This window comes from Lithobates pipiens, unplaced genomic scaffold (genome assembly GCF_037356315.1).
Source record: "Lithobates pipiens isolate NorthernLeopardFrog02 unplaced genomic scaffold, aLitPip1_a1.2 Scaffold_22, whole genome shotgun sequence".
Lineage (NCBI taxonomy): Eukaryota > Metazoa > Chordata > Amphibia > Anura > Ranidae > Lithobates > Lithobates pipiens.
Window position 1 is genome coordinate 214914411 of NW_027507784.1, and position 288358 is coordinate 215202768.

The 288358-nt window shown below is 45.3% G+C and overlaps 1 protein-coding gene across 1 annotated transcript; it reads right to left on the reverse strand.

Annotated features, from left to right (window-relative positions):
- Positions 1–8719: 8719 nt before the first annotated feature.
- Positions 8720–229088, reverse strand: LOC143925714 (glutamate receptor ionotropic, NMDA 2A-like). Its single transcript, XM_077450172.1, has 4 exons — positions 229083–229088; positions 227554–228146; positions 8808–8922; positions 8720–8725 (listed from the first exon to the last, which is right to left on the reverse strand). The coding sequence occupies exons 1-4, from the start codon at positions 229086–229088 to the stop codon at positions 8720–8722; spliced, it is 720 nt and encodes a 239-aa protein (XP_077306298.1).
- Between the last annotated feature and the right edge of the window lie 59270 nt (positions 229089–288358).

The window sequence follows — 288358 nt, forward strand, 5'->3', positions numbered from 1 at the left end:
ACAGAGCAGGTATGCATGACATACTTGTTATTTTTAAACCAAAAAAACAGACTTTAATAGCTTGCCATCCATGCGCTGCAGTTGTACTGCGGCAGAATGGCAAAGGCAGTGAATCACCATTATGCTACATCGGGCACGTGGCCAGCAGGGGGGTGTGCTTTCTACAGACATGACATCTGTGCGCAAAATGTAAAATCAAAGGTGCAATAGTGAAGAGGCCTACACATTTCTGAGCATGATAGATAGTGAAGAAGAAGTCACTCAGATGCAGACTCAGAATATGAACCTGTGGACAGCAGTGGCACCCAACAGATAGCTCTGATGATGGAGTTGTGGTCCCTGCCAAGGTCAGGAGTACCAGACTCCAATCTTCTTCTGCTGTCATTGAGGTGCAAAAACCACAGGTCCCTCGTATGGAGCAGAGAGCCAATACTAGCGCCGCTATTCCTTCTGGTGAACTGGCAATTACCAGTGGCCTAGTACATCCTGGTCATACATCCAGCACTGCAGTAACACTTGGTGATGTGGCGAGTCCCATAAGTGCAGTTCAAGCTGGAGAGGTGGCAAGCACGAGTAGTGTCCAACTGCCACTAAGAAGACGAAGACAGGCCCGTTGAGCCCATAATGCCCTTCCTGCTGCATTCGCCAATCCTAATTGGGAACCCACCACTTCTGCAGCACCCGTACTTCCCCCATTCACTGGCCAACTCAGAATTCAGGTGGAAACAGTTGATTTTACGTCTTGATTTTTATTTGCTGTTTTCATCTCTATAGATCTATTGTGGACCAAAGCAATTTATATGCTGATCAATTCATCCCGCTAATCCCCAGCTGACCCTTGCCAGAGATTGGAGACCAATTACAGTCTCAGAATTTAAGACCTTCCTGGGCCTATCCCTCCTCATGGGCATAACTAAAGAGAGTGAGTTGCGGTCATATTGGTCCACCGACCCAATTCATCACATGCCGTGTTCTCTGCCTTCATGACCAGGACACGATACGAGCAGATCTTGCGGTTTATGCATTTCAACGATAATGAACTCTATTGTCTTTGGGGTGACCCTGAATTTGATCAGCTCTACAAAATTAGGCCCATCGTAAACCACTTCAACCAACGTTTTGCAGCCTTGTTTACTCCTCATCAAGTCTTCTGCGTTGATGAGTCCCTGGTTAAGTTTTCTGGCTGCTTGCCATTCAAACAGTATCTTCCCAGCAAGCGTGCCAGATACAGGGTCAAGATGTATAAGCTCTGTGACAGGGTTACAAGCTATACATATAGTTTTTTGGTTTACGAGGGAAGAGATAATTACGTAGAGCCGTAGAACTGCCCTGACTACATAGGGAGCGCTTGTGAGATTGTGTTGGACTTGATGTCTCCCTTATACGGAAAGGGGTACCACTTGTATGTGGACAATTATTACACAAGCATGCCACTTTTTAGTCACTTGTTTGATCATCAAATTGGCGCATGTGGCACCACAGGGCTTACCCCAGCGTCTTGTAGATTCCCGTCTTAGGCCGGGGAAGAGAGCCTGTTTGAGATGTAATAATTTGCTCGCTGTGAAGTGGAGAGATAATAAGAATGTTTTCATTCTGTCCTCCCTTCACGCAGACATGACTGTCCAAATTCCTACAGCCACTGGTGTTGTGGAGAAACCCCTCTGTGTCCACAAATATAATCTTAATATAGGAGGGGGTGGACCTCAACGACCAGTTGTTGGCGCTGTACCTATTTGCCCGTAAGGCCAGACACTGGTACAAAAAAGTGTCTGTTTATTTATTTCAATTGGCTTTGCTGAATGCTCATGTGCTATACAGAGCTTCAGGATGAACTGGATCCTTCCTTAAATTCTAGGAAGAGATCATCAGAGCCCTTCTGTTTCCAGACAGTGCTCTGGCCCAACTTTCCAATCCAAATGCAGTAAGCCGGCTGCATGAGAGGAATGTTCTGCATGTCCTCTCTTGTACCCCTACCCAAAGCAACCCCCAAAGAAGATATCGTGTCTGTAGAAAGTGCAGATTTAGGCGTGACACGCGCTTTTATTATCCCTGTCCTGACCAACCTGGTCTTTGCATTGGGGACTGTTTCAAATGCTATCACACACTAGTTGAGTATTAGCATAGGGTACAGCACCACACAGTCATAGGCACATGTACACAGGGTCTCAAAGGTCTTGAAAGATGTGATGGCCATACATTTTGAGAGACTCTAATGTGCAATGTTCAGTTTATAGTTTTTTTACAGTTTTTATAATAGTGAAAAAAGTAAAAAAAAAAAAAAACACACACACACAAAAAAGAAATAAATGCCAAAAATAGTTGTGATTGTATTGTTCTTCTCTCTCTCTCTCTCTCTATTGTTCTCTCTTATATGTTCATTCTCTACTGTCCGCTCACTATTGTTCTATATCTATCGTTCTCTCTGTTTTCTTTTTACTATGTTTGATTGTATTTGCTTTGCAAGTATGGTATGTTATACTGTAATGTTTGTTTTATTGTTAACCATCATTTGCTTAGCAGGTACACCATTCAGCTGCAGCGTGGATTTATTTACCTTGACAACAGTGTTTGTCCCACTATACATAAAGCCGTGATGCCAGTTCTGTAGGAGGTTATTTCACCACCACAGTTAAAAAAAAAGAGCATATACGCAGAAGCATGGGGGCAGCAGGGGTGGAGGAGTGATTTGCTCCTAACTTTTGGGGTGGATGCCCCCATGCTTCGGCATATATTTTAGGCACAGATTGCGTTAATTTTTATTTTTTTTTTACTTTTATACTATAATGTTACTTTGTTTTATTGTTACCCATCATTTGCTTAGCGGGTACACCATTCAGTCGCAGCACAGATTTATTTATCTTGACAGCAATAGTGTTTGCTCCCACGATACATAAATCCGTGACTCTAGCGCTGTAGGAGGTGATTACTCAGGAGAAGCAGCAGAATGTATTTTGGGGTGTAATTCCACATAAGTCCATGGCATGTTTGAGCAATATATCATTTAGTGACAACTTTGTGCAAAAAATTTGCTATTAGCTTTTAGCAAATAGCTTGGGGTGTCTACTTTCCAAAATAGGGTCATGGGGGGGGGGGGGGGGGGTTGTGCCATCTTGGCATTTTATGGACTTCAAAAATGTGATAGGTAGTGAGGAGTGAGAATTTTACGCCTGAAGGCAATGATTGGTTTTCGGGGCCCCGTACATGGCTAGGCTCCCAAAAAGTCATAAACTAACAGTCATAAACTAAAAGCTGTGTAAATTCCAGAAAATGTACCCTAGATTTTATATGCTATAACTTTTGCACAAACCAATAAATATACGCTTGGTCTTAAGGCAGCCAAATGGTCCATGGCTTAAGTGGTTAACAACACCTGCTTTGGAATGGTGGAGCGAATCGAAGGTTGAACGGGGTTGAAAGAGGTTCATTAAGAAGAGGTATGTGTACAGTGCCTTGAAAAAAGTATTCATACCCCTTGACATTTCCCACATTTTGTCACATTACAACCAAAAATGTAAATGTATTTTATTGGGATTTTAGGTGAAAGACCAACACAAAGTGGCACATAATTGTGAAGTGGAAGGAAAATGATAAATGGTTATTCAAATTTTTTTACAAATAAATATCTGAAAAGTGTGGTGTGCATTTGTATTCAGCCCCCTTTACTTTGATACTACTAAATAAATTCTAGTGGAACCAACTGCCTTCAGAAGTTACCTAATTAGTAAATAGAGTCCACCTCTGTGTAATAAATACAGCTATTCTGTGAAGCCCTCAGAAGTTTGTTAGAGAACCTTAGTGAACAAACTGCATCATGCAGGTTGAGGAACACACCAGCAGTATTAATTGAGTCAACTGAAATGACTAAAACATTTTAGTCGACTAAATGAATACCATTTTAGTCAACTAAAACTAAAACAATTTAGATGACTAAAATACGACTAAAACTAAAAGCCATTTTAGTCAAAAGACTATGACTACAACTAAATTGAAATTACTGAAATGTACTGGAGATTTTAGTCGACTAAGATGTACTGGAGATTTAGTCAATTAAATATGACTAAAACTAAAACAATTGCAGAAGACTAAAATGGGACTAAAACTAAAATGCCATTTTAGTCCTAAGACTAAAATTAACACTGCACACCAGACAGGTCAGGGATAAAGTTGTGGAGATGTTTAAAGCAGGGTTAGGTTATAAGAAAAATATCCCATGCTTTGAACGTCTCACTGTTCAATCCATCATCCAAAAAATGGAAAGAGTATGGCACAACTGCAAACAGGACATGGCCGTCCATGTAAACTGACAGCCTGGGCAAGGAGAGCATTAATAAGATTAGCAGCCAAGAGTCCCATGGTAACTCTAGAGGAGCTACAGAGATCCACAGCTCAAGTGGGAGAGTCTGTCAACAGGACAACTATTAGTCGTGCACTCCACAAATCTGGCCTTTATGGAAAAGTGGCAAGAAGAAAGCCATTATTGAAAGAAAGCCATAAGAAGTCCCATTTGGAGTTTGCAAGAAGCCATGTGGGGGATACAGCAAACATGTGGAAGAAGGTGCTCTGGTCAGATGAGACCAAAATTGTACTTCTTGTCTGCAAAAGACTTGAGGCTGGGGCGAAAGTTCATCTTCCAGCAGGACAATGACCCTAAACATACAGCCAGAGCTACAATAGAATGGTTTAGATCAAAGCATATTTATGTTGTAGAATGGCCCAAAGTCCAGACTCAAATGCAATTGAGAATTGGCAAGACTTAAAAATTGTTGTTCACAGATGCTCTCCATCCAATCTAACAGGGCTTAAGCTATTTAGCAAATAAGAATGGACAAAAATGTGACTCTCTAGATGTGCAAAGCTGGTAGAGACATCCCCAAAAAGACTTGCAGCTGTAATTGCAGCGAAAGGTGGTTTTACAAAGTATGGGGTGAATACAAATGCACACCACATTTTATACATATTTATTTGTAAAAAAAATTTGAAAACCATCTATCATTTTCATTGCACTTCACAATTATGTGACACTTTGTGTTGGCTATGTAGAACTGACCCCCAAAGGAGCCATTGATTTTATTGGGCTTACCGTTACCTTCTTGACCTCGCCTCCATCTAGGGGTTCCTGTGGTAGATGGCCCAAACAAATGCAGAAACTGACACTGAATCTTCTTTTGGGTTATTTATTTAGAAGATAGCAAGTCTCTTAATGAAGGGTAGAGGGTAAGGAAGAAATTCAGGTACTTTTGGAACTGCAAAAATAGAATGTTATAGAGGAAATCCAGAGAATGAACGTTTCACTTCTGGATTCTCACAACCTCCGGATAGACCTCCTCTCACTAGGCCTAGCAGGGTGTAGGGTGTTAAGTAAAGTAAAGTCTCTGCCACAGACTTGGATGTAGAACACTTGAGAAACAAAGTCTCTACTACAGACTTGGATGTAACTGAGGGACATAGACAAATTTAGAGAACTATCATATGGTACCAGTATCTCTCAGCCGGTCCGGCAATACTGTAGAAATATAGATCCACAAAGTGTCCTTCAACTGAGCCTCCAGGCTCCTTCAGAGAAGCCAGCCTTGCGCATGGCCTTCTCCCGAAGAGTCCTCCCTTGGATGCTTCTCCAGCTGCTGGGCCTCTCCTCAGATGAGAAGACTGGACCAACCTGGATCATTAGGGCCTCCAATCCATTCAGGCCTGTCCCTGCAGTTGTTTCGCCTCAGGCTATCCAGCCCGGAATTGCATGAATCCGCACCCCATGCCAGGAGGGCCATGGGGGCTGGTCAGAAGGACCAGGACCAAACAGACAGAAAATATATTCTGGACCGGAACGCCTAAGCATGTGATCGCAGTAACTTAAATACCACATCTCAGAATGCACAACAGGAAAACACTCCCACTGGGCTGGCTTCGAGAGAAGAATGGCACTCAATACACTCAACTAGACTGCGTTCTACCACTTTCTGGCGGTGACAGCAACACCTGCAGCCAAGGAGAGCTCAGTGCAATCCAGATAGACTGGTACTGAAACCATAATTTAGCAAAATTAGCCCCAAAACCCAACTGTGGTTTTAGGAATATAAATTTTTCAAAACAAAGCATGCTCGTCAGGAGCCAGCGCTACAGCTATAGCACATAAAATCCCAATAAAGTACATTTACGTTTTTGGTTGTAACATGACAAAATGTGGAAAATTTCAACGAGTATGAATACTTCCCTATTTCACAATACACTTAACAACACAAATATATGTATCAAGTCTGCACCCATAAAAGCATGGGCAATCGACTTGGTGAAGATTTATCCCCCTGAAAAATGGCAAAAAGCACTACACAGCCACAAAAACATCCATCTATGGAAAATTACCCAAAATGTCCTGCTGCGCTGGTATCTGACCCCATACAGAATCTCAAAATTTGCGGTATCCTACCTTTGGGTATCTGTTTTCTGGCTGATTAATCTTCGGGTTTGCAATTCAGATGTCAGCAGGAACAGCACTATTTTACCTAGACCGTGAATTTACACTACATAAAACAAAAGATTCCGGTAATTCACATATTACTGGCACAGCATTACTGGTCCAGCACAGAGGAGACACCCAAACCCCATCTATAAATAAAATAATCCAAATTACTCACACACGTGCCACTTATGAGCGGCTCTTTGCATCATATTCTGGAAAATACCAAGCCACTAGTTTATCTTGGAAAAAACCATGGCTTGATTGATCAAAACATGGTTAAATGAACATTAACCGCATCCCAAGGACATGCTAACGCAGTCACGTAGGACCTGAGCGAACGGGCACTCGCTTGCCGGCCAGCATATACGCTGCTTTTTACTGTTTGTTTGTGAGTATATCCACTTTTATTTTTAATAAAGCTGTATACCAGATTTACACTATGGGAAGTCCCTCTGCTTATATTTTTTGAGAGATCATTGCTTCACATGTGAAAGCCTTTCCGGGTGCAACTCCAGTCTGATCTTGAATGGCAATTTGAGACCCACCTTGGAGACCCTGCTGTGTATTTTGTGTGAGCTATTAACGCTTGCCTTCTGGTAAGCGTGCATTCTTAGTGGTGTTTTGCACTTTTCGATGATGGAAGATTGCACGTTTTGCTTTAAATATTGGTTGGACTATAATTTGAATTCATTCACTTTGGGTTCTGGGTCATTTTCATCACAAATTATTTTTATTTTTACTTTTATATGTACACATAATCTATTTATATTTATTATTATGTACATTTATATGCATTATTGTTGTTTATATTAATTTATTGATCAATTCCAATGTATTGTAATACATTTTTTATTAATTTATTAATTTAATCATTTATTTTTCCACCTTTACTAATGTTTAATCATTAGCGAAATTCACACATTAATTGAGGTTTCCGCCTAAGGGGGATAATCATTGTTAGCACAGCTACATTTTTCTTTTTTCTTTGCATTTTTGGTATGTATCACACTTTAGTAGCCGCTGCTTGTGTAGCTTTCATTTTTTATTTTTTGTTGTTAGGAGCGCAGTATCTTTTTCTTTTCACTTATTAACCACTTCCCGCCCAAGGATGTCATATGACGTCCTGGACATTTTCGGTGGGAATATCTGAATGATGCCTGCAGCTACAGGCATCATTCAGATATCCTTGTTTTTAGCCGACGATTCTGTGCACCATAAGAGTTATCATATTGGCAGTTCTGCCTCTTGATTGTTCTTACAGGCGACAGGAGGTGACATCCCCTCTCCCGCCACCATCTGGATAAAGAATTGGCCACCGCCGGATGACGACCATAGAGATTTCCGGTGACCACATGGTCACCAGTCATGACCATCGGAGGCCCGGGCGTGACATTATGACATCACATCCGGGCCATGGATGTAAACAAAGCCGCGATCATGGCTGGTAAGCATGAGATTGTGTATTTTTTTCCTCGATCTCATGCTTTCCAGCCTGGAGAAGAGATGTGGGGATTTATTGCAGCAACCGCCATTTTATTCCCTAGGGTGTCTGCTAAAAAAAAAAAAAAAATGTTTGGGCGTTCTGAGTAATTTTCTAGCATGTAGGAGAGGAATGCCAGAATAGGCCCGGTATGGAAGTGGTTAAAGAACTTCAAGACCATATTGGCTTAATGCTCGGTTCTGTTCTGTTGTATTTATTTTCTTTAGTCTTCCTCGTCACTGTATTTAAACAATAATTTTCAATATTACATTCAATAAGGGCCTTATTCATATAAATGTATGCTGCAAATAGTACTATTACATCAAATTTGATGTCAATATATAACTTATATATTTTTTGTTCTGTCAACCTTTCACGCCTGTTGGAGTAATGTTTGTAACCTTTTTCTTACATCTTCAATAAAAATATAATGAAAGAAAAAAAGATCTTGCAGTAGCATTTTAACTGGAAAAAACAGAGTCTCATACAGCACCTCATCCTCTAGAATAACATGTATATTTGAATTCCTGGCAACCTATTTAGTGTCACATGATTGCTTCAAAAATTCAAATAGAAATAGTAGACTCATTAATTAATAGGGTTAAGCTTTTTACTATATTGCACACAATGTATACAATGTCAACTATATGTGCAAAATCCTGTGCAAAATCCTAAGATTTGCTTTTAACGAGGGTCCATTTCACCAACATTGGTGCTCACCGTTTATATTATTTGACTTGATTATTTTCAGAACATCCTTTTGGACACTCATACTAAAAATAAACTTACAACTGTAGGTGAGAGGATATTACACTTTCAGAAATATGAGTCTAATATCAAATCATTTAGACTGACATGCTTAATTAAACATACCTTTTCCCACTCTCTTTCCACGTTAAGCAACGTAGCAACCAATTTTGGATTTGACTGATAACCCTCTTCTGTAAAGGAAAAATCCTTGCCATCCCAAGTCACATTTAACATAAATCTGCAAAAAGAAAAAAAAAAGATAATGTAATAATAAGGCCATTAAGTGCTTAGTAAGAAGATTAGTTTAGTCGTAAAAGCAGATAAAATGAATGCTTCTGGAACCATTCCAATATTAGAAAAGACATAACAAGAAACCAATTGCTTTACATAAGATGCAGCTGCTTGAAATTAAATTGTTTTACCCACCAAGCTGACTTTTCCATCTGAAAACCCTCATACAGATATTACACTTGAAAACTATTTGCTGTTTTCATGATCACCATCCCTCCTAACTCTTTTGCTTCCAAGGCTTTGCATCCTATTTTTCACCTTAAAGGGGGTTGCAAAGGCAAATATTTTTTCACCTTAATGTATTCACAGTGCCGATGCCCCCAGTCCCCCCGTTTTACTTACCTGACCCCTCGAAAGTCCCGCTCTCACCCCCAATGTCCTCTTCGCTGCTCAGCCTGGCCACTGATTGGCTGGAGTGGATGGATTGTCAATCACATTGTCAATCACATCCAATGACGCAGGGCACCGAGGGGTGGGGCAGAGTGATACAGCAAGCGGCTATAGCTTCCGGTTGTATCACGGGAGCGTGCCCTCAAGTGCTTCTCACAATGCGAGGAAGCTCGCAAGAAGTACTTGCGGGAGGAAGCAGAGACAACCGCCGAGGGACCCCAGAAGACCAGGTTTGGGGCCACTCTGTGCAAAACGAGCTGCACGGCAGAGGTAAGTATAACATGTTTGTTATTTTTTTTAAAAAATACTTTACAACCCCTTTAAGTGGCCAGCCTGATTTCCCTTCTTTTTTCAGTTATACAGTAGCTTTCAAACTTCATAAAAAAAATGTCCCAAACCATACATACATACATTTTCTGAAAGCACAGAATCAGTAGAAATGAAAAAAAGGTTATACTAATTTTGTAATTCCACGATAGTTGCTCAAACATTTATCAAAATGATATACAGATACAGTAAAATCGTTTGTAGGCCACACAAACAAAACTTACAAATTTCTATTAAAGCGGGAGTCCGCCGGGAGTCCGCCGGGAGTCCGCCGTTTTTTTTTTTTTTTTTTAAAGCCAGCAGCTACAAATACTGCAGCTGCTGACTTTTAAAATAGTGACACTTACCCGCCCAGCGCGCCCGCGATGTCGGCACCCGAAGCCGATCTCTCGATCGTCTCTCGGGTGCTGCCGACGCCATCTTGGGTATGGGAATCAGGAAGTGGAGCCTTTCGGCTTCATTTCCCGGTTCCCTACTGCGCATGCGTGAGTCGCGCTGCGCAATAAGGATGGTCCCCGCTGTCTCTGGGATCCATGTGTTTCCCAGCAGGCAGCGGGGGACCTTCGGAAAGGGGCGTAGATTCTGCGGAAAGGGGCGTACCTTCTGCAGAATCTACGCCGGAAGTGGGTGCAGATACCTGTACTGTACAGGTACCTGCACCCCCCTCCCCCCTGAAAGGTGCCAATTGTGGTGCCGGAGGGGGGGAGGATTCCAATGAGCGGAAGGTCCACTTTAGGGACTTTAAGTGATTAACCACTTGCCTATCACACATATAAGAAAATATATACTTTTTGGAGACTTTACAGTAATTTCTAGAAAACAATGTAGAGGCCCTGGAGAATAAAATGGTAGTAGTTAAAAAAATGTTAGGTTGCACAATATTTGCACAATTATTTATCAGTTAACACTTACTGTATATTCAGAAAACCATACACTAAAATTACTTTTAGTGCAAACAAACACACTATAATATCCAATTTTTGTAAAATATAAAAGATTGGATTGCGTAGGGTAAATAGATTTCAAACATGTTAAGTTATAAAATTGTGCAGACCTGTGGAATTGCAGAAATCTATGCTAACCAAAATTCTCCATAGGCGAGGATTAAAATGCCTTTACATTTTATCAGTTTACTGTTAACCATGAACTATGGGTCTAGAATTATTGCTCTCACTGACGTTTGTGATGATACCTCCCATATGTGGCAAATTGATGTTTCTGACATTCACACAGAATTATTATTTTTTTGTATAAGTATGCCCCATAGTGTTGAATAAATGTAAGAAGAGAGGACCCCCATCATGCCAACATCAAATAGATATAGAGAAAGTAATTGAAACTCTCTCAAAAAAAGGCAGACTTTGTGGGCATAACATGAGACAGTAAATATAAAAAAAAGTTTCTTTATTACAAAAATATAAAAAATTTATATAAATATGACAAACAATAACACCCTTTGCTAGACAAGGTCAACAGATACCCAAATGAACAGACATGGAGGCATGGATCCCTTCAATGAGTTGGTGAAAAGCCCATAATCATTTAGAAAATGGTATCTGTATGTATCAAAGGGTTAGGTCCATGAACTCCTCCATGCTTGCTTGTCAACGTGTTTTGCATTTAATAACTTTCTCAGGACATAAGGAGTAGGTGCTGATATAGAATTAAAAATTATACAAAGAAAAAATATATGGATAAGTATCAACAGTATTGACGCTATGTATACACATAAGTATTAAGCAATTATATATATATATATATATATATATATATATATATATATATACACACATCTTGGAAAAATATGCACACACACAAAAAACAAACAAAAAACCCACATATATGCTTGCCTGATTGGTCTTGAAAAGTAATGGGTGACACCACACAAGACAAAGAACCAAATCCTTCCTTCCAAAGGATCAAATTCCAAATATTGAAGACATTCAACTCTCACCCGGGTCGGGGGGAGGGGGGTCTAGGGTGATCCAAGGAACTGGCAATTCTATAAATACAGTAGGCATTGTTCTATGAAGTATTTCTTAGTGTATGACCTTTAATAAAGTATACCTATATATAGTGTCTTACCTATCAAGAGTGAAATGGTGTGGATCAATTGAAGCTCAGTGCGGGAAAGGGGGGGGGGGGTAGAAGAATCGGGCACAAGAGTTCAAATATAGATGTCTGGGAGTACACAAAATATGCCCCCATATAGTAAATAAACCCATATAACATTGGTGAACACTACTTTGTGAGAAAGTATTAAAAGGTTAAGCTTACTTAACATAGATATTAAGTTATTCGCAAAAGTGCTAGCTACCCGTTTGTCCCCTCTACTACCTAAAATTATCCATAATGATCAAGTGCGGTTTGTCCCTGGTAGAGAGGCTAGGGACAACACCACCAAAACGATACACCTTATATCCCTGATCCAACGTAAAGGCCTGAAAACTTGCCTTTTATCTTTCGACGCTGAAAAGGCCTTCGATAGGGTCAGCTGGAGGTTTCTACAGCTGTCCCTAGAACAGCTTGGCCTAGGAGTTCCCTTCATCTCTAAAATTATGTCCCTATATTCCCGACCCTCAGTTACAGTCCTAGTCAGCGGTACCACATCGGCTCCCTTTGACTTTGCAAATAGCACCAGGCAGGGCTGCCCCCCTGCCCCCCTCCTCTTTGTCATCATAATTGACTATCTGGCCTGCGCCATACGTCAAAACCCCTCCATTCTCAGTATTCAAACTCCATCTGCACACCACAAACTTTCCCTGTATGCCGACAACCTCCTAGTGTATATCCAGAATCCACACATCTCACTGCCATCCCTGCTTCCAACGTTTTGGCACCCATAGTAACTTTAAGATTAATATAACTAAGACGGAAGCCCTTAACATATCCCTCACCCCCTCCACCCTGTCCCTTCTAAAATCCAATTTCTCATTTAGATGGCAGACCAAGGGGATCTCTTACTTAGGGATCATTACACCCTCAAATCTAGCTAACTTGTTCTCCCTAAACTATATTCCTCTACTCTCCCGAATACGGAAAGACCTTGAGGAGTGGGGTGGGTCTTCATTACCATGGTTCGGAAGGATCAATACCCTAAAGATGGGCACCTTACCCAAATTCCTATATTTATTCCAAACGGTTGCCATCCACCTCCCCAAATCACTTTTTACCTCCCTGCGCTCACTAGCCACCAGATTCATGTGGAACCAGGGACTTCCCAGAGTTAAATTTAAATTGCTTACGCTTCCGAAGACAATGGGAGGAACAAGTCTCCCTGATTTTGAGACCTACCATACAGCTGCTCATATGGCTCACATCCTAGAATGGTTCCCCCGCCCTCTCTGCAAGGATTCGGTGACCGTTGAACAAGACCTCTCTCCTGTAGACCTCCGGGCTCTTTTATGGGGTTACAAACAAGAGTTCACTCGCTTGACATCCTTATCCCCACTGACTTTGGCCTCCTTGAAGCTATGGTATAGGAAAGGACTTAACATCATCCTCTCCTCTGACCCAGGCCCCCTGTCATCCCTTTTTGACCTTCCCGCTCTTCCCCAAGGTATAGGGGCAGCCTCCCTAGGGTCTTTTAAACACACGGAGTGGCCACAAGCTTACACATTTGTACACTCCTCGCAGGGGACTCCGGTCCCTCCGGCAGGCACTGGAGACTGGCTCACAGCCTTACATATGTCCACATTTACCAAACACCTACACTCCTCCTCTCAAATACATAGCAAGCATACCAGCTTTGAGGAACTATGTTCGCTTCCAGAAACTCCCAAACACCTCCTTTCCTCCTTATATAACCTACTGCAGACTTTAGCACAAGTTCAACTGCTGCACTACACTAGGATGTGGTCTGCGGACCTGGGTGAAGACATCTCTGTGCCGGAATGGCAAACCTCTTTTAATTTCACGCATAAGTCAACCATCTCCTGCTACTCTCAAGAAAAGAACCACAAGCTCTTGTCCAGATGGTACAGAGACCCTGCAACTTTGCAAAAAAACCCGTCTGCACCAGCCACTTGCTGGCGCTGTGAAACCTCAGTCGGAACGTACATGCATGTCTGGTGGGACTGTGAGAGGATCCGCCTCTTCTGGACACAGGTTTTCGAATGTTATAATCTTATAGCTGATAGACCAGTTCCTATTTCTCCGAAAATTGCATTACTCTCCATACTGCCCGGGTCTATAAAATCGCAGAGGCAAAGATTGCTTTGTTTCTTTATGTCCTCTGCTAGGCAACTGATACCCGCTTATTGGAAGACAAAGAATACTCCCCCATTGTCACGGTGGGTATCAATTATGAATGATACCATGAGACTGGAGGAGATGCTGGCATTGGACAATGACACATACACCAAATTTATAACCCAATGGTCGATCTGGCTCCGCTTCTCCTCCTCTGACACTTTGTTGAACAAAATCTCGAACACATAGGGACACTCTGGGATCCCTTTTACCCTACCCCCCTGTGCATAACCCTTACCCCCTCTCCCCCTCCCTCTACTCTCCTCCCTCCCTGCTGTTCTGCTCACCCTTCTACCACCTTGTTCCTTCTTTGTTTTGTTCTTCTCTTTCCTCTCTTCTCTCTCTTCTCTCTCTTTCTGTCTCCTTAATGTTATTTATTACACATTACCTCATGTAGTAACCCATGAGCATCTCTCATTGGTATAACCTTGTGGATCAGAGAATAGGTTCTCTTCCCAATTCTCCAAGCTTACTGACGGGGACCAGCTATGGACGACAGTCGTTGCATACATTTATCTCATGATGTTTACTGTTTTACTGTTTTTTCTTGAAAAGCACCAATAAAAATATTTTCAACACTAAAAGGTTAAGCTTAAGCTTAAAAGTATCGCCTAGCAAATAAGAAAAATAAAAGATGTATAAATGAATAGAGCAGGGATGTCCAAACTTTTTTCAAAGAGGGCCAGATTTGATGAACTGAACATGCGTGAGGGCCGACCATTTTGCCTGACATTCTTTGAACCATTAAAATTCGGTCTAAGTGTGTTCGTCCGAGCGCTAATACACTACCCAACAAGAATTATCTTGCCTTTGTGGCTGTGTGTGGTGAAGAGATGCACTCAAGTGTATTATTTGGATACACCGTATTTATTTGCATATAACACGCACCTTCACTTTAAGAGGGAAGCTTCAGGAAAAAAAATTATTAAAATTTTAAATAAAGAACTGTGAAGCAAAATGAGGGGCAGTGCCCATTTGCAGACCCACAATTGCCAGGAGCGCAGTGCCCACCATTGCCAGTAATGCAGCGCCCACCATTGCTAGGAATGCAGCGCCCACCATTGCCAGGAATGCAGCGCCACCATTGCCAGGAATGCACCCACCATTGCCAGGAATGCAGCCCCACCATTGCTAGAAATTCACTCACCATTGCCAGGAATGCAGCCCCACCATTGCCAGGAATGCAGCCCCACCATTGCCAGGAATGCACCCACCATTGCTAGAAATTCACCCACCATTGCCAGGAATGCAGCCCCACCATTGCCGGAAATGCACCCACCATTGCCGGAAATGCACCCACCATTGCCGGAAATGCACCCACTATTGCCAGGAATGCAGCCCCACCATTGCCGGGAATGCACCCACTATTGCCGGGAATGCACCCACCATTGCCGGGAATGCACCCACCATTGCCGGTAATGCACCCACTATTGCCAGGAATGCAGCCCCACCATTGCCGGAATGTACTCACTATTGCCGGGAATGCACCCACTATTGCCGGAAATGCACCCACTATTGCTAGGAATGCAGCCACCATTGCCAGAAATGCACCCACCATTGCCAGGAATGCAGCCCCACCATTGCCGGGAATGCACCCACCATTGCCGGGAATGCACCCACTATTGCCCGGAATGCACCCACTATTGCCAGGAATGCACCCACTATTGCCAGAAATTCACCCACCATTGCCAGGAATTCACCCACCATTGCCAGGAATTCACCCACCATTGCCGGGAATGCACCCACCATTGCCGGGAAAGCACCCACTATTGCCAGGAATGCAGCCAGGAATGCAGCCCCACAATTGCAATTGCCAGGAATGCAGCCACCATTGCCAGGAATTAACCCACCATTGCTAGGAATGCAGCCACCATTGCCAGGAATTCACTCACCATTGCCAGGAATGCAGCCCCACAATTGCAATTGCCAGGAATGCAGCCACCATTACCATCAGTGCAGCCATGGAGGACAGGACGAGCACCAAAGACATCCTACAGGAGAATTTCCTGTTTACACAACAGCCCCTTTAAGAGAAAGTCTCGCCTCCTCTGATGGACAGAACAGTCGTCCAATGGCAGAGATGGGACTTCCTATTACAGCTGCCGTGTAAACAGGAAATTCTCCTCCTGTGTGTACGGCACTCATCCTGCCTCCTCCCTCCGAGGCAGCCGGACTATATATCTTTTGTGACCCCGGCGCTGGGAGATCGCCGGGCCACAAAAGATGTATATGTTTAAATAACCAGGCGGGCCGTTCAAAAACGGTCCGCGGGCCGCGATTGGCCCACGAGCCGCGGACTTTGGACATGCCTGGAATAGAGATATCTGGAAGCAAAAGCCCAAAACATCCCTGTAAGGAGTATAAGGTTATAAGGCTACATTTTATTGAGTGAAATAGAAAAAAGAAAAAAACTGCGCAATCCCTAATATCTCATATTAGGATTTGAACATCTCCCCCAAATAAAGTGAAGAATAAACATGTGCAATATTACATGAGAATACCATACACATCAAACCTATTATGTGTCATACTTAACACACCACATATAGTGATAAATCTATAACAATGACACTAAAATGATGTTATTAAATGCATAAACAGTGAGTTTCGATAATAATAATGCTCAGAATAAACACAAAAGAAATAAAAAAACGTGCATAAATGGTTAATGTGTCCTCATTATAATAGTCCTTGTGGGAATACAAAGAAGCAAAATATAAGTGCCGTTGCACTCTACACCAAAAGACTTTCACGTGTCCATAAAAGAAATGCAAAGACTCTGAATCTTGTGTCAACGTAGAATAAAACGAAGTGCACCACCACCAAAAGAATAAAATTGGCTCCTTACCAGATGCCCTAGTAAGGTAGGCTTATTCAAAGATCAGGTCAAACTATGCATCACGGTTGAATCGTCCAAACCCAATTCCGCTTTGAGGCAAAACTCGGATGTATTTCAACGGGAAAGCAAAATGGTTCACCATAGAAAGGAAAAACACTCCATATAGTGTAAAACCATTTATTAAAATAAAGTAAAGGGAAGAATTGCACTTACAGAATTAAAATAAATACAGGCATATCACCGAAAGGAAGAGTCGGCCGATCGCAACACCTAAGGCGTATCCAAGTTCTGCTGTTGTTCTAGTGAGGCAAAAACATAGCGTGTCACACCGCCCTACGCGTTTCGTGATAAATCACGTCATCTTGGGGTACGGGTGACACGCCATAATGCCTCCATTTTATAGTTGAATGTGGTCCAGGCCACCTCCTCCATTTTGGCACCATAAGCCGCACTTCCGGGTGCGCACCGGAAGTGATGCGTGTACGAGTATTTATTAATTCATATCCTAATATTGTTCTCCCCGAGAGGGCTAGAAAGGGACCCAAAATAGATGGAACAAACTGTTCCACCAAGCATCCGAGGCTCAGAAATCGGGCCGTGGGGACAAAAGGAACTACTCGGCCTCATGCTTACAATCAGAACCAAGCCTCGATATCATTCACCAATCAGGTGCGAGGTCAATGGTCGACGCGACGGAAGTGACGCGCATCAGCGTGATCACCCGTCCTTCAAATGCGGAACTCCGTGATCACGCCCCGCCCACCCGCGCAGCTCGAGGTCACACTCAGAGGCTGGTCCCTTACGTCACTCCTATACAGGAAGAACGTACGTTTCTCATGGCCAAGCCTCACTCGCGCTTCCCCCAACAGGAAGTGCATGCGCTTCACTAAGCCAAGCCTCGTTACTACTATGTGAAGAGTGAAAATTAAATATACAGGCTCGTCCCCTGGGTGTGCGGGAAGCTTAACGTCCCACCCCCCGCCCACCCCCACAACGTAAAGGGGACAGAGCCACAAACTCGGATCCCCACACTATGTGTCTCCAGACGCTGGGCAAAACCAAAGGAGGAGGGGACCTGTCCTAACGTCAAACACAATTTGACAATAAAGTACATAAACTCAAGTAAAAACAAATGAGTACAATACCCAAAGCATTAAAAAAAGTTATAAATGTAAATCATACGCCACTAATAGCTTGCTATTAAAATAATCACATGCCAAACTAATTAGTCTCCCATCCTATAATAGATGGGACACCATTAGATACAAAAGTAATTTATTACTATGTGACAGACTAAAGCATAGATAATGCACTGACAGGACCCATTAAATTAACAAGGAAAGTTATATAAACTTGTATAAAGAACCAAGTGTGCCAAGACAAATAGAAATCAAGTAATCATTGGCAAACCTCATACACCTTTTTTCACTCATACGATAAGTTAAGCGTTATTTATAAAGGCATTCACATCAGTATCTGTGTTCATGCCAAAAGGGGCATACGTTTTTAACCTTTGTATCCAAGACATTTCTAAGCGTGAGATCTCTCTCACTAGTGCACCCCCCTCCAGTGTGGTTTATATTTGTCTATCCCCATATACAACGTGTTAGAGGGATCTCTGTCGTGTTTCTCATCATAATGTCTCGACAGGGGATGCTTGTCAAAGCCCCGTTTAATATTGGCAATGTGCTCGTTTAATCTGACTTTTAGAGCCCTTTTGGTCCTCCCTACGTATTGGAGTCCGCAAGGGCATTGTATGAGATATACGACTGCTTCCGAAGAGCAGGTGATGAATGGCTCAACCGTATATCTTCTTTGAGTGCTTGTGGAGACAAAATCAGTAATCTTAGAATTTTTGTTCACATTGCAAGAGCAAACTTGACAATTTTTGCATCTGAAAAACCCTTTGAGATTTTGAAAAAAACACCTATTCCTTTCGGGGGGATCTTGCACACTGGGGGCAACCTTACTACCCAACGTAGAGGCCCCTTTAAAAATAACCCTCGGAGTGTCGGGTAGAATGGTTCCTAAGATTGAATCACTGGTCAAAACATGCCAGTGTTTACGGATCAATTGTTTGACCTTCTGGTGCTGCATTGAAAAGGTGGTGACAAAGGGCAATACCATCCCATTCTCGTTCCTAACAGTCCCCCTTTCTGTCAGCAGACTTGACCTATCTCTATTTCGTGCGTTGTGAAACGCCTCGGTTAATAGGTCTGTTGCATACCCCTTCTCCCGAAAACGCTGAGATAAAACCATGGCTTGTTCGTCAAACTTAGTAATTTCAGAGCAGTTTCTCCTTAGGCGCAAGAATTGCCCCAGGGGAACGGACTTAAGCCAAGAGTCCCGATGACAACTCCCCAAGGGAATATAAGAATTTCTGTCTGTGGACTTGAAAAAAGTGGATGTGATGAAACTATCTCCACTCACTCTAATATTCAAGTCCAAGAAATTAACCCCTTCCCTACTGGCTTCATAACTGAATCTAATGCCTCTATCGTTATTATTCAGCATTTCCATGTATCCCCGGAGGTCCTGTTCCTCGCCATCCCACAGGAGGAGGACGTCGTCGATGTAGCGTGCCCAAAGCACTATCTCCGATCTTCTAGGGGAATCGACCACGTCCTCCTCCCATTTGGCCATGAATAGGTTGGCCAGGCTAGGGGCATATTTTGCCCCCATAGCCACCCCTTTGTCCTGACGGAAAAATTGGTTATCGAACCAAAAGTAATTGTGCCCTGCGGCAAATACCAAAAGCTCTAAGATGAAATCTATCTGTATCTGAGTCAAATCTGAATCTCGCTCCAGATAGAGTCTGACAGCTTCAAAACCCAAATTATGGGGAATAATGGTGTATAATGATGTAACATCAGCTGTCACAAGCCACAGGCCCTGTTTTGGTTTGATACTAGCCAACATGTTCAAAATTTGCTTAGTGTCCTTTACATATGATGGGATTTTCTGCACTAGCGGTTGGAGAAAGTAATCTATATACTTGCCCACCCTGGACGTTACAGAGTCAATACCACTGACTATTGGACGTCCAGGGGGGCAAGTAACGCTCTTGTGCAGTTTGGGGAGGTAATAAATTACTGGCGTTCTCGGAGCGATGGGTATTAGGAAGAGCTTCTCTTTTTCTGTGAGGATCCCTTTACAAAAACCCTCCTCTACTATCCCGATTAGCTCCTTTTTGTATTTGACCACCGGGTCCCTATCAAGGATTGTGTAGGTCTCGCTATCATCAGTGATTCGATGTAACTCCTTCAAGTAATCGCTAATATCAAGGACAGCGATCCCCCCCCTTTGTCTGCCGGCCTGATAACAAGGGACTTATTGTTACACAAGGTATCCAAACCCTTTTTGGCCATGAGAAACGTACGTTCTTCCTGTATAGGAGTGACGTAAGGGACCAGCCTCTGAGCGTGACCTCGAGCTGCGCGGGTGGGCGGGGCGTGATCACGGAGTTCCGCATTTGAAGGACGGGTGATCACGCTGATGCGCGTCACTTCCGTCGCGTCGACCATTGACCTCGCACCTGATTGGTGAATGATATCGAGGCTTGGTTCCGATTGTAAGCATGAGGCCGAGTAGTTCCTTTTGTCCCCACGGCCCGATTTCTGAGCCTCGGATGCTTGGTGGAACAGTTTGTTCCATCTATTTTGGTGCCAAAATGGAGGAGGTGGCCTGGACCACATTCAACTATAAAATGGAGGCATTATGGCGTGTCACCCGTACCCCAAGACGACGTGATTTATCACGAAACGCGTAGGGCGGTGTGACACGCTATGTTTTTGCCTCACTAGAACAATAGCAGAACTTGGATACGCCTTAGGTGTTGCGATCGGCCGACTCTTCCTTTCGGTGATATGCCTGTATTTATTTTAATTCTGTAAGTGCAATTCTTCCCTTTACTTTATTTTAATAAATGGTTTTACACTATATGGAGTGTTTTTCCTTTCTATGGTGAACCATTTTGCCTTCCCGTTGAAATACATCCGAGTTTTGCCTCAAAGCGGAATTGGGTTTGGACGATTCAACCGTGATGCATAGTTTGACCTGATCTTTGAATAAGCCTACCTTACTAGGGCATCTGGTAAGGAGCCAATTTTATTCTTTTGGTGGTGGTGCACTTCGTTTTATTCTACGTTGACACAAGAGAAGGGGTATGCAACAGACCTATTAACCGAGGCGTTTCACAACGCACGAAATAGAGATAGGTCAAGTCTGCTGACAGAAAGGGGGACTGTTAGGAACGAGAATGGGATGGTATTGCCCTTTGTCACCACCTTTTCAATGCAGCACCAGAAGGTCAAACAATTGATCCGTAAACACTGGCATGTTTTGACCAGTGATTCAATCTTAGGAACCATTCTACCCGACACTCCGAGGGTTATTTTTAAAGGGGCCTCTACGTTGGGTAGTAAGGTTGCCCCCAGTGTGCAAGATCCCCCCGAAAGGAATAGGTGTTTTTTTCAAAATCTCAAAGGGTTTTTCAGATGCAAAAATTGTCAAGTTTGCTCTTGCAATGTGAACAAAAATTCTAAGATTACTGATTTTGTCTCCACAAGCACTCAAAGAAGATATACGGTTGAGCCATTCATCACCTGCTCTTCGGAAGCAGTCGTATATCTCATACAATGCCCTTGCGGACTCCAATACGTAGGGAGGACCAAAAGGGCTCTAAAAGTCAGATTAAACGAGCACATTGCCAATATTAAACGGGGCTTTGACAAGCATCCCCTGTCGAGACATTATGATGAGAAACACGACAGAGATCCCTCTAACACGTTGTATATGGGGATAGACAAATATAAACCACACTGGAGGGGGGTGCACTAGTGAGAGAGATCTCACGCTTAGAAATGTCTTGGATACATAGGTTAAAAACGTATGCCCCTTTTGGCATGAACACAGATACTGATGTGAATGCCTTTATAAATAACGCTTAACCTATCGTATGAGTGAAAAAAGGTGTATGAGGTTTGCCAATGATTACTTGATTTCTATTTGTCTTGGCACACTTGGTTCTTTATACAAGTTTATATAACTTTCCTTGTTAATTTAATGGGTCCTGTCAGTGCATTATCTATGCTTTAGTCTGTCACATAGTAATAAATTACTTTTGTATCTAATGGTGTCCCATCTATTATAGGATGGGAGACTAATTAGTTTGGCATGTGATTATTTTAATAGCAAGCTATTAGTGGCGTATGATTTACATTTATAACTTTTTTTAATGCTTTGGGTATTGTACTCATTTGTTTTTACTTGAGTTTATGTACTTTATTGTCAAATTGTGTTTGACGTTAGGACAGGTCCCCTCCTCCTTTGGTTTTGCCCAGCGTCTGGAGACACATAGTGTGGGGATCCGAGTTTGTGGCTCTGTCCCCTTTACGTTGTGGGGGTGGGCGGGGGGTGGGACGTTAAGCTTCCCGCACACCCAGGGGACGAGCCTGTATATTTAATTTTCACTCTTCACATAGTAGTAACGAGGCTTGGCTTAGTGAAGCGCATGCACTTCCTGTTGGGGGAAGCGCGAGTGAGGCTTGGCCATGAGAAACGTACGTTCTTCCTGTATAGGAGTGACGTAAGGGACCAGCCTCTGAGTGTGACCTCGAGCTGCGCGGGTGGGCGGGGCGTGATCACGGAGTTCCGCATTTGAAGGACGGGTGATCACGCTGATGCGCGTCACTTCCGTCGCGTCGACCATTGACCTCGCACCTGATTGGTGAATGATATCGAGGCTTGGTTCCGATTGTAAGCATGAGGCCGAGTAGTTCCTTTTGTCCCCACGGCCCGATTTCTGAGCCTCGGATGCTTGGTGGAACAGTTTGTTCCATCTATTTTGGGTCCCTTTCTAGCCCTCTCGGGGAGAACAATATTAGGATATGAATTAATAAATACTCGTACACGCATCACTTCCGGTGCGCACCCGGAAGTGCGGCTTATGGTGCCAAAATGGAGGAGGTGGCCTGGACCACATTCAACTATAAAATGGAGGCATTATGGCGTGTCACCCGTACCCCAAGATGACGTGATTTATCACGAAACGCGTAGGGCGGTGTGACACGCTATGTTTTTGCCTCACTAGAACAACAGCAGAACTTGGATACGCCTTAGGTGTTGCGATCGGCCGACTCTTCCTTTCGGTGATATGCCTGTATTTATTTTAATTCTGTAAGTGCAATTCTTCCCTTTACTTTATTTTAATAAATGGTTTTACACTATATGGAGTGTTTTTCCTTTCTATGGTGAACCATTTTGCTTTCCCGTTGAAATACATCCGAGTTTTGCCTCAAAGCGGAATTGGGTTTGGACGATTCAACCGTGATGCATAGTTTGACCTGATCTTTGAATAAGCCTACCTTACTAGGGCATCTGGTAAGGAGCCAATTTTATTCTTTTGGTGGTGGTGCACTTCGTTTTATTCTACGTTGACACAAGATTCAGAGTCTTTGCATTTCTTTTATGGACACGTGAAAGTCTTTTGGTGTAGAGTGCAACGGCACTTATATTTTGCTTCTTTGTATTCCCACAAGGACTATTATAATGAGGACACATTAACCATTTATGCACGTTTTTTTATTTCTTTTGTGTTTATTCTGAGCATTATTATTATCGAAACTCACTGTTTATGCATTTAATAACATCATTTTAGTGTCATTGTTATAGATTTATCACTATATGTGGTGTGTTAAGTATGACACATAATAGGTTTGATGTGTATGGTATTCTCATGTAATATTGCACATGTTTATTCTTCACTTTATTTGGGGGAGATGTTCAAATCCTAATATGAGATATTAGGGATTGCGCAGTTTTTTTCTTTTTTCTATTTCACACACATATATAACTCTTTGGTATATATTTGAACTGCAGCATCTATATAAAAATAATTTTTAGGTTTCACTTTTATTCTGTAGCGCAAATTTTGCCTCTTTTTTCCTGTACATTTTATTGAGGCCCTCAAAGTTGGAGCTGTCCCTTTCACACACTCTCAACTAGAATTTGCCAATCATCAAATAGGAATATAGAGGCCTAGAAGGTAAATCAATGTATTGTATAGAGGAGTGGACAAAAATGCATATATAAAATGGAAGGGAGATAGAGATCAAACCCTACAAAAAAAAGTATCCCTCATCGAGGGGGCTCACTAGTGGAGCCAAACTCAAAACCCTGATAGAGTAGGGATAATGATAGAACTCTGGACGGCCGCACTCCATTGCTAAAACGATGCTTTATTCAAATAATATTTAGGACACAGCAAATGACATCACAGCGAAAGATGCTAATAACTGACGTGTTTCACACTAAGGCCACGTACACACGAGAGGATTGTCCGTCCAACTTAGTCCGCTGAAACGTGTTTCAGCGGACAATCCGCTCGTGTGTGGGCTTCAGCGGACTTTTTCAGCGGACAGTCTGGCGGACTAAGTCTTTCGGAATTTCCGTAATTTTGTCCGTCCAAACTTGGTTTCAGCGGACAGTCCGCTCGTGTGTAGGCAAGTTGGACGGACTAAGTATGGCGCATGCTCAGAAAGGATTTACACGCCGAAGGTTGCATTGCAGTGTATTGGACGTCGTATTTCTAGTCCCGTCGTATGTGCTGTACACGTCATTGCGCAAGCTTTCAGCGGACTGTCTGTTCATCGTGTGTAGTCAAGTCCGTTCATTCAAAAGTTGGACGGACTGTCTGTCGGATTGTCTGACGAACTTAGTTGGGCAGACAATCCGCCCGTGTGTACGCGGCCTAAGGCTAGTGCTTACGCATAGCTGGTATAGCTGATAGAGTAGGGGACCATAAGGTATACAGAGAAGCAGAGAGTAGTATAAATCTTTCGTATATTGCATCCTACTACAATTGCATCAAAATGGAAATCACCATGATGCAAGGATATATAAGAAGGATATATAAAATATCAAAGAGGTTAGTAAAAATGACCTAGATCAGAATAGCCTCACCTTGAAAGTCCTAATAGCACAGGTCTCCACCGCAGGCTCAAAGGGGAAGGGCCATCACTGCTTCCTCATATACATCCATATGCCACCAAAACACTCAAAACAGCAGAGTGAAGTCCAAAGGAGACATGCATAGCTCAATAAAGAGAACCTGTCACCTAAAAAGCATCACATAGGCCAGTGGTTATCAACCCTGTCCTTAGAGCCAACTAACAAGCCAGGTTTGCAAGATAATTGAAATACATCACAGGTGATCTCATTTGCTGCGGACCACTTGTCCCCTATGTGATGAAAAAAAAACAGTAAAGTAAAAAAAACTGCTTTTTGCAAAAAAATGAGGCTACACTCAAGCACATAAAAGCCCCCACCGCCACATATGGACGTTGGGAGTGCCTTTGCATGAAAATGTTGATTGCAATACATGTTAGCGATCGCTTTGGATAGGAACTACCACTATTTTATTCTCTAGCGTGTCTTCTTCCAGAAAATATATAATGTTTGAGGGTTTTACATCATCTTTAGGGGTAAAATTATTTTCTAAAAATGTGTGCAAAAACCCCAAAAACAGCTTTGGCAGCGAAAAGGTTAAAGAAAAGAGGAAAAAAAAAACACTGCATGTGCTGCAAGAATGCCCTACAGCACATGTTAAAACATATACAAAACATATATAAACATATACTAGTCCATCTTGTGTTAAACGCATCAAAATCTATGCCTGCTGGTGTGCATGGGCCCGTAGTGTTTTGCTACACCAACATGTATACTGTGCATTATCACAATATGTGCAGTATGTGTACATTATATATGTGTCATTTGTGTGTGCTTGCACGTGTAATTGTATAGGGGATGTTATACTTCTATTTTATCTTTATTTTTTTTAATATCACTGTTATAATTGATCTTTAGTGAAATATCGGGGGATATAAAAAAAACACTGATGTTTTGAGTTAGAGAAAGAGTTTGAGAACCCAGAGGACACCTACCATTGAACATGAAAGTGCTGTTATCTGAGCATTCACAAACAGAAGATATAGTAAGAATGTAATTCATGTTTATTATTTCAGTTATAAATAAACACCAGAGTGCTTAGCTAGGTCAAGGGATCTATAAATATAAGAGACATCCTCCACACTGTGTGACTGCAATAAAATCCGCTCTGCAACCTGCTGTCTCTGCTAGTACAGGAGGGGGAGAGCAGTGGGGATCAGTGGGGATCAGAAGAGACAGAGGCATACAGAGATAATGGGAGGAGATCAGATTTCTGCACACAGCAGGGAGGATCAGCAGTGGGCTAACCCCATTTTTAATGAACAGCTGCAATCAGTGGCTGCTTAGCCACTGATCACAGCTATTCATTCGTGAGAGTAGTCTAGGGAACACTTCTGTTAGAATTCATGGTTGCTGAAGTGACTTTAAGCTTGTAGCAGAAGAGAATGTAGCTGACATAAGGCTAAAGGAGCTGGCCAGCTGTAAGCAGCTCTGTTCTGCCATAATCCTTGTGTTTGTGGCAGTGAAAAACATCATTTATACAGGCATGTGCGTATTTTCTGCATGGAACACAGATTCTTGGTGGCAGAGCTAACAGAAGATCCTGCATAAAGTATGTCTAAAATATGTGTGTGTATGCCTATATATATATATATAGGCAGACATATGTGTGTTTTTTTTTTTTTGGGCATTTCGCCAAATGTGGGGTACATTTTTCTTTGTACAGTTCCATGTTACAACCAAAAACATAAATGTATTTTTATGGAATTTTATGTGATTGACCAACACAAAGTGGCATACAATTGTGAAGTGGAAGGAAAATGAAAAATGGTTTTCAACATTTTTTTAACAAATAAATATGTGAAAAGCGAGTTGAGTCTGAGTTAACACTTTGTAGAACCACCTTTCACTGCAATTAAAGCTGAAAGTCTTTTTGGGTATGTCTCTACCAGCTTTGCACATCTAGAGAGTGACATTTTTGCCCATTCGTCTTTGCAAAATAGCTCAAGCCCTGTCAGATTGGATGGAGCGTAGGGATGAGCCGAACATCCCCTGGTTCGGTACGCATCCAGAGCATCCAAACGGACCAAAAGTTTGCGCAAACATTTGAACACCATTAAAGTCTATGGGACTCAAACGTGAGAAATCAAAAGTGCAAATTTTAAAGGCGAATATGCAAGTTATTGTCCTAAAAAGGGTTTGGGGGCCTGGGTGCTGCCCCAGGGAACATGTATCAAAGAAAAAAAAGTTAAAAAAAACGTTTTTCGGGAGCAGTGATTTTGATGATGCTTAAAGTGAAAAAATAAAAGTGAAATATTCCTTTAAATATCGTATCTGGGGGTATCAATAGTATGCCTGTAAAGTGGCGCATGTTTCCCCTGTTTAGAACAGTCCCTGCACAAAATTAGATTTCTAAAGTCATTTAAAACTGCTTGAGGCTTTCATGTAATGTCAGGTCCTGACAATATGGATGAAAATCAGTGAGACAAATTGCATGGGTACCCAATCAGCCCATTACCAGGCCCTTTGAGTCTTGTATGGATATTAAGGGGAACCCAGCACACAAATGAAAAAAAGAAAAGGCGTTGCGCCCCGGGCCCTATATAATCTGAACAGCAGTGTACAGGTAGTGCAAACAAGACAGGGACTGCAGGTTTGTTCTTATGTAGAGTCTGTTTGTAATTTGGAACAGGTACATTTTGTAAGCCCTTGTACACACGGTCGGAGAATCTGTCGGAATGAGTCTTATCGGACCGCGTCGTCAGATAATCCGACTGTGTGTGTGGTATGCATCGGACTGATTCCGTCTGAATCTCCGTCCGATCCAAATTTCAAACATGTTGGAAAGATTTCCCGACCAACTGGGCCAGACGGACCTAATCCGATCATGTGTACAGCATTTTCATCGGACCAAGTGCCACGCATGCTCACATTCAAATTCCGACACGGAAGTGCTCGTTCAGTAAAACTACTGCTCGTAAGCGATATAGCACATTCGTCACGCTGCAATGTTAAAAAATCAGTCATCAAGCGCATTCTCTTGATCTTTAACAATGCTGCAAGAACGAACTTCTTTTGATGCTCATAGTCACACACACTTCTCCCGAACGGATTTCATTACTCTTTTTTTAACCATTTCAGCAATACAATTTTAGTTTAAGTCACATCTACACAATGTTTTTTTTTTTTTTGGATGTTTTTTTTTTTTGGGGGGGGGGGATTCCCTAAAAATCTCCTTTAAAGACACTGGTCATTTCTCCTTTTTTGAACTTTTTATTTTTGGGTGTAAACTTATAACAACAACATTATTGTATTTTTTAGATTTTATTTTTTAATCTACAGGAGGTTGTTTAGTGTTGGTACCCCTTGTTATTTATTTTACTTTGTATTTTGGAAATGTACCTGCCTGCTCACAAATAAACTCTACTTTTTGAAGGAAAACACATTACACAAGTATTTCATCAAACAAAAATAAAATTTATTTTTTTTGCTTGAAAAGAAAACTAGGAACGCAGCACTGGAGAAACTTCTTAACTTTGGTGCAGCCTTTGGCCCCCAGGGCAGACATGAATAAATGAGATATAAAAAAATTGGTGGCCTGAGGAGTAGATATCTCAGGGAGAGAAGTCTGCTCCTGAAGTCCTTGAGAGCAGGAAATTCAGATGCCCAGGATGGTGATCTTGAAGAGGCTGCATCTTCCGGCACACTAGACTCATCCCAGGCCATCACTCTCTGGTCTTCCTTTGGGACTTCCCACCAGGCATCCTTCCAGGCTGTGGCTGGGCTCCTGTAGCTGGGGCAGGAGGAGAAGGAGGGCGTTGTTGGACCTCCTGGCTGCCACTTGCCACAGCCTCCCCCCGACTGAGGTCTTCCTGTGTATGAAAAGGGGACATAGTTTTAGTTTTTTGATCATCAATCACAACATTTTGTGCTCCTGGCTTTTGCTCTTTGACTGTTACCAAATAGAACAGACTATCATTCTGACACCAGCATTTTTCTTTCCAGTCCCAATCATTTTTGTTCACTGCTGTCTATTGAGATGTAAACCACTTGGAGAAATCTCAACTTACTGATCAATAAGAACATCACATCTAGTTAACATCATTAAATGTAACACAAGAAATATGTTCAACAATGCAATACCTGTCTCAAGCTGGGCCCCACCACATGGTGCTGCCTGGATGGCCCAGGTTGGTCATCAGAAGCCTCAGCTGGGGGTGAAGGATGCCTTGGAGCAAGCATGGAGAGTGGTGGCCTGAGTGGTGGCCTGGGTACCCCCTGGTCTAACAGAAAATGCAGCCTGTCAAAGTGCACCGTCCAGGGGTAGTAAACAGCATCTGGATCTCCTGTTCTCAAGGACTCCAGGTGCTTCTTCCTCTCCCTGAAATATGTAAGCTTCATGGTCACAATTTTGCGATTCAGATATGTCATGTCTGCCGTGGGGACCCTGATCTGCACCAAAGCAAGCAGTTTCTCCAGTGCTGCGTTCTTCTTGGATCTGTCATAATAAAATTTGTTGTGGAACTGCCACAGGCAGGGCATCTCCATGTATAGCTCGAGGAAGAGCCCCATAAAGTTGGGATTGGTGAATGGGTCCATTTTCTCTGCAAGACACAACACAAGACAAACCCTCAAATACTAATAATGCAATAAAATCCCTCCTAATCTTGTCCCAACAGCGGCCTAGATACAAGCAGTATAGTCTAGAGAAGCACAAATTTAAAAATGTTACCTTCGTTTCGACGTTCGCCGCGTCCGTGCCTCACACTCTCCTCCCAGATCGTACGGACGATACACATGTGTGGTGTTTTATATACAGTGCGCATGCGTGAAACTCCGCCCGCCCCTGACGTTCTTTCCAGACTATTCCCTGCCCCTTCGCTTCCCGCGCAGTGGGGAGAGCACATGGTGGAGAGAACACAGGTGCGCAATAATAGTTCCACTAACGAGGAGGAGGGTGAGGAAAGCCCAGAGCCAGAAACGTCCCGATCCAGGAAGACAAGATTTAAGGCCTCAAATATGTCTTTTGGAGAGATGTTGGAGATGGTCGACATATTGAACAGGACCGACTATGATGGGAAGTATGGACCTTACCCAAACCCAAATATCAGAAAGACCAAGATCATGAATAAAGTTGTGAAGAGTCTTCTGAAGAATTTTGGGGTACGCCGATCCAAGGATCAACTGAGAAAACGCTGGTCAGACCTGAAACTGAGGGAGCACGAGCAGTACCTAAGGATCAAGCGTGTTCTTAAAAAAAGCAAGTAGTTGTCGTGTGTTCATTATTCTTGCTTGCATACATGCTCCATGTGCTTGGATTTCATGTTGTGCATTTTAAAATGGCCACTTTCAAGGCCATGGTTTCGTTCGTTCGTATGAAACATCGTTCTGCAGGGAAGTATTCCAGCTTAACAAAGTGGCACCAATAATGTTCTCACCTTATAGTGAGTATATATAGAGACTTCCGCGCTCTATGGAAAAGATAGGAGAGGGCGAGAATAGCAAATGAAAAAAAGCAGCAATCACTAAATGAGTTGTCTCTCACTGGTAAAGGTAATTGAATAAAGATGTGATGCGCTAATTACAAAACATTCAAATAGCCACAACAAAACTGAAAATGTGCAATTATAGAGCTATATAAAGTGCAACCGTGCATAGATCAATCAGAGAACATCCCTATACATATATGTCAATGAGTTAAAAAACCATGCCGGTGATTGATAAGTGCAAAAAAACACACAAAAAAACACATAAATATTTAACGTAAAAAATAAGATATAAGATATATGCACGTGTTCAGCGTGTAATATATATATACAAAGAAAAAATAAATAAATATTAAATCGTGATTTGTGTAAAATGTCCCATACACAATCAAATCAAAACGTGCAATTCGGTAAGCACACTCAATTAAACGTGCAATGTGCTGGGTAATGAGTCCATTCGTGGTGATCCGTGCAGGTGGTGTAAATGCTATATAATTACCTCACTGCTGTGGGTAACACAGCAAAAATAGTAATGGACACAAATTTTAAACGTGCAATTCAGTAGGCACACGAGATTAAACGTGCAACGTGCTGGGTGATAGATCCATCCGTGATGGTCCGTGTAGATAGTGTTAATACTATGCAATTACCTCACTGCTGTGAGTAACACAGCAAAAGATAGTAACGGGCACCAAGGTGATTGCAGGGATGGCTGTATAAACGAATTTTCTTTAGGAGACTTCTTATGGCTTCCTCATGGATGGTAGGTAAACTCAGAGAAATGAATCAGAGAAAACCGCCATAGTGTAGTTGTTTTTTAAAATATAGCAATTTATTTAAATGATTTAAAACTACTCACAAGTGAAGCAGGAAAAATAGGCACATACGACAAACAGCAAATAAAACCGGATACGAACGTCACTTCCGGGCGTCCTACGCGTTACGTCGTCAAGACTTCAGTTGAAGTCTTGACGACGTAACGCGTAGGACGCCCGGAAGTGACGTTCGTATCCGGTTTTATTTGCTGTTTGTCGTATGTGCCTATTTTTCCTGCTTCACTTGTGAGTAGTTTTAAATCATTTAAATAAATTGCTATATTTTAAAAAACAACTACACTATGGCGGTTTTCTCTGATTCATTTCTCTGAGTTTACCTACCATCCATGAGGAAGCCATAAGAAGTCTCCTAAAGAAAATTTGTTTATACAGTCATCCCTGCAATCACCTTGGTGCCCATTACTATCTTTTGCTGTGTTACTCACAGCAGTGAGGTAATTGCATAGTATTAACACTATCTACACGGACCATCACGGATGGATCTATCACCCAGCACGTTGCACGTTTAATCTCGTGTGCCTACTGAATTGCACGTTTAAAATTTGTGTCCATTACTATTTTTGCTGTGTTACCCACAGCAGTGAGGTAATTATATAGCATTTACACCACCTGCACGGATCACCACGAATGGACTCATTACCCAGCACATTGCACGTTTAATTGAGTGTGCTTACCGAATTGCACGTTTTGATTTGATTGTGTATGGGACATTTTACACAAATCACGATTTAATATTTATTTATTTTTTCTTTGTATATATATTACACGCTGAACACGTGCATATATCTTATATCTTATTTTTTACGTTAAATATTTATGTGTTTTTTTGTGTGTTTTTTTGCACTTATCAATCACCGGCATGGTTTTTTAACTCATTGACATATATGTATAGGGATGTTCTCTGATTGATCTATGCACGGTTGCACTTTATATAGCTCTATAATTGCACATTTTCAGTTTTGTTGTGGCTATTTGAATGTTTTGTAATTAGCGCATCACATCTTTATTCAATGTTCTCACCTTGTAACTCGGCCCAAAAAAACAATTGTACAACACTTCCAAGCAATGTTTCATATTCCTATTTATGCCCTCTGTGTGTTAATTAATCTTTGTTTACATTCTCATAGGGGAGAGAAGACTCGGCAAGTATGAGGACACCAGGGACCATGAGGACACCAGGGACCACACCCCTCCCAAAGAAGGGCAACTTCCAAAAGCAGAAACAGAGGAGCAGGAGCAGGAGCAGGGGGAGGAGGAAGAAGGAGAGATTGTGGAGGTTGGCCAAATTGTCACCACAACAGGTGAGTGTCGGAGAACACAGCTTCCGGTAAGCTCATCAATGTATATCACAATATTTGGATTACATGGTGTGTTTTTTTTTTTTTTTTCTAGGTCATGTGGAGGAAGATTCCCGTTTTACCAGTGAAAGTGCCCAGATCTTGATCGGGGAGATAATGGTGTGCAATAGGGATTTGGAAATTGTACAACAAAACATCAATGATGTTAAAAATAAAATGAAAAACATCATTGATGTTTTGGGGAGAGTGTGAAAACGAAAAAACTAGATAGGGTTTTATTTTTGTTTTAGAAAATAAAAAAGGTGGATTTAGCATAATTCCAAATTTGGAAGATGCACAGAGTGTGTAAACATGCGCTATCTCCCATCATGGGGGATCAATGTACATGTTTTGTGTAAAGTGTCTGAGATGAAGGGGTTGCAGCCCCAAAGCATGTACATTGATCCCCCATGATGGGAGTTAGCACATGTTGACACACTGTGTGCATCTTCCAAATTTGTATTTTTCAGGGGTCATACCCCATGTGATGAAGGCAATATCAGCCCAGTTTGTACATACTCATGTCTGATATTGTCTTCACTTTTCCAAGTTGAACTTTGTAAGTTCCTGTGTTCTGTATTTTACGGTTTGATACATGCCTGTTTACACAAAAAAACAACTCACAAATAAATATTATTAAACTCGGTTTTGGATACCCAAAATATCTTGGTTGTGTTGTAAAAACCTTTACTAAACGCACATATGAATATGCTTGTATTAAAAAGTTGAATTCTCAACAATGTGTGGCTTCCTTTTTCTTTGGGATTACAATGTATTTGTAGTCAAATTTGAGTTTGTGCTGAGAAGGAGTGTGATTTACTAAAGGCAACTCCACTTTGCACTCCAAGTGCAGTTTCAGGTGTACTTTTGCAGTGCAATTGTAGTGCTTAGTGGATGTGCCTTTAGTAAAAAGCACCCACAGTGATGTGTAAATTTGGACAATCATGCCATTTTCCTGCCATGGTGCTGAAAATGAGCATGATTTAGATCAGTAATGCACTACACATTAGTTAACAAAAAGAAGGTGTGTGTGTAGCAGACCAACAACATAATAAGATTATCTGAAGAAGAGACTGTCCCCTCATCTCACTCTGAACTTGGGTTTGCACTGTTGCTGAAAAAGGCACAACTTGTCAAAAAATGGCAAAGTGGGAGGCCACAGTCTGCCATTCCTGTTGCGTTGAAGGACACTGTGTAGTGACACAAGAAAACAAACTAGTAATTTGACAAATCAACATTGCATGCAGATTAGACACCCATATTTTTAAAGACAATTAGTATAACATTTTTTAAAATGAGTATTTAAAGCCTAAAGTATAAGGTCCCCTTATGAGAGTCCTAACCCCCCCATCCCCCCCATCTGATGGGCCCTTGATAAAAAATTAGGGGGGATGTTTAGGAGAGGTAACCCTCTCCACTTGATTGAGAGCTGAATGCCTAAATAATGTGTGATACTTTGTGAAGCCCCTCCTTAGTTACACTATTGGCAGCCCACCGGACAGGTAAGAAGTGTCATAATAACAAAATGGAAGGACATTTTGACATTCTGCTATTACATAGCAATAAAATTAATATGTTTAAAAAATAAAACTAGCATTTGAAAGTATTGAGTCAGGCCCTTACACTACATGCTTTGGTGAATTTGTCCATAAATGTGATCATGAAAAAAGTATTTAGAGTGTGTATTGGGTTGGGTCAAGTCATGAGATAGAAGATTGCTATCAGCTGAGGTATCAGTTGGGGAGAGGGGGGTTACTAATGAGTTTGGCACAACTCCAAAAAACAATAAAAAGGTCACTTTGCATGAATTGAAGCACACACATCACATTTGTAGAGATTTTAGGGGGTGTTTAGGGAAAAGCAATACTATGGAGCTGCCAAAAGACATTGTCAAGTGACTAGACTGTAGTTTTAGGGGCCAAGAAGAGCATGGTGGGGAAGTTAGTGAGGCAAATCTGCATGAGGACAAAGGGGCAGAGCATATGAATTAGAGCATATTGCAATGATGGTAATTAGGGAATGAGGAAAGAAATGCAAGACATTAGCAATCATGAAATACATAGAATGTGATGTTTACGGTTAAAAATTAGCATAATATAGTCCTTCAGCAGGAGCTGAATGATGGCAGAACAGGTCTCTGGAATAATGATCCTCAGAGCCTGGGGGAAGATGCCTGTAGAGAACTTGAGGTCCTGAAGGTTCGTCTACGTCCTCATCGTACAGTTTGTGCTGTGCAGGGTTCTTACTTTGACTTTGACACAAGCCCTTTGGCTTGTGTCAAAGTCAAAGTAAGAACCTCTGCACAGCACAAGCTGTACGATGAGGACGTAGACGAAACATGTTTGGAAAACGGTCGGGTGGTCAGAACGGACACCAGAAAGCAACACTAAACAGCAAGGCCTGAAAGGACGACCTGAATAGCAGAAGCAAGCAGACAATAAAAAATGCCTTTCAAAGTGTACTATACCAAGATAGAGTCCACAATGAGAAGCAAATACTTAATGACTGCACGCACTGATTATCAGATATGCAAAGACAAGCAGAAACTGAAGAGCAGTAGCGATCTGAATCACTAATCTGAAAAGCGCGAATTGTCTTTCACCAAACTTCTACTAAAACAGGAGATCAGCAGAAGGAGCACAAATGGTGCAGGACGTGGTGCTGAACTTCCTTTTTCTAGTCCCGCCGTACATGACTTACGTCACCGCGTTCTTGCCAACCGCGAAATCAGACAACTCGGCCCGACCGTGTGTATGCAACAGTTTCGGGCACAATCCGTCGGACTCAATCCGACGGGCAAAATCCGACGCATTTGGTTGCCGAAATCTCCGACCGTGTGTACGTGGGCTAAGTGTAGCTCCAGCCAAAAAAATCTATTTGAAAGCTTTCTGGAAAACATAGGGGAGGGTTATGACCCCTGTAATTTTTGTTTTGCTGTCTGTGCCCCTGCTCTCTCTCTGTGCCAATGACAATTTAGAAAATTTGGGGTTTTTAAGGGAAACATGGATTGGTGATAAATCAGTGGAGGAAACACCTTTTTCTCATATTAACACTTACAGGAGAGAATTTCCCTTCCTAGGGGTAGATTTCCTCTCACTTCCTGTTGTCTCCCTCCATTTGTAAGTAAGTGTCATATGTAAGGCAGATTTTTGAAAATAGGGGACCATCTGTATATAGTATATGGCCTGCCCTAGACACTAAATTGGGCTTTAGGTGTTGGTGGTACCTGAACACTGTAAGCCCTCACAGTTACTTTTGGTGGGCGCTGGAATGGGCTCTACTGTGGAATATTATATCAAGAACTGTATTTACATGCCCATATTAACCAAGTCTGATCTTGCCCCTAGGTATTCCTCCACCATATACAACAGACGCTGGCGATGGTTGCTGGAACCGATCAGACCTTGGGGCTGCAGACTAAAAAATTGTCTGAACGCTTGCAACACATTGTCCAGGAGTAGGGATGAACATCGAGTTCGAGTAAAGCGTAATTTCAACTCAAACATCGGCCTTTTTTTAATCGTTTGTCGAAGAGCGAACATTATGGGCCGTTCGCTCCAAATTCGAGCAGCACGTCATGACCCATAATGCACTGCGTCATCTCAGTGGTTTGCTGGCTGATGATTGGCCAAGCATGCGATATGACACGCATGCTTTGGCCAATCACAGCACCGTAAGCAAACAGAGCCATAACTGCGTACACTGTATATACACAGGCAGACAGTTCATTCAGTTAGCTGCAGTATATTCAGTACTGTATCCTGTGCAGCTAGATCTCGCTGCAGATCGTTCCTGTTGTTCTGTTCCTAATATACTACAGGCGGGCTTTTCATTCAGTTAGCTGCAGTATATTCAGTATACTGTATCCAGTTTAGCTAGATCTTGCTGCAGACCATTCCTGTTGTTCTGTTCCTAATATACTACAGGAGGCAGTTCATTCAGTTAGCTGCAGTATATTCAGTACTGTATCCTGTGCAGCTAGATCTTGCTGCAGACCGTTCCTGTTGTTCTGTTCCTAATATACTACAGGCAGGCTTTTCATTCAGTTAGCTGTAGTATAATCAGTATACTGTATCCAGTTTAGCTAGATCTCGCTGCAGACCATTCCTGTTTAGGGGTGAGCCAAATGCCCCCCTGTTCGGTTCGCACCAGAATGTGAACAGGCAAAACATTTGTTTGAACACGCGAACACCGTTAAAGTATATGGGACACGAACATGAACAATCAAAAGTGCTAATTTTAAAGGCTTATATGCAAGTTTTTGTCATAAAAAGTGTTTTGGTCACCCGTTACGTAATGGATGACCCCGCCCCCCTCTGACATCATGGGGGAAAGCAATAGTGAAGTCCCTGTAAAGTCTCTGTGCATCAGAGAGGGCGGGGTCACCGAGTGGCCCACCCTCTGTTATATAAGAACTGTCAGAAGAAGAGAAACATTGCACGGCGGGCGCCTCCCATGGATGCGGAGCGGCCCAAGAATCAAGCAGGGAAGAAGACGCTGCGGAGGAAGATGCTGGACGAGAACACCGGAGCAAGAAGCAGAGAATCGGAGGAAGAAGCAGAAGAAGAAGATGGAGGAAGAAACCGAAAGAAGAAGAAAGGAAGAAGACCCGAAGAAGATGGAAAGAAGTAGACTTTAAATAATAAGGAATTGTCAAAAACTGTCTCTTGTCATTTTTTAATTTTTTTGGGTGAAATGGTAAGGCACTTTTGTACTCCATTACCATTTCACACAGGGGGGGGCCGGGATCTGGGGGTTCCCTTGATAAAGGGGGCTTCCAGATTCTGATAAGCCCCCCACCCGCAGACCCCCACAACCACCAGGCAAGGGTTGTGGGGATGAGGCCCTTCTCTCCATTAACATGGGGACAAGGTGTTTTGAGGGCCTACCTCAAAGCACCCTCCCAATGTTGAGGGCAGGTAGCCTGGTAAGGTTCAGGGGGGCGCTCTCTCGTCCCCCCTCTTCTGCAGCCTGCCAGGTTGTGTGCTCAGGTAAGGATCTGGTATGGATTTTGAGGGGGAACCCCACGCCATTTTTTTTCTTCATTTTGGTGGGGGGTTCCCCTGTCTGGAACTCCCCATGCCATTTTTATCACTGTTATGTGTATTGTCAGACCCAACAATTCATTGTAGCCGTGAGTAATTTTATATGAGTTTTTTCCTTTAGAAATGTAATTTTGCTGTTCTAAACACGGGAAACATGTGCCCCCTTTACAGGCATACTATAGACACTCCCCAGGTACAAAATTTAAAGGAATATTACACTTTTATTGTTTCGCTTTAAGCATTATTAAAATCAATGCTCCCGAACAAATGTAAGTTTTTAAAACCTTTTTTTGCATTGATACATGGGGCAGGACCCGGGTCCCCAAACACTTTTTATGACGATACCATGCATATAAGCCTTTAAAATAAGCACTTTTGATTTCTCCCATAGACTTTTAAAGAGTGTTCCATGGCTTTAGAATTTGCCGCAAACACCCAAAATTGTTCGCTGTTCAGCGAACTGGAGAACAGCCAATGTTCGAGTCGAGCATGAGTTCAACTCAAACATAAAGCTCATCCCTGTTCCTATTGTTCTGTTACTAATATACTACAGGCAGGCAGTTCATTCAGTTAGCTGCAGTATATTCAGTACTCAGGGCTCAAGTCCTGCGGGAACGCATAGGAACGGAGTTCCTGTACTTTTTCCACAACAGGAACTCAGTTCCTGTTAGCAGCCGCATCCTGCAAGACTTTGAAGTATACGAGCTGTGTGGCAGGTGCTACACCAGCAGCCGCCGACACAGCTCGCAATAGTAAGTGCCACACACCTGACCATTCAGGCATTGCCAGTAGGGGGCCCCATGACAGCTCCCGCTTCGATCTACCTGTCAATCACAGCTAGCTGACAGGTAGATCAGGTCTAGGTCTAGCTGACGGGTAGATCAGCTATTCTGCTCAAAGGACATGCAGGGAGAGAGGTGAGCTGAGGGAGGAACATCAGTTTGAGGTGGTAAGCTGAGCACAATACCAAAGTTTAATGCCAGGAGGGAAGTGTATGTGGAAATATGTGAAGGGTTGGAATAGCAGCGAGTGTGTGTTGGAGCCCTGCAGAGTTTGCAGCTCCCCAAGCTAACATACATCTCCTAAGCAGGAACACATCACTATCTCCCCAAGCATTCTGTCCAGATAATGTGCAGTTAATTTATGACCTTTCAGTTTAACCCTGTGTTATCCAAACTCTGTTCAACGAAAAGTGTAAACTCACCACATAAACACTCTATATACAAAATAACATTCCCCAATAAAGATCAGAACATGATGTTCACATTTACATGGAAGCACAATTGAATGAATGCTGATTATTCAGAGAATTACCATATTTATGTTTATTGAGGATTGTTTTTATTTTTTTATGTACAGCTTCATGTTATGTTATTATTATTTATGTTAAGCTTCATACACACAATACGAAAATTGGATGAAAAATCCCACTTTTAAAGCGTTTGTGCATATGAGCGTATCGTTTTGGTTTTTTTTGGTGAGGGAGTGGATCTTGGGTGGGAGTTCCCACACTATTTTTCCCAGGACTTGACCCCTGTCAGTAGTACTGTATCCTGTGCAGCTAGATCTCGCTGCAGACCGTTCCTGTTGTTCTGTTCCTAATATACTACAGGCAGGCAGTTCATTCGGTTAGCTGCAGTATATTCAGTACTGTATCCTGTGCAGTTAGATCTTACTGCAGACCATTCCTGCTGTTCTGTTCCTAATATACTACAGGCAGGCTGTTCATTCAGTTAGCTGCAATATATTCAGTACTGTATCATGTGCAGTCAAATCTCACTGTAGCCCGTTGATTCAGTTAGCTGCAGTATATTCAGTATATATATATATATATATATATATATATATATACATCCCAGCTTTGTGCAGCTCCATCTTAGGCCATTCCTGGTGTACCTATTCAAATAAATTACAAATACATCAAATACAGTATGTCTGGAAGGCAAGCAGGCTCTGTGTCTAAAGCTAACATTGCTGGTCATGGGGCATGCTTGTCCTTTTTTTCAGCAGCTGGCCGTGTTGAGCCACAACATGCAGAAGAATTGGTAGAGTGGATGACCAAGCCATCCTCATCCTCTGTCACCCAGGCTCACAGTACTTTGGCTGCCAATGCAGCTGCCAAAGTGGCCTCTTCCATCAGCTCAATGTCATCGATCACTCCTTCCCTAGTCCCACCATCATGCCCTGAGGAGGCCCTGCCTCGAACTGTTCGACCACAGTGTTAGGTACATGCTGCAGGAGGATGCACAGCGTTTTAAAGGCTCTGATGATGGTACCCAGATTGAGGGAGGCAGTAACGGGATCCCAGAGAAAGGGGGTGCTCAAGAAGGACAACAAACTGGCAGTCATGTTCCCCCACCTGCAGCATACTGGCAGGTTTTCTCCAGTGACGAGGAGGGAGGGGGTGATGATACTGACTCTACGTGGGTGCCTGATAGGAGAGGGGAGGAGGCACATCTTCAATGAGGCAGGATGCCCTCCAGGGGCCATCTTTAGGGCAGCCAACCGACTGCATCACACCACAGAGCTCCGCATGTGCAGGGTGCTGGTGACTCAGCGTATTTTTTCAAAAGTTCTTTGGTGTGGGCCTTTTTTAAGACGTGTGCAGCAGATCGCACCATTGCTGTTTGCAATGTCTGAAGCGTATCAAGCATGGCCAAAACTGCAGCCACTTGGGCACCACATGCTTGACCAGACATACGTCGAACTCCCATGCAGTCCGTTGGCAAGCGTACTTAAAAGACCCATACCAAAGAACAAGGCGGACCTCTCCTTGCTCCTCATCATCTGGGATCTCCAACCCCACTATACCTTCAGTTCTCTCAGAAACCTGCACTGAGAGGAATGAAGGTGTAGAATTAGGCGTGCCAAGTACTTGCGGGCATGTCTTGGCCTCGCTGGCCAGGGCAGTCAGCTGTAAGGTGCATATTACTGCTGACTCATGGTCCAGCAGGCATGGACAGGGACGCTACCTATCTTTCACAGCACACTGGGTTGAGCCTGCTGGCAGCTGGGAAGGATGAAGGACAGGGTGAAGTATTGTTGGAGCTTGTTCCACTACCACACCTCCAAAATGCTACTAGTGGTGATTCTGACACACCTCTCTCCTCCACCCCTCCTCTTCTTCTTCCTCCATGGCCTCTTCCTCAATAGATTTGTCCTTGGAACCAGCGGTGCTCCGTAGGCATTCAAGGGGCTACGCAAACACTCAGGCAAAAAGATACCATGTGGTGCTTGAGCTGGTGTGCTTAGGGGACAGGAGCCACACTGGGGCAGAGATTCTGTCAGCTCTAAAGGGGCAGGCCCAGAGGCGGTTGACACCACTCCAGCTTCAGGCAGGAATGGTGGTTTACGACAATGGCACCAACCTCCTCTCTGCATTCTGACAGGGACACTTCATCCATGTCCACTTTTTGGCTCACATCCTTAATTTGGTGGTGTGGTTCCTGTGCAGTTACCCGGGCTTACAGAATCTCCTGAGGCAGGCCAGGAAAGTCTGCGTGCATTTCAGCTGGTCAAATAATGCCAGTGCTTAGCTGGCTGACCTCCAAAAGGAATACAACCTGTCCAAGAACCTCCTAATCTGTTACATGCCCACCAGATGGAACTCAACGTTGGCCATGCTGCAGTGGCTGCACATGCAGCAGAGGGCCATCAATGAGTACTTGTGCGACTATGACACTAGGACATGGTCAGGGGAGCTTGTTTTTTTTTTTGCCATGCCAGTGGCTCATGATGAAGGATGCATGCACTGTCCTGTCACCATTTGAGGAGGCCACGAGAATGGTGAGCAGTGATAGCGCATACATCAGTGATACTGTCCCTCTTGTCTACCTGTTGGAGCACACACTGCATGGAATAATGGACAGGGCACTTGAGGCAGAACAGAGGGAGGAAGAGGAGGACTTCCTTACCTCTCAAGGCCCCCTTTATCTAGACAGTGTTCCTGTGGGCCTGCCAATCACACAGGTAGAGGAGGAGGAGGCTTGTGTAGCCTAGCACTCAGTATCAGCAGCAGTCTTCAAGGGATCGTTTACAGTCCTCAGAAATCCATGGACTTGAAAGTGGCTGGGAGGAGGTGGCTGCGGATCTGGTCATCCTTAGTGAGCCAGAGGACTCCGGACCGAATGCCTCAGCAAACCTACACTGCATGGCCTCCCTGATCCTGCAAAGCCTGCAAAAGGATCCTAGTATTCATGGTATCAAGGAGAGGGATCATTACTGGCTGGCACCCTCCTTAATCCACGTTACAAGGACAAGATTGCAGGACTTATCCAGCCATCACAGAGGGAGCAGAGGATGAAACATCTTCCGGAGGCCTTGCAAAAAGGTTTGTGCAATGCGTTTCCAGAGCCTGGGAGGTTACAAATTCCTGGTCCTAAACAACGTGCTACTGTGGCTTTGGTCAGTCACAGTAGGAGCGGTAGAGAAGGTGGCCATCTGACAGCTGCATTCAAACAATTTTTTAGCCCGCAGCCCCAAGGTCTGATCAGTTCCAGCAACCATTGCCAGTGTTTTATTGTGCAGGAATACCTAGGGACAAGATCAGACTTGGAGACCTTTCCAACCAAAAATCCACTGGGTTACTGGGTCTTGAGGATGGATCACTGGCCAGAGCTTGCACAGTATGCAATTGAGTTATGGGCCTGTCCTGCATCCAGCGTTCTTTCGGAACACACATTCAGTGCTGCTGGAGGCTTTGTAACAGATCACAGAGTGCGCCGGTCCACCGACTCAGTTGATCGGCTCACTATCATAAAAATGAATCAGTCTTGGATCACCAGCTACCAAGCACCTGATGCTGATGTAACTGAATGTTTTTTTTATGAAAGTGAGATCCCTTCAAGGCTGCCTATGCTGATGCTGAGTGACTATCCTGTTATGCTGAGTGACTATCATATTCCTCATCAATGTTCATGTTGGTAGCTTGTAACATTTTTGGTTCTGGGCACAGCCATCAGTGGTTAAGGCCCAATTTTGTGTTTTGTGTAATTACAATTTTGCTGTAATATTTTGCAGCAGGGCTTGTTTCTGTATTCAACTAGAGTATCTGTGAGGGGTTACAGTGTTGTGGCACCAGCACCAGTGCCTACAGTCTAATTTTTCTGCCCCTGTTTATCAGGGGCATGTAATTACAATTTTGCTGCAATATTTTGAAGCAGGGCTTGTTCCTGTGCTCAACTAGAGTATCTGTGAGGGGTTGCAGTGTTGTGGCACCAATACCAGTGCCCAAAGCGCAATTTTTCTGCCCCTGTTCAACAGGGGCGTGTAATTACAATTGTTGATCTAATATTTAACAGCAGGGCCTGTTCCTGCACCCACTAAGAGTAACTGTAAGGGCTTACAGTGTTGTAGCAACACCACCACACCACCACCAAAGGCCCAATTTTTCTGACCCTGGTCAATAGCTGCATGTAATTACAATTCTTGATATAATATTTCACAGCAAGGCCCATTCCAGCACCCACCAAGAGTAACTGTGGGGGCTTACAGTGTTCTGGTACCACCAACACCTAAGGCCCAAATTTCTGCAGAGTTTATAGGGCAGACCCCTACTTTCAAACATCCGACAACGACTCCTACTTACAAACGGAGGGAGACAACAGGAAGTGAGAGGAAATCTACCCTTAGGAAGGGGAATTCTCTCCTGTAAGAGTTCATATGGAAAAAAGGTGTCTCCTCCACTAATGCTTTATCGCCAATCCTTGTTTCCCTAAAAACTCAAAATTTTCAAACACAGACAGCAAAACAAATGTTACAGGGGTGATAAACCTTCCCTATGTTTTCCAAAAAGCTTAAAAATAGATTGTTTTTGGCTGGAGCTACACTTACAAAATGTGCCAGTTCCAAATTACAAACCGATTCAACTTAAGAACAAACCTACAGTCCCTGTCTTTCTTGGGACAACCTGTATACTGCTGTTCTGATTATATAGGGCCTGGGGGCCCCACGCCTTTTCGTTTTTTAATGTGGGTGCGGGGTTCCCCTTAATATCCATATAAGACCCAAAGGGCCTGGTAATGGGCTGGGGGGTTACCCATGCCATTTTAATCAATAATTTTCATCCATATTGCCGGGACTCAACATTACATTACAGCCGCAAGCAGTTTTAGGTGACTTTTATTCCTTTAGTAATGTCAATTTGTACAGGGACTGTTCTAAACACGGGAAATATGGGCCATTTTACAGGCATACTATAGACACCCCCGATATTTAAAGGAATATTTCACTTTTATTTTTTCACTTCCTTAAGTTGAACTTTTTTGATACTTAGATGCACATATTATTATTTGGTTGCACAGCAATATTTACACATTCATTTTAAGATATACACAGCTCTTAATAATTTGCGCTGATCACTCTTTAATTATATCTATATATATATATATATATATATATATATATATATATATATATATATATATATATATATATATATAATATACATTCTCTCTCTCCGGGATGCATATACTGTATATACTAAATATACACTGCAGCTAACTGAATCGCCTGCCTGCTCAAACTAAATGAAATGACACTCTGCCTCACTCTGTCTCTCTCTTAACAATGCCACCAATACACTACACCCCCTGAGCCATAATTGGCCAAAGGCACCCTGCCAATTATGACTCTCTTCGCTGACGGCGCTTTGATTGGCCAAAGCATGCAGGTCATAGTGCATGCTTGGCCAATCATCAGCCAGCAATGCACTTCGATTACGCAGAGCATTATGGGCCGCGACGCACCGCTCGAATTTGTCACGAAAGACCCATAATGTTCGATCTTCGTCGAGCGATCGAACAGCCAATGTTTGAGTCAAACTCATGTTTGACTCGAACAGACAGCCCACCGATGTTCGAGTCAAACTCATGTTCAACTCGAACAGACAGCCCATCCCTAATGGGGAGCAACCGTGAACAGCAATTTTCAAGTCTTGACCGAGATCCTCAATAGGATTTAGGTCTGGACTTTGACTGGGCCATTCTAACACATAAGCTTTGAATAAGCTTTGATCGAAACCATTCCATTGTAGCTCTGGCTGTATGCTTAGGGAAATTGTCATGTTGGAAGGTAAACCTACACCCCAGTTTCCAGTCTTTTGCAGACTCTAACAGGTTTTCTTCTAAGATTTCCCTATATTTGGCTCCATCCATCGTTCCATTAACTCTGACCAGCTTGCCTGTCCTTGCTGAAGAAAAGCATCCCTACAACATGATACTGCCACCACCATGTTTCACGTGGGGGTGTGTGTTCAGGGTGATGTACAGTGTTAGTTTTCCACCACACATAGCATTTTGCTTTTAGGCCAAAAAGTTAAATGTTGGTCTCACCTGACCAGAGAACCTTCTTCCCCATGTTTACTGTGTCCCCCCACATGGCTTCTTGCAAACTGCAAATGGGACTTCTTATGACTTTCTTTATTTCTTTCTTTCAACAATGGGTTTCTTCTTGCCCCTATTCCATAAAGGCCAGATTAGTGGAGTGCAAGACTAATAATTGTCCTTGCTCAGCCTGTCAGTTTAGGTGTACAGCCATGTCTTGGTAGGTTTGTAGTTGTGCCATAGTCCTTCCATGTTCAGATAATGGATTGAACAGTGCTCCGTGAGATGTTCAAAGCTTGGGATATATTTTTATAACCTAACCCTGCTAGGGGGCATAACTAGAAATCACAGGGCCCCATACCAATTTATTAGGGCAATGGCTCATGTTGGCACTTAAATCATCACAACACCATGGTTGTTATGGTGTCAGTCTGATTGAAACAAATTATTTCTATTATTACATTGTTATAGAAAATGAAATAGTTCTGCCATAATGCAGAATCAGTGGGAGCCCCGAGTGTGTCACCGTTGCCTGCCACCAGATGCAGATTGTCACTTGTCACACGTTGCAGGTTGTCACTTGCCATGCCCCCTGCCACAAGTTGCGGATTGTAACTTGCCACGTCACCTGCCACACGTTGAAAATTGTCCACTATCACCTGCCACACATTGCGGATTGTCCACTTGCCACATCACCTGCCACACATTACAGATTGTCCACTTGCCACGTCACCTGCCACACATTGCGGATTGTCCACTTTCCACATCACCTGCCACAAGTTGCAGATTGTTACTTTCCTGCTAAGGTGGGGAACTGCCGGGATGCAGGGTGACTGTACGAGCGCAGAGTGGACGGGCAGCTCACCTGCTGCCTGCTCACCGGGCCCTTCTTGGCTGCGGGCCCCATAGTGCCCGCGTGGGTCACTATGGCGGTAGTTCCACCCACTTGGGTCATTATTGCCAACTGCCTGCTTTAAACTTCTCCAACTTTATCCCTGACCCACAACTTCTCCAAAACTTTATCCCTGACCCATCTAGTGTGTTCCTAGGCCTTTATAATGCTGTCTGTTCACTAAGGTTCTCTAACAAACCTCAGAGGGCTTCACAGAACAGCTGTATTTATACTGAGAATAAATAACACACAGAGGAACTCTATTTTTTCTAATTAGGTGACTGAAGGCAATTGGTTCCACTGGATTTTAGTTAGGGATATCAGAGTGATAATACAAATAATACATAATACAAATGCACACCCCATTTTTAAGATATTTGTAGTGCCAGCTCCTGAAGAGCATGCGCTATGTGTTTTTGAAATTTAACGTTACACCTGAACTGCAGTTTGGTTTGGGTATAATTATTCTATTCTTTTGACCTCAGCATCAGTCTAACTGGATTATAGGGTGTTCGGCCTGGCCATAGGGGGCACTGTCTCTTCTGGCAGGCATGGAAACACAGTCTGGTTGGGTGCTTTGAGGTTACTTTCTCTCGGAGCCAGCCCAATGGGAGTGTCACTCTTGCTGTGCTTTCTGGGAAAAGGTACTTAAGTTGTGGATGTCACGTGGTTTGGGGTTCCAGTCCAGAAGTATGTTCTGACTCCATGGTCCTGGTCCTCCTGACCAGCCCCCAGGAGGCCTATGGCCTGGGGTGCAGATCCACCTGACTTTATGTCTCGAGCTGGCTAGCCTGAGGCAAGAAAACGAAGGAAGGGATTCGGAAGAGGTCCGGTGCCATCTCAAGTTGTGGAGAGGCCCAGCAACTTCGTAGTTATCCAAGGGAGGACTGTTCAGAAGAAGGCCACGCAAGGGTTGGCTTCTTAGCAAGAGCATGGTAAAGCTGAAGGACCTAAGTGAATCCAATCTCGCGCGGTATCGCCGGACCGGCTGCAAGATACTGGTGCCACGCGAGTGTTCTACAAGTTTCTATTTTCCTTGTTCATGTTCTACAATAAAGTCTGTGGCAGAGACTTGTTCTTGACTCAAACACCCTGTTGGCTGCTAGGCCTTGTGAGAGAGGGACTATCCAACTAGAGTGAACATCCAGCTGTGAATGGCTATTCTCTGGATTTATTCAAAGTAAGAAAGTTCTTTATTACTGACTGTGACACTAAGAGTGCCTGGACTTTTCACCTAACCCTCTGATCCTATACTGAGAGACTGTTGTTAACTACGTTTTAGCAAACAAAAATCCCTTTAAGCGGATCTGTAGTCAGTCTCTAAAGTTTCTGGGCCATCTACCACAGGAAACCCCTAGACACGAGGAGCGAGTGAGAGAAGGTAACGGTAAGCCCATTAAAATTCAGCCACTCCTTCGGGGGTCAGTGCTACATATTTATTTGTAATAAATTTGGAAAATTTAAAGACATGCAGGTAGGTTAATTGGCTTCTGTCCAAAATGGGCCCTAGTATATGAATGGGGACCTTGGATTGTGGGCTCCTTGAGGGTAGGGACCAATGTGAGTGTGCAATGTACAGGTTATAGGGACAATTGTAGACAATCACCGAGGTTGAACTGGATGGACTGGTGTCTTTATTCAACCTAACTAACTAATTACTTTCCGCTTCACAATTATGTGCTATGTTGTGTTGGTATATCACATAAAATCCCAATTAAATACATTTATGTTTTTGGTTGTAACATAACCACTGAAGCTGTGTGTATGGCCCCATTGATTCCTGAAGTGCTGCGTACAAATCTATACACTGTATTCATCTAAATGTGGTGTTGTAGACACCTGTATGACACAGAGCGAAGGAAGGTCAACCCCTTCACTCCTAAGGGTAAAACAAATCTTAATGCCTAAGCACAATTTAGCAAATTTGACATATGTTAGTAAAACCGTACATATCATCACAACTAATTTGTGCATCCAGGTGGATTATACTGCATTTTTCAAGACTTTCGTTTGGTGGTAAATGGTAACAGATACCTTTTTAGATCATCTGTCGAATACCGCACAATGCATTTTAGGGCCCTAATTGGATGAAACATTGCACCTGACCACTAGTTAGGTGCAAGGCTTTGCCAATGAGGACAGAGAGCACTGTCAGAGCCCTGATTGAGCAAAGTGATGATGACTTCATCACTGCTCTGCCTGCTATTCAGTACCATAATAAGGAGTGCCCATAGAAACCAGCGGGCGCCATTTGCCAATTATTGCTACCTGCTTGCCCAGTTGCCCCAACCACTACTAGATACTTGTGCCAATCCTGCAACACAGGAACTGTTTATTATGTGCTGTCACCCATGGCAACCACACCAGGTAACCGCACCCATGGATTACAAATACGTCCAGCGTTCTGCTATTACTGGACATTGCACCTTGGATTACATGTCCAGTGTTTTGTTAATGCTGGACATCTTGAACTTATGCTTCAAACTCCTGCTTTTAACAGTATACTTTGCCTGGAAGTGTCTACTGTTGCCCGGGGTGATCGGGGTCAGTCTGCGGCAAGACTGTGCTACAAATGTTCCCTTCAGTGAGGCATGGGCTACAAACTTTATTGTTGCTTCCAGCAACCACCGGAGAAGCCATTTGTTTCTAGTTGCTTGGGCACAGCAACATACTTGGACAAGTCCTGCTAGTATCAGCATGCCTGAAAACCTCAGTTCTTCAAACAAGAGGTTACAGCAGCACCCCAGGGGAGGGGCCTTCCTATCAGTTGTACAGATGCCAGCTTGTCTGGAAGCGAGGGGGTGGTGCCACACCCTAAATGTGACCCAGAATTCCATGCTAGCAGACACCACAAGGCAGAGGAGAAAGATGGCAGAGCGTGGATGTGTATACTCAGCGTTGACCTGGTTGCCTGATCTGTAGGAGTGGACACTGGTTGGCACTGGTGTCCGGTTGGAGCATCGCGGGGGATTAGTCTTTAGATGGTGGAGGGGACGTTGCATAGTTAGTCAGATTGAAAAAAGACACAAGTCTGAACTACAGCCTCTTATTGCTGCTCTCCGCCCCCCCCCCCCCATTCCCACTACCCCTTTCCCCACCTCCTTCTTCTTCCTATCCCCCCACTCCTACCCTACCCCCTTCCCTCCCCTCTTTATTATTCACATGTATTTGGCTATGTATGTAGACTGCTACCTACAGTTTCCATGTTCAACCTTTTTGTTCCACTGTTTACGCTGTCTCGAATAACAATGCACGCGCCATGTTAGGTGCGCACCAGTTACAGAAGCATTCTCGGTATTTTGCCATCTATGTACTGTTTATTGCATTTGGATTTATACTTGCACAATTGTACAATTGAAAATTCAAGACTTCCGGTTCCGGCGCCGCATGGAGTGACTGCTCCTTCACTCAGCTCCCGCAGCGCGACCCTGTAATCGGCTTATAAAGTCGGCCGAGCGGTTGGGAAACCACCAATCCACCCTTCTCATAGCCTCCTGAGCCATGGACAAGTACCTGGAGAAGTCCAGAGCGCGAACGAACGCGGCGCCGCCCGCGACCGCGGCGCGGCCGCAAATTGAGGCCCCGGCTTCGGCCTACTCGGCTACCTTCTCCTCACAGCGCTCTACAGACATGGAGGTGAGCAGTGACCCATCCTCCCCTCGCCCTGCACAATCCCCACTGACCTCTCCAGCTCCTCCATCCCAGGGCACTCTCCCCACAACCCCTGCAGGTGATTCAACTACGGAGTGCATTGCCCAGGCCGTGGCTGCTCTACTATCCCCCATGATCTCTGCATCGGTGGAAAAGGCCGTAAATGCAGGCATGCAACAGTTAAAGGCCCAAATAGGCGAACACCACACCAGACTAAATGACCTGGAACACCGCGTGTCTGACATGGAGGAGGAATTGTACCAGGCCCAAGCCACTGAACGCTCCCAGGACAGGACGAACCAATACATCTTACAGAAGCTCGATGACTTGGAGAATAGGGCCAGACGGAGTAATCTGCGATTCGTTGGCATCCCTGAGTCGCTTCAAACCTCCAAATTATCTGACTTTTGTGCGATCCGCATCCCAGAGGCCCTGGGCCTCCCGGGCCCCTGCACGGTAGAGAGGGCCCACCGTATGGGTCCCGCCGCACCTGAACGCAAATCCCCCAGACCCATAATTGCAAAGTACCTCAATTACTCTGACAAGGCCCTGATCCTACAGAAGTTCAGACAAACCCGTTCCCTTCAATTGGATGGAATCAAGGTCCTGATTTTCGCCGATTATTCCATCGAGGTCTCCAAGAAGAGGAAAGCATTCCAGCAGGTGTGCTCGGAACTTTTCAAAATGCAACTCAAGTTCTCCCTGGCCTTTCCGGCTGTCCTGCGCCTTAAAGCCCCAAACGGCGACCAGCTAACTTTTCAAGATCCCTCCGAAGCGGAGGCATTTCTACGATCTCTTCACTCGGATTCGCACCCCCACACCCCATCCAAGCCATCATCGCTTAACCGCTCCCTGGACCAACGGAGCCCGCGGAAAGACTCGCCCAAACGGTTCAGGCCCTCTGCCCCGGACCGCTATCCCCGTGATACCCCTCGGTGAGGTCATGGCAGTCTCCCGGATTCCTCCTCTGCTCGCCCTTCCGGCGACCCTTTTGCCGGGTCCATCAGACTTGTAAGTTGCCTTGTTAGGTTTTAATTCATCCGACCAGGCAAGGATGTTTGCTCTGCCTGATGCATACCCAGTTTCTATTATTTTTAGGCCCCGTGCCAAGTTATGCTCTTATGTAGCAATCTAACCACCGTTGCTCTGTCTTCCTGGCCACCTCTATATCGACTGACTCTTTGTCCTCGCTTAGACGTGGCCCTGCCGCTATTGCGGCCATTTTATATGTTGTAATTTTTGGTTACACTAGTATCTTTGTATGCTTCTTTGTTTTTTTTTATATGCTCTTTTGATACGTATATTTCTACGGTCCACATTTTCTTTTTCTTCTATAGATATGCTCCCCCCGTAAACTACCCTGTTTTCTTTTTTTGGGTCTTTTTCATAAACTGCTTAAGCTTCATATCTATATGAAGCTCCCTCCTTACATGACTTATGACGATATTGTGTTCCCTCTGGACTCACTGTGCAAGACTAGCGCCGTACCATGGCACGTATTCTTTTTTTTGTTTTGTTTTTTTGGCTCTCCTCTAACACTTTTTACCGTGCTCATACTCCCACCTGAGTGCTTTTGCTCCATGCCTTGGGTCGTGTACTGGGGGCTGGCCTACACAGTGACTCCATGCGGAAAAAAGCGAAGTTCGCTCCAATTTTTTTGTTTATGTATGTGTTTCAGTTTATTCCCCATCCCCCCTCCCCCCCCCCTATATTTCTATTGGAGACTACGTCCCCCCTCTCTACGTCACACTCTACGGGTTCCACTGCTACACTGGATCCTTTCTATCCAATCCACAATCTAGCCTGCTCGGTCCACCGGCCAGCGTTAAACATACAACATCGGCCCATATCCCCTTCTCGCCCCCCCTGACATGAACATAATATCCTGGAATGTGAAAGGCCTAAGATCGCCCAATAAGAGAATGAAGATCCTACGGCACCTAAAAAGATTGAAAACAGACATTGCCCTCTTACAGGAAACCCACCTATCCGCTCCAGACTTTCATCGCATGCAGAAACTCTGGGTTGGAAAGGTCCTGGGCTCCGATGCCGTTAACCGTAAGGCGGGTGTTCTCCTGCTGATACATAAAAACCTCCCCTGCGAAGTATTGTCCACACACTCAGATTCTCAGGGCAGGCTCCTCTCAGTGCATATTCGCCTGGGAACCAAAGACCTAGTGATCACTAACGTATACGCTCCCAATAGCCCCGGTAAATCCTTTTACAGCAGTCTGACCTCCTGGCTCCTTCGTTTCACCCAAACACCCCATTTGGTCGGCGGTGACTTCAATGACATCCTTCACCCCGCAGACGACAGATCCCCTCCCCCACGACATAGTTTAAAAAGTGCTCCCTCTGACACCTCCGTTTTTGCCTCCACCATGGAGTCCCTACGTCTTCGTGATTTGTGGCGCCTGTCTCACCCGGCAGACAGGGAATATACCTTTTACTCCCACCCCCATAACATGTTCTCGAGAATCGACTATTTTTTCGGATCCGACGACCTCATCCCCAATCTATCTGAAGCAGAAATTCTAGACATTGCTATTTCTGATCATGCCCCGATCTTAACTCGACTTGACAACTTAGATCTTCCCCCACACCCTAGACTGTGGCGCTTCCCCTCCTATCTCCACAATAATCCTGACTTCCAACACTTTATGGCGGTATCCTGGCGCGAATACTCGGAAGCGAATTCCCCCCACTCTGAGTCCCCCAACCTCTTCTGGGACGCTGGTAAAGCGTTTCTCAGGGGCCGAATTATCTCCTATGCATCTTCCTTCAAAAGAAACGCCCTGTCCCATTATAAACGGGCCAGCGCGAGACTACATCTAGCCCAAAGATCCCTCTCCACTACTGACTCCCCCAACAATAGAGCCGAATGGCAGGCAGCCAAGCAAGATTTTGACACCTGGGCGGACACACTCGAACGTGCGAAAAGATCTCAACTTGACGCAACGCTCCATAAATTTGGCAATAAGGCGGGTAAACTCCTAGCGAGGCTATGCAAAGGCCCCTTTCACCCGACGCACATCACCTCTCTTAAAGATTCAAAGGGTGTCCTTCACTCCACCCCGCAAGCAATTAACAAGGTGATGCTAAACTACTACACGGCCCTTTATGCTCCAGACCCTATAGATAATGCCTCCGCCCGCTCTTTCCTAGATAGTGTGCCCCTAACAAAAGTCACTTCTGAACAATTAGAAGCCCTTAATGCCCCCATCTCGCTCTCCGAAATCTCCTCTACGATCCGCACACTAACCCCATCCAAAGCTCCCGGTCCCGATGGTTACACCAGTGAATTCTATAAAACCCTCTCCTCCATCACAGAGCCCACACTACACAAGGTATATAATGGCATCTGGTCCGGTGGTCCATATCTCCCCTCTGGCAACCAGGCTGTTATTAAACTCCTCTACAAAAAGGGGAAGGACCCTCTCGAACCAGGCTCGTATAGGCCGATTTCCCTCCTCAACCTGGATGTCAAGATACTGTCCAAAATAATAGCCACCAGACTAGCTGCCATTATTCCCTCCCTAATCCATCCTGCCCAATCTGGCTTTGTGAAGGGCAGAACTGCCACCTTGAACATTCGTAAGGTTATGCTCGCCTTGGAACATGCAAAAAACAACCCTGGTGGGGACTTTGCCATTATAACATTAGATGCGGAAAAGGCCTTCGACAATGTCAGTTTTGATTGGCTCTCTATGTCCCTATCTGAAATGGGCTTCAAGGGCCACTTCTGCCACCTTATCAAAGCCATGTACTCTTCCCCTGTAGCTAAATTAGTAGCGGCTGGTGTTCTCTCAGATGAATTTCACCTGCACAAGGGCACTCGTCAGGGGTGCCCACTTTCCCCGCTCCTCTTTAACATCGCCCTAGAACCCCTGTCCAGATATCTAACACACAAGGCCCCCCTTCACGGTATCCGCATAGGCCAACATGATCTGCGCACCTCCCTCTTTGCAGATGATGTGCTCATTTTTTCGTCGAACCCTGCCTCCGACATGATCACCATTAAAGAGGTCTTTGATGTATTCAGATCCTGCTCAGGGCTTCGAATAAATTACGGCAAAAGCGAAATCCTCCCGATAGGTTCCCATCGTACACCCCCCTGGACGCAACACTCTATCTTCACAACCGCTAGCTCCCACATCACCTACCTTGGTATCAAAATTGGTAAATTGCCCTCCTCCCTTTATCACCTTAACTACCCCCCTCTGATCACAAAAATTTCTCAGGAAATGGTTAACTGGATGGATCTGCCTCTCTCGCTTCTGGGAAGATGCCACCTTCTAAAAATGGTTAGTTTTGCCAGGCTACTGTACCCACTCCAAACCATCCCTCTGCTCCTTCTCCACAAGGATATCAAAACTCTAGAGTCAGCTTTTTCTTCCTTTCTGTGGCAGGGCAAACGCCCACGTATAGCCCTAAAAAAGTTGCATCTTCCCAGACACGAGGGGGGTATTGGCTTGCCTAACTTAAGATTGTATAATTTGTCATGTTTGTTACGCACTGGCTTGGATTGGATATCCCAATCCTCCAAATACTCCAACTACTCTATGGAAGCCGCCATGGTCTCTCCACTATCGTTGACAGCTCTCCTCCACTGCCGGTGGAAATCGGTACCACCTCTGCTCCAACACAATCTCCTACTCCGGGACACTGCCATAGCCTGGAGAGAAACCAGGAAGTGCCTCAAGCTCCCCCCTTTTGTTTCCAGGCACCTCCCGATACAGGGGAACCCTACTTTCTCCCCTGGCCTTCTCCACAAGGCATTCCACCTCTGGAAAGAGAAGGGCATCACAAGCTTTGCTACACTTTGTGACCTGGACTCTGGCCGCCCTCTGTCATTTGCTCTCCTAGCAGAAAAGTTTTCCCTCCCTCCAGCCCATGCCTTTCATTATAGGCAATGCACCAGCTTCTTAAACGGCATCTGCAGAGAGGAACATAAACGCTTCACCCTAACTTTCTTGGACCGTCTGCTCAGAGATGATACCTACAAAATATCAGACGTCTACAAACCTTTGCTTCAGCGATGTTCCTCCCCCCTGACATCTTCATCTGTCGCCAATTGGAAGAAAGACTTTCCTGACCCGGATCTAGTAAACAAAATTCTGCAAGGTCTCAACAAAGTATATCATCTGACTCCCAACGAACTTTGGAGAGAATCGCAACTGAAAATTGCCCACCGGGCATACCTTCCCTTCCTTCCATCTGCCACTGACCAGGACACCACCAAGTGTCCCCACTGTCTTCTTAACAGGCCCTCGCTGGCTCACCGCTTCTGGTCCTGCTCCTACATCTCATCATTCTGGGATAGGATACTCGCCTACATCTTCAAAGTTACCTTATTGAAACTACCAAAGGACCCCCTCCTCCTCATTTTTGGATATTGGGACCCCCTCTTGCTTCCGTGGTCTCCCACCGGTGGCCTCGTGCCCCCTAACGGCACGCCTTGCAAACCTTCCCACAAAGACTGGGCTCTCCTCTGCTTGCTACTAGCCAGGAAATCTATTCTGAAAAACTGGACTTCTTCTCTTCCCCCCTCCGTTGATCAGACGCAGAAAGACCTCCTTTCACTCCTCTACAAGGACCGATGCAACGCAAATTTTCGGGACGAAAAAGCAAAGTCTCGCTTCTACGCGCTATGGCTTCCCTTCATATCATCCACTCTCTCCCCGGTGGACATTACCAACTTGGATCACTACACTTTTTTCTACTATGGCGCTTCTCCATCTGGTCTGGGGGTCAGCCCCCTCCCCCCCCCTAATGGCTAATCTGCTCTTAACAACCCACTACTCCCCAGGATCCACCCGACGGAACCCCCCCGCCTCTGGAACTAGACACGAGAACCCATGACTCCTTACCCCATCCCCCTCCTTCACCCCCCCCGTTTGCCCTTTCCTGTTTGTGTCCCTTCCTCCCTTCCCCCCCCCCCCCCTTTTTATTTTTATCTTTACTAAATTCTGGGAAATGTCATTTTCTTGGTTAACTCTATATTGCTATCGCAACAACCTTTTGCCTCAGGATCCATCCAGTTATTGTTAGTTTTGCTGCCCTGTTTTACTTGAGGTATTACTTGCTATTTGGTTCCTTTATTACAGTATGTGATGTACGATTAATATGTTGCAGCTTTACTCTGTTCTCCTTCTCTTCGCGCACCTCATCTGCGATGATGGTCCTACTGTACTGCACTTATTTTTGTTGCATATGTACTATTATTTCTGTCTCATTTCTCAATAAATACTTTAAAAAATAAAAAAAATAAAAAGAAAATTCAATAAAAATATTTTGAAAAAAAAAAAAAGACACAAGTCCATCCAGTTCAACCAAAAGGAAAAAAAAAGGAATCCTGTATACACAATCCTATATCCACAGTCAATCCAGAGGAAGGCATGATCCAATTTGTTATAGCAGGGGAAAAAATTCATTTCTGATCCCCTGAGAGCAAATCCTATTTTCCCTGGATCAACTTAATTATACAGTAAATGTCAGTACCCAGTTATATTATGCACATTTAGGAAAGAATCCAGGCCTTTTTTTAAATCTACTGAGCTTGCCAGAACCACCTATGGAGGGAGTTTATTCCACATTTTCACAGCTCTTACTGTGAAGAAACCTTTCCGTATTTGGATATTACATTTTTAGGCATAGACCCCTTGTCCTCTGTGATGACCTTTAAAGTGAATAACTCAACACCAAGTTTCCTATATGAACCAAATTTGTATTTGTATATGTTGATCATATCTCCCCTTAGGCCTCATTCACACCTGAGCGTAGTGTTTTTCAGGCAGAATGTCATGAGATTTTACCACAATTTTTGCCTTGTTTTTTGCCTTGACGTTGAAACATTTTTGCCACGATTTTGTACAGGTCAAAAGATCACCAATGTAAAAAGCAGAAAGGCCCAAATCTGCCTTAAAAAAAAAAAAGTGTTCCAGAACTTGTTTGAGCTTCAGGTGCTTTGGAGCTTCTGGCTTCAGGTGTTTTGGAGTGGAGATATAAACCATACCCATTGGGAATAATTGATTTTTTTCCCCTCCAGCGTTTTAGAGCTTCAAGCTTCAAGCTACAAAATGCTCAGGTGTGAATGGAGCCTTAATATCCTCTTCTCAAGAGGGAATAAATTCAGTTCCTCTAATCTTTCCTCAAAGCTGAGCTCCTCCATGCCTCTTATCAGTTTGGTTGCCCTTCTCTATACTTTCTTCAGTTCCCCAATATCCTTTTTGAGAACTGGTGCCCAAAACTGAACTGCATATTCCAGATGAATGAGGTTTCTGTTACATCAGAGGGGGTCAGGGTCACCCACACATCATCGGGGAAGCCAGGCTTTCCCTCCTGTGTCAGAGGGGACGGGGTCAGGTGACGGGTGGCCCCGCCCTCCTCATATAAGAAATTTCAGGCTGCCGGGATCCCTGCCGTGTCTCTGCCAGTGGACACAGAGGATGGATGGACTGCGCTGCGCTGGACTGGAGGGAGAGATCACCCATCGTTGGATCAGATCAGCCATCGCTGGACCCTGGAGAGATGATCTTCCGTCGCTGGATAGCATGAGTGGATTACCACCGCTGGAATCTTTTTTATTTATTTATTTATTTTTAATAAAGGACTTTTTCAAAAGTGTGTTTGTCTTTTTTAACATTCTTTTACACTTTCTATGTGAAATGGTAGGGGTACTTTTGTACCCCCTTACCATTTCAAAGAGGGGGGGCGGGATCTGGGGGTCCCCTTGTTAAAGGGGGCTTCCAGATTCTGTTAAGCCCCCTGCCCACAGACCCCCACAACCACCGGCCAGGGTTGTGGGGATGAGGCCCTTGTCCTCATCAATATGGGGACAAGGTGCTTTGAGGGGGTCACAGACCCCCAAAGCATCCTCCCAATGTTGAGGGCATGTGGCCTGGTACGTTTCAGGAGGGGGGGCACTCTCTTGTCCCCCCCTTCTTTTCCTGCTGCCTGCCAGGTTGCGTGCTCGGATAAAGGGTCTGGTATGGATATTTAGGGGACACCCCACATTTTTTTTTTGGACGCGGGGTTCCCCTTAATATCCATACCAGACCTGAAGGGCCTGGTAATTGAATTTGGGGGAACCCCACACTTTTTTTTTTTTATGACTTTCAATGACTTCTCTGTATTATGGGGAGCCGACAATTATTATAGCCGCAAGTGATTTTAAATGACTTTTTTTCCTGCAGAAATGACACTTTGTGCAGGGACAGTTCGAAGCACAGGAAACATGCGCCCCTTTACAGGCATACTATACACACCCCCCAAATTTAAAGGAATATTACACTTTTTTTTTTTTTCCAATATAAGTTTTTTTTTTTCAATATTTTTATTGAATTTTGCAAAAAAAAAAAAAAACAAGCAAAAGAGAGCATCTCCCCTTTCCAAAACCAGGGAGTGCATAATGACGTTCCAGTGTTTAACAGACGATACAGAAAGTAGAAAACAGTCACTTTTACATTTAAAAAGGAGCAATAATCCAGAGAGGCAAATATGAGGAATATGCACTATTGAGGCCTCAGACTATAAACCAATACCCGATAGGGAGATGGATTGCTGGGGGGAAGCCGTACCCCACCCCAAGGGGAGCACACTGTGGAGACGGCCTCTCACCCCAACCCCATCTCTGAATGGCCCACAAGAAATAGTGTACCAGTGGGCTGCCTATCTCATATATCTAACACATAGATAAAACAATAATAAGTCCACTTATCAATCGCTGTGTGTAGAGGTCTGAGAGGAACCCACACCTGTAACAGGAATGCTGAACTGAAAGTCCAGAGAAGACCCAGTGCGATTGTGAGGTAACCTAGCTGTGCCAGGAGGCCTATACCTTCTGTCATATCTGGATATAAGAGACTAAAACACTGGAACAAACCACCTAAACCAGAGAGAGAGGGAAGAGGAACAGGATTAGAAAGAGAAGGAAGGCAGGGAAGAGAAAGAGGGCTAGCAGGTCCATACGAAAGGGTGGGAAAAGGGGAGGATAAGGAGAGAAGGTCATCTAATCGGGTAGGAGCGGCCTTAGATATCTAGGTCCCTGGAATTATGGGAACTCCGATATAATTCGCCCATGGTTCCCAGATCAATTGGAATTTGTGGGTTTTGTCCAGTAGTGTACAAACAATTTTTTCTTGGGCCATGATCCACGAAATTTTCCGTTTCATGCCTTGCATGGGTACTGTGGGCCTTTTCCAATGTTTAGCTATAGTGATTCTAGCTCCTAAGAGCATATAGAAAATTAAGGCTTGGGTGTGTTTGGGAGTCTCGTCCACACTGGCATTAAGAAGTGCTATCTCGGGTAGCTGTGGAACAGCTATACCCGTAATTTTCCTCAACAGGTGGAAAAAATTGTTCCAGAATTTCCGTATCCTGGGGCAGGTCCACCATATATGAAATAAGGAGCCGGTAAGCCCGCAACCCCTAAAACATAAAGGGGAAGCATCCGGAAAAATCTTGGCCAGTGTGGTCGGGACTAGATACCAACGCACCATGAGTTTAATGCTAGCTTCCATTAGAGAAATATTCATAATGTTTTTGAATGATCTGTGAAATTGTGAATACCATTTGGGTAGGTCCCACTCTACTGCCAGATCTTGTTCCCAAAGTCGGGCATATAACGGCTTGGTGGCATTCTTGGCTAGAGAGTTGTAAATAATGGAGATACCACCCCTCTGATCCAGCATGTTGCCACACCATATTTCGTAAGGCGTCGGTAAAGGGGGTGTAGAGTTAAGAGGCCATTTGGGCCGAAGAAAGTGAGAGATTTGTAATAGTCTGTATCGCTCAGTGAAGGGCATTTCTAATTTACTCACACAGTACGCCAGTGTGAGAGGTCCTGTGGTGTGTAGAAAATGACCGATCCTGTACAATCCTTTGTCTACCCACCACTTAAATGCTGTAATATTTTGTCCGGGCGGGAAATCTGGGTTATTAAAGAGGTGGGCAAGTGGGCGCATGGGAGAGGCCAGGGCTGAGTGTGTTTGGAGCCTGTCCCACAATGACATAGAGTGAGAGAGGGTAGGGGCCAGTATTGCTGGCCGTAAACGCGGTTTAGACCAGAGTAAATAGTCAATTGTGTGTCTCGGTGTCGCCATCCTCTCTATTAGGAGCCAATCTGGTTTGGGGTTTTTCGAGTGTGCTACTGATATTTGGGCTATCTGCGCAGTTTGGTAGTACCACCAAATATTGGGCAAAGCAAGGCCACCTTGGGTCTTGAGTCTATAGAGAATGTCTTTGGAACATCTCCTGCCTTTGGATCCCCAAATAAATTTCAGGACGGAGGATTGGAATCGCATGATTTGGGCTTACCTGATAGGAATTGGCAGAGAGCGGAAAAGAAAAAGCAGGCGGGGTAAAAGGGTCATTTTAATAGAATTTACAAGGCCCAGCCAGGATAGATCATATTTTGACCATATTGCCATGTCGGCTTCAAGTTTTTTGAACATGGGGGGGGAAGTTACTGGAAAATAACTTATCATAACTGTTGGTCAGGTTTATTCCTAGATAGGGAATAGCTGACGAGTTCCAGGTAAACGGGAAGTGAGTTTGAAGGTTTGTGAGAAGGTTTGGAGAGATAGATATGTTCAGAGCGGCAGATTTAGCAACGTTGACTTTGAGACCGGAGGCTATACCAAATTGCTCTAAGAGTTTAAGGATGTTGGGAGTAGAGATAAGGGGGGATGTGACGAAAAGGAGAAGGTCGCCAGCAAAGAGGGCACATTTATGTTCCTGAGCACCACATGATACTCCTCTTATGTCTGGGTTTGTGCGTATGGCTATGGCTAGGGACTCAATGGCTATGGCAAAAATCAGGGGTGATAACGGACACCCCTGTCTGGTGCCTTTCTCGATAGTGAACGTGTCCGAGTACCTGCCTTGCAATCTTACTTGGGTGTTGGGATTAGAGTAAAGCGATTTCAAGGTGCCTAAAAAGTTCGGACCCATACCCCACCTCCCAAGGACTGTAAAGATATAGGGCCAGGTGACCGTGTCGAACGCTTTTTGTAAGTCAACGGAAAGGAGGAACCCTTCTTGCTTGGGTCCTCCATCCCATTGAGAGTTAAGGAGGGACACTATATCAATAGCTCTTCTGATTTGGTCCGGGCCTTGTCTCCCCGGGATAAAGCCTGCTTGGTCCCGGTGAACATACTGAGCAATGAAAGAGGATAATCGGTTTGCCATTATTTTCGTTAAAAGTTTGAGATCATTATTGATCAAAGAGATCGGGCGATAATTGCTCACTAAGGACGGGTCCTTTCCGGGTTTCGGAATGACCGAAATGTATGCCAGGTTGGAGGCTTTATCCAGGGGAGTGCCATGGCTAAGAGAGTTGAAAAATCTAGTCAAGTAAGGCGCTAGGATATTGGAAAATTTTTTGTAGTAGCCGGCTGAGAAGCCGTCGGGGCCAGGGGCGGAACCTAATTTGAGCTTATGTATAGTCTCCAGAACCTCCGACTCCGAAATGGGTAGATCAAGTAGCTCCGCATGATCCCTGGTGAGTTTAGGTAGGGGTAGGGAATCTAGGAACTCCTCAATATTTGGGAGAGGGCTAGGTTTGTCTTCCTTATATAGGGAAGCGTAGAAATCCTGGAAGCATTCTAGAATACTCTGCGGGTTTTGTGTCGGGGTGCCGGTTGGTAGCCGTATCTTGGGGAAGGCCATGAGACGTGACTTGGGAGACAATTTAATGGCTAATTTAGAGCCTATTTTATCCTTATGCATATAATGCCTGGCTCCAGACCAGCGAAGATGTTTTTCAGCCTCGGTGGTGAGGGCCAAGTTGAGCCTGATCCTGGAAGATTCCAAATCTTCCCGGGAGGATTGCGTACGTTCTCGCTTGTTACTTTTACAGGATGCCTGAAATTCTTTGGAGAGTTTGGTTATTTCAGCTCTATGTGCCTTTTTTAATTGGGATGAAAATTGCATAATTTTGCCCCTTATTACAGCCTTATGGGCTGCCCACAACGTTGCGGGAGAAATATCTTCGGTATCGTTAGTTAGAAAGTAGTCTTTCAAATCCTGTTCTAACATGGAGCAGTGAGCCGGGTTACTGAGCAGTGACTCGTTGAGACGCCACTTAAATTCCTTGTTTGCGGTAGAAGAATTGCGGAGAAAGAGTGTAACCATGGAATGGTCTGAAATAGGGGAGTCTTTGATGTTGGACTTTATAGCTAACGGCACATTAGTACCGCAAAGGAAAATATGATCTATCCTGGCATAATATTTTTGTGGGGCCGAGTAGTGGGTGTGGTCCTTGGTGAGGGGGTTGAGTTCTCTCCAAATATCCACTAGACCTGAGTCAAAGAGGAGTTTGGCTATCCTGGTACTCTGTTTGGAAGGTTGCTTTGGTCTTGAGGGACCAGAGCCAGATTTGTTTAGAGAAATGTCAAAGGTAATGTTTGAATCCCCACCAAGGACAATAACCCCTTCCAGGTGTGGGGAGATTGTGGTCAGCAGAGAGATGAAAAATTTGTCTTGAACTTTATTGGGCCCGTAATACGAGACAAAAGTGTGAAGCGACCCATCTATGGTGCCTTTTACAAGGATATATCTACCCAAGGGATCAGTGAGAACCTGTGACATGGAAAAATGTAAGTGTTTAGAGAAGCAGACAGCAACACCCTTTGTTTTGTTGTCGGCATTGGAGAGGTAGAATTGGGGAAAGTGTTGGTGTAGGAATGAGGGCTGGAAAGATTTAGGGAAGTGGGTCTCCTGAAGCAGGAGGACCGGACATTTTTGTGATTGGTACAATTTGAACAGTTTCCTTCTTTTAACAGGGGAATTAAGGCCCTGGACATTATGAGACACTATGGAAAAGGGCGAAGCGGTGGCATTATGTACTGGCATGGATCAGGTGGGAGGTATCATCTGGGAGAGAGTGGGACCTACCTGGTAAAGTGAGGACTGAAGCCGCCAAATCTTGAAAGCATGCATGATTAGATGACCTTCGGAAGGGAGATAGGAAAGGAGGGGTGGAAGTTGAGAAGTAGAAAGATGGACCTGCTAGGAGAAATAATAAAAGAAAAGAGATATCAGCAAACATTAACATTGAACAGATATGCAAAAATCCCCAGATGAAGTGTGAGAACCCGTCCCCACACCCCATCCCACCCAGCCCCAAACGTAATCGAAAGAGTGCTCCTCCCATTAAAGGAAGGAGCACAAGGCCTCCCCACCGTAGGAGGAACCAAAGGGATCCCCCTCTCGGGTAGGAAGGTGTGGAGGCGCAGGACAGCCGTCCCGGCCTTCTCCTGTGGCCTAAACAGTTGCTAAAGGGTTTAGCCCCAAACTAGATTTTCATGGAACAGAGAATGTGGATTCCCCTACCCCCCATCCCCCCAGCCCCCCCGCCCCCGGTTAGGGTCAGGGAGGTTCAGGGGTCCGGGGGACCGGGGAAATACCCTCTGCGGTAAAATTTGCAGTAAAACCAAGAGAGACGAGTAGGAAGAAAAGTACTACCCCCATCAGCCTGTAGAGAACCTAGGGGTGGCCCTTCCAAGCAGTAAGTATTGAACCTTAAGACAAACTAGCGAAAGTAGGGTACCCATAAAACAAAAACATAAAGACAATAACCAGTATAGCCTTGTGGATAACAGGACATAACAAAAAAAAAAAAAAAAGGGAATAAAAAAAGAAAAAGGGGGGGGGGGGAATCAGAAGTAATTGTCAGGCGTTGTAAGTTCTGCGTGTCCGTACAATGGGAAAAAATAAATTGAGTCAAAATGACCCAAAGTACATCAGAGGATCCGACTGGATCAAAGGGAGTGTTGCGGGTCCATACCGACCCCAGTCTGGATGTTGTCTTTACGGCGGCTTGGAATCCTTAGACTTCTTGGACAAGCGCTTCTGCCATGCAGGTGCGATGGGACTTGATTGTGGTGGTCTTTTGGAGGAAGCCACCGGGGTTGTGCTTGTCAGAGATGGGTCGGGGTCCCTAGAGATTAGACCAAGGTGGAGTAGGAGCTTTTCACCTTCCTGAAACGATGAGAAGCCGTAGGATTTTGAATTAAAAGAGAACGAGAGGCGAAATGGGAAGGACCACCTGTAAGCGATCGATTTCTGGGAAAGTGCTAGTAGGAGCGGTTTCAGTGATCTCCTCTTTTGAATGGTGAAAGGCGATAGATCTGCAAAGATTTGCATGGGGTGCCCCTGGAACGTAAGTGGTCCTCCACCCCTTGACCATTGCATAACCTCCTCCTTAACTTTGTAAAAGTGTGGTTTAACTATAATGTCTCTCGGGAGCCCATCTTGGCGCGGGGCTTGCAGAGCCCTGTGAGCACGGTCCATTTCAAGGCGGTGGTCAGGGATGTCCGGAATGAGTTCCTTAATGAATGTTTGGACAACTAGGGCCGAGTCCTGGAAAGATTCAGGGACTCCTGTGATGCGGAAATTGTATCTAATCGAGCGATTCTCAAGGTCGTCAATTTTGGAGAACGCAGTTTCAAGTTGGTCCTGCAAGTCCTGTACTCGTGCAGTGTTTTGATTTACTCTGGATATTGTTTGATCTGCTTTATGTTCAATCGTTTCTATTCTATTACCCAATTGCTGTAATTCAGCTTGAATGGCTGAGGTGATTTGGGTAGCGTTTTGTGAGAGACCCCTGGCTAACATGGTGCCGAATAGTGCGACCATGGATGAAAAATCCTGAGGAGAGGGGTGAGAGCCTGGCGAAAAGGCCACAGTGCCTCCTGGGCTGGCTGTAATGTCCTCCATAGGTGAGAGCTGCATTTCATCCAGGACCCTGCTTAGAAGAGATTCTGTGGAGGAGGGGGATAAGCAGGCGTTGGAGTTTGTACTCACAGTGGGGCCTGGGAGCCCTGCCGAGCGCATCGGTGGGTCGGCTATGGAGTCCTCCTCCTCCAGCATGTCTCCTCGTGTGGCGGTGTCCGGCGCCATCTTGGAATGGGCCGTGGGTTTTGGTCCCATGTTCAAAACACGGGAGAGGTCTCTCCTTGCTGTCCCTCCTGCCATCCCGGGATTCCCGGGTGTGTCCTCCGTCCGCTCGTGCCGTTTGCGGCCGGGGCTCGTAGCTCAGTGTGGCGCTGTCTGAGATATTAGGCCGGGACGGTGCGGAGCTCGCGGACTAAGCAGCCATCCGACGAGCGGCGGCGCATGCGCCTTCCCAATATACGTTTTATTATAAATGTTGCATAAAACTTACAGTTCAGCACATCAGAACAATACAGTACAGTGATGTTAAAGTCGATTAATAACCAAGGAACAATGTATGAAACAACAAACGTATCTACGATTTAGGCCGCGTACACACGGGCGGACTGTTCGCCCAACCTTGTCCGCTGAACAGTGTTTGGGCGGACAGTCCGCTCGTGTGTGGGCTTTCAGCGGACAGTTTCAGCGGACAGTTGGACGGACAAGGTCTTTCGGAAATTCCGAAAAACTGTCCGCTGAAACTGTGTTTGAGCGAACAGTCCGCCCGTGTGTGGGCCTGTCCGCTGTACTTTCGAAATGAGCGGACTGTTCCCGCTCGGAAAGTCCGCCCATTTCGAGCGCGTGTACAGGTAGGCGGGGCCCGCGAGGGAGACGTCGCGGGCTCCGCCGCCTGGAATGGGCTTAAAGGGGAACACCAACGCCGAAAAAAATCGGCGTGGGGGTTCCCCCAAAGTCCACACCAGACCCTTGTCCGAGCACGCTACCCGGCCGGCCAGGAAAGGGGGCGAGCGAGCGCGCCCCCCCTCCCGAGCCGTACCAGGCCGCGTGCCCTCAACATGGGGGGTGCCTTGGGGAAGGGGGGGCCGCGCGGCCCCCCCACCCCAAAGCACCTTGTCCCCATGTTGATGAGGACAAGGGCCTCTTCCCGACAACCCTGGCCGTTGGTTGTCGGGGTCTGCGGGCGGGGGGCTTATCGGAATCCGGGAGCCCCCTTTAAGAAGGGGGCCCCCGGATACCGGCCCCCCACCCTATGTGAATGAGTATGGGGTACAATGTACCCCTACCCATTCACCTGTGAAATAAAGTACAAATAAAAACACAACACAGGGGAAAAAAATATTTTATTGCACAGCCGGGGGTCTTCCGTCTTCGGGGGTCTTCTCGCCGGACTCCTCCGCTATGTGTGTGTAGCTCTTTTGCCAGCGGAGGAGTCCGGCTTTCTTCCTCCCCGCCGCCGGCCTCTTCTCCCGACTTCGGGGGTCTTGTCCCCCTCTTCGGTTCTTCTGCCGGGCCACCGCGCCTGGTCCGGTGGCCCGGTCTTCTGTCGCCGTCTTCCGTTCTTCTGTCGCCGCCTTCGGTTCTTCTGCCGGGCCACCGCGCCTTCTTGTAGCTCTTTTACAGGCGGTGGCCCGGTCTTCTGTCGCCGCTGTCGCCGCTGTCGCCTTCCGTTCTTCTTCTTGTTCTTCTTGTTCTTCTCCAGGAGATGTTGACACGTCGCTCCCTCCGGCCGGAATGCCAGAGCCGCCCTGCGCTGTGACTTATATAGTGACAATGGGGCGGTGTCACATGGTATATGTCACATGGGTTGGTCACATGGTGACCCCGCCCCCTTACGATGTCATAGTCCCCATGTGACATCAACCCATGTGACCAACCCATGTGACATATACCATGTGACACCGCCCCATTGTCACTATATAAGTCACAGCGCAGGGCGGCTCTGGCATTCCGGCCGGAGGGAGCGACGTGTCAACATCTCCTGGAGAAGAACAAGAAGAACAAGAAGAAGAACGGAAGGCGACAGCGGCGACAGCGGCGACAGAAGACCGGGCCACCGCCTGTAAAAGAGCTACAAGAAGGCGCGGTGGCCCGGCAGAAGAACCGAAGGCGGCGACAGAAGAACGGAAGACGGCGACAGAAGACCGGGCCACCGGACCAGGCGCGGTGGCCCGGCAGAAGAACCGAAGAGGGGGACAAGACCCCCGAAGTCGGGAGAAGAGGCCGGCGGCGGGGAGGAAGAAAGCCGGACTCCTCCGCTGGCAAAAGAGCTACACACACATAGCGGAGGAGTCCGGCGAGAAGACCCCCGAAGACGGAAGACCCCCGGCTGTGCAATAAAATATTTTTTTCCCCTGTGTTGTGTTTTTATTTGTACTTTATTTCACAGGTGAATGGGTAGGGGTACATTGTACCCCATACTCATTCACATAGGGTGGGGGGCCGGTATCCGGGGGCCCCCTTCTTAAAGGGGGCTCCCGGATTCCGATAAGCCCCCCGCCCGCAGACCCCGACAACCAACGGCCAGGGTTGTCGGGAAGAGGCCCTTGTCCTCATCAACATGGGGACAAGGTGCTTTGGGGTGGGGGGGCCGCGCGGCCCCCCCTTCCCCAAGGCACCCCCCATGTTGAGGGCACGCGGCCTGGTACGGCTAAGGAGGGGGGGCGCGCTCGCTCGCCCCCCTTTCCTGGCCGGCCGGGTAGCGTGCTCGGACAAGGGTCTGGTGTGGACTTGGGGGGAACCCCCACGCCGATTTTTTTCGGCGTTGGGGTTCCCCTTTAAGCCCATTCCAGGCGGCGGAGCCCGCGACGTCTCCTTCGCGGGCCCCGCCTACCTGTACACGCGCTTGAAATGGGCGGATTTGCCTCCTTACGTGGGCGAGTCCGTTCATTTCAAAAGTTGAGCGAACTGTTTGCCCAACCTTGTTCGTCAAACAGTCCGCTCGTGTGTGGGCAAGTCCGCTCATGCAAATTTTGAGCGGACTGTTTGATGAAACTGTTTGCCGAACAAGGTTGGGCAAACAGTCCGTGCGTGTGTACGCGGCCTTAATGTACATACCGTCAGAAGAGACGAGGGTTATAATCAAACAAACTAGTTTGTAGAAAGATCAGCCTGACTAAAATTCTAACTACTTTTACTAGTAGAACAAAACAAAATGAATACAGGCCAAAGCCTGTATAACAAACCCTGAAGTGGGTCATCCTGTGTCAAACATTGAGGTAACCGGAGACTGTATAGACAAAGAGAGTGGGGGTATTTTGGCAGCAAGTATGTAGTGTTAAAGTGTCGGGGGAGATGCGGGGGTGCGGTCACGGACCACTAGCAACCCCTCTTTGAACGCTGCCTTAGAAGAAGCTTGTATCCAAGCCCCAGAAAAAAAAGAAAAAAAAATGGGGGGGGGGGGGGGGGGTAGGAAGTGAAGGGACATGGGGGGAGCCAGGAATGACGAGTGCAGGGGGGGCACCTAAACTAGGAGGTATGTGCCTATCATACACATATTTGCACCGAAAATGCTTTCGAAACCAGGGGAGGTCAGCTTTGCTCAGATCCTGTCTGAGGAAGATAGGGGGGGTTATGCTGAGTTTTCATTAAGCCGTTGATAGCTAGGGCTGCATCCTCTCATTGGGCGAGCAGCATTCTATATTCATCAGATAACTTAAAGTGGTTCCAGCAGGACCATATCTTCATAAATTTAGACGCTGTATCTTTGGCTTGGTGGATGAGATCTTACATTTCCGCAATTTTAGAAATGCGATTAAGCCAGTCTGCAGTTGTTGGAACTTTTGTGGAGTTCCAAAGTGTGGGAATGCACATCTTGGCCGCATTAATTAGGTGAAGAGCCAATGAACGATGATAGTGATTAAAGGGGATCGAAGAGTGATGTAATAACATTTGTGCTGGAGTGTAATCTAAATGATATGTCGTGATCTTGGAAGTAATTTGGTGGACCGTTTGCCAGAAGGGTTGGATTTTAGGGCAGGACCACCATATGTGTAGCATGGAGCCCGTATCCTGAGAACATCGCCAACAGTTGGGGGAGATAGAAGGGGAGATCTTATTCAATTTAGTCAGGGTTTTATACCATTTCGAGAAAATTTTGAAGCCATTTTCTTGAGCCGACACGTTAGTAGATCCCTTATGAATCAGCGTGTAGATGTTTTCCCACTCGTCCGGGGACAGATTAAGGGAAAGATCCCTTTCCCAACTTTAGGTGGCCACATTGGATTTAGGGTCATGAGTCGAAAACAGCATCGGGTAAATATTTGAAATGCCTTTGTTGTTCTGTTTGCAAGCACAGAGTCTCAAATGGGGTGGGTTGTCTAGAGAAGTCTCTACGCTTATGGGGATCGTTTAGAAAATGTCTTAGTTGGAAGTAAGTCCAAAATGGGCAGGTGAGGTCCGCATTCCGTGAGGGGATGTCAGCGAGGTCCAGAAACGACCCCGCAGAAAAGAAGTGCCTTGCCTGCATCACGTCATGGGGCCAAAATTCTGACGAAAAGGAGGCTGATATGCCCACTGGGAAGTCTGGATTCTGTCTGATTGGGGTCAGCGGACCCTGCAGCGAGGAGATTTGGTGCAACCTGCAGGCCTTCTGGAATGAGTGAAGGGTGCTTCCGATAAGCGGATGTTGTTTGCAAGCATGCGGTGTGTGTTTTGGAGTTAGCCATGGCAATGAGCGTATCGGAAATCTAGTAAATTTTTGTTCTATGTTAATCCATGCTTTCGAGTGATTATGGACATTCCAATCTATAATACGGGTCAACTGGCACGCCCAATGGTATTTGGACACATCTGGTAAGCCTATACCACCTGCTAGTTTAGGAAGGGCCAGTCTGTCAAGACTAAGTCTGGGACGATGAGGACCCCACAGGAATGGAATGATGGCCGCTCGATACGAGGCAAAAAAAGCCTGGGGTACCTTGATGGGGATAGTCTGGAAAATGTACAGCAAACGTGGGAGAATATTCATTTTAAGTATTGCGGCCCTTCCAAACCAGGAAAACATACCAGACGACCAGGTTTTAAGATCTTTTTGGATGTTTCGAAGTATAGGGATATAATTGAACGAGTATAGGTTAGATAAGTGAGACGGGAGTTTGATTCCTAAATAAGTGATGGCGTCATTAACCCATCTAAATGGGGAATTGGCTTGGCATAGCGAGAGCGTCTCTGGGTGCAAAGATACGTTCAGGGCTTCTGATTTGGCGAAGTTAATTTGAAGGTTAGACAGGGTATTAAAAGTAGCGAAATCCGCGAGTACATTAGGTAGAGATGTATGGGGGTCTGTCAAAAATAGGAGAATATCGTCCGCAAAAGCGGCTAGCTTGTAGGTAGAATCAACTATTGTAACTCCTTTAATGTCGGGGTTAGCTCGTAGCCGATTGAGCATTGGTTCCAGGGTTAAAACAAATATCAGAGGAGAAAGGGGGCAGCCTTGGCGAGTTCCATCTGATACGGAGAAGGCATCCGACAGGTGGCCATTAACTCGGACTTTCGCGGTTGGGACCGAGTAAAGGGCTAAAATAAAATGAAGCATACGATCCCGTAGACCTATCTGTTTGAGGACTGCTGACATATAGTCCCAGGCCACCCTGTCAAATGCCTTCTCCGCATCAAGGGAGAGGAAAAAACCTTGTTGTTGGGAAGGATGATAACCAGTGATGAATATTGATAGCTTTGATTGTATTGTCTCTTGCCTCTCTGCCCGGTATAAAACCTACCTGGTCTAAAGAAACCAGGTTGGGCAGGAGAGGCAAGAGACGGTTGGCTAATATCTTAGCGAAGATCTTAAGATCAACGTTTAGGAGGGAAATTGGCCTATAGTTTATCACAAGGGATGTATCTTTGTTCGGTTTGGGAATCACAGAGATGTGAGCTGTTAGGAGGTCTCTAGGTGGAGGGTCCCAAGACGCTAAGGAGTTGAAGGCGGTCAGAAAATGCGGTTTGAGGGAGTCAATGAAAGTCTTATAATACCCCGTCGTTAACCCGTCTGGGCCTGGGCTTTTCCCGGGTTTCAATTGTTTGAGTACAGTATCCAATTCTGAGGGTGATAAGGGTCTTTCCAAGTCATCTGGGTCTATTTCCGATAAAGGGTCGGGGCTGTAAGTAGAAAGAAAGTCGTTAATCAATTGAAGCCGAGAACCTTCACTCGCGGGGGGTTCAGCGGGACGTAGGTTGTATAACTGGGAGTAATACGTCACAAATTGTTGCGCTATGTGGTCATTGGCCGTTAATTTCCGTCCTTGAGGGTCAGTGATAGAATGAATAGTCATAGCAGCTTTCTTCCTTTTGAGAGCTCTTGCCAAGAGTTTCCCAGCCTTATTACCGTATTCATAAAAGGTTTTATGTGCAAGGGTATAATTTCGACGTATTTGTTTATTTAGGGCTTCTAAAAGCTCTTTTCGGGCTTGGAGTAAGTCTGGGAGGGTCGCTAAGGCCAGTGAGTTTTTGTGAGCACTTTCTAAAAGCTGTATGCGCTGGGACAGTTTGGAAATGTGTGCGATCCTGTCTTTTTTCCTTCTAGCCGAGATTGCAATAAGGTCTCCTCGTATAGTGCACTTGTGGGCTTCCCATAGCGTCATGGGGGAGATGTCTGGAGAAGAGTTTTCTTGAAAGAATAGGGCTAGTCGTTTGGATATGTTGGCCGCAATTGTTTCGTCCGTGAGTAAGGACGGGTCAAGCCTCCAAATAGAGGATCTGGTGGGGGCGTGTGCGATGTCTATGGTCAGTGAAATTGGGTTGTGATCAGATAAATACATGGGAAGAATGGAAGCAGAGTGTATAGATGGAAGATCGTCTTGTGAAATGAAGATATGGTCCAATCTGGAATACTTATTAAATGGGGTTGAGTAATACGTGTAATCTTTAACATTGGGATTCAAGGTTCTCCAAGAATCGTGTAAAGCTAGTTCGTGTAGTCGGTTCTTAATCATCCTAAGTGCTCTATAGGGTATAGAAGATGTGCCATTCGAAGTGTCAAGGGAAGGATTAAGGGGGACATTGAAGTCCCCTCCGAGAATTAGCAAACCTTCCTGGAACGTGGTAAGTTCTCTTAGAGCCGCATTGAAAAACGGGACCTGACCATGGTTAGGAGCATAGATATTGGCTAGGGTGATAGGTTTGCCATAGAGCGTGCCTTTGACAAAAAGGTATCGAGCTTCTTTATCTATGCAAGTATCCTTTATTTGGAACGGGCATTGTTTTGCAATCAAAATGGAGACTCCTTTGGTCTTGGCAGAATGATTAGTGGCATGCAAGGAGGTAGGGAAGCGGAAATTTGAGAATTTCGGAGTGGAACCCATTTTAAAATGCGTCTCCTGGAGGAAGGCGATATCAGCTTTGTACCTATGAAGTCCGAGTAAAACTTGAGAACGTTTTTCTAGAAGGTTGAGTCCTCTAACATTTAGGGATACTACAGTCGTAAGCACATTGGTGGGCCGACTATGGGGTTTTGTCATTGTATCGTTTAGTAAAATAAATTTGGCTGCAACTGAGCTCGAATCTGATGATACAATAGGGCAAGGGAGAATGTGAGGGAAATGAGAGGAGCAGTCCCCGAGCCAGGGGCATATGACTAGTCACCAGCAGAAGCGGGGAGAGTAGTAGGGTGATACTCTGGGGTAGGGGAAGGGGATAGCAAGGGTGGATATGCTAGGGAGGGTATCGGGTGGTTGTAATCAGAAAGAGGTGTAGGATCGCCAAACTTGTGCTTGTGCTCAGGTTCGATCTGGGATGTACAGTTGGATATTAGCAAGAACCAGCTTGCTAATCAGTGAAATCCGAAAAACTGATTCCAAAAAAAAATATACCAAAGCGATGCAGTGGGAGAATTTTAGAAGAGCAACTACAAGAAATATAAACTATCGAACCACTGCGCGGGGGTTGGCTCGAATCAGTGGGGGTAGGCTAGAATTAATAACAATAACAATAACAAGTATAAGCTAGCCGACTGGAGAGAAAATACAGTAGAAAAAAAGTGTTTTTAAGGGAGGAGGCCTAGTTTGGGAAAGGAGTGCTGAGGCATAGGTTAGAGTGGAAGCCAGGGCCTGTAAAAAGCAGCTACCTTATAGCTTAGCTTTTAGGTGATGCGGCCCGGTCGAATCCAGGGGGTGGACAAATAAGAACCTCAAGTAAAATAAAATAAAATACAGTAAAAGGCTACACATAACTTGATTTACGGACAAACCTAAAGACGGTCCTTCCCAAACAGTAATCATTAGGTAAAGGATAATAGAAAGAAAGAGAAAGAAAAAGAAAAAAGGTAGAGCACAAAAAAACAACAAAGGAGGAAGCGGGAATGCCAGACAGTTTAACGGGATGAGAGGGAGAGGTGAATAATCAGAGTATATATGGTCTAAACAAAGCATAGTACATCTTAACAAAAATCGAAGAACCCCTCATATGCAAAACCTGAAATCTGAAATAGAGGGGATAGATCTCATGGGTGAGAGAGGAAGCATTGTGTGGGGTCTGAGATACTATCCCTTCATTCCGAGCTATCTTGAGGCGTCAGAGGCAGGAGGCCACCAACCCCTACGCCTCCCCGTGCTAGGGATTAATCGTAGAACTTAAAATATATGTAATTGGAAAGCTATATAGCTTTAAATATGAAGACTATCCAGCTTGCAGGAGTAGTAAGCTCGCAGAACCATATGGGGCATGCATTCAATAATGTTGCACTATGTGAACTTAAGAGGAACATAAAAGATGCACATGCGAATCTATGGGGAGCGGCCCTCGCCTGACCAACACCTCCAACACCTCAATAACTAGAGGAGGGAACACAACTGGATTGTCAAATAAAACAACGTAATATTACAAGAGGAAGAGCCGAGAGCATTCACCGGCAGTACCATCTGCTGTAGAGAGCTTTCTAGAAAAAAAAAGAAAAAAAAAAGGGGGGGGGGGAGGGGGGGAAGCTGGAAAGAGGACCATTTAAGAAATAGCCTGAAGGTCCAACAATGAGAACAAGGGAAAAGAAAAAAAAAATCCAAAGTTATAGATCATCATGAGGGGACAGGGCCCGTTGGAACACAGTCAGGGCCTATCCGATATCCGAAGGGATCCGGGAACAGCAACATGACCAGCTTTAGTCGGGCTGAGTCCGTGTGCCAGACCCGAAGCCGCGTGTTGTGCTCGCGGATCTGAGGGGGAGCGTCTCCTCCTGGAGCGGGAATCCTGTGTGTCCATGCTGTCATCATTCGGAGCTGCCCTCCTGAGTATGGTCGATCTAAAGTCCGCATACCATTCGGGCACCGGCGTGAACGGTATCTCCAAGGTTTCACAGAAGTGACGTAAATCCTCCGGAACTCGGAGGAGAGCAGACCGACCGGGAATATTACACTTTATTGTTTCACTTTAAGCATTATTAAAATCAGTGCTCCTGAAAAAACTGCCATTTTTAAAACTTTTTTTGCATTGATACATGTCCCCTGGGGCAGGACCCAGGTCCCCAAGCACTTTTTAGGACAATAACTTGCATATTAGCTTTTAAAATTAGCACTTTAGATTTTGAACATTCAAGTCCCATAGACTTTAATAGGGTTCTAAAGTTCACACGAAGTTTAGGTCTGTTTGCAGGTTCTGGTGCGAACCGAACCTGGGGGGTGTTCGGCTCATCCTTAGTCAGCAGGTTATAATGATAGAATACTATATAAAGTGTGTACATTGATGTTAGTTTAGGATGCTGTGATGTTTTTGTTTTATTTTAGGATCTACTGAGATGGGATGGCTGTCCTTCCCCCTCTGGCTGGAGACAAGATTCTGCAAGCAGAGTATCTCTCTTGAGGGAGAGATGCTCTGGCTCAAAATCTATATTGTGTTATGTGATTGTTAGCTGCAGGGATCTGTAGGTAGGAATGTGTTAATATGTACATATTGTAAATACTTGCCAGATATTTTTCTATAAATGTATGTACTTTTATTTGCACATATTCCCCATCCAAGAGGAATTTTCCTTTTTCCCCTTCAAACTGTATCTTATGGGATGCCTTTGCTCCTAGGCCCGGGAGCCATTTTTCAATTTTCCCAGCCGAGGTGCTGGCTGGATTTTGGTGGTAGGTGAATGTAGCACCCTCTAGGTAGGTAGGTGCTAGTGTGAGGATCTTTGGTTAGGACTAGGCAAATTTAGGCAGGCCTGGCTAGCAGCCAGGCCTGTTTTTTTTTATTTAGTCTGGGCTGGGAATGGCTCAGGCTAGCAGCTGGTGGGCTGGGAATGGCTCAGGCTAGCAGCTGGTGACTCGCAGGCATCATCACTGAGACCTCCCTCTTCTTTCGAGATAGTGCTGGAAAGAGGAGAGGGGAGGGAGAGCTGCCTGGGGTCTAAGGAGCCCTGACCAATCCCCGATTTGGATTGGCTGGGGGCAGGGCTCCTTAATACCCAGGGTCAGTCCAGCTGAGAAGGAGTTGGAGTTTAGAGATTTGATGGAATGCTAGGCTGTCAGGGCCTTTGAGGGAGTCCCCCAGTCTGGGGGGGTTGACCTTGGGCCTGGGCTTGGGTGCAGATGGGTCCCTTCAACAAATCACGGAGGTGTCCTGGACAGGAGGCACAGGAGGAGCAAGAGAGGACAGCAGGAGAGAGCACTGCCGGGCAAGTCCCCAGAGACAGAAACAACTGGTCGCAGCCAGGAGAGGCCTGGTGAGTGACATGCACAATCAGGAGGACTGGGAAGGCACACCTAAGTGGACTGGGAGCATGCCATCTGGGATAAGTGCAGAGCCAGTGGAGTGAACTGTGGTATCATGGGCATGGAGACTGGCAGCTGCAGTCAGGAGGGATTGCTGGGCCTGAAGATGGGTTACTGGGCTCAGTAGCTGAAGTTGGGACAGCTAACACCAGGTACTTTCTATTGCTATAGTGGCCCGCGGTCCCTGCCTGCAAAAGGCAGTTGCTAAGGCCTGGCTGTCAGACCTAACCACGTGGTGCAAGCTGTGTCTGGAAGTTCAAGCAAGTAGAGTGCTGGAGGAGCTGAGGAGTGATAGTCTGCAGCAAGAGTTGTGCTGGAGGAAGAGAGGCATGTATATACCAGTGTGTGTATATAAGTTGTCCCAACAAAGTTTTTCTAATTCCACTGGGCATCCCATACTTCCCTTACCCCATCCATTTGAAACCCCTCAATAAAATCCCCAAAAAAACAAAGCTGATGGACTGTTCATTGTCTAGGAGTGCCTGAGAAGGGAATGCCAGGCTGGGCAGGGTGACAGGTGGGCCACATCACTTAGCAGCCCATCACTTATCATCCCAGTCTTATCCCAAAGGTGTTCTATCTGGTGGAGGTCAGGACTCTGTGCAGGCTAGTCAAGTTCCTTCACCCCAAACTCGCTCATAAATGTTTGTTTTTTTCCCTTGCTCCTGACTGGGTATTCTTTACTAAGAGAAGCTTTACCACTTTCGCTAAGCCCTACGGATAACCCCATTGTCTTATGCTACTTTACTCCTCTGTTACTGTAGCTCCAAATTTACTTAAATTAGTTTTAATTTACGTTAACATTCTAGATAAGGAGACAACATTGTCAACTTACTTCTTTCAAAGAATAAGAGAAAGTAGTTAAACTTTTATATACAGTATGTTGCTGTTATTTTTTTATTTATTTTTTATTTAATTATTGTTATATATTGGAATAAACTGTGCAAGGAAAAATTATGAAATTATAAAAACAAACAATAAAAACATAATTTTACAGTATGCAACAGAGTGTACCAAATAGTGAAAAAGGATTTGCAATCTTCTTGCCTAGACCTCCATCTGTATAAAGATTTATGTATATGCCTTTAAGCAATAACAGCTCAGTAATTCATATGGCATTCTCAAAGTGAAGAAGGAGCTGTAATTGAAATTGGTATGTAGAGGGATAGTGCTCTTAAGAAAGGCTCAAAGAGCACATCTTCCTTGATCTCAAGGAATAAAATAAGAAGGTTGAGTTAGTGGCAGGCTAGTCAGAATACAAAGATACCCAAAAAGTGAACTTTAAAATCATATATATATTTTTTTCCTATTTGAAGCTAATGTAAGAGAAGCTGACACTTGTAACTTGAAACCTGAGACAAACATTTTTGAACGACAGTTAATAACAGAGGTTTCTACAGTCTGATTAGGTTCACTTTGCATTTTGGCCTTGAATTTGCTTTTGCAAGTCTTATGCCGCGTGCACACGAACAAACTTTCTGTCAGAAAAGGTCAGACATAATCATTCCGTCAGATATTACGATCATGTGTATGCTTCATCTGACTTTTTTTTTCAAAAATTCAGATGGACCTAGAAATGGAACACGTTTCAAATCTGTCCGACGGAATATATCTGTATGCTGGTCCGATGGACCAAATACGATGCTAGGGCAGCTATTGACTACTAGCTATTGAACTTCCTTTTCTAATCCCGTCGTATGTCATCATGTTCAAAACGAATGGACTTTAGTTTGTGTGTAGTCCGTAACTTTGTCGGAACTCTGTCGGAAAGACTGGTGGACCTTTTCTGCCGGAAAGTCCAGTCGTGTGTACACGGTATTAAAGGAAAAATCAAGCTTGGTTAACAATCAGCAGGAAACCTTTATATAGTTTGCACAGTTTTGTCAGAAGGAGGAGGAAGAGGGAGCAAGCTGTTTCATGATACACACCTTCAGGTACCGTAAGTGTCCACTGACACCAAAAATGTTTTTTTCATTTCCACTGATGGAATTAATGTTATGCCGCGTAAACACGATTAGACCATCCGGCGGACTTGGTTCGGCAGACCAGAGTCCGCTGGACAATCCGTTCGTGTGTGGGCTCCGGCGGACTTTTTTTCCCAAGTCCGGCAGACTTAGGAAGTAGTTTTGACTCAAAGCAGTCCGGCGGACAATCCGTCTGTGTGCTAGTCCGCCGGACTTTTGAAATGAACTGACTTTCCCGCACACGGAGAAAAGTCCATTCATTTTCAACACGGCTCCAGGTAGACAGGTCTAGCGAAGGAAGTCAATGTTGCCGCCTTCGGTCGCTAGACCCGTCACCTGGTATGGACTTAAAGGGGAAGCCCTACACCGAAAAAACGGCATGGGGGTCCCCCCAAAGGTCCATATAAGACCCTTATCCAAGCACGCAACCCGACCAGTCAGAAAAGGGGGTGGGGACGAGCGAGCGTCCCAACCCTCCTGAGCCATACCAGGCCGCGTGCCCTCAACATGGGGGGGTGCTTTGGGGAAGGGGGGCCCTGCGGCCTCCCCACCCCAAAGCACCTTGTCCCCATCTTGATGAGGACAAGTGCCTCTTCCCAACAACCCTGGCCGTAAGTTGTCAGGGTCTGTGGGCGGGGGGGCTTATCGGAATCCGGGAGCCCCCTTTAATAAGGGGGTCCCCAGATACCGGCCCTCCACCCTATGTGAATGAGTATGGGGTACAATGTACCCCTACCCATTCAGCTGGTGAAAAAAATGTAAAAAAAAACACCACACAAGGGTTTAAAATAATTTATTGCACAGCTCCAGGGGGTTTCTATCGTCTTGGGGGGTCTTCTCGCCGGACTCCTCCTCTATCTTCTGCTAGCTCTTTTACTAGCGGAGGAGCCCGGCTTTCTTCTTCGTCTCCGCCCGGGGGTCTTCTTCCGACTTCGGGGGTCTTGTCCCCCTCTTTGATTGTTCTTTCCGGGCCTCCGCTTTCTTCTTTCAACTCTTTTACTAGCGATGGCCTGGTCTTCTGCCGTCGCCGCCTTTTCTGCTGACTTCGGGGGTCTTGTCCCCCTCTTCGGTTCTTCTTGCCGGGCCTCCACTCCTTCTTCCAGCTCTTTTACTAGCGATGGCTCGGTCTCCTGTTGCTGACACCTTCTCTTTTCTTCTGCTTCCTCTTCTTCCTTGAGATGTTGACTCAACACTCTCTCTGGCCGCAATGACAGGGACGCGTTGTGCGGCGACTTATATAGGGACAATGGGCGGGGTCACCGGGTGATGTCCCCACCTCTTATGATGTCACAGTCCCGAGGATGCTAGTCCGCCGGAAAAGTCTGGTTGTGTGTGGGCAGGTCCGCTCGTTCGGAAAGTCCGGCGGACTTTCCAGTGGTTTTGTCCACCAGACTAAGTCCGCCGGATAGTCTGATCATGTGTACGCGACATTACTCCCACTGAACACTAATGTTAGCACCACTTAACATAAGTGCTAACCCATACTGAGCAATGAGCATCAATGTAGCCCTCCACTGAACACCAATGTTATCCTAAACTGCGCACCAATGTTACTTTTCACCACTGAGCACCAACATTACCCCAACTAGCACAACGACTGCTCCTTACTGCACATCAATGTTTTCTTACATTCCGATGACACCAATACTGTTTTTCCCTCATGAACAACAATGCTATTGGTCCCTAATGACTAATGGTGACTACTGTCATCAGGGTAATCTACCTCCCACTGACCAGTAATGTCAGGGCATTTTTTCCTCCTACAGACACCTGGTAATTGTTACTTTCTCACTGATCATTAATGCAAGGGCATTTTTCCCCATACTGACCATGGACGTATGTTTTCCCCTCCAGTGACACTGGAGCATTTTTTCTTTCCACTGACCTCTGGAGCTGAGCACATATTTAACTATATGTAATGTTGTGGAATTACTAAACATAATCAGGTTGATTTAAGCACTTCAATACCAGGCACTTAAACACTTTCCTGCCCAGACCAATTTTGAGCTTTCAGCGCTGTCACAATTTGAATGACAATTGCACGGTCATGCTACACTGTACCCAAATGACTTTTTTATAATTTTTTTCCCACGAATAGAGCTTTCTATTGGTGGTATTTGATCACCTCTACGGTTTTTATTTTTTGCTAAACAAAATATATTTTTTTGTTTCAGTTTCAAAACTTTGTAAATAAGTACATTTTCTCCTTCACTGATGGGCACTGATAAGGCGGCACTGATGGGCACTGATGAGGTGGCACCAATGAAGTGGCATTGGTGAGGTGGCATTGATGGGCGCTGATATGTGGCACTGATAGGAGGCACTGATGGGCACTGATAGGTGGCACTGATGGGTGACACGGATGGGCACTGATAGGTGACACAAATTGGCACTGATAGCTGGCACAGATTGGCATAGATAGGAGGCATGGATGAGCATGGGTGGGCACTGATAGGTGGCACGGATGGGCACTGATAGGCGGCATTGTATTGTATTATATTGTACTGATGGATGCCAATCAGTGCCAAACAATAATGCATGCCAATCAGTGATGCCCATTGTGGGCACTGATTGGCATCCATTGTGGGCACTGATTGGCATCCATTGTGGGCACTGACTGGCATTCCTGATCTTCCTGGTGGTCTGGTGGCATCCCTGGTGGTCCAGTGTGGGCATCCTCGAGGGTGCTGCACTGATAATCGATTAGCACAGACCCCCCATCAGAGGAGCAGCCGATCGGCTCTCTTCTACTCGCGTCTGACAGACGCGAGTGAGAAAAAGCCGATCAACGGCTCTTCCTATTTACACTGTGATCGGCCGTGATTGGACACGGCTGATCACATGGTAAAGAGTCTCCATCGGAGACTATTTACCAAGATCGTAGATGCGGGGTGTCAGACTGACACCCCGCAACAACGATCGCCGCAATGCGCACCCCCGGGGGCGCTCAGCGGCTTAATATCCTGATCACGTCATATGACGTCTGGTCAGGATAGTAAAACCACTTTGCCACAGTCATTTTGCTATATGTCGGGCAGCAAGTGGTTAATAAAGGCACATCGACTGAGGACTTTGCAATTGCAGTTACTCCAGAGATTAGTAAATGAGGGGGAGCTCTGCTGAATTCCATCCAATCATGTGCAAGCAAAAATGCTGTTTTTTTTCCTTGCATGTGATTGGGTATTCTCTATTATATTATTACCTATATTAAGCCCTGGAGCAACTTGCAAATTGCACAGTCTATTTGCCTTAAAGTAGAACTATAGCCACAACTATTTTTTTTTTTATCATTTTGGGTATAGTAAGGGAGGGTTATATCCCCTGTCAGTTTTTTTTTTCCATCTTTGTCCCATTGGCAGATTTCCCCTCTATTACTTTTTTGGGGACAACCCAAAACTTGGCTCATGGTTTGTAATACTGCTTCCATATAGTCCCATGCCACGCTGTCAAATGCCTTCTCCGCGTCCAGGGAAAGAAAGAAGCCTTTCTGGTTAGAGCTTGTTGTGTGACAGTGTAGATTAATTGCCTTTATGGTATTGTCCCTGGCTTCACGGCCCGGGACAAAACCGACTTGATCATGGGAGACAATCGAAGGGATAAGTGGTAGAAGCCTGTTAGCCAAGATCTTGGAATTTTTTTTTTAATATCCACGTTAAGTAGTGATATGGGTCTATAGTTTGCGGCTTGTGTTGGATCTTTATCATCTTTGGGTATCACTACTATATGAGCTTCCAGCATCTCTGGTTTAAAAGGGTTAGAGTGAGACAAGGAGTTGAATGTTGTCCTAAAGGGGGTGCTTAAGGTTTCCGCAAAAGTCTTGTAATACACTGCGGAGAGGCTGCCAGGTCCTGGACTTTTGCCGGATTTTGTCTGTTTGAGTGCCGTGTCCCATTCTAGTTGAGTGATGGGGTTGTCAAGTTCTTTGGAGGTGTCCAGAGATTGGATTTTGGGGCAAAATCTGTCTAAGAATGTTTTGATCTTCTGGGTTCTGGTCGCTGTGGGTTGGGCGGAAGGTGTTGCATAATCTATATTTATAGAGCCTGGTATAGAAGCATTCAAACTCCTGTGCAATGTCTTTATTCTTTGAATATATTTCTCCTGTGGGAGAGTGTAGACTATCTACTGTGCATTTGGCCTTTTTGCATTGTAGGGCCTGCCAAATTACTTTTTTACCGTATTACTCCCAGGAGGTCCAACACCGTCACAGATCCTTCATAGAAGTGTGCAAAAGGCTTCAGGAGAAAGGTATATGGTTCAGCCTCCCCTGCTGTGTAAGCTGCTGTGTTAGCTGTGAATTACAAATGGCAATTGTGCACTCTTCTTTGACACCCCTGACTCTGTCTCAGACTGGCTGGATTTTTGCTAACACCCAACCTGTTTCTGTCTACCACTGTTTTCATCCTATCCCTTCTTTTCATTGGCTCCTGTACATTTGGGGAGGGAGACCATCAGTTTTCTATCAACTCTCCTGCCTGACTGTTGCTCTGAGATCTCCCCCCAGGCTTGTACACTACAGTTGCCTTTATGTTAGAAGCTTGAGAGCAAGCTCCACTAGATATGTGTTTTTTGGGGGCCAGTTTTGGTTGCGATATTCACTTTTTTCCTTTTGGACACTGATTGTCGTCCTGCTGTCCATTTTTTGATGGTTATAGCTTGCCGGCTCCCCTCCACCCCCTCTTTTTGAACTCCTCAATGTTTTTTGGTGAATATGCCATACTGAGGTTTTTGTTTTCTGTGATCATTTGGACATAGGGGGTTATTTACTAAAGGAAAATACACTTTGCACTTGAAAGTGCACTCCCTATATAACCCCTCCCACCAGTAGGAGTCCCTCAGTTTTTTCACCAATGTCTAAGGTGCTGGTCACGAGTGAAGATGTGCTGAGCTCCACTGGAGCAATCTTTGCTGGGGCTAGCTATGCAGCCGTATCCATTCAAAGTGTCTTTTAGGCCCAATTGAATGATACCTGGGCCTCATGTCCAAAGAAACAAGGTTTTGCCTGTAAATGCTTCTCTTTTAGAGAGTTGGACCCTGGCATCCAGTACTTTTAGTATTAAGGCCATAAACTTTTACTGGCGGTGGTGCTGTTACGGGTCCAAGATTGTGGGTTTCCCCGAGGATCCCTGGCTCCTGAAGGTTTGTTCATGAAACCCACCGTGAAGGGTGAATATTGGATCTGTTGGTTTTTACTACAAAAAACCCTGCGTCGGGAAAGGTAAGTGGAGTTTCCTAAGAATTTTTTTTTAATTTTCTTATGAAATGTCTCCTTTAATTAGTAAATGTTGTAATGCCTATGTCTCACCACTGGAGGCTGTATTGGGCACATACGTTCTCATGCTTCCTCAAGAGAACACACTGTTTCCAGAGCAGCAGGCTTCTCTTTCTCTTCAGCCAGCAGCAGACCTCAGGTAAGTCTGGGGGGGAAGGGTTTCTCCACCTGTGCTGATTGTCTCCCTCTTCACGAGAAAGAGCGTCGGGAGAAAAAAAGAAAAAAAAAACATCAGCACGCCACTACTCGGTGGCTTCAAGGCTCTCTCCTCGCCATGTTTTTTCCCCTCACATGTTGATCCTGTAGGATCAGTGGCCCACGCGGGAAAACTCTTCTTTTTTAAAAGGAAGAGGGAAAGAGGGCGACTGAGGGGGCGGAGCTTAGCGCAGCATTGGCGTCCTCCAATGTCCAGCATGGGTATGTGTTTTTTAAAGCACCATTATTACTGCTGTAAGCTGGTGGAGGGACACAGGGGCATGGAAGGGCTTGAAAGAGGTTGGTGTCATAAGCATTCTTTTTGACACATTTACTATTGCATCAGTCAGAGCATGAATAGCAGCAGCAGTGGCAATTTCTTCTGGTAGTACCTCTGCTTTGTGCATCGGGCTATATTCAGAAGGGGAGGTCAAAACATGTCCAAAAAAGGAGCTAAAAGAGTCTCCCTCAAGCTCTGGAAATCTTACTCTACAAATGGCATCCTCTCCTGAGAGAGGATGGCTGGTCAGAGTGAGCATTGGGGCCATAAAATGTTTGTAACAGTTTTTAACAATGCAGTCCCTGTTCATTTTACTCTTTTTCCTCAGCCATGGTAGGTTATTTAAAAAAAAAAACATCCCAGTGTGGTCGAGATACGACAGGTTCTCTTCCATTTTCCTAGAATCCTCAGACTGAGAAACTAGGGGCAGGAGAAGACGATTACCTCAGAGGACCATGGATTGATGGTACAATTTTTTGCTGAATGATCTGCTCCACATGTACCCTTAACTGAATGTTTGAGTGCGCTAAAGCCTCCTCAAGCTGTGCATGCTTTTTCTTGTCCATTCTTTGTTGGAAACATTTTTTGTATCTGGAAGACCCAGATAAGCATTATTTTCCTTTCTAAAAAGAATACACACTTTATCCTATGGTAGTGAAAATTCACTAAGTGGGGTATACCAGCAATTAGCGCTACTATATCCTTTGTGAGTAAGTTTAACTTGTCCGGCAGACAACACTCAAATACTTTTTTCCTCTGGCAGGTTGAGTGTCTCAGCCTGCACTGACAGTAATTGGATAATCATTGAGAAACCAGTTTAAACCGGTGTTTAAGGTTATCCTGCTCAGCAGGTCCAGGAGGCAGCTTTATGTTTGCAATTGTTGCTATGACAGCTCTATACTTTCGGCCTTGCGCCCTTCACTAAGCATCATGCAAGAAGCTCCTGGCTAGTTTTCCTTTTTGCAATGACACAGAAAGAATTTCTAGTAAAAGAAAGATACCCTTTTGCCATTTAAGTGAAGGAGTAAATGTATTTTTCAATGTTCCTTTCTCTGTGCCAGGGGCATCAGCCTCCAGGCTGTCACGATGGCTTTTGCCATCAGGTTCAAAGGGTAATCCTTAGGGTTAACCTCACAGACAAAAGGGGTCTTGGGGGCGGAAGCCTACATGATACTGTAGCCTCCTTATAAGGAGGTGCCCCCACTTGCTCAATAGGGAGAATAGGGGGAATTACCAGGTGCTGTAGGCTGGGTGCGTCAGAGTCTCAGTTTATGATTAACATCCAAAAATCAGCAAAGGGGAAAATCCTTCCTTCAGTTACCAGGGAAATAGTAACAACATATGCCAACCTTTTTTTGTTTAGGCTGGGGGACAGTCCTGGAAGAGGCCAGGAGAAGTGGCCTAAATCAGAAATGGCTTTGCCCATTAACATTGTATAAATTCAGGCAGAACACTTGGTCCTGAGGGCCTGAATGTTCAGTTTAAGGCATTGTCCTACTAGGATTCAATCTGTTTATGCCACAGCAATGGCTATATTAATCACCAAGGGGGCCTAAGAAGTTGTGCGGCCCAGAGAAAGGTGAATCTTATCCTATCTTGGGCAGAAAACAATGTACTTTGCATATTGGCAGTTTTCATTCTAGGAATAGAAAATTGGCAGGTGGACTACTTGAGTCGCTAGCAGTTGTTCCTGGGAGAATTGTTCCTTTATCCCGATATCTTCCTGTCAATATGTCAAGTATTGGGCATCCCAGACATAGACCTGTTTGCGTCCAGGATCAACAAAAAAGATTGACAACTTTGTGTCAAGAACAAAGGATCTGCTAGCATGTGGAACGGATGCCTTGCTATTCCTGAGGATTCGGTTCTCACTGATTTGTGCATTCCCTCCTATTCTGCCTGCATCCACGACTTCTTCACAGAATCAAGCAGGAAGGAAAGTCATTGATTCTTGTGACCCCAAGTGGGAGCCAGGAAATCTTGGTATGCAGAGATCATAGAGATGACAGTAGGGAACCCATGGACCCTACCTTCACGGCCAGACCTTCTCTTGCAAGGTCCAGAGTTCCATCCTACTTTACAAACGTTAAATTTAACTGTTTGGCTATTGAGGCCCACACGCTGAAGAAGCATGGGCTGTCAGGTTTGGTAGTTTTCTACCTTGGTTAATGCAGAGTCGGCCTCCATGGTTATATATTATGGAGTCTGGGAAACATTTGTCTCCTGGTGTGAAACCAGGAGGTGTACCTAGGGTTGCCACCTGTCCGGGATTCACCCGGACAGTACGGGTTTTGAAACATGTGCCCGGGTCTCTGACCACCTGAGACCCGGGCACATTATTCATTTCAGACCCGTCAGTGGCTCCCTTCCTGCGTGGCCGTGTCTCCTCAATTTTGGGGTCTGCAGCGGCGTAACGCTTATTAATTTCTACTCCTGTTTAGCTGTCTGAGACTCTGAGTACAGGACGGGAGTCGGGACACAGAGGCAGAGGCGGAGCCTCCATGGTGCTCTCCTCCAATCCCCCGGCTGGCTGCAGAAGGGACAAGGAGGTGGGCGGAGCCTCCCATTCCCTGCTGCTCTGGAATGTGTGCAGAGATCGCGCTGGGACTGCAGCCAAGCTTGTAAGGTAAGTTTTTCCACTGTCAGGTTTTCAAAGTACTCTCACCTCTCCTCCCCCCACCATACACCCCCTCCCCCACCATACACTATACATACACCCCTCCCCCACCATACACCCCCCTCCCCCCACCATACATTATACATACACCCCCCTCCCCCACCATACATTATACATACTCCCCCCACCATACACTATACACACACCCCTCTGCCCTACTGACACCGTCCTCTGCTCTACTGACACCGTCCTCTGCTCTACTGACACCGTCCTCTGCCCTACTGACACCATCCTCTGCACTACTGACACTGTCCTCTGCCCTACTGACACCATCCTCTGCTCTACTGACACCGTCCTCTGCTCTACTGACACCGTCCTCTGCCCTACTGACACCGTCCTCTGCCCTACTGACACCATTTACTGCTCTTCTGACACCGTCCTCTGCCCTACTGACACCGTCCTCTGCCCTAATGACACCATTTACTGCTCTACTGACACCGTCCTCTGCTCTACTGACACCATTTACTGCTCTACTGACACCGTCCTCTGCTCTACTGACACCATTTACTGCTCTACTGACACCGTCCTCTGCTCTACTGACACCGTCCACTGTCCTACTGACACCGTCCACTGCCAAACTGACACCATTTACTGCTCTACTGACACCGTCAACTGCTCTACTGACACCGTCCTCTGCCCTACTGACACCGTCCTCTGCTCTACTGACACCGTCCACTGCCCTACTGACACCGTCCTCTGCCCTACTGACACCATCCTCTGCCCTACTGACACCGTCCTCTGCTCTACTGACACCGTCTTCTGCCCTACTGACACTGTCCTCTTACCTACTGACACCGTCCTCTGCCCTACTGACATCGTCCACTGCCCTACTGACACCGTCCTCTGCCCTACTGACACCGTCCTCTGCCCTACTGACACCGTTTACTGCTCTACTGACACCATCCACTGCTCTACTGACACCGTCCACTGCCCGACTGACACCGTCCACTGTCCTACTGACACCGTCCTCTGCCCTACTGACACCGTCCTCTGCCCTACTGACACCGTCCACTGCCAAACTGACACCGTCCACTGCTCTACTGACACCATCCTCTGCTCTACTGACACCGTCCTCTGCCCTACTGACACCGTCCTCTGCTCTACTGACACCGTCCTCTGCCCTACTGACACTGTCCTCTTACCTACTGACACCGTCCTCTTACCTACTGACACCGTCCTCTGCCCTACTGACACCATCCTCTGCCCTACTGACACCGTCCTCTGCCCTACTGACACCGTCCTCTGCCCTACTGACACCATTTACTGCTCTACTGACACCGTCCTCTGCCCTACTGACACCATTTACTGCTCTACTGACACCGTCCTCTGCTCTACGGACACCGTCCTCTGCTCTACTGACACCGTCCTCTTCCCTACTGACACCGTCCTCTGCCCTACTGACACCATCCTCTGCCCTACTGACACGGCCCTCTTCCCTACAGACACCGTCCTCTGCCCTACTGACACCATTTACTGCTCTACTGACACCGTCCTCTGCCCTACTGACACCATTTACTGCTCTACTGACACCGTCCTCTGCTCTACTGACACCGTCCTCTGCTCTACTGACACCGTCCTCTTCCCTACTGACACCGTCCTCTGCCCTACTGACACCATTTACTGCTCTACTGACACCGTTCTCTTCCCTACTGACACCGTCCTCTGCCCTACTGACACCATCCTCTGCCCTACTGACACCGCCCTCTTCCCTACTGACACCGTCCTCTGCCCTACTGACACCATTTACTGCTCTACTGACACCGTCCTCTGCCCTACTGACACCATTTACTGCTCTACTGACACCGTCCTCTGCTCTACTGACACCGTCCTCTGCTCTACTGACACCGTCCTCTTCCCTACTGACACCGTCCTCTGCCCTACTGACACCATTTACTGCTCTACTGACACCGTCCTCTGCTCTACTGACACCGTCCTCTTCCCTACTGACACTGTCCTCTGCCCTACTGACACCATTTACTGCTCTACTGACACCGTCCTCTGCCCTACTGACACCATTTACTGCTCTACTGACACCGTCCTCTGCTCTACTGACACCATCCTCTGCTCTACTGACACCGTCCTCTGCCCTACTGACACCGTCCTCTGCTCTACTGACATCGTCCTCTGCTCTACTGACATCGTCCTCTGCTCTACTGACACCGTCCTCTGCCCTACTGACACCGTCCTCTGCCCTACTGACACCGTCCTCTGCTCTACTGACACCGTCCACTGCCCTACTGACACCGTCCACTGTCCTACTGACACCATTTACTGCTCTACTGACACCGTCCTCTGCCCTACTGACACCATTTACTGCTCTACTGACACCGTCCTCTGCCCTACTGACACCGTCCTCTGCCCTACTGACACCGTCCACTGCCAAACTGACACCGTCCACTGCTCTACTGACACCATCCTCTGCTCTACTGACACCGTCCTCTGCCCTACTGACACCGTCCTCTGCTCTACTGACACCGTCCTCTGCCCTACTGACACTGTCCTCTTACCTACTGACACCGTCCTCTTACCTACTGACACCGTCCTCTGCCCTACTGACACCATCCTCTGCCCTACTGACACCGTCCTCTGCCCTACTGACACCGTCCTCTGCCCTACTGACACCATTTACTGCTCTACTGACACCGTCCTCTGCCCTACTGACACCATTTACTGCTCTACTGACACCGTCCTCTGCTCTACGGACACCGTCCTCTGCTCTACTGACACCGTCCTCTTCCCTACTGACACCGTCCTCTGCCCTACTGACACCATCCTCTGCCCTACTGACACGGCCCTCTTCCCTACAGACACCGTCCTCTGCCCTACTGACACCATTTACTGCTCTACTGACACCGTCCTCTGCCCTACTGACACCATTTACTGCTCTACTGACACCGTCCTCTGCTCTACTGACACCGTCCTCTGCTCTACTGACACCGTCCTCTTCCCTACTGACACCGTCCTCTGCCCTACTGACACCATTTACTGCTCTACTGACACCGTTCTCTTCCCTACTGACACCGTCCTCTGCCCTACTGACACCATCCTCTGCCCTACTGACACCGCCCTCTTCCCTACTGACACCGTCCTCTGCCCTACTGACACCATTTACTGCTCTACTGACACCGTCCTCTGCCCTACTGACACCATTTACTGCTCTACTGACACCGTCCTCTGCTCTACTGACACCGTCCTCTGCTCTACTGACACCGTCCTCTTCCCTACTGACACCGTCCTCTGCCCTACTGACACCATTTACTGCTCTACTGACACCGTCCTCTGCTCTACTGACACCGTCCTCTTCCCTACTGACACTGTCCTCTGCCCTACTGACACCATTTACTGCTCTACTGACACCGTCCTCTGCCCTACTGACACCATTTACTGCTCTACTGACACCGTCCTCTGCTCTACTGACACCATCCTCTGCTCTACTGACACCGTCCTCTGCCCTACTGACACCGTCCTCTGCTCTACTGACATCGTCCTCTGCTCTACTGACATCGTCCTCTGCTCTACTGACACCGTCCTCTGCCCTACTGACACCGTCCTCTGCCCTACTGACACCGTCCTCTGCTCTACTGACACCGTCCACTGCCCTACTGACACCGTCCACTGTCCTACTGACACCATTTACTGCTCTACTGACACCGTCCTCTGCCCTACTGACACCATTTACTGCTCTACTGACACCGTCCTCTGCTCTACGGACACCGTCCTCTGCTCTACTGACACCGTCCTCTTCCCTACTGACACCGTCCTCTGCCCTACTGACACCATCCTCTGCCCTACTGACACCGCCCTCTTCCCTACTGACACCGTCCTCTGCCCTACTGACACCATTTACTGCTCTACTGACACCGTCCTCTGCCCTACTGACACCATTTACTGCTCTACTGACACCGTCCTCTGCTCTACTGACACCGTCCTCTGCTCTACTGACACCGTCCTCTTCCCTACTGACACCGTCCTCTGCCCTACTGACACCATTTACTGCTCTACTGACACCGTTCTCTTCCCTACTGACACCGTCCTCTGCCCTACTGACACCATCCTCTGCCCTACTGACACCGCCCTCTTCCCTACTGACACCGTCCTCTGCCCTACTGACACCATTTACTGCTCTACTGACACCGTCCTCTGCCCTACTGACACCATTTACTGCTCTACTGACACCGTCCTCTGCTCTACTGACACCGTCCTCTGCTCTACTGACACCGTCCTCTTCCCTACTGACACCGTCCTCTGCCCTACTGACACCATTTACTGCTCTACTGACACCGTCCTCTGCTCTACTGACACCGTCCTCTTCCCTACTGACACTGTCCTCTGCCCTACTGACACCATTTACTGCTCTACTGACACCGTCCTCTGCCCTACTGACACCATTTACTGCTCTACTGACACCGTCCTCTGCTCTACTGACACCATCCTCTGCTCTACTGACACCGTCCTCTGCCCTACTGACACCGTCCTCTGCTCTACTGACATCGTCCTCTGCTCTACTGACATCGTCCTCTGCTCTACTGACACCGTCCTCTGCCCTACTGACACCGTCCTCTGCCCTACTGACACCGTCCTCTGCTCTACTGACACCGTCCACTGCCCTACTGACACCGTCCACTGTCCTACTGACACCATTTACTGATCTACTGACACTGTCCTCTGGTCTACTGACACCGTTTTCTGCCCTACTGACACCGTTTACTGCTCTACTGACACCGTCCACTGGTCTACTGACACCGTGCACTGCTCTACTGACACCGTCCACTGCTCTACTGACACCATTTACTGCTCTACTGACACCGTCCTCTGGTCTACTGACACCATTTACTGCCCTACTGACACCATTTACTGCCCTACTGACACCATTTACTGCCCTACTGACACTGTTTACTGCTCTACTGACACCGTCCACTGCTCTACTGACACCATTTACTGCTCTACTGACACCATTTACTTCTCTACTGACACTGTCCACTGCTCTACTGACATCGTCCTCTGCTCTACTGACACCGTCCTCTGCTCTACTGACACCATTTACTGCTCCACTGACACCATTTACTGCTCTACTGCTCTACTAACACCGTCCACTGCTCTACTGACACCGTCCACTGCCCTACTGACACCGTCCTCTTACCTACTGACACCGTCCTCTGCCCTACTGACACCGTCCTCTGCCCTACTGACACCGTCCTCTTCCCTACTGACACCGTCCTCTGCCCTACTGACACCGTCCTCTGCTCTACTGACACCGTCCTCTGCTCTACTGACACCATCCTCTGCTCTACTGACACCGTCCTCTGCCCTACTGACACCGTCCTCTGCTCTACTGACACCGTCCTCTGCTCTACTGACACCGTCCTCTGCCCTACTGACACCGTCCTCTGCTCTACTGACACCGTCCTCTGCTCTACTAACACCGTCCACTGCCCTACTGACACCGTCCTCTGCTCTACTGACACCGTCCACTGCCCTACTGACACCGTCCACTGTCCTACTGACACCATTTACTGCTCTACTGACACTGTCCTCTGCCCTACTGACACCGTTTTCTGCCCTACTGACACCGTTTACTGCCCTACTGACACCGTTTACTGCTCTACTGACACCGTCCACTGCTCTACTGACACCATTTACTGCTCTACTGACATTGTCCTCTGGTCTACTGACACCATTTACTGCCCTACTGACACCGTTTACTGCTCTACTGACACCGTCCACTGCTCTACTGACACCATTTACTGCTCTGACACCATTTACTTCTCTACTGACACCATTTACTTCTCTACTGACACCGTCCACTGCTCTACTGACACCATCCTCTGCTCTACTCACACCGTCCTCTGCTCTACTGACACCATTTACTGCTCCACTAACACCATTTACTGCTCTACTGCTCTACTGACACCGTCCACTGCTCTATTGACACCATTTACTGCCTTACTGACATTGCCTACTGCCTGCCCTACTGACACTGTCCACTGCCCTACTGACACTGTTCACTGCTCTACTGACACCATTTACTGCTCTATTGACACCGTCCACTGCTCTATTGACACAGTCCACTGCTCTACTGACACCATTTACTGCCCTACTGACACTGTCTACTACCTGCCCTACTGACACTGTCTACTGCCTGCCCTACTGACACTGTCCGCTGCTCTACTGACACTGTCCACTGCTCTACTGACACCATTTACTGCTCTATTGACACTGTCCGCTGCTCTTCTGACACCGTCCGCTGCTCTACTGACACCGTCCGCTGCTCTACTGACACCATTTACTGCCCTACTGACACTGTCTACTGCCTGCCCTACTGACACTGTCCGCTGCTCTACTGACACTGTCCGCTGCCCTACTGACACTGTCTGCTGCTCTACTGACACCATTTACTGCTCTATTGACACCGTCCACTGCTCTACTGACACCGCCCACTGCTCTATTGACACCATCCACTGCTCTACTGACACCGTCCACTGCTCTACTGACACCATCCACTACTCTACTGACACTGTCTACTGCCTGCCCTACTGACACTGTCCGCTGCTCTACTGACACTGTCTACTGCCTGCCCTACTGACACTGTCCACTGCCCTACTGACACCATTTACTGCTCTACTGACACTGCCCTACTGACACCATTTACTGCCTTACTGACACCATTTACTGCCCTACTGACACTGTCCACTGCCCTACTGACACTGTCCACTGCCCTACTGACACTGTCCACTGCTCTACTGACACTGTCCACTGCCCTACTGACACCGTCCTCTGCTCTACTGGCACTGTCCACTGCCCTTCTGACACCATTTACTGCTCTACTGACACTGTCCACTGTTCTACTGACACTGTCCACTGCTCTACTGACACCATTTACTGCCCTACTGACACCATTTACTGCCTTACTGACACTGTCCACTGCCCTACTGACACCATTTACTGCTCTACTGACACTGTCCACTGTTCTACTGACACTGTCCACTGCCCTACTGACACTGTCCACTGCCCTACTGACAACATTTACTGCTCTACTGACACTGTACACTGCCCTACTGACACTGTCCACTGCCCTACTGACACCATTTACTGCTCTATTGACACCGTCCACTGCTCTACTGGCTGGCAGTGTCCACTTTTAAGGTAGGCTATTTTCACTGACATTTCTTTTATTAATCAAATCATATTTTATGGGTACACTAAGCGCTTCTGTTTTATTTAATCATGCCCATTTAAGTCCCCCCACTTTTAATGCAATTTGGCTATAGCAACTGTTCACTGTAGCACACTTCATTACTACTCTTTTTGGGTAACCCAAGGTATTTTACAATCCTATAGCGTGTACTACAAAAAAATTGCCATGCGCCGTGAAAATGTTCGGGTTTGGCTTGAAGAAAAGGTGCCAACCGTAGGTGTACCCCAGAGAATAAGTCTAGGTAGAGTCCTTGACTTTTCTGCAGATGGGGTGAGAAATTAAGCTGGCGTTGAGTGCTTTCTAAGGACAGGTCTCGGCCTTATTGGTATGATTTCAACGACCACTTGATTTGCATTCTACGGCCCATGGCTTAATCTCTGGTTAAGTAACCCCTGAACCCTTGGGACTTGAATTTTGTTTTGTCTGCATTCCAAAACAGCCTTTTTTTGGGCCGAAAAAATAGAGGATGAATTAAAAGCAGATAACAGAGAATGGCATTTATTGAGAAAACAAATCAAAGTGCTACAGGACAGGGCAATTGACACAGAAAGTCGTCTGAGAAGAAATAACGTTCGTAATGTGGGTTTACCAGAGTGTGTGGAGAGCGACAACCCAATGAAATTTTCAGAGAAATTATTAACAGAAGTCTTTAGCCTAGTGGACATGTCCGCAACGTTTGTGGTGGAGAGAGCGCATAGGACCTCATTTCGTCCCCCCCCCCCCCAAATCAGGGGTGCCTGCTCGTACATTTTTGATACGTCTATTAAACTATAGAGATCGAGACCACATCTTATCAACAGCCAAGATAAAGGCAGATTTACAGTATGAGAACTCCAAATTATAATATTTTCCAGACTACCCCCAGGAGACACAGCACCAAAGAAGAGCCTATACAGATATACGAAAAAGATTTAGAGAGAAAGGGTTAAAATATAGCCTTTTATACCCCAGTAAATTACGAGTGATTGATGGGACACAAACTCGTTTTTTTGAAACACTGCTCTTAGCAGCAAAATGGCTGGACACCAAGAAGCAGGACATTTATTTATTTATTTATTTTTATTATTTTTTTATTTTCCCCCTGTTTGTCTCTCTGACCCCCCTTGTTTTTTGGGGGTATGTGTGTGTATATGTATGTATATATATATATATATATATATATATATATATATAATACCCACACATTATTTTATATATATATATATATATACACATATATAATGTGTGTGTGTGTGTGTGTGTATATCTATATATATACATATATATATATATATATATATATATATATATATATATATATATATATATAGTTATTTGTTCATGGATTGGTATAGATTGGCATTGGTATGGATTTGAGTAACAACCAAACATTATACTTTAAGGGATCAATGTATAGACCAATGATAATATGAATCGGGGGGTTTGGGGGGGCTATTGTAAAAAAAAAAATATTTTTTTTATTTTATTTTTTTTGTACATATATGAATATGGATTACATTTTTTTGGGGAGTAGGGGAGATCACATATATGGAATTATGGGGGAGGGGTGGGAAGAGGGAGGTGGGAGGGGGGGATGGGAGAAAGAGAGAACAAGAAAGGAAAAAAAGACAACAAACACTAAAGATGTAAAGAAATTCTAATAATATTGAATAATAATAACAATATATATTCTTGTTTTTTGTTTGGAATGTAAGGGTGACAGTTTTTTTGTAGTTTTGTTTGGATATGTTGGGTACTGAACATGGGATATATACTATGTTCAGTGAAGAAGGGGTAAGGAAAAGTTCCTCTCCATTCCCATCCATGAATGGATGGGGTTGCAGAATAGGAAAGGGAGTGGAAAGGGACAGGGTGGGATGGGGTGAAGTGAATGTGGAGAGGGGAGTGGAAGGGGATAGGGTGGGATGGGGGGAGAGGTGAAGGAAGTGTAAGGGGGAAGTATGGATGGGTGCAACAAGGGTGTGGTTTAAGAACCCTATGGATGTTCTCTATGATGTGGTGGAGGTGTTTAACCAATATAATGACAGGTAAAAATAATAACAATTCAATACTCTCATGGAATGTCTGAGGATTGAACTCAAAGTTTAAGCGAGCATTAATCTTTCAATATATAAGAAAATATAGTCCTCAATTGATAATAATTCAGGAGACACGTTTAATGGGTAAAAGATTAACAACTTTAAAAAAAAAGCCTTTATAAAAAAAGCTTACCATGCCACGTATTCCTCCTATGCTAGAGGAGTATCCGTTTTAGTAAATAAAACTTTTCCGGGAGAAATAGAGAAGGCCTTTATAGACATACAAGGGAAATATGTTATTTCATTCTATACAATTGGGCAGCAAAAATACATTACAGTAGCAATTTATATACCACCCCCATTTGCGGTGGGAATTTTGAATGAGATAACGGAGAAAATAAGTTATTATTTATTGGAGATTTTAATTCAATTCTATTGCCAGAGTTGGATAGACCAAAACCTCCTAAGCAATATTCAGCAGGTTTGTATAATTGGGCTCAGGTGACAGGAGTAATGGAAATTTGGAAATGGAGAAATCCAGAAAAAAGTATATTCCTCTTTTTCTGCCTCCTATAAAACAGCGTCCAGAATAGATTTAGCATTTGCAGGTGTAACAATGTTAAAGGATATTTCAGAAGTAACATACTTACCGAGTGGCCTATCAGATCATTCTCCCTTATTTATGACAATACGTGTCCCCACCCCGAGGAGTGCATCATTGTGGAGGTTAACTCCGCAGTGGGTGTCACACCCCGAGATAGAAGGAAAAATGGCATCCCTAATAATGGAGTACTGGGAAAATAATGCAGGGTCGTCCTCGGTGGACATTGTCTGGGATGCGTTTAAAGCGTATATACGGGGACGATACATCTCAAATATCGCTGCAGTTAATAAAAAACAGAAGGTTAGGATACAGGAATTGCAAAAACAGATAGAAATAAAAAAGGAGAAATATGGTCAAGACTCCAGTGTTGTAAATTTTGAGCAAATGATGGCTGCACAAAGAGATCACCATTTACATATGGAAGAAATAACAAGGTTGGAACTACATAAAAACTACATAAAAACAGACAAACTATTTTTGAGCAAGGAGATAAAGGTGGGAGATTTCTAGAAAGATTAGCGCACCAAGAATATCAAACTACAACTATAACAGAAATCAAATCCCTACAGAAAAAGAGAGTAAAAGAACCTGAATAGATTTTAGAGACCTTCAGAGAGTACTATAGTCGGATGTATGCCTCTTCTCTCCCCTCCGACTTCCGCCCGACGGCTATGGCAGATCCTTTAGACCAGTTAGCCCTCGGGTAGTTGTTGGATAAGGAGAGAGAGGCATTGATATGTCTGATTACAGGTGAGGAGATCATAAAGGTCATACATACATTCCCAGGGGAGAAAGCACCAGGCCCAGATGGAATTCCTATGGAATTTTATAAGAAATATGGAGCCTTCCAGACTCAATGAGGCATGCACATATAACCTTATTATACAAGGTAATGAAAGACCCAAAAGATGTTCTTCATTAGTATTTTTAGATCTATATTTAATAAAGCTAACGAAAATATTAACATTGAGATTACAACCTTTATTAAAGAATATCATAGATTCGGATCAGAGAGGATTCATGCCAGAGAGAACGACAGATGTTAACCACTACAATACAGGGCACTTTCACCCCCTTCCTTCCCAGCCCAATTTTCAGCTTTCAGCGCTCTATCGCTTTCAGTGACAATTGCGCGGTCATGCTACACTGTACCCAAATGAAATTGTTATCATTTTGTTCGCACAAATAGAGCTTTATTTTGGTGTTATTTATTCACGACTCCGTTTTTTTTTTTTTGCGATATAAGCGCAAAAATAGCGGAAATTTGGAAAAAAAACAATATTTTCTTTTTTCTATTTGAAAAGAAATCCAATAAAATCAAATTTTGTCATAAATTTAAGCCAAAATGTATTCTGCTACATGTTTTTGGTAAAATAAATTCCGTTAAGTGTATAATAATTGGTTTGTGTGATCACGGACATATGTACGCAAATGATCATGTACATATGTGTGCAGGTGATCACGTACATATGTGTGCAGATAATCATTGGGACATGTGATTTTAGTGGGACATATGTGGGGGACATGTTTTTATTATTAGGGACATGTGTTTTTATTATTTGGGGACATGTATGTTTTGGGGACATGTGTGTTTTGGGGACATATGTGGGGACTGTGTTTGTACTGTGTGGTGTGTTGTGTGTTTACACTACACTGATGATCAGTGAGTAAAAAGCTGTAAAAAGCAGCCCATACTCACTGATCATCAGCCGGCTGCAGCGTTCTGCTCTCCTCTCCTCAGCGGTGACTTCCGTGTGAGGAGAGGAGAGCCGATTGCCTAGCAACCGGCTGTTTGTTTACATCACATGACGGCCGTGATTGGACGCGGCCGTCATGTGATCAGGAGGGCCAATCACAGAGCCCTCCTGCCGATCTGAGATGTGCCGTGTCCGGGTGACACGAGCACATCGGGATCGCGCCGCTGCGCGGTCGCGCGCGCGCGCGATCCCGCTACTCCTGAATGACGTTCCTGAACGTCCTATCAGGAATAGACGGCTCCCACCCGGCCGTATATATGCATCGGCCGGGTGGGAAGTGGTTAATCTACGTAGATTACATACAAACATACATACCCACCACGTATATGAGGGATATAGAACGGTGGCCTCTCTGGATATAGAGAAGGCCTTCGATACGGTCGAGTGGCCTTTTCTTTGGGAAATACTTAGAAGGATGGTATTTCCATTAATATTTATTAAATGGATACAAACAATATATCAAAAATTGGGAGGAAGGCTCTCATCCCCATTTCAGCTGCATAGAGGCACGAGGCAGGGCTGCCCTCTCGCTCCGGCACTCTTTGCGATTGCAATAGAGCCAGTGACAGAGGCTCTTAGGTCCTTGCTGAATATTCAGGGACTACGGATTGGGGGGCTGGAGGAGAGGGTAGCCCTGTATGCCGATGATATGTTACTGTTTTTGAGATATGCAGGTCCTTCATTGAAAGGAGCTCTAGAACTACTGAATATGTTTTCAATGTTTGCAGGGCTTAAAGTGAATTGGGATAAGTCGTTGTCATTCTCTATTGACAAAGGGGCACAAGACACAGCTCCTCCAGATCTACTGTTATAATGGGTATCAGAATTTAAGTATTTAGGCATAATAATATCTCGACAGGTCAAAGCCTTTAAATGCTGAATTTAGATCCAGTAATACAGGCGTGTAAGACAGAGTTAAAGATCTGGGAGGCATTGCCCCTGTCACTGCTGGGACGTATAAATTTAATAAAGATGAAGATTCTTCCTAAATTTCTGTATTTATTTAGAAATTCTCCGCAGTGGTTGCCTAGGAAGTTTTTTACACAGCTACACGGTATGTTTTCTACATTTATATGGAAAGGCAAACCAGCTAGAATTAAAGAGGAAGTAAACCCTAATGAGTTTACTTCCTCTTTCATTCCCTGCAAAGGCAAAGCATAATGGACTACTATGCATCGCATAGTAGTCCATTATGTGTCACTTACCTGACACATTAGTCCCCTGTAGTCCGGCGCATCCATCTTCTCGGTGGGGTTTTGCAGCTCCGCCGCTGTCATTCGGCGAAGCTGCGATGACGTCACTCCCACGCATGCGCACGGGAGCCGACACGTGCGGCAACTTTGCCATCGACAATGTCGCACTCAGTGCACCTGCGCGCCGCTGTCTACAGCGCATGCACCGTAGACAGCGGTGCCTGTCTTCGGGCAAATATCTCCTAAACCGTATAGGTTTAGGAGATATTTTTTGGACCTACAGGTAAGCCTTAATCTAGGCTTACCTGTAGGCCAAAGTGGTTTGTAAGGGTTTACAACCACTTTAAACTAAGCGTACTTATGCGTCCGGCGGTACAGGGGTATTGACTTTCCCAGACCTTTATAAATATTATATGGCTACACAGTTGGTGACGATGGGGAGATGGCTGAATCCGGATGGATTTGAATCTGCCATGATGGTAAAGGCAGCAGTGGTCCAGTCACGGGAGGCACTGCAATCATTGCCATTTCGTGGATTAAAATATAGGTCAGATCTCACTGCCTCGATGATTACGACAGTAAAAATATGGAGAGCAACCATGGCAAAAGAGGACCATTTGAGATGGGATTTATCCCCAAACACTCCATTATGGAGAAATGACTAGATTTGGGGTTAAACTATCACTAGTTGGGGCGTGGCCTGGAGTGCAATGGAGTAGGACGCCTGCAGTGAGTGCTCCGCTCGTCCATACTCCTGTTCTAACCATCCTGCACCATCCTTCTTCTACATACTACCTGGAGGACCCTGCCTTACCTCTTGCTCTTCCCCTGGAGCCATCTGCCCGTTTTGGAGGCCGCGCGGCGCCGCTCCGGTAAGCTGGATATTCCCGGGGGCAGCCTGTAGGACAGACCGCGGCTTCGGCCTAGTCGGCGGCCATCTTGCTCCACCCGGCGGCGGCTTTCTCTGCCCTCCGCGGCCCTCCGAGCCTCTCCGAATCTGCCCCGCAACACCCACGGCTACCGGATCGCTCTCGGCCGCGGGTGTGGTGCCTGTCACGCCGGTAGCAGCCGGTCGGATAGTCCCCGAGCCGGCGGCCATCTTGCTCCACCCGCGGCAGCCTTTACAGGCCTCTCTAACTGTTTTTATCCCTCCATCCGCCTCCCTGTGGCTGCCAAACCGCCCCTTGCCATCTGTGAAGTGCCCCTTTATCCTGCAATAGCTGGTTAGATAGCCTGCGGGGCCGGCCTGGGCCCTGGAGAAGTGGCCATATTGCTACACCCACCGCAGGCCCATGCAGAGTACTCTGCGCCCACCTCCCCTTTCTGTGCCCGCTTCTCCTCTGCAGCAGCCACTGACCCTTGCAGGCACCAAGCCCCCATCTGCAAACCACGCCTGCAGCACTTGGCGATTGTTACGAGAGGGGAGATTGAGAAGCTGGCCTAATATATAGCGGCCATTTTGGAACACCCCGGACCATCCTGCACCATGTCCCCACCGAAAAAGTCTAACGAGACCGCTGACAAGCTTGCCAGATACCGCCGCCATGAGGAGGATCACCGAGCCAAAGATGGAGCTAGTGCTCCCTCTGACGCAGACCACTCCACGTCGGCCACCACCCAAGTCCTGGACGCTATAGCCCTCTGTCAGAGCACGCTCACCTCCAAAATTGAGGAGGTCAAAATTGATGTGTCTCTCATCCGGCAAGACCTCTCTACCCTCTGGGATCGTGTGGCGGAGACGGAGACCCGCATCAGTAGAGCTGAAGACATCATACACCCCCTGCAACACACCACTGACGAGGTACGCCGTCAGCTGCAACAGCTTTGCGCGAAACAGGACGACATGGAAAACCGTCTCCGAAGATGTAATCTCCGCTTCATCGGCCTCCCTGAGACAGCTGAGGGCAATGATCCGGCGGGATTCCTTGAAAGTCTTCTGACCTCCACCTTCGGAAGAGAGGCATTTTCGGTGATGTTCGCTGTGGAGAGAGCTCATCGAATTCCGGCCCGTCCCCCTCCCCAGGGGGCCCCACCGCGTACTCTGATTGCGAAATTTCTTAACTTCAGAGACTGTGACAAAATTCTCCGCCTGACTAGAGAGAGGGGCAATATCCCCCATACCAATACTCATGTGGCGGTATTCCCAGACTTTTCCAGCGAGTTGCAACGGCAGCGATCCAGGTTCCAGGATGTTAAGCGACGCCTTCGGGTCCTACACCTTAAATATGCAATGCTGTATCCTGCGAAGCTTCGCGTGGAATGCGAGGGCCGAACCCACTTTTTTGAAGACCCTGACTCGGCATCCACCTGGATTGACCAGAGAGAACGCCGAGACTGAACATCTCACCCTACATATGCACTGTGGATGCTTTCCCTTTCTTTTCTTGCTCCCGTGGGTCCCCACGATATCTCCTCCTGCTACTTTGATGATTGAGTCGTCGCGATCAGCACACTATTAATCGACGCCCGTTGCAGGGCCAGGGTACTATCCCGGGAAGACTTTCTTTTCATCTCGTACTGGATCTCACAGCATGCCTATTCTCTCTCGGTGTTCCGCTGATCTGAGATCCCTACCTCCCCTGTGCCTGAGGAGCACCTGGGGAAGACCGAAGATTATACGACATCCAGGACTATTCTACTGTACTTTTTTCATCATCCCTATGGTGGGCGGAGCTCCCCCCTGCTCGGCCATGATGGTATCACACCTTTGTGGCCCCTGCTCCCCATGCACCTTCCAGAGAAGAAGTCGCCCCCCTAGGATTTTTAGGATTTTTGTGTACTTCTCCCTCCCCCATTTATCTAATTTTTTTTATCCCCCTTTGTTTTTCTTTTTGTTACCTTGGGTATCTATGCTCCTCTGCAAATAAGTTCCTTGCCTCCAATGGGTTCTAAGCGTTGGATGTCCCCTGTTGGTACCCAGTTTTGGGGTATGATGTCCAACCCGTGTTGGGGTGGCACTGGACTGGGTGGGGGGTGGGATGTTGTGGTTTTTATTTTTTTTGTACCACTATGTTTGCTAACGTTTGTTTCTACTAAAGGTACTGTGTTAAAGTCATACCAGCATTTTGGAAGTGGTTGCTATTGTGTTCTGTGCGCAATAAATTGGCCATGACTGCCCTGCTGATTCTGGCCCGTCTATGGTTTATTGTTTACGCCCTGCACCCACCATGAGCTCCTTAAAGTTCCTTACGTGGAATGTCAGAGGCATGCGGAACAAGATAAAACGCACTGCCGCCCTGACATTCCTTAAAGAGGAAGTAAACCCTTCCAAACAACTTGGACCTACAGGTAAGCCTAGATTAAGGCTTACCTGTAGGTCCAAGCAATATCTCCTAAACCTATATGGTTTAGGAGATATTTGCCCGAAAATGGGCACCGCTGTCTACGGCGCATGCGCCGTAGACAGCGGCGCGCAGGCGCACTAAATGCGGCAAATCCATGAATGGATTTGCCAAATTTGTCGACTCCCGTGCGCATGCGCGGGAGTGACGTCATTGCGGCTTCGCCGAGTGGCAGCGGCGGAGCTGCGAGACGCGACTCCCGTGCGCATGCGCGGGAGTGACGTCATCGCGGCTTCGCCGCTGTGATTCGTCGGAGCTGCGAGACACCACCAGCAACATGGATGCAGCGGACTACAGGGATCAGCGGTGACTTCGCTGGCTCCTGTGTCAGGTAAGTGACACATAATGAGCTACTATGCGATGCATAGTAGTCCATTATGCTTTACCTTTGCAGGGAAAAAAAGAGGAAGTAAACCCATCAGGGTTTACTTCCTCTTTAAGTCTCAGCGTGCTGACATTATCGCGCTTGTTGAGACCCATGTTACTGGCCATGTCCAGTCCTCTCTTAAGAAGCCGTGGATAGGTTGGGCGTACCATGCTACCCACACCTCATACTCCAGGGGGGTTTCGGTCCTAATTGCTAAAAGGGTGCCGTTTAATCTAGTGCTGCTCCAGACGGACCGGCAGGGCAGATATGTATTCCTGCATGCCACCATTAATGGATCCCCTATTTTGATAATAGCCTGCTATGTCCCCCCTCCCTATAACTCAGTTGTACTTAAGGAGGGCCTTGCATTTATGGCACACTACCCCTCGGTGCCGGCAGTGTGGTTGGGGGACTTTAATATGACCCTCATTCCCGCTCTGGACCGCATGGGCACCCCGGACTCCCTTGGTGACCCTCCAGCCCATACCAGACTACACCGTATATTGACCGACTTTGCTCTTGTGGATACATGGTGCCACAAGCATCCCCATGCCAAAGCATACTCGTGCTTCTCAGCCAGCCATAACACAATGTCCCGAATCGACTTCATTCTCATTTCACAGACTCTGACACCCAGACTGGAAGATGTGGGCTTCGCTCCGAGAATCCTCTCGGATCACGCCCCCTACTGGATTACGATGCGGCTCCTGGGGGCCTTTCCCTCTCCTACTTGGCGGCTGAACCCATTTTGGCTGGCCGCCCTGCGGGAGCAGGGGGACATCTCTACGGAGTTGCAGCACTATTTTGCGGTTAACGGGGACTCCACTACTTACGACATGGTGTGGGACGCATTTAAGCTTTACGCCCGCTCCCTGCTCTCCACGCGCATTAACAGACTGAAGCGGTCGTCCAAACTTGTTGTCCAACAGGCTACGGAACACCTACAGAGATTGGAGGAGGAGTTTCATCGAGACCCCTCGCCTGACGCAGCCACTAATCTTAAGCTCCAGCTACGACAGGTCTCCCAACTACATACGGAACAGGCCAAGCAGCGCATCTTTTTCTGTAGGCAAAGGGTATTTGAATATGGAGAAAGATCGGGCAGACTTCTCGCTTACATCGCTCACTTAGATTCCCGTCCCCCGGTCGTGGTGTCGCTGCTGGACACCCAGGGGAATGGTATTACGGATCCGCAACAGGTGGCAGAGGAGTTTGCGAGATTTTATCGAGCACTCTATGCCACTCGGGTCACTCATACTCCCCAAGACACCAGAGACTACCTGGCGAGAATTACATTTCCCAAACTGACAGACGCCCAACGTGACCTTTTAGAGGCCCCCATTACTGAGGAGGATATTTCCGAGGCAATTTCCTCTCTGGCCACTTCTAAGGCACCAGGACTGGAGGGTCTGCCGCTAGAATTTTATGCCACCTACTCTGAAATTTTGACCCCTAAACTCCATGACTTATATGAGTCCATATTTGACAGGGGAATCCTACCCCCCTCCATGAGGGACGCACAAATAGTTGTGATTCCCAAGCCAGGGAAGGACTCACACTATCCGGAATCATATAGACCTATCTCTCTACTACAGGTTGACATTAAAATACTGGCTAAGATTCTTGCCTCCCGCCTTAATCAGGTTATCCTCTCACTGATCCACCCTGACCAGACTGGCTTTATGCCAGGAAAAAACACCGCCATGAATATCCGCCGCTTACTTATGAACATCCAGGGATCCCATGATGAAGTCGGCTCGTGGGTCGTGGTGGCTTTGGATGCTGCCAAGGCCTTCGACTCCGTGGAGTGGAACTACCTGTGGGAATGCCTCATGGGATTTGGACTTGGCCCCAACTTTATCCGCTGGGTCCGACTCCTGTATCAATCCCCGAGGGCCAAGGTGTTTGTGAACGGCTGGCTCTCTGAGCAGTTCCCGCTGGAGAGAGGGACCCGACAAGGCTGCCCCCTTTCCCCCATGTTGTATGCGTTGGCTGTGGAGCCACTGGCTATTATGGTTCGCGCAGACGCCAGAATTTGTGGCCTTAGGATAGGAAATCTGGAGGAAAAGATCGGGATGTATGCCGATGATACACTCCTATACTTAGCCGACTCGGGTCCCTCCCTTCTTGCAGCCCTCCACACCATAGACTGTATCGGTAGTCATTCGGGTCTGAGCATTAACTGGTCCAAATCCCAGATCCTTCCGCTTGATCATTTCCCCCCTGTACCCACGTCCCCTCCTCTAGATCTCCCTAGGGTTTCCGCGCTCAAGTATTTAGGAGTGCAGGTCACTAGATCGCTGACAGACTATGTACCCCTAAACATTGAACCCCTTTACGCCCTGATCAAGACCAAGACACAAACCTGGGCCAGACTACCTCTGGGCGTTATGGGACGCATCAATCTGGTCAAAATGATACTTCTGCCCAAGATACTTTATTTGGTGTGGCATGCACCCCTGTATATACCACAAAATTTTTTCAAGACGATTGAATCAATTCTCAATTCATTTATATGGGGCCACAGCAGACACAAATTGTCTTGGAGACTTCTGAAGAATCCAGTGACAATGGGAGGGGCTGCCCTTCCTGATTTCCAGGATTACTACCTGGCCTCCCAATTGTCCCATTTTTATCACTTTGACAAGAGCGAGCTACCAAGATACCAGACATTACTTTGTAAACGCCCTGACGACCCTGCCCACACCCCACTTCAGTCAGTCCTTAGGGCTCCACTGTCAAAACGTTCCCCCTATCCAAAAGTAGACATGTTGACGCATCACCGGAGGATATGGCGGACGGCCCTAAACAAACTTGGGACCCCACAGGTTCATTCTTATACTCCTCTCTGGTTCAACACTCACTTGCCCGAACTGCTGTCCGTTCCAGACCCCGCAGCTTGGACGCGGTATGGGATATTGTACATGCACCAAGTTATGACTAGCACCGGGCTTAAATCCTTTCAAATGCTAAAGGAAGAATTCGCACTCCCTAACCATCTCTTCTTCTGATATTTACAGCTCCGACATGCGCTACAGACTCAGTTTGCCGGCTCCAACCCCCCTCTGACAGTCCCTCCTATAGTAGATATAATCACAGGGGCTGAGCCAACCAGGTTGATCTCTGCCCTCTACTCCGCCATCCGTCTCCCAGGTTCCGTGGCATTGGCTTACGCCGCCAAGGCCAGATGGGAGGTGGATGTTGGATTAATTGAGGACGAGGAGTGGGATGATGTATTGGGGGATGTGAAGAGAGTATCCCCCAGACTTTCGGACCGCCTCACACAGCTGTACATCGTACATAGGACATATCTGACCCCCCAAAAGATAGCACGGTTCAAACCCACGTATAATCCGGGATGCCGCTTATGCGACCACACTCCAGCCTCCTTCTATCACCTCATATGGTCCTGCCCGGTTATACAAACATACTGGATACAGGTAATTCGCTTTCTCCATGACCAGATGGGCTCTCCTGTTAGCCTCGACCCAAAGCTGTGCTTACTTGGTCTCTTGCCAGAATTTGATGCTGACAAGTCCCTTCGTACCTTTTTACATGAAACACTGTTCCTGGCGAGAAAAGTGATTGCTCGCGGCTGGATGCAGGCCCTCCCCCCACGGTCCAATGCTGGAAGAAAGAGGTTAACGATACCCTCCCGTATAAGAAATTAATATATACGCATAGAGGGTGCCCACTTAAATACGAGCAGATATGGGGCAGATGGTTGGGGGATGGGAAGACATGTACTTGATATGCTGTTGTATTGATCCCTTGCCCCCTTCCCCCCTCTATTTTTCCCTTTCTGTGCTTCCTCCACCCCATGGGCCTGCTTTTATTGTGTCCCCCTCCCTCTCCTCCTTTTTTTCTCTTTCTCTCTCCGCCTCCTGCCCCTTCCCCGGTTGACACGGATTGGTCTTACAATGATGCTACCCATCATAGGTATCTACACCCTATGCAGCGCAACTATCCCAAAGCACTCATGTATGCAACACTGCCTTGGCCAGGTTGGCCCTTATTACCTGATGTACCTTATGTATGCTTACTATGTATGTTATCTTCTCTGTTTCCTTCTTTTTGTTTTTTCTTTGTTTTTTCAATAAAGTTTGTTTTTCAATTAAAAAAAAACTATCACTAGTTATACCCGAAGGGAGAATTCTTTCATTTGCTGAAATAAGAAAATGTTGGAATATACCTGGGGACTGCACTTTTAGATACATGCAGTTGGTCCATGTTTTGTTGGCTCAGTTCCCGGAGGGGATTCCACAATTGTAGGGTCACCAGTATGGTATTTGTATATTGAAATCATATCCCTTCTCAAGTGTCTCTTCTCCAGAGAGAATAAGTTCAGTGCTCGCAAACCTTTCCTCATAACTAATATCCTCCAGACCCTTTATTAGCTTTGTTGCCCTTCTTTGTACTCGCTCCATTTCCAGTACATCCTTCCTGAGGACTGGTGCCCAGAACTGGACAGCATACTCTAGGTGAGGCCGGACCAGAGTCTTGTAGAGCAGGAGAATTATCATTTTATCTCTAGAGTTGATCTCCTTTTTAATGCATGCCAATATTCTATTTGCTTTGTTAGCTGCTGCTTGCGATTGCATGCCATTACTGAACCTATCATCTACTAGGACCCCCAGGTCCTTTTCCATCCTAGATTCCCCCAGAGGTTCTCCCCTCAGTGCATAGATTGCATTAATATTTTTGCCACCCAAATGCATTATTTTACATTTTTCTACATTGAATCTCATTTGCCATGTAGTCGCCCACCCCATTCATTTGTTCATATCTTTTTGCAGGGTTTCCACATCCTGTGAAGAAGTTATTGCCCTGCTTAGCTTAGCATTGTCTGCAAATACAGAGATTGAACTGTTTACCCCATCCTCCAGGTCATTTATGAACAAATTAAATAGGATTGGTCCCAGCATAGAACCCTGGGGGACCCCCCTACCCACTGACCATTCCGAGTACTCCCCATTTATCACCACCCTCTGAACTCGCCCTTGTAGCCAGTTTTCAATCCATATACTCACCTTATGATCCATGCCAACGGACCATATTTTGTACAGTAAACATTTATGGGAACTGTGTCAAATGCTTTTGCAAAGTCCAGATACACCATGTTGGATTCAATATGAACTCATGCGATATTTTTGGGATCCATACATCGGCTCTCACTCCCAATAATCAGCTTAAACAGTCAGAAATAGTATGGCAAGACGGTCAGAAAGTAACCTGGTGGAGGAGACGTCACAGAGACACTGTGATTCATCCACAAGCAAAGTTGGGCAGGCAATGGGATGCGGTCTGGGTGAGGTGTGTTTGTCAAAAGGGAATGTTTGAAACAGAGCTCCCTCTTATTCCATCATGAGGCTCAGCTACGATGACGTCCTAAGTATATTATTTGTATTGTGTTTTGATTGTATGCTATGTAATCTTGTAACTCCTTTTAATACATGTTAGCTTTCTTATTTCCTTGGGAAATAAATGAGATTTTATTTATTTTAAACCGTGTGTTTGGTTTCATAGCTAACTTTGCATTACTGTGATATTAACAGTAGTATGCGCTCAGAATTTTAATAGACTAATCTATAGGGACTAGACAATTAATACACAGATGATATGATAATAGTAATTATTATTATATCGGTTTTAACAAAAGGCATGTCGTTTTTTTTTTCTGCACAGAATTCACAAACCCTAATGTATTTTTGTTTTTAATCCTCTAAGCATAAATCCTCAAAGACGACCAGAACTGAAAATCCTCTCTAGCGTGGACAAGATTGGCGCTGGCTCGCAAAATCTGAAACCATGCTTGGATGATCATGACAATGTCAAATCCTTTTCTTTGAAGTACAAAACTGAGTTACTCCCAGTAGCGGGAGGGGTTATATAGGGAGTACACTTTTTTCTTGGGGCATGCCAGTGTCCATCACCTGAAGGTGGCCTATAACCCACATAGTAACTACTATGGCTCTGTGTCCTGTGATGTATTTCAAAGAAAAGGATTTTACAGTTAAGCTGTTTTAAAAATCCTATTTTTTTTAATGATTTTTTTTCCACTCATGTGCCCACAAAGTCCACCAATTTTTTGAGTCTTTCAATTCTTATATACATATTTTGGATCTTGGCATGGTGAGGATCCTCCCTTCCTGTCATAATTGGTGAGGTTGAAAAAAGACACAAGTCCATTAAGTCCAACCTATGTGTGTGAATATGTATCAGTATTACATTGTATATCCCTGTATGTTGCAGTCGTTCAGGAGGCTCACCTGGAATCCCCCACGGTGGCTGCTCCAGTACTACCTGAGTCACAGGCCTTCCCTGCTGCTGCATCAGTCTCTGTGCAGGCACCCGCCTCGAGTATTACCTCTATAAGAGGTATGTCTGGTTCTGCTCCACTTCCCCAGCGATTTGGGGGTGATCCAGTTCAATGCAGAGGGTTTCTCAATCAGGTTGAGATCTACTTCCAGATGCTGCCCCAGGCGTTTCCCACAGGCAGAAGCAGAATTTTCTGAGAGAGCCATGGTCTGGGCTAACCCTCTATGGGAGACGCAAAAACCTGTTGTCTTGACTTACCCTCCATTTGTGGCCTGCTTTAAAAGGGTATTTGACGTTCCCGCATGCTCCACTTCTGCTGCCAAGTGCCTCATGTCCATCAAACAGAGTACGAGAACTGTTGCCGACTACGCCATTGAATTCCGTACTCTGGCAGCAGAGGTTGCTTGGAACAATGAGGCCCTCGTGGCTGCTTTTTCTCATGGTCTCTCGGATTCCATTAAGGATGAGATAGTAGCCCGAGATATACCCACTGAGCTTTAGAGCTTGATCTCATTTGCCATCCTCATTGACTCCAGACTCAGAGAGACTTTCTCTTAAGGAGTGCTTGCGGAAGCCTCCTGTACATTTTGTAGTCCCACCCATGCCTCCCTCACCTCCCATGCCTCCTGGTACCGAGTCGGTCAGTGAAGATGAACCTATGCACCTGGGCTTCACGCTTCTCTCTGCGGATGAGAGAGCCTTTAGGAGGAGGGAGAGATTGTGCCTTTATTGTGGCCAGGTAGGTCACTTTTTGAAGTCTTGTCCTACCCGTCCAGGGAACGCCCGAACCTTGAGGATCTGTCATGGACAGACCTTAGGTGGCGTTGTTTCATCAGTTATCCAGAGGGATAAGCCCCTGGTTTCGGTCACCCTTTCTTGGGCTGAGTCGTCCATCGAGATACAGGCTCTAATCGACTCTGGGGCTGCAGGCCTGTTCATTGATGCTGCATTTGTTTCGCAGCACTCGATTTAGCCGCAGCTGCGTGACACTCCACTTGCCATTGAGGCTCTTGACGGGAGACCTTTACAGCCTGCCCATGTGACTCATGAGACAGTTCCATTGTCCATGGCCGTAAGGGCTCTTCACCATGAGATAATCCAATTCCAAGTTATTTCCTCACCCAGATTTCCGCTGGTTATTGGTTATCATTGGTTACAGAGGGACAACCCCTCTTTTGATTGGCTCCGTGCTGAGGTTCTCTCCTGGTCCCCACAGTGCAGTGAGACATGCTTTCTAAAGGTATCCAAGGTCCTGTGCACCTCTTCACTCCCCTCCCTGCCGGAGGATTTTAGCGATGTCTTTGATAAAGGTCAAGCCGGTAGTTTGCCTCCACACCGGTCTTATGATTGTGCAACTGACCTTCAACCTGGTGCCATACCTCCTCGTGGCTGGGTTTACCCTTTGTTGATCTTGGAGGATAAGGCCATGGAGGAGTATCTTGCTGATGCACTTTCTTGAGGTTTCATCCGCAAATCCTTGTCTGCTACTGGTGCTGGTTTCTTCTTTACAAAGTAGAGCGGTGAACTGAGACTTTGCATAGATTATAGGGGTCTCAATCGTGTCACGATTAAGAATGCCTACCCGATTCCATTGATTACAGAGTTATTTGACCGCCTCAAGGGAGCAACGGTTTTCACGAAGCTAGACTTGAGAGGGGCATGCAATCTCGTGTGCATTAAGGAGGGCGACGAGTGGAAAACTGTGTTTAATACCAGAACAGGCCAGTATGAATACCTGGTAATGCCTTTTGGCCTTTGTAATACCCTGGCAGTTTTCCAGGAATTTATTAACGATGTCCTCCGAGATTTGTTGCAGTTATGTGTGGTGGTTTATCTCGATGATATCCTCATATTTTCCAATTCCCTGGAGAGCCACCACACAGATGTTTGTCGTGTGCTTCAGAAACGAAGAGAGAACAATCTCAATTGTAAACTGGAGAAGTGCGAGTTCCATCGTGAACAGGTTACATTCCTGGGCTATGTCATTTCCACGGCTGGTTTTTCGATGGACTCATAGATACTTTTGGCAGTCCTACAATGGCCTCGACCCATGGGTTTACGTCCTCTGCAGCATTTCCTGGGTTTTGCCAACTACTATCGGAAGTTTATTCGTAACTTCTCGTCTTTGATCAAGCCCCTGACTGATATGACTAGAAAGGACGGTAACACACAGAGTTGGTCCCTAAAGTCCATTAAGGCCTTTGAGACTCTCAAAGCTACTTTTGTTTCTGCTCCTGTGTTGGCACATCCTGATTCTACGTTGCCTTTTATCCTAGATGTTGATGCTTCTGAGACTGGAGTTGGTGCCCTTCTCTCTCAATGTTCTAACTCTGAGAGCGATATGCATCCGTATGGCTACTTTTCCAAGAAATTGTCACCTGCTGAGTGCAATTAAGAGATTGGTGACAGAGAGCTGTTGGTGATCATTTTAGCCCTGAAAGAATGGAGACATCTCCTCGAAGGTACCACTGTGCATGTTTTTATTCTTACTGACCATAAGAATCTTACATTCTTGTCTGAGGCTAAGTGACTCTCCCAGAAGGGCGCAATGGGCTCTTTTCTTGTCGAGCTTTAATTACATTGTCTCATTCTTTCCCGGTACTAAGAAGGTAAGGGCTGATGCCTTGTCATGACAATTTTCCTCCACTTCCAAGTCAGAGTCGGTTCCGGTTCCTATGATTCCTCCTGATCGTATCTTGGCTACAGTTCGTACCAGTCTTACTTTTCCTTTGGGTGACAAAATTCTTGCTGCTCAGGTCCATGCTTCTCCTGAGAAACCTTGTGACTGCTGCTTTGTCCCAGAAAGTCTCCATACTGCTATGCTCCAGACTTACCATTCTCCCAAGGCACCTGGCCATCCTGGGAAGAATCAACTCATTTGGGGCATTTCCCAACAATTCTGGTGGCCTAGTCTACGGGCTGATGTTCGTAGCTGCCTGTCCATTGTGTGCTCAGAGTAAGACTCCCTGACACCTTCCAGTGGGCCTCCTACAACCCATACCCCATGGAGAGAGGCCCTGGACTCACCTGTCAATGGATTTCATTGTGGAGTTGCCCAACTCCCAAGGCAACACTGGTGGTTGACCGGTTCTCAAAGATGTGTCATTGTATTCCACTTAAGAAGTTGCCTACCTCTAAGGAACTGGCTTCCATTTTTTCTCAGGAGATCTTTCTCTTACATGGGCTACCCAAGGTGATTATCTCAGACAGGAGCAGTCAGTTTGTCTCCCGATTCTGGTGAGCCTTTTGTGCACAGTTGGGAATCCAGCTTGCGTTCTCTTCTGCGTATCCTCCGCAGTCTAATGGGGCTGCAGAGCGAGCCAATCAGTCCTTGGAGCAATTCCTACGTTGCTATATTTCTGACCACCATAACAACTGGTCAGCTCTATTACCATGGGCAAAGTTTGCTCACAACAGTGCCTTCAATTCTGCCTCCCGATTGCCTCCATTTATGGTGAATTATGGTTTCCAACCTTCCATGTTGCCTGACTTGTTTGTTCCGCAAAGTATTCCTGCATTAGAGGAGCATCTCCGTGGTCTTCATTCCACTTGGGTACAAGTCCAGGAGGCTTTGCGTCATGCTAATGATAGGTACAGACTCCATGCTGACCGCAGACGCCTGCGCCTTCCTACCAGGTTGGGGACAGGGTCTGGCTGTCATCTCGCAACCTCTGGCTTCATGTTCCCTCACTGAAGTTTGCACCTCGGTTTATTGGGCCTTTCCGTATCTTTTGCAGGATTAACCCAGTGGCTTATGGGTTGGACCTTCCTCCTAGTATGCACATCTCAAATGTGTTTCATGTCTCCTTATTGAAACCGTTGATCTGTAACCGATTTACCACCTCGGTTCCATGCCCTCACCCTATTCAGGTTGAGAACCATGAGGAGTATGGGATTCAATCCATTGTTGACTCCCTTAGGTTTCCGTGGGCGCATACAGTACCTGGTGCATTGGAAGGGGTACGGTCCGGAGGAAAGCTCCTGGGTTTCACCCTCGGACGTACATGCCCCTGTGCTCCTCCACGAGTTCCATAGACGATTTACCCTCAAGCCCGGTGGCCCTCCCAGGGAGAGGGGTCATTGAGCATGGGGTACTGTCAAGACTGGCTTAGCTCTTCCTTCTCTGGGCTGGCTATTCAGCTGTCGGCTAATTGCCAGCTCTCATCTCTCTCCACAGTTACCAGCTGTTCCTGATCATGCTCGTCTGACCTGCCTACTTAAAGCTGTTCAGCTCACTTCATCTCTGCCTTCGCCTTGGTCACATCACAAGAAACCATCTCCTGCGGTTCTTTTTAAAGACTGGCTTGCTGACATCCCTTCTGGCTCCTTACCCTGCTTGCTGTTGCTCCACTTGGATCCCTGACTTCTGGCCTGGCTGATTCCCCGATCTGGTTATTGAACTCTGGCCTGGCTGACTACTCAATCCAGTTACTGGACTCTGGCTATGCTTTGACTACGCTTTTTCTATGTACCTTTTTATTTTTATTTAATAAACAAGTGTGATTTAATTGTACTTCTGTCTCGGTCTGATTCATGGTTTCTGACAGTAAGCAACTTTAGTGTGGGTAGGCTAATTAGCATATCAATGGAATTCATTGAAAGTTTCATTAACAAACATGGTAGTGTTAGATTTCAATCTACACAACAGAGTGATCTAAGCCCTTGTACACACGATCGGAGATTCCGACGGAATGTGTCCAATTGGATGGTTTTGTCGGATATTCCGACTGTGTGTGCTCTGCATCGGACTGTTTCCGTCGGAGTATCCGACGGACCAACTTTTCCAACTTGCCGGTAAAATTTTCCAACAAAATGCTCCGATTGGACATACTCTGATCATGTGTAGAGAATTCCGATCGGACAAAGTGCCACGCATGCTCAGATCAAATTCCTACACCAAAGCTATTTGCTACTAGCGTGAACGTAGTCCCGTCGTAACGAAATAACGTAATCACATCGGATTTTCCGACAACTTTGTCCGACCATGTGTATGCAACAGTTTCGGACAAAATCCGTTGGACAAAATCCGACGGACAAAATCCGACGGATTTGGTTGTCAGAATCTACGACCGTGTGTACAAGGGCTAACACAACAATTTAGTGAGCTTTTGAAACAATGTAATACACATAACAATCTCATAAATAAATTAAAAAGGCAAGAAATGGAGAATAGCCAATTCAGTATGCATGTTGCTGAGAATGAAAGAAAGTGCGGAACAAAAAGAATTAGAATGGCTTGCTGAAAGAAAACCATTCATGGAACAGGTACAAAGTGTAACAAAAAATATATTAATTAGGGTTAAAAAGGCCGATGCAGATGCTTGTAATCAGATTGAACAATTAGTGACTGAAAAATGTGTATTGGAACAGAGATTAGATGAATTAGAACAAACGTGTAAATTAAGAGAAAGTTGCATTGCCTCTTTGAATCAAAGGGAGGCTGAGAATTTGCAGGTTATCACACTGCTTAAGGAGGAATTACAGGGTGCACAGGCAGCCATAATGAAGTTATCCTCCAATCATGCAATAGCCAAATGTGCAATGGTGTAGGTACCCTCCGCACATGCTCAGTGTACGGAAAAGATAGAAATGGAACATGAAGAAAACCTGTATGCTATTGTTGCTGCAAATGATATTACTATGATGGGAATCAATGTGGGAGATGTAAATAAAGGTGCGATAACTGCACTTGATATTGATTCAGGAGTTGAAACAATGGAAACTTCTGACGACCCCACGGACGATCAAAGTGTAAAGTCTGTTCAACCCATTCGTAGTAATATTATCCAGCAATGTGAGTTTCCAGCGCCATATGCTCAAAGAAGGGCCTATGCTGGGAAACCAGAGCTAAAATGTTTTTTGTGTAAAGGGGGGGGGTCACATCGCAAAATATTGTTTGGGCGGCGAATAATAATATCAAAAGAAGAACATACCCGAAAACGACCCCAAGGCATTATGAATGTTATTCGGCCAGATGGGGTAGCAATCCAAAGCATGGAGCCCATAGTAATCAAACCCATGTCCTGGTTAAGACCCAAATGCGGAGTCTACAAACTGAAAAGCAATATGTAGGACAGTTGCGTAAAGTCAAAATGGAGGTAGCCGCATGGTTATTCAAATATAGCACTGGAGGAAACAATGTTAGCAGCACTTAGTGAGCTTCAGGTATGGTAAGAATATTCTGGTCAATGTTTCCTTACTATGAAAAAGGTTTGATGCAACTTTCAGGTTTAGAATATGATAGAGGACCTTGCTATATATTTTTTAGTATTTTCAAGGATAAGCCTCTGAATTGGTATTTTTTTTTGGGGGGGGGGGGGGGGTTAAAACATTTTTCTGTTGTGATTATTGGTTTTTTTTCCTCTTCTCTTATTATAAATTAAAAAAAAAGCATTTTTACAAGTTTTTTTTTTATTAATTTGTTTTTTATTATTATTATTTTTTTTAATTTTCCTGAGGAATATGGCAAGGTTTACCAATACTGCTGCTTAGTATAGGAAAGTATGGGAAAAGGCTTGAGCGATTTAAAAAGTCAATTGTCATGATAATTGTGTGTAATCACTGTCTTTGTGTTCCTTTTCCAGAGACCAGGGAAGAAGTTAAACGTCTTTGGATTCTAACATTTGTGTTTTGTTTGCAGGTCCGTCAAAGTGAGAACAACAGTGGGCAATTATAGCAGAACAGGGGTTAGATTATTGTAAATGCATAATCGATTATCACATTAATTAGTAATTGTTTTCAAACAATGAAAAAAATAAACAATAGTATTAAAGAGTTACAAATGAGGTTACAAATGTTGTGATGGAGGTACAGATGTTTTGTTTTTTGTTTTTCCCATTAACTGTCTTTCAGATCAAAATGAGCAATTACTCTTCTCATGAGAAAAGTCCATGGATGTCATTAATTAAAAGTTGAGTTTTTGTCATTGTTTTATGGTGGTTGTCTTGTCATGTTGTTTTTGTGTGATAATGGCCAGATTTTGAATAATAAAAAAAAAAAATGGTATTTTTTTAGTCATCTATATTATTTTTGTTTTGTTCAGGTGGAAAAATTATTAGGGTTAGTCCACCTGAAAGGGGGATCATTAGCTGTGCCCTCAATTAGCAGCTGAATACATTTTGTATAAGACAAGAGTTTGTAGGAAACCAGTCTAGCTGCTGGAGGTAGTTTTTTTTTTGCATACATCTTAAATATACAGATAAATGCATTGTTGTTGTTTTTTTGTGTTTTTAAATTGAGAATTTTTTGAGAAGCAACATTGACATTCATAGTTAGTCAGGTTGAAAAAAGACACAAGTCCATCCAGTCCAACCTTAAAAACAAATAAATAAAATAAAAAATAATCGTACAATCCAAATACCCAATTTTATGCCCACAATTGATCCAGATGAAGGCGAAAAAAAAAAACCCAGCAGAGCATGCTCCAATTTGCTACAGCAGGGGAAAAAAAATCCTTCCTGATCCCCCAAGAGGCAATCGGATTTTCCCTGGATCAACTTTACCTATGTTAGTACCCAGTTATATTATGTACATTCAGGAAAGTATCCAGGCCTTTCTTAAAGCAATCTACTGAGCTGACCAGAACCACCTCTGGCGGGAGTCTATTCCACATTTTCACAGCTCTAACTGTGAAGAAACCTTTCCGTACTTGAAGATGAAATCTCTTTTCCTCTAGACATAAAGAGTGCTCCCTTGTCCTCTGGGTTGACCGTACAGAGAACAACTCAACACCAAGTTCACTATATGGACCCCTAATATATTTGAACATGTTGATCATATCCCCCCTTATTCTCCTCTTCTCAAGAGTGAATAAATTCAGTTCCTCTAATCTTTCCTCATAACTGAGTTCCTCCATGCCTCTCATTCGTTTTTTAACATTTTTTGATCATACCATGGGGATCCATTTTAGAGTTGGTTCAGCCTAAAGAGGTCATGGTTGTTTGGATAGTTTGGTTAGAGTTGCAGAAGCCATGAATACTAAGTTCCTGGGTTCCAAGGAGGGAACTATAAGTAAACATGGTAAGCAAGCAGATATCGTGGATAAGTATTTGATGCTGCTTTTGTTTTTCACTTCCAGAATCCAGGAGCGAGATTGGAGAGGTTTCTGGAACAGGGATGACAGATGATCATCTGGTTGGCAGTTTGTCTGTGCCACACCACACCGCAAATTTATTTTATTAAACATCAGGAGAGATGGGACAAATGGAAAGATTCACTTAATACTTTTTTTTTTATTTGGTGCTAATGCTAAATCAACAAGACTTGAAACATTTTTGTTGGAGTCTCTCCTGATGAATGCAAACATGTTATTATTACATGTGCAATGGGTTGGAGGTTGGGGAAGGAATATGACACATCCAATCCATCAGAACATGAAAATGTATGTGTGTTTTTTGTTGGAAGGAGTAGTTGAAAGAAGAAAAGTTTTTTTTTTATGTATGACATGTATTGACTTAACGGAGTTAATATGGTGCAGGTACCCAGGAGGCGGGCACTTATGCATAATAAGGTGTCTGTTCCCAGACTAGAGGATGGCCAGGTGACACATCAATGGGATGAAAATTTCCTTGTATGGGGGAGATACGCCTGGTTGATGTCTCACCTGAGAGGTTGAAACCCTGCACAGATGATGCCAGTGAATACACACAGGAGCATGCTCCGTTAGATAAAAGGAACAAATGCTGGCTACCAGGGTACAGTATGCCTTCACCACATGGTGCTGCAACATCTCACAGTGGTTGATAAAAACCTATCACGCTATATGTGCTGAGTAAACACTGAATCAAGTGCGGTCATTGTAGCAGTGACTTACTCCCAGAGATGGGAGGAAAAGAATGGGCTCCAGGCAGGATGCTTATTTCTGAGGAGTAACCAAAAGAGGAGGGATATATTCAGCACTATATTAGGGGGAATAAGAGCTGGGATGGGTGTTGTTAATCGAGTGGACATCGATCTCCTGAGGAACAAACTCTCAGCCATAGCTTCAGACAGTAAGCGGGGCTTTGTTGCTCAGAGAGAGATTAACCACCTCAATACAGTGCACTTACACCCCCTTCCTGACCAGACACATTTTCAGCTTTCAGCGCTCTCACAGTTTGAATGACAATTACTCAGCCATGCAACACTGTACCCATATGAAACTTGCGTCCTTTTTCCACACAAATAGAGCATTATTTTAGTGGTATTTAATCACTAGTGGGTTTTTTATTATGTTATAAATAAAATAAAATGTAAATTTTGTGAAAAAAAATGCCTTTTTCTTTGTTTCTGTCATACATTTTTGCTAATTAGTAATTTTTCTTCATACATTTTGTCTACATATCTTTGGTAAAAATAACCCACATTAGTGTATATTATTTGGTCTTTGTGAAAGATATAGTCTACAAACTATGGTGCCAATCCCTGAAAATTGATCACATCTGATCAGGCCTTCAGTACATCAGGTGTATCTCATTTCTTGAAACACTAACAAGTCAGGAAAGTACAAATACCCCCCAAATGACCCCTTTTTAGAAAGTAGACATTCCAAGGTATTAAGTAAGTAGCATGGTGAGTTTTTTTACATTTTTCCCACAATTCTTTGCAAAATGAAGATTTTTATTTTTATTTTTATTTTTTTACAAAATTGTCATATTATCAGGTTATTTCTCACACACAGCATATGCATACAACAAATTACACCCCAAAATACATTCTGATACTCTTCTCGAGTATGGCGATACTACATGTGTGAGACTTTTACACAGCCTGGCCACATACAGAGCACTAACGTTGAAGTAGTACCTTCAGACGTTCTACGAGCAAAAATTACGCATCTCTTTTCTCAACCACCTATTACACTTTTGAAGGCCCTGGAGTACCAGGACAATGGAATGTTCCATAAAATGATCCCATTTTGGAAAGCAAACACCCCAACGTATAATCTGTGAGGCATAATGAGTGTTTTGAACAGTTCATTTTTTTCCAGAAGTTTTTGTAATATGTGGAAAAAAATGAAAACGCATTTTTTTTTTACACAAAGTTGTCAATTTATAAGATATTTCTAACACATAGCATGTATATAGCAAAAATTACACCCCAAAGCACATTCTGCTACTCCTCCCGAGTATGGCGATACCACATGTGTAGGACTTTTACACAGCCTGGTCACATAGAGAGGCCGAACATTGACCTTCAGGCGTTCTAGGAGCATAAATGACACATCTCATCTCATTTCATTCCTACCTATCACACTTTTGAAGGTCCTGGAGCACCAGGACAGTGGAATTAGACACAAAATGTCCCCATTTTGGAAAGCAAACACCCCAACATATATATTCTATGAGGCATGGGCTGCAAATAGGTACTCGGGTACTCTGATGGGCTGCAGATAGCTACTCTGGTGGGCTGGTGACAGGTACTTGAGTACTCTGATGGCCTGGTAACAGGTACACGGGTACTCTGATGGCCTGGTGACAGGTTCTCTGATGGCCTGGTGACTGGTATTTGGGTACTCTGAAGGGCGGTGATAGGTACTCAGGTACTCATATGAACTGTGACAGGTACTCGGGTACTCAGATGAACTGTGACAGGTACTCAGATGAACTGTGACAAGTACTTGGGTACTCAGATGGACTGGGACAGGTACTAAGGTACTCAGATGAACTGTGACAGGTACTCGGGTACTCTGATGGGCTGTGACAGGTACTCTGGTACTCTGATGGGCCGTGACAGGTACTCGGGTACTCTGATGGATTTTGACAGGTACTCTGGTACTCAGATGGACTGGGACAGGTACTCGGGTACTCTGATGGGCTATGACAGGCACTCGGGTACATTGATGGGCTGGGACAGGTACTCGGTTACTCTGATGGGCTGTGACAGGTACTCGGGTACTTAGATGAACTGTGACAGGTACTCAGATGAACTGTGACAAGTACTTGGGTACTCAGATGGACTGGGACAGGTACTCAGACACCCTGATGAACTGTGAGGCCGCGTACACACGGGCGGACTGTTCGCCCAACTTTGTCCGCTGAACAGTGTTTGGGCGGACAGTCCGCTCGTGTGTGGGCTTTCAGCGGACAGTTGGACGGACAAGGTTTTTCGGAAATTCCGTAAAACTGTCCGCTGAAACCTTGTTTCAGCGAACAGTCCGCTCGTGTGTAGGCTTGTTCGTCAAACAAAGTTGCGCGCATGCTCAGAAAGGATTTTCACGCCGAAAGCTATAATGCAGTGTATAGGACGTCGTATTTTTCGTCCCGTCGTACGTGCCGTTCACGTCATCGCGCACGGTTTCAGCAAACTGTTCGTCCGTCGTGTGTGGCCATGTCCGTCCATGCTAAGTTTGAGCGGACTGTTTGCCGAAACTGTTGGACGGACAAAGTTGGGCGAACAGTCCGCGCGTGTGTACGCGGCCTGACAGGTACTCGGTTACTCTGATGGGCTGTGACAGGTACTCGGGTACTCTGATGGGCCGTGACAGGTACTCGGGTACTCTGATGGGCCGTGACAGGTACTCGGGTACTTTGATGGGCCATGACTGGTACTCGGATGGACCGTTACAGGTACTCAGGTACTCTGATGGGCCGTGACAGGTACTCGGGTACTCTGATGGATTGTGACAGGTACTCTGGTACTAAGATGGTCTGTGACAGGTACTCGGGTACTCTGATGGGCTATGACAGGTACTCGGGTACTCTGATGGACTGTGACAGGTACTCGGGTACTCTGATGGACTGTGACAGGTACTCGGGTACTCTGATGGACTGTGACAGGTACTCGAGTACTCTGATGGGCTGTGTAATGTATTCGGGTACTCTGAGGGACTGTGACAGGTACTCGGGTACTCTGATGGACTGTAACAGGTACTCTGATGGACTGTGAGTGACAGGTACTATGAGGGGTGGTCACAGGTCCTCTTTATTGGGGGGCAATCAGTGTGATTGGTCTACACTGTAAGAGGTAACGAGATGTTACCGCAATCTCCTCTATGCACGCGATCGGGGTGTGAGGAGGAGAACCCGGTAACATCTCGTTACCGCTGTTTGTTTACATTTTAGGGATCGGCTGTGAAACGATCACAGCTGATCACGTGATCACGGCAGCCTATGGCTGTTTACAAGCGTCGGTGAAGAGCAGTGTTCCCGGGAACACGCCGACCGCAGCGCGATCGCACGCACCGTGCACAGTGGGGGTGTGACCATCTGTGATCGGCCGTGATGAAGTCAATGGCTGTTCACCCCCTTTAGTGGCGAGCGGTGTCTCTGTGACACGCCACCACCGAAGAAACAGGGATGAGTGCGCACGATCATGCGCATTCCCTGTGTAAATGGGAGGACGTCATATGATGCCCTCCCGCCACAATAGATGCACCTCCTGGCTTTCATTTGACGCCCGGCGGTCGGGAAGTAGTTAATGACATTATTGATAATATTCAACAACATCACATAAATACCCAGGTACAAGTAGCTCAAGATTTTATCCGCCATTGTAAGAGGTTGGTGGATAGTGTGGTGATACAGGGCAAAAATATGTCATGGGCTCTGGCATGCACGCAGGGACAGGCAGAACTATCAACCAACATCAAGCTGATTGTACAGTCCCTGTATGGGGGGGGAAGTGGCCTTATGAGCTAGCATCACAGCTCAGTAGGATTTTACCAAAACACATCTCTTACACTAATCCAAGTTGGTGGTCGAATGCCTGGAGGGGATGTACTAATTTGGATTATGAGAGATGTTACGCTTCTTCATTGATCCCATATACAGAAGTGCAGACTCAATATGTGTATTTGGTGATATCAATGGGCTTACTAACTGGGGATTCTACTTTGTTGCATCTGAGGCTAACTTACCCACATGTGATCAGAGAGGATGGGAGCTGGAGGCAGGTTGATATTTCCCTCTGTCAGAGGCATGACCATGACATCCTTTGTATGTCAGGTCAATACACGGTGGTGAAAGAGAAATGTTGGGAGGATGCATCACTCTGTGTGCTTTATGAGGACAACATTGCCAGGAAGGGAACACCGGCGTATTATTTGGGACATGGGAGAGTTTGTTTCTTTTTCCTAAAGGATGAATGGGGATCTTGGATTGTGGGCTCCTTGAGGGTAGGGACTGATGTGAGTGTTCAATGTACAGGGATAGGGACAATTGTAGACACTCACTCTGGTTAAACTGGATGGACTGGTTTCTTTATTCAACCTTACTAACTATGTAACTATGATACTAATGTAACATTAGTCATGGAAATAGGATGTTCTGTGAACCTGACAATAGCAAGAGGAGCATGGTGTACCCTTGGCGGTGTCTCTGAAATCCAGACACAGGAATGGAATTATGTGGTACCGCATATTGCCAATCTGTCTGTTGATGTCAACCAGAACTGCCCTGTTAATCTGAGAACCCTGAACCTTGGTATGGGAAGGAAGATACAGGAATGGTTAGCCGATTGGGATAGAGATGAGAGCCTTATGAGGATGCTGCAGCAAGAGAGCTAATGCTACTATAGCCATCTAGCATAATCAGAATGAAATAAAGGAGGTAGTGCATCAGTTAGAAAATGATGTGGGAGGGTCTTGGTGGGAGGTAATATTCGGACATTCCAGTAAGGCCAACAGCATTTCGAATTACTTGATACATCCCGTTGTGGTATTACTCATTATTGCTGCAGTTTTGTCATTGGTGCAAGTTGGTATGTGTTGTTGGACCAGACATTTATATAGGAAGGTCTCACATCTATCTATGTAAGTGGAGGGACAAATTGATGGTAAGGTCTCTTCAAAATGGTAGAGGCTTTGCTGCCAGCTCAGAGCCCTGGAATAACACTGACGTGCCAGTATTGCGGTAGGGAAGGCCATTGTGAAAAAACCTGCCTAATCCCAACCCGTATTTACAACAAAGAGGTATAGGAGGTTGGAAGCGGGATACGCAATTTGAGGGACCCTATGTATATATTTATATTATGGTAATGGGTTGATTTATGTCATGGTGTAGTGTGATAAAGGAGTATTTTAGGTTAGTAACATGGGCAAAAGGCCCTCCTCAGACTCTGTGTCTGAAAGCTGGGTGACATGATGCTCTGAATGTGTGCTGGTGAATGGTGAGTGAATGGACACCCCTTGCCTGTACTGCATCCCGTCCTGAAAATACCGGAAAGGAGAAGATACCAAAGATACAGAAAGGTGACATGGAAGCTGTCGCTGAAGAATGATGGTGGTGTGTCACTCAGTGGCAAAGCGGCACGTGTTGGGAAGCACAACACGGTTAAACCATTATGGACTGTTCCATAGGAGCTGTTTCTGCACATGTTGAAAACCACAACACGTTAAGACAGTTAAGGACTGTTCTATAGGTACTGGTTTGGAAACGCATGTTGGGGAGAAAACAGTTATGGACTGTTCAATAGGAGCCATGTTCGAAGAAGGGTGGTATGCGCCTTTTTAGGCGCAAAGCAGATATGTTGGATTCAATATGAACTCATGTAATATTTTTGGGATCCATACATCGGCTCTCACTCCCAATGATCAGCTTGACTGAGTTCTACAGTGCCCTGGAGAACAAGTTCCCTTTCCCCATTTGGAATGTAGCCAGTTATACCTCTATCTTACATGAGACTAGAGGCTCTCATCTTCTATGAGAGCTTCTCTACATGACAATGCTGACTCCGATCTGTCTATGAGAATCAAAGAAAAACCTAACTGACAGAGATAATGGAGGTGGGACACCGGAGATCAAACCCCAAGATTTAACCCCAGTCAGATTAATTGCAATTCATGGAAAAACACTGCCCCCCCCCCCAGAGGCCAATATGGCAAGACAGTCAGAAATAGTATGGCAAGACGGTCAGAAAGTAACCTGGTGGAGGAGATGCCCCAGAGACATTGTGATTCATCCACAAGGAAAGTTGGGCAGGCAATTGGATGCGGTGTGGGTGAGGTGTGTTTGTCAAAAGGGAATGTTTGAAACAGAGCTCCCTCTTATTCCATCACGAGGCTCAGCTACGAGGACATGCTAAGTTTATTATTTGTATGGTGTTTTGATTGTATGCTATGTAATCTTGTAACTCCTTTTAATACATGTTAGGTTTCTTATTCCCTTGGGAAATAAATGAGATTTTATTAATCTGTTTGGTTTCATAGCTAACTTTGCACTCCGGTGATATTAACAGTAGCATGCGCTCAAAATTTGAATAGACTAACTAATCTATAGGGACTAGACAATTAACTAGACAACTATTGATAATAGTAATTATTATTATATCGGTTTTAACACACCACATCTACGGGCCTTCCTTTATCTAGATGGCAACTCACCTCCTCATAGAAGGTTAATAGATTGGTTTAGCAAGAACGATTCTTCATGAATCCATGCTGATTACTGCTAATGATACTGTTCTCATTACTAAAATCTTGTATATCCACTTTACGACCGGTGCACGATGATGTACGTCCAGGGATATTTCGGTAATGGCAGCAGCTGCTTCCACAACCGAGCTATCCATCTCTTCAGGCGCCACTCGTGTGTACGATAATGGTGGTCTCTGCGGCAGGTTGACCGTGAGATCACCGTTATCGGCAGCGGGAGAGGTGCCACCCCTCCTCCCGCCGCTCTCCCGCGCCTTCCGCTGCTTACTGGAGCGGTCAGTAGTGGCCGAGGCGATCGGGACCTTCACAGTGCTGGGTATGGAGACGAGTGAGGCTAAGATGGCCCCCACCCGTCTCTATACCATAGCAGGGCGGAAGCAAGGTCAAAACTTCACTTCTGCCCATAGCTCTTAAAGGAACATTTTTTTAATGTCATTTTTTCAAATTACATTTTTTTTTTTTTTTTATTGCATTTAAGTCCAAATAGGAGATCTGAGGACTTTTTGACCTCAGATCTCATATTTAAGAGGACCTGCCATGCTTTTTTCTATTACAAGGGATGTTTACATTCCTTGTAATAGGAATAAAAGTGATCCATTTTTTTGAAGAAATGAATAGAAAAGTGTAGAAATGAATAAAATCAAGTAAAATAAATAAGAAAAAACATATTTTTTTTAAAAAACACCCTGTCCTGACGAGCTCGCGTGCAGAAGTGAAGTGTGAGTAGCGCCTCCATATGAAAACGGTAGTTAAACCACACATGTGGGGTATCGCCGCAATTGGTAGAGCGAGAGCAATAATTCTAGCCCTAGATCTCCTCTATAACGCAAAATATGCAACCTGTAGAATTTTTTAAATGTCATTTGTGGAGATTTTTGAGGTTAAAAATGTGACGCCATTCCACGAGCGGGCGCAATTTTGAAGCGTGACATGTTGGGTATTAATTTCCTCGGCGTAATATTATCTTTCACAATATAAAAAAAATTTGGCCTAATTTTACTGGTGTCTTTTTTTATTTAAAAAAGTGTTTTTTTTTCCAAAAAAAGTGCACTTGTAAGACTGCTGCGTAAATACGGTGTGAAAAAAGGTATTGCAATGATGGCCATTTTATTCTCTAGGGTGTTAGAAAAATAACCATATTTTTTGGTATTGCACAGTGATTAGACAGTTTTGGGAAGAGGTTCGGAAAATCTCTCAATTGTTTACTGAATATTATCTTGAGGAAGATCCGGCCTTTTTTTTACTACAATGTACACATATCCCATTAGAGAGATATAAGAATTCAATGTTATGCCATCTGGTGAATGCAGCCAAAAGCTGCATCACCATTTGTTGGAAGGAAACGGGGGCACCGCGAATTTCGCAATGGTTAAACAAAGTAAGGAAAATTGGGATCATGGAGAATTTGATCCCTATGCCTCCTGAGGAAAGGGAAGCTATAGTGCAAGTCTGGGCCCCGTGGGAATTTTTTTTACAGTCAGAGGAGGGGAAGAGGTTAATTGGAGAGGAAACCGAGGATTAGATGAACTAGTTGAGTGATGTAAACCTTACCCTCTGTTGGGTGGGGCCGGTTTCCTCCCCTTTTCTCTCTCTTCCCTACCCTCTCTCTGTCCCCCCCCCCCTTTTTTTTTCCTTTTTTTTTTTTGAGTAGGAAGAGGACCGCTACGGGGAATGGATATTGTATTGGATATCATATTGATATTGTTTTGTTTATAAAAATGGCAGGAATATATTATGTTGTATTTTATTGATGATGTTTAATGGAACATTTGGTTACCAGAAAGTATTTATTTTCTTATATGTAATTATTATTAACAACCTATGTTTTGTATTTTTGCAAAGAAATAAAGAATTAAAAAATAAAAATAAAAAATAAAATAACAATAAATAATGTTTGGGGGTTCTAAGTAATTCTCTAGCAAAAAAAAAACTGTTTTAAACATGTAAACACCGAATCTGAAAAAGAGGCTCGGTCCTTAAGTGGATATAGTCCCTTATCATCCCCTCCAAGAGTTTACATACTATTGATGCTAGGCTAACTGGTCTGTAGTTCCCAAGTATGTATTTTGGGCCCTTTTTAAATATTGGTGCTACGTTGACTTTTCTCCAATCAGCTGGTACCATTCCAGTCAGTAAACTGTTCGTAAAAATTATAACAATGGTCTGGCAATTACTTGACCAAGTTCCCTAAGTACCCTCGGGTGCAAGCCATACCTAATATTAAGTTTCCCAAGTCTAATTGTAATTCTGTACTCTGTTAACCATGGAGGTGCGTCCTGTGATTTGTCATGAGGATAAATACTGCAGGTTTGGTTACTGAGGCCCCCTGATTCCCTCATGAAGACTGAGGAGAAGAATAAATTCAATACCTTCGCCATCTCCCCATCCTTTGAAACCAGATGTTCTTCCTCATTCTTTATGGGGCCAATATGGCCTGTCCTCCCTTTTTTACTGTTTACATACTTAAATAATTTCTTGTGATTTTTTTTTCTCTCCTCCGCTATGTATCTTTCATGTTCTATCTTAGCCATCATTATTGCACTCTTACATTTTTTATAAAGTCTGAATGCTGATCCCTCAACCTTGTATTTTTTTAAGGCCTTCTCAGTTGCTTTTATATTGCATGTTTACATTGGAGTTAAGCCACCCAGGACTTTTGTTCGCTCTTTTAAATGTATTATCCAATGGGATGCATTGGCTAATGCCCTTATTTAATATGATCTTAAAGCAAACCCATCTCTCCTCTGTGTTTCATAGTTAGTATGGTTGAATAAAGACACCAGTCCAACCTGAGTGAGTGTCTACAATTGTCCCTATCCCTGTACATTTCACACTCACACTGGTCCCTACCCTCAAAGAGCCTACAATCCAAGGTCCCCATTCATATACTAGGGCCAATTTTGGACAGAAGCCAATTAAGCTATCTGCATGTCTTTGTATTGTGGGAGGAAACCAGAGTACCTGAAGGAAACCCACACAGGCACAGAGAGAACATGCAAACTCCAGGCAGGTAGTGTTGTGGTTGGGATTTGAACCAGCGACCCTTCTTAGTGCTAGGTTAGAGTACTAACCACTACACCACTGTGCTACCGTGTTCTTTTTTCCTAAGATTTTATCCCAATTTATGCCTTCTAGCAAGGCTCGTAATTTAGAGAAGTTGGCTTTTTTTAAATTCAGTGTCTTTGTATTCACCTTATGTTTCCTATTTGTGTGATTTATACTGAAGCCAATTGACCTGTGACCTCTGTTACCTAAATTGCTCTGTATTTCCACATCCGTGATCAGGTCTGTATTGTTGGTAATCAATAGATTCAGTAACGCTGTATTTCTAGTTGGTGCATCTATTTTAATCAGCAAGTCTTTCCTATGTGTGATTGAGGTGATTCTTACAGACACCCAGGGCAAATACATTTTGGTAGTGTTCACCTTATGGGGTCAGCGGTATGTAATTGGCTCTATTTATGTTCCTCCTCCCTTCTCACCTACCATATTGTATGCTGTTCTGGAGAGAATTACCCCATATTGTCCAGCTAATTTATCCCCTACCCTTGACAGGCCTACACCACCCAAGCACTTCGCCACTGACTTCGTCACTTGGGCTCAAGCAGCAGGGATCACAGAAGTTTGGAAATGGAAACATCCAACCACCAAGTATTATTCCTGTTTTTCCACTATCTATAAAACTCCTCCCGAATTGATTTAGCCTTTGCCAACCCCTCACTTCTGGCGCATGTTTTAGATGCTTCCCATTTACCCAGTGGACTCTCAGATCACAGTCTTCTGGCCCTGGTTCTCCCACATCTCATAATGCTTCCCTCTGATGCCTAGGGCCCCACTGGATTTCCCATCCAGACCTTACTGATAAATTTCCAAGACTCCTTACAGGGTACTGGGAAAATATTGTGGTATCACCTGATATTACCTGGGATGCCTTTAAAGCTTATACTCGGGGACAGTGTATCTTCTCCAGAGCAGCAATCCATGAAGAGCAATTGTCTACTTCTCAGGCCCTCCAAGCTTCCAGTAATGATCACACAGAGTCCTATGTCATTGATCCCTCTGAGGGTAACTTTGATGCACTGCTTGCCGCGTGGAGAAAGATACATCTCCATTTCACTGAGGTCACCAGATTAGAGATGTATAACAGTAAACAGAAGTTTTTTGAACAGGGGGATTGTAATAGCTGCCTTTTGGTGATGTTAGCCCACCATGGTCAACCCCTTACTCTAAGGTAAAAACCCCCATGGGGGAGTCAATCTACTCTTCAATATCAAGTTGGCCTCTCAAATTCTTTCTGGCCAGTAATTGTTATCGGTCCCCTAACTCTCTTCCATCTACAATATCCCCACACACACTCAGTTTCACTACCTTCACCTGTCAGTTCTCACAATCCCCTGTAATGCTTGCTCAATTTACTTTGGAACAGGTACTACTACTACTACCATATCTATACTCCCATTGAGATTTTGGAAGGAAGTGTTGTCCCTAATAAATAAAATGTCATCAAAGTGAAGGGGGGCGTGGCCTGACGGTGGAGCTGTATGGACGTGTGAGCCCAGAGCTCCGAGAGAACGGGGACTACAGCGGCTAATAGCGACTCAGCTCAGTGGCCCTCTGAATTGCTACAGCAGCGGGGCACATCACAGCACTGTTCGCCATGTCGGGGAGACACCGCCAGCATCGTAAGCCACAGCGCTTAACCGATTTTTATCCGCTCAGCGGGAGAGAGGTGGACCAAGATGGCGCCGAGGCCTACACGCTGCGGAGGACGGCATCTAAGCACAAACCGATGACAAAAGGTACAACTCTAATAAATAAAGACCTAGATGAGGAGAAATCTGCATCCCCCTCAACCCCATCCTCCCGCAGCCCTGTTAAAGCTAAACCCAGACTGGCTGGGGGCGGCTTGAGTCTGACGGCGAGCCAGGCCTCAGACTCAGGGGAGGACACCAGAGACTTGCCTGAGCCAATCGAGACATTCCCTACACAAAACCAGCCTGTGCTGGACAAAGTCTTAAAGGACATTTTATTATCCTTGCGTAGTACATTACAGCCTGATATGGCTAAGCATATGCATAGATTCCACACAGATATACAAGAGTTGGGCACTAGAGTGGATCATGTGGAGGTAAAAATGGAAGAATACGCAGGTACTATCAATGATTTGGTAGATGCTCACGACGAACGAGAGACGGATATGGAATGGGTTAAGGCAAAGATGGCGGACATGGAAGATAGGTCCAGGAGAAATAACCTTAAAATTAGAGGTATTCCTGAAACTGTACAACAATCGGATCTCACCCTCTATGCTGCCAATATGTTCAAGGCACTACTCCCTGACCTCAGCGACTTGGACGTCACCATTGACAGAATCCACCACCTGCCCAAACCGACTCATCTGTCGGAACAAGTGCCTAGGGATGTTCTTCTGAGATTACACTTTTTTCATGTAAAGGAGCAGCTGATGATAATTATGAGGAAACAGGAATCGCTCCCACCACAATATCACCGACTACAATTCTTTAGCGACTTGTCGCAATACACTTTGCAAAAGAGGAAAAGCCTTAACACAGTGACTAAGATCCTGCGCAACCACAAGATCATGTATCGCTGGGGCTACCCCACTAAGCTCTCTATTACTAAAGATAATCAATCCTTTACCATAACGTCTCTGGAAAAAGGGATCGACCTACTTAGAGAGTGGGGCATACTGCCGGAAGAGGAAGAACATGCCTCAACTACTAGCACTCCGCATGGCTTACCACAGGAATGGAGGCGAGTCACCGCCAAAAATGCTACTTCACACAACTGAAGAGGGCCAATAGCTTCTCTACTTTTAGTCCCTGAGCAGGACTGATTTCACACCAGGACCGAACTTATTCCCCCGACACGGGTTCGGCTTAGTGCTGCTTTAGAGGTTAATCACCTCCCCAAGGATGGATGGAAGTAGATTGGAGATGCCCCGCACCATCCTGGGGCACTTGCTGACTTTATGCTCTCCTTTTTGCTTTTCCTTTTGTTTTTTTCTTTTTTCACCTTTTCTCCTATTTTTCTTTTTTCTACCTGTGGTGCTTGGCTGATAAGGTTCAGAACCGACTCTCTGTGGGGAAACCTTCCTCTTAAGTACGTGAAGGACTTGTTCGTTGCATTGACACTGCCTTTACTTGTCTGTGTGCCTTATTCTGTGAGTATTAATGTCATGATTAAATATGCCACTTAATATCCTATCAATTAATACCAAGGGTCTGAACCACCCTGTGAAGCGTAAATCCCTATGGAGGGAAGCATCCCTTTACAACAGTGACATTGTGTGTGCACAAGAAACTCATTTTTGCAAGCAGGCACCACCCAAATGCACGCATAGACGGTTTCCCTTTGTATTTACTGCGAATGCGGAAACGAAGACCAAGGGAGTATTAGTGGCTATTAGAGACACTGTGGCCTTTAAACTTATTGAACAAATATCAGATTCTCTGGGCAGATACTTAATATTGATTTGTGAATTAAATTCTATTATATACACTATGGTGAATGTCTATTCCCCCAATAGCAGACAGGTGCATTTCTTTATAGCCCCGTACACACGAGCGGACTTTTCAACATCCAAAGTCCGTCAGACCGAGTCCGTCAGACTATCCGATCGTGTGTGGGCTGCAACGGACTTTAGCTTCGCAAAAGTCTGACGGACTTTAGAAATGAAGCATGCTTCAAATTTTCCCGACGGAACTCCGCCGGACCCGGTCCCCTTCGAAAAATCCGCTCGTGTGTATGCTACTCCGACGGACTAAAACCGACGCTAGGGCAGCTATTGGCTACTGGCTATGAACTTCCTTATTCGAATCCAGTCGTACGTCATCACGTTCGACTCCGTCGGAGTTTGGTGTGATGGTGTGCGTCCAAGTCCGTTCGGTCGAAAAGTCCGCCAGAACTCCGTCGGAACTCCGGCGGAACTCCTTTGGAGGTCTGTCGGACATAAGTCCTCTCGTGTGTACGGGGCTTAACAGGTTGATGAAAAGGGTTAACTCCTGTAAACAAGGTCGAACGCTTATATGTGGGGATTTTAACATTACACCGGACCCCCAGATAGATTCCACCACCACTGTTACTAGAACCCAACCGTCCCTATCACAGTCTGTCCACGGGCAGGGATTGTATGACGCCTGGCGATGTTTGCACGCCAATGAAAGAGATTATACCTTTTTCTCTCTGCCACATGGAGTTTACACCAGAATCAACATTTTTTTGGTGGACCAACAACTACTTATGCAGACAGTTTCGGCTGGTGTGAACTCAATAACATGGTTGGATCACGCGTCGATAACCCTGTCCGTGGCAGACTCTTACAATCCGGGCACGACACCGGTCTGGAGGTTGAATACTTTTTTGTTGCAACAACCAGACTTGAAAGACAAAATAAGCATGCATTTATAGAACTTCTTAAGTGATAATGTAGGATCGGTGACTGATCCCTGTGTTTTATGGAATGCACAAAAAGCATATATGAAGGGTATATTTATTCAACTGGGAGCGGGGGTCCGGAAGAGGAGGCAGCAGAGACTTAATGCACTGCTTAAAGAAATAACAGAACTGGAAACCCAAAACAAAATTCAGTTTTCCCAAACCAACTCCCAAAAACTATCTACACTTAGATCTGACCTTAGACTGCATTTATTAGAAAACTTTGAAAGAGCAACTAAACGACTTAAAATTACTTATTACTCCACTGGTAATAAGGCAGGGAAGCTGCTAGCGCATACTATCAGAGGACATAGATATAAACATAGAATACAATTCGTATTACATCCTACCACTAATCAGAAGCTTTATCACCCACAACAAATTGCTGACGCTTTTAGCTGTTATTATAGCAGACTGTACAACTTAAAGGACGACCCACTAACTATTCAACCCACACCAGAGACCATCGAACAATTTCTGACAGGCCTACCCATACCCAAATTGACACTAGACCAAACCCAATATTTAATTACCCCGTTCACTATAGAGGAAGTACAAAGGGCTATTGAGTTACTTCCGATAAACAAATCACCCGGCCCAGATGGTTTTAGTGGGGAATATTATAAGGTATTTAATTCTACACTATCACCTTTGTTGCTTCAAGTCTTCCAATCTGCTGCTGCCTCGTCTTCCTTCCCTCGGGAGATGTTAGAGGCCTTGATTGTTGCGTTGCCAAAGCCGGGAAAGGAGCCCACCTCTCCAGCAAACTTCAGGCCAATATCGCTATTGAATACTGACATAAAGCTTTATGCTAAAATAATAGCCTTATGACTGGTTGATATTCTACCCACAATTATACACCCGGATAAAACCGGGTTTACTAAACATAGGCAAACCTCAGATGCCACACGCCGCATGATTAATGTTATCCACCTTGCACAGACGCAGCGAAGGCCTTCTCTGCTCCTATCTTTGGATGCAGAGAAGGCCTTTGATCGGGTGCACTGGCTATATATGACTAAAGTGCTAGAGTCCTTTGGTTTCTCTGACTTGGCATTGTCAACGATTCTAGCCCTGTACTCAGAACCCTCCGCTAGAGTTTATACGTCTGGTATCCTCTCAACCCCATTTACTATTTCGAATGGTACTAGGCAGGGATGCCCCCTTTCCCCTCTAATATTTAATTTATTGATGGAGCCCCTAGCCATTGCTATTAAAACTCATCCGGATATTAAGGGTTTCCCTCTAGGTAATCAAACGCACTCTATCAGCTTGTTTGTGGATGACGTAGTTGTAATCATAACGGAGGTGGGCCCCTCTCTAGCAGCAACGCACGCTACTATGAAACTGTTTGGACGAGTGTCTTATTATAAAGTAAACGATAATAAGTCTTATGTATTAGGATTGGGTATTGATAATTCTATTAGCAATGCACTCAAGGCCCAATTTCCATATGTCTGGAGTGCTAGGGGAATCAAGTACCTTGGAGTCACCCTAACTGATAAATCAGAACATCTGGTCGAAGCTAATTATACCCCATTCTTGAGCGAACTTTCCCTGAAGCTCCAGACAATTAGTAGGATGGAATTAACTTGGTACGGCCGATTAGCGGCCTTTAAAATGATAGTGCTTCCTCAGTTTATTTACTTATTTAGAGCCCTGCCCATTCCAGTGCCAAACGTTTTTTTCCGCACGGCACAAGCTAGACTGAACGCATTCTTGTGGCAAGGGAAAAAGGCTAGATGTGCTTTCCAAAAATTTATTAACGCCAGAATGGCTGGAGGAGTGGGCCATGTTGTTATCCAGGACTATTACATCGCAGCAATCCTAGCTCAACTAAAATATTGGTTTCCAGGGAACCACACTCCTCGTTGGAGGGACATGGAATCATACCAATCTCCTAATGGAAGGCTGGGCGACTTACTTATGACTAGCAGATACATGCAACGCTTCCCACCACACTTGCCCCCCACTATGAAGGTAACACTCAAGATGTGGAATCTTTTTACTAAAGATTCTTTAACTACAGCCCCGGTCAGGGTCATACAGCATTCCATTACGAGTTTACAACTACTGGTCCCGAATTTACACGTTGCGCATTGGGTAACTAAAGGAATCACCTCAGTAGATGATTTGAAAATTGGGCCTACCCTTAAAACTTTCCGAACACTCCAGATTGAGTATACATTGCAGCCCAAGGATCACTATGCATACACTCAAATTACACATTTACTACAGTCTATTGGAGATACGTCTACTACTGTACCCTGGCAGGCATACGATTACTTTTACAATCCAAACACTTCCATACGAGGTATCTCCCTATTTTACGGCTCTCTACACCAGAAGAAGGTTTTTCTTAAATCCCCTTCAATGAGAACGTGAGAATTAGACTTACAAGCAGACTGGACCATCAAACAATGGCAGGCCGCCATAGCATCTGTATACGGAGCCACTAAAAGCGTAAATTTATGGGAACTGTACCAGAAAATCTTGTTGAGGTGGTACCCAACCCCCACAAGTTTAGCTGGGTTCGACCCGGGTAAGTCCCCACTTTGTTGGAGACAATACGGACAAAGGGGTTCCCTATTACATATCCTGTGGGCCTGCCCAAAACTGAAAAAATACTGGAGGGAAATTTTCAGAGTTATAGGTTGCATCTTAGGAACGAGAAGGATGTGCGATCCGGGTTTTGCACTCTTGTCTCTGGGTATAGATACAATCCCCCACTCACATAGACATGTCTTGTCCCAAATTCTGCTGGGCGCACGATTGGGGATAACAAGAAAGTGGGCGAACCCAGATCCTCCTACTGTAGCGAAAGTAATTGAGACAATTAATCTACACATTACATATGAAATTATATTCCTGGCTTCCCAAAATAGACTTCATTCTAAATCTCAAATATGGAGACCATTGGTAGATTGGCACAAATATTATAGCAATAAGCGCAATGCCGTATAACCTGAACTAATCTAAATAACATAGCGGAAATGACAAGCAGGGCCTCAGCACCAACACTTCTTCGTTCTCTTCTTTGTTCTCTTCCTTTCCTCTTTCTTTATCTCTTGTTTCTTTCCTTTTTTCTTTGTTACTCTACACACGAGTATTGACACGCATCCATAGATGTAGACCCGACCAGGGAGTTTTTTATATTACCTAAGAGCTAATTTGAGGTCTAGGATCAGCAATTTAGAGGTTATATTTGCTGCTGTTTTCAAATGTTTAAACACTCAGTTGAATTTGTTTAAGGAGATTTATGGCGGGCCCTTGGCCTCCGACTGCAGTGTGATCCCTTGGGGCGGTCGGTGGCGGAGGACCCTTAAGGCCATGGACTAACAGGTATGGCACAGGGTGTGTACGGACACCTCGTGTTCAGCTTTAAATTGCCTTGTGATGTATCTCCTTTCTTGATGATGCCTTTAAAACTTTGCATGTAAGCCTCACATTGCATATACTGTACTTACTGTTTATCAGTCGGATGTACTTGTATTTGATGGAAAGCATTATTGTTTGTATGTTTCATATATATCTTTCTTGAAAATTAATAAAAACTATTGAAACGATAAATAAAATGTCATTGATCCCCATACAATTTTCATTGCATATCTGCTTACACTGTACCCACTGTGGCCGAATGCACCCGGGTTACTTTGCTTCTCTTCTCTTCTATGCTAGAAAAGCAATAACTTTACACTGAAAAAAAAGCCTTCCCCTCCCCACTATCACATTTTGGAAGCAGTTGGTAAACAATATTCTACCATTGTACGAGGATACGTATTTTAACAGAAGTTGCCCCAGGAAATATTACAAGGTATGGTCTAAATGGCTAGCCAAATCCTCCATTGCTTCTGAAATGCCCACAGTGTGCCGTTTACTTCCTTTCATATTCTTCTATATATTCTATATGTGACATCCCTCCTTTGCATTATATACTGTACTTGTTTTAATTTGCACTATCACTAGCTTTGTGTCATTTGGTGTGAGACACACCTCCATAATTGTAAAGGTAGCCCTCTCATTAATTTTAGACCTTTTGTCTGTTTATTTCATTGGCCCTTACATGGAATGATCTCTGCAAATGTGTATTTTTTGTTTGTTTTGTTTTATATGCTAAAATGTTAATTAAAAGATTTAAAAAAAAAATAAAAAATAAAAACAGCACGGCTTCCTTCTCAGCCTTCTAAAGGCATGACTCACAGTAGCTACACACAATAGCCAAGGACGGAACTACAGGCACAATTGTGTGGCATCAGCCAAGGTTTTGACCCATCAAGGTTTGCATAACTGGACAGATTCCAGTAAAAGTATTCAGTGGTGAGTTGCTATGGTGACAAGATTCCAATGAGAACTGGAAGGGTCATACACACAATGGTTATTAGGAGTAGGCATGGCATATAAAAATGGATGTCAGAGAAAATGGATGAAGTGTATAACCATCCAAATTGTTAAATGTGGCGATGTGCAGGGGAACCATTGTTATGTCTCAGTATATGTGTAGCAATCATCAACAAAGGTCCATAATACTCAGAATTTCTAAATAAAACCACTTTGCATCAATTTGCATTAAAAGTACTCTTCATATTTTGTTATGTTACAGCCTTATTCCAAAATGGATTAACACCATTATTTTCCTCAAAATTCTACAAACTATACCCCATAATGACAACATGAAAGAAGTTTGTTTGAAATCTTTGCCAATTTATTAAAAGTAAAAAACAAAAATAAGTATTCACAGCCTTTGCCATGACACTCAAAATTGAGCTCAGGTGCATCTTGTTTCCACTGATCATCCTTGAGGTGTTTCTACAACCTGATTGGAGTCCACCTGTGGTAAAATCAGTTGATTGGACGTGATTTAAAAAGGCACATACCTGTCTATATAAGGTCCCACAGTTAACAGTGCATGTCAGAGCACAAACCAAGCTTTGAAGTACAAGGAATTGTCTTCAGACCCCTGAGACCGCATTGAGGTACAGATCTGTGGAAGGGTACAGAAACATTTCTGCAGGATTGAAGGTCCCAATGAGCACAGTGGCCTCCATCATCCATAAATGGAATAAGTGAGAAGGGCCTTAGTTAGGGAGGTGACCAAGAACCCAATGGTCAATCTGACAGAGCTCCAGCATTTCCCTGTAGAGAGAGGAGAACCTTCCAGAAGATCAACCCTCTCTGCAGCACTCTGTCAATCAGTCCTGTATGGTAGAGTGGCCAGATGGAAGCCGCTTCTCAGTAAAAGGCACATAATTACATAGTTACATAGTAGGTGAGATTGAAAAAAGGCACAAGTCCATCAAGTCCAACCTATGTGTCTGATTATATGTCAGTATTGCATTGTATATCCCTGTATGTTGTGGTTGTTCAGGTGCTTATCTAATAGTTTTTTGAAACTATTGATGCCCCCCGCTGAGACCACCGCCTGTGGAGGGGAATTCCACATCCGTGACGCTCTTACAGTAAAGAACCCTCTACATAGTTTAAGGTTAAACCTTTTTTCTTCTAATTTTAAGGAGTGGCCACATGTATATTTAAACTCCCTTCCATGAAAAAGTTTTATCTCTACTGTGGGGTCACCAGTATGGTGTTTATAAATTGAAATCCTACACCCTCTTTCTTCTCCAGAGAGAATAAGTCCAGTGCTCGCAACCTTTCCTCATAACATATAGTTTTGTTGCCCTTCTTTGGACTTGCTCCATTTCCAGTACATCCTTCCTGAGGACTGGTGCCCAGAACCGGACAGCATACTCAAGGTGCAGCTGGACCAGAGTCTTGTTTAGTGGGAGAATTATCGATTTATCTCTGGAATTGATCCCCTTTTTAATGCATGCCAATATTCTGTTTGCTTTGTCAGCAGCAGCTTGGCATTGCATGCCATTGCTGAGCCTATCAATGACAGCCTGCCTGGAGTTTGCCAAAAGGCACCTGAAGGACTCTCAGACCATGAGAAGAAAACTTCTCTGGTCTGATGAAACAATGATTAAACTCTTTGGCCTGAATGGCAAGCATCATGTCTGGAGGAATCCAGGCACCACTCACCACATGGTAAATACCATCCCTAGTTGTAGGAGCTGGGAGACTAGTCAGGATTGAGGAAAAGATGAATTCAGCAAAGTATAGAGACATCCTTGACAAAAACCTGCTACAGAGTGCTCTGGACCTCAGACTGGGGCAAAGGTTCATCTTCCAACATAGGTCCCGCAAAGTAGAATGGGAGAAACTGCCCAAACATAGGTGTGCCAAGCTTGTAGCTTTTTTCACGTTGTCATTATGGGGTATTGTTTGTAGAATTTTGAGGAAAATAATTAATTTAATACATTTTGGAATAAGGCTGTAACATAAAATGTGGAAAAAGTGAAGCACTATCAATACACTGTATTTGTGCCCAATATAAAAAACTATATACAGATACAAAGGTCAGTTTCATACCTGCTCCTATGCAGTGGATTTTCACAGAACAGCCCAGATCCTCCTCTTCTCAGGTCCCTCTTTTGTGCTCCTGCCCCCTCCCTCTTGTCAAGTGCCCCCACAGCAAGCAGCTTGCTATGGGGGCACCCGAGATGAGTCACAACTTTGTGTGTCTTTAGACACAGAGCCACAACCCAACCCCTCTCTCTCCTGATTGGCTCCCACTGCTGTCAAAGTCAGTTAGCCAATTGCGCCACTGCTGTGTCTCAGCCATTCAGGAGTGGGAGTCTTGGATAGCCACTTGTGGATTTCGCTGGACAGAAAGGGGGCTCCGGTAAGTGTTAGGAGGTACTGAGGGGGCTGCTACACATACAGAAGGCTTTTTATCGTAATACATAGACTGCATTAAGATAAAAAACCTTCTGACTTTACAACCACTTTAAGGACATGGGCTAGTTCTATTGGGGATATGGCCAAATTCAGTGACTGTAAGTTAGAAGAGGACAGTTTTGGGAGTTTAATGGTGCAATAAAGTGCTGTGCTTCTTGTGTGATAGTAAAACGCTTTTCAGGGGCCTCCAAAGACTTTTTCCATAGATTGAGGACAATGTGTGGAAGTACCATCAGCTTGGGTAAGAAAGTCGGGGCAAGAATGAAAAGGGCTGAGCTTAAAGCGGAAGTACTGTAAACCCTTCCATAAAACAGTTTCATTTGTGGCACGTGCCGGAAATGTAACACTCCCATTGTTTGTGCTCTCGACCAAATGGTCAACCATCCAATGGCTGGTGTTATAACTGATTGCATGTGCAGCATTATGGCAGTTGTAGATTAAATAGAGGCAGCTTCCTTGGCTGAAAATGATAGGAGGGTTTACTTAGACTTTTTTTAACTTTGTTTACTAACATGTGATGGAGCTTATTGGAGTATTCGGAACACTTTTGTTTAGACCAGGGATGTCCAAACTTTTTTCAAAGAGGGCCAGATTTGATGAACTGAAAATGCGCGAGGGCCGACCATTTTGCCTGACATTCTTTGAACCATTAAAATTCGGTCTAAGTGTGTTCGTCCAAGCACTAATACACGGCCCAACAAGAATTCTCTTGCCTTTGTGGCTGTGTGTGGTGAAGAGATGAACTCAAGTGTATTATTTGGATACACCGTATTTATTGGCGTATAACACGCACCTTCACTTTAAGAGGGAAGCTTCAGGAAAAAAATTAAAAATAAAAATTTTAAATTAAGAACTGTGAAGAAAAATAAGGGTCAGTGCCCATCTGCAGACCCACAATTGCCAGGAACGCAGCACCCACCATTGCCAGTAATGTACTCACCATTGCCAGGAATGCAGCCCCACCATTGCCAGGAATGCACCCACCATTGCTAGAAATTCACTCACCATTGCTAGAAATTCACTCACCATTGCCAGGAATGCAGCCCCACCATTGCCAGGAATGCAGCCCCACCATTGCCAGGAATGCACCCACCATTGCCAGAAATGCACCCACCATTGCCGGAAATGCACCCACCATTGCCGGAAATGCACCCACCATTGCCGGGAATGCAGCCCCACCATTGCCGGGAATGCAGCCCCACCATTGCCGGGAATGCACCCACTATTGCCAGGAATTCAGCCCCACCATTGCTGGGAATGCACCCACTATTGCTAGGAATGCAGCCCCACCATTGGCAGAAATGCACCCACCATTGCCGGAAATGCACCCACCATTGCCGGAAATGCACCCACCATTGCCGGGAATGCAGCCCCACCATTGCTGGGAATGCACCCACTATTGCCGGGAATGCACCCATTATTGCCAGGAATGCAGCCCCACCATTGCTGGGAATGCGCCCACTATTGCTAGGAATGCAGCCCCACCATTGCCAGGAATGCAGCCACCATTGCCAGAAATGCACCCACCATTGCCAGAAATGCACCCACCATTGCCAGGAATGCAGCACCATCATTGCCGGGAATGCAGCCCCACCATTGCCAGGAATGCAGCCCCACCATTGCCCGGAGTGCACCCACAATTGCCAGGAATGCACCCACTATTGCCAGGAATGCAGCCCCATCATTGCCAGGAATGCACCCACTATTGCTAGGAATGCAGCCCCACCATTGCCAGGAATGCACCCACTATTGCCAGGAATGCAGCCCCACCATTGCCAGGAATGCACCCACTATTGCTAGGAATGCAGCCCCACCATTGCCAGGAATTCACCCACCATTTCTAGGAATGCAGCCACCAGTGCCAGGAATTCACTCACCATTGCCAGGAATGCAGCCCCACAATTGCAGTTGCCAGGAATGCAGCCACCATTACCATCAGTGCAGCCATGGAGGGCAGGACAAGCGCCAAAGACATCCTACAGGAGAATTTCCTGTTTACACAACGGCCCCTTTAAGAGAAAGTCAGACCTCCTCTGATGCACAGAACAGTCGTCCAATGACAGAGATGGGACTTCCTATGACAGAGGCTGCAGTGTAAACAGGAAATTCTCCTCCTGTGTGCACGGCATTAGTTCTGCCTCCTCCCTCCAAGGAAGCCGGACTATATATCTTTTGTGACCCCGGCGCTGGGAGATCGCCGGGGGCCACAAAAGATGTATATGTTTAAATAACCAGGCGGGCCGTTCAAAACCGGCCGGACTTTGGACATGCCTGGTTTAGACCATGAAAGGGATTTACAGTAGCTATTTTATTCATACTCAAAGCTTTAAACTGGTTGCAAAGGGAGATTGCCTCTCAGAGGGGGGCCACTGTGGGGGAGTGTATAATTTGATTTTCTGAAAGGTATAATTTAACCAATAAAGTAGTTCTCTATGGGATTGATTTACTAAAGGCAGATTGAGCAGACTGTGCACTTCGGTAAGTGCAGTTGCTTCAGAGCTTAGTAAATGAGATAAAGCTTCACTTTACAAAGGATACCCAATCACATGAAAATAAAATAAAATAAACAGCATGTTTGCTTGCATATGATTGAATGATGGATATTAGCAGAGCTCCCCATCATTTACTAAGACCTGGATTAAAGAGGTCCTTGCGGTTCGCTGCAAATTTTGCTCGTTCGCGATTCACCAAACCGGCTGTTTGCGGCGGACATGTGTTTACATTGTGAAGAACTTTGACCCATGACACATCCATCATGGGGTACAGGACAGCCAATTGAGACATTTCAGCACATGAACATACCCCCCACCTTATAGATAGACCTGATCAGGCGGCCATTTTACATTCTGTCTTTTGTCAGTGTAGGGAAAGGACGCTGTGTGGAGCAGGGACAGTCAGTCTAATCACTAGCTACTATTAGGTCCACAAAAGTTCTTTTAAGGACTGGTATAGGTGTACAGTATATAGGGTTGTAATACACTTATAATATACTTATTTTCAAATATAGAAAGTATATTATGGTGCACTGCTGTGCTGCTGAGTGGTGACTGATTCTGTAGCTGTCTTTTATAAGTGTAGGGAGGGACAGTTTGGTGTTTAGAGCAGGGACAGTCTAAAATTCACTAGCTACTAGATCCACAAAGGTCCTTTTAAGGACTGGTATAGGTATACACTATATAGGGTTGTAATACACGTATAATATACTTTCTTTCAAATATAGAAAGCATATTATACTGCACTGCTGTGCTGCTGACTTATTCTGCAGCTGTCGTTTCTCAGGGTAGGGAGGGACAGTTTGGTGTTTGGAGCAGGGGCAGTCTGCAATTCACTAGCTACTAGGTCCACAAAGGTCCTTTTAAGGACTGGTATAGGTGTACAGTATATAGGGTTGTAATACACGTATAATATACTTTCTTTAAAATATAGAAAGAATATTATACTGAACTGCTGTGTTGCTGACCGAGTCTGCAGCTGTTGTTTCTCAGTGTAGGGAGGAACAGTTTGGTTTTTGGAGCAGGGACAGCCTGCAATTCACTAGCTACTAGCTAGCTACTATTAGGTCAACAAATGTCCTTTTAAGGACTGGTATAGGTATACTATTTGGTGTGCAGTAGATAGGGATGTAATACACGTATAAAATACTTTCAAATCTAGAAAGCATAGTATAGTGCATTTCCACTGTGCAGCATTGTGACTGCTGAGCGGTTCTGCAGCGATACTACAAAGAGTGACAAATGCAATTAGAAAAAAGTATTATAACTGGTGTGATAGACCGGTGGCCCCCCAAAATGACAGATTGAAGCGGGGTGTTATACACCTTCTTCCACATATACTGCACTTCTCTAGAGACTTTTGTCACAGGGTCATTTAAAAAAATGACAGGCAGAGGAAAAGGCAGGCCCCTCGGCAGGGGTGGTAGGGGTAGGGCAGGAGCAACAGGCTTGAGCCAAAGTGGCAAATTGCAGAAGGTGTGTTCGATTACGTCAAAGGACGCACCAGACATGGTTGAGTGGCTCACTCAGCCTTACTCTTCTGCACCCTCCTCATCCTCCCAATCTGCACCCTCTTCTTCACTCTCTGCTGTGTGCACCCCCAAAGACACTACCACCAACACCACCACCACCACCATATACCCTCCACTTGAGTCACAGGAATTATTTTCCGATCCATCACAAGACATTGCAGATGCACAGCCACTCTTGGCATTGGATCAGGAAGAGGAGGTAGCAACAACCGCCACTCAGCAGTCTGACGACAGTACCCAGATCAGCCCAAGGAGGAGGTTGGTCCCCAGTGTTGCTGCCTACTCCGAGATCTCTAAATTTAGCGGTGGGGAAGGTGACGTCGATGATGACGTGTCTAGTGATGTCACGTGGGTGCCCACAAGAGAGGAGGAGGAGGGGAGTTCAGAGGGAGATATGGACCAGCAGATAGGGAGGAAAAGCAGGCAGAACTTACATTGCACAGGAGGGACAAAGCAGACTGCTAATGTATCAGGAGCGAGGCATAAGCCGTGTACGGTCACATCTGGCGCTCCCAGGATGCCGGCACATGGCTGCGCAATGTGGGCTTTTTTTAACGTGTCCACTGCTGACAATAGTGTTGCCATCTGCAGCCTTTGCAGTCAACGCTTAAGTAGCGGTAAACCCAACATTCACCTAGGGATGACCGCCTTAAGAAGGCACATGAGCTGCCATTACCGAGCCCAGTGGGAGCAACGGAACCCACAAAGTCACATTCCAGGCTCTCACCGCCCAGCCTCGTCTTCTACGTCTCCTTCTCCTCTCTTCTCACAATTGTCCTCCACTCCACCTTCCATCATGCCATCTTCACGTTTTTCTGGAAAAAGGCAGGCTTCCGTGGGCCAAATGTTCGAGTGTAAAAAAATGATGACACTGGATAACCCTCTTGCCCAATGGTTGAAGGCTGGCTTGTCAGAACTGATAGCCCGCCAGCTGCCATATAAACTGGTGGACTTGAAGGCCTTTCAAAAATTTGTGGCCATTGGAACACCACAATGGAAGGTTTCAGGAAGGAAGTATTTCTCACAGAAGGGCATCCCAGAGCTATATGGCCATGTTCAGCAGCAAGTGAATGTATTTCTGGCACACAGTGTCGGTGCCAAGATACATCTGACCACAGACATGTGGTCTAGCAAACACGACAAGGAAGGTATATAACTTTTACTGCCCACTGGGTGAACCTTCTGATGGCCATCAAGCATGTAACCCGTGGCACCCGTGTAGATTTGGTTTTACCGCCACAGATTGCATGCAGGCCTGCCTCTTCTTCACCTCCTCCTACTCCATCCTCCCTCTTCTCCTCGGCTGACTCCTCCTTTTCCGCTGCTAGTGTCTTTTCCGCTGCGCCGCCCAAGATCCCCAGAACCTATTCGACATGCCAGGTGAGACGTTGCCATGCTGTGCTGCGTCTGTTGTGCCTGGAAGCCAAGAGCCACACTGGCCCTGCACTCCTTTCAGCTTTGCGTTCACAGGCAGATCAGTGGCTAACACCGCTCAATTTGACAGTTGGTAAAGTGGTGTGTGACGACGGTGCCAATCTGCTTAGCGCATTGAAACAGGGCAAAATTACACACGTGACATGCATGGCACACATCTTAAACTTGGTCGTGCAGTTATTCATTGTCAAATACCCTGGGGTCCAGGACATCTTGCGGCAGGCAAGGAAAATCTCGGCCCATTTCAGAAGATCTTACATGGCCATGGCTCGCCTTGCTGACATTCAGCGGCGGCACAATCTGCCGGTCAGATGTCTTATTTGCGATTGCCCGACGCGATGGAACTCAACCTTTTATATGCTTGATAGGCTGCTCCAGCAGAAACATGCAGTTAACGACTACCTGTATGAACTCTGCGCCAGAAGAGGTTCTGGGGAGCTTGGTTTTTTTCACCCAGCCAGTGGCTGCTCATGCGCGACGCATGCAGACTTCTGCGCCCATTTGAGGAGATCACCAAACTGGTCAGTCGCAGCCATGGCGCCATCAGTGACATGGTATCTTATGCCTTCTTTATGGAGCGTGCATTGCGTTGTGTCATTGATCAAGCCGTGGAGGAGCAGGAGCAGGAAGATGAGGAAGTCGCAATGCTGGATGAATTCCCAGGGGGGGCAACTCTATCTTAGACAAATCAACAACAGGCGTCTGAAGAGGAGTCAGAGGAGGATGGTGCCGGGGCGGATGAGGAGGAGCAAGAAGAGCATGCTTTAAACCTTTCTGGGATCCCTGTTGTTGTCTGTGGATGGGGAGAGGAGAACGAGGAGGACGACATTATCGTGGATGATGAGCAGGAGCCAGGCCACCACACCACTTCCAGTTTAGTGCAAATGGGGGCCTTCATGCTCCAGTGTTTTAACAGGGACCCCGTATAAAAAGCATAAAGGTTAAGGACCAGTACTGGGTGGAAACGTACTTAGACCCCCGGTACAAACAAAAAATGGCAGAAATGTTACCACTACCACAGAGGGCTGTCAGAATGGAGCACTTCCAGGCCTTGCTTCGAGAAATGCTGCATTCTGCTTTTGCGTGCGCTGGCAGAGGAGCAATTCCCACTCCCAGAGAAAGAGTTGCGGGTACCAATCCAACAGAGCCTGCAAGAAGAGGGCGGTTTGAAGATGTGTTGGTCACTTCTGATATGAGATAATTCTTTCAGCCGTCCCATCAACAGGTCTCATCCGGATCCAGCATCAGTGAATGCCTAGACCAACAGGTGTTAGACTACATCGGGTTAACGGCCGATGTGGACGCTCTGAGAAGTGATGAATCCCTGGACTACTGGGTGGGCAGGCTTGACCTCTGGCCAGAGCTTGCCCAATTTCCAATGGAACTGTTGGCTTTCCCCTCGTCCAGTGTCCTGTCCGAAAGGACGTTCAGCGCAGCAGGGGGGATAGTGACCGATAAGCGCACTGGCCATGCTCACGACAGTGTTGACTACCTCACATTTCTAAAAATGAATGCGGCATGGATCTCGGAGGAATTCAACACATGTGACCAGTAGACCATGTATATGCATAACTCTATAAACGATTTATATAATCTAGCACATGGACATTTTTCCTACTTTTGGCTCACTTCCTTGTACAAAAAAGCACACCGTGCTATATGCCCGTACCCTCCTGTTTGAAGAGGTTGAGCGGTGTCATATTTTTGGGTCCCGCAGCGAGGTGCTGGTATCAGTGCCAGTGTCACTGCTCTCTATCTCGGTGCTGGTGTGTTGTCAGTGCTCTCTATCACTGTGCTGGTGTGGTGTCAGTGTTCTCCATCTCGGTGCTGGTGTCAGTTCTCTCTATCACGGTGCTGGTGTGGTGTCAGTGCTATCTATCTCGGTGCTGGTGTCAGTGCTCTCTATCACGGTGCATGTGTCAGTGCTCAGTCTCTATCGCGGTGCTGGTTTCAGACAGTGAGGGAGATAGCAGCGGAGAAGCCAATCAGCAGGCAGTGCCAGCACCATGGCTGAGGATCAGCACTGGACTGGCACCTCCGGACCACCGAAGTGGAGCTCTGCATAGGTGGGGTAAGGGCCGGGCAGAGGGAGGGGCTCAAGCACAGGTTGGCACACTGGGACACTGGCACAGGACTGTTTCACTGATCATCTCCTGCACCCCCTTCATAGCCTGCCCTGACCTTGCCTCTCCTCCATGGCCTTCATGCGCTCCTGAATTGTCAAAATTTCACAGATAAAAAAAGAATGCTTGTCGTTGTCGATCCCAGATTCACTTAATGCTTTTGTTATGTCAGTGTCCATGTTGTGGGACTATGTGTGCACAGCTAGTAAGTATTTTGTGGCTGAAAATATGACCTGGAGGTTTTTAAGGTTCGCCTGCCATTAAAGTCAATAGGGTCCATTCGCGTTCACGAAACATCCCGTCGGAAGTTTGTCCATCACTAATCCCTGGATCAACTGCACTTGCAAAAGTGCTTAGTCTTTTTGCCTTTAGTATATCAACCCCAAGGTGTTGTTATCCCTTTTTAAATGAGGACCTGTAGCTATACATTGTCATCTGAAACAGAGACAGAACCTCTATTAAGTTGGAAAAACTCGGGAGAGCTGTTCCCTGGTATTGTCAAAGTCAAGGAGAGATTAATTTAAATGCCAATGGCATTTTTTGGAAGTGGCTGCTGATAAAGAAAGATCCAGAAAACTAGTGGAATGGTCTGACCAAGTCAGTGGGCCTATGTCAGAGGCAACAATGTTGGTAAGAAGCAGGGCAGAAATAAAAAATGTAATCCAACCTGGGATATGTTTTGTGGAATGGAGAATAAAACATGTATTGCTTGCTACCGGGCTAGTAGTTTAACCCTTACACTGCCAGGCCCTGTGCTCCATTTTGTACACTCAGTTGGCCAGACCATTTTTGTAATTTTTCCTTTGTTTTTTTATTTTTCACTTATAGCTTTCAGAGTTTGTAAAAGACCTCCCAAACCATATATTTTCTGAAAGCGCATGACCAGTAGAATGAAGATAAGGTGCTACTGATTTCTAAGGTCCCATGATATTTGTGCAAATGTTTATCAAAACAATATTTTTGCCAAAAATCCACTAAAATCATGATTAGCGGATAAATACAAAGCAAATTTTACAAAATTCCTACTAAATATAAAACATAACCTGTATTGAGTTAATAAATAACAAATATTTGTAACTTTTAAATTGTGTCTTTTTGCGAAATGGTGAAAATTTAACAGACACAAAAGTGTACATATCCAAATTTCTCTAAAAATCTAAAGGTTTTAATTTGTCCCTTTCAGCTTTCAGAATTTGTGAAAGAACCCCAAAACTATATATTTTCTGAAAGCATATTGCCTCTAGAATAAAAAAGAATGTACTACTGATTTTCTAGACGCCCCCCCCCCCCCCGCGGTATTTGCAAAAAAATACACTAAAACCATTATTAGCAGATACATTTTACAAAGTTCCTTCTAAATCCCTATTAAATGTGAAATCTTAACCTGTATGGAGTTAATAAAGAACAAATATTTGTACATTTTAAATTGTGCCCCAAAATGGTGAAAATTTAATGTACCTAAAAATGTCTCAAAAAATCAGGTTTTCATTTTTCACTTGCAGCTTTCAGTTTGTAAAAGACCCCTCAAACCATATATTTTCTGAAAGCATATAACCTCTGGAATAAAAAGAAGGTGCTACTGATTTTTTTTAGGTTCCACGGTATTTGGCCCAATGTTTATCAAAACAATATTTTTACAAAATTCCTTCTAGATTCCCAACTAAATATAAAAGTTTAACCTGTATGGAGTTAATACATAACAAAAAAATTGTAATTTTTACATTGCACCTCTTTTGCAAAATGGTTAAAATTGAACGTACGCAAAAATGTAAATATACACATTTCTCTAAAAATCTGAAGGTTTTCATTTTTCCCTTAGCCCTTGTACACACGGTCGGACATTCTGACAACCAAATCCTTGTATTTTGTTCCACGGATTTTGTCGGAAACAAAGTTGTTGGAAAATCCGATTGTACATAACGTGATGACGTTATTTTGTTACGACGGGACTACGTTAAGGCTAGTAGCCAATAGTTTTGGTCTAGGAATTTGATCTGAGCATGCATGGCACTTTGTCCGTCAGAGTAGGCTACACATGATCGGAGTATGCATTTTGTCGGAAAATTTTACGGACAAGTTGGTCTGTCAGATACTCCGACGGAAACAGTCCGATGGAGACCACACACAGTCGGATTATCCGCCAAAATGGTCCAATAGGACACATTCCGTCATAATGTAAATGTGTACAAGGGCTTGCAGTATTCAGAATTTGTGAAAGACCCCTACAAACCATATATTTTCTGAAAGCATAGGACCAGTAGAATACAAAGAAGGTACTATTGATTTTTTTTTTTTTTTTTTTATAATTTTTATTCAGAAAAAAGAAATTAGGACATACAAAGGCATACACGAAGGCACAATCAGTGATAAGAAGGGAAGATATAAATATCCAGGACAAGCCCTGGGGTAGAGAAAAACCGTGGTACACAAAAGAGTTCAGCGAACAGTAACACTATATTAGCATAAGGCAGTAGGGACCAACCGGATGAATCTGGGACTGTTACAAACCCTAAGTAGAGCAGGTATTAATACCGGCTCCCTAGCGGAGCAAGTGCCTAGATTACATTGTATAAATCCAAATAGGTAGGAGGGAGGGGAAGACAAAGGAAGGGGGGGGGGGCAGGGACCCGGGGGGGGGGGGGGAGAGAAGGCAGATTAGGAACAAGGAAAACACCTTAAGAAGGGGTTCATATGCAGTGATCACATAGGAGAAACCTGGGGAGCAAATAAGGACCATGACAGTCTAGGCAGTGAAGTAGATCCCGGAGATATATTAGGAGTGGAGCAAGTCATTGTAGGTAAAAGATAGTTGCTCCAATGCACGTTGATCAGATGGTGACATGGTTGCGGTGATAAACAAACGCCATTTGGCGAAAAAAGCAGCTTTTTGGGAGACATGGGAGAAGTCAGCCAGAAGCCTCTCCTTATACAGGAGAGATAGAAGGTCCTTGAGAAGTTGGGAGGCCGGAGGGCCCGAAGGCGAAAGCCAAAAACGAAGTATAAGGCGGCGGGCCAGAAGTAGACATAACAAGATCCAGTCGACTGTAGCATGCTGAGAGTGGGGCCCTAAAGTGGGTCCGGCAACCGGCAATGTAGACCATGGCAACAGCAAAGGGTCCCAGTATCCAAAGATTAGGAGCAAAGGTTCCTTGGGTAGTTTCAGTAGAGTGATATCAAAAATGAATGCTATGACCTGGTCCCAGAATGTAGATATTATCTGACAAGACCAGAAGCGATGAGAGAGAGATGGCTTTAAATCTTTACAGTGAGGGCAGGATGCCCCGTCTTGCTTTGCTTTGGGAGACAGAAACGGGACGTAGGCCCTGTGGGCAATCTTGAGCTGAGTTTCCCTCCAGATTTCGTTGGGCGTGAGTCTCAGTACTTTGTTGAGACCCAGCATAATCTTGTAGACGATGTCGGGGTCTGGGAAGGCCGAGGACCAGTTTGCAATGGAGGTGGAGGAGGCCGGTGGCGTTGAGCGTTCCAGAAGGGGTTTGTAGACATCAGAGATCTTAAAACACTCGTCCCGTATCAGCTGATCCATGAAGCTGGGTTGGAAACGAAGAAGCTCTTTCTTGCAACTCTGGGTAATAAAACGGACACACTGTTGGTAGTGCAGAAAGTGTGAGGCGGGTATGGAGAACAATTCCATCACTGATTGAAAAGGAAGAGGTCTGCCAGTAGCCGGGTCGCACAGGGAAGAAAAGAGGGATAGGCCCGTTCTGTCCAAGACGAGAAAGCTTTGCATTGAAGGCCTGGAGTGAAGCAAGGATTTCCTTGGATAGGCAGGTGAGTAGAAATTAAGGGTGGGAGGTTAGCCAGTTTCCTGGATTCTCTCCAGGCTATCGCCGTGTCTCTGAAAACAAGATTGTGTTGGTGGGGGGGGGGGGGGGTACGGATTTCCAACGGCAATGCAGCAGGGCAGTCAAGGAGAAAGGGTGAGCCATAGCAGATTCGAGATCAAAATTGGAGTACCTGGACGAGTGGGTGATCCAATCTAGGCTGGTTCTGAGTAGACAGGCTAAATTATACAATCTAACATTAGGTAAACTGATACCCCCTTTGCCCCTGGGAAGGTGTAATTTTTTGTAAGCAATACGTGGTCTTTTGCCGTGCCATAAAAATTTGGAGATAGCAGAATCCAAAGAGGTAACATCTTTATGTTTAAGCAATAGTGGGAGAGTTTGCATAGGGTATAAAAGTTTGGCAAAGCTGACCATTTTCACAAGGTGGCACCTTCCCAGGAGCGAAAGGGGCAGATCCATCCAGTTGGTCAGTTCTTGGGAAATCTTAGAGAGCAGGGGAGGATAATTCAGCTGGTATAATGAGGAAGGGAGTTTCCCAATTCTGATTCCTAGGTATGTGATGAAGGAAGGGGCAACCGAAAATAAAGAGCCAGCGGCCCAGGAGGGGGTGGAATGGGAGCCAATAGGAAGGATCTCACTTTTAGAATAATTAATGCGGAGCCCTGAGCAAAGCCTAAATTCGTCTAAAACACTTTTAATAGTGTGAATGTCAGCTGCTGGATTGGATGAGAAGATAAGTACATCGTCTGCGAACAGAGATGTGCGGAGTTCCTTGCCCCCTATGTCTATGCCGTGGAGTGGAGCCGTGTAGGTTAGGTGTCTAGAAAGAGGCTCAAAGGCTATGTTAAAGAGTAGAGGGGATAGAGGGCAGCCCTGTCTGGTGCCTTTGTGCAAAGGAAAACTGGGAGAAAGGAGGCCAGCTGCTACCAGGTTGGCGAATGGGGAGGAGTACATAGAGTTAATGAGGTGGGAGAAGGGGCCTGAGATACCTAATTTGGAGAGGGTTAAAGAGAGCCAATCAAAACTAACATTATCAAAGGCTTTCTCTGCATCTAACGTGATAATGGCATAGGAACCTTTGGGGTTTTGTTTGGCTATTTCAATAGCTAGTAAAACTTTGCGGATATTTAATGTGGCTGTTCGCCCTTTGGTAAAACCTGATTGGGCCGAGTGAATTAAGTGGGGTAAGATATCAGCCAATCTCGTGGCGACAATCTTTGAGAGAATTTTTACATCTAAATTAAGGAGGGAGATGGGCCTGTAAGACCCGGGCTGTAGTGGATCCTTTCCTTTTTTTGAGAGGAGTTTAATGACAGCTTGATTCCCTGAGGGGAGATATGGACCTCCCGCCCAGATAGCGGAATAGACGGAGAGGAGAGTGGGTGCCGCTATGTGTGTGGGGTTTTTATAAAAATCACTAGTAAAGCCATCGGGACCGGGGGCCTTGTGTGAGTTAAGATGGCAGATGGAGTTTTCTATCTCAGGGAGAGTGATGGGGGCATTGAGGGACTCCAATTGCTCCGTCGAGATGGAGGGGAGGTGAAGAGTGTCTAAGAATTGTTGAGCCTTTCGTTGTATGATGGGGTCTGGGGCGTACAGATTGGTGTAGTACCGTAACATCGCTTCATTAATGGCTTTAGGGGACGAGAGTGTGCGGCCCACGTGGTCAGAGAGGGCGGTGATGTGTGTAGGGCGAAGACTACCTTTACATAATCTGGAGAGAAGCTTTCCTGCTTTATTACCGTACCTGTGAAGGGTGGCATCTAAGTGAGCCTTCTTCGTGCGCTCAAGGGTGTCAGCCCAGTTGTCAAAATTTGACTTGGCTGAGACCCATTCGTCATGGTGTTCAGGGGTACTGGCGGAGGACAGCTGCTGTTGGGCAGTATGAAATCTGGCACTGGCCAATTTGTAGTGTTGGAGAGCATTGCGTTTAAATGATGTGGCATAGCTGATAATGCGGTACAAAAGGTAAACCGCGCTACTCAAACAACAAAAGAAAGCAACCTATAAGCAGCAACCCTAATCGTAATACTCCGATATCAAACTAAATAGGTGAACAAAATGAGCTGCGCTAAAAACAATAAAACTAGAAAATAATCAAACACCAAAAAAACCTAATCAACCTATACCAATAGACGTAAAAACAATATTAAATTGACAGAAAAATGTGAATTAGTGAATAGTATACATGAATACTAACGTATCGTCATAAAGTGAATAAAGTGTATACTAGACCTAAAATGACATTGATGTGAATATTACAAAGAAAACCCCCACAATAATTAATGTAGATTGACACAAAAAAAGGGTTATAATATGTGCTAGATTTAAACGAATAGTATTAACTAAAATAACATTCAAAAAACCATAAAAAGTTCATATGTGATGAAAAAAATATTTTTTTATAGTCCCAAGATTAATATTGGTTCTTCAAACTTGACATTAAGGTGCAAAAATATCCACAAATGCGTGTATATAAAAACAAAAAATTTTTTCAAAACAATCCTCCACCAGTGAGAAGAGGGGCCGCTTACCAGAGCTTTAGATCCCAGTGTTAGTGAGATCAGTAAGGCAACAGCACAGAGGTTTCTGGGTGAACCGTCACAGGCATCCCACCATCTCCATCTTCAATATGAAGCCTCCAATCGAGAAACGAAGGTGTCGTAGATTGCTGACACCACGCTGTCTCTATCTCCAATACGAAGCCTCCAGTCCGGGAACGAAGGTATCGTGGATCATATAAAAAATCAAAGACACTCGCATAGCGTAAAACCACTTGGTTTAATAAAGTAAAATTTAAAAGATTTACACTCACATGCGTAAAGAAAAAACGATCATATAAAAACGAGCCGGCCGGACTCGTGTGCCGCCCGCACTTCCTGGTTGGGCGTAGAACGCGGAGACGTCAGAACGCCTATCTCCCTACGCGCGTTTCGTCACAAACGGACGTGTTCACGGGATGCGGGACGGCGTTCTGACGCACCGCCTATATACAAATTCTTAAACGGACAGCCTCGGTCTGAGCTCCATGCTGTCCTCTCAATCCACCATGTTAGGTGAGGGAAAGAGGACTGAAATGCCCATATTAACCCCCAGTCCACCATTTTACATAAGGAAAAAAGGGGTAAAGATTTTTGCCCTACCATTACGCAGAGGCAAACCCATAATAATAACCCTCCCGATTCTTTTAAGAACCATAAATTAAAAATACAAAATTGTTATAGAAGTACATAAAAAGAAATTAAAAAAATTCCTTTCAAATACCAATTGAAAAATATATTTATCAAAAGGTATCCAATAAAATAATAAAACAATATTAAACACAAACAAAACGATCCAAACGGATAAACAAGACAGCTTCTGTAGTAAAGATATATACTGTCTCGTATGTCCAGATATTAATACGTTCTTAATTGAAAGAATTATATACCAGTGGAAATTGGAAACTTTTTATAGTAGTAAAACCACTGATATGGCATGTCAAAAAATGATAAGGGCAAAAAACCTCATTGGGGACTCATGGAACTCACACCAAGTTTACAGTTGAAAAAGCAACAACTACCACAGGAAGCTTAAGCTATGTAAATTATTCCAACCAATCATATACTATTCAAGAATTGTCAATAAACGCATTTACGTCTACTTCAATATTAAGACCATGAGGAACATAACTTTTTAATCTGTGTATCCACATCATTTCAAGCTTGGAAATGCTTCTTACCAAATGGGTTCCCCTCCAATGGGGGTTGAACTTGTCAATTCCCATAAATATTGTGTTGGTAGGGTCTCTATTGTGTGCCAGCAGGTAGTGTTTGGAGACCGAATGCTGGGTATATCCTCTACGAATATTCCCAATATGCTCGTTCAAACGTACATGTAAAGCACGTTTGGTCCGCCCTACATACTGGAGGCCACAAGGGCACTCCAGCATGTAGACCACTGCCTCTGAGCAGCAGGTAATAAAGGGTTCTATGGTATAAGACCTAGATGTGACCGTAGATCTAAAGGTAGTACTTCTCCTAGACCGACAGCCATTTAGGCTACATACCGTGCACTTCCTGCATTGATAGTACCCAGTAAGGTTCGAGAAAAAATGCGGACGATTCGTGGGTGGGTCCAAAACATTAGGGGCCACCCTATCCCTCAAAGATGTTACGCCTCTATAAACTACTTGGGGTCTGTCAGGCAAAATGGTTCCCAATACCGAGTCGTTCCTAAGTACATGCCAATGTTTTTTAAGTATATGTTTGATCCTAGTGTGTTGGCAGGAATAATTGGTGATGAAGGGGTAACGAAAATTGTTTTGACGGTCTCCTTCTCGTTCCTTTAGTAAATCGGATCTTTCTACTTGACTAATCTCATCTATCAGACGTGTCAAGGGTTCAGGTGGATAACCTTTATCAATGAACCTCTGAGTGAGAACACGGGCCTGTTGTATAAAAACATCCTGTTCTGTACAGTTACGTCTCAATCTTAAGAGCTGACTTCTAGGTACTGATTTGAGCCAAGATGGATGATGGCAACTAGTAGTAGGTATAAAGGAGTTCCTATCGGTGGTTTTAAAGAAAGTTGATGTAATAAAACGTTCTCCTTTAATAGTGATAGTAAGGTCTAAAAAATTTATTTTGGTAAGACTGGCTTCATAAGTGAGGTGTATACCCCTGGTGTTGGCGTTAAGCTCACTCATAAACAAGGAGAGATCCGATTCACTCCCATCCCATAGGAGGAGGATGTCGTCTATGTACCTGGCCCAAAAGGTCAGCTGTCAGCTGTGGCCTGACACGGGCATAGACCTTACTATCACTATTAAAGGAGAACGTTTTATTACATCAACTTTCTTTAAAACCACCGATAGGAACTCCTTTATACCTACTACTAGTTGCCATCATCCATCTTGGCTCAAATCAGTACCTAGAAGTCAGCTCTTAAGATTGAGACGTAACTGTACAGAACAGGATGTTTTTATACAACAGGCCCGTGTTCTCACTCAGAGGTTCATTGATAAAGGTTATCCACCTGAACCCTTGACACGTCTGATAGATGAGATTAGTCAAGTAGAAAGATCCGATTTACTAAAGGAACGAGAAGGAGACCGTCAAAACAATTTTCGTTACCCCTTCATCACCAATTATTCCTGCCAACACACTAGGATCAAACATATACTTAAAAAACATTGGCATGTACTTAGGAACGACTCGGTATTGGGAACCATTTTGCCTGACAGACCCCAAGTAGTTTATAGAGGCGTAACATCTTTGAGGGATAGGGTGGCCCCTAATGTTTTGGACCCACCCACGAATCGTCCGCATTTTTTCTCGAACCTTACTGGGTACTATCAATGCAGGAAGTGCACGGTATGTAGCCTAAATGGCCGTCGGTCTAGGAGAAGTACTACCTTTAGATCTACGGTCACATCTAGGTCTTATACCATAGAACCCTTTATTACCTGCTGCTCAGAGGCAGTGGTCTACATGCTGGAGTGCCCTTGTGGCCTCCAGTATGTAGGGCGGACCAAACGTGCTTTACATGTACGTTTGAACGAGCATATTGGGAATATTCGTAGAGGATATACCCAGCATTCGGTCTCCAAACACTACCTGCTGGCACACAATAGAGACCCTACCAACACAATATTTATGGGAATTGACAAGTTCAACCCCCATTGGAGGGGAACCCATTTGGTAAGAAGCATTTCCAAGCTTGAAATGATGTGGATACACAGATTAAAAAGTTATGTTCCTCATGGTCTTAATATTGAAGTAGACGTAAATGCGTTTATTGACAATTCTTGAATAGTATATGATTGGTTGGAATAATTTACATAGCTTAAGCTTCCTGTGGTAGTTGTTGCTTTTTCAACTGTAAACTTGGTGTGAGTTCCATGAGTCCCCAATGAGGTTTTTTGCCCTTATCATTTTTTGACATGCCATATCAGTGGTTTTACTACTATAAAAAGTTTCCAATTTCCACTGGTATATAATTCTTTCAATTAAGAACGTATTAATATCTGGACATACGAGACAGTATATATCTTTACTACAGAAGCTGTCTTGTTTATCCGTTTGGATCGTTTTGTTTGTGTTTAATATTGTTTTATTATTTTATTGGATACCTTTTGATAAATATATTTTTCAATTGGTATTTGAAAGGAATTTTTTTAATTTCTTTTTATGTACTTCTATAACAATTTTGTATTTTTAATTTATGGTTCTTAAAAGAATCGGGAGGGTTATTATTATGGGTTTGCCTCTGCGTAATGGTAGGGCAAAAATCTTTACCCCTTTTTTCCTTATGTAAAATGGTGGACTGGGGGTTAATATGGGCATTTCAGTCCTCTTTCCCTCACCTAACATGGTGGATTGAGAGGACAGCATGGAGCTCAGACCGAGGCTGTCCGTTTAAGAATTTGTATATAGGCGGTGCGTCAGAACGCCGTCCCGCATCCCGTGAACACGTCCGTTTGTGACGAAACGCGCGTAGGGAGATAGGCGTTCTGACGTCTCCGCGTTCTACGCCCAACCAGGAAGTGCGGGCGGCACACGAGTCCGGCCGGCTCGTTTTTATATGATCGTTTTTTCTTTACGCATGTGAGTGTAAATCTTTTAAATTTTACTTTATTAAACCAAGTGGTTTTACGCTATGCGAGTGTCTTTGATTTTTTATATGATCCACGATACCTTCGTTCCCGGACTGGAGGCTTCGTATTGGAGATAGAGACAGCGTGGTGTCAGCAATCTACGACACCTTCGTTTCTCGATTGGAGGCTTCATATTGAAGATGGAGATGGTGGGATGCCTGTGACGGTTCACCCAGAAACCTCTGTGCTGTTGCCTTACTGATCTCACTAACACTGGGATCTAAAGCTCTGGTAAGCGGCCCCTCTTCTCACTGGTGGAGGATTGTTTTGAAAAAATTTTTTGTTTTTATATACACGCATTTGTGGATATTTTTGCACCTTAATGTCAAGTTTGAAGAACCAATATTAATCTTGGGACTATAAAAAAATATTTTTTTCATCACATATGAACTTTTTATGGTTTTTTGAATGTTATTTTAGTTAATACTATTCGTTTAAATCTAGCACATATTATAACCCTTTTTTTGTGTCAATCTACATTAATTATTGTGGGGGTTTTCTTTGTAATATTCACATCAATGTCATTTTAGGTCTAGTATACACTTTATTCACTTTATGACGATACGTTAGTATTCATGTATACTATTCACTAATTCACATTTTTCTGTCAATTTAATATTGTTTTTACGTCTATTGGTATAGGTTGATTAGGTTTTTTTGGTGTTTGATTATTTTCTAGTTTTATTGTTTTTAGCGCAGCTCATTTTGTTCACCTATATAGCTGATAATGCGCCCCCTAAGATACGCTTTCCCGGCATATCAAAAAAGGTTAGGATTAGCAAAGTGGGTGGCATTTGCAGACGTGTATTCTGCCCAGGCCTTGTCTAGATATGTGAGGAAATCTGAGTTATTGGTCAGAAAAGCGGGGAAGCGCCAGAGGTTAGGGTGAGGAGGGAGATCCAGCCTATCTAGGGAGATTGCCACAGGGGCATGGTCCGATATCGTAATGTCATGTATTTCGGCATCAGAAGTTAAGGTTATGATATCGTCTGACCCAAAAAAGTGATCAAGTCTCGCTAGAGACCTATGAGGGTTGGAGTAAAACGTGAACTCCTTGTCAACAGGGTGTGAAAGACGCCAAAGATCAGTCATGTGCAGGGAGTCCATGGTGGACAAAAATAGGGAGGGGATTGATACGGCCGTGCCCGATGTCAGTGGTCTTGGAGAGGATCTGTCTAACGAGGGGTGCATGACGTCATTAAAGTCACCTCCTACCAAATGAGGCAGGCGGGTGAAGTCAAGTAGCCATGTAGAGTTCCTTATAAAAATGTTTAGTGGGGTTGTTAGGAGCATATATATTGGTGATGAACAACTCTTTAGTCCCTATCCGTACAGTTGCGGTGAAAAAACGGCCTTTATCATCCGAGACGGTGGATAGGATTGTGCATGGTAGATTTTTGTGTATCAAAAGCAGGACACCAGCCTTCCGTCCCAAAGATTCAGCTCCATGAACTGAGCCCACCCACATTTTTTGCATGCGCGGGAAATCGGATGCAAGTAAGTGGGTTTCCTGTAGAAGGGCAATATCTGCCTTGAGACGTTTAAGATGCCGAAGGATCTTCACTCTCTTATGAGGAGAGCGAAGGCCCTTGACGTTCCAAGAGACTACTCTAAGAGAGGCAGTGGTTGGGGGCTTGGAAGGCTGGTAATCTGGCTGAAAAGTGCGGGAAAGATTAGATGTCCTGGGTTGGAGAAAATATGGATCAGAAAAGATGGGCCTTGTTCATAGGTCCTAAACGGATGAGGGGGGGAGCCCCGGTAAGCAGGGAGGGAGAACGGGGGGGAAGGGGGTTTGGGGGGATTGAAGGGGTAAAACAGTGGTGACAGAAGGATAACCGAACAAATAAACAAAAACACACACTTCACTTTTTTCCGCATGAGTTCACTGTGTAGGGAAGGACGCTCCTCAAACAGAGCCCCAGGGGTAAAGAGGAGTGCCAGCGGTTCGTCTCGATGATGCTCAGTAAGCACGTAATTCAAGTACGAAAGTCGCGGCGTGGCGGCTGGAAAGTAGTGGTGGGGTAGGATACACAGTGGAGTCATGCCAGAAATGTTGCGCTGTGGTAACCACCGTGATGCATGGCTTAGCAAAACAAAACATATAAAATATCAACGAGCATAGTGCAAATCAAGACAATATGAGATAAGAAACATAACCTGAGTAGCCCTACGTGAAACTCGGAGAAGAATCACTAAGGTGGGGCAGAGAGACAGGAGGCCTGCAGTGCCCAGCGTCTGAGTCCTCCATGGTCGGCAGGGAAGCAGCTCCCGGAATCAGGGAGTAGCAGACCTGATATCAGGAACGATGAAGGGAGAAAGAGAAAAACGTTAGAATAACACAAGTAGCGGAGAACCGCCGCTTGAAATAACTTTCCTTGTGACCTGGACGGAGGAAGAAAAAAAAAGAGATAAGTCAATATTGGAAAGCAGGTGAAGCTTCAACGTGGAATATTACGGTGTCGGTGATCCGGGGCAGATGCTCTAAAGCGCTTCGGTGAGTCCTTCCTGGGGCTCCTCTGATCCAGCGCTCGGATTGATGAGGCCGGTTTGGAGGGTGTGACTGGCAGCGTGTCCGGGCGAAGAGAACGTAAAAATGCTTCCGCTTCTGAGGGGTCCTGGAAGGAGAGTTGTTCCCCTTTGGGGGACTTGAGGCGGAGCACTGCAGGGAATGCCAAGGAGAATTTAATTTGCATCTTAAACAGTTCCGAACAGATCGGTTGAAAAGCTTTGCGTTTCTTTGACACTTCGATAGAATAGTCCGCAAAAATAAGAATTTTGACACCATCAACATGTAAGGATGGGGATTGCCGGAATGTTTGAAGAATAATGGCTTTATCCGCATAATTAAGGAACTTGGCAATGATGGGGCGAGGATTCTTGCGGTCAGCGTTGAAGGAGCCCATGCGGTGCGCCCTTTCCACCGTGAAGGAGCCTGAGAGTCCCATGGCCTCTGGCACACGTTTGGAGCAGAAGTCGTTCAATTCGGCTGTGGGGAGCGCCTCAGGGACACCGACGAATCGCAGATTGGATCATCTGGATCTGTTCTCCAAATCATCTAATTTCTGTATGATATATTGGACTGTTTTTTCCTGGGACTGCTCCGTGGCCTGAGACTGATATAAATCATCTTCCACCTCAGAAACTCTGCGTTCAAGGTCATTGAGCCTGGTACCATGTTCTGTGAGCTGGGCCTTGATTTGCTTCATACCAGCCTGGATGGCTTTTTCCACCGAGGCAGTGATCATAGGGGACAGCAAGGCCGCCACAGCCTGTGCTATGCGGTTGGTATGGCCGTCCTCCCCGGGGGACGGTGAATTAGCATCCCCAGGCATAACGTGCGAGGTTCCTGTGGCTTGCCCCCGTGAGTGGGGGGGTCCGGTGAGGGCAGGGGATGTATGAGAGATGGCCCCGCTTACCTCCATGGCCGCATCCGGAAGATCTGGAGCTGAGACCTGTGACGCCGGAGCGGAGTAGGCCGAAGCCGGGGGCTCGATTTGCGGCCGTTCGGGTGGCACCGCCGCGGCCGCGTACGACCGGGCCCCCGTTTTTTCCACAAAACGATCCATGGTGGCGGGGGTCGTGAGGGGGACGCTCGGGTCCAAAATAGGGTGCTGTGTCTGCTGGCGATGGCTTTGTAGGCCGATTAGGGAGGCTCTGTGGCGGGAGCTAGGCTGAGACGCAGCTAGCTCATGCGGCGCCGGAACCGGAAGTCACTATTGATTTTTAAGGCCCCACAATATTTGCACAAATGTTTACCACAACATTCCTACTAAATATAAAGGCTTAACCTATATTGAGTTAATAAATAACAAATATTTGTACATTTTAAATTGCGCCTTTTTGAGAAATTGTGAAAAATCAGAGACACACAAAAGTTTCATAGAAAATCTGGAGGTTTTTCTTTTTCACTTACAGCTTTCAGAATTTGTAAAAGACCCCCATTTTTTTGAAAGCACATGGCCAGTAGAATAAAAAGAAGGTGCTACTTATTTTTCAGGCAGTGTGATATTTGCACAAATGCTTATCAAAACAATATTTTTGCTAGAAATACACTAACCTCAATAATAGTGCACATAAACACAACATAACTTACACAATTCCTGCTGGATTACTACTAAAGCCTCATTAAAATGTGGCATACTAAAGTGTACGCCCATGGGGGCCATGTTTACCCGCACAGGGATGCACAGGTGTTCCATGCATCCCCATACAGGCAGTCCCATTTATGTCAATTGGGATGCAATGGCTGCACAGGCATAGCTGCTGTTCCCAATCTGAGTAGATGTGGGTACATGACCCTGAACGCAGACAGTGTGAGCTGAGGGACATGCATGCAGACCCACATGGATGTAAAATTGGGAGCAACGGTTCTGTTCGTGCAGGTGCTACATCCAAAATGACATCAATGGGACTGCCTGCACAGAGATGCATGGAACACCTGTGTATCCCTGTAAAGGTATGCTGTGTATGCCATGTGTGAATAAGACTTTAGGCTCCTTTCACACAGGCACACCAATCGGATCTGTCTGTCCTTTTTTTTAGGTGGGCCCAATCGGACCACCCATTGTTTTCTATGGAGAAGCTGATGTAAATGGACATGTGTCCATTTACACAAGCCTGCATCCGATCCAATTCAGTCCACTAAAAACAGAGGGATGGGGATCCCATTCCCCATCCATCTAGCAGATTGGATTGAATGGTATCCGACTGAACTGGACAGGCTGTCTATTTCCATCCCAACCACTCCAAAGAGAATAGAGGGCTATTTACGTGTCCGCTCCACTGATGCAGAGCAGACCTGTCATCCACCTGCTCTGCGGGTATCAGCAGACATATTCCCCTGCTGAGCAAGAGAATCTGCTTGACAAAGTCCACTCCATGTGAAAGGGGTCATATCAGGAGCAGCCGGTCCATTAGGGGCACTGGGGTGTCACCCCCCTGCAGGGTTGAGCTCTGGGCACAGTGTGGGTGGAGACCGTAACCATGGAAGGGTGAGTGCGGGAGTCTCAATGTTTTTTTTTTTATTATTATTATTTTAGTTTTTCCCTTAAATTTTTTTTTCAGTTATATTTTTCTGGGGCTTTTTCTTTATTTGGGGGGTCTTTGGTGAGATATCAGAAGTCTTAAGAGACCCCCATATCGCCTTTTTTGGAAACAGAAACACCCTTTCTCTGCAGCACTTTACTTGAATGAAATAAGGAACATGTATAGAGATTCCTCATTCATTCATAAAATGACAGTCGGGTACATAGTAACATTTGCAGCTACTATATTTCAGCTGTCAGTGGGACATCTAAGAGCGATCTGTAGTGATCGCTGCCTGCTCCCACTCTACTACAGGTGGGAGCTTGGTAAACATTGCCTGGCTGGGTATGTAGCAAGCTAAACCTCGCTTTAATCTTCCATTGATTCTTATCTTATTATTATTATTATTATTATTATTATTATTATTAATAATATTATTAGTTGTCCTTTCCATAGCAGTGGCTGCTTAGCTGTGACACCAGTCCTGTCACTTTTGTAAGCTCTTTTTAGCCCATTTTTGGTTTGAACACGCATTATGTAAATTTTACTTTTATTTTAATGGGGCTTGTAACTCTCAGAGATGCTTTCATATAATTTAAAATAATATAAAGTATTATTATTTATGCTTATTCCCTTTTGACTGTCCCTCCCCCTATCGGTGACCCCAGTTCCCCAGGCACCACAGGCTCGTGAGCAGCCCTCTGTAGTGACACCTATTGGCAGCAGCATTATCTACTGCATATTAATGATTTCAAACCTGGTGAATGGTGGCTGTTTGCACTCTTTAGATGTATTGTGCTAAGTCAGTGTGTTTTTTTTCATTATAATGGTGTGCCATACAGTTATTTGATATTTATTATGTTCACTTTGCAGAAAAAGATTTTTGAACCTGAATGCTTGCACCCCTGAAGAAGAGATACTTGGCCTTGAAATGCATTGGGTGTTACTCCATGTTATACAGGCTATAGGTTTCTATCATATTGTCTAACCTCTCTTCTCTATAAATTAGTCGCTATTCCATGTATATGTTTTATTTCAAATTATGTTTTATACTATTTCTGAATACACTACAAGTTTTTGTAACTATATTATAAGGCTTTTTGGACATGAAATTTGGTAGCTGCACTAAAGTCTCAATCAGAGGGCACTGTTACATTTACATAACTACCCTGTTTCCCCTGAAAATAAGACCTAGCGTGATTGTCGGTCATGGCTGCAATATAAGCCCTAACCCCCAAATAAGCCCTAGTTAAAGTCCTTGTAAGTCTTATTTTCAGGGTAGGGCTTATTTTTGGGGAAACAGGGTAGGGCTTATTTGGGGGGTAGGGCTTATATTGCAGCCATCACTGACAATCACGCTAGGTCTTATTTTTGGGGAAACAGGGTAATGCACAGAGTGCAATAGACAGGAATATATAATGTATAGCAGAGATTGGGTGCCCACTTTTGATGGTGACCTTTGTCTAAAACACCAATGTCATGGAGCACTCATCACTGACCACTGATATTTAGGGGCACTGATCACCAACACAAGGGGGCATTTTCTATATGCTGCACTGTGTAAGCCATGCTGTGCATTACTTAATCCTGGCCACTGCACTGTATATGCCATTTTTTTTATATTACATTGTCTTGACCACTTCATTCTATATGCTACATCATACATTACATAGTCCTGACCCCTACACATTATATAGTATGTTGTATGTTGCATATTCATGGATACATACATCATTGACTCAACAGGCATTAGTTACAAAGCAATTCCCAACTGTTATAATGATTTTCTTCTTTAAGGAAGACTCAGAAGTTCTAATTTTAGGCCTCAAGTCCATTGTAAAAAGCTGCATGTAAAGAGAGCCCGGAGCAAAGTAAGAAAAGATATAAACAAAGGGCGGACATGACAGGGTTAACAGTGAGAATACAGCAGGAGAGAGGGATGTATTTAGGTGCCGAGGGGGAGGGGTTAGGGGAAGTGTTAAATGTAATCCCTGCAGGGGATGAGTCACCACCGCCTTGGTGAAAGTTCTGTGAGCAGCAGCAGCATGTCTAAGGTGGAGAGGATCCTGACCCAGCTCAGGGAGGATGCAGCAGTACGCGGCTCGGCCTGGCTACAAGAGAGACGCTGGGGTCAGTTATTTCACAGCCAGAACCAGAGGCAAGTGCTGGGGGAAGGAGCGGGGCCCGAGCCTGCAGGCCACGCCAGGCAGGGACACAGTGGGGGGTGGGCGGCAGGCAGTCAGTACACCCGGCAGGCCCTCCAGCTAAACGGCCAGCAGCAGCAGACGTAGGGAGCACTGTGCGGGCACCCACACAACCCAGGAGGTCCACACGGATGGCAGGAGGCTCGAGGGGCGGCGGTGTGGCCTAGCAGATGGAGGGACTCGGAGAGCAGGCCCCGCCCCCAACATGGTGCCACAGTCCACAGGAAGTACAGCCAGGGGGGAGCAAGCAGGGATCCCCAGGCATTCCACAGCCTCGGCAGGGGACCTCAGGAGGAGGGAGTGTGGTCGGTCAGGGATGGCACCCGGAAGAGCGGAGGCTTGCAGGACTGAGGTATCCCGCATCGGTCCTAGAAAGGCGGTCCAAAAATCCACGGATGGTTACGCTACAAGGAGGCGGGCCGGATGTCATTTGGGCCAGCAGCAGCCATGGCAGACTTTCTGGGTGGGCCTTTATCGGATGAAGAGGAGGATGCGGAGCAGAGTTCACCTGGTGAAGCGTGAAGATGAGGCGGTCCCCCTTTTCGGGAGAACAGCTGCAGTGGAGAACAGGCAGTCGGCTGATGGGTCAACACCTGTGCAGCCCGGTAAGTCACCTTTACATTTACCAGTTTTGGGAGTGCCAGGTAGCACAGGGCCAGGGGGTCTGACAGGGGGTACGGAAAAGAATACAGGGGCGGTGGAGGCAACTGGGGGGATGGCGGGTTTATTTGGGGTTTTTGTCAGGCATAAAGGAGTTGGTGCAAAAATTTTAGATGGCGGAAAGAGCTTCTGCTGGGCCGACAGCTGCATGGGTCCCATCAGTGGGAGAAATCTGGGAGGCTGGCATGTCAGGGGGTACGCAGGCACAGGCAGCCCGACTGTAAGTAAGGCTCCTACCGCGGTTGCCGCGGCAAGTAGTGTTCCGCAGGAAGCAGCTAAGACGATGGAGAACGCAGGGCGGCAGGACATCACAAGGCTGGCTGATGCCGCAAAATGTGAGGTCTATGTCTGCTATGAGGGGCCATTGGGGTCTCACTTGAAGCAGGAGGTACGAGAAAAGCATTGGAAGGGTGAGTATGAGGAAATGTTTTCACTATTGCCGTCAGAAAAGTTAAACCTGGATAGGGTGAAACCTGAAGATTTAAAGAAGGAGGATGAAGAAAAGAGGAGGTACAGGTTGATCCTGAGGACATTCGCCAACTGGCTTCAAGCGTTCACCATTATGGCAAGCGTGATTGGGGAAAAGAACCCCGAACACTGTTTGGTGCTCTTTTGCTACCAGGATTCAATAGGAGAGGCATATAGGGTGTATGCAACGGCGTGGCTGAGATATGATGAGCAGTTCCGTCAACGGAGAGCAGTACGGCTGACGTTGAGATGGGACCACAAGGACATCAGCCTGTTGATGAGACTCATGACGACTGCGTGGGCTCCTAACCAGTTTTTTCAGGGGGGGGGGGCGGTGGACCTTTGGCCCAGGGACAATCGGCCAGAAACAAAAAAAGGGTGTGTTGGCAATACATTTCAGGAACCTGTACGTTTCGGGAAGATGTGCCGGTACAAGCACGAGTGTTCAGGCTGTGGTGGATCTCATCTGGCATCCAGATGCTTCAAGCAGGGAAAAGGCCATTCTGGAGAGGCTGTTTTCAAAACGCACAGGGATGACTTGAGGGTATGGCATAACTTTTTGGACTCCTTCAATGGTAGGGCGATATGGATATCCAGACCAGTTAGAAATTTTGGCCCGGAGCTCTTCACGGATGCGGCTGGATCCACGGGTTTGGGGCCTATTTTTAAGGACAATGGAGCGCAGGTCCTTGGCCAAAGTCATGGGTCAAAGTGGGATTCCCAAAGAATCTTGTGTTGCTGGAATTGTTTCCGGTGGTGCTGGTGGTGGAACTGTGGGGAGCATCGTTCAGAGATCTGAAGGTGCGTTTCCATGGGAACAATGTGGGGGTGGTGCAAGTTATCAATCGGATCATGGCTTCATCTATGCTGGTGATTAGGTTACTGCGACATTTGGTTTTGAGATGTTTGCAACTGAATGTTTTAATTCATGCAGTACACCTTCCAAGTGTTGAAAATGTCATAGCTAATGCGTTATCTCGCTTCCAGTGGGGAAGGTTGCGAGAGTTGGTACCGGGCACAGAGCCACTGAGGGTGCCTTGTCCCGAATGGTTGTGGGGGGTAGTATTGGCCTCATCGCTGGATGGATAAAGAAGTCAGTAAGTGGGAGATGTGGTCAGCATACACAAAGGTTGGAGTTCGTGCAAGGGGTGGGCGAGGAGCCGACTGAACAGAAAGCATGGCTACTGGTGCTGTACTACGTGGCAAAGAAAATGGAAGAGAGTTTGTCCGCGTCAGGTATAAATAAAAAAAATAGCCGGGTTGGCTTTGTTGTTCAAATTACAAGGGCGGCCCAACTTTACAAAAGACTTTTGGGTACGACAGGCATTGAAAGGTTATCGTCGATCGGTGGTCTGGAGGGATACCAGGAGGCTAGTAACCTTTGAAATCATGTTGTGTATTGTGTCACAGTTGGGAGGGGTATGTTCCTCGGAATACAAGGTTATTTTGTTCAAGGTGGCATTTTTGCTGGCATTTTTGGGGGCTTTTAGAATAGGTGAGCTGGTTAGTCCTTCAAAGAAGGAGGAAGGAGGGATTGGGAGGAAAGAAGTATCATGTGGAGATGAGGGGTTGTCAGTAATGTTACGTAGATCTAAAACAGATCAAATGGGAAAAGGGAGGTTGATACAAGTGTTTCCGGTGCAGGATTCACCACTGTGCCCAGTGGGGGCAGTTAGGGGGTTCTTGGATATTCGTCCGGCAGTAAATGGACCTTTTCTGATGCATGTAGACGGAACTCCTTTGTCGCGTTTCCAATTTGTGACAGTGTTTAGAAAATGTTTACAGGCCTTGGGGTTGGATGAGAAGGAATTTTTAGCTCATTCGTTCAGGATAGGGGCGGCAACAGAGGCAGCCAGGAATGGGATGGACTTGGAGGCAGTAAAACGGATTGGGAGGTGGGAATCAAGTAGGTTCCAGTCATATGTTCGGCCTCACCTGCTGGTGGGGTGGTAACAAGGTTTTGGGGAAGCTATGTTTAGTCTGCCGGGATTGCGGTGCAAGACATTGGTGATCATGGTATGGTGTTTTGTTCTCTTCTAATTTCAGATGCAGTGGCTGGACTGGTCTGGATAATGGGCCATTCCTATGTGTGCTGGGGGGCCCGGAGGGGTGATGCTAGATGTGAAGGCAGGCAAAGGTTGGGTTTTGAGAGACAGAGGCCTGCATCAGGTGGTTGGAGATCCTGGGTATGTTATGGGGTAGGTTGGTCTCGGAAGTGCATTGCTATGCGCAAAGGGACAGGCCTCCGGACGTTTTAGTTGTACACGTAGGAGGCAATTATCTGGGGGTGAGATTTATGATTGACATCACGCAAGACATCAAATTTGATGTGTGGCGCTTGATGGTGGCTTTCCTAAAATGGTGATTGTTTGCACGGACATGGTGGCTTGCACAACATGGAGGATGGCCAGGTCAGTGGAGGGTGTTAACAGGGCTTGGAGGAAGAGTAATAGGTAGGGGAGCAATTTCATGATGAGGAATGGAGGATTGGCGATTCGACATTTGAAATTGGAGATCGAGACGTGGAGCTACCGAAGGAATGACGGGGTGCATTTGAATGATATGGGCATAGAAATGTTGGTGTTGGGTTTACAGGAAGTTATACAGAGAGCACTTCGGGTGTGGAGGGGCACCAGAGGGTAAGGGGGTTCCCCTCGTATGCTGTGGCGGGCGTTGGTCTGTGCAGGGGAAGGAAGATATGCCAGAAGAAAGAGTTCGGGAACTATCATTGGTATGGGTCCTGATGGTGGTTTCTGGATAACGGAGATTAGCCGGGAAGTGTTAATGGGGGCACTGCGGTCAGTGGTTGTCTCTGAGCCTGCTTGTTGGCTTGAGGTTTATTAAATACACTTGGAGAGGGACCGCAGTGTAATGTTGTTCCTTCCACAGAGGGTTACGAAGTTCCTGAATAAACCAATGCTAGATACATGGGGTTGACTAACAGATGTTGTCTTGTATGTTGTTATGTTAAGTTGAAGATATATATATATTTGTTTAAAATAAAGTAGGCTGCTATGGCTTTTTTTGTTACTCCAACCTGGTGTGGTCTCAATTAATAAGAATAAGGTTAATAGGTTGGGGTTTAAGTAAATAGAAGTAATCACATCTGTTATGCAATGGTCATAAAAAAGTTTAATCTTTCAAACATGGGGGTGGCACAATGGTGTAGTGGTTAGCACTCTCACCTAACAGTAAGAAGGGTCGCTGGTTCAAATACCAAACACGACACTACCTGCCTGGAGTTTGCATGCTCTCCCTGTGCCTGCGTGGGTTTCCGCCAGGTACCCTGGTTTCCTCCCACAATCCAAAGACATGCAGGTAGGTTAATTGGCTTCTGTCCAAAATTGGCCCTAGTATATGAATGGGGACCTTGGATTGTAGGCTCCTTGAGGGTAGGGACATGTGATGTGAGTGTGCAATGATACAGGGAGAGGGACAATTGTAGACATTCACTCTGGATGGACTGGTGTCTTTATTCAACCTTACTAACTATGAAACTATGAAACATGATTCTTTTCCTGAGGTTTATGTTTGTCTATGAGACTTGTGGCACAGTAATGTGTGTGTGTGTACAATGACTGATATAAGCAAACAGTAGTTACAGCAATTAGGCTCAGGTTCTATTTATTGAATTTCTTTTAAGCCACTCCCGATGTTAGATGTGATCTGGCCACTGGTCATCATGTGAAGAGTTTTGCAGAATTTAACTTCTCAGTGCAGCTTAGGGTAACCCAATTACTTTACAAATGCCCCTGCTGGAACTGTTCTGTGGTAAAAAATAAAGATTAATATCACTGATATGAGGTGAACTCTGCTTATAAAGCCAATAATACCAAGTAATTAAAGTTTGTCCTGTTTTTCATTCGCTGTAAAATCATACATTTAAATAGTTAGATCTAACATTAAACTGTTGTCTTATCTTCTAACAATATAAAAAATTGCAGTATGACAAGAGCACAATTGAAGAACCTGAAACAACTGAGCATAAAATATGTAATGTGGCTAAAACCTTCCTAGAAGCATTAAAGTACTCGCAGAAGCATCTGCTATCCCTTAACGAAAAGAGAAATGCCTCAAAGCAGGAAGCCTTATTTTTCTCACAGGGCACAACCATCATCTTACATCAAATAAAAAAAAAAACTTTATTAACATTTGTTTAGTTTTGCATTGCTCCAGCTGTTTGCTAAAATTACTTATGGACACAAAAAAGCTTAAATGTAGATGACTTCAGGCAGCAATATTTCTAATCTTTGCATGAGTCATATTTTCCATGTCTTCCTGTATAATGTACGGTATACCAAAAGCAAGAATGCAGATAATGAATACAATTTTTCATTTTACATGCTACAGTTCCAAAGCTGTGCGAAAGCATAAGTGAACCCTTAGGCATTATTTTAATTTCTGCTTGAAAGACTAAAAATGTGATCTGCTATCCATTTAAGTTATAATAATAAATACAGTTACTTATTTTTAACAGACACAATACTCAAAACAATGAAAAAACATGAGACTTTTAAGCTGGGTTCACACGTGGTGCAGACGCAGCACACAGCAGGGGTCTGGTGTGTCCTTGTTCTCCATTTCAGGCATAAATTAGGCTTGAATTCGGACCTTAAACTGAGGCAAACATGTACAGGGCCCCCGTGCAATCTGCTCTGTGGCCACCACGGAGGTGTGTGAACCGGATCCTGTCATGCGAATTGGATGTATATGTAGCACCGGCTCCTGAAGAGCACGAGCTATGTGTTTTGAAATTTAACGTTACACCTGAACTGCAGTTTGGTTTTGGTATAATTATTCCAAATTTTGACCTCAGCATCAGTCTGACTGGACTATAGGGTGTTCAGCCTGACCATAGGGGGTGCTGTCTCTTCTGGCAGGCATGGAAACACAGTCTGGTTGGGTGCTTTAAAGTTACTCTCTCTCGAGCCAGCCTAGTGGGAGTGTCACTCTTGCTGTGCTTTCTGGGAGAGGGTACTTAAGATGCGGATGTCACGTGGTTCGGGGGTTCTGGTCCAGAAGTATGTTCTGACTCCATGGTCCTGGTCCTCCTGACCAGCCCCCAGGACACCTATGGCCTGGGGTGCGGATCCACTCGACTTCATGTCTCGGGGCTGACTAGCCCGAGGCAAGGAAACTAAGGAAAGGTTTCAGAGGTGGTTCGGTGCCATCTCAGGTTGTGGAGAGGCCCAGCAACTTCGTAGTTATTCAGGGGAGGACTCTTCAGAAGAAGGCCACGCAAGGGTTGGCTTCTTAGCAAGAGCCTGGTAAAGCTGAAAGACCCAAGTGAATCCTATCTCGTGCGGTATCCCCGGACCGGCTGCAGGATACTGGTACCATGCGAGTGTTCTACAAGTTTTCTAGTTTCCTTGTTCGTGTTCTACAACAAAGTCTGTGGCAGAGACTTATTCCTACATGTTCTACAACAAAGTCTGTGGCAGAGACTTGTTTCTGATTTAAGCACCCTGTTGGCTGCTAGGCCTTGTGAGAGAGGGACTATCCAACTAGAGTGAACATCCAGCTGTGAATGGCTATTCTCTGGATTTATTCAAAGTAAGAAAGTTCTTTATTACTGACTTTGATACTAAGAGTACCTGGACTTTTCACCTAACCCTCTGATCCTACGCTAGAGACTGTTGTTAACTAGGTTTTAACAAAAGACAAAAAAGAAGGGGGTTGCGCTATGGATAAACTGAAAAAAAGGATCTGTAAATAAGAGGGCTGCCACTACCTCAGGCTCACAACAAAAAGTTGGAACTGTATATTTGTATTGTAAATGTAGGTAGTAAGGGCGCTCTACTCTACTAATATTTTATACAACCCCAGGAAATAAAATACATGTGAACTAGGTTTTAGCAAATAAAAATCTGTTGTCAGTCTCTAAAGTTTCTCGGCCATGTACCACGGGAAACCCCTAGACACGAGGAGCGAATCAGAGAAGGTAACGGTAAGCTCATTAAAACCAGCCGCTCCTTCGGGGTAAGTGCTGCATATATAATTGTTTTCTTTTTTTTGAAAACCAATACAAAGATATACATGTTTGGTAAATTAACATTGAGCAATGCTATATTTGTTTAAAAGCAGACTCCAGATTCAGAGTGCTAATAGCAGGTTTTTTTATTTTTTTATTTCTGGTTTCTTCATGTTTCGCTCATTACTTCATCGGGAAATCAAAATGTTTAACCACTTGACCACTGGGCACTTAAACACCCTTAATAACCAGACCAATTTTCAGCTTTTGGTGCTCTCACATTTTGAATCACAATTACTCAGTCATGCAACACTGGACCTATATGAAATGTTTGTCCTTTTTTTCACACAAATAGCTTTCTTTTGGTGGTATTTAATCACCTCTCAGTTTTTGATTTTTTGTGCTATAAAAGAAAAAAGACCGAAAATTCTGCGAAAAAATGAATTTTTCTTTGTTTCTGTTATAAAATTTAGCAGATTAGTAATTTTTGCTTCATACATTTTGGCCAAAATTTATACTACTACATATCTTTGGTAAACATAAGTACAAATTGGTGGATATTATTTGGTCTTTGTGAAAGTTATAGAGTCCACAAGCTATGGTGCCAATATCTGAAAATTGATCACACCTGAAGGACTGACGGCCTATTTCAATTCTTGAGACCCTAACATGCCAGAAAAGTACAAATACCCCCCAAATGACCCCTTTTTGGAAAGAAGACATTCCAATGTATTTAGTAAGAGGCATGATGAGTTTTTTGAAGTTGTCATTTTTTCCCACAATTCTTTGCAAAATCAAGATTTTTTTTCCTTTTTTTTTTTTCAACAAAATTGTCATATTATCAGGTTATTTCTCACACACAGCATATGCATACCACAAATTACACCCCAAAACACATTCTGCTATTACTCTCGAGTACGGCGATACCACATGTGTGAGACTTTTACACAGTGTGGCCACATACAGAAGCCCAACATGCAGGGAGCGCCATCAGGCGTTCTGGAGCACCCAGGACAATTCTGACATTTCTCTCCTACATGTAAAAATCATCATTTATTTTCTAGAAAATTAGAGAGAACCCCTAAACATTATATATTTTTTTTTAGCAAACACCCTGGAGAATACAATGGTGGTCGTTGCAAATTTTTATCTCACAAGGTATTTGCGCAGCAATTTTTCGAACGCGTTTTTTTGGGGGAAAAACCTGTTTTGTGCTTAAAAAAAGCAAAAAAAAACAGTAAAGTTAGCCCAATTTTTGCATAAAGTGAAAGATGAAGTTATGCTGAGTAAATAGATATCGAACATGTCCCTCTTCGAAATTGCACGTGCCCGTGGAATGGCGCCAAACGTCGCTACTTAAAAAATCCCCATAGGCGACGCTTTAATTTTTTTTTACTGGTTACATGTTTTGAGTTGCAGAGGAGTTCTAGGGCTAGAATTATTGCTCTCGCTCTAACGTTCACGGCGATACCTCACATGTGTGGTTTGAACACCGTTTTCATATGTGGGCGGGGCTTACGTATGCGTTCGCTTCTGCATGCGAGCACATGGGGACAGGGGCACTTTAATTTTTTTTTTTTTTATTGTTCATTTTACTTTATTTATTTTAGTTTGACATTTTTTTCCCCAAAAATAAATTTTTGATCACTTTTATTCCTATTACAAGGAATGTAAACATCCCTTGTAATAGGAATATGGGGTGACATGTCCTCTTTACTGTGAAATATGGGGGTCAATATGACCCCACATCTCACCTCTAGGCTGGGAAGCCTGAAAAAAAAAAAAAAAAGATTCTGGCTTTGATTGTACTGGTGAGTTGGTAGAAGCACCGGAGGGCGGTGAGGGGTGGGGGGGCGTCTATGGCTGGGTATTGCAGGGTATCACCGAGTATGGCTGGGTATCTCCGAGTATGGCTGGGTATGGCAATTTATGGCAGGGTATTGCAGAGTATTGGTGGGGTATTGGCGGGGTATTGGCGGGTATTGCAGAGTATTGGGGGGTATTGCAGAGTATTGGGGGTATTGCAGAGTATTGGGGGGTACTGCAGAGTAATGGCAGGGTACTGCAGAGTAATGGCAGGGTACTGCAGAGTATTGGGGGGTACTGCAGAGTAATGGTAGGGTACTGCAGAGTATTGGGGGGTACTGCAGAGTATTGGGGGGTACTGCAGAGTAATGGCGGGGTACTGCAGAGTAATGGGGGGGTACTGCAGAATAATGGCGGGTACTGCAGAGTAATGGCGGGTACTGCAGAGTATTGGGGGGTACTGAAGAGTATTGGGGGGTACTGCAGAGTAATGGCAGGGTACTGCAGAGTAATGAGGGGTACTGCAGAGTAATGGCAGGGTATTGCAGAGTAATGGGGGGTACTGCAGAGTAATAGCAGGGTACTGCAGAGTATTGCAGAGTATTGGCAGGGAATTGAGGGGTTAAATTCGGTGAGCAGCGATGTGGGCACTGCAGATGCAGCCCACAGCGCTGCTAATCTCTTTCCCCTCCGCTGTACCGATCGGGAGGACGCCGGTTTGTTTACAAAGTGGAAACCGCCGTGATGACCGGCCGTTTACCGTGATCCGTGATGCGCCGGGTCCACTGGACCCGGCGGTCACGGATGATCTCCCAGGGGGCGCGCAAAAGCATAATTCTGGGAGGCCGTTAATTAACGGCCTCTCAGAGTTAAACAACCGCCCTGAAGCTATTAATCGGCAATGGGCAGTTGTTAAGTGGTTAATAGAAACCGTTCCATACATAACATTTCAACATCTCTGTCTGCATTTACTCATGAACTCCCATGGGAGAGATACCCCCGTTAGGCACCCCAATCCAACCAAGAAGGACTAGAAAGTGGACAGTCATTCCTTGGTTACACCAATATGGCTGCTGAGCACTTCCCTTATTTACACCATCCACTCCGGGGGTAGACTTCCAGGTCCAAGGCCAAGCTTCACCGCTTCCCCCAGCAATGATCAGTGTGCGAGGGAGAGCGAGGAAAGTGTAAAAGTCTAAACCTCAAACACTCTGTTGCTAATACAGTTATTTGCATGCTCCATTGGAGATGAGTTTCCATGGCATCAGGTTTTAGCAAAAGATTATTTGAGGTTTAGGCTTTTACACTTCCTTTATGGTTACAAGGATTCTGAGAAATTATCTATGGCATAAATCTTAAAGTGGAGTTCCAGGCTTTTTATGTTTATTAAAAGTCAGCAGCTACAAAAAGTGTAGTTGCTGACTTTTAATAAACAGGCACTTATCTGTTCCACGTCGCTCCTCTCCCCATCCCCTCTGCCAGCGCCTCCATTGCCACTCTGGGCACCAGCCCATGACAGCTTTCGGCTTCACGGCCGGACATGCAGGGCGCAAGCACGAGTCGCGCTGCGCTCCTGAAGTGGACAGGCAATCTCCTGGGACCTGCCACGTGTCCCAGGAGATCGCCTAGAGGGAGGGGCCGCCTCAAGCGAAAGGAGGAGTTGCCTTGGCAGTCCCTGGGCGGAAGAAGGAAGTGGGACAGGAAGTCCCCCTCCTAACGAAGCCCCCACTCCCCCCAAAAAAATTACATGCCAAATGTGGCATGTAAGGGGGTGAGGAGTGCTTAAAGTGGAAGTTCCATTTTTGGGTGGAACTCCGCTTTAATTACCCTCTTTTTTTGAGCAGTGTTTATATTAAACATTCTGGTTTCCTGATAAATAATGAGTGAAACAATCCGAAAAACAAATGAAAGCAGAACTCACTAATAGCACTCTGAATCTAACTCTAAACACGCTACTGGCACCTAGAGTCTGCTTATAAACAAATACATTTTTGTTCAGTGTACATTTCCCACTGTTTTAACCCCTCCGTGACTAAGGGTAAAACAAATGTTAATGCCAAAGCACAAATTTGCAACTTTGATATGTGTTAATAAAACTGTGCATATCATCACAACTACTTTGTGCATACAGGTGGATTATATCTTTTTTTTTTTCAGGACAAATTGGGCTTTCATTTGGCTGTAAATGGTAATGGATACCTCCACTTTTTTTAATTATCAAAGCAAAAAATGCCCCACAATAGTAAAAAAATATATATTTAAAAATGTAGCTGTATATTTCTTGTTAATACCACAGCCTAAAGCCAAAAAGCAATTCACAATAAATTCCCTTGCTCCGGATGATCACAGCGATACCACATATGTGTATGTATGTTGTTGTATGTACAGTACCCGTAGTAAAGCCCAGAAACAATAGTGTGCATTTTGCCTTTTTTATCCTACCTAAAACACACTGACAATGATACCAACTAATCACTTGCCAATCGGCTCATGCCGATATACGTCGGTAAAGTGCGCACAATCACGTACCCGAACATCACGCACTCCCGCCGTGCCCACGGCGATCAGATTTGTAGCAAAACCGACCAGTCTTCAGATCCAGGCCAAAGATTTCTGGCCTAGACCTGCTGATCGGTTCTGTTGAATAAAAATGCTTCCCCTGTCTAAGTGTAAATACAGACAGAGGAAGTGATGTCATCTCCCTCTCTGGAATTATTTTCCGTTCCAGAGAGAGGAGAGAGACCATCTTACCGTGAGTTGCACAACACTACACTAACACCAGTACATGTAGGTACACTTGTCACCCCCCGTTAACCCCCTGATCGCCCCCCCCCCAGTTAACCCTTCATTCCCTGTCATTGTGTCACCAATTGCAGTGTTCAGATTTTTCACTGATCACTGCATTGGTGTCACCTGTGACTCTAATTGGTGTTAGGGCAATTAGTAGTAGGCCCAGTTAGGTCTAGGGTACCCCCAAACCCCCCCTAATAAAGATTTAATCTCTTGAACGCCCCCTAGTTAACCCTTTCACCACCTGTCTCAGTGTCACTAATAGATCTTTTTTCTGATTGCCGTATTAGTGTCACAGTTGACGCTAGTTAGCCATTTAGTTGATTTGTTTCTCCATCAGGTTTTTACAGCATCAGGTAAACCTATATATTACCTAATAAAGGTTTTAACCCTCTGATTACCCCTAGTTAACCCTTTCACCCCCTGTCACCAGTGATCCCATGCACGCACCATACACCTCCCTTAGCAGTATAGTGTCTGAGCGGATCAATATCTGATCTGATCAGATCTATACTAGCGTCCCCAGTAGTTTAGAGTTCCCAAAAATGCAGCATTAGCAGGATCAGCACAGATACCTGCATTTAGCCCCTTCGCCCAGCCCACCCAAGTGCAGTATCAATTGATTACTGTCAAATACAAAACATAAAACGCATAACTGCAGCATTTGCAGAGACAGGCCTGATCCCTGTGAACGCTAATGCCCCGTACAAACGAGCGGATTTTCCGTCGGAAAAAACTTGGATGTTTTTTCTTACAGAATTCCACTCAAGCTTGGCTTGCATACACGTGGTCGCACAAAAGTTCTCTGAACTTTTGACCGTCTGAATTTTTGAACTGACAAGCACCAGCAGCCTAGTACACCCTGTTCATAGTCAAATCAGCACTGCAGTATCACGTGGTGACATGGTGAGTCCCATAAGTGCAGTTCAAGCTGGTGAGGTGGCTAGCACAACTAGTGTCCCTCAGCCACCAAGAAGACAAAGACAGGCCAGTCGAGCCCATAGTGCCCTTCCTGCTGCATTTACCACTTTCCCCATTCACTAGCCAACCCAGAATTCAGATGGAAACAGTTGATTTTTACATCACTTGATTTTTATTTGCTGTTTTTCACGGAAGATCTCTATAGATCTATTGTGGACCAAAGCAATTTGTATGCTGGTCAATTCATTGCCTCTAATCCCCCAGTTGATCCTTGCCAGAGATTGGAGACCTATAACGGTCTCTAAATTTAAGACCTTTCTGGTCTTATCTCTCCTCATGGGCATAACTAAAAAAGTGGGTTGCGTTCATATTGGTCCACTGACCCAATTCACCATATGCCTGTGTTCTCTGCCTCCATGACCAGGGCTAGATACGAGCAGATCTTGCAATTTACGCACTTCAACAACAATGAACTCTGTCATCTTCGGGATGACCCTGTATACGATAGGCTCCACAAAATTCGGCCCCTTGTAAACCACTTCAACCAACAGTTTACAGCCTTGTTTACTTCTGATCACGTTGTCTGCGTTTGAGTACCGATTACATTTTCTGGCCGCTTGTCTATCAAACAGTATCTTCCCAGCAAGCGTGACAGATATGGGGTCAAGATGTATAAGCTCTATGATAGGGCAACAGGCTATACATATAGTTTTATGGTTTACGAGGGAAAAGATATTCACGTGGAGTCGGAGAACTGCCCAAACTACATAGGGAGCACTGTAAGATTGTGTGGGATTTGGTGTCACCCTTATTTGGAAAGGGGTACCACTTGTATGTGGACAATTATTACACAAGCATGCCACTTTTTAGTCACTTGTTTGATCATGCAATTGGCACATGTGGCACTGTGCGATCTAATTGCCGGGGCTTAACTCAGCGGCTTGTAGATTCCCATCTTAGGCTAGGGGAGAGAGCCTGCTTGAGAAGTAATAATTTACTCGCAGTGAAGTGGAGGGATTCACAGAATGTTTTTGTTCTGTCCTTCCATCATGCAGATATGATGGTCCAAATTCAAACAGCGATTGGTGTTTTGGAGAAACCCCTCTGTGTCCACAAATACAACCTTAATATGGGAGAGTTGGACCTTAAGGGCCAGTTGATGGCACCGTACTTAAATTGCCCATAAGGCCAGACTCTGGTGTAAAAAAGTGTCTGTATACTTATTTCAATTGGCTCTGCTGAACGCTTATGTGCTATACAAAACATCAGGAGGAACTGGATCCTTCCTTATATTCCAGGAAGAAATCATCACAGCCCTTCTGTTTCCAGGCGGTGCTGTGCCCCAACTTTCCAATGTAAATGCAGTAAGCAGGCTGCATAGAAGGTATTTTCTATATGTCCTCCCTGTCACCCCTACCCAACGATCAACCCAAAGAAGATGTTGTGTTTGTAGCAAGCAGGGATATAGGCGTGACACCCGCTATTATTGTCCCTCCTGTCCTGACCATTCTGGTCTTTGCATTGGTGAATGTTTTTAATGCTACCACACACTAGTGGAGTATTAGCGTATATATATATATATATATATATATATATAAAATAAAGCCAAAAATAGTTGTTGTTTTATTGTTCTCTCTCTATTGTTCTGCTCTTTTTACTATGTTTACTATGCTTTATCATGTTTGCTTTTCAGGTATGTAATTATTTTATACTTTAGTGTTTACTGTGTTTTATTGTTAAACATTATTTTCTTTTCAGGTACGCCATTCAGCTGCAGCACTGATTTATTTATCTTGACAGCAACAGCGTTTGCTCTCACGATATGTAAATAAGCGACTCCAGCGCTGTAGGAGGTCATTTCACCATCATACTTTTTTTTAAAAAGAGCATATATGCCGAAGCATGGGGGCAGGGGTGGAGGGGCAATTAGGGGCAGATCGGCCCCATGCTTCGGCATATTTTTTTTTACTTTTTTTTTGGACCAGAGGAGTGTTCCCCCCCCCCCCCCACAGAGGAAATGTTGATTGAATTATGTGCACAGGCAGGAGGTGGGGGATTAATATGCAAACTCTCATATACTGAGCAGGAACCTGAGTCTGCTTAACTCAACCCCAGCCGACAATGGTGAATTGATGGTTTGAAGTCTGGATCTAAAAAGTTTTTGATCAAAGAAAGTCCATGTCAAACAAGCCCCACTGTTTTCAAGAACAAGGTTGCCTCCTCAATAGTGTTGATTTACCTGGCCCCAAACAATGGCAGAAACGCCCAGTTAATTATACACCAGAAGAGACCCAGTTGCAAGTTTTAAACAGAACTACACTACAAAATATATATGTGAAATATATAAATATACCCTATACCATACTGGCTACAGATGAAAATCAGTATATATCAGAAGTCAGCCACATATTGTCAAAGAACTTGGCACCAGTATTATATGGTTGAAAAGTTGATGTTGTCTTATCTGATGAATACCTGACACTCTCAAGATAATTGTTTAGGTCTAAATTTCTTATAGCCAGCAAAGTACACAAGATGAGGACAGCTTTGGAACCAACCAATCGTGAGATGGTAAACATTAGGTGGGAAGGCACCAATTCAACAACTGGACTGCTCGCAATAAAAAGAGAAACACATATGATTAAAGGGAGAGGACCACAGACCCACAGGCCAGATACACTCCCTAGACGAACAAGAAGCCTGCTGATAATTGACCACTGCCCATCTTGCTGGACTTTGCTACTGGAAATAATTGAATTAACTTGTAATTTGTTGGATATCTTCCCCTTTTAAACATTTATTAAAAATTTTCATACACAGGGTACTCACACATTAATAGATAGAAAAAAAGCCTTTTTCTAGTAATCAGCAGCAAGTGCATCCACAGTCAGCTTCCTTCCCGTCCCTACGCGTGACATCACATCACATGACTTCATCAGGGGATCATCATCATCATATGAAAATTTTTAATAAATGCTATTTGTGAAATACTACACTATGGTATTCCCTCTCTATTAATCTATTGGGTCCTATGGAGCAATAAGAATACAATTCAAAGGAGAAGGTGACCGAATTTACCAGGAGAGAGGACATATAAAGAAATCTATATACCTCTATGCGAATCCCTCCTTGCTATAGGTAAGGGGCCACTGCCCACTAAAGTGTGATCACAGCGGGATTAAGCACTCGGAGATCTACACCTCAGTTGAATTTGCACAAGTTTGCACAAAGCACTTGCACTTAAAGGAGACTGTTGTTTATTTATGGACTTAAATATTTATATCTTTTTCTTTTTGATGGATTTCAATATGTATATTTAATCTATAGAGGCTGGATTCATTCTGATATAACGTATGTTACAGCCGGCTCTGTAGTGCGTTTACTACTATATATATTTTTTGTTTATTCTAAAGTTTTTTCCCATGTGATCAGGAGAGGGTACCCTCTTTTTGGTCTAGGTATACTCTTTCTTATTTTCTTGTATATCATTTGTTTATTATTAGGGTGGTTCACTTATATCACCTCTGGAGAGTGTTTACTTATTTGCACATTTATAAGACGCACTTGGCACTTTATGATCAATTCACTGTTTTTTGGCTTTGCACTCAATTGAAGCAGTTGTGTTTCCGTGGAGGTTTTCAATTGACTCTGTAGTGCGTTTACTTTTTTTTTTTTGCATTTTTTCTGCACTTTATTAAAATAGTAATTTTTTAAGAGACTGTTTTTAGTTACTTACCTTTTGTTCACTTGATTTTCATTTATTTGGATTCTATCGCCTTTGTGGTGTGTTTATTTTATTTTATTTAATGTAGCACTTTGCACTTTTTGTTATTATTCAGTAAACATTTATAGATATATATTTTTATATTACACTATTGATTTATGTAACTAGGCATTATACTTATCACCCTCGGAGGGTTATTTAATATAGGGACAGCGCAATACCAACATATCTTTAGTTTCATATTAAGTGGATACGGCGTGATCCATTCCGGTAGTAGCAGCAGCCCCTGACGTTTGATAGATCACCAGTGGTAGCGCAGGAATAAAACACTATCATTTAGGCTGGGAAGCTTCCCATAGACCGCCGCATGTCCGGCGCCTGGTCACTCTTAAAGTGCCTTTTTTTTATTTTCTTTTTTTTCTTTACAGCTTGGGGGGGGGGGGGGCGCCACTGTGCAGAACTAAATGCACTCATGTGACCTGCAGGAGAAGTATGGCCAAAAGAGCTTTGGTTTTACTCTTCCTTTAAGACTTTGCATGAAAAGTTGGCTTTTGGTAACAAAAAAATTTGAAAGCATCTAAACTTCAAAGAATTAGTCAAGTTTGATTAGATTGATTAAAAAGATGCCTACCAATCGGTACAGTTCCATATAAGTCTATGTAAGATAGGTCTATAACAATCCAGACATTTGAGGGGAAAGGGTAAATTGATGTCTTTGGGCCACCAGAACACAAGAATGGGACCCCCATGCACAATTTTATAGTAATTAGAGACTATATCCCTGGCACATATTTATGCCTGTCCTATGTCTCATCTCGTCTAGCTAACTGTTTGTGTATTTAATATTAGGTAAGGTAACAGCATGCTTAACAATTTCTATGTATAGGAAAAGATTGCTGATTTTCTGTATTTAGGTTCATTCACTATATATTAATAAATCCATGTTGTTGTGTTGAGTTGCCACTCAAGTATATAATGATGCATGATGACTTGATGCAAAGACTTTTGCATGCGCATACACATTTTAGCATTATGTTAGAATGAGGTCTTAAGGTGCAGCTTGTATGCAGAAAAGACTGCAGCCAGTATGCAATGTGTAAATGGAACTGCTATTTACACAATGTTCGCAGCTTTGTATTGATTTTAACATTTACACTGATAGAAGAAAGCACAGCCCGTATACGAAAACGCAGTGTAGGAGCAGGGCTGGCATGAGAAGAGTGGACTGCAGCGATTGGCTGGCGCAGCTGGGGGGCGGAGTCAGTGCAAGGATGTGTGCGCACTCTACGCCCCAGCGTCAGTTGGAGAAAGGAAGTTCACCCGGAAGGATGGCGTCGTCACTGGGGGAGCTTGTCCACCAGCTACGGGGCACGACGGCGGCGAACGGGGAGCGGTGGCTCCACGAACAGGTGGCGGCGGCTCTCGGGGAGGACCGGGACAACACGAGGACGGAGGGGGAAGGATCAGCCCGGGCGCGGCGTTCCCACCTGCCGGCCCGATTCTCCCCTGATTCCCCCAGGGCTCCACCCATTCGCCAATGCGGGGAACGCTGGCCTCACCCCCCACGAGCCGCCCGTGAAACGGCCAGCCCGGAGGGCAGAGGAGGCTGGTCCGCCGCAAAGATGATCCGGAACTTTCTCGTAGCGCAGCCGCTGCGGGGGCGGGGCCACGCCGTCGGAGGCAGTATACTGATGCTACAAGGAATGCGCACGTGGTGGAGGACATGACTCCTGTGGGGCGGCGGCCGCCGCACCACAGTCTGCCAGCAGCTGCAGAGGGGGGAGCGAAAGGCCGGGGGAAGGCGGTGCAGAAGTCAGCGGCGGGGCGGAGAAGAGGACAGCCCAAGTGCACCTCGTCAGCAGCCCAGGCGGGGCCCTGTGGACGGATGTCGCCAGGGGATGGAGCAGCTACCCCGGACCGGTAGGAAGGCGAACTGTCGTCGTCTGAGGAGGAGGGACCGAGTGGCGTCCCATCAGCGGTCAGTGAAGGTTCGGCGGCTGGAGGCGATTCTTCCAGGTGGCCCGGTAAGTCAGATTTTATTCAGGGGTCATTGGGGCGGGTTGGTTGGGGGGGTCGGGTAGTGAGGGGGAGGAGGGTGCACTGGGGATTGCCCGCGGCGGGGGGATGCTGCCCCGTTTGCCCCGCATCTGGCACAGCGGGGGAGAGACCGCATTCCGGCGGATGGGGGGCTAGCGGGCCTCCTGGCGGGACTCAAGGAGTTAGTCGGCAGGCTGGAGGCTGGGGGGCGGGTCCGGGGACGGCGTGGACTGCTCCGGGGGACCGTGCCCGGGGTCAGGTGGGGCCTGCGGGCGGGTCAGGGGCTGCGGGCACGACACCACCAGTGGATGGGGGGGTGACAGCTGGGGCGACACCGCCGGCTGCGGCCGGGGCGGTCACGGCTCCAGCCGCGGGGGACCAGGTGGTGGCGGCCACGCCGGCAGCACCAGCTGGCGCCACAGGGGAAAAAGCAGGGGACGTGGTCAAAAAACAGGACCTGGTCAGGTTAGCGGACGTGGCGCGATGCGAGGTGTATGTGTGTTTTGAGGGGCCGCTGGGTGCGCATTTGAAACAGGAGGTCAGGGAAAAAATATGGAAAGGGGAATACGTGGAGATATTTTCTCTGCTGCACCTGGAAAAGTTCAACCTCGATAGGGTCAAGCCGGAGGACAACAAGAAGGAGGACGAGGAGAAGAGACGGTACCGGTTCGGGCCTTCCCGAATTGGCTGCAGGCGTTTGCGATTCTCGCCAGCGTGATAGGAGAGAAGAATCCGGAGCATTGTTCAGCTCTGTTTTGCTACTTGGATGCGATAGGGGAAGCACACAGAGTCTACGGGGGATTGGCTTGGCTGCGGTATGATGAGCAGTTTCGGCAAAGGAGGGCGATTCGACCTGCTCTTCGCTGGGATCATAAGGATATCAGTTTGTGGATGCGCCTTATGTCGTCGGCGAGGACTACGAGTCAGTTTTTTCAGGGGGGGGGGGCGATGGATCAGGGGCTTCCATTCAATCGGCCGCTAGAAAGAAGGGAGTCTGCTGGCAGTATAATGAAGGTAGTTGTAGGTTTGCAGGAAATTGCAAATACAAGCACGAGTGCTCGGGTTGTGGGGGCGCCCACCCGGTGTCTCGCTGCTTTAAACAAGGAAAGGGCAGGGCTGGGGAGCCTTCAAACAAGAGGGACGACGCCGGTGAGGCTGGAAAGGATGCGTCCTTTTCTAGATCGATATCCGGATAGGGAGGCAGCAGCAATTCTGGGTTTGGGGTTTGCGGAGGGTTTTCGTATTCCGGCAGTCCTCGGGACGACCCCCGGTGTCCAAGAATTTGCGGTCTGCCATGCTACATCCTGAAGTGGTTTTGGAGAAACTGCGGAAGGAGGTGTCATTGGGGAGGATCGCGGGCCCTTTCTCGGATATACCCATGGTGGACCTTGTGGTATTGCCCTTGGGGGTGGTTCCTAAGAAGGAACCGGGTAGGTATCGTTTAATCCACCATCTGTCCTACCCGAAAGGGGGTTCGGTGAATGATGCCATCGACCCCCGGCTGAGCGTGGTTTCCTACACGTCCTTTGATGCGGCAGTGTTTTGGGTGAGGCGTTATGGCCGGGGGGCGTTGATGGCTAAAACGGATATTGAGGCGGCCTTTCGATTGCTTACGGTGCACCCCGAGGGTTTTCGGCTTTTGGGCTGCTGGTGGCGGGAGGAATACTATGTGGACCGGTGCCTGCCAAGGGGATGCTCCATCTCGTGTGCGCTGTTCGAAAAATTCAGTTCCTTCGTGGAATGGGTGGTCAGAGACATCGCGGGAGTGAATTCGGTCATCCACTATCTCGATGATTTCCTGTGCGTGGGTCCGGCCTCGTCGGCACTTTGCGCAGTACTTTTGACAACGCTGGAGCGGGTGGCATGGAGTTTCGGTATCCCTCTGGCCCCGGAGAAGACCGAAAGGCCGACAACGGTGATCAGTTTTTTAGGCATTGTATTGGACTCGGAGGCGATGGAGTGTCGCTTGCCGGCAGACAAGTTGGAAGCGCTGAAGGCGGAGATACGGGGGTTGGTGGGCTTGCGGAAGGTGCAGCTCAGGACTCTTCAGTCTGTGCTGGGAAAATTGAATTTCACATGCAGGATAATACCCATGGGTAGGGTCTTCAGTAGGAAGCTAGCGGCCAGTAATGGCGTCCCCGCCAGTGGTTAGACTGCTGAGACATTTGGTGCTGCGATGCATGCAATTGAACATCTTTATACATGTGGTGCACTTACCTGGGGTGGAGAATGTTGTGGCTGACGCACTGTCTCGCTTTCAGTGGGACAGATTCCGGGAGCTGGTGCCGTCGGTGGACGTTCATGGGGCACCCTGCCCAGAGGAGTTGTGGAAGATTGCGTTGGACGAACCTCCGACTGGATCAGACGGTCGGTGAGTGGGGGCACTTGGTCGGCGTACGAGAAAACATGGGCGGAATGGAAGGCTTTGGGGTTACTGGTGGGGGCGGACGTGCGAGACAGGTGGCTGATGGTGATCTATTTTGTATCCCGGAACATGGAGCAGGGGGTTTCAGTGTCCCGAATGGGGCAGAAATTGGCCGGTTTGGCCTTTTGGTTTAAGCTGAGAGGGGAGCAAGACTTCACCAAAGACTTTTGGGTAAGGCAGGCTATGAAGGGCTATCGGAAGGGGAGACAGATGAAGGATGACAGGAGACCGGTGTCCTTCGAGTTGTTGGGTAGACTTTGTAGTCGGTTGGGGGTAGTGTGTTTTTCGGATTACGAGAGAGTGTTATTCAGGGCCGCGTTTGTGTTGGCGTTTTTTGGTGCTTTTCGTATAGGGGAATTGGTCAGCCCTTCTAAGAAGGGGCCGGGGGGTTTGTTTTTTGATGAGGTGTACTGTGGGGATGACCGTTTTCGCATGCGGATATGGCGATCAAAGACGGCTCAGGAGGGCAAAGGGAAGGAACTTGTGGTGTTCGCGATTCCTGAGTGCAAGCTTTGCCCGGTCTTGGTTTTGAGGGAATTTTTGAACGCTCGGCCAGATAGTCCGGGCCCGTTGTTAATACATGGGAATGGGGAGTTTGTATCGAGATACCAGTTCATATGGGTTTTTCGGAAATGCCTGAAGGCATTGGGTTTGGAAGCGGAAAAGTTTTCCTCACACTCTTTCCGGATTGGGGCTGCGACGGAGGCTGTAAGGTGGGGTTTGGACGAGGAGGCGGTTAAGAGGATTGGCCGCTGGGAGTCTCGGAGGTTTAAATCTTATGTGAGGCCTGAGTTGGTGGATGTTTAGCCGGGGGAGCTAGGGGACGTGTTGGCATGGGTCTGCGTTACACATGTGCAGTTACTGTGATTTGGGTGTGTGTTTTTACTTTCTTTCAGATGCAGCGCCAGGCTTGGTCTGGATTTTGGGCCATTCATATGTCTGCTGGGGCGCCAGGAGGGGTGATGTTAGGCCAGAGGGCAGACAGTTGGGGATATCCAGACTTGAGGCGTGTGTGAAATGGTTTGGGTTTGCAAGCATGCTATGGAGCAGAATGGTGCACGAAGTGTGCCGTTTTGCGGGGTTTGACAGGGCCCCGGATGTTTTAGTGTTACATGTAGGGGGCAATGATTTGGGCCTCCGCACCAAGTTGGATGTTACGCGGGACATCAAATATGATTTCTTGCGACTGCGGGCGGCCTTCCCCAACATGATTATAGTGTGGTCTGACATTATAGCCAGGACCAAGTGGAGGTTTGCCAGGTCTGTGGACAAAATTAACAAGGCCCGTAGAAAGATTAATCAAGAGGTTAGTCGTTTTGTGGTACGCAATGGGGGGTTGGCGGTCCGGCATTTGGAGTTGGAGGTGGAGACGTGGCGGTACCTAAAAGAGGATGGTGTGCACCTCTATGATGTGGGCACTGATTTGTGGGCTTTGGGCATACAGGATGGGGTGGAGCGTGCCTTGAAGGTGTGGCGGTGCTCACAAGGATAAGGTGTTATCCTTGCTTGCGGTGGCGGGTGTTGGTCGATGCAGGTACAGGAAGATAACCCCTCCCCACAGAGAAGTTGATGCGGGACCCATTGGAGATATGGGCTCGTTGATGATATGCCATATAGTGAGGGTTGATATGGCAGATGGTGAATGGGTGCACTGCGGTAAAAGAGTTGGGTGTCTTTGAGCTAACATGTCAGCTTGAGGCCTAGTTAAAGGAATATTACCGCAGTGCTTGTTTTGGATCGATATGCTAATGGGTGGGGAGGGGGAATTTCCTGCAGATGACCAACGCGCTCAGGGTTTTGAAGTTAAATTATGTTTTGTTGATATTTTTGTTACATGTTAAATTATTATTTTGATTAATAAAGAGGCTGCTACGGCCACTAAATACTCCAAAAGGAAGGTGTGGTCTCATTTAATGGGAAAGGGCAAGGTATGGAGTTGGGTGGTTGGTACAGCAGCTGAGGTACATCAGTCATACTATAGTCAAGAACTGTATTATAAAGCTTTAACAGTCTATTTCCAAAGGAAGGGATAATTATCTTTCTGTTACATTTTGATGAGGCTGCAAGGAACAGACATGTTAACAATGCAAGCATGTCATTACAGTGCATTTGTGCTTTTTTGGGCAAACAGAAAGCAGGGGAGAAGGATGTTCTGTGAAAGTAGCAAATAAAGGTACATAATTAATGCATTTTGTTTGTTCTAGTATGCTGGAAAATCCATAATACACAGTTAGATTAGCATAGATTAGTCAGCAACACCACATATAAACACTTCACATGGAGAAAAAAGTTCTACAATTAACTATCATTAACAAATATAAAAATTGGATCTAATCCCACCACTCAAAAAAAAATAAAAAATCTACAATATATATGTACAAAATTGTCCTAGTTACCTTTTTTTTTCAGACGCTTTTTAACAGAAAGCTATACAGTATTGATCTGGGGGTGGTTTTACTTTAGTAATTTCATTATTAATTTATGTTTTATTATTTTTTTATGATTTTTACAAGTAAACATTTAAAGATATTAAAATGGATTCTGGGGGCATTTTAAGCTATCTAAATAGGCAGGGCAGCTTGCTTTGCAGCTTCATTTTTTAAACAATGGTAAGTCAGTGCTCTGATGACTCATTCAAGTTCTGTAAACAATGACCTTCTTTCATCGGAAATAAAAAGTAATGATACTTCCAGGGTAAAAAAGAAAGACTAGTTGCTGGATCCTGGATGGATAAAAAAAAAAAAAATACTCACTGAGTACTTTATTAGGTACATCTGTTCAATTGCTTGGTAACACAAATTGCTAATTAGCCAATCTCATGGTAGCAACTCAATGCATTTAGACATCGAGATGTGGTGACAATGACTTCTGAAGTTCAAGCCGAGCACTAGCAATGGTGAAGAAAGGGGATTTAAGTGACTTTGAACATGGCATGGTTGTTGGTGCCAGATGGACTGGTCTGAGTATTCCAAAAACTGCTGATCTTCTGGGATTTTTATGCACAACCATCTCTAGGGTTTACAGAGAATGGTCCAAAAAGGGAAAATATCCAGTGAGTGGCAGTTCTGTAGACAAAAATTTTGATGTCAGAGGAGAATGGGCAGACTGGTTTGAGATGATAGAAAGGCAGCAGTAACTCATATAACCACTCAGTACAACCAAGATATGCAGCATACCATCCCTGAAAGCACAACAAATCAAAAGCACAGTTGGAACCGATTAAATAATCAATTTCTCCCGTTGCACATGTATAACTATCTCCAAAGCTGCTACTATAACAAATACAGATACTACACACAAGTTTGAACTTCCTAAAAGCAAATACAAACATTAGCAGTGCTAATTGGTCAACATTCAAATCAACATATATAAAAGTCCTTCTTTGACACTCCGTGAGTATAAAAGCTGTGAGCCTGTTCCCAATCTGGGTTGAATGGCAAGAGATTGTTGCAATAATGACAGTTCCCATCACCATACCTTGTGACAGACCCCCAATTGGTAACGACTCACCAAATCACAGCAAAAGGCGAGCCTTTTACGATAATATCTCTTTATTTTGTGGTCTTTTGAGTTTCAAACTCTTCATCTATATGAACTTGCCACCATGAAAGAGACCCTCACATAGCGTGATATTGTTATGATCATTTTATAATTATATGATAATTTTAATCCATAAAAATCCCCCCAGGGGTGCACATGCGCGGGACTTCCGGTTCGCCACACTGAACGGGAGTTCCACACCGTCCCGGCCTTTCAGCACTTATATCTGCTTCCCCAGCCAGTGGGAAATATCACCGTTACCACCACCGATCACCGGACAGCACTGGGCTTTCGCCCATATGACAAAAGGCCAGCCGAAAACGGTCGTCAGCCGTCAGCTACACTACGGCCTAACCACCGCTGAGCCTCCCAAGATGGTGGCCGCGCCTCTCCCATGTGGCGACACGGACATTCAAGACAGCATTGCAGACCCTCCCCTCCAGCCTACCACCGCTGATGTGAGTACACACCAGGATCCCTTGGCTTCCCTAGCCTCCACCATATCCCTGCTGAATAGATCACTGGTGGGCTTCTCTCACTCTCCTCTGATCAATACTCCTAACAGCCTAGCAGATGCCTTGCAGGTTTCCCCCCAGCCTCTCCATCCACCTGACCTGGCCCAGCTATTGAACAGATTCTCAGAGATGCTAGCATCAGGTCTGGCACAAAATGCTATGCAGATAACATCTTCTATTAAGGCAGATCTGAGAGTCTGGGGGCTAGAATGGACATAATAGAACAGGCTGTGGAAGACTCGGCTGCACGCACTAATCAGAATACTAAATGTATACAATCCATGCAGGAGCAACTAGAATCTGCTCTCTCTAAAATAGAGGATTTGGAAAATAGAAGCAGACGCTATAACTTCTGCATCAGAGGAGTGCCTGAATCCACCACAGACATTCACAGCACAGTTAAGTCCTTCATTAAGGATATCATCCCGGACGTTCCAGACCACAAGCTTGAACTGGACAGGGCCCACAGGGCTTTGCAAGCCCCCCGCCAGGACGGGCTCCCCCGGGACATAGTAGTCAAGCCCCATTTCTTTGGGATAAAGGAGGAAATTATGAAGCGGTCTCGCAATCGGGATAATCTCACCCTACAGGGCAACAAAATCCAAATCTTTGTGGATATTTCTCCCGCTACAATTCAAAAGAGAAGATCCCCCAGACCCCTCCTGGAGATTCTCAATCAAAACATGATCAAGTACAGATGGGCCTTTCCTTTTCGCCTGCAGTTCCAGTTCAAAGAAAAATCGTACCACTTCGCCAACTTTCAGAATGGGGAACGTCTTCTTCTGCAACTTGGGCTTATCTCACAGGACCTGCCTTCCAACCAGTTGGAGAGCCATGCAAACACCTCCAAAAGACCCCCTCTGAACAGCCCTCTGACCCACCCTGTGGGTGAAGCAGCAGTCGAAGAGGCGCCGTGACTCTGTACCCCCAAAGTGAATCTTTGGTCTTCTTGGCCCTTGGGTCTTTGACCTCATCCCCTTGACTCCAGTTGATTCCTAGGAGGGGCTGACGGACTTCCCAGCTCCCTTCCGATCCTTCTCAGGACTGCCCCCCCCCCCTATTTTTTACCTTTGTTTTGAGGGGAAAACATATATATATATATATATATATATATATATATATATATATATATATATATATATATATATTGAGATGATACTTATACAGGGCCTCGTTCCCTGTCCTAATAGCTTTGCTGAGAGTCTCGGCTTATCCCCATGGATATCTTCCTAACCCCCTGCCCTGCCCCCCCTCATCCCCTTGTCCCATTTCCCCTACAAGGACGTTGACTGTATCTATGTTACATTCTAAGTTTGTGAAATCTATGTTTCGAAGATGCTTCGGTTAATAATTTTTATGTGTTTACTATTTTTCCCTCTGGCAGCTCCTCTTTTATGTAACTTAATGGAGGTGCTGGGGCCGGAGCGGGGCTGTTTGCTGCGTGCCACTTTTCCTGCTGTCCGCTCGCGGAGGTTCTCTCCCTTGGAGACACCAGGAATGCAGTCCGGTTTAGGACTGCCCTTATTCCGTGTCCTCCCTTTTTTGGGGACTCGGAGCAGGCTCTGGCTGGCCGGACCTGTCATTGAAGGTTTTAAACTCTCTGGTCCTTCCCTCCCTCCCTCCTCCCTTTTCTTTTTCTCCCTCTCAGCTCCTTTTCATCCTCTCTATCCTTCTTTTCCTCTTCCTCAAGGCATCCTCGGGGAGACCTCGCACCACCGGCCGGGGCCCGTCCCGGTCTCTACACCTAGACCACCAGAAGGGCAAACAGGTCCATCTAATCAGGGTAAGAACTTTCTTCTTTTTCTTGATTCAACACTCTGATGACCATGGCTGATACACTACCTGCTAAGGCGACGCTCACGGTAGCGTCCCACAACACACAAGGACTGAACTCCCCAACTAAAAGACGTAAAGCCTTCCACAGCTATCACACTAGGGGCCTCAACATCGTCATGCTGCAAGAAACCCATTTCCCTAAAAGTTTCAACCCCGCCTTTTTACACCAAAACTATCCCACCTTTTTCCTAGCCAATGCTGATGACAAGAAAAGGGGGGTCGCCATCCTCTTCTCCAAACATACCCCGTTTATCCATACCCAAACCATTAGAGATAGCGAGGGGAGATTTATCCTAGTGAAAGGCCATATTAACAATACCCTCTTCACCTTCATTTCCTATTATACGCCCACAACAAAAACCAAGCACCTTTCTTCTCGTCAATGTTGACTACCTTATCCTCCCACCTAGAGGGTAAGGTAATCATAGGCGGAGACTCGAACATAGCGTTTGACCACCTCATGGACAAGACATCCCAAGGCAGTACTCTCCTGAAACGGCCCCCCAAACAGAGCCTCCGGATTGCTAGACTCCTACACACACTAGGGATGATAGACTCTTGGAGAGAACTACACCCAACCTCCAAGGACTATACCCACTACTCAGCACCACACAGGACATTCTCACGCATAGACCACATCTTTGTCCACACGTCCGATATTCACTCCTTGTCCCAAGCTTTCATTAAAGAGGTCCCATGGTCGGATTATTCCTTGACCTACATTAAGCTGGTGGGCTTTATGACTCCTGCGCCCCCCCCCCCTGGTGGAGCCTTAAGGAGACCCTCCTCGCCAACTAAGTACATTGTACAATGCTTGAGAAAGAGCTAATAGATTTATTTTGTACCAATGACACTCCTGACGTCTCCCCGGGCACGCTGTCAAAGCAGTCATGAGGGGTAAACTTATCCAGTTAGCTTCCCGTCTTAAGAGGGAAAAAAAACCTAGACTTAGCCAACCTAGAACAGGACTTCCAAGCTCTGAGCGCAGCACACAAGAAAAACCCCTTATCCATTTCCTTAGCCAAAATGGACACTGCCAGGATTGCCCTTAACACAGCCCTGACTTCAAGTGCTGAAAGCCATCTAAAATGGGTCAGTGGCAGATTCTACCTTCACAGCTACAAATTTGGCCCCCAGCTAGCAGCTAGGCTCTCCCCTCGGCACAGAGTTCACGCACTCCCCAAAGTCAAATCGCTATCCGGTACCTTAACCCAAAACCCTAAACAAATCCTAGAGGCCTTCAATGCGTTCTACTCAAAACGTTACTCTGACCCCAACTCCGCCAGCTCGCAACAGATCAAAACCTTCCTGGATGAGATCCCCCTCCCTAAAATGTCAGACTCCTACAGAGACATCCTGGAATCCTCTATTTCAGAGGAAGAAGTCAGAGGAGTCATTAAAGAGCTTAAAATTGGCTCGGCACCTGGCCCTGACGGCTTCTCGACCAAATACTATAAAACTTTCATAGATGTCCTAGCTCCTTATCTGGCCCGGTTTTTCAACTCCCTTAACAAAAACTCGCCCCTGGACTCAACAGCCAACCTGAGCAATTACAGACCTATTTCCCTAATTAACAATGACCTAAAAATAATGACAAAAATTTTATCAAATAGACTGGGTTCCTTCATAGGTTCCTATGTCCATAAGGACCAGGCAGGCTTCATTCCGGGACGGCAGGGGCCGGACCAGATAAGGAGAGCTATTGACATCATCTCCCTTCTCCAGTCTGGTTGGGATGGTGGTCCTCCCCAGGAAGGTTATCTGTTATCCATTGACCTCCAAAAGGCCTTTGATACTGTCACCTGGCCCTACCTATTTCACACTCTGGAGCGGTGGGGTTTTGGTCATAAATTCCTGAACAGTCTATCAGCCCTATACTCCCAGCCCAGAGCCCAGAATAGACTCCAAGGTTACCTCTCAGACCCTTTTCCCATCACCAAGGGAACCAGGCAGGGATGCCCTTTATCCCCCCTCTTATTGGCTATAGCTATAGAATCCCTGGCGATCTCCTTTAGAACCCACCCAGATATCCATGGCGTGAAGTGTGGCCCCTCCATACATAAATGCGCATTATTCGGGGACGATGTCCTTCTCTTCATCACCTCACCACTCATCTCCACCCCTAATATTCTACAAACGCTCCACAAGTTCGGGCAGGTCTCAGGACTGCAAGTCAATATGTCCAAGTCGGTGGCTCTCAACATCACTACTAATCCCAGCATGGTTGACAGACTTCGGACCCAGTTCCCATTCTCATGGAACTCTACGTCCATCCCGTACTTGGGAGTTCACCTCACCTCAAATATAGGCCAACTATACAAACGTAACTTCCCCCTATGTTTAATAAATTAAAGGCGGACCTAGACCAATGGTCCCTCCATAAGCTCTCCTGGCTAGGTAAAGTTAACGCTATTAAAATGACTTTGCTACCGCGAATATTATATCTCTTCCGATCCCTTCCCATTCTGGTCCCCAAATCTCATATCAACAGTCTACACTCCTCGATAGTCCACTTTTTGTGGGGCAGAACAACTCACAGACTTCTCAAAAAGGTCCTTTTTAGACCCAGACAGAAGGGAGGACTTGGGTTACCCAACCTTTGGTGGTATTACCAAGCTGCCCAGCTGAGCCAAATCTCCTGTATATACTCCAAAGGTAGGAAGCAAGAGAATTCCTTAACTTCTCACTGGCGCCCATTAGCCCACCTCTTTAATAATCCCCAGTTCCCCCCTGGGCTCGATATCAGAGCGTTCCAATGGTGGCTCAACAAAGGTCTCTTCAGAATAGGGAACTTCTTCAACTCCAACGGCCCCCTCACCTTAGGCCAGTGTACGTCTAAATTAGAAATGCCCCTCTCCGAGAAATTCCGCTTCCACCAGATCTCTCACTTCCTGAGTTCACTCTCCTCCCGCACTTCCACCCCCCCTGACCGTGACCCCGTATGAACAATGGTGCACATCAGCCATGGTCATGAGAGGGGGAATCTCCCTGATCTATGCAGCTTTAGCAGAACCGCAGGAAAAAGCGGGGTACATGCTGAAATGGGAGCGGGACCTCGATTTTGAATGGGATCTAGACACCTGGCATAGTTGCTTCACTAGGGGGTTTAAGGGAATTATCAACATCTCTTTAATGGAGGCAAACCTCAAGGTAATTTCCAGATGGTACCTGGTTCCAACACATCTTGCCTCAATCTTCCCTCAGACCTCTCCCCTCTGCTTCAGAGGGTGCGGACATCTGGGATCCCTTAACCACACCTTCTGGGAATGCCCCAAAATCAGAGGTTATTGGAATAAAATTTTCACCCTCATCCGCAAAGTCACTGGGGAAGGGATCCCCCAAGACCCTAAGATAGCCCTTCTTAACCTTAACATACCCCATTTGCCGAAATACACTCGGATTTTGATCCATTTCATACTGATAGGGGCCAAATTGTCCATTGCCCGTGCCAGGAAGTCCCCAAAGGTCTCCATCCAATCCACCAAGCAAAAGATTACCTGGATTATGTTCCAGGAAAAAACCTTCAGTTCGATTCTAGACAAACTGGAAAGATTTAAACAAATCTGGGACCCCTGGGCCAGATATATTGGGGTCCTCCTCTAATCTCAGGTCACCCCCCCAGCATCCCTCTCTAGGGGGGTCTCCTCCCGGTTCTGCCCTAACTTCCCCTGAGGTCGACCCCCCTCTTTCTTTCTTTTTCTCTCCTGTCTTCTTCCCCCCCCCTCCTCCCCTCCCCCCTCTTTCCTCGAGCCCCTCCCACTCTACTTACTTCTTCCCTATCTGACCTTACCATCGTTCTCTGACCCTGCGGGCAGGTGTCCTGAACCTGACATGGATAACAATACAACCTATGCTCTTGCTCCTGTCAACCTGGGGCTCTTGCCCTTTGATAGCCCTGGAGAGGCAGAAGGGTCTTTGTCCCACGTAAGGTGGGCACACCACGAATGGTCATTACCCAGTTAAAAGAGGGATGGTTATTGTCTAGCTCTTTGAAAGTGCACTTAGTAATTCCTCACCTGTTTTCATAGGGCAGCTCCGTCTCCCCATCACAGTGTGATCCCAGATGGGGTGTTGGGGTCTCGGAGCGTCCGTGGTCTTAGTTTGTTGCTCTTTTTTATGTATTTTTGCCTCCTTGGGCTCTCAGAGAGGTTCCGGGGTATGTGCCACGTCAAGATTTGACCCCCAAGTCTAGTTCGGTATCTTGAAATCTGTATGTCAGATCCGCTAATCCAGTGTATTGTTACTTTACATTTTCTACTCCCCTGTGTGGGAGATCTGTTGTTACATTTTTGCTTTTGTCTCAATAAATTTTCTTTTGAAATCCCCCAAAAAAATAAAAATCCCCCTAATACATTGCACTTACAAAGATCAAAGCATACACAAGCATGTAATATCCTCTAATAACATCATTGAAACATCATGGAGCAGGTAGTTCCCGGGTTGAGTGTCACAATCACGTCTGTACAGACCTATCATGTGGTCATGCCCTTAAACTGAATCTAAAATTCGCACAGGCTCAACAAAACTGTATATTATAAAATTGGAAAAACATTGCCTGGTCTGATAAGTCTTGATTTCAGCTGCGACATTCAGATGGTAGAGTCAGAATTTGGCATAAACAACATTAAAGCATGGATCCACCCTGCTGTCAGAAACCATGAATCAGACCGAGACAGAAGTACAATTAAATCACACTTGTTTATAATAAAAAATAAAAAGGTAAATAGAGTAAGCATAGCCAAAGCATAGCCAGAGCCCAGTAACCAGATCGAGTAATTAGAAGTCAGGGATCCAAGTGGAGCAACAGCAAATAGGATAAGGAGCCAGAAGGGATGTCAGCAAGCCAGTCTTTACGCAGGAGATGGTTTCTTGTGATGTGACCAAGGCAAAGGCAGAGATGAAGTGAGCTGGACAGCTTTAAATAGGCAGGTCAGACGAGCAAGATCAGGAACAGCTGGGTAACTGTGGAGAGAGATGAGAGCTGGCAATTAGCCGACAGCTGAGTAGCCAGCCCAGAGAAGGAAGGGCTAAGCCAGCCCTGACACCTGCCTTGTATCAACGGTTCAGGCTAGTTGTGGTGGTGGTGTAATGATATCCCCCATTTTCATGGACATTTTCTTGCACACTTTGGGCCTTTTAGTACCAATTGAGCATTGTTTACATGCCACGGCCTACCTGAGTAGTGTTGATGACCATGTCCATCCCTTTATGACTACAGTGTAGCCATCATTTTATGCCTACTTCCAGCAGGTCAATGCACCATGTCACAAAGCTCAAAGCATCTCAAACTTGTTTCTTGAAAATGAGAATTGGCCTCCACAGTCATCAGATCTCAATCCAATATAGCTCCTTTGGCACGTGGTGGAATGGGAAATCATCATGTATGTGCAGCTGACAAATATGCAGCAACTGCGTGATGCTACCATGTCAATGTGGACCAAAATCTCTGCAGAATGTTTCCAACCCCTTGCTGAATCTATGTTACAAAGAATTGAGGCAGTTCTGAAGGCAAAAGGGATTCCAACCTGGTACTAGCAAGGTGTACCTTAGAAAGTGGCCAGTGAGTGTATATATATATATATATATATATATATATATATATATATATATATATATATATATATATATATATATATATATATATATATATATATATATATATATATATATATATAATATATATATATATATATATATTACTTGCACTTGTAATATATAAAACATACTGTATGTAATATTTTCAACATTCCATATTTACCTGACTAATACAGTATATGATTTTATTTTTTTTATTTTAGCCTTAACTATTAGGAATAAGGCAGATATGTACAAAACCACTATACATTCCCTTACAAGTGTATTGTTTCACAAAATGTTGGGTCTGTAGCTGGAAAGGACTATTTTTTATTTTGGCATGCTTCCAAACACAAACTTTCCATTAAAACAAATGCAACTGTTTACAGCAAACCCATTCACACATTTTCATCCACACTGGTAACTACTAGTTTTGTTGGTAATTTAATAAGTAGTAGTAAACCTTTGCATAAGCTTGCTGAAATAACAGACATCGGGTGATAAACAATGATGAAGCAAATCCTCTCACATAAACTGTACCTCTTTAGATGTAGCCCCCTCTCTTCCACAGCTTTCCAAAGTGCACAGAGCACTCAGCTCTAGAAGGCAGGGCGTGGGGATCTGATGTCACACACTCCACAGAACAGAGCAGAGAATATAAACTGAGTATAATCTGAGACCAGACTGGAGGGAATGGAAACATTCCCTTCTACACACACATTGTTGACAGTGAGGCTGTCCATCACATGTTATGTGATGATGTTGGAGGTAGGAGGTCACCGTGGATTACCTGGGGTCAGAGAAAAAAAATTGCGAGAAATGACACATGCAGATTGCAGAGGAAAGTGAGAGCAGCCAGGATCGTCACTTGGTACTTGGTACATGTGATCAGAGATCAGTCAGTTGTAAACAAACGGCGGCTTGTCATTCATATCCATTGTGTACTATTGTGATCTCCCTGAATGGTCACAGTGATCACATGGTACAGGGCCAATCACAGCAGACCTGAACCATTTGATAGCTGTGGCCAATCACAATAGTGCACAATGGACATAAATAATTCCATGCAAAGTGTAAAAATGATTGCTTATATAGTGTTATCACTGTAATAAGCAATCCTAGTATTGAAAATCTTAAAATATTGAAAAATCCTGATCACCTTCCCAGAGCTGTACAGTGTCTATATGGTGACTGTACTGTTCTATGCACTATGGCGACTGTATGGTGACTGTGTACTACGCTAGTAACAGTATGTAAAAAAAAAAAAGAAAAAAGTGTGAAAATTGTAAAAGTGTCCCTGATCACCACCATTCCAGTCATATGGTGACACTGTACTGGTCTGGTGACAGTATGTACAAAACAAATTGTGAACAAAAAAAATGTTAATTTCTTAAATTTCCCAAAAATTGTTACAAAAGATTACAATCCACCATGTCTCTTACTGAATACCTTGTGATGTCTATTTCACTTTATTTTTACCTACAGGTAAGCCTATAATGAGGCTAACCTGTAGGTAAAATGAACATCTCCTAAACGATGCATACAAGCACATTATGCCATTGCCTTGCAGGCTTTGTTTTTTTTCTTTTTTTTTCTGCGGTTAACAACCACTTTAACAGGTACCCAGTCACTTCCTGGTGCTTTCAAAAATGTATTGATCTTGTTTTTGTGATTTAATAGAATAGCTTTGGTTACTTGAACAGGACTTAAATGTCAAAATGCAGCCTGTATGGCTTTAAAAATAATACTTGTTCAGAGCTTTTATTTTTCCAGTGCTCTGGTTTAAAAATGTTGGACAACCAAAGTATTTATTCTTAGTTATAATTTATTATTAGTTTTTCACATAAAGCACCTAACTGGTATCCATGAATTTCAGTTAAATTCTTGCATTATTTTAGAATTGCAAACTAACAAGAGCTTTTAATTACTTTAGTTTGGTTCCTAAATCTATATATCTGTACATGTTCCTGAATTATCCATTGTGATCCCTGATAATTTATGTTTCCCCTTTGCTTGTTAATATTTTAGTAGCCATTAAATAAATCCACTTGGAACTTGTCATTTGTAGGAATCCTGCCATTAAAGGTACTAGTCCACATAAGCAGGGTCGTTTTTAAGGCAGGGCAAAAGAGGAAGCTGCCCTGGGCCCCGTCATTGTTGTGGGGCCCAAAGCAGCTGCATCATACTTGCCAACTATCCTGGTTTAAATTCCCTTGTCCCTTGAGGTTTTAGTCCTGTGTTGTGTCCCAATTCCTCAGTGTGAAGTGCTGCTACTAATGCTGCCCAGCTTCCCTATTGTTGTGTAACGATGACTTACCTGCAGACGCTGTGTTTACATGTAAATTACCGGCATTCATATGTAAATAGGGGCGGCCGGTGGCATTGATACGTATATCATGCCCCCCTGAGGTCATATCCACATTAATCTCTAGCAACCAATCAAGTAGAAATCATGTGCTGTAACCTCTAGCAACCAGTCAGTGAGTGGTAATGATACACTGTAACCTCTGGCAACCAATCACAATAGCTGCCTGATCTGATTCAGTAAACTGATTTTTAGTCTAGCTGCTATTTATTGTATGTCTCAGAGCAGGCGGAGAGCAAAACTCCATGGGGGGGGGGGCAAGAAAAGTTTTGCCCAGGGTCCAATCAATATTAAAGATGGCCCTGCACATAAGTATTAGCAGTTTCACTCAAAATACACATAATTAAGAGACACAGATCCAACATACAACTCTTATGCCATTTGTGAGGAAATGAAACAATTTGTGAGCTGTGAAATATATTACATTTTACAGTTATAGTCACAGATGTCTGAGTTAAAAAAATAATACAGATGAAAGTGGCTAATTGTAGCAACTTTCACCTTTTAAATCTGGATAGACTAGCTGTCCTGTTAAATATTCCTTCTCGGTGCAGACATCAGATTATAATAAAGCAGATTGTGACAACTCCAGCAAGTAAACTGCAGTTGTCACAAATGTTTCTCATTTTCTTTCACAAATAATTTTTGTCACCATCCTAACAATGAGCATGGAATACAACCATTTACAATTTGAATAGAGAATAATGAAAAGCCACCTAGGAAGGCAGAAAGAAAATATAAATATGCCACTGTCAACAAAATAAACCAACAGCGCCTGTCCACTGTATCAAACATATGCTCAAAATGGAGAAGACTTCCAAAAACAAACATGGAGTCTAATAATTTACTGTACCTCTAAATAATAGTTACATTCTTATTCAATAAAGAAATAACTCATAGCAACCAATCACAATTTCCATTTTAGTCATGTCATTTTAGAGAATTAAATTTTTTGATCGCTGTGGGTTACTGCACTTCTACTTCAGCATTAGGGATGAGCCAAACGGCCCTGGGTTCCGGTTGAGCAGGGTTCAGTGAACTTCAAAAAGTTCAGCTTCAGATGCCAAACTCAAACCCCATTGAAATCAATGAGAGCTGAATCCGTCAAATAAAAATTGCCATTTCTGGGCCAATAGGCAAAGCATAGCAGGCATAGCAGTGTGACCCACATTCCAGCCAGTGCCATCCTAATTCTTATCAAAATATTGTGATACTTGAGGTTTTAAAAAGAATGGTGATGGTTCATAGCCACTGGAGTGTAGCCATATGTAGTGGTGGAAAAAGTTAAACCATAGTCCAATACACTTTCCAAAAGGGCTCAGAAAGCACTCAAAAAACCTTCCAATAAATAATGATTCAACCTTAAAGCAGAACCAGGATCGGGAAAAAATCCCCTATTAGTACACCCCCCTATACAAAAAACCTAAACCATTATTACATTTGTGAAATTCCTTACCAATAAAGAGAGAAAAGTCGAATTGAATTCTCAGGAAGTCCTCTCTGTAATTCAAAAAATGCAGCATCTATTCTGCCAAGGAGATGGTTGCACAGTGATTACATCATATCATCTCCTCTCTCTTTACAGGAAAAGTGACTACATTTCCCATGAATCTTTGGGAATTGCAGTGAATGTAGGAGGGTACACTAGGCCTTTACATGTTAAATGTGAACAAGCCCACTTCAACATAAATCACACCCCTCTTTCTGCAGCCAGACAGCCAAATTACTCAGTACACACAGCAGGATAGGTAGTTTACAACCTTATAAATGCAAAGCATGTTTGTGCTCTCCCCCCCCAGCCACAACAGGAGATAAACATATTGCCCTTACTTGCTTTATGTAATCGCTACCGAACTGTAGACACATGCCCATAATTATATGTTATACACGCTATACTCTCCTGTAATTCAGTATTATAAATATTCCTCCTCCTGCTGTAGCTTTGGGATCTTTCTAACAGCAATTAGTGCTTGTATGGTGTATATGAGCACATCACTCGCAGCACCACAGAAAGAGAGATCCAGGTCATGCTGCTTTACATTAGCATGTGGCTCAAGTAAATGTCGGCATGAGAAAATAACAAAAAATTGCAGTACTAACTTTCAAATCAGTAACACAATAACGGCGAAACCCTCTAATGTATGGAAATCTCAATAAGCTTCAATATCACCACAATACCTAACTCTGTGATATATAATGTCACATATAAAACACATCAAACTGAAAATAAGACATAAACAATGACTGCAAACTTTACAGGGATGGTGGAAACCCTTCCTACTTATATTTGGCAGTGGATGATGTCAGTAAAGCAGCCATTATCAGTGCAGCCTATTAGTGTCCATAAGTGCAGCATATCAGTGCTGCCTTTTCAGTGCCCATAAGTGCAGCCTTAGTGCCCATTATTGCAGTCTCATCAGTGCCTCCTCTGTACCCATCAGTGCAGTTTATCAGTGCCCATAAGTGCAGTCTCATCAGTACCTCCTCAGTGCCCATCAGTGCAGCTTATCAGTTCCACCTCGGCACCCATTAGTACAGCATATCAGTGCTGCCTTATCAGTGCAGCTTATCAATGCCCATCAGTGCAGAAAAGCAGTGCTGCCTTATCAGTGCATCCTCATTGCAGCTTATCAGTGCCCATCATATGTTCAACCTCATCAGTGCCATCACAGTGCAGCTTATCAGTGCCCATAAAGGCAGCCTCATCAGTGTCCATCAGTGCAGCTTATAAGTGCCCCCTCAGTGCAGTTTATCGGTGCCCATCATCAGTACAGCCTATCAGTGCTGCCTTATCTGTGCTGCTTATCTGTGCCCATCAGTGCAGCATATCAGTACTGCCTTGTCAGTGCATCCTCATCAGTGCCCAATCACTGCAGCTTATCAGTGACCATAAGTTCAACCTCATCAGTGCCACCCCAGTGCATCTTATCAGTGGCCATAAGTGCAACCTCATCAGTGCCGCCTTAGTGCAGCCTCATCGGTGCAGCTTATTAGTGCCCATGAGTGCAGCCTCGTCAGCCCCATCTCAGTGCAGTTTATCAGTGCAGATTATCAGTGCATCTTCATCAGTGCTGCCTTAGTGCAGCCTCATCAGTGCAGCTTATCAGTGCCCATAAGGTCAGCCTCGTCGGAGCTTCCGTAATGCAATTTATTTGTGCCCATCAGTGCAGCTCATCAGTGTCCTTAAGTACAGCCTCATCAGTGCCCCCTCAGTGCAGCCTATCTGTGCCCATAAGTGCATTCTCATCTGTACCCACCAGTGCAGCTTATTAGTGCCAATTAGTGCAGTCTCAACTGTGCCCACCAGTGCAGCCTATCTGTGCCCATTAGTGCAGTATCCTTTGTACCCCCCAGTTTAGCATATCTGTGCCATCAGTGCCCATAAGTTTAGTCTCATCAGTACCCACCAGTGCAGCCTATCCCTGGAGAAGAGGACAGTCTAGGATTTGCTTCTGGACGCTGCAGCTGCCGTGGGGGGAGGGGGGCTGGCGGTTCCACACCCCAGACTCTACTTTTTGGCCTCCCAGCTACAGCACCTAGCAGTGGGAGGGGTCCTAAGTGGGGATAACCCCAGCGGTAAGCTGATGATGGTAGGATGTCCACATAATACACTCATTGAGGCTTTAGAGGCAAACTCATTCGCTATACGCTGCCCAACGATAAATCTAATTGTTAAACCTTGGCAAATGACGAGGGCCATGCTAGGATACCAGGGGGTATCAGAAACTGGCTCCCCTGTGGGATAACAGGAACTTGATTGAGTTAACTAAAGTTGAAAGATATAGGGAATGGGTGAACCAAGGGATTACTCCATTGAGCCAATTATTTGTAGGCAATGCTATGAAATCATTCGCTAATTTGAAACAGGAATTTAATCTATCCAATAGCTAATTTTATAAATATCTCCAGGTCAGGCATGCAGTACAGACACAATTTGGATCTTAAAGGGTGCAGTGAACCCAAATCTAAATTTTTACACAAATAATGACATTGGAAGGCGCATTTGCCTCTGGCAGTTGAGACTTGGGTGGCAGCGGTAAATTCAACAATAGGAAATGAGAGAGTGTTCTTCATAAAGCAGGGCAATCACAGTAAGTTTATAAGACTGTGGGGGCCTAGGTTGGATAGACTGGGGCTCCCCCCATAGGTCGAGAAGAGGCTGCAGTTCTCGCTACAAACGCTGGTTAAGGTTCTTCTATTTAAGTTTTTCCTCTCGATGCCCCCCTCCCCCTCCCTTTGGAGCCTGCGGACGATACAGGAGTCAATTCGTTGAAATCGAGGGGAGGGGAGAGGGGAAAGCAAGGTGTAAAATGGGTGTTCAATAATCACGATGAGGGGATAGGTGGGGGGGGGGGGGTGGGTTGGTAAGGGGATGAGGGAAGGTATTAATATGTGTAATGTATTTGCTTGAATATAACAAAATTATTTTAGTAGCATGGTTAATTTTGTTAGAAAGACATCTTTCTCTTAATTTATGTAAAATTCTGGATGATCTGATTGTAATGTATGTTTTTTTAATTAAACAATAAAAAGTGTAAAGTTAAAAAAAAAAAAAAAACAATTGTCCCTATCCCTGTACATTGCACACTCACATCAGTCCCTACCCTCAAGGAGCCCACATTGCACACTCACATCGGTCCCTGCCCTCAAGGAGCCCACAAGCCAAGGTCTCCATTCATATACTAGGGCCAATTTCAGACAGAAGCCAATTAAACTTCCTGCATGTCTTTGGAGTGTGGGAGAAAACTGGAGTGCTTGGAGGAAGCCCGCGCAGGCACAGGGAGAACATGCAAACTCCAGGCAGGTATTGTCGTGGTTGGGATTCAAACCAGCGACCCTTTTTACTACTAGGTGAGAGTGATAACCAGTACACCACTGTGCCACCCCCACAGATCTTGTATGTGAAACAGTGATCGCCATAATGTCCAACCTCCTGAACCGACTTTGTGATAGACAGCACACCGTTCCAATGGCGGTCCATGAGGCGGGACATTACGGCGATTGTGTTTTACATACAAGACCTATCGCAGCCTGAGATCCCCTCTCTGTCTTCCGGTTGGTGTCTCGTAATGATCCCTGCTCTGCAGTGAGAGATGGCGGGGGGTCGTCAGCGAATTGACGGCAGTGATGGCAGGGAGCAGAGGAGGAGGACACAACCTCCATGGGCAGTACAGACTGGGGTCTGTGAAACCCCTCCACCCACTACAGAAAGCAGGGACAGAAGTACAAGTCCCTGCTTGCTGTAGAGAACTACAAATGGGAAGTGCCAAGACTGGTGGCTGGGAGTATAGGAGGAATAGCATTGTCCATGTATTGTATGAAAACTGTCAAATGAATCTGTTTTGATGTGTATGTTAACAACTTCAATACAGGGCACTTTCACCCCCTTCCTGCCCAGGCCAATTTTCAGCTTTCAGCTCTATCACCCTTTGAATGATAATTTGTGCGATCATGCAACATTGTACCTATGTGACATCTTTGTAATTTTTTTTTTCCACACGAATATGAAAAAAATTAACATTTTGAAAATGTCACTGTTATAAGCAAACCTTTTTTTCTGAATTAAATCCTTTTTCAGTGTTTACTATTGTGATTATATGTAATTGGCCAAAGTGAATCACATGGTACAGATGGGCTATGATTGGTCACATAGTACAGACAGGGCCAATCACAGAGATTAACACAATAGTACACAATGAATGACATGCATGGAAGCCATCCATTGTATTTAACTGTGTCCAACTGTAATTTGATCTCCTGTGATTGGTCACAGAGATCACATGGTACTGGCAGCGGGCCAGTACACTGGTTTGTCATCCTCTGTGCCCAGTGGCCCGATCCTGGGAGGCAGCCATATGATGTCCACCCAGGATAACCGTGCACCCACAGTGCACCATCATTTTCCAATAGTCCAGGTGAGAAGCAGTTAAATAAATTTTAAAAAGAAAAAAAAAATTTAAAAAATAATGAAAAAACCAAAATAGCACCCTCCTAAAACAAGCCCTCCACTTGTTTAAGGGAGCCCTTGCAGCAAAAGAGCATTTTAACCTAAAGTAAAGGTCCTTAAATATAAAATAAAAGTGATATACCCCTTAAATCACCCCAATATATCCCCTCCAAAATGATAACCTGTTTTTTTAGAGGATATCTTGCAGCAAAATTCAATAGACAATTGTACCTTAAACTAGCCACAAAATAAAATAAAAGACAAACCCCCCCAATAATTACAAAAAAGTAACACATAGGGTTGATTCTCCAAAGAGCTAGTAATCCAAAATAAAGGCTAACTCTCTCTTTAAGACCATGTTACATGTTACACCTATATTTAGCATGTAACATGGTGCCAATCAGATCACCCTGAGGCAGCAGACAGGTTTGAAATTTGTGAGGATGTGCAGGCAGAGCTAGATATCTGTGAATAAACTACAAATCCCATCAACCACCTAAGCAGGTGGACTTCTAGTTTCCATCCTTAGCTGTCTAACTGAAAGATCAAACCACAGTACGGACATAGAGCTAAAGGAAATGTGGACTTAGCCTTCAAAGAACCATGTCCTAAATGGTCCTAATTGGTCAATTGTATAAAGTAATAAAACCCAGGGGAATGTAGATATAAATTTTCCAGACCTAGAACTTCAAACTTCTAGGATTCACCACAAACCCGCAGTAGCAGTGATTTCAAATTTAGGAAACAGCTATTGTCCAGTATTGTGCTGACACTTTAACACATTCCTGGTAATGGCTTGAAGATATTACATTGTCACGAGTCTCTTACAGTATTTTGTTCACCTTTTTGTGTTTAAGTGCATACAAAGGGATACTTGTAAAGGAATTATCTGCATATCACACTTCTATGTTGCCCTGCAAAACCGAATCCACATTTCCATTTTCAGTGACCTCATCATTATCGTCATCATTATCATCTCCATCTCCTCCATCTTCATCATTACCACTGGAGACAACTTGGCAATACACTGTGGCCTGAGGAATATGAATGTCAATTTGTCTACCAGTGTTCCTCCCTCTCTCTAGGCTCATGTTCCTAACATCCTCAACCTCAGAACCAACATCTGTATCCAATAATGGCTGGGCATCATCAAGGTGGAAGTGGCTGACGCTGTAGTCAAATAACTCAGCTGACTCCTCAATGGCTGATGTTGGGGCTATGGCAGGAATAGATGTGGACAAGGAGGCAGGTTAATCCACTCTGGCAACTGCAGGAGACTGCACACTTGTCTCTGCTTATGTGACAGAGGATGAGGAGGATAAGGAAGGATTAGTAAGCCAGTCCACCACCTCCTCTGCATGCTGTGGACACAGAGGAAATCATGCCCTGCCTGAGGACCAACCACCACATCCGCCTTTGCCTGTGGACACATTTGTTGCTGGCCTCCTTACAGTGCCAAGGGAATGTCTGTCTCTCCTTGTCCTCCCAGACATTATTGGGAGGGAGGGGGTGGTGCTTATAAGCAAATGTAAAGAAGAAGTTGAAATCTGTACGTAGATGCACTTTAGTCAATGTAAAGAGGTGTTTGGTGCACTTTAATTTGAGTACTTACACTGCACAGACACACTCCACAGATACACTATAATATAATGCAATATAATGTGCCAAATGTACAGCGATGCACAGAACTATATGGCGTTAAACTGGAAGTAACGCACACAGAAATATATGGCGTTAAACTGGCAGTAATGCACACAGAAATATATGGAGTTAAACTGGCAGTAACGCACAAAACTATATGGCTTTAAACTGGCAGTAACGCACACAGAACTATATGGTGTTAAACTGGCAGTAAGGCACGCAAAACTATATGGCGCTGAACTGTTAGTAATGCACACAGAAGTAAATGGCGTTAAACTGGCAGCAATGCAATCAAATAGACAGTGTTTAACTGTCACTACACTGACACTATCTCAACTGTCCCTACTCTAGCTATACACTAATGTAGAGATTACTGACACGGCCTCACTACACTACAGTGAAACTAACTGAGCTGTCCTTACTCTAGCTGCACACTATGTAAAGCTGAATAATGGTCTTCCTCACTACACTCACACTATTCCTAGACTGACACTCAATTAATATTCTACACTAGTGATGGATGAACTTCTGATGGGACGTTTCGCGAACGCGGCCGATACTGCGCGAACCGTAACGTTCGCGGCGGCCCCATTGACTTCAATGGGAGGTGAACTTTGCAAACCTACAGGTCAAATTTGGAGCTACAAAATAATTACTAGCTGTGCAAACATAGTCCCACCACATGGCCAATGACATAACACATGTATGAGGTGAGTCTGGGATCGACAACTACAAGCATTTCTTTTTTTATATGTGAAATTGTGAAAATTCAGGACTGTGGAGCGCATGAAGACAATGGAGGAGAGGGAAGGTCAGGGTAGGCAAAGAAGAGGGTGCAGGAGATGATCACCTGCACCGTGATAGAGAGCACTGACATCAGCAGCGTAACATACAGCAATGACACCTGCACCGTGATAGAGTGATCTGACACCAGCACCGTGATAGAGAGCACTGACATCAGCAGCGTGACATACAGCAATGACACCTGCACCGTGATAGAGTGATCTGACACCAGCACCGTGATAGAGAGCACTGACATCAGCAGCGTGACATAAAGCAATGACACCAGCACCGTGATATACAGCACTGACACCTGCACCGTAAGCAGCCCCAGGAGTAAGTCAGCATAGCACAGGGATGGTGGGAGCCCCTCATAATGAGCATAGCACAGGGATGGTGGGAGCCCCTCATAATGAGCATAGCACAGGGATGGCGGGTGACCCTCATAATATGCACAGCAGAGGTACAGCCCCAGGAGTAAGTCAGCATAGCACAGGGATGGTGGGAGCCCCTCATAATAAGCAGCCCCAGGAGAAAGTCAGCATAGCACAGGGATGGTGAGAGCCCCTCATAATGAGCATAGCACAGGGATGGTGGGAGCCCCTCATAATATGCACAGCAGAGGTACAGCCCCGGGAGTAAGTCAGCATAGCACAGGGATGGTGGGAGCCCCTCATAACAAGCAGCCCTAGGAGGAAGTCAGCATAGCACAGGGATGGTGGGAGCCCCTCATAATGAGCATAGCACAGGGATGGTGGGAGCCCCTCATAATATGCACAGCCCCAGGAGTAAGTCAGCATAGCACAGGGATGGTGGGAGCCCCTCATAATAAGCAGCCCCAGGAAGAAGTCAGCATAGCACAGGGATGGTGGGAGCCCCTCATAATGAGCATAGCACAGGGATGGTGGGAGCCCCTCATAATATACACAGCAGAGGTACAGCCCCAGGAGGAAGTCAGCACAGCACAGGGATGGTAGGAGCCTCATTCATTTTTAGAAATGTGAGGTAGTTAACACTGCCGTGAGCTAGGCGAGTACGCTTATCGGTCACGACCCCCCCTGCTGCGCTGAACGTCCTTTCGGACAGGACATTGGACGAGGGGCAAGCCAACAGTTCGATTGCAAATTGGGCAAGCTCTGGCCAGAGGTCAAGCCTGCCCACCCAGTAGTCGAGGGGTTCATCACTCCTCAGAGCGTCCACATCGGACGGTCTAGGCATTCCCTGATGCTGGATCCGGATGAGACCTGTCGATGGGTCGGCTGAAAGAATGACCTCATATCAGAAGTCACCAACACATCTTCAAACCGCCCTCTTCTTGCAGGTGCTGTTGGATTGGTACCCGCAACTCCTTCTCTGGGAGTGGGAATTGCTCCTCTGCCAGCGCACGCAAAAGCAGAATGCAGCATTTCTCGAAGCAATGCCTGGAAGTGCTCCATTCTGACAGCCTTCTGTGACGGCGGTAACATTTCTGCCATTTTGTGTTTGTACCGGGGGTCTAAGTACGTTGCCACCCAGTACTGGTCTTTGACCCTTATGCTTTTTATACGGGGGTCCCTATTAAAACACTGGAGCATGAAGGCCTCCATTTGCACTAAACTGGAAACGATGTGGTGGCCTGGCTCCTGCTCATCATCCAGGATAATGTCGTCCTCTTCATTCTCCTCTCCCCATCCACGCACAACAACAGGGATCCCAGAAAGGTTTGAAGCATGCTCTTCTTGCTCCTCCTCATCCGCCCCAGCACCATCCTCCTCTGACTCCTCTTCAGACTCCTGTTGTTCACTTGTCTTGTCTAGATAGAGTAGCCCCCATGGGAATTCATCCAGCATTGCGACTTCCTTATCTTCCCCGCTCCTGCTCCTCCACAGCTTGATCAATGACACAACGCAATGCACACTCCATAAAGAAGGCATAAGGTACTATGTCACTGATGGCGCCATGGCTGCGACTGACCAGTTTAGTGATCTCCTCAAATGGCCGGAGAAGTCTGCATGCGTCGCACATGAGCAGCCACTGGCGCGGGAAAAAAAAACCCCAGCTCCCCAGTACCTGTTCTGCCGCAGAGTTCATACAGGTAGACGTTAACTGCACGTTTCTGCTGGAGCAGCCTATCAAGCATATAGAAGGTTGAGTTCCATCGCGTCGGGCAATTGCAAATAAGACGTCTGACCGGCAGATTGTGTCGCCGCTGAATGTCAACAAGGCGAGCCATGGCCGTGTAAGATCTTCTGAAATGGGCCGAGATTTTCCTTGCCTGCCGCAAGATGTCCTGGACCCCAGGGTATTTGACAACGAATCGCTGCACGACCAAGTTTAAGACGTGTGCCATGCATGGCACGTGCGTAATTTTGCCCTGTTTCAATGCGCTAAGCAGATTGGCACCGTTGTCACACACCACTTTACCAACTGTCAAATTGAGCGGTGTTAGCCACTGATCTGCCTGTGAACGCAAAGCTGAAAGGAGTGCCGGGCCAGTGTGGCTCTTGGCTTCCAGGCACAACAGACGCAGCACGGCATGGCAACGTTTTACCTGGCATGTCGAATAGGTTCTGGGGAGCTTGGGCGGCGCAGCAGAAGAGACGCTAGCAGCGGAAAAGGAGGAGTCAGCCGAGGAGGAGACGGAGGAGGATGGAGTAGGAGGAGGAGGAGAAGAAGAGCCAGGCCTGCATGCAATCCGTGGCGGTAAAACCAAATCTACACGGGTGCCACGGGTTACATGCTTGACGGCCGTCAGAAGATTCACCCAGTGGGCAGTAAAAGTTATATACCTTCCCTGCCCGTGTTTGCTAGACCACGTGTCTGTGGTCAGATGTATCTTGGCACCGACACTGTGTGCCAGAGATACATTCACTTGCCGCTGAACATGGCCATATAGCTCTGGGATGCCCTTCTCTGAGAAATACTTCCTTCCTGGGACCTTCCATTGTGGTGTTCCAAATTTTCAAAAGGCCTCCGAGTCCACCAGTTTATATGGCAGTAGTTGGCGGGCTATCAGTTCTGACAAGCCAGCCATCAACCGTTGGGCAAGAGGGTTATCCGGCGTCATCATTTTTTTACGCTCGAACATTAGGCCCACTGAAGCCTGCCTTTTTGCAGAAAAACATGAGCTTGGCGTGATGGAAGGTGGAGTGGAGGACAATTGTGAGGAGAGAGGAGAAGGAGAAGTAGAAGACGAGGCTGGACGGTGAGAGCCTGGAGTGTGGCTTTGTGTGTTCCATTGATCCCACTGGGCTCGGTTATGGCAGCTCATGTGCCTTCTTAAGGCGGTCGTCCCTAGGTGAGTGTTGGGCTTACCGCGACTAATGCGTTGACTGCAAAGATTGCGGATTGCAACACTATTGTCAGCAGCAGACACGTTAAAAAACGCCCACACTGCGGAGCCATGTGCCGGCGTCCTGGGAGCGCCAGATGTGACCGTACATGGTCGATGACTCGCTCCTGATTCATTAGCAGTCTGCTTTGTCCCTCCTGTGCAATGTAAGTTATTCCTGCTTCTCCTCCCTATCTGCTGGTCCATATCTCCCTCTGAACTCCCCTCCTCTTCCTCTCTTGTGGGCACCCACGTGACATTACTAGACAAATCATCGACATCACCTTCCCCACCGCTATAAGTAGAGATCTCAGAGTAGGCAGCAACACCGGGGACCAACCTCCTCCTTGGGCTGATCTGGGTACTGTCGTCAGACTGCTGAGTGGCGGTTGTTGCTACCTCCTCTTCCTGATCCAATGCCAAGAGTGGCTGCGCATCAGAAATGTCTTGATATGGATCGTAAAATAATTCCTGTGACTCATGCGGAAGGTATGTGGTGGTGGTGGTGGTGTTGTTGGTGGTAGTGTCTTTGGGGTTGCACATAGCAGAGAGTGAAGAAGAGGGCGCAGATCGAGAGGATGAGGAGGGTGCAGAAGAGTAAGGCTGAGTGAGCCAGTGAACCAATTCTGGTGCTTCCTTTGACGTAATCGCACGCACCTTCTGCAATTTCCCACTTTGGCTCAAGCCTGTTGCTCCTGCCCTACCCCTACCACCCCTGAGGAAAGGGCCTGCCTCTTCCTCTGCCTGTTATTTTTTAAATGACCCTGTGACAAAACTCTCAGTCCCTATACTGATAAAGGACTGCTTTAAGCCAAAATGTATTCTGCTACATGTTTTTGGTAAAAAAAATTCCGCTAAGTGTATAATAATTGGTTTGTGTGATCACGGACATATGTACGCAAATGATCATGTACATATGTGTGCAGGTGATCACGTGCAGATAATCATTGGGACATGTGATTTTAGTGGGACATATGTGGGGGACATGTTTTTATTATTAGGGACATGTGTTTTTATTATTTGGGGACATGTATGTTTTGGGGACATGTGTGGGGACATTGTGTTTATACTGTGTGGTGTTTACACTGTGTGGTGATTTGTGTTTACACTAGACTGTGATCAGTGAGTAAAAAGCTGTAAAAAACAGCTCATACTCACTGATCATCAGCCGGCTGCAGCGATCTGCTCTCCTCTCCTCAGTGATGACTTCTGTGTGAGGAGAGGAGGAGCTGATTGCCTAGCAACCGGCTGTTTGTTTACATCACATGACGGCCGTGATTGGATCAGTTGTCCGGGTGACACGGGCGCATCGGGATCGCACCGCTGCGCGGGCGCGCGCGATCCCGCTCCTTCTGATGGACGTTCCTGAACGTCCTATCAGAAGTAGACGGCTCCCACCCGGCCGTATATGTGCATTGGCCGGGTGGGAAGTGGTTAAGGATTAGCAGACTGTACCTCACTCAACCCTATGTACTGTAGTACACTATACCTTACCAGTCCTTATAAGGACCATTGTGGAACTAGTAGGTTGTTATTAGCACACTGTACCTCAGTCCCTATACTGCTAAAGGACTGCTGCAGAATAGGGCAGCAGTCAGCAGTAGTGCACCTCAACCCTATATATTGTGGACCTATACCAGTCCTTAAGGAATAGCAGACTGTACCTCACTCAACCCTATATACTGTAGTACACTATACCTTACCAGTCCTTATAAGGACCTTTGTGGAACTAGTAGGTTGTGATTAGCAGAGTGTACCTCAGTCCCTATACTGATAAAGGACTGCTGCAGAATAGGGCAGAAGTCAGCAGTAGTGCACCTCAACCCTATATATTGTGGACCTATACCATTCCTTAAGGATTAGCAGACTGTACCTTACTCAACCCTATGTATTGTAGTACACTATACCTTACCAGTCCTTATAAGGACCTTTGTGCAACTAGTAGGTTGTGATTAGCAGACTGTACCTCAGTCCCTATAATGATAAAGGACTGTTGCAGAATAGTGCAGCAGTCAGCAGTAGTGCACCTCAACCCTATATATTGTGGACCTATACCAGTCCTTAAGGAATAGCAGACTGTACCTCACTCAACCCTATATACTGTAGTACACTATACCTTACCAGTCCTTATAAGGACCTTTGTGGAACTAGTAGGTTGTGATTAGCAGACTGTACCTCAGTCCCTATACTGATAAAGGACTGCTGCAGAATAGTGCAGCAGTCAGCAGTAGTGCACCTCAACCCTATATATTGTGGACCTATACCAGTCCCTAAGGAATAGCAGACTGTACCTCACTCAACCCTATATACTGTAGTACACTATACCTTACCAGTCCTTATAAGGACCTTTGTGGTACTAGTAGGTTGTGATTAGCAGACTGTACCTCAGTCCCTATACTGATAAAGGACTGCTGCAGAATAGGGCAGCAGTCAGCAGTAGTGCACCTCAACCCTATATATTGTGGACCTATACCAGTCCTTAAGGAATAGCAGACTGTACCTCACTCAACCCTATATACTGTAGTACACTATACCTTACCAGTCCTTATAAGGACCTTTGTGGAACTAGTAGGTTGTGATTAGCAGACTGTACCTCAGTCCCTATACTGATAAAGGACTGCTGCAGAATAGGGCAGCAGTCAGCAGTAGTGCACCTCAACCCTATATATTGTGGACCTATACCATTCCTTAAGGATTAGCAGACTGTACCTCACTCAACCCTATGTACTGTAGTACACTATACCTTACCAGTCCTTATAAGGACCTTTGTGGAACTAGAAGGTTATGATTAGCAGACTGTACCTCAGTCCCTATACTGATAAAGGACTGCTGCAGAATAGAACAGCAGTCAGCAGTAGTACACCTCAACCCTATATATTGTGGACCTATACCAGTCCTTAAGGAATAGCAGACTGTACCTCACTCAACCCTATATACTGTAGTACACTATACCTTACCAGTCCTTATAAGGACCTTTGTGGAACTAGTAGGTTGTGATTAGCAGACTGTACCTCAGTCCCTATACTGATAAAGGACCGCTGCAGAATAGGGCAGCAGTAGTGCACCTCAACCCTATATATTTTGGACCTATACCAGTCCTTAAGGATTAGCAGACTGTACCTCACTCAACCCTATGTACTGTAGTACGCTATACCTTACCAGTCCTTAGAAGGACCTTTGTGCAACTAGTAGGTTGTGATCAGCAGACTGTACCTCAGTCCCTATACTGATAAAGGACTGCTGCAGAATAGGGCAGCAGTCAGCAGTAGTGCAGCTCAACCCTATATATTGTGGACCTATACCAGTCCTTAAGGAATAGCAGACTGTACCTCACTCAACCCTATATACTGTAGTACCCTATACCTTACCAGTCCTTATAAGGACCTTTGTGGAACTAGTAGGTTGTGATTAGAAGACTGTACCTCAGTCCCTATACTGATAAAGGACTGCTGCAGAATTGGGCAGCAGTCAGCAGTAGTGCACCTAAACCCTATATATTGTGGACCTATACCAGTCCTTAAGGATTAGCAGACTGTACCTCACTCAACCCTATATACTGTAGTACACTATACCTTACCAGTCCTTATAAGGACCTTTGTGGAACTAGTAGGTTGTGATTAGCAGACTGTACCTCAGTCCCTATACTGATAAAGGACTGCTGCAGAATTGGGCAGCAGTCAGCAGTAGTGCACCTCAACCCTATATATTGTGGACCTATACCAGTCCTTAAGGATTAGCAGACTGTACCTCACTCAACCCTATATACTGTAGTACGCTATACCTTACCAGTCCTTATAAGGACCTTTGTGGAACTAGTAGGTTGTGATTAGCAGACTGTACCTCAGCCTCTATACTGATAAAGGACTGCTGCAGAATAGGGCAGCAGTCAGCAGTAGTGCACCTCAACCCAATATATTGTGGACCTATACCAGTCCTTAAGGATTAGCAGACTTTACCTCACTCAACCCTATATACTCTAGTACGCTATACCTCCCAGTCCTTAGAAGGACCTTTGTGCAACTAGTAGGTTGTGATTAGCAGACTGTACCTCAGTCCCTATACTCATAAAGGACTACTGCAGCAGAAGGGCAGCAGTCAAGTATAATATTCTTTCTATATTTGGAAGAAAGAATATTATACGTGTACAAGCCTATTACCATACCAGTCCTGAAAAGAACCTTTGTGGACCTAATAGTAATAGCTACTGATTAAACTGACTGTCCCTCACTGCCACACACAGCTTCCTGTCTGTCCCTATTTAAACTGATAAAACACAGGCTGCTGCAACAATAACTTGAATAGCACTCAAAACTATATCCTGTACTACTTTACCATACCAGTTCTGAAAAGGACTTTTGTGGACCTAATAGTAACAGCTAATGATTAAACTGACTGTCCCTGCTGCACACAGCGTCCTGTCCCTCTCTCTACACTGACAAAAGACAGGCTGCTGCAACAATGACTTGAATAGCAGTGCCTCAAACCTATATCCTGAACTACACCTAACACCTATACCATACCAGTCCTTAAAAGAACTTTTGTGGACCTAATAGCTAGCGATTTGGGTCACTGCAGTCTCTCCCTGCTCCACACAGCAACCTCTCCCTATAGTGACATAAGAAAGAATGTAAAATGCCCGCCGGATCGGGTCTATTTATAAGTTAGGGGGAATGTCCAAGTGTCCATGTGCTGTAATGTCTCAATTGGCTGTCCTGTACCACATGATGGATGTGTCATCATAGGTCAAAGTTCTTTTACACAGTAAACACGGAAGTCCACCGGGCGAACAGCGGCAATAGTCCGCCGATCGGGCGGACCGCGAACAGCCAAAATTTGCCGCGAACCGACCGCCGGGCGAAACCGTTCGGCCATCCCTATTCTACACTGACAATTGAAGCAATATAGCACAGTATAGCACACTAACTAAATAATATAACTGAACATAGCCCTGTTCTATCACTCTCCATGCCAAAATCCCACTGAAAATGGCTGAAAATAATAATTTTATACTGTGGGGCGGGAATAAGCCACAATTGGATAGTGTCATGATGGCAGTGTCCAATCATGCCTCTGACAATGCTCTGTGCCCTGATTGGCTGAAGCTTTCACTGCTTCAGTGGTCAGTTCGGGGGGGCGAACAAATGGTTGAATGACCCGTTTTTGTTAGAATGTTCACCAATCGACCGAACCACTGTCGAACTTATGCTCGGGCCAAACCATTCACCCATCCCTACGATAGACACATAGCAGAGGAGAGTAAAAAAAATCCCAAGAAATTTTTTAGATATATTAACAGTAAAAATGTGAAATCAGAGCATGTTGCCCACATAAAGGACGATGATGTGAGGATGGTTAGAAATAACACAGAGAAGGCAACTGTACTAAATGTTTTTTTCAATTCAGTTTTTACACAAGAAAAGGAGTGCTATACTAACCACACAGGTATTGTTAGTAACACATCACAGGATGTACCCATGAGGCTAACAGAGGCCGGAGTCAAGAAAAGACTGAATAAGCTTAACATAAATAAATCACCCGGACCAGATGGCTTACACCCGGGAGTCCTCAAAGTACTCAGTCAGGTTATAGTTAGACCATTGTTCTTAATCTTTGCAGACAGCATACTGGCAGGAATTGTACCAGCTGATTGAAAAGAAGCCATTGTGGTACCAATATTCAAAAAAGGGCAGAGACATATTCCTGGAAACTACAGGCCAGTCAGCCTAACATCAATAGTAGATAAATTATCGGAGGGGATGATAAGGGACAATATCGGGGCGTGGCCTGGCGGCGGACTGAAATGGCAGCTTAATCAGTCTCCTCCGACGACCAGGGCTGCATATCTAGCGACCATTCGTGGAAAGACCTTCCGACAGGAGTGGAGAGATGGCAGGGAGAAGCTCCTCGTCATCCCGAACACAGGCGAACACAGAACACAGGCGGACTCAGCTACTCAGATCAGCCGCACCATATTGGCGATATTCTGGACCCAACAGGGGGACACGCAGGCCCCCAGTCATACCACCAGGGGAATCACGGAGAGTCAAGCCGAGCTACCGCAGGACATGATGAGTCACATGCAGTGGCAGCTGGAACATAGCCACCCTCCTTTCTCAACCTAGCAGATTTACAACTAGTCGCAATGGATATTAAAAACACTTTGTCAGGGGCGATTGCTGATCTCAAAACTGATCTTAAAGCGGTAACCTCTCGGCTGGACCATGTGGAGGCAGCAGCCATGACACATGGCACAGCCAATAGAACAACAGGTAGTCAGCGTACATTCTCAGCACTTGATTGATATGCACCGGCATATTGAGGACCTCGACAACAGGGGCAAGAGGAGAAATCTGAGGTTTAGGGGAGTACCAGAATCAGTAGAAGGACCCCAGCTGCAGCAGGTAATATCGGCTTTGTGTAACACTTTGCTGGGCAGGCCTCCTGATCCCCCCATAGACATGGAGCGCCACAGGTCGGGATACTGACCCACCCAGGGATGTCGTGTGCTGCCTCACTAGCTTTACTCAGAAGGAGGATATCTTGCGCCAAGCACACAACCAGGGGCAGCTACAACATGGCCACCCTATCCAAATTCATCAAGACCTTTTGGCCATATCTTTACAACACAGGAGAACACTCCACCCACTGCTTAATGTGCTTAGAGAAAGGCGCATTATATATCGTTGGAAATTTCCGTTCTGTCTAATGGCCACAGTGGGCAATTGCACGGCCTCCTTACATATACCATCAGAGCTCCAAGAATTTTGCATTACCCTAGGCATCCCCATGGTACCTGTCCCAGACTGGTTTAGCTCATTCCAGCAGCCTGAACCCTGGATCCATGTCCATCAGGAAATGATCCTGCGCTCGAGACACCACAGACATAGACACCGAAGATCTTCTTCTGAGTCGTCCCAAAGAGGCCCCGATGCCACGATAACTGAGCAAGGCCCGAGAGTGTCGCCAACTTCCTCCTGTCGGAAAACCGACAGTTAGTCTTGGACTAGAACCTTCTTGAACACCCACTTGAGCAGATTTGTACTTGTTGGCTTTTAATTGTCTTCGCCTTCATCTGGTCCAAAACAGCTTACAGGAACAAGGAGAGGACAAAGCTGGGAGCCCTGAAGCCTACCTACTTCTTACTGATACTGTTTGACAGACTGAGGAGGGGTGGTTTTCTACAAACAATGAAGGATAGCAAACTACTCACATAGCCTACAATGTCATATTTAGTCCTCTAGTGATCTGGAACATAAGCCATAGAACCATCATTAGGTTCCGGTTCTCTTTATTCCCCACATGAACAGTATGCTCTCAGACTCATAGGTAAAGCCCAAGGGCATATATTCCCATGGATGGCTATACTGCTGCAATACACGGTTACTTGAGCACCCGGTTTTGGTTAGTTGGACTCATGTACTATGTTATATGTTCTGAGTTTTCTTCATTAGCCCAACAGGATATTACTGATGGTCCCTGAACTATGGCCAGACTCTTCAGGATCTCCGGAATCTCTTTTCAAATAACTAATCGTTGGGCACATCCCCTCTTCCTCTGGGGTAGGGACAGGGCCGCAGACCAGGCCTTTTGGCTTGGGCTTGTGACCCTCTCCCCCCCCGCTAACTTTAGCCCAGCTTCTTTCCCTTCCCTCCTCCCGGGGGGGTTTCCCCTTTTTTTTTCTCTCCCTTCTAATGGCACGTACACACGATCAGACTGTCCGGCGGACTTAGCCCGGCGGACAAACCGTCGGAAAGTCCACCGGACTTTCCAAACGAGCGGTCCTGCCCACACACAACCGGACTTTTCTGGCGGACTAGGTCCGCCGGACTAGGTCCACCGGACTTTTGAAATGAACGGACTTGCCCACACACGGAGGAAAGTCCATTAATTTTGAACGTGGCTCCAGGTAGCCGGGTCAAGCGATGGAAGTCAATCTCGCCGCCGATTGACATGTCGCTGGCCCCGTCACCCCGTCACCTTGTATGGACTTGAATGGGAAGCCTTACGCTATAAAAATGGCGTGAGGATCCCCCCAAAGTCCATATAAGACCCTTATCCGAGCCGGTCAGGAGAGGGGGTGGGAACGAGCGAGCGCCAGATACCGGCCCCCCACCCTATGTGAATGAGTATGCGGTACAATGTACCCCTACCCATTCACCTGGTGAAGAAAATGTAAAAAAAAAACACCACACAAGAGTTTAAAATAATTTATTGCACAGCTCCGGGGGTCTTCTTCCATCTTGGGGGGTCTTCTCGCCGGACTCTTCTGCTAGCTCTTTTACTAGCAGAGGAGCCAGGCTTTCTTCTTCGTTGCCGCCCGGGGGTCTTCTTCCGACTTCGGGGGTCTTGTCCCCCTCTTCGTGGGTCTTGTCCCCCTCTTCAGTTCTTCTTGCCGGGCCTCCGCGCCTTCTTCCAGCTCTTTTACTAGCGGTGGCCCGGTCTTCTATCGCCACCGCCTTCTCTTCTTGTTTTCCTTGTTCTTGTTCTTCTTCCTTGAGATATTGACTCAATGCTCTCTCTGGCCGCAATGACAGGGACGCGGTGTGCGGCGACTTATATAGGGACATCGCTGGGTGATGTCCCCGCCCAGTGTCCTAGCAGAGGCCCATAGACAAAGAGCACAATTCTTTTCTTTCAAGAAATGCACTTTAAGTCCGGACTAGTCCCACGATTCCAGAATGACCGCTTTCCAGTAGCATATCATGCGACATGCCCCAACTCTAAATCTAAAGGGGTGTCGATCATGTTGGCAAAACCCTTCCGCTTTGAAATTACCGACCAGATGCAAGACCCAGCAGGGAGATACTTGTTTCTAAAGGGTAAATAGAACGACAAACCAATCACTCTAGCTAATGTGTATTGCCCTAATACCAAACAAGTCCCATTCATATGGGAGATTGTAACTAAACTTACCCTGTTCCAATCAGGACTCTTAATTTTGGGGGAAGACCAGGGGCAAACTGACCATTCTGGCACTCGGTCACGGACGGAAGGCCCCATGCCACTAGGGGGCCCCATCAGACTGGCAAGCCTCAGTAAAAGCAGGGACAGTATGTAAAAATCAGTTTTTTTACATCTGTCCCTGAAATGTCCCATGCCGACATCATTTTGCTGTAAAAAAAAAAAGGAAGCTATAGATGCCCCGCCTCTGTACTGCCTCCTCAGCCAATGGAAACAGTGTACACACCCCCTTTCTCTCCGCGGCTCATTTGATTTCAGAGCAGGAGACTGCCAACAGCTGGAGGAGGGGACACAGCGTGCAGTGTGGAAAGGGCTGCAACCTGCTGGAAGGTAAGCTTGCTGAGATGAACTGAGTGCCAGTGGCTTAATCTAGTGAGCAGGGGGGAGTGGAGGATGTGTTTTTCCTCTAGCAGGGCTCTGAAGCTGTTAGATTGATTTTCTATGTGAGAAGTGCCATGATTCTGGAGGAAAGACCTTCCTCCCCCAATCTCTGCTACCCTGCCTACTCATTACCTGCCCACCAGTACACAGGCACAGTCCCCTCCTCTCCTGCATTACCACCTAATGTGTCTGTGAGCTGCTGGGGCACTACAAGTCCCAGCATGCCTGGAGATGGTGGCAGCAGTGTGTTTTTTTGTCAGATTTTTGGGTGAAAAGTGCTGGTGTCTGTGTATATGTGTGTATAAATATATATATATATATATATATATATATATATATATATATATATATAATGTGTGTGTGTGTGTGTGTGTGTGTATATATATTGTACAGAACGCCAAGGTTGGGTCCTGGATGGGTACTATGTGGCGCCTATATTCGGGATGTGGTTCCTTTAAGGGAATCATGGTAGGCCTCAGGGGGTCACCCAAAATGGGAGACAAATTCCGGGGATAGCTTTCGGGAGAAGACTGATTTGCAGTCCTCTCTATATTTTAAGAGAGGTAGTTGGGACCCGGAATTTGGGAGGCTCTAAAGTGACATTTGGGTGGGAAAGCGCCTCCCTCCCTGACCACAGGGGGTTAACGGCCTCCAGGAAGACAGACAGCCTATAAGACAGGAAGTAGTAGACAGGTGGTGGGGAGGAGGAGAAGGAGAAGGAGAAGGAGAAGGAGAAGGAGAAGGAGAAGGAGAAGGAGAAGGAGAAGGAGAAGGAGAAGGAGAAGGAGAAGGAGAAGGAGAAGGAGAAGGAGAAGGAGATGAACACCTGTCTGGGGAGCTGGCTGTGCTGTATTTGCTGTTTGCTGGTTTGGAGGCTGCAAAAAGATCTCTGCAAGGACTCTTAAGAAACTTTTTGGTCTACAGAACTGTAGGTGCTTTTCTTTTTGTATTATTTTGTGCTGAAGATAAGCAGACTTTAATTTACGGTTTTTATATGCTGAAGAAAAGCTTTATTTTTGATTTAATTATAAATAAATATATTTTGGTTTCACCTGACAACGGTTTATGCACTTAATCCCGCGGAACTAGTATCCCCAAACTTCACAATATATATATATATATATATATATATATATATATATATATATGTATGTGTGTGTGTGTGTGTGTGTGTGTGTGTGTGTGTGTATATATATATTTATTAGAGCTGGGCAATTTTTCTAAACAAAATATTTAAAAAATCTATTTATAAAAAAAAAAACACGGTTCGAATCAAGTTTTTTTTTTTTTGTTTTTTTTATGGACACTGCGCTGGTCCTGAGGAGCTGCGGGCAGGAGTTTTTAGGCGAGGCCATGGCTTTGGCCTAGTCTGTGGTGCCAGCAGCACCTCGGGACCAGCGTGGTGGTGAAAAAAATTGATTTGCTTAAATTTTGAATTGATTTGACTTCTCAGCCCGATTCAAGATTTAAATTGATTTTTTTTATTTTTATTCCCCCCCCCCCCCAGCCCTAAAATATATATATATATATATATATATATATATATATATATATATATATATATATATATATAGTATATGTGTGTTTATGGTGTGTGTCTGTGTATCTATGTGTATACTGTGTGTCTATCAGTGGCGGTGCGTCCATAAGGGGCGCTTGGGCACTGCCCCCACTCTCCTGGCACCTCTCTATCACCATAGATAGATTCATGCATTGCATGAATCTATCTATGGTTGCCGCTGACACCCCCTATTCGGGCACCGGGCACCTGAATTACAGTGGTGGGTGTGTTTTTGGGAAGCACCTGATTAGAGCCTTAGGCTCTAATAGGCACCCACAAAGGTGAACAGCAGGCGTCATGCTGGGCGTTCACTGTTCACTCAGCTGTGTGTGTGTTAGCAAAGCAATTCACTTTGCTAACACTGAACCGCCTCTCAGCCAATCAGGTGCTCTGGTCTGTTACCTGTCACCTGATTGGCTGAAGCGTCAGGCACTGTGATTGGATACCTGACAGAGGATGGAAGAAGACAACGAGGGGCGTGCAGGACACCGCCGCTGACCCACTCCGAGACAGGTAAGTGCCGGGCGATGCACATTAGCAGCAATTGATGGGCACACTGCCAGTATTTGATAGAACACAGTAGGGGCAATTGATGGAGCATGTTGGCAGCGTTTGGGGCACGCTGGCTGCACTTGATGGGCACAGTGGCTGCACTTTGTTTGGGTACAGTGTTGGCAATTTATGGGGCACAGTGGCTGCGCTTGATGGGCACAGTGGCTGCAATTGATGGGGTTTTTTTTTGTTTGTTTTTTTTTTCATTTTGTTTGTGCCCCCCCCCCCCCCACAAATTTTGAGCACCAGCCACCACTGGTGTCTGTCTGTGTGTGTCTGTGTGTGTGTGTGTGTGTGTGTGTGTGTGTGTGTGTGTGTGTGTATACTGTAAGTTTTATTTGTGCCTACTGACGCTAAACAGAAGTCGATCTAGCAATCCTATGCCCCTGAAAAATCCACAGCCATTCGGAGGCCGCTGAATGGTGAACTGCTGAGCCTGGCCTCGGGTCAGGCAGCAGGGCAGGTCTGGGTGCGTGCCTGTGCGGTGATTTGGCACACATCAAGTATGGCTTTTATTCACATGCCCCACTGCCAGATTTGAGGCTAACCACAGCAGTTCACTATTTCGCTGGCTCTAAGACTCACTTGTGCAGTTCATAACCTGCAACAGTGTTTTTTTTTTCTAATTTAAAGGCCTTTAAATTAAGGTGCACAGGTGTGTGTAAGGGGACACTGATAGAAGGTGACACACTGGGGGAGCGTTACCATAAGGTAGGACTCTGTGGACTGTGATGTATAGGGAGAATGTTAGGACTTTGGTGTAAGGTAGGGCTGATGTGAGCGTGGGACTCATCCTGACTGTACTCTATATGTTGTTTTATATGTTACTTACTTCTGGCATGGCGGCCACCTGTAAGCCTGGGGGCCCCATAATCTTCTATTGCCTGGGGGCCCCATGAGTTGTCAGTTCCACCCCTGGGGGAGACCTTAATCTCCCTCTGGACCCACTCCTAGACACCTCTACAAAAACCTCCTCCCTCCCTTACTCTGCACTGCGTCAGATCAAACTGCAATTAGCTTCCCTGACCTTGCACAACACATGGAGAACCCTATACCCTAAGGGTAGGGACTTTACTTTTTACTCTCCGCCACAAAACATATATGCGAGAATAGATTACATTTTTATTTCCCAAACAGATCTATCCTACCTTCATGGTGCCTCCACTGAAAACATGTTCTCTCAGATCACCACCCTGTAACAATTACGCTAGAATTCCCAACGAGAGTCGCCTCCACTAAGATATGGAGACTAAATGCATCTCTTCTAACAGACCCTGAGGATCACGTGAGCCTGAGCAGGGCTGGAGGAATACTTCCTCCGTAATGACACCCCAGACATTGCGCCTATGACGCAATGGGAGGCCCACAAGTGCTTCATCAGGTGGCAATTGTTGGCCATCTCCTCTAGGAAGAAAAAAACCCAGCAAGAAATGATTTTCTCTCAAATCCGTGTGCTAGAAACATAACATAAAAGATCATTCGAGCTTACGGCCTTGCAGGACCTACAGGAACTACGAATGCAATTGGCTGAGGAGCTATTTAAAACGGCATGCCATTGCAAAATTTTGTCCCAAAAATTGTTCTATGAGCAGGGAAACAAGCTGGGTAGATTGTGGTCCAGAGCGACGCAACAGCACACACTGAATTCTACGGTTCATCACATTACAGACCACTCAGGCCAAACCTATTAAAAAAATTAAGAAATTGCTGAACAGTTTCAACAGTACTACAGTCAACTGTACAACCTCCAAGCAGGGGGCGTGGACCTGCCTGGTCATACCTCGCGCCTAGCCCAAATTCGGGAATTCTTGGACTTGCATGGCCCCCCAGCGTTATCGGATGATGACGCTCAGGCCTTAGAGGCACCCTTGCCGCTGGAAGAGTTTCTAGCGGCATTAAAAGCCATGAGGCCGAGCAAGAACCAGGGACCGGACGGGTTCACGGCCCAATAGTAAAAAAGCTTCTCCCACATTTTAGCACCAAAATTCCTTAAGGCATTTCATTCTCTTGCTACCACCCCTAGTGAATCGGCACGACTGCTGGAGGCTTATATTTCGTGATCCCCAAAGAAGGGAAGGATCTCTCGAATGTCACCAGCTATCGCCCTGATCTCGCTCCTTAACGTGGATTTTAAATTGTTTTCTAAAATTCTGGCAACACGCCTCTCCTTTTACGTGCCCAAATGGATAGGCTTGGATCAAGTGGGATTTATCCCTGGCCGGGAAGCCAGGGGCAATACGATTAAAGCACTAAATCTTCATTATTGGCTGATGTCCACTAGAAGCAAAGGCTTTTTCCTTGCAATGGATGCTGAGAAGGCATTCGACAGGGTAGCATGGGACTATATGGAAGCGGTACTGGGCTCAATAGATCTCGGGCCTCCCATAAGAACCTTCATTATGTCCCTGTATATTAATCCCAATGCTAAAGTTAGAGTAAATAGATACCTGTCGGACGCCTTCTCCATCCACATTGTATATTCTAACACTAGAACAACTATTAAGATGTATTCGATTGCATCCATATATTGGGGGTATTAAAGTGCAAGAAAGAAAGTACAAGATTGCGGCTTTTACCGATGACGTTCTTCTCTTTCTCTCCTCGCCACTGACCACCCTACCTAGTCTCCTGCAGGTCCTGGAACGGTTTAAAATCTTATTGAATTTAAAAATCAAGTATGCCAAGTCATTTTCTATGAACATTTCCTTACTGGCAAACATGGTTCAGCAATGTCGACAACATTTTCCTTTTGAAATGGAAAACTGATGCCATAACATATCTAGACATACAACTCCTTGTCAGATCTTTACAACAGAAACTTTTTGGTAGAATTACAAAGTATACGTCTGGACCTCCAGAGGTGGGATAGATCTTCCATCTCCTGGTTCAGGAGCACGTCTATTATCAAAATGACTATCCTTCCACGTTTGTTGTATAAGCTCCAAACAATGCCGAGCAACCTATAAAGTGAATTTTGCACACAATATAAATCCATATGCCGGGCTTTCCTTTGGGGTAGCAAACCGGCCCGGATGCGCTGGTCAAAACTCGTCTTGCCAAAACTGAAGGGCGGTATTAGTCTTCCCAATATCCAATGCTATTACCGGGCAGTCCATCTCGCCCGGATTGTCGATTGAAAAGTCCATGCTAAACACAAAGGGTGGGTGACCCTTGAGAACCTGATCTCAAACTCAACAACAAGATAGCTGCCCAGGCTTTGGCCCATCCCCTCTCTAATGCCACTCTTCATGCATTCACGCAGTCTCCAATAAAATGTGCTCCATTACACCAATCAGAGGAAACCCAGAATTTCTCCCAGGCTTGTCGGGAGCCTTTGTGCGAGCAGAGTGGCCTCATGAGGAGATGCTGGCCAAACAATTTTTCTGCATAGGATGCTTTCTGCGTCAAATGGAATTGGCGGAAATTTCCAGAACGGGAGCATTTCCTTTCTGGTCCTATATGCAACTTAAGCACTATCTTGATACACCAATCAACAGAGACAAGATCACTAAACCCGCCACAACCTTTGAATCTCTCTGTTCCTGCGCAGAGCCTCAGGCTCACGTTATCTCGAATATCTATGCCTCCTTATTTGAAAACCCAGCGTCATTGTTACACACGGACCGTACTTATTGGGACTCTGCACTCGGAACAGAGTTAAAGGAGGGGGAATGGGATCGCATCAATCTCTATATCCATAAGGGTTCCCAGAATGTCTCAATACAAGAAAATGGGTACAAATTATGCTCACACTGGTATAGGACCCCAGACCTACTACATAAGTACTACCCCTCAGTATCTGATCAGTGTCGTCGCTGTGGTAAGGAAAAAGGCACGTTCCTTCATATCTTGTGGAACTGCCCAGAATTGCAGTCATTCTGGCTCAAAGGGCAAGAGCATAATGGAAATATCATCCCTCAAGCTCGAATTCTCACCAACGCAATACCTACTGCATTTGTCGAAAATTCACAAATAACGCTATTACAAATCGATCGCAATGCACCTGGTTAATGCCGCCAGAATGTGTGTGCCAGTGCATTGGCGGTTGACATCCCCGCCCTCGATAGAGGAATGGATTCAGCGAATCAACTGCATAGCGGAAATGGAAGAGCTGATCCACATAACCTTAGACAGAACCGATAAATCCACTGCCATATGGGAACCCTGAAGGTCATTTAAGAACTCACATCGATTTAGAGAACTCACCCAAGTGGTATCATAATCCACTCATAAGAGGCTCAATGCTCAACCCTCCGTAGGACCTCTTACTCTTTAGGAATAATGCGGGCAGTTGGTGATTGCCTTTGCCCCCTCTCCTTGCCCACTGCAGATCTAACCCGTTCTATACTCTACAGGCCCTGCCCCCTAGAGACGAGCTCCACAACCTCTGTTCCCCCCCTCTCTATGGTGGGGTCCCCTCTCCCTCTCACGGCCCCTTTTTTTTTTTTCGTGTGTGTTTTTTCCCCCTCCCAGTCTGATCGGATTTGGATGGATGTGCTGGAATAGCTTTACCTTAGCGCAAGAGGGCGACAAGAAAGATGTCATAAGGCACGAAGGAATTAAGCCACCATAGCCAAGAACTGACATACCCTAATGTACAAAAAGGGAATGACTTCACATGATATTCCACCACTAATGTTGGTTTTAAGTTTCTTTTTTTTGTTCTCTGTTGGTTATTAATATAAGATTTCTCACTGTTGGACACTGTTGACAGGAATATATGTAACTATGCATATGTACGAGATATTGTTTGTGCATAAACATGTGAGAAATGCTCAATAAAATATTTTGGAAAAAAAAAGGGAAAATATCCAAGAAATTGCTGAAGAAGATAGTATCATTATTAATAATCAGCATGGGTTTATGAAGGGTCGTTCCTGCCAAACCAATCTGTTAACATTCTACAAGGAAGTGGACTGTGATATATGTGGGGAGACCAGTGGATGTGGTGTACCTGGATTTTGAAAAAGCATTTGATACAGTTCCCCACAAATGCTTAATCTATAAGCTGAGGTCTGCAGGCATGGACCATAAGGTTTGTTCTTGGATAGAAGACTGTTTACAGGGGCGTGACCAAAGGATGGTGATAAAAAAAGTGTATTCAGACTGGTCAGGAGTAGTAAGTGGGGTGCCCCAGGGCTCTGTATTGGGACCAATTCTGTTTTCTTTAGTCATAAATGTTATAGGATTTGGGATAAGTAGCTCAATCTCAGATTTTGCAGACGACACAAAAATAGGTAGGGCAATAACATGGCATCAGGATCTAGAAATTTTACAGAAAGACCTGAACAAAATAATGTGTTGGGAAACTATATAACAAATGAGGTTTATTGTGGGGAAAGGTAAGGTCATGCACTGGGGGCTAAAAACATAAATGCAAACTACTCACTAGGGGGAGAACCTCTGGGGGAATCAAGGATGGAGAAAGATCTGGGGGTCCTAGTAGATAACAGACTGAGCAATAGCATGCAATGCCAATCTGTGGCTACCAAAGCTGGCAGGATATTAGCATGCATAAGAAAGGGGACACACTCCAGAGATAAAACTATATCCTGCCACTTTATAAAACTCTGGTTAGGCCACATCTGGAATATTCCATCCAGTTCTGGTCACCAGTCCCTTAGACGGGATGTGCTGGAGCTGGCAAGAGTCCAGAGAAGGACAGCAAAATTATTAAGGGAACTGGAGGATCTCAATTATGAGGAATGGCTACAGGCACTAAATGTATTCTTGGTGGAGAAGCGACACTTGAGAGGGGACATGATAGCAATTTACAAATGCCTTAATGGGGATTCCAGTGTAGGAAAAAACTATTCAGTCTCAGGAAGTGTAAGAGGACACGGGGCCACACAAGGAGAAGCAGTTTAACCTTAAACTGCACAGGGGGGGTTTCACTGTCAGGGCAATAAGGATGTGGAACTCCCTTCCACAATTGGTGGTTTCAGCGGAGAGTATTGTTATTTTTAAAATACTCTTGGATGTGCATCTTAAAGAACACAAAATACAGGGATATGGGAAATAATTACAGATACTGATATACGTGCACCTACAGAGGTTGAACTGGATGAATTATTGTCATTATCCAACCTTACCTACTATGTAACTATGTAATCTGCATTACAACGCGTAGTGATTGCCATAAGTCAAAACCAGAAGTGAGGATGTGGCAATGACTAATGGGGAGTGTTATAGCACTTCTAATGTGGCAACTGCAATTCCTTTAAGCACCTGTACACACGGTCGGAGATTTAGACAACCAAATCCGTCGGATTTTGTCCGTCGGATCTTGTCCGAAACTGTTGCATACACGCGGTCGGACTAAGTTGTCGAAAAATCTGATCATTCAGAACGTGATCACGTAATTTCGTTACGATGGGATTACGTTCAGTCTAGTAGCCAATAGCTTTGATGTAGGAATTTGATCTGAGCATGCGTGGCACTTGGTCCGATCAAAATTCTCTACACATGATCGGATTATGTCCGATCGAACCAGTTGGTCGGGAAATATTTCCAACATGTTGGAAAATTGGGTCCGACGGATATTCCGACAGAATCAGTCCGATGCATGCCACACACAGTCGGATTATCCGACGACACGGTCCGATAGGACACATTCCGACGGATTCTCCGACCGTGTGTACAAGGGCTTAGAGTGATGGGCACTCTTACTAATCCCTCAGGAGAGTAAAAAGAACGCTATAAACATCAGGGATCTATGCTCTGGCAAGAGTAAATAACTCCAATCATGTACAACAAAATATGAAATGTAGGTTTCATGTTAAAAAGCTATTTATTATCATTTGTATAGCGGTATAATTTACCCAAAAGTTTACTTACCAATACAAATTTTAATGCCAACAGACTTTATGCCTAACTCACATACACTGAGTTTAATGAAGAAAAGCATCTAAGTGTTCTACATCCTTTAATATCTTTTCATGGTCATCAATTTTATTTTTTATTAACAATGTGAAGTGTAAGGACTGCTTTACAGATTGTGTACGTATATGTGCTTTTGTAACATAGCAACAAATGAGATGAAATGCATGGTTTTAACATGCAGTAAACATGCTTAAAATAAAGGTTAAAGCCTTACTCATTAAGGGTGTGAGCTGGCATTTCATTCCGCTCATTTTGAATATAGCAATTAGTCTTGGCTTCAGGAACTGATGAATAGGTTTCCAACATTGCTGATGCAGCTGTGGAAATAATTCCAAGGCCATCCCTTACTCTTGCTTCCAGGCCATAATCCCAGTCATCATAAGATACAGAAACTAATCCAGAAGGAAATTCAAATGGTATGATTTCTTTGTTCCCTACGACTATGTTGGGTACAATCCAAATGTAGCCATATCCCATAAGGCCAAGGGAGCGAGCTTCTTCAAAAATTTTAAGTGATTCTTCCTTTGAACAATAAAGGAGTATAACAGAAGAATGGATTTTCTTCAGCTGAGTTAGTGTTTGTGCATCGGTATATGATGCGCCCAAAGTAATTACATTCTGCACTTCCCAATCCACAAAACTATTGTCCACTGTGTTTTTTATAAAACGTATAAAGTCTCGATATCCTGGAAAAGTGCTTGTTATAATAGAAAATACATGCCAGTCATATTCCTCCATAATGCTAAGCATGACGGTAGCTTGTTGAGTGATGGAAGCTCCAAACTGGAAGAATGCAGATGTTGCATCCTGTAAAATATAACAGAAAATATATATATTAGCAGACAGTGGATACAAATAAACTGTGCTGTTGTAATAGACATGATCACATGAAGAGAAGACAACAAACTAGCTTAACTGTTAATGCTTAATGACAAAACAGTATAATTGCATAATGTCATGAAATTATTTGTAATTGAATAATATTTTGAAAAGGCAGTGAATAAGTTCAATTAATTTTAGATTGAGGGCAAAGTCAGAAATTACATACAGTAGTATGTAGTCTGTCACTTGCATTAACAGAGCAGTTTTTATTTTTCTGAATCTCTAGTAACATTGATTTAATACCTGTTGCTCCTGCCAGCAGATCTACTATTTTTCCACTTTTAACAGGGGGACACAACTGTTCATTCTGCCGTAAAATCACTCAGCATTGCCATCCTATGGGTAGGGTAGTCTTTAAGTAATCAAAAAACAAACTTGCAATTGCTGGGCATGCTATTCTTACAAAGAAAGCCTTTGTGAAACCATATATAAAATGTCACCTACATGATTCCTAGAGGAATGTCCACTTATAGATAGTGCTATTATGGTTTTCAGGGTTTCCTCACAACTGTAACTTCTGATCAGCTTGTGAGCAACCAGAGAACTGCCTTCACTAATAACTGTACACACAGGAACGTTAAATGGGCATTCCCCTGGTAAATGTACTCATGGTACATTTAAAGTCCCAAAACTCCCCACAACTCCCCATACATTGAATATGTATTAGGGATGGAGGCAGTTTGATTTAGATGGCAGTGCTCCCCTGCCATCTACAGTATGTATGGGTTTTGTCCTTGGTGGTTGAACCTTTTATGGTCCATACATGTAGGATAGTGCAAACACATGTCCCTAAACCTGGTGGCATCAATCATGCTTTACTAGTAGTTATGACAGTGACTCATGGTTGTTGTATTCCTTGACCGTCATGTCGGTCTGATTCCCGGGAGCTGCGATGCAATCTGTGCACCCTCCCCTTTCCCCTCCCCCCTGGGATTGGGTGGGTGCCCTCAGCTCATCGGCGAGACGCAATGCTTCCATAAACACTTGCTGGCACTAGTGTTCCTCCTATACCTCAGTATCTTCTGTCCCACCTTCTGTGGGGCCTGAGCTGAAGATAGAAGAGAGGTCAACCTCATAATTTTAGTCTCTTATCAGCCACAAGACAAATATGCCATACTTTGCTATCTTTTTGTTTTTTTTAAAGGGTAATTTTACTTTACTATCTTTAGTGATGACAAAGATAAACAGGTCCATGGTAGCAGTGCAAAAATTACTCTGGTCCATAGAGGGTGTACAGGCGTTACAGCTGAAGTAGTTAAATCTCATTCTGCAAGCATCTGTTCATCTATTAATTAGATGCTAAAGTTTATGATGATCAAAATACAGCATTTGTTAATCAAAGCATAGACCTTTCTATGATGATTAATATGTGACAGTGATTTATAGGGCTATTCACATCCACCGGAAAGGCATCCATGCATTACCCTGTACTACCCTTGAGTAGCAACTTTTTGATTAGCGATGTTGTAAAATGCAGTAATTTAGGTAGATGATTTATTTCTAAGTATGATCTAAAACTTATGTGAAAATTGGCCAGCTATCATTATTATGTCCAATACCATTCACGATACAACGGGTAGGAATTCTGAATATATCTGTGGCTATGCAGTATATTTGAGATTTCGCTTAAAAAGGCCCTTTCACACACGCAGACTCTGATTAGATCAGCTAGGGATCTGTCTACTGATCTGAGCAGAGCGGGCAGATGACAAGTCTGTGTCCACTCAGTTATTGCAGAGTAGACAAAGACCAAGCTCGCTCTGCTCTATGGACCGGCAGGTTACAGCAAAACTGACAATTCTAAAGAAAAAAAAAAGAATGACATTTAAATTGCCAGCAATGGAAAAAAAAAAAAAAAAAAACAGGGAGAGGGTCCCCTCAATCCATACCAGGCCCTTATCTGACCATGCAGCATGGCAGGTCTGGAAAGGGGGGGTAAGCAAGCGCCCCTCCTCCTGAACCATACCCGCCCCCCCCACTCCAAAGCCCTTTGTCCACATGTTGATGGGGACAAGGGCCTCATTCCCGCAAACCTGGCCGATGGTTGTGGGGGTCTGCGGGCGGGGATCTTATTGGAATCTGGAAGCCCTCTTTAACAAAGGGGCTCTCAGATCCTGCCCCCTCATGTGAATGAGTATTGAGCACAGAGTACCCCTAACCATTTACCAAAAAAAGTGTAAAAATAAATAAAAACAAGAGGCAGTTTTTGACAATTCCTTTATTAAAAATAAAAACAGTGTCCCCCAATGTAAATCCAGTGTCAATCACAACGCAGTCAACACCGCCGAACGCAAAAAATAAAAACGCTCCCCTGCCAACTAAAGCAAACCGCCCAATGCCTGGCCAGCTGTTTGACAGTTCTTATATAGGTAGGGGCAGGGAATTCGGCAGTTAGCTTTGGTTAACGGTAGATCTTTTTTTTTCCGGATAGGCAGTGGTGGCAGCATGATTGACAATAGGTTTACATCGAGGGACACAGTTTTTATTTTTAATTAAAAAAATTGTCAAAAACTGCCTACTGTTTTAATTTATTTTGACACTTTTTACCACAAACACCAGCCACGGTTGTGGGGATGAGGCCCTTGTCCCCAAAAACATAGGGGTAAGGTGTTTTGGGGTGGGGGGCAGAGTCACCCGTTGCCCTAAAGCCTCCACCCCCCCATGTTGAGGACATGTGTGTCAGAAACCATGAATCAGTTCCGTAATTTCAAATGGTACGAGACAAGGCTGCCCCCTATTTCCTCTAACTTTTAACTTGCTCATCGAACCTCTGGCAGAACACATCCGCTCTGACCCATACATTTCAAACATAACAGAAGGGAAAACAGATCACCAAATAAGCTTGTTTGCGGACGACGTAATACTTATAATCTTTAATCTACTCACCTTCCTTCCAAGAATTCAAAAGCTTCTAACAAACTTTGGAACAATATCATATTACAAAGTCAACGATTCCAAATCTCATATTCTACACTTAGGAATAGATGAAAACTCCAGAAACATACTCTCCACAGACTACTCTTATCAATGGAAAAACACAGGAATCCCATACCTAGGTGTGACCCTTACTAAAACAACTAAACAACTATTTCACACAAAATTTCCCCTTCAAACAACAATTTGAATCAGACCTACAAGCATTAGCAAAATTTGAATTCTCATGGGCATGCCGCCTGGCGGCTTTCAAAATGATGATTCTGCCCAAATTACTATATTTATTTAGATCCCCCCCAATATGCATCCACAAGTACTATTTTAAAACATTACAGGACACCCCTGAGTAGATATCTATGGCAAGGCAAGAAACCTTGATGTTCATACAACACACTGATCAAACATAGATCTGTAGGGGGCTCCTCCATACCAGAATTAACAGACTACTACTACAGACTACTACTACGCCACCATCCTGGTTCTTACCATCCCCAAAAACATTATGGGGAGAAATAGAACAGGCAGCATTACCATATGTAAATATGCAGCTCTGGCTTCTCAGCAGACATACTGATCATCCCCATACACTTCTCACCTACAATCAAAGCTCCTGCCATAGCCTGGAAGAAGCTGATAACATACAATTGGGAAGAAAGGCCTACCACGAAGATGAACCCCCCCTTATCTATCATCAAAACGCTAATCCCTGACATACACATAAACTCTTGGATCAAAGATCCTAACATTAAGATTGGAGCCATGTACCAGAATGGGTCTCTCAAAACATTTACCCAGCTTAAAAAGGAACTAACACTCCAACCTCCTGATTACTACCCCTATCTCCAGGTAGCACACTGTCTCCATCATAACCCCCAACTTCGGGCTTCCATACCCATAAAAATTCGGACCTACCTAAACTATTCCACCAACACGACTAAAGGAATATCGACCATTTACCCTGTACTAAGAGAAAAAAATGCACCTTCCAAACTACCCTCACTAACTAAATGGGAACAAGACTTAGGATGTAGCTTCACACCAACTCAATGGTCATTAACATTTTAATTAATATACAAAGCCACCTCCTGTGTTACCCTATTTGAGCTGACCCAAAAAGTAGCCCAAAGGTGGTACCTAACCCCCTGAAAATTCTAGCAAAATATAAGGGAAATACTTTGCCTAAATGCTGGAGAAATTGTGACCAATCGGGAACCCTAATGCACATTCTCTGGGACTGCCCCCACCTACATACTTATTGGAAAGATGTATTCTCCCTAATAGCTAATGTCACTGGCACCCTAATTCCAGCTTCTCCATATTTAGCCATTCTTAATCTAAACACAAACCTTATCCCCCTAGCACACCGCAAGATTGTTATAAACATACTTCTGGCAGCCAGACTATCACTAACCAGAAAATGGAAAACGAATATCCCTCCATCTCTGACTGAAGTCATTACATTGACCCAAACACACCACACATATGAACTCTTGATCACATCAAATAAAACCCAATACCTTCGGGAACAACAACTATGGAGCCCATGGATCAAATGGTATACAACCCACACTTAAAAATAACTAAGTACAACATGTACACAGAATTAAAAGCGGGAGAAATTACTCAGGTAACACATGCACACTTTTGGCTCAGTATGTTATGATATCAAATTATGATAAGCTGCATGAGCATGCAAGGTATTCAGGGAGTTGTGAAAAGAGATGACCAATAGACAGGCAGAACTCATAACATGAAAGGAAATTGTTTAAGTAAGCTTGTATTGGATTGTCAAAAACACCCAAAAAAAGAACTCTGTTAAAATCTAATATTCACTTTGTAGAATAACACTGAACATTTTTGTTTTAATAAAATACATGAAACATGTCCTTTTAACATTAGCGTTGTAATTTTAAATAATTACTGTATATATGATGCACTACAATGGAATAACTAAATGGGATTTTAGATTTGTGAAAAGACACTTAAAATGTCTCTGCTGACTACAGTATTTTTCATAATAATGTTTGCTGAAGCAGTACAATTGTATGGACTGCAGTGATATGGGGTTTGAAATTATGAAATTAAATTGAAATTATATTGATATCTGTAGGATTCCAGGATGTCATAGATAAATCCAGTATTTTGTGAATTCATAAATTTGTGTTCTATTCTGCTATGCAATATTCTGCCCACAAGTAACCATCATTTAGATGTTTGGAGATTTATAACTGAATGTAATGACACATTTTATCTAATTTCAGCACGGAAGGATGCCTCTGTGCTCTTCTTTCAACTCATATTGTTACACAATATTTAACAGCTACAGCTGCGTGTCAAATCAGAAAGTAAATTAGCATTTTACCAAAAAATAAAAGTTCTAGCAAGACTGTTTGTAGTTCAAGGACAAAAAAAAAAAATCATAACAAAGTATACACATACTACAGAAAAGTGATTAGGAGCCCCTATAAGTTAAAACTAATTAAAAAGCAAAAAAAAATCGAGCTCAGGAGGCGGAGTCTAGCTCAATGGACATGTCCCACTAGAGCTCTGGTCTGTGAAGAAGGAGAACTGCTAAACAAAGACAACCCGCCAAATTATTTCTTACAGAAACACTGTCTGAACATTCCTGTGAGGTGAGAGAATCATTTGGATTAAAAATGGTATTGGGGGAGCCTGGGAATAAGTTCAAAAATACCTCCAGAGGAGGCGCTCAGGCAAAGACTGCAGTGAAAAAGGCGCCAGTCTCCTCAGCTACAGGCACAATCACCTCAGAACACAGGATAAAAACACAGCGGTCTCAGCAAGTCTCCTCAGAAGAATCTGACACTGAATTATTTCTGTCACAGAAATCTTCACATGAGTTAACTGCATCCCAAAGCCTTATGAAACTATTTGAGAAGATGCTGAAAAAAGCATTAAAGATTACCTCAGAACAAATAACCAGTAACCTGACTAAAGAAATCAGAGAATTGGGAAATCGCACAGCTGCGCTGGAAATTAAAGTTGAAGTAAAAGAAAACTCAGCACTTGAATACTTGAATGAAATAGATACAAAATAAACTGGAAGATTATGAGAACCGTGCAAGAAGGTCCGATTTGCGATTCAGAGGCATACCTGAATCGATCACTGACTTATCTGCCACAATAACCGCATTATGCCAAGAATTGCAACCAGGAATACTGATTGAAAGGCTGGAAATGGACAGGGTGCACGGAGCTCTCATGCCTAAAAAAGCAGATGGAACCCCACGTGACATCATAAGTTCAATTTTTATCACACAAAGGAACAACTCTTAATTGCAGCCAGAGAGAAAGACAACCTCACCTTCCAGGGTCACAATGTTCAGATTTTCGCTGATCTCTCTCAAGTAACCATTTCTAAAAGAAGTGCCATGAAACCACATTTAATGGAATTACAACGTCATAACATCACATACCAATGGGATTTTCCATTCTCCATACGCTTCAGCTACAAAGGTACCAAACACATCTGTAGATCACCGAACAAACTTCAGCAAGCCTTGCTTGACCTTAAATTGATTGATGGAATATCTGCAGCTACAACCTCACGTAGAAGAACAGCATCTACCTCTTCCCTACCTAACTCATACCATGCAACCGGGAAAAATGGGGTTCACCACACACATAAAAGGGGTCGCTATGTTCCCCCCCCCCCACAGGGCCAAGAAGATCCAATGGACTGACAGGCTATTCTTTAAGAAATACAGTTATAAGCTAATATGGGAGATATGTTCCCAGAGGAACAATAACATACTGAACTCATTAATCTCTTCCCGCCCGCCCTATAGCCAAAAGACGGCAGTAGAGCGGGCGCTTTCATCCGGGAGGCCGTCCCTGGATGTCCTGTTGTTTACCTCCGCAATGCGTGCCGCCACAGGCGCGCATCGGGGAAGTTCTGTGTTTGCCGTGTCCCCCGGAGACAGGCAAACACAGATCGCTGTAAACGGCCAATCACAGCGGCAGTTTACAGCGAGATCGGCGTGTCCAATGTGAGATGATCTCATATGTAAACATATGAGATCATCTCTCAGCGCTGCTCTCCCTCCTCACACAGACAACGTGTGAGAGGGGAGAGATAAACGGCTGCAGCGGCCGTAAGTGTAAAAAAAAAAGTTAAAAAAAGTGCCATCTGCCCCAGTGCCATCCGCCCCCAGTGCCACCTGTTAGTGCTATCTGACCCAGTGCCATTTGTCCCCAGTGCCATTTGTCCCCAGTGCCATCTGTCATCAGTGCCACGTATCAGTGCCACCTGTCATCAGTGCCACGTGTCATCAGTGCCACATAGTGCCATCTGTCATAAGTGCCACATATTAGTGCCATCTGTCATCACTGCCATGTATCAGTGCCATTTTCATCAGTGCCACCTGTCAGTGTCACGTGCCATCTGTTGTCAGTGTCACGTGTCATCAATGCCACTTATCAGTGCCATCTGTCATCAGTGTCATGCGTCATCGGTGCCACGTATTAGTGCCATCTGTCATCGGTGGCACGTATTAGTGCCACTAATAGTGCCATCTGTCATCAGTGCCACGTATTAGTGTCACGTGTCACGTATTAGTGTCACGTGTCATCAAAAAAAAACAATTTTTTTGGGGGTGTCATTTGTGGTATACACATGCCATGTGAGAGAAATAACCTAATACAGTGACAATTTTGTGGAAAAAAATAAAAAAAATTAAAAATCTTAATTTTGCAAAGAATTGTGGGAAAAAAATGCCAACATCAAAAAGCTCACCATGCCTCTTACTAAATACCTTGGAATGTCTACTTTCCAAAAAGAGGTCATTTGGGGGGTATTTGTACTTTCCTGACTTGTTCGGGTCACAAGACGTGAGATCGGCCACCAGTACATCAGATGTGATCAATTTTGTATGATTCGCACCACAGCTTGTAGACTCTCTAACTTTCACAAAGACCAAATAATATCCACTAATTTGGGTTATTTTTACCAAAGATATGTAGCAGTATAAATTGTGGCCAAAATGTATGAAGAAAAATTAATATTTTGCATAATTCTGTCACAGAAACAAAGAAATATGCGTTTTTTTTTCAAAATTTTCGGTCTTTTTTCGTTTATAGCGCAAAAAATAAAAACCCCAGAGGTGATCAAATACCACCAAAAGAAAGCTCTATTTGTGGGAAAAAAAGGACAAAAAATGTATTTGGGTACAGTGTTGCATGACTGAGTAATTGTCATTCAAAGTGTGAGAGCATCGAAAAGCTGAAAATTGGTCTGGGCAGGAAGGGTGTTTAAGTGCCCAGTAAGCAAGTGGTTAACTATGCTCATTTGACCCAAAATTGCAGCCTGCAACTGTATCCTATGAATAGAATACATTATGGGTCAGGGGAAATCCCCTACTAAGGTTAAACCTGAATATGCTGAGCACAATCATATGGGAACATCATTTTCATCAGCTATCTCCAATATATGAAACAAAGTTTATTTTTCTCTTTACCTACATAGAATGGTTAAAAGAGCTCTCCTTATTTACTACTTGCCACCTAGAGTTGCATAATATTATCATTAAACAAATAAGGAGACTCATTCATGACTGAAAAGATATCATTTATTTCTATGGTTGATGTATAGTTATGGACGAACTTCCGACGGGACGTTTCGCGAACGCGGCCGATGGTTCGCGAACCATAATGTTCGCGGCAGGCCCCATTGACTTCAATGGGAGGCGAACTTTGCAAACCTACAGGTCAAATTTGCAGCCACAAAATAATTACTAACTGTGCAAACATAATCCCACCACATGGCCAATGAGGCGATTCAGTTCGCATTGTGCGCTATACAAGTATTTCATTCATTCATTCATTCAATGACATAACACATGTATGAGGTGAATCTGGGATCGACAACTACAAGCATTCTTTTTTTATATGTGAAATTGTTGTGACAATTCAAGACTGTGGAGCGCATGAAGGCAATGGAGGAGAGGGAAGGTCAGGGTAGGCAAAGAGGCGGGTGCAGGAGATGATCACCAGCAGCGTGACATACAGCAATGACACTTGCGCCGTGATAGAGTCATCTGACACAAGCACCGTGATAGAGAGCACTGACATACGCATCGTGACATACAGCAATGACACCTGCAACGTGATAGAGTGATCTGACACCAGCACCGTGATAGAGAGCACTGACATCAGCAGCGTGACATAAAGCACTAACACCAGCACCGTGATATACAGCACTGACAGCAGCACTGTGATAGAGAGCACTGACATCATCAGCGTGACATACAGCAATGACACCTGCACCGTGATAGAGTGATCTGACACCAGCACCGTGATAGAGAGCACTGACATCAGCAGCGTGACATAAAGCACTAACACCAGCACCGTGATATACAGCACTGACACCAGCACAGTGATAGAGAGCACTGACATCAGCAGCGTGACATAAAGCACTCACACCAGCACCGTGATATACAGCACTGACACCTGCACCGTAAGCAGCCCCAGGAGGAAGTCAGCATAGCACAGGGATGGTGGGAGCCCCTCATAATGAGCATAGCACAGGGATGGTGGAAGCCCTTCATAATGAGCATAGCACAGGGATGGTGGGAGCCCCTCATAATATGCACAGCAGAGGTACAGCCCCAGGAGGAAGTCAGCACAGCACAGGGATGGTGGGAGCCCCTCATGCTCGATTAAAAAAATTGTTTATAGACATATACATGGTTTACTGGTCACATGTGTTGAATTCCTCCGAGATCCATGCCTCATTCATTTTTAGAAATGTGAGGTAGTTAACACTGTCGTGAGCTAGGCGAGTACGCTTATCGGTCACGATCCCCCCTGCTGCGCTGAACGTCCTTTCGGACAGGACACTGGACGAGGGGCAAGCCAACAGTTCGATTGCAAATTGGGCAAGCTCTGGCCAGAGGTCAAGCCTGTCTACCCAGTAGTCCAGGGGTTTATCACTCCTCAGAGGGTCCACATCGGCCATTAACCCGATGTAGTCGGACACCTGGCGGTCTAGGCATTCCCTGATGCTGGATCCGGATGACACCTGTCGATGGGTCGGCTGAAAGAATGATCTCATATCCGAAGTCACCAACACATCTTCAAACCGGCCTCTTCTTGCAGGCGCTGTTGGATTGGTACCCGCAACTCCTTCTCTGGGAGTGGGAATTGCTCCTCTGCCAGCGCACGCAAAAGCAGAATGCAGCATTTCTCGAAGCAAGGCCTGGAAGTGCTCCATTCTGACAGCCCTCTGTGACAGCGGTAACATTTCCGCCATTTTGTTGCCACCCAGTACTGGTCCTTGACCCTTATGCTTTTTATACGGGGGTCCCTATTAAAACACTGGAGCATGAAGGCCCCCATTTGCACTAAACTGGAAGTGGTGTGGTGGCCTGGCTCCTGCTCATCATCCAGGATAATGTTGTCCTCTTCATTCTCCCCTCCCCATCCACGCACAACAACAGGGATCCCAGAAAGGTTTAAAGCATGGTCTTCTTGCTCCTCCTCATCTGCCCCGGCACCATCCTCCTCTGACTCCTCTTCAGACTCCTGTTGTTCACTTGTCTCAGATAGAGTAGCCCCCCCCTGGGAATTCATCCAGCATTGCGACTTCCTCATCTTCCCGCTCCTGCTCCTCCACAGCTTGATCAATGACACGACGCAATACATGCTCCATAAAGAAGGCATAAGGTACCATGTCACTGATGGCGCCATGGCTGCAACTGACCAGTTTGGTGATCTCCTCAAATGGCAGCAGAAGTCTGCATGCATCGCGCATGAGCAGCCACTGGCGCGGTGAAAAAAACCCCAGCTCCCAGAACCTGTTCTGCCACAGAGTTCAAACAGGTAGACGTTAACTGCACGTTTCTGCTGGAGCAGCCTATCAAGCATATAGAAGGTTGAGTTCCATTGCGTCGGGCAATCGCAAATAAGACGTCTGACCAGCAGATTGTGTCGCCGCTGAATGACAGCAAGGCGAGCCATGGCCGTGTAAGATCTTCTGAAATGGGCCAAGATTTTCCTTGCCTGCCGCAAGATGTCCTGGACCCCAGGGTATTTGACAACGAATCGCTGCACGACCAAGTTTAAAACGTGTGCCATGCATGGCACGTGCGTGATTTTGCCCTGTTTCAATGCGCTAAGCAGATTGGCACCGTTGTCACACACCACTTTACCAACTGTCAAATTGAGCGGTGTTAGCCACTGATCTGCCTGTGAACGCAAAGCTGAAAGGAGTGCCGGGCCAGTGTGGCTCTTGACTTCCAGGCACAACAGATGCAGCACGGCATGGCAACGTCTCACCTGGCATGTCGAATAGGTTCTGGGGAGCTTGGGCGGCGCAGCGGAAGAGACGCTAGCAGCAGAAAAGGAGGAGTCAGCCGAGGAGGAGAGGGGGGAGGATGGAGTAGGAGGAGGAGGAGAAGAAGAGCCAGGCCTGCATGCAATCCGTGGCGGTAAAACCAAATCTACAAGGGTGCCACGGGTTACATGCTTGACGGCCGTCAGAAGGTTCACCCAGTGGGCAGTAAAAGTGATATACCTTCCCTGCCCGTGTTTGCTAGACCACGTGTCTGTGGTCAGATGTATCTTGGCATGACACTGTGTGCCAGAGATACATTCACTTGCCGCTGAACATGGCCATATAGCTCTGGGATGCCCTTCTGTGAGAAATACTTCCTTCCTGGGACCTTCCATTGTGGTGTTCCAATGGGCACAAATTTTCGAAAGGCCTCCGAGTCCACCAGTTTATATGGCAGTAGTTGGAGGGCTATCAGTTCAGACAAGCCAGCCGTCAACCGTTGGGCAAGAGGGTTATCCGGCGTCATCATTTTTTTACGCTCGAACATTAGGCCCACTGAAGCCTGCCTTTTTGCAGAAAAACATGAGCTTGGCGTGATGGAAGGTGGAGTGGAGGACAATTGTGAGGAGAGAGGAGAAGGAGAAGTAGAAGACGAGGCTGGACGGTTTGAGCCTGGAGTGTGGCTTTGTGTGTTCCGTTGCTCCCACTGGGCTCGGTTATGGCAGCTCATGTGCCTTCTTAAGGCGGTCTTCCCTAGGTGAGTGTTGGGCTTACCGCGACTAATGCGTTGACTGCAAAGATTGCAGATGGCAACACTATTGTCAGCAGCGGACACGTTAAAAAACGCCCACACTGCGGAGCCATGTGCCGGCGTCCTGGGAGCGCCAGATGTGACCGTACATGGTCGATGACTCGCTCCTGATACATTAGCAGTCTGCTTTGTCCCTCCTGTGCAATGTAAGTTATTCCTGCTTCTCCTCCCTATCTGCTGGTCCATATCTCCCTCTGAACTCCCCTCCTCTTCCTCTCTTGTGGGCACCCACGTGACATCACTAGACACGTCATCATCGACGTCACCTTCCCCACCGCTATAAGTAGAGATCTCGGAGTAGGCAGCAACACCGGGGACCAACCTCCTCCTTGGGCTGATCTGGGTACTGTCATCAGACTGCTGAGTAGCGGTTGTTGCTACCTCCTCTTCCTGATCCAATACCAAGAGTGGCTGCGCATCAGAAATGTCTTGATATGGATCGGAAAATAATTCCTGTGACTCAAGTGGAAGGTATGTGGTGGTGTTGTTGGTGGTAGTGTCTTTGGGGGTGCACATAGCAGAGAGTGAAGAAGAGGGTGCAGATCGAGAGGATGAGGAGGGTGCAGAAGAGTAAGGCTGAGTGAGCCACTCAACCAAGTCTGGTGCATCCTTTAAAGTAATTGAACGCACCTTCTGCAACTTCCCACTTTGGCTCAAGCCTGTTGCTCCTGCCCTACCCCTACCACCCCTGCGGAAGGGCCTGCCTCTTCCTCTGCCTGTCATTTTTTAAATGACCCTGTGACAAAACTCTCAGTCCCTATACTGATAAAGGACTGCTGCAGTATAGGGCAGCAGTCAGCAGTAGTGCACCTCAACCCTATGTATTGTGGACCTATACCAGTCCTTAAGGAATAGCAGACTGTACCTCACTCAACCCTATGTACTGTAGGTTGTGAATGATTAGCAGACTGTACCTCAGTCCCTATACTGATAAAGGACTACTGCAGCAGAAGGGCAGCAGTCAAGTATAATATTATTTCTATATTTGGAAGAAAGAATATTATACGTGTACAAGCCTATTACCATACCAGTCCTGAAATGAACCTTTGTGGACCTAATAGTAACAGCTACTGATTAAACTGACTGTCCCTCACTGCCTCACACACGGCTTCCTGCCTGTCCCTATTTAAACTGACAAAACAGAGGCTGCTGGAACAATAACCTGAATAGCACTTTTGTGGACCTAATAGTAACAGCTAATGATTAAACTGACTGTCCCTGCAGCACAAAGCATACTGTCCCTCTCTCTACACTGACAAGAGACAGGCTGCTGCAACAATCAGTAGCACAGCAGTGCCTCAAACCTATATCCTGAACTACACCTAACACCTATACCAGTCCTGAAAAGAACTTTTGTGGACCAAATAGCTAGCGATTTGGGTCACTGCAATCTCTCCCTGCTCCACACAGCAACCTCTCCCTATAGTGACAGAAGAAAGAATCTAAAATGGCCGCCGGATCGGGTCTATTTATAAGTTAGGGGGAATGTCCAAGTGTCCATGTGCTGTAATGTCTCAATTGGCTGTCCTGTACCCCATGATGGACGTGTCATCGATAGGTCAAAGTTCTTTTACACAGTAGTAGGAAGTCCGCCGGGCGAACGGCGGCAATAGTCCGACGATCGGGCGGACGGTGAACAGCCGAAATTCGCCACGAAACGACCGCCGGGCGAACCGTTCGGACATCACTATTGATGTATTTATATAGGCTTTAGAAACAAAGTTTAAGGCCGCGTACACACGCGCGGACTGTTCGCCCAACTTTGTCCGCTGAACAGTGTTTGGGCGGACAGTCCGCTCGTGTGTGGGCTTTCAGCGGACAGTTTCAGCGGACAGTTTGACGAACAAGGTTTTACGGAATTTCCGAAAAACTGTCCGCTGAAACCTTGTTTCAGCGAACAGTCCGCCCGTGTGTAGGCTTGTTCGTCAAACTAAGTTCCGCGCATGCTCAGAAAGGATTTACACGCCGAAAGTTATAATGCAGTGTATAGGACGTCGTATTTTTCGTCCCGTCGTACGTGCCGTTCACGTCATCGCGCACGGTTTCAGCAAACTGTTCGTTCGTCGTGTGTGGCCATGTCCGTCCATGCTAATTTTGAGCGGACTGTTTGCCGAAACTGTTTGACGGACAAAGTTGGGCGAACAGTCCGCGCGTGTACGCGGCCTCAGAGATGTTCTTGATAAAAGACATATCCCATTTACCCTTTTTTAGATTAGATAGACTACTCTTTCAAGTATTGCAGGAATTTAATAATCTTAATTATTTTTTATTTTTATTTTTTTCTTGGAAAACCTATTATAGGAAATAGATAAAACTTTCATTAAGCCATAAGGGCTATAAACATCCATCCTAGCGATGCACAGGGTTTTTTTTTTCTAAATTTATATTTTTTGTTTCTTGTTTAACAAAGCGGTTCTCCTATTCATGGAAGTTCCGTGTGCCTCACCTAGTCTTCCTAGGAGCCCCTCCAATAATATGGGGGGACTCGACGAGGGCCTCTTGTCCCCTGTTGGGGGGTTTTACCCTTCACCACGGGTACATTTTGAATACCTTCATATTATATTATTAAGCTTAGGTAATGCAAACTTATCTGTCTTTTTCTTCTTTCCTAATCTAGATAACATTGGACTTTTCTTTCTTTTTTCCCTTTTCAAGTCCATATGAGTTTAGTTGAGAAATCGTCAGGTCGGAACAAGGGGTGAGTGCTACCTATTGACTCAGCTACCATGGCCCCCCTTAAACATTTTATCCCTGAACGTACAGGGACTCAATGTACCACAGAAATGCACTAAAGCGTTTAGGTCATTCCAAGCAAAAAATGCACACATTGTGTGCCTTTAAGAGACTCATTTTACAGTAAAATCAACGCCTACATTTTTTAGTTCATACTATCCACAAATATTCACTGCCTCGGCCAATACCAAACAACGTGGAACTCTTGTGGCTTTCCATTGGTCCACTCCATTCACAATTCATTCAGAAATTAAGGATCTGGAAGGAAGATATCTAATCCTTACGGGACGCATTTTGGACACAGAAGTAACTGTGGTTTCTTATTATGCACCTAACAAACAGCCAATTCCATTCTTAACACATCAATTACAAGTAGTTAATGCACATAGACTGAGAACAATCATTGTATGTGGCGATTCCAACCAAGTTCTCCTACCATTTCTGGACAAAATACCATATGCTCCACCCCGTAACCACTCTAAAATATCTCTCTCAGCTCCTTTCCAAACACAAACACATTGATTCATGGAGAGAGAATAATCCAACAAAAAGAAATTACACCTACTTTTCACGCCCTCACCAAACATTCAGTCGTATTGACCACATTTTTCTGACCACAGGAATGATACCTGAGATTCTCTCATCAAATATAATCCCCAACCCATGGTCTGACCATAATGCAGTCCTAACAACTATTGCATCAACCATACCTAAAGCACAAGATAAAACATGGTATTTACCAGAGATATTACTTAAAAACACTTTATATTGTCGCAAAATTAAACATGCTCTGAAAGAATATTTAACATTCAACAAAAGCCCAGAAATTTCCCCAATGACATTGTGGGAAGCACATAAACCGGTCTTGAGAGGAATACTTCAGCAGCAGTATGGAATACTCAATAGAGAACACAGAAATCTTGCACGTAAATTACAAACACAATTTAACTCCTTTTTCTTAGCTTTCCAAAGCAATCCTAATCCAACTACTAAAAATAATTTAGAGAAGGCACGCCTGGAACATGATCTTTTTCTTACAGAATCATCTGATAAATTACTGCTCCGTTCCAGACATGCTTTCTACATGAAATCTAACAAACCAGGCACATATCTGGCGAGGGCACTCAGATCAACAAATAACTTATTTAAACCAATTAGATGAAAACTATCTAAAAACATATATACAAGCAACCCCCTTAAAATCGTTCACAAATTTCGTTCTCACTTAAATACACTATACACGGAATCAAATACATTCAATTCAAATGAAGCAGATTCCTTCTTCTCACAAATTAACCTACCTGAACTAACTGTTTCACAAAAAACACAACTTGAGATACCTATTACAGCAGAGGAAGTAGAAAAGGTCATCAAAGAGTTGGAAATGAATAAAAGACCAGGACCAGATGGTTATTCTGCATTATACTACCGCACCTTATTAGACTGTATTTCCCTTATATTGGCAGAGGCATTCAATGATTTACTCGAAAATAAATCATTTAGACAAGAATCCTTATTGCCGATCATATGTATGATTCCCAAACCCCATTCCAATGATACTTCTTGTACTAACTACTGAACTATATCAATGCTAAATCTTGATGTAAAATTCTTGCAAAGATCTTAGCATCCCGTCTAAGTAGATTCGTTGGAACACTTATAAATCCTGATCAAGTTGGCTTTATGCCAACACAAAAAGCAGGCGATAATGTACGCCGAACAGTTCTTTTAGCACAAATTGCCAAAACACGTTGCATTCCCCCCAGTTTTCTCTCACTTGATATTCAAAAGGCTTTTGATTCTATATCCTGGTCCTACCCGCATTACACATTACAGAAGTGGGGTTTTGGCCCAAATTTTACTACCTGGATCAGGGCACTATATAATAAACCTAAAGCATATGTTAAATATGCAGGTTATAAATCTGATACCTTTAATATTGGAAGGGGCAGTAGGCAGGGGTGTCCGCTTTCACCCCTGTTATTTGCATTTCTTATAGAACCACTTGCCCAATGGATCTGATCAGATCCCACCATAACGGGTATTAAAGTAGGGGGATTTCAACACAAAATTTGTCTATTCGCGGATGATATCCTCCTATTTCTTTTCATTGCCACAAGTATCAGGCCCTAACCTAATGCCAATGCATGATGACTTTGCTACCTTCTCTGGCCTTTTCATTAATCCCAAGAAATGTGTAGCACTAAATGTATCTCTTTCAAATTTAGAATTAAGTTCAGCTAAGGTAGGTCTCCCCTTTACCTGGGCAGATAAAGCAATTCCATATCTAGGAATACACCTCACTGCATCACTCTTGGATCTTTTTTTCAGCTAATTACCCTCCAATGTTAAAAAAAATATAACAAATATGTTGAAATCTTGGAACCACCTTCCTTTATCATGGTTCGGAAGAATCAACATAATAAAAATGACAGTCTTACCCAAATTATTGTACCTTTTCAGAGTCTTACCAATTCCAATTCCTGCCTATTACCTGAGAATTATACAGAAAAAGGCAAATGTATTTATATGGGGTTCTTCTAGACCACATACACAGCAACACACACTTTACCTCCCTAAATTAAATGGAGGTCTAGGTTGTCCTAATTTCGCATCTTATTATAGAGCAGCACATATAGCATCATTAACTAAATATCATGCACTACAAGAATCCCCTCTATGGGTATCGATCGAAGCTGCTGAATGTGATCCCTTGTCAATGGCAAACCTGATTTGGCTCTCACCGACAGATAGTAGAGGGTTGCGTAATCCAATTATAAAACATTTTGTCTCCCTATGGGACAGATACAAATTCAGAAATCAGTTACAATCATTACATAATCCTCTACTATCTTTTTACAAAAACCCTGCATTTTACCCAGCATGGGTATCTCCTAGATCTTTCAGAGCATGGGTTAGAAGTGATATGCTGCAGATGCACAAATTTGTGAATTCCTTGTCCTTTATCCCTTTCCCAACCCTCTTTGATAATTATGGAATACCACAATCAGAACTATTTAGGTATCCCCAGATCAAAAATGTCTTTATGCCTCTTTTAACCACAGACAGTTCACTAACTAATTCAACTAACTTTGAAAAATATTGTAAAAACGACCCTCATGCTAGGGGCATAATCTCGACCTTATATGTTCAATTGTTAGCTAAACCTCAAACAGTAAAACCAGCTTATTCCAGAAATGGGAGGTGGACTTAGAACAAACACTGGAAACCACAGAATGGAATCAAGTCTGGTTAACAACCAAAACATCCTCTCCCAATATATTAGCGGTAGAGGCGAATTATAAAGTACTAATAAGATGGTACCTTGTACTGGCTAGAATAGCGAAATAAGTGCATAACTACTCATCAGATTGTTACCGTGGAGGCGCTGAGTTAGGAACACATTTCCACATTTGGTGGTCATGTCCCAAACCCCAAATTTATTGGAATGACATTTTTACTATAGCATCGAAAATGTTAGGAATAGCCATTACCCCAGATCCCTCAATGGCACTCATCAATCGAAAGCCAGACTTTCTAACACACACCCAATTTAAATTAATTGTTAATTTATTCACTGCAGCAAAACAAACACTTTCAAGAGCCTGGAAATCCCCTTCATTGATTGTGGATGAGGTAGTGAATAGGATTAACAACACTATGACGCAAGCCAAAATGGCAGCTCTTGAAGCTGACATGCTTATCAAATTTGAAAAAAAAAAAATGATAAAAAATTATTTACCATCAAATTTTACAAAGAAGTTCTATTACCATGGTAGCTGACCCAATGGGTAAGTGATTACAGTATATGGATTCTGAGTGATATGGCGGCCCTCGACTCGACCCTGCGGACCTCCTTTCCTCCCTTCCTAGTTTCTTCTCTTCCTATCTTTCCTTTCTTCTCTATCTATTCCTATTATGATTTTGAAGCTCTTTCCTACTTAAGAAGCTAATTCCTCTAATAAACCATACCATTAATATGTGATATTGTTGAATATATCATTTACATTGTATTGAATATATAACTCTGAGCTTCATTACTTCTGTTGTATATTATGTAATTAACCTATTGTCAAATACTCTATTGTATGTTCGATAAAATCTTTTTGACAAGGAAAAAGCAAGAAAGTCACCAGGCTATCGGCCCTGGATTGATTTACAAAACAGGTATCTAATGAAATGGTACAAGGAAAAGAAAATAATAATAAATAGATAGCAAAGACAGTCTTGTTCACATTAAAAATAATAGTTTGGATTAACATCCAAATAGGACAATATTGGTTTTAAGAAATGACCATGGCTATGACCATGGCTATACCAATGAAGTTGATTTATTAAAAATGGAGAGTGCAGAACTGGTGCAGCTCTGCATAGATGCCAATCAGCTTAAAGTTTTTTTTTTTTTTTTTTTTGTCAAAGCTTATTTGAACAAGCTGAAATTAGACGCGGATTGGCTACTATGCACAGCTGCACCAAATTTTGTATTTTACAAATTCAGTGAATCAATCTCAATATGTAATATATTCTAAGGCATATATGCAAATCATATATCAGATGTGTATCAGTTTATGAATCTAGTAAAGGAGACTGTCTCAGCAATCAAGATCTTTAGAGATGACATATCTTATATGTACAGATTTTGGCTGCTGCAGGATATATTCATCCTGCAAACTATGTTTAGTTCTCCTTTGGAACATACTGTGACTATTTGGTCTACATATTATAATAATATCCTAATATGCATATTCACGACGGATGATTTGCTAGCCTGGTTAGACATTGAATGTATTTGGCTATATGTTATATAAGAACAACAAACACACATGCCATTCCTGGTCTCAGGGTGCAGTATGCGATGCTACATATTGCAGCAAGAAGGAACATTTCATTTTGGATTTTTTTTAATTGCTTGTTCAGTTATTTATATGCTTGTGTAAATACACTTTATTGTCAAAAGTATTGGGACACCTGCCTTTACACACATATAAACTTTAATGGCAACCCAGTCTTAGTCTGTAGGGTTAAACATTGAGATGGCCCATCCTTTGCAGCTATAACAGCTTCAACTCTTCAGGGAAGGCTGTCCACAAGATTTAGGAATATGTCTATGGGAATGTGTTCTGTCAGGTTGATGTCAGGGCTTTGTGCAGATCAGTCAAGTTCCTCCACTCCAAACTCGCTCATCCATGTCTTTATGGACCTTGCTTGTGTACTGGCCCAAATCATTTGGTGGAGGAGGAATTATGGTGTGGGGTTGTTTTTCAGGGGTTGGGCTTGGCCCCTTAGCTCCAGTGAAGGGAACTCTTAAGGTGTCAGCATACCAAGACATTTTGGACAATTTCATGCTCCCAACTTTGTGAGTACAGTTTGGAGATTGATCCTTCCTGTTCCAACATGACTGTGCACCAGTGTTTTGGGTGGAGGAACTTGACTAGCCTGCACAGAGTCCTGACCTAAATCCGATAGACAACTTTGGGATGAATTTGAGTGGACACTGCGGGCCAGGCCTTCTTGTCCAACATCAGTGCCTGACCTCACAAATGTGCTTCTGGAAGTATGGTCAAACATTCCAATAGACACACTCCTAAACCTTGTGGACAGACTTCCCAGATGAGTTGAAGCTGTTGTAGCTGCAAAGGGTCTTCACGCCCTCTGAAGCCGGGAATTATGAAACGTGTCAGACATTTCCACGCAACGTACTAGCTTCACCCAGCCAGTGTCATCCCAGGGCTTATCACGGCGATTAGGTCGCTGAGAACGCCGATCGGTGGTGAGATTGATGCTGAGCAGTGTTAGGCTGACATGCTGTTATTATATTGTTTTCTTGTAAGTGTAATTTGTATTAGGGGGTGTGATTTTTAAAATAAAGGGTATAACACTATGCACAGCCTTCGCTTGTATCCTTGCATGTAAACATCTACTCCTGTGAACCGGATCCATCCTGGAGGACTGTAGTGTCTGTTCAAGCAAACAGTTTGTTATTGGATGTCAAACTCATGAGTGTTTTGATGGACAGTCCAATTAATATTAGTTGCTAATTTTTATACTCTTTTTATACTTACATTAGCAGGACAAACAAGCTTCTGACTTTTGCATGATATATTTTTTGTCGGAAATCCTCTTTACTTGCGTTGGCAGGATATGAAAGCTTCTGACCTCTGCACTATATGAAATATTATATTGGTGGATAATAATTGTTAATTCATATTAAACACTGTTAATGTCTGGTGTTCATTAGGCATATTAGTTTGTAAGGTTTTAATTTTGGTATAATAGCAGCTGTAAGTTCAGTTAAATTTATATACATTGAGTGCTGGGTTCAGGAGTACCTAGTATTTTCTGAGTAGCATTTGTTAACTCTCATGATTGGCTGGCAAACATTCAAGGGTATACCCTTTATCGCAAGGATAGAGAGGGTAAAAAAGGGCTAGGGGTATGCCTATATATCAAGAATAATGTACAAGTGAATGTTAGAAATGACATCACTAAGGGAGCTAGGGAGGAGGTGGAATCCTTATGGGTAGAGCTCCAAAGAGATGAAGCTAGGGGGAAAATAATACTGGGAGTAGGCTATAGACCCCTTAACCTGAGGGAAGAAGGGGAGACAGATCTCCTATCACAATTTGGATTAGTGGCAAGGATGGGAAGTGTTATCATAATGGAATATTTTAATTATCCAGACATAGACTGGGTGGAGGGAACTGCGCATTCATAGTTACATAGTTAGTAAGGTTGAATAAAGACACCAGTCCATCCAGTTCAACCTGAGTGAGTGTCTACAATTGTCCCTATCCCTTTACATTGCACACTCACATTGGACCCTACCCTCAAGGAGCCCATAATCCAATATCCCCATTTGTATACTAGGGACAATTTTAGACAGAAGCTAATTAACCTACCTGCATATCTTTGGAGTGTGGGAGAAAACCGGAGTACCCGGAGGAAACCCACGCAGGCACAGGGAGAACATGCAAACTCCAGGCAGGTAGTGTCATGGTTGGGATTTGAACCAGTGACGCTTTTTACTGCTAGGTGAGAGTGCTAACCACTACACCACTGTGCCGCCCATCTAAGGCTCTGCAGTTTCGAAATGTCTTGCAGGACAATTTTATGGGTCAGATGGAAGATGCACTAACTGGAAAGAAAGCGTTACTGGATCTACTAATTATCAACAATACAGACCTGATCACGGATGTGGAAATACGGGGCAATTTACGGAACAGCGATCGCAGGTCATTTGGCTTCCGTATAAATCACACAAATAGGAAACATAAGGGGAATACAAAGACACTGAATTTCAAAAGAGCCAACTTCCCTAAAGTATGCACCTTACTAGAAGGCATAAATTGGAATAAAATCTTAGGAACAAAGAAAACGGAGGAGAGATGGGTTTGCTTTAAGAGCATATTAAATAAATAAATAAGGGCATTAACCAATGCATCCCATTGGGTAATACATTTAAAAAAAGTCCTGGATGGCTTAACTCTAATGTAAAAATGCATATAAAAGCAAAGGAGAAGCAAAAAATACATCATCAGCATTCAGACTTTATAAAGAATGCAACAAGATATGTAAAGCCGCGTACACACGGGCGGACTGTCTGGCCTACTTAGTCCGCCGAAACACATTTCAGCGGACAGTCCACTCGTGTGTGGGCTTCAGCTGACTTTTTCAGCGTGCAGTCTGGCGGACTAAGTATTTCGGAATGTTGGAAATACTGTCCGCTGGACTCGCATTTCGGCGGACAATCCGCCCGTGTGTGTGCCAGTCCGCCGTACTTTTGAAATGAGCGGACTTTTCCCGCCCGGAGAAAAGTCCGCTCATTTCGAGCGGGTATCCAGGTAGGCGGGGCCCGCGACGGAGACGTCGCTGGCCCCGCCGCCTGGTATGGACTTAAAGGGGAACCCCAACGCCGAAAAAAATCGGCGTGGGGGTCCCCCCCAAGTCCACAACAGACCCTTGTCCGAGCACGCTACCCGGCCGGCCAGGAAAGGGGGGCGAGCGAACGCCCCCCCCTCCTGAGCCGTACCAGGCCGCGTGCCCTCAACAGGCACCTTATCCCCATGTTGATGAGGACAAGGGCCTCTTCCTGACAACCCTGGGCGTTGGTTGTCTGGGTCTGCGGGCGGGGGGCTTATCGGAATCCGGGAGCCCCCTTTAATAAGGGGCCCCCGGATACCGGCCCCCCACCCTATGTGAATGAGTATGGGGTACAATGTACCCCTACCCATTCACCTGTGAAAAAAAGTACAAAAAAAACACAAAACAGGGTTAAAATATTTTATTGCACAGCTCCGGGGGTCTTCCGTCTTCGTGGGTCTTCTCGCCGGACTCCTCCGCTATCTTCTAGTAGCTCTTTTGCTAGCGGAGGAGTCCGGCTTTCTTCCTCGCCGCCGGCCTCTTCTCCCGACTTCGGGGGTCTTGTCCCCCTCTTCGGTTCTTCTGCCGGGCCACCGCGCCTTCTTATAGCTCTTTTACAGGCGGTGGCCCGGTCTTCTGTCGCCGCCGTCGCCGCCGCCTTCCGTTCTTCTTCTTCTTCTTCTCCAGGAGATGTTGCCTCGACGATCTCTCCGGCCGGAATGCCAGGGACGCGCTCCGCTGCCACTTATATAGGGACAATGGGGCGGTGTCACATGGCTTTATGTCACATGGGTTGGTCACATGGGTTGATGTCACATGGGGACTATGACATCGTAAGGGGGCGGGGTCACCATGTGACCAACCCATGTGACATAAAGCCATGTGACACCGCCCCATTGTCCCTATATAAGTGGCAGCGGAGCGCGTCCCTGGCATTCCGACCGGAGAGAGCGTCGAGGCAACATCTCCTGGAGAAGAAGAAGAAGAAGAAGAACGGAAGGCGGCGGCGGTTGGGGTTCCCCTTTAAGTCCATACCAGGCGGCGGGGTCAGCGACGTCTCCTTCGCGGGCCCCGCCTACCTGGAGACGCGCTCGAAATGAGCGGACTTTCCTCCGCGTGTGTGGGCGAGTCCGTTCATTTCAAAAGTAGGGCGGATAGTATGGCGGACTTAGTCCGCCGTATTAGTCCACTCAAAAAGTGCCGTGTGTGGGCAAGTCCGTTCATTCGAAAGTATGACGGACTGTCCGTCGGATTGTCTGATGGACTAAGTTGGCCAGACAGTCCGCCACGTGTGTACGCGGCTTAAGGGTGCAATAAGGATGGCCAAGATAGAACATGAAAGACACAGCAAAAAAAAATCCCAAGAAATTCTTTAAGTATGTAAACAGTAAAAAAGGGAGGACAGACCACATTGGCCCCATAAAGAATGAGGAAGGACATCTGGTTACAAAGGATGGGGAGATGGCAAAGGTAATGAATTCATTCTTCTCCTCAGTCTTCAGAGGGAATCGGGAGGCTTCAGTAACCAAAGCTGCAGTGTTTATCCTCATGACACATCACAGGAAGCATCTCCATGGTTAACAGAGGACAGATTTAAAACTAGACTTGGGAAACTTAACATTATTAAATCACCGGGACCAGATGGCTTGCACCCGAGGGTACTTAGGGAACTCAGTCAAGTAATTGCCAGACCATTGTTCCTCATTTTTACTGACAGCCTACTTACTGGAATGGTACCAGCTGATGGAGAAAAGCAATTAAATATTAATATTTAAAAAGAGCCCAAAATACATCCCTGGGAATTACAGACCAGTTAACCTAACATCAATAGCATGTAAACTCTTGGAGGGGATGATAAGGGACTATATACAAGATTTTAGTAATGAGAACGGTATCATTAGCAGTAATCATCATGGATTCATGAAGAATCGTTCTTGCTAAACCATTCTACTAACCTTCTATGAGGAGATGAGTTGCCAGTTAGATAAAAGAAGGCCCATAGACGTGGTGTATCTGGATTTTACAAAAGCATTTGACACAGTTCCCCATAAACATTTACAGTACAAAATATGATCCATTGGCATGGACCATAGGGTGAGTACATGGATTGAAAACTGGCTACAAAGGCAAGTTCAGAGGGTGGCGATAAATGGGGTGTACTCGGAATGGTCAGTGGTGAGTAGTGGCTTGACCCAGGGTTCTGTGCTGGGACCAATCCTATTTAATTTGTTCATAAACGACCTGGAGGATGGAGTAAACAGTTAAATCTCTGTATTTGCGGACAATACTAAGCTAAGTTGGGCAATAGCTTCTCCGCAGGATGTGGAAACCCTGCAGAAAGATTTGAACAAATGGGCAACTACATGCAAATGAGGTTCAATGTAGAAAAATGTATAATAATGCATTTGGGTGGCAAAAATAGGAATGCAATCTATACACTAGGGGGAGAACCTCTGGGGAAATCTGGGGGGAGAAATTCTGGGGAAACCTAGGATGGAAAAGGACCTGGGGGTCCTAGTAGATGATAGGCTCAGTAATGGCATGCAATGCCAAGCTGCTGCTAACAAAGCAAGCAGAATATTGGCATGCATTAAAAAGGGGATTAACTCCAGAGATAAAATGATAATTCTCCCACTCTACAGGACTCTGGACCGGCAGCACCTGGAGTATGCTGTCCAGTTCTAGGCACCAGTCCTCAAGAAGGATGTACTGGAAATGGAGAAAATTGGAAGAAAATAAGTATAACCTTAAACTATGTAGAGGGTTCTTTACTGTAAGAGCGGCAATGAATTCCCTTCCACAGGCGGTGGTCTCAGCAGGGGGCATTAATATTTTCAAGAAACTATTAGATAAGCAACTGTACGACTGCAACATACAGGGATAATGTAATACTGACATATAATCACACAGGTTGGACTTGATGGACTTGTGTCTTTTTTCAAACTCACCTACTATGTAACTATGTAACTATATGGAATCATGTACTTTATCTTTACATATACTTATGACCAGGACATGTTTGTATTTTGAAATAATGCTGGTGCAAATTATTTTTTTGTTATATACATACGCTTTTATAAGGTGTTCTGCTATGTGGGTTTATAAAATAATATAATGCGATACCCCTCTGGACTATTTTTATTATGCTGTAATAAAAGTATTACCTTTTTATACTATGCAGTTTACAGTGACATAATTATTGGTCTTCCTGAACAGATCTTCTGTAAAAATCTTTAAGATTAGTTGGGGTAGAAGTCCCCACTCCCCACTTTTTAAATCTCATACAGGAGAACCAACAAATACCAGACAAGAAAATATATTGAAAGGCAACAAACCAGTACAGTTCTCTTCAATCTTTGCTGGTGTCTGATAGTAAAGTTCTAGAGAGTGTGTCCTGAACAATATGTGCAATCTCAAAAAAAACAACAATGTGGAGATTATCATACAATATAGAAGGGCTTTAACGTCAGCATAGATTATTATATAGAATGTTACTTTTGACATAAATGCTGAATATGGCCCAAGCTCTGTAATAGATCAGAGCAAAGTACAGTGAGTAATAAGTTATCTTTTATTTCAAATTAACCACTTCAATACCGGGCACTTAAACACCTTCCTGCCCAGACCAATTTTGAGCTTTCAGCGCTGTCGCACTTTGAATGACAATTGCGCGGTCATGCTACACTGTACCCAAATGAAATTTTTATCATTTTTTTCCCACAAATAGAGCTTTCTTTTGGTGGTATTTGATCACCTCTGCGGTTTTAATTTTTTGCTAAACAAATAAAAAAATACCAAAAATTTTGAAAAAAAAAATGTTTTTTTTTTGTTTAAAATTTTAAAACTTTGCAAATAAGTAAGTTTTCTCCTTCACTGATGGGCACTGATGGGGTTACACTGATGGGCAATGATAAGGCGGCACTGATGGGCACCAATGAAGTGGCACTGATGAGGTGGCATTGATGGACACCGATATGTGGCACTGATGGGTGGCACTGATGGGCGACACGGATGGGCACTGATAGGTGGCACAAATTGGCACGGATTGGCATGGATGGGCATGGATAGGTGGCACAGGTGGGCATGGGTAGGCGGCACAGGTGGGCATGGGTAGGCACTGATAGGCAGCACATATGGGAACTGATAGGCAGCATTGTATTATAATATATTGTACTAATGGATGCCAATCAGTGCCAATCAATGCATGCCAATCAGTGATGCCCATTGTGGGCACTGATTGGCATCAATTGTGGCACTGACTGGAATCCCTGGTGGTCTAGGGTGGCATACCTTGTCCTTGGCATCCCTGGTGGTCTGGTGGTGTCCCTGGTGGTCCAGTGTGGGCATCCTCGGGGGGGCTGTGCTGATAATCGATCAGCACAGACCCCCCCTGTCAGAGGAGCAGCCGATCGGCTCTCCTCTACTCACGTCTGACAGACGCGAGTGAGCAAAAGCCGATCACCGGCATTTCCTATTTACACTGTGATCAGCCGTGATTGGACACGGCTGATCACGTGGTAAAGAGTCTCCGTTGGAGACTCTTTACCGAGATCGTAGTTGCCGGGTGTCAGATTGACACCCCGCAACAACGATCGCCGCGATGCGCGCCCCCGGGGGCGTGCAGCGGCTCATAATCCTGATCACGTCATATGACGTCCGGTCAGGATTATGCAACCACTTTGCCGCCGTCTATTTGCTATAGGTTAATTTGATATTGTTTGATAATTACAGTAAATGTTTTACCTACAATGTCTGCAAAGAAAGATAACTTTTTAAAGAATTTTTAAAGGATGATGTGAAGGGATATCTACTCATGAAATCTTAAAAACTTAAGAAAAGTTCTTGACTAGTGATTGTAAAAAAGATTGATTGTGAAAAAAAAAATCTGGAAAAAATGAGTCTATGCTTATAGTGATCAATCAAAAATAAAAATTATTGGAAAACAATGCAAGTTAGCTCCCTCTTTTAGCCCTGGTTCACATTGCAATGATTTGGCATGCGATTTCACATGTCAAATCGCATACCAAATCGGCGGCTATTGCCAGCAATGGCACCGTCCGAGTCAGTGCACCGATTCCCAAAAGTAGTTTCTGTACTACTTTTGATGACTTTGGGGTGCGATTTCAATAGACATCGCTACTGAAACCCACACAGATGTCTCTGAAATCGCTCCCAAAGTCGGGACTGACATGTGTAAATGAAATTGTGCGAGTTCAGCTGAACTTGCACATTTTCATTCCCGCTGTCAGTGTGAACCTAGGCGCACTGATATATTTTCATCTGCATTACCTGCAGTTTTGGAGTTTCTCTGACCCAGTCATCTAGCCATTACTATTTGGTCGTTGTCACAATCACTCAAAATCTTATCAAAGAAAAAATGCAGCGCTCAGTATTATATCAAAAAACCCAAAACACCTAAAGTGTTATGATAGTGACTCCAATGTTGAAAATATTCAAAAGAATCAAACATAGAATAGTTCTTATGAGGCTGGGTTCACACTGGTACAACACGAATGCTGTACTACTGTCATCCTACTTTGCCCTGCAACATCGGTCCTACATTGGTCCTACTTTGGTCCTACTTCCATCCAACTTGAATGAACAGGATAAGATTTTGCTCCGACTTTGAGATAATACGACTTGTCCTTTTGACCAACCAAAAGAATCCCAGTGTGAAATAAATTCCTTTTACTGCTGCTGTAATCACCATGTCAAATGTCACAAGTTGGATGGTTAGGACAAGGATCCGACTTTGATCCGGACCTACTTCAATGATATTCAATGGGCTTAAGTAGGATCAAAGTCAGACCAAAGTAGTGCAGGAACTTTTTACAAAGTCGGACCGACTTGTGTCGGACCAGTTAAGACAGCTCTCATAGTGAAACATTGATATGTATATGTCATGCGACATGAGCTCCCAATGTCAGAGCATTTGTCGTACAAGTATGAACCCGGCCTGAGGCTGGGTTCACACTGATACTACACGACAGTCATACCACTGTCATCCTACTTTGCTCTGCAACATCAGTCCCACATCGGTCCTACATTGTTTCTACTTCCATCCAACTTGAATGAACAGGATACTACTTTGATCCAAATTTGTGATAGTATGACTTTGACCTTTGACCAATGAAAACAATCCCAGTGTGACATAAATTCCTTTTAGGCCAGGTTGAGGCTGGGTTCACACTGGTACGACACGACAGTCGTACCACTTAGGATCCGACTTTGCCCTGCGACTTGAAGTCCAACATGCATCCGACTTCAGTGAACAGGGATCCGACTTTGATCCCCGACAATACCAGGCACTGTGTCTGGTATGAATCTTTAGGGGGAACTCCACGCATCATGTAAAAAAAAAACAGCATGGGTTCCCCCTCCAAGAGCATACCAGGCCCTTTGGTCTGGTATGGATTTTCACTGGAGCCCCTACACCAAAAAAAGGCATTGGGATCCCCCAAAATCCATACCAGACCCTTATCTGAGCCCAGCAGGTCAGAAAAGGGGGTGGGGACAAGTGATCAGCCCCCCTCCTGAACCGTACCAGGCCTTATGCCCTCAACATGGGGGGATGGGTCCTTTGGGGCAGGGGGGCCCTGCGCCCCCCACTCCAAAGCACCTTGTCCCCATGTTGTTGAGGACAAGGGCCTCTTCCCGGCAACCCTGGCCGTTGGTTGTCGAGGTCTGCGGGGGGCTTATCAGAATATGGAAGCCCCCTTTAATAAGGGGGCCCCCACCCTATGTGAATGAGTATGGGGTACATTGTACCCCTACCCATTCACCTAAACAAATGTCAAAAATAAAACACATTACTCATGTTTTTAAAGTCATTTATTAAGGCAGCTCTGTTGTCTCTTCCGATCTCTTCTTCCCTTTCTGGCTCTTCTGCCTCCTCAGCTGATGTCTTCTCCCCTCTCCAGGTCTTCTCTGCTCTCCACTGATGTCTTCTAGCCCTCTCTGGTTCTTCTCCCTCTGTCCGCTCTCTTCTGCCTCTGCTGGGTCTTCTCTGCTATCTTCTTGCTCTTTTGCTGGGTCTTCTCTGCTATGTTTCATAGTTCCATAGTTTCATAGTTAGTAAGGTTGAATATAGACACCAGTCCATCCAGTTCAACCTGAGTGAGTGTCAACAATTGCCCCTGTACATTACACACTCACATCGGTCCCTACCCTCAAAGAGCCCACAATCCAAGGTCCCCATTCATATACTAGGGCCAATTTTGGACAGAAGCCAATTAACCTACCTGCATGTCTTTGGATTTGGATGTTCTCCCTCTTCTTCTTCCGATGTTGACTCATCACTCTCTCCCGCTCTAATGCTGGGTCCATGGTGTGCCACTACTTATACTGGCATGGGGCAGGGTCACCGGAGGCCTACACCTTATGACATCACCGCCCAGGGCATGATGAGGTGGTGACGTGATAAGGGGCGGGGTCTATGGATGACATCAGCCTGTGACCACGCCCCATCCCCATATAAGTCGTTGCACACCACGCACATGGAATTACATCAGGAGAGAGTGTCATGTCAACATCGGAAGAAGACAACGGAGAAGACCGGGCAAACGCTAGCAAAAGAGTGGGCAAAAGAGCAGAAGATAGCGAAGGAGCCCAGTAGCAGACAACGGAGAGCGGGAGAATAGGCAGAAGAGTGGGAGAAGAGGAAAAGTTGGAAGAGACCCCTGGAGCCATGTAATAAATGACTTTAAAAACCTGTCTAGTGTGTTTTTTTATTGACAATTTTTTCCCCCAGGTGAATGGGTAGGGGTATTATGTACCTCATTCACATAGGGCGGGTGGCCAGGATCTGGGGCCCCTTATTAAAGGGGTCTCCTGGATTCCAATAAGCCCCTGAAAACCAATGGCCAGGGTTGTCAGGAAGAGGCCCTTGTCCTCATCAACATGGGGACAATGTGCTTTGGGGTGGGGGCCACAGTGCGCCCTCCTGCCCCAAAGCACCCATCCCCATGTTGAGGGCATGCGGCCTGGTATGGCTCAGGGGGGGCTCGCTCGTCCCCATCCCATTTCCTGACTGGCCAGGATGTGTGCTTGGATAAGGGTCTGGTATGGATCTTGGGGAGACCCCCCACGCTGTTTTTCCGGCGTAGGGGGTTCCCCTTAAAATCCATATCAGACCAACGGGACTGCTATGCTCATGGAGGGGGAACCTATGCCATTTTTTTATTTAAAATTTGGTGTGGAGTTCCCCCTCAAGGTCATCAGAGCACAAGTCGCATGCCAAAGTCGGATCAAGCAGGACGGTGATGCGACTTTGATCTGACTTCATTGATATTCAGAGGGCTGAAGTAGGATCAAAGTCAGATCAAAGTGCAGGGAGCATTTTCAAAGTCAGACCGACTTGTGTCAGACCAGTTAAGATGGCTCCCATACGGAAACATTGATTTTCACACATCATGCGACATGAGCTCCCATTGTTGGAGCGTTTGTCGCACCAGTGTGAACCCGGCCTCAATCACTATTGTGACCTCCACCAATGTCAGGAAAACTAGAGGAGGGAGATCACCTGAATCATATTACTTGACATTTCTTCACAAAAACTATTCTATGTTTGATTCTTTTGAATATTTTCAATGTTGGACTCATTATCATAACACTTTCGGTGTTTTGTTTTTTTAAGTAAGTAACTAACTCTAATGCCCCGTACACACGGTCAAATTTTCTGATGGAAAATGTTCGATGGGAGCATTTTGTCAGAAATTACGACCATGTGTAGGCATTGGACATTTTCCATCGGAATTTCCGTTGCGCAAAATTTGAGATTTGGTTCTCAAATTTTCCGACAACAAAATCCGTTTGCATAAATTCCGATCGTATGTACACAATTCCAACGCACAAAGTGCCACGCATGCTTAGAATAAATTACGAGATGGAATCGCTCGGTCTGGTAAATCTACCGTTCGTAATAGAGCACATTCATCATGCTGCAATTTTTTTAATAGTTTAATGCAGCGCATTCTCTTCTTCTTTATAATGCTTGAAGAATGAAATAGTTTTTGCTGTTGATATTCACACAGAGTTCTCACCAACTGATTTCTTTATTATTTCTCGTGATCTCCTGAATAATATATTTTTTTTGTCAGATCTCAATAATAATGCTCATAATTTTTTTGTTTTTTATTTGCTTTTTATCAAGAACTACTATTTTTGTTTGTTTTTTATAGTGATATCCCTAATATTTTTTCTCATTTTGTGTGCCAAGTTACCACCACACCATTATTATCTAGTATTTTTTAACCTCAATGAGGTTGGTTGGTGTTGGTGTCCCTTGTTAATTTGACATTGTATTTTTGAAATATACCTGCCTACTCACAAACAAACTGTCCTTTTTGAAGTAAAACACATAGGCAAGTATTGATTTAAACAAATATCCATTTATTATGGGTCATGACAAAATAAAGAGGAAGGCAACGCTGGAGAAACTGCTGAAGTTGGCAAAGTCTTTGTACCCCAGGGCACATATCAACTATTTGCCAGCCAAAATTGGTGGCCTGAGGAGTCCATATAATAGTGAGCGCAATCCAGTCCAGGACTCCAAGAGATCAGAAACAGTAACAGATAACATATATGTCCCCAGGCGGTAGTCATAAAAGAGCCTGTACTCTTCCTTCCAGGCTTGCTTCCAGGCTGTGATGTTGGAGGTGTGGCAGGATCTGGAGGAGGAGGAGGATGGTCCAACTCACACAGGTGAGTTTTGGGTGTGAGTTGGCCCCTCAACCCCTTATTTTGTGTGATGACCATAATTTCCTCACACAAGAGGCGTTGGCCCTCCTCCATTTTCTGCATTTTGTATGCAGTCATGCACACAAAGGCCTCTTGGAGAGTGGGGGTGGTTCTGAGGGAGGGCTTCATTAGCATCCCTAATCAGCCTGAGCACTGCCTCCTCCATGTTACTCCCCTGCTTGGCCCTTTTGGTTTGAAGGCGGCAGGGGAGGAACCTGAGATTTTGTGAGGATCCTACTGGGTCTGGCCGCCTCCTGGCTGCCACTTCCCCCGCCACCTTCTGGCTGCCACTTCCCCCGCCACCTTCTGGCTGCCACTTCCCCCGCCACCACCTGGCTGCCACTTCCCCCCACCACCTCCTGGCTGCCACTTCCCCCGCCACCTTCTGGCTGACACATTCCCCCGCCATCTCCTGGCTGCCACATTCCACGGCCTCCTCCTGGCTGAGGCTATCTTGTGTAAGAAAAAGGGACATAGTTTTCGCTTTTGGTTCATTAGTCACACACAAGTTTCAGCTCATGACTGTTGCAAATTGAATGTTAACAAATAGAAAAGACTATCATTCTGACCCTAGCATTTTTCATTCTTGTCCCAAACATTTTTGGCCACTACTGTCTATTGATATGTAAAACACTTTATTAAATCAGCAATTAGTAATCAATAATATCTAGTTACCATCATTTATTCTACGACAAGAAATATGTTGAACAATGCTATAACTGGCTCAAGCTGGGCTCCTCCATATCTTCCTGGCTGGAAGGCCCAGGTTGGAGGTTGGAAGCTTCAGTTGGAGTGGAAGGAAGTGTGGAAGGTAGGGTTGAGAGGGATTCCCTGACTTCAGTCTGGTCTGCCAGAAAATGAAGTCTGTCCAGAAAATGAAGTCTGTACCACAGCCTGGGTATATAAACGTGATCTGCTGCTGCTCCTGATCTCATGGATTTCTGGACCTTAGTACCCTCACAATTATATGTGCTCCTCAGGCCATCAATTTTCTTTTTTTAAATAGTTGATGTCTGCCATAGGGATCTGCGGCTTCACCAACTCCAGCAGTTTCTTCATCACTGCTTGCCTCTTTATTTTGTTATTATAATGTGGATGTTTGAACTGCCACAGAAAGGGCAGCTCCCTGTATTTGTCTATGAAGATTGGGAGAAAGCTGTGATCTTTGAACCCATCCATTTCTTTGCAAGACACAACACAAGACTAATGTCAGACTAAACTCTCATAATCTTGTACCAATATAGGCCTCAATCTAGAAGCAGTATAGGCTACTGATGCACCAACTTCAAATTGTAGCTTCGTTATAACGATCATCGCTTCCAATCCTCCATTCTCCACTCACAGATCGTACATACGTTACACGTGTGTTACGCTTTATATACACTGCACATGCGTGAAACTCCGCTCACCCCTGATGTTCTTTCTAGTCTATTCCCTGCCCCTTCTCTTTCAGTGCAGTGGGTAGAGAACATGGCGGAGACACAGCAGGTGCATGCAGAGGAGTGCAGCAACAACGAAAGCTCAGAGCCAAGAAAGTCCTGATCCCGGAGGAGATTTAAGGCTCCAATTATGTGCTTTGTAGAGATGGTGGAGATGGTGGACATCTTGAAGAGGGCAACTATGATGGGAAGCATGGACCTTACCCAAACCCAAATGTGAGAAAGGCCAAGATCATGGCTAAAGTTGTGAAGAGTCTGCACCCGAATTTTGGGGTACGACGACCCAAGGATCAACTGAGGAAACTATGGTCAGACCTGAAATTGAGGGAGCACGATCAGTACAGAAGAATCAAGAGAGTTCTTCAAAAAAGTAAGTACTTGTGTGTCCCTATTGTTATTATTACTTGCATGCTGCTCCATGTGATTTTCTTTACTGTTGTACAGTTTAAAATGGCAACTTTCATGTTCATGGGCACAGTAATTGGTCGTAGGAAACATCATTTGTTCGCCCACTTATAAGATGTATTGGGCAGATTCAGGTTAACTACATTTGTGCAGGCCTATTTGTATTAAATGTCTAGATGGGTTTGTACTAGAATGAAATGCAAACTTAATTCAGTGTAAGGAGAGGACACTCAGCAGTAGGGATGAGCCGAACACCCCCCGGTTCGGTTCGCACCAGAACTTTCGAACGGACCCCAAATTCGAACGAACTTTAGAACCCCATTGAAGTCTATGGGACTCGAACGTTCGAAATGAAAAGTGCTAATTTTAACGGCTAATATGCAAGATACTGTCCTAAAAAGGGTTTGGGGACCTGGCTCCTGCCCCAGGGGACATGGGTCAATGCCTAAAATGTTTTTAAAAATGGCCGTTTTGGAAACAAACCTGTCCACCAACCATTTCCGACGCCATTAAGATCCTAAAAGAACACCTATTGATGGAATTCCTGTTCGCAAAGGCGCACTTGTCCTTAGGGAAATTTTACAACAATTGGCAATATTGGTTGTCTAACCCTAGAGCTGTGCTATGCACTTAATTCTTTTATTTCACATTCTGCCCGACACTATAATTATTCTTTTAGAAACAACTAAGACACATCTGTGCTACTCATAGATTAAGAAGAGCCCTCTGCGGTGGTTTAGGCCTTATTTAATCTAATCTTATTTTACCTTATTGTATTGCAGTTTGTGCTGTGAAGTGCAATTTTCTTATAGGTACTTCCAGGCCATAGTTCGCAGCCTACTTCACCCTGTACGATCATTCTCTTTCTATATGCTCTTGATCCTTGTGTGGATACTCTGGGTGGTAGGGATGGAGATAATCCCTCCCTCCCAGTAGCCGTCTTCCAAAATGGTTACTATGCACTGCTGTTCAATGTTCTTGTTCTTCCCCTTTCAATATTCTGTTTTGTGACTCTTGTATTGGCTAGTGCTATGCTATTGTGGCATAACATCTGTACTGCTAAGACATTGTGAAACTTGATGTACATTATGCTTTATCTTCAATAAAATCTTTAAAATTGAAAAAAAAAAATAAAAAAAAAATGTCAGTTTTGGCGGGAGCACTGATTTTAATGACGATTAAAGTGAAAAAAAAAAAGTGAAATATTCCTTTAAATATGGTGCCTGGGGGGTGTCTGTAGTATGCCTGTGAAGTGCCACGTGTTTCCCGTGTTTAGAACAGTCCCTGCACAAAATGACATTAAACGGAAATAACACCATTTAAAACTGCTTGCGGTTTTAATGTTATATCTGGTTCCTGCAATATGGTTGAAAATCATTGAGAAAAATGGCATGGGTAGCCCTCCCTGCCCATTACCAGCCTATTTGGGTCTTGTACGCATATTAAGGGGAACCCTGTACCCATATTAAAAAAAGGAAATGCGTGTGGCCCCCAGGCCCTATATACTCAGAACAGCAGTATACAGGCCGTGCAAACAAGACAGGGACTGTGTAGGTTTGTTGTGTTAAGTTGAATCTGTTTGTAATTTTCAACTGGTACATTTTTAAAGTGTAGCTCCAGTCAAAAAAACTATTTTTAAGCTTTTTGGAAAACATAGGGAAGGGATATCACCCCTGTATAATTTGTTTTGTCGTCCATCTTTTTTCATCTCACTTGTTGTTGTCTCCTTCCGTTTGCAAGTAGGAGATGTTTGTAAATTGGATGTTTGAAAGTAGGGGCCTGCCCTATATGCTCTGCAGAAATGGCGGAACAAGGTGTTGGTTTTGCCACAACATTGTAAGCCCTCAAAGTGACTCTTGGTGGGCGCTGGAGCGCCCTGCTGTGAACGATTATATCAAGAATTGTAATTACATGCCATTGTTGAACAGTGGTAGAAAAATTGACTTTGGTGGTTGTGGTGCTGGTTAGTGATGGACGAACGTTTCGCCCGGCGGTCGTTTCGCGGCGAATTTCCGACATTCGCGGTCCGCACGTTCGAACGCCTTTTTCCGTCGTTCGCCGCGGCGGACTTACGTGTTTAATGTATACAAGAACTTTAACCTTTGGTGACACGTTTATCATGTGATACAGGACAGCCAATTGAGACATGACAGCACATGGACACTTGGACATTCCCCCTAACCTATAAATACACCCGATCCGGTGGCCATTTTACATTCTTTCTTCTGTTACGATAGGGACAGGTTCCTGTGTGGAGTAGGGAGAGATAAACCACTAGCTATTTGGTACACAAAAGTTCTTTTCAGGACTGGTATAGGTGTTAGGTGTTGATAGGTTTGCTGTGCTGCTGATTCTTGCAGCAGCCTGAGTGTCTTTTGTTAGTTTAGAGAAAGGGAAAGGACGGTGTATGCTACAGGGACAGCCAGATTAGTCTTTCATCATCATCATCATCATCATCATCATTAGCTGTTACTATCAAGGTCCACAAAAGAGCTGTTCCAGTAACCACTAATCGTTCTCTTTTTTTGCCAATTTGTATAGGGACAGGAAGGAAGCAGTGTTGTCAGGCAGTGAGGGTAATTTTAAAGACTTGCTGTTATTATTAGTTCCACAAAGGTTCTTTTCAGGACTGGTATCAGTGGTACAGTAATAGGCTTGTACATGTATAATATTCTTTCTTCCAAATATAGAAAGGATATTATACTTGACTGCTGCCCTTCTGCTGCAGTCTGCTAAACATTCACAACTCACTTGTTCCACAAAAGTTCTTATAAGGACTGGTAACTTGGTATAGGGTGCTACGGTACATAGGCTTGAGTGCGGTACAGTCTGCTGTTCTGTAAGGACCGCTATCGGTCCACAATAGATAGGGTTGACGTGCACCACTGCTGACCGCTGCCCTATACTGCAGCAGTCCTTCAGCGGTATAGGGACTGACGTACAGTCTGCTAATCACTAACACACAACCTGCTTGTTCCACAAAAGTTCTTATAAGGACTGGTAACTTGGTATAGGGTGCTACGGTACATAGGCTTGAGTGCGGTACAGTCTGCTGTTCTGTAAGGACCGCTATCGGTCCACAATAGATAGGGTTGACGTGCACCACTGCTGACCGCTGCCCTATACTGCAGCAGTCCTTCAGCGGTATAGGGACTGACGTACAGTCTGCTAAACACTAATACACAACCTGCTTGGTCCACAAAAGTTCTTATAAGGACTGGTAACTTGGTATAGGGTGCTACGGTACATAGGCTTGAGTGCGGTACAGTCTGCTGTTCTGTAAGGACCGCTATAGGTCCACAATAGATAGGGTTGACGTGCACCACTGCTGACCGCTCACCTATACTGCAGCAGTCCTTCAGCGGTATAGGGACTGACGTACAGTCTGCTAATCACTAACACACAACCTGCTTGTTCCACAAAAGTTCTTATAAGGACTGGTAACTTGGTATAGGGTGCTACGGTACATAGGCTTGAGTGCGGTACAGTCTGCTGTTCTGTAAGGACCGCTATCGGTCCACAATAGATAGGGTTGACGTGCACCACTGCTGACCGCTGCCCTATACTGCAGCAGTCCTTCAGCGGTATAGGGACTGACGTACAGTCTGCTAAACACTAATACACAACCTGCTTGGTCCACAAAAGTTCTTATAAGGACTGGTAACTTGGTATAGGGTGCTACGGTACATAGGCTTGAGTGTGGTACAGTCTGCTGTTCTGTAAGGACCGCTATAGGTCCACAATAGATAGGGTTGACGTGCACCACTGCTGACCGCTCACCTATACTGCAGCAGTCCTTCAGCGGTATAGGGACTGACGTACAGTCTGCTAATCACTAACACACAACCTGCTTGTTCCACAAAAGTTCTTATAAGGACTGGTAACTTGGTATAGGGTGCTACGGTACATAGGCTTGAGTGCGGTACAGTCTGCTGTTCTGTAAGGACCGCTATCGGTCCACAATAGATAGGGTTGACGTGCACCACTGCTGACCGCTGCCCTATACTGCAGCAGTCCTTCAGCGGTATAGGGACTGACGTACAGTCTGCTAAACACTAATACACAACCTGCTTGGTCCACAAAAGTTCTTATAAGGACTGGTAACTTGGTATAGGGTGCTACGGTACATAGGCTTGAGTGCGGTACAGTCTGCTGTTCTGTAAGGACCGCTATCGGTCCACAATAGATAGGGTTGACGTGCACCACTGCTGACCGCTGCCCTATACTGCAGCAGTCCTTCAGCGGTATAGGGACTGACGTACAGTCTGCTAAACACTAATACACAACCTGCTTGGTCCACAAAAGTTCTTATAAGGACTGGTAACTTGGTATAGGGTGCTACGGTACATAGGCTTGAGTGCGGTACAGTCTGCTGTTCTGTAAGGACCGCTATCGGTCCACAATAGATAGGGTTGACGTGCACCACTGCTGACCGCTGCCCTATACTGCAGCAGTCCTTCAGCGGTATAGGGACTGACGTACAGTCTGCTAAACACTAATACACAACCTGCTTGGTCCACAAAAGTTCTTATAAGGACTGGTAACTTGGTATAGGGTGCTACGGTACATAGGCTTGAGTGCGGTACAGTCTGCTGTTCTGTAAGGACCGCTATCGGTCCACAATAGATAGGGTTGACGTGCACCACTGCTGACCGCTGCCCTATACTGCAGCAGTCCTTCAGCGGTATAGGGACTGACGTACAGTCTGCTAAACACTAATACACAACCTGCTTGGTCCACAAAAGTTCTTATAAGGACTGGTAACTTGGTATAGGGTGCTACGGTACATAGGCTTGAGTGCGGTACAGTCTGCTGTTCTGTAAGGACCGCTATCGGTCCACAATAGATAGGGTTGACGTGCACCACTGCTGACCGCTCACCTATACTGCAGCAGTCCTTCAGCGGTATAGGGACTGACGTACAGTCTGCTAATCACTAACACACAACCTGCTTGTTCCACAAAAGTTCTTATAAGGACTGGTAACTTGGTATAGGGTGCTACGGTACATAGGCTTGAGTGCGGTACAGTCTGCTGTTCTGTAAGGACCGCTATCGGTCCACAATAGATAGGGTTGACGTGCACCACTGCTGACCGCTGCCCTATACTGCAGCAGTCCTTCATCGGTATAGGGACTAAGAGTTTTGTCACAGGGTCATTTAAAAAATGACAGGCAGAGGAAGAGGCAGGCCCTTCCGCAGGGGTGGTAGGGGTAGGGCAGGAGCAACAGGCTTGAGCCAAAGTGGGAAGTTGCAGAAGGTGCGTTCAATTACTTTAAAGGATGCACCAGACTTGGTTGAGTGGCTCGCTCAGCCTTACTCTTCTGCACCCTCCTCATCCTCTCGATCTGCACCCTCTTCTTCACTCTCTGCTATGTGCACCCCCAAAGACACTACCACCAACAACACGACCACCACCACCACCACCACATACCTTCCGCTTGAGTCACTGGAATTATTTTCCGATCCATATCAAGAGGACATTTCTGATGCGCAGCCACTCTTGGTATTGGATCAGGAAGAGGAGGTAGCAACAAGCGCTACTCAGCAGTCTGACGCCAGTACCCAGATCAGCCCAAGGAGGAGGTTGGTCCCCGGTGTTGCTGCCTACTCCGAGATCTCTACTTATAGCGGTGGGGAAGGTGACGTTGATGATGACGTGTCTAGTGATGTCACGTGGGTGCCCACAAGAGAGGAAGAGGAGGGGAGTTCAGAGGGAGATATGGACCAGCAGATAGGGAGGAGAAGCAGCAATGACTTACATTGCACAGCAGGGACAAAGCAGACTGCAAATGTATCAGGAGCGAGTCATCGACCATGTACGGTCACATCTGGCGCTCCCAGGACACCGGCACATGGCTCCGCAGTGTGGGCTTTTTTTAACGTGTCCGCTGCTGACAATAGCGTTGCCATCTGCAATCTTTGCAGTCAACGCGTTAGTCGCGGTAAGCCCAATACTCACCTAGGGACGACCGCCTTAAGAAGGCACATGAGCAGCCATCACCGAGCCCAGTGGGAGCAACGGAACACACAAAGCCACACTGCAGGCTCTCACCGTCCAGCCTCGTCTTCTACTTCTCCTTCTCCTCTCTCCTCACAATTGTCCTCCACTCCACCTTCCATCACGCCAAGCTCACATTTTTCTGCAAAAAGGCAGGCTTCCGTGGGCCTAATGTTTGAGCGTAAAAAAATGATGACGCCGGATAACCCTCTTGCCCAACGGTTGGCGGCTGGCTTGTCAGAACTCATAGCCCGCCAACTACTGCCATATAAACTGGTGGACTCGGAGGCCTTTCGCAAATTTGTGGCCATTGGAACACCACAATGGAAGGTCCCAGGAAGGAAGTATTTCTCAGAGAAGGGCATCCCAGAGCTATATGGCCATGTTCAGCGGCAAGTGAATGTATCTCTGGCACACAGTGTCGGTGCCAAGATACATCTGACCACAGACACGTGGTCTAGCAAACACGGGCAGGGAAGGTATATCAGTTTTACTGCCCACTGGGTGAACCTTCTGACGGCCGTCAAGCATGTAACCCGTGGCACCCGTGTAGATTTGGTTTTACCGCCACGGATTGCATGCAGGCCTGACTCTTCTTCTCCTCCTCCTACTCCATCCTCCTCCCTCTCCTCCTCAGCTGCCTCCTCCTTTTCCGCTGCTAGCGTCTCTTCCACTGCACCGCCCAAGCTCCCCAGAACCTATTCCACATGCCAGGTGAGACGTTGCCATGCCGTGCTGCGTCTGTTGTGCCTGGAAGCAAAGAGCCACACTGGCCCGGCACTCCTTTCAGCTTTGCGTTCACAGGCAGATGAGTGGCTAACACCGCTCAATTTGACAGTTGGTAAAGTGGTGTGTGACAACGGTGCCAATCTGCTTAGCGCATTGAAACAGGGCAAAATCACGCACGTGCCGTGCATGGCACACGTCTTAAACTTGGTCGTGCAGCGATTCCTTGTCAAATACCCTGGGGTCCAGGACATCTTGCGGCAGGCAAGGAAAATCTCGGCCCATTTCAGAAGATCTTACACGGCCATGGCTCGCCTTGCTGACATTCAGCGGCGACACCATCTGCCGGTCAGACGTCTTATTTGCGATTGCCCGACGCGATGGAACTCAACCTTCTATATGCTTGATAGGCTGCTCCAGCAGAAACGTGCAGTTAACGTCTACCTGTATGAACTCTGCGAAAGAAACGGTTCTGGGGAGCTGGGTTTTTTTTCACCGCGCCAGTGGCTGCTCATGCGCGACACATGCAGACTTCTGCGGCCATTTGAGGAGATCACCAAACTGGTCAGTCGCAGCCATGGCGCCATCAGTGACATGGTACCTTATGCCTTCTTTCTGGAGCGTGCATTGCGTCGTGTCATTGATCAGGCTGTGGAGGAGCAGGAGCGGGAAGATGAGGAAGTCGCAATGCTGGATGAATTCCCAGGGGGGGGCTACTCTATCTGAGACAAGTCAACAACAGGAGTCTGATGAGGAGTCAGAGGAGGATGGTGCCGGGGCGGATGAGCAGGAGCAAGAAGAGCATGCTTTAAACCTTTCTGGGATCCCTGTTGTGCGAGGATGGGGAGAGGAGAATGAAGAGGACGACATTATCCTGGATGATGAGCAGGAGCCAGGCCACCACACCGCTTCCACTTTAGTGCAAATGGGGGCCTTCATGCTCCAGTGTTTTAATAGGGACCCCCGTATAAAAAGCATGAGGGTCAAGGACCAGTACTGGGTGGCAACGTACTTAGACCCCCGGTACAAACACAAAATGGCGGAAATGTTACCGCCGTCGCAGAGGGCTGTCAGAATGCAGCACTTCCAGGCCTTGCTTCGAGAAATGCTGCATTCTGCTTTTGCGTGCGCTGGCAGAGGAGCAATTCCCACTCCCAGAGAAGGATTTGCGGGTACCAATCCAACAGCGCCTGCAAGAAGAGGCCGGTTTGAAGATGTGTTGGTGACTTCGGATATGAGGTCATTCTTTCAGCCGACCCATCGACAGGTGTCATCCGGATCCAGCATCAGGGAACGCCTAGACCGTCAGGTGTCCGACTACATTGGGTTAACGGCCGATGTGGACGCTCTGAGGAGTGATGAACCCCTAGACTACTGGGTGGGCAGGCTTGACCTCTGGCCAGAGCTTGCCCAATTTGCAATCGAACTGTTGGCTTGCCCCTCATCCAGTGTCCTGTCCGAAAGGACGTTCAGCGCAGCAGGGGGGATTGTGACCGATAAGCGTACTCGCCTAGCTCACCACAGTGTTAACTACCTCACATTTCTAAAAATGAATGAGGCATGGATCTCGGAGGAATTCAACACATGTGACCAGTAGACCATGTATATGTCTATAAACTATTTTTTTAATCAAGCACACAGACCTTCTTAATTCATTTGGCTCACTTCCTTGACCCAAAAAAGCACACCGTACTATATGCCCCTACCCTCCTCTTTGAAGAGGTTGAGCGGTGTCATATTTCTACTGGGGCTGCTTATGATATCCCTGTGCTGTGCTGACTTCCTCCTGGGGGTTCTTATTATGAAGGGATCACACTATCCCTGTGCTGTGCTGACTTCCTCCTGGGGGTTCTTATTATGAGGGGATCACACCATCCCTGTGCTGTGCTGACTTCCTCCTGGGGCTGCTTACGGTGCTGCTGTCAGTGCTGTATGTCACGGTGCTGCTGTCAGCGCTGTATGTCACGGTGCTGCTGTCAGCGCTGTATGTCACGGTGCTGCTGTCAGCGCTGTATGTCACGGTGCTGCTGTCAGCGCTGTATGTCACGGTGCTGCTGTCAGCGCTGTATGTCACGGTGCTGCTGTCAGCGCTGTATGTCACGGTGCTGCTGTCAGCGCTGTATGTCACGGTGCTGCTGTCAGCGCTGTATGTCACGGTGCTGCTGTCAGCGCTGTATGTCACGGTGCTGCTGTCAGTGCTCTGTATTACGGTGCTGCTGTCAGATGCCTCTATCACGGTGCATGTGTCATTCCGGTATGTCACGCTGCTGGTGATCATCTCCTGCACCCTCTTCTTTGCCTACCCTGGTCCCTGACCTTCCCTCTCCTCCATTGCCTTCATTAGCTCCATAGTCCTGAATTGTTAGAACAATTTCCCAAATAAAATAAAAATGCTTGTAGTTATCGATCCCAAATTCACCTCATACATGTATTATGTCATTGTCCAGATGGTGGGACTACGTTTTACCCCCTAATAATTACCACGTGGCCGCAAATTCGACATGAAGGTTTGCAAAGTTCGCCTCCCATTGAAGTCAATGGGGCCCGCGGCGAACGTTCGGTTTCGCGAACGTTTGGGTCCGTTCGCATTTCGCTTTCGCGAAACGTCCCGTCGGAAGTTCGTCCATCACTAGTGCTGGTGCCACAACACTATAAGTCCTCACCGTTACTCTGGGTGGGCACAGAAAGGGGCCCTCCTGTGAAATATTATATCAAGAATTGTAATTACATGTCCCTGTTAAACAGGGACAGAAAAATTTGGCCTTAGGCACTGCTGCTGGTGCCACCACACTGCAACCTCTTCCATATACTCTAGTTTTATTGCAGGAATTAGCCCTGCTGCAAAGCATTGCATCAAAAATTGTACTTAAACGCCCCTGTTAAACAGGGGCAGAAAAATTGGGCCTTAGGCACTGGTGCTGGTGCCACCACACTGCAACCTCTGCCATATACTCTAGTTTTATTGCAGGAATTAGCCCTGCTGCAAAGCATTGCATCAAAAATTGTAATTAAACACCCCTGTTAAACAGGGGCAGAAAAATTGGGCCTTAGGCACTGGTGCTGGTGCCACCACACTGCAACCTCTGCCATATACTCTAGTTTGATTGCAGGAATTAGCCCTGCTGCAAAGCATTGCATCAAAAATTGTAATTAAACGCCCCTGTTAAACAGGGCAGACAAATTGGACCTTAGGCACTGGTGCTGGTGCCACCACACTGCAACCTCTGCCATATACTCTAGTTTTATTGCAGGAATTAGCCCTGCTGCAAAGCATTGCATCAAAAATTGTAATTAAACGCCCCTGTTAAACAGGGGCAGAAAAATTGGGCCTTAGGCACTGGTGCTGGTGCCACCACACTGCAACCTCTGCCATATACTCTAGTTTTATTGCAGGAATTAGCCCTGCTGCAAAGCATTGCATCAAAAATTGTAATTAAACGCCCCTGTTAAACAGGGGCAGAAAAATTGGGCCTTAGGCACTGGTGCTGGTGCCACCACACTGCAACCTCTGCCATATACTCTAGTTTTATTGCAGGAATTAGCCCTGCTGCAAAGCATTGCATCAAAAATTGTAATTAAACGCCCCTGTTAAACAGGGGCAGAAAAATTGGGCCTTAGGCACTGGTGCTGGTGCCACCACACTGCAACCTCTGCCATATACTCTAGTTTGATTGCAGGAATTAGCCCTGCTGCAAAGCATTGCATCAAAAATTGTAATTAAACGCCCCTGATAAACAGGGGCAGAAAAATTGGGCCTTAGGCACTGGTGCTGGTGCCACCACACTGCAACCTCTCCCATATACTCTTGTTTGATTGCAGGATTTAGCCCTGCTGCAAAGCATTGCATCAAAAATTGTACTTAAACGCCCCTGTTAAACAGGGGCAGAAAAATTGTGCTGATGGCATCAACCAGAACCAGAAATGTTCTTCCAACATATCAGCGGAGGAGGAAGAGGATAGACAATCAACATAACAGGACAGTCACTCAGCATCAGCATAGGCAGTCTTGAAGGGATGTGATATTTCAAAAAAAATTATTCTGTTACATCAGCTTCAGGTGCTTGGTAGCTGTGGGTGATCCAAGACTGATTCATCTTGATGAAGGTCAGACGATCAACTGATTTGGTGGACAGGCGCACCCTGTGATCGGTAACAAAGCCACCAGCAGCACTGAAGATGCGTTCCGAAAGAACGCTGGATGCAGGACAGGCCAGTAGCTCAATTGCATACTGTGCAAGCTCTGGCCAGTGATCCATCCTCAAGACCCAGTAAGCCAGAGGATTTTCGGTGGGAAAGGTGTCCAAGTCTGACCTTGCCCCTAGATATTCCTGCACCATGTAAATCAGACGCTGGCGATGGGTGCTGGAACCGATCATACCTTGGGGCTGCGGACTAAAAAATTGTCTGAAAGCATCAGTCAGACGGCCACCTTCTCCACCGCTCCTTCTGACTGATGCCTCAGCAACACGTTGTCCAGGACCAGGAGTTTGTAACCTCCCAGTCTCTGGGAACGCGTTGCACAGACCTTTCTGCAAGGCCTCCCGGCGATGTCTCATCCTCTGCTCCCTCTGCGATGGCAAGATAAGGTCGGCAACCTCACCCTTGTACCGTGGATCAAGGAGAGTGGCCAGCCAGTAATGGTCCCTCTCCTTGATCCGAAGAAGATGAGGATCCTTCCGCAGGCTTTGCAGGATCAGGGAGGCCATGCAGCGTAGGTTAGCTGAGGCATTCGGTCCGGAGTCCTCTGGGTCACTAAGGACAACATGATCCGCAGCTACCTCCTCCCAGTCACGTACAAGTCCACGTGTTTCTTGGGACTGTAAATCATCCCTACAAGACTGCTGCTGCTGATGCTGATGCTGAGTGCCAGCCTCCACCTCCATGCTGACACAATCATCCTCCTCCTCCTCTTCCTCCTCCTCATCCTCTTCCTGTGTGATGGGTGGCACAGCAGGAACACTGCCTGGATAAAGGGGGCCTTGAGAGGCAAGGAAGTCCTCCTCTTCCTGCCTCTGTTCTGCCTCAAGTGCCCTGTCCATTATTCCATGCAGCGTATGCTCCAAGAGGTGGACAAGAGGTACAGTGTCACTGATGCATGCACTGTCACTGCTCACCATCCTTGTGGCCTCCTCAAACGGTGACAGGACAGTGCATGCATCCCTGATCATGCCCCACTGGCGTGGTGAGAAAAAAACGATCTCCCCTGACCCTGTCCTGGTGCCGTAGTCGCACAGGTACTCATTGATGGCCCTCTGCTGCGTGTGCAGCCGCTGCAGCATGGCCAATGTTGAGTTCCATCTGGTGGGCATGTCACATATAAGGCGGTTCTTGGGCAGGTTCAACTCCTTTTGGAGCTCAGCCAGCCGAGCACAGGCATTAAATGTACACAGACTTTTCTGGCCTGCTTCAGGACATCCTGTAAGCCGGGATACCTGCCCAAGAACCGCTGCACCACCAGGTTAAGGACGTGAGCTACACAGGGCACATGGGTCAGTTGTCCCTGTCGGAGGGCGGAGAGGAGGTTGGTGCCATTGTCGCAAACCACCATTCCTGGCTTAAGCTGGCGTGGTGCCAACCACCTCTCGGCCTGCCCCTGCAGAGCTGACAAAACATCCGCCCCAGTGTGGCTCCTGTCCCCCAAACAAACCAGCGCAAGCACGGCATGGCATCGTTTTTCCTGCGTACTTGCGTAGCCCCTGGAACGCCTACGGAGCACCGCTGGTTCTGAGGACAGAGCACTGGAAGAGGCCATGGAGGAAGAAGAGGAGGAGGGGGTGGAGGAGAGAGGTGTGTCACAACCAATAGTAGCATTTTGGAGGCGTGGTGGCGGAACAACCTCCAACACTACTGCACCTTGTCCTGCATCCTTCCCAGCTGCCAGAAGAGTGACCCAATGGGCCGTGAAAGACAGGTAACGTCCCTGTCCATGCCTGCTGGACCATGAGTCAGCGGTAATATGCACCTTACCGCTGACCGCCCTGTCCAGCGAGGCAAGGACATTGCCTTCCACATGCTGGTAGAGAGCCGGAATCGCCTTCCGTGAGAAAAAGTGGCGTTTGGGGACCTGCCACTGAGGAACCGCACATTGTACAAACTCACGGAAGGGGGCCGAGTCTACCAACTGAAAAGGCAGCAGTTGAAGTGCTAGCAATTTAGCCAAGCTAGCATTCAACCGCTGGGCATGTGGATGGCTGGGAGTGAACTTCTTTCGCCGGTCCAGCAGCTGGGGCAGGGATATTTGCCTGCTATAATCGGACGTGGGTGTACCGCTAGCAGAGTTCCCGGAAGCACTTAGCTGTGACACACCTAATTCTACACCTTCATTCCTCTCAGAGCAGGTTTCAGAGAGGACTGAAGGTCTAGTGGGGTTGGAGATGCCAGCTGATGAGGAGCAAGGAGAGGTCCGCTTTGTTCTTTGGTGTGGGTCTTTGAGGTACGCTTGCCAACGAGCTGCATGGCAGGTCAACATATGTCTGGTCAAGCATGTGGTGCCCAAGCGGCTGATGTTTTGGCCACGTGAGATACGCTTGAGACATATGTTGCAAATAGCAGCGGTGCGATCTGATGCACTCGTCTCAAAAAAGGCCCACACCAAAGAACTTTTAGAATAACGCGCAGAGGCAGCGCTCTGCACAGGCGGAGCTCTGCGGTGTGATTCAGTCGGTGTGCTGCCCCTAAGCTGGCCCCCGGAGGGCACCCTGCCTCGTTGGACATGTGCCTCCTCCTCCTCCTCCTCCTCTCTCCTTCCAGGCACCCACGTGGAGTCAGTGCCCCCATCATCCCCTCCCTCTTCATCGTTGTAGCAAACCTGGCAGTATGCTGCAGCTTGTGGAACATGACTGCCAGATTGCTGTCCTTCTTGAGCATCCCCTCTCTCTGCGCTCACGCTACTGCCTTCCTCTAGCTGAGTGTCATCATCAGAGCCCACAAAACACTGGGCATCCTCCTGGAGCATGTACCCAACACTGTGCTCAAAGAGTTCAGGAGACTCCTCAGGAGGACGTGGTGGGTCTAGGGAAGGAGTCACTGATGATGACATTGAGACGAGGGAAGACGATGCATTGGCAGCTGCTTTGCTAGTACCCTGAGACTGGGTGAGAGAGGATGAGGAGGATGAAGAGGGCTTGGTCATCCACTCTACCAAGTCGTTGGCATGTTGCGGTTCAACATGTCCAGCTGCCGAAAAGAAGGACAAGCGTGTCCCATGGCCACGTGCTGATGACAATGCACTGCGTCCACGACCAGCACTTTTGTCTCTAGACACAGAGCCTGCTTGCCCTCTTTTATCGGCTCGCGCCTGTCTGCCTCTCCTTGCTGGCCTTCCAGACATGGTAATGGCCTGAAGGGAGTTGGGTAAAAAAGCAGTTGGGTAGTGTATATTGTGCTAGAGGCACACACCACCCACTAACTCCTGCAGATGCCTTTATTATAGAACACCAGAGATAAAGGGGTATATACAGATGTATACTGTGCTGTGCTGGAAGCACACACAACTTCCAATAACTCCTGCAGATGGCAAGTGGGCTCAAATAGAGAACAGGAAGAGGTGAGGAAAAATAGACTTGGCGCTATACCTTCCCCCTGGGAATCTGTATGTTTTAAACTTTATAAGATATTTTCCAGCTTGCTGGCAATTAAATGAAAATATTGAATATTATGAAACCAATGAATGGCAAATGCTTACCATAACCAATTCTAGTGATGTATAAACCAGTGCAAGTACAAATAAATTACATGTGCCACAAATTATATACTGTCATTATTTAAAAAATTATTAAAATGCAAGTGAAAAAATTAGGCAAAAAGTGGTGGCTATTTCTTGCCTAAAAGTATGGTGACTGTGCTTGATCTATGATAAAAGAATCATGCTGGATATAATCAAGATAAAATAACGTGATAACCAGCACACAGTGGCAAACATAAAAAGCAAATAAACATGTATTGTGCAAAAAAACAATATTAAAAGTTGGAATTAACATTCATAGTGAGCCATATATATTTATATTGTGAATAGTCTTTAGTGAGTGGCGTGATCCTCCGTGCATAAAGGGAAGGAAGGGGGGTGATGATTTCCAAACAGTGTTTCCCGTGTTCAGTGGTTACTTCAATAATATGCTCTCACCGGAAAAAATACCCCATCCGGGGTGGATCGACCTTCACAATATCAGCTATTGTGTCGCTCTCTGGCTTGCTTCTGATGTGATGAGTTGGAGAAGCAGCGATATTGAGAGCTCCATTGTATAAAAGCCAGTTTGCAGAGTTGTTCTGGTGAGCGGCCAACTAAGGGGGGTTGCACACAGGTGGAAACGGTGATGGTGTAGGACTGTTACTCCCTATCATAGAAATATATCTCCACGGTGGAAGACATCTCTCTATTGCCATTTTCTCAGCAAGCAATTTTTAATCAAGGACTTTTACTGACATTACTGTTATTGATATGTGCTAAATGTGAAGCTAGTAATGTGATCAGTAGTGCTGTGGATAGAATTGTTTTATATTTGTTTAAGCATTGTAGAAGAGTATTTTATGTTATTTTCTACAAAGTGATCTGAGGAATTGTTCAGATTGTAATATTGAGCGCTGTTAGTGTTTGTTAGTTTGAACAACCACATTGTATATCACAGTCATTTTTATTTATAACAGCTACTACAGACCAGTAAGGAGTAATTGCCTTATGTTGTCAGTATTTTAACTTTTGTTAGTTAGGAATAATCCATTGATGCGCTAGGTTCAGGTGTATTTTGAATATTCCTGAAGTGTGTTGTGTGCTAAGTATACCTATTTTTTTATTCACATAGGGGAGAAAAGACTCAGGACACCTGAGGACACCAGGGATCCCCCACCTCTTAAAGAAAAGGAAATCCCCACACCACAAGCTGAGGATGAGGAGGGAGACATTTATGAAGTGGACAAAATTGTCACCACAACAGGTGAGTGCCTGAGACAACAACTTCAGATAATAGATGTATGCCTGCATATTTATAATACATGGTGTGTTTTTTTTTCTTTTAGGTGATGTGGATGATGTGGAAGAAGAATCCAATTTGACCAGTGAAAGTGCCCAGATCTTAATCGGGGAGATAATGGGGTGCAATCGTGATTTAGAAAATATAAAGGAAAACATAAATGATGTTCAACAAAAAATGAAGAATATCACTGATGTTTTAGGCAGAATCTAAAACACACAAAAATTGTACGGTTTTATTGTGTATTTTTGATTTTAAAAAATAGTTTTACAGTATTTGAAAAGCCAAATTTTGAAGATCAACATGATGTGCTATCTGCCATCAAGGGATATCAATGTACACGTTTTATGGGGGTAACCCCTTACTCGTGTCTGAAGTAGGTGAGAGGAAGGGGTTGCACCCCCACAACATGTCCATTGATCCCCCATGATGGGAGCTAGCACATGTTGACATTAGGCATGGGATCAGGAGGGAAATCCCTTTTTTTAATCCCTATTTTTAATCCCAATTTGTGTACATCTTCAAAATCTGGCTTTTACAGGGGTGACATCACCCCATCTGCTGAAGGCAATATCAACACAGTTTGAACATACTAATGTCTGATATTGCCTTCACTTTATCAAAGTTGAACTTTGTAAGTTCCTGAGCTGTGTGTGTTATGTTTGGAAACATGCCTGTTGACCTAAAAAAAAGAATATGTTTAATGTGACCAAAAAAAATTTAATACACCAACGATGTTGGTTTGTTCAAAACCCCTTTTTTAATGCACATGTGAATGTGCTTTGAGTAAAATCTTTTCTACTTAACAATGTGTGGCTTCTTCTTTCAATGCTCAAAATAAGTTTTTGGAGTAAGTTGGTATTTACAGTGGCAATGGGGGTTATCTACTAAAGGCAAATCCACTTTGCACTACAAGAGCACTCATTGCAGTTTCAAGTGTAATTATGCAGTGCACTTGGAGTGTAAAGTGGATTTTCCTTTTTTTTTTTTTTACAAAGAAAGTGTTTATTGAATTGAGAAGGTTCACAGATACAGGGTACAAAATACATACAGTAGGCAGTTAAAGCAAAAATACATCATGCTGGATGAGAGCAGAAAGTAACAGAGACCAAACGGATGGAGAAGGTACATTGCAGAGTTGCCAACAGGGTCACATAAATAGGAGGTAGATTACTGCACTGGGGCAGACCGGCAAAGGAGCTATAAACCAACAATACTGTAAGTCCTGGGGAGGAGAGGGGAAAGAGGGGCGAAAACAAAGAGGATAGACAATCTAAAGGGCTAGCACGTTTTGGATCAAGGATTGTCATCGATGGCGTTGCAAGTAGCTGCATTGTTTAACCATATGTCCCAAATTTTCCCATATTTAGCTGGGCAGCCCCTGTGTGCATATATTTATTTCTTATATGGAAGGACACCATTAATGGTAGCTATCCATTCTTGCATGCTCGGTGGCGTCCCTTTCACCCATTTCCTTGCTACCAATAACCTGGCAGTAAATAGTACCTCTTGTAGAAAAGTGATATGGGGCTTGTCAAAGTCTGGATCCGGGAATATACCCAATAAACATTGTTTAGGGCACAGGGTCAGGGGGGATCCCATCTCGTCGTGTATGAATTTAACTATGTGGGACCAGTAGTCGTGTATTACCGGACATGACCACAAAAGGTGAAAGAAAGTACCGGGCGAACTGTTGCACCTGGGGCAGTTGGGGTTCTGGGCCGGATTAAACTTAGCGAGGCGGGATGGGGTTATGTAAGCCCTGTGAATGATGTATATTTGTGTCAGGCGATCAGAAAGTTTGGTAGACACCCTTTTACAGGTATTCAGTGCATCCTCCCATTCCTCATCCTCCAACTGCCCCACGTCCCCGACCCATCTATCCCTCAATGTGTATGCAGAGGCAGTTGCTATGGGACGGAGAAGGTCATTGTAGAAGAGGGAGATTAGTTTGGAGGGGTTCTGTCCCAGTAAGGTATCTAGAATGCCCGTACGTTCCAGATTCGGGGGATGGTCCCGAAATTGGGTTTGAAGGGCAAGCCGAAGCTGGAGATATCTAAAGAACATGTGGTTGGGGACGTGGAATTCATCTTTGAGCTGTTGGAAAGATTTAAGAACCTGATTACTATAAACATCTGAGAGGTATGCCACCCCCCTGGTTAACCACAGGCCGCAGTCTGGTATTGACAATAGTTCTTGTAGTCCCGGATTGTTCCATAAGGGGGTATGCGAGTGTGTGGCGGGTCGTCCCAGCCTGCGCCCCACTAATTCCCATATTCTGCAATGAGTATGCAGCAGGCCCGACGATGTAGCAGCACCTCTGGGTCTATTGGATTTTTAAATAGCACTTGAAAGGGGTTGGGTGTACACATTAGACAAGGAAGAGCACACTAGGGTCAGATACCGTTCCTTGTCCTGTTTGTCTAAATAAAAAAAGTGAGAAAGCTGCGCAGCTAGGTAATACAGGTTAAAGTCGGGTAACGCCGCGCCGCCTAAATCAGTGGGATGCTTTAATGTTTGCCATGACAATTTGTGCCGGTTCCGCCCCCACACAAAGGAGTTGAGGATCGCTTCAATAACTTTAAAGGTTCGAAGGGGTAGATATATTGGGGCGTGCCAGAGAACATACAAAAATTGGGGGAGTAGAATCATTTTTATCAGGTTGATGCGGCCCATTACCCCAAGGGGAAGTTTAGCCCATGTTTGTGTTTTGGTTTTAAGGGTCGCAATCAGAGGTTCTATGTTGAGCTTAGTAAAATCTGCGGGGGAGCGAGTAATCGTGATACCCAAATATTTCAGGGAGCTTACCCGGATAAGGGGGGAGGAAGCCTGTCCTGCCGTGGGAGGGCCAAAGTCTATGGGAGGATCTGGGATTTGTCCCAATTAATGCGCAGCCCCGAGTATTCGCCGAAAACGCTAATGGTGTCCAGGGCCGCCTGTAGAGATGGGCCAGAGTCCGCGAGGTACAGCAGCATGTCATCAGCATAGAGGCTGATTTTGTCATGTAGCTGACCATGCTGCAGGCCTCCTATACCAGGATGATTATGCAACGCAGAGGCAAGGGGCTCCACTGCAATCGCGTATAGGAGGGGCGATAGAGGGCACCCTTGACGCGTCCCCCTAGACAGGGGGAAAGCATCCGAGACCCTGCCATTAACGAGAACCCTGGCACTAGGGCTCTGGTATAATAGGCGTATCCATTTGGTGAATTGGGGCCCAAAACGAATCTCCCCAGGCAGCCCCATAGGTACCTCCACTCCACTGAGTCGAAGGCTTTGGCGGCGTCCAACGACACCACCACCCTGGACCCCATCTGATCGTGGGTAGCCTGCAGGTTCATATGGAGTCTGTGGAGGTTATGTGCAGTATTGTAAGGAAGGCATGAACCCCGTCTGATCCAGGTGAATCAGGGCCAAGATCACCCCATTCAGCCGGAGCGCCAGGATTTTGGCTAGGATTTTAATATCCAGTTGGAGGAGGGATATTGGGCGATAGTTTTTCGGGAGTTCAGGATTTTTGCCGGGCTTAGGTATCAATACGATGTAGGCCTCGCGCATGGACTGTGGTAGGACACCGGTTGAGTATATGTGAGAGAACAGTTCCTACAATCTAGGGAGAAGTGCTGCCCGATACGTAGTATAAAATTCGAGGGGCAGGCCGTCCGAGCCAGGGGCCTTGGAAGGCTTGAGGAGAGATATGGCATTAGTAATGTCATCCACAGTGATGGGGGCGTCGAGCAAGTCTACTTGGGGTCTTGTCAATGTGGGCAGATCTATACCAGCTAGAAACGTTTCAATGTCCTCCTGGGAGCTGTCATTATTGGAAGAGTATAGGGATGTGAAGAAGGAGCGAAACTCTCCCGCCACCGCATCAGGGTCTGTGACCAAGCCTCCCGTCAGGGAGCGGAGAGAGACCACCGTTGGCGGCCTGTGGTCCAGGTGCGCCAGGTAGGCCAAGAGCCGACCCGCTCGTTCTCCACACTCATACGCCCTTTGCTTATTATAAAAAATCTTCCGTTCAGCTTTTTCAAATAGAAGATTATTCACAATACGGGCCTGCAATTTTAACTTATCAGCATTATGGGGGGAGGGGTCATTAGAAAACTTGAGTTCAGCCGCCGTTAGAGCTTTTTCCACCTGGTGAACCACTTGGGAAGAAGTCTTCCTGTATCTGGCTATGCGGTGGGCTAGTGTCATATGGGCGTGAGATTTAAATGCATCCCACACAACCTCAAAAGGGGCCGTGCCCACATTGGCCTGAAAAAATATATCCCACTCACCGCCAGCTTCCTCCAAATCTGGAACTACTGTTAACCAAAAGGGATTGAGTCTCCAACTATATGTCGAGGGTAGAGAATCTATGGAGAGCTCGATCCAGTAGGGTGAGTGATCCGAGAGCACCCGGGGGCAGAATCCCACCACCCCAGCAATGGAAGAAGGGACCGTGAAATAAGGATGAGGTCAATACGAGACATGCTGTTGTACGTCGCGGAGAAACAAGAAAAAACCTTATCTTTAGGGTGACAGTGTCTCCAAGTGTCCACTAGGGACAACTCAGTTAGAAACTTTCCAAAACGGATGCCCGAGTGTGGGGATGGGCTCATCGGGACCGCCTGCAGCCTATCCAGCTCTCTGTCCATCACATTGTTAAAATCCCCCAGCCAAATAGCTGGTATTGAGGGGAATTGAGCCATAAACGCTAAGCCTTCTGTGAGAACAGCGAACTGGAAAGGTGGTGGTATATATATTGCCAGTATCAATGTCTCTAGACCACCCACCCTAGCGTGTAAGAAGAGGAACCGGCCTTGCGGGTCGGATTTGATAGTGAGCAAAGAGAACTGGACGGTATTGGCCACCAGCACCGCAATCCCTCTAGAATTAGTGGTATGCGGTGCCTGGTACACCCAGCCCACCCACGGTTTTTTGAGGGATAGCATCAATTGGCCAGTCAAGTGTGTCTCAACTAGCACCATCAGGTCGGCCCTTTGCGCCTTAAGGTACGATAGGACTGCATTTTATTTGGGCCTGGCCCTAATACCCCTCACATTCCAAGTTATACATTTCAGTACAGACATTCCTAAATAAGAACATATAGATCGCCCCCCCACCCCCGCGCCACCACACGCCCTCCGCACCCACCCCCAAACGGAGGCCCGGGGCCCCCCCACAACCGCGTCACATTGCACCCCTCCCGCATACCCGTGTCCAGCATACCGTACAAATAACATACATAGCCATAGTTGGCGTACCATACTGTACTTCTCTATACCAAGAATAGAAATCAAGAAAAACATGCAAAGCTTATAACAGAACAAAAACTTTAACTTTAACTCACTGTCCGGGTCGGACAGCCAGCACCCCCTATCCACAACAAGGGTGGGTCGCCGGGTCCAATCAGTCCAGGGAAACATTACTTGCGCTCTAGTACGAGCAGAACATAGAAAACTATAGTAAGCAGGGCCATTTACTGCACCCGCGCCTAGGGGGGCGATTCATCGCTGCAAATCAGGCAGTAGCGCAGGGAGGGTGGCCTTCAGGTCAAGGACTCCAGGATGCTGCAGGATCAGTGTACAGGAGTATGAAAAACGTTGAGTCCATGTCACGGATGCCACAGTGGGTATTAGCTTGCCATTCAGGTATAGGTAAAAAGGGGGGGGGGGGTTATGCAGTGGGACCAGTCCCCCCCAATAAAAAAAAGGAAAAAAAGCAAGGGGGAAATATCTGCAGGATTGCATAGAAAAACCGGGGAGGGGGAGCAATCGGTGAGGTCGGGAAGAAGGGGAGAAAAACATCCAGGGAGCATAAGGGAGCCCTCCATATAGCATATGTCATTGGTGTCGTCGATAGAGGGCAGGAAGAAGGGGGGATATAATACAGTACCTTGTGAGCGGAGCAAGGCGGGGTTCAGAGCACAAAGGATTCCCAATCTGTATCAAATCCGTTTTAGCCGAGATCGCGAAGATTGTCAGGGAGACATACCAGAAGATCAGGCTTGGTCTCGCACCTGTTCCACTCTCCCCTCAAGCCAGGCAAACACCGCTTCTGGTGTATCAAAAAAGTGTGTTCTGCTCTCTCCAACAACCCGGAGCCTAGCGGGAAAGAGCATTGCGTAGGAGTAGTGGCGGATGCGCAACTGTCGCTTGGCCTCTGTAAATTGCGCCCTCTTCTTCTGCACCTCGGCGGAGAAGTCGGGGAATACTCTAATGTCGCTGTTCCGGAAGGGTATGTTCCCCTTCAATCTGGTAAGGCGAAGGACCGCGTCCCGGTCACGAAAGTTCAATAACTTCGCAATGAAGGTACGTGGAGGCGCGCCCTGGGGAGGCGTTCGGCCCGCCAGCCTGTGGGCTCTCTCCACCACGAACGATGAGGAGAATTCGGTCCTCCCGAACGTATTGATCAGCAGATCTTCCAGGAACGAGGTGGGGTCCGAACCTTCCGCGCCCTCCGGCAGGCCCACGAACCGCAGGTTGCATCTCCGGAGGCGGTTCTCCATATCATCTTGTTTGGAAAGGACCATGGTAAGTTGGTGTTGTAACTGTTCGGTGGTGGTATGAAGCAGCCGGAAGTCATCCTCCACCTGGGATATGCGGGCCTCCGTTTCGGTGACGCGGTCCCTAAGCTTCTGCATGTCCTGACGGATCAGGGAGACATCGACCTTCACCTCATCAATCTTGCAAGTTAGAGTACTCTTACAATCGGAGATAGCTTCCAGCACCCGGGCAGTGTCAGCAGCCGCCGAACTTTCCGTGGGAGGCATGCCGGCGCCATGTTCTTCCAGGCCCCCCGCCTCGCTGTGACGGTATTTAGCCAGTTTAGCCACGGATCAGTCGCCTTCTTCGGTGGTGACATGGTCCCCGGTGTATAGCCCACGAGTTGAGGCAGAGAAATAGTAGATTTATCCCCAGGATATGGTAAAACGGAGTTTAGGCAAGCGGAGCTCCCGTCTAGCACTCCCTACGCCATGCCGGTCCAGGCCACGCCCCCGGATTTTCCTTTAGTAAATAACTCCAACAGTGCTTTTTAATTTGCCACAATCACGCCATTTTCGTGACTACCAAAAAAATCCCCAAAGAAAGAAACACAATCAGTAAATACAAGGAAATATTATTTCAGTTTATCAAAAAAATTATTATTTTTAAAATGTTTCTTGATTGTGTGGCATATCAGTGACCTCCCTACCCGCAAAGTAGATATTTTTGTCTCACTTTGCGGGTGCTTTGGGGGGGCAAGCCAGGACGGCCAGCTTCAAGTGCCATCAGGGTTGAAGTATCAGGAAAGCCGGCCTCAGTCCCAACTGAGGCCACATAGTTTGTAGCATTGTTTCTTAGAAAATTGTGCAGAATGCCGCAGGCAAGCACAATATGGTTCAGTTTATATTCCACCATGTTGATTGGTGTCAGAAATAGGTGGAACTGGCTGGCCATTATCCCAAAAGCATTCTCCACCACTCTTCTGTCTCTGGCCATCCGGTCATTAAAAACCCTCTGGTCCGGGGTGAGGGTCCTCATAGGGAATGGCCGAATAAGATGGTTCCCCAGCGCAAATGCTTCATCCATGACGAAGACGAACAGGAGTCCTTCCACATTGTCTTCTGGAGGTGGCAAGCCCAAGCTGCCATTTTGGAGCCATGGGTAAAACTCCATCTGGGAGATGACTTTACCATCTGACATCCGGCCATTTTTCCCCACGTCCACATAGAGAAAATCATATGTTACGGAGACCACCACCAACATCACTATGTTATTGCACCCCTTGTAATTATAATAGTATGACCCTGAGTTGGGGGGTGGGTCTATGTGGACTTGTTTCCTATCTATTGCCTCTCCGCAGTTGGGAAAGTCCCAATGCTTGGCAAATTTGAAGCCACAGTCTGCCATTCCTGTGGCATTGAAGGAAACTGTGGAGTCAAACGAGAAAAAAATAATTAGTAATTTTGCACATAACATTGCAAGCAGATTAGACACAAAAATTCTTGGCCAACATCAGTATAACATTTATTTGAAGGAGTATTTAATTGATCACACTGGAGCAACCAATTCTTTGTCCATCCTCCCCACCCTGTTCATGGACTGAACTTGGGTCAAAGCGAGAACCCCAACACCAAGCCCCTGCATAGCATGAACTCCGCGATGAGTACGTAACAGCAACATGGCTTCAAAATGGTCGGCTGGTCAGAACAAACTAACAGAACGCACTGAAAAACAAAAAGGCCTGAGAACAGCCAGCTGAAAATTAGAAACAAGTGGACAATAAGGCATTGCAAATTCAAATACGTACTATAAAATACGCACTGAAAACCAGATGCGAACTGACTACACGCACTGAAAACCAGATACGAACCGACAAGCACAAACTGAAGAGCAGTAACGATCGGAAAAGCATGAGTCTGAAAAGTGTGAATCATCTCTCACCAAACTTCTACTAACACAAGATTAGCAGAAGGAGCCCAAAGGGTGGCGCACTTAGTATTGAACTTCCCTTTTCTAGTGCCATCGTACGTGTTGTACGTCACCACGTTTGATGAGTGTTGATTCGTGCTTTTCATTTTTGCGCTTTTAATTTCGCACTTTTTATTTAGCGCTTTTCAATTTGCGCTTTTCGTTTTGTGTTTTTCAGTTCGTTTCTGAATGGCCATTCATCAACCAGATACGCTGCGGAATTGGAGGAGATAACGTGTTATTTATTATTGGCCTTGAAGTTATTGCTTTGACCCAAGTCCAGTCCAGGAGGAGGAGGCGTTCCTGGGCCAAAAATTGCTTGCTTTATTAATCGTGTCCAATTATGTCATATGCCTTTGCTGCGGGAGCTCCAGGAGTATAATCCAGGTGTTTTTAAGAATTATCTCCGGATGACAGACCCCTGCTTTCATCAACTCTTGGCATTTTTGACCCCCTATATTAAGAAGCAGGACACATACATGAGGCTTTTATGTTATTTTTTGGTTGAATAATAATGATTTGATTTGCTATATTTTCTATATTTTTGGATCCATAGAATGCACTTTTTGGTTAAGTTCTATTGGCAGATAGCGTATCTAATGTTATTTGTTTTCTTTTTTAATGCACACTAAAAACTAATTGTGGAGAATAATACTTGGATATTGGTTTTACTTCAAATTACAGTTTAGGAGTAGGCAGTTACTTAAAAAAAAAATACAATGTAAAATTGACAATTGACAATATTATTCTTGATATCACTAGGAAAAAAAAGTCTTTGAAAATTTGTTTGCAATAACTCCATCAGTATCACCAGCAAAGCAGCTTCATTATTATCCAATTAAAGAAGAAGAGAATGTGCACTGCATTTCGAGATTTAATAATTTGCCACGTCATGAATGTTAATTCTCCATTACGAACGCTAGTTTACAAAACCGACCGCCTTTGGCTCATCCTTGTTTCCGAGCATGCATGTTTGTACTTTGGACTTTTGTCCAATGGACTTGTGTACACACACTCGGAAAATCTGACAACAGACAATTGTCCGCGGAAAATCTGACAACGCTTGGAGCATACAAACGGTTGGATTTTCTGCCTGTCATCACACATTTCCCATTGGAAAATCCGATCATGTGTATGCGGCTTTAGTCTGATGGCCAACATTATTCAGCCCACTTCCTCTGAGCCTAGAACTTCCTGGACCCACTATTGCATGTGTTATGAGAGGGAAAAAATAAGCAGCACAGTAATGAGTTTATTTCTCTGTCACTCTGATTTCTGTTTATATTAATATGTTTCTTGTCAGCACCTGAATGACTCCTTATGCTGCTGCTTCATTTTACACTTCAGCCCCTCTCACACTACAGTGACTGCAAGAGGCTGATACCAAGTCAAATTCAAGTAAGCAAGCCAGCTTAGCAGCCAGGTAACTAATATTTTCAGAAGTAGTTGTCAGCAAAGGAAGTCTTCATGTTTTTCTCATAAGGCCTTGTTATACTGGCCTCTCCAGTTTTAGCAAATAAACCCCATTCTGTCCAATGGAACATACCAAATGCACGAACACAGCCTCTGGTCACATTTTGATAGCTATGCAAATAGCTGTGTCCATGTATCCACTGTGTCACAACAGAATTTAATTGGATTTCTTGCATGCGGATGCACAGAACACCAGTGCATCCTAAGTGGGAGAAAACAGCCCTCCAAATGGATGCACGCTTGGATACCTGTGTAAGGCTGAATTCACACCTATACAGTTTTCTTTTGAGCATCTCTGCAGTGCTTTTTGCTGTGCTTTCCATG

Excerpts from the sequence above, each read along its gene's own strand:
- LOC143925714 (XM_077450172.1), bottom strand. Across the intron at positions 8,923-227,553 it reads CCAGCTCACACCCTTAATGA|ATTTATGTTAAATGTGACTT; the intron begins GTAAGGCTTTAA and ends TTCTTTTTGCAG.